At 42.8% G+C, this 288,358-nt stretch overlaps 2 protein-coding genes and 1 pseudogene across 3 annotated transcripts; 1 reads left to right on the forward strand and 2 right to left on the reverse strand.

Moving 5' to 3' along the window:
• The first annotated feature begins 13,942 nt into the window (after positions 1-13,942).
• EGFLAM (EGF like, fibronectin type III and laminin G domains) lies at positions 13,943-184,414 on the forward strand. The gene is made up of 23 exons (XM_065874357.1): positions 13,943-14,039; positions 63,659-63,768; positions 64,936-65,019; positions 68,067-68,093; positions 76,527-76,644; positions 77,851-77,986; positions 98,995-99,161; positions 134,578-134,693; positions 135,290-135,608; positions 136,228-136,328; positions 137,588-137,688; positions 139,703-139,847; positions 143,086-143,275; positions 151,866-151,991; positions 153,113-153,356; positions 156,840-156,951; positions 161,035-161,151; positions 163,541-163,721; positions 171,869-171,947; positions 174,668-174,811; positions 181,404-181,487; positions 183,005-183,108; positions 183,922-184,414. Exons 1-23 carry the CDS (start codon positions 13,943-13,945, stop codon positions 184,074-184,076), a joined length of 3,057 nt encoding a protein of 1,018 aa, XP_065730429.1. The 3' UTR covers positions 184,077-184,414.
• LOC136121584 (protein PRRC2A-like) lies at positions 97,296-98,448 on the reverse strand (annotated as a pseudogene).
• Positions 184,415-201,722: 17,308 nt separating the features above from the next.
• LIFR (LIF receptor subunit alpha) lies at positions 201,723-254,022 on the reverse strand. 2 transcript variants are annotated; one of them, XM_065873533.1, is made up of 19 exons: positions 253,881-254,022; positions 252,109-252,223; positions 249,541-249,677; positions 243,329-243,492; positions 238,326-238,500; positions 235,859-236,113; positions 232,326-232,455; positions 231,712-231,881; positions 229,623-229,768; positions 228,285-228,447; positions 226,073-226,143; positions 215,551-215,764; positions 213,137-213,316; positions 211,028-211,129; positions 210,283-210,450; positions 205,757-205,918; positions 204,509-204,602; positions 202,758-202,836; positions 201,723-202,376 (listed from the first exon to the last, which is right to left on the reverse strand). In XM_065873533.1, the coding sequence occupies exons 1-19, from the start codon at positions 254,020-254,022 to the stop codon at positions 201,756-201,758; spliced, it is 3,288 nt and encodes a 1,095-aa protein (XP_065729605.1). In that variant the 3' UTR covers positions 201,723-201,755. The 2 variants fall into 2 exon arrangements, with proteins under 2 accessions (XP_065729605.1, XP_065729606.1); XM_065873534.1 differs by having other exon boundaries at positions 201,756-202,376; positions 204,509-204,569.
• Between the last annotated feature and the right edge of the window lie 34,336 nt (positions 254,023-288,358).

The raw sequence follows: 288,358 nt of genomic DNA on the forward strand, positions 1-288,358 counted from the left end.
TACCTTTGCACTTGCTGTTTCTGCCTTGGAACATGCCTTCTCCGCCTCTTTGAACACACAGGGAATCCATCTGGCAGCTTTATTGTATGGAAGTTGCTGGGATTGCTGTCTTCCCACTGATCTGTACCCTCCCTGAAGTAGGAATAGCACCTAGAACTTAATGAGTATTTACTGAGTACTCAGTATTTACTGAGTGTTTATTACAGGCAAGGCATTATTTACCTTTTACATATATTAATTCATTTATCTCCATAAAAACTCCAAGAGCTGGGTACTATCGTTTTGCCCACTTTACAGATAAGGAAACTGAGGCTATGTAATTTGCCTAACTTCACCCAGCTAGGGAGAGGTTAAGATGGATTTCAAAGAGTCTACATTGGGCTGTATTGAGAGTAGGATCAACTAACTAAATAAAAACTACAGTCCAGGGCTTCTCAAATAATTGTGTCCATGAGTCACCTGGGGACTTTGTGAAAATGCAGATTCTGATCAATAGGTCTGAAGCGGCACCAAGATTCTGACTTTCCAACAGGCTCCCAGCCAGTGGACTACACTTTGAGAATCAAGGCCCTAGACTTGTGGTTCAAAGCTTTGTTTGTTGGTATTTTTGGCCTCGGGACCCTTTTACACTATTAAATATTACTGAGGACACCCCAGAGCTTTTGTTTACATGGGCTATATCTGTCGATATTTACTGGAATAAAAATTAAAAATGAGAAATTGAAAAAGTATTTTTAAAATATTTAAGGAAACCCATTACATGTTAATAAAAATAACGCGTTTTAATGAGAAATAACTATATTTTTCAAAATAAAAGATTAGTGAGAAGAATGGCCTTGTTGCACACTTCTGCAAATCTTTTTAACGTCCAATTTAATAGAAGATGGCTGCATGCTCACACCTGCTTATGCAATCTATTATCCTATGACGTGACATGCAGCCTCTGAAAAACCCCATTGTGTTCTCAGGAGAGAATGCAAATCAAAACAAGCAAATGGCATCTTAATATTACAGGGATAGTTTTAACCTTACAGACCCCACGAGAAGGTCTCAGAGACCCCACCCGAGGGTCCCCAGACTCTACCTTAAAAAAAAACCACTGCTCTAGACCACTCTTAAGAATCCGAGAAAACTCTGAAAGTCATTACGTTCATTGTGGAGTTGGGCTATGGACATTTCGTAAAATTTCTGACTTCTAAAATTCTGTGAGGATACTCTTTCTGAATCTGGATTTTGTATCTATTCCAGTTGCGGTTTTCATCGTCATCTGCATTCTCTGATGGTACCTGATCATAGTCTCAACGCAGAGAAGACTCTCTTCAGAAGACCAGCAGCCAAAAAGGTAGTACTCTCTCTCTTTTTTAAAAAATTTTCTTTTCTTTATTTATTTGGCTGCATTGGGTGTTCATTGCTGCACGTGGGCTTTCTCTAGTTGCAGTGACCCGGGGCTACTCTTCATTGCGGGGTGCAGGCTTCTCATTGCTGTGGCTTCTCTTGTTGCGGAGCATGGGCTCTAGGTGCGTGGGCTTCAGTAGTTGTGGCACGCGGGCTCAGTAGTTGTGGCTCGTGGGCTCTAGAGGTCAGGCTCAGTAGCTATGGTGTACTGGCTTAGCTGCTCTGCAGCATGTGGGATCTTCCCGGACCAGGGCTCGAACCCGTGTCCCCTGCATTGGCAGGTAGATTCTTAACCAGTGCGCCATCAGGGAAGTCCTGGTAGTACTCTCTCTAGATAGAATATTGATAAAGAAGAAGGTCAAGTGGAAAAACATATTTTATTGAATTCCTTAAAGATTTTTAAAAATCACTTTCGAATAGATCATCCTAAACTAATGTATTAAATGACTTAAAGCTAGTAGGATTTTATGCTATATACATTTACTACATTTATCTTTTTGTTCACACATGGTTTCACAATTTTTAAAATAAAAGATGTAAACTGAAATCATTTGATATGCTTAAATATCGTATACCCACTTCTTGTCCCTAATTTTTAATACCTTACTCTTATGCCTGGATTTCCAAGTTTATACCAGGTGTTCTCAGGAGAACATTTGAGTAGGTTCCTGGGCTCTTTGATTTGCACTCCCCTTTGAGCTCGGAAATGTTTCCTTAGCACATTTGCTTCTCCACTGGGTCTGTATCAACTGACTCCTCTGTATGTCGAAGGAGTTATGCCCATTGGTAAATCTGTTCATCATATGTTAGGGCAAGGAAAATAGGACCCTGTGAGTTCAAGCCTTCAGGCTGTCTCTGGAAGAATATCTCCTCAAGCCTTGATGCTCTCAATTCAGAGAATCATAGAATCTTAGGATGAGGAGGGATCTTCAAGGTCATCTAGACCCTTGCTACTCAAGGGTCAAGGTACAGGCACCACCTGGGAACTTGTTAGAAATGCAGAGACTCAGGAGCCACTCAGACCTACTGAATCAGAATCTTCATTCTAACAAGATCCCAAGATATGATGTGTGCATGTTAGTGTTTAAGAAGTGCCGCTCCAGACCAGCCCCCCATCCAGTGGAGAAATCCTATCTGCGGCGTCTTCCCCTGGGGCTGCCCCTCAGTGCTCAGAAGTCTTTACTTCAGGCTTTGGGATACAGATCAATGATTCCCAAGTTTGATTGCACATTAAAATCACTTGGGGATCTTTTAAAAATCCCTATGTTGAGGCCTCGTCTCTGACAAATAAAATCTGAACCTCTGGCATTGGTATTTTATGAAGTTCCCACAATACTCTAAATGTGTAACCAAGTATGGACCGTTGATCAAGCGCTATCCGTTTGCATCTTAAGCCATTTACTTCATTCCTTGCTTTAATTTTCTGTGAAAATGCACATATCCCCTCATTTTGCCTGGAAATAGTTTTTTTAATCAGCATAAATAATTTATTGCCAACATTTTCATATCATACACTTGTAGGCTTGACGATTCACACAGCAGTATTCTGGGATGGAGGAACCAGGAGTTAGGGAATGAGAAGAAAGTTTATGATGGGATGTTAGGTTGCTGAGGGGCAGACTTCATGCCTAGTTCTTGGTCATGACCAGTTCTTGGCCAGCTAAGCTGCCTTGGGCAGGAAGGGGCTAGGTCAGGCCAAGAAGGGGAAGTTCTCCTTTGGCCATAGCACTTCAGTTTTCCAGCCTTTCCTCTTGCTTCTGCATTCGTGGTTCTCTGGGGGTGAGGGAGGTGTAAGGAAGCAAGAACCTCTACAGCTGTCAGGTAAGTGGGCTCCATCAGCTGAACATGGGGTGCCCAGTCTAGTCCTTGGCCTGATGCGTCTAAGAGAAATGTTGCTAATGTCATAGTCTTGCTGGCCTCAAAAGTGGCCGGATGTTTATCTCCACTCAATAATCCTCTTGAGTAATAAGCACTTTTGTTTGTGACATGACTGTTTAAGAAAATGAAAGCTGCATTTTTTTTCAAGATTACGGGAGAATGATTTTGTTGACGTTTATTAGCTTTTAAACTACCTAGTTTTATTTTAATAGTGCTACATTAGACTAATTGTTGCTTGGAAATATATAAATCTTGTTAACAGTAATTCTGAACAGACTAAATACATGATCAAGTCAAAAGTTTGAGGACTAGGGAGAGAGTGTTATTTTAAAAGGAAATCCGAATTACTACCCATAGTCATTTTAATTTACTATTAATAAAAATATAACACCAAGTGAACTCAATAATAAATAAGTTTGGAAGTTCTAACATTCTAGATTCTAATGAGTATCATTCACATATTAAAATAAAATTTAGAAAATGTACAGCTTACAAACTTTCCTTTTTACATATGTGTTTTGAAAACTAAATAATAGTCAAATTAATTTGGATGTTCGAGGAGGAAATGCCATCACATCTTCTCCCCCCTCCCATCCCTGCTTACCTAGGCTTCAAATCTGGATAAACATATTCAAGTGTTGTTTAATCATGAATGTGACACATTAGACAGATTTATAGATGCGTGAGGGATTTAAAAATTTGATTATTCTCAGATCTTTAAACATCCCAATAAGTAATGTTAGAGATAACATTAACGTTTACTCTGTAGACTAAGCAAGGATTGTAGGAAGAGAAGATTGTGTTTTGGGTGCCTGAAAAGTACAGAGAAATTTAGAGTATTTCTGTTCTCCATTAAGGAACATGTAGTTTGGCTTCCCCCCAAAAATGTGAGAGACGAAGATGGAGAACATTTTAAGAAGGATATTTTTTCTTTTCTTTTTTTTTTTTGCGGTATGTGGGCCTCTCACTGTTGTGGCCCCTCCCGTTGCGGAGCACAGGCACCGGACGCGCAGGCTCAGCGGCCATGGCTCACGGGCCCAGCCGCTCTGCGGCACGCGGGATCCTCCCGGACCGGGGCACAAACCCGTGCCCCCCGCCTCAGTAGGCGGACTCTCAACCACTGCACCACCAGGGAAGCCCAGGATATTTTTTCTAAGTATAATTCTTGTCTTCTATTACTGTAACATTTGTATTTATTATGTTTTTAATGAAGTCTCAATTTTGGTACATATTTTCTACTTTCCTCACTGGCTTACATTTTCATTTCAATAATACTTTATTTTTGGACTTCCCTGATGGCGCAGTGGTTAAGAATCCGCCTGCCAATGTAGGGTACACGGGTTCGATCCCTGGTCCAGGAAGATCTCACATGCCGTGGAGCAGCTAAGCCCGTGCACCACAACTACTGAGCCTGTGCTCTAGAGCCCGTGAGCCACATCTACAGAGCCCGTGTGCCACAACTACTGAAGCCCAAGCACCTGGAGCCCGTGCTCCGTAACAAGAGAAGCCACTGCAATGAGAAGCCCGCAAACTGCAACGAACAGTAGCTCCTGCTCGCCGCAACTAGAGAAAGCCCACGCACAGCAACGAAGACCCAACGCAGCCAAAAATATAAATAAAAAAATAAATAAATAAAAATTTAAAAAAAACTAATGCTTTATTTTTACATTTGAATACATATAAATTGAAACTGAAGCTAACACTTTAGTTTGTCTATTCTACTTTCAATTAAAATTTTTGGGAAAGGGCTTCCCTGGTGGCGCAGTGGTTGAGAGTACGCCTGCCGATGCAGGGGACACGGGTTCGTGCCCCGGTCCGGGAAGATCCCACATGCTGCGGAGCGGCTGGGCCTGTGAGCCATGGCCACTGAGCCTGCGCGTCCAGAGCCTGTGCTCCGCAACGCAACGGGAAAGGCCACAACAGTGAGAGGCCCGCGTACCGCAAAAAAACAAAAACAAAAACAAAACAAAACAAAAATATTTGGGAAAATTTCCCTGTAGTGACTACTTTCTAAAATTGTTTAAAAGCTGTGAAAAAAATCCCAATCATCCCCCAAATAAATATTTTACATATATTTAGATTTCTTAAAGAAGGGCACACCTGTAAAGAGCCACCTATTTGAACTGGTAATTTTGTTTATCTACTTGACTGGTTGTTAATATGTTAAATTGTTAAAATTTGAAGTCGTGCTATCAAACTTGTGAGCTAATTCTGTGGGCTTTCGGGAACGTGTGAGAATGCTCTTCCCATTCTCTGTATCTTCCACTTAGTTTCCTTGACTTCTGGGTTTCTTCTTTGTCCTAATTTCCTTACGTATAGCTCTCTACTGTTTGAGACGGGCCCAGGTATATACCTACATGGGTGGGGATCCATGGGGACACTTTCTTACATATTCAAAGTCATTGTATTGCTACTGTCTGATTTTCACCTCAGTAAAAGTGAATAGCTTGAATTGTGTGTTATTATTACTGTTGTGTCAACTAAACCCATGATTATAAATAGAGCCTAGAACCAAAGAACAATTAAAGCCATCCCTCTCTGTTCACCACACAAATACTTTCAGGACTGCCTTCTTCACCCGAGTCAACATTTGCACATTCTCCAACTGCTTCTTGGATTTTTTTTTCCATCATCTGGACTCAGCAACCACTTTGGTCTATTCCTTTAGCTCAGACACCAGAGCCATGGCAGCATTTCCCAGGATAAGCCGTTGGGATCTGGACATAATTGAGGAGGGTGTGCCTGGGGCCATTGTGCCCAAACGTGGATTCAAGAATGTCCCAGTGGGGAAAGATCTTGTGCTCCATTCAGTTCAGCCCAGGAAACTGATGTCAGGGAGGCAATGTGACTCATCCAGGGAATATAATAAGTAATAAGCAAGGAAGGAAACAGGGAACATGGAAAGCACGCATACTGGATCAATTAAGAGGCACTAAAGCTGAAGGAAAATACGAATGGGCCTCAGTGTTCCCAGGAGCAGAGAGGACTAATTGGCGTGCTACCAGTGGTAGTTGTATCCTGTGTGTATCTTTATTTGTTTTGATGGCTCAGCCATTATTCCTTCCCTGGAGGATCCCTATCTACTATATCATTATCTTTTGGGAGATATCTTTCATTGTCCCAAAACACACAACTTGATTTTCCATTATTTCCGGTTCACATTGAAAGTATCTGGATCAAAGCTTTATCTTTGGTCTCGAGTCTTATTTGCCATTCTAGCAGTAATTCACTAGTGCTTCTGGAATTTAACTCTGGAGAGGACTTAGCTTGTCTCTGTGATAAATGTGAGAGTGATGGAATGAAATAAAGCCAACATTTAGTGAATGCCAAGGGTACGGTATATATAGTGCACTGGGTTATCCCATCTGATGGGCACAGCCTTTAAAGTAGGTGTTATATCCCATTATACAGGGGAGGAAACCAAGGCTAATTTCTCCCTCATCCTTTACCATTGATCTTTTTTTTTTTCCTGTACGCGGGCCTCTCACTGTTGTGGCCTCTCCCATTGCGGAGCACAGGCTCCGGACGCGCAAGCTCAGCGGCCATGGCTCACAGGCCCAGCCGCTCCGCGGCACGTGGGATCTTCCTGGACCGGGGCACGAACCTGTGTCCCCTGCATTGGCAGGCGGACTCTCAACCACTGCGCCACCAGGGAAGCCCTGATCTTTCTTTATATCAACAATTAACTTAAAAACATGGATCTAAGCCATCCCTCTTATTTTTTTGGATTTTCCTTTGAAGCTGTCCCATTCCTCTTTCCTTCCAGCAGCCCTGCTATCCTGACAGGCTACACGACTTCTTCTCTTGCTTAAACCTTTTCCTTTCACGCCTCTCCTCCCTGGGGGCTGGGTACAAGCCAAGTCTCCTCTCACTCAGCTATTTTGCACCTCCTTGACACCTCCCACTTGGTGACATCAGACTGGATCTTCAGATCTCCCAGTCCTCTTCTCATTTCCTCCTTTAAGAAACATCCAAATACAGATATAACCAAACTCAGATGGAAATATTGGCCTTTGCTTCCTTCCACAGGTTTTCTCTTGGCATCAGAAAATCCGGATTTTCTGGTTATTTAATGCACTGTCATTAAATAACCCCGAAACTGAGCCAGCATTCCTCTGCTTCCTACACCCACCTCCCCACACTGGTTTCCCCTGCCCCTCCTTTCTCACACCTCCCCATTTCCTCTGTCTGGATGTCCTGAGCCTTCTCAGAGGCTTTTGTCCTGCCGTCTGTCTTCCTTCCTTTCTTCCTTCCTTTCTTTTCTTTCTTCCTTCCTTTCTTTCTTCCTTCCTTCCTTCCTTCCTTTCTTTTTCTTTCTTTCTTTCTTCCTTCCTTCCTTTCTCTTTCTCTCTTTCTTTCTCTCTCTCTCCCCCCTTCTTTCTTTCTTTCTTTTAGCAAGACCCTGCTTTCCAACTTCAAAGTTTTTCTGAGAATAAACTTTTTGCAAGAGTTCTTGCTGTTTTTAAGTAGTGATATCTGTCTATCCTGGGAAAAATAAAGAGGTTCTTCCACGGATGCTGAGACTGTGAGCCCCAGGACTAGCGAAGACATCCTCTCATCCAACACCGTCATTTGATAGAGGAGAAAAATAAGGTCTAAAGAGGTTGATTGAATCACTAATGTCCCATCGACTGTTCCCGACAGGGCTAGAGCCAGAGGGCAGGTCTCCCGACCTCTAGTCCACCGAGATTTTCTTGAGATTGTGTCATTTCACAAACAAGCCCTGCATTTGGAAGTTGCATGCCGGCTCTTGAAATAGATGCCCGATAGTATGCTGAGCACTGCGGGGCTCCCGCATTTTGCTGTGTTGTGTGTGCTTCACAGGTCATAGAGACCCCAACATCGTCAACGTTCTGCGGGGTTCCCTGCATTTCCAGGAAGACGGTAGCTCTTGCTCTCTTTCTTACATTAAATCTGGCAGCACCAGACAGAATCACATGATCTGTGAGGTCTGCCTTTCATGCCCCCTCCTCTTTGAAGGGACTGCCTGTCTCAAACTTCTTCTCTCCTTCTAAGATGTCTGGGGCCTGTATCTCTTCTCTTGGTTTCTCAGTCCCTACCATTCCTCCTGTCCCACCAGATATTCCACCTAGGCTGCCCTATATTCTTTTAAAATGCATTCATACTTTCTTTTTAACCCCAATAAAGACATTCCTATGATTAAAAATACAAGTAGTAAAAACATCACCTCAGACCCCTCAGTCCCCTTCCCACACTCAGTTAACACTTACACACTCTGTTCTGCATCTTGCTTTGTCCACTTTGTCCACAAGTTTGGGAATACCAGGTGATATACCTTGGTAATTCCAGTTCTGTCCCTGGTGAATCCTATTATGTATATAAGCATGCTTTAAACACCCATGATGCTGAGTGCTGTATTGTATAGTAAATGATTACAGAACTTATTATTTGAAATACAGGGTCTTCCTCTCCTGACACACCAACAGCATGTTGCAGTCTTACCCTGGTGCTGCCTTTGCTCTGTTTTGTGCACAACTGTCTTCTCTCAACAAAACTGTGGTCTTCTTGGGTGCAGAAGAAAGACATTATTGTCCTTTCCTTCCTGTGGTCATTCTGTTCTCAGCACAGGGCCTTGCACATAATGGGATCACATCTTAATTAATGCTTGTTTCATACTGAGGATGGAGAGTGTTTACACTTTTTGCTGATCTATTTTTATTTGTGTATTCTAATTAAAAGTGAATGGGAGGTTTGAACTCTCCTCATTCTTCTTCTTCAAAAATATACATCTAGGGGCTTCCCTGGTGGCGCAGTGGTTGAGAGTCCGCCTGCCAATGCAGGGGACATGGGTTCATGCCCCGGTCCGGGAAGATCCCACATGCCGCGGAGCGGTTGGGCCCGTGAGCCATAGCCGCTGAGCCTGCGCATCTGGAGCCTGTGGGAGAGGCCACAACAGTGAGAGGTCCGCGTACCGCAAAAAAAAAAAAAAAAAAAAATATATATATATATATAAAAAATATATATATATATAAAAAATCTATATATATATATATGAAGCATGATGAGGGATTACTGGGGGTGCTGGTCATGCTCTAGTTCTTGGTCTGGATGGTAGTTATACATGTGTGCTCACTTTGATATAACTCATCAATTGGCACAGTTCATATTTGTATACTTTTCTTCATATGTTGTATGTCTATTAAAACATGTAATATGTATGTGTATAATATATAGTTTTAGGTTGATAAGATACTGTGTTTGTGAGAGTTTGTGCAAATAGTCATGCTTGTGTATTGCTTGTGGGAGTGTAAATTGTATAATGCCGTTGGGAGGAAATTTGGCCAAACTATCATAATGAAAAGGTGCTTACCCTTTGGCTGAGCAATGGCTAGCCTAGAAATGTACCCTACAGTCTATTATAACATGTGCAAACCGTTATACATTCAAGATCATTCACTTGTCTATAATAATGAAACTGGAAACAACAGAAGGAAGAACAAACAGATTGTTGTACATCCTACCATAAAATATTATTCAGCAGTTAGTAAAAGGGAGGCAGATCTGTTACTGCTGATTTGGAAGCATCTTTGGGTTAAAAACTGTGTACAAGCTGCTCCTGTTTGTGTTACGTATGTGTATATATATCTGCTTGTATGTTCATAGACTATCTCTAGAAGGATACACAAGAAACTGATAATAGTCGTTGCTTCTGAGACAGGAAGGGGTAAAAGGAAACTTATTTTTCACTATACACTCTGCTTGATGCACATTTCAAATTTTATATGTACATGTAACCTATTCAAAAAATTAATTAAATCCAAAGCTGCTTCTTTGCAGCTGGCTTCTCTTCATTCTCATTTACAGACTTCCTAAACATTCTAGAATTGGTGAGTTTGCCTCTACTTTCTTCCAACAGCCTCCAAAACCATCCCATGGAGCAAAAATCATACTTTTCTTCCATGATATTGAGCAAAGCAGGCAGGTCACTCTTCTGCTGGTGACCTTATTAACTGAATTTAGACCTCAAGTGAATTTGAACAGATTTTTTTTTTTTAATGAAACATTCAAAGCCTCTTTGCCCTCTTTAGTTCCTCTCCTCCCAGAAGGCAGGAAGAGAGTGAAAGACAAGTGTTCCATTTGTCTTTAATCAGATTTACAAGTGCTGTAAACTGGCTGTCAAACTAGAAGAAGAGAAAACCTTGGGGGATGTGGTTTGACTAGCAAAGGAAGGGAATAAGTCGAGTCTAACATGTGCCCTAGATTTGTAACAAGTAGATCTCAAGAAGTAAGGTTTTATCTCGATAGCCTGAGAATCCAGAGCGTATGGAAGCCCTCAAAAGTAAAATATAACAATATAATCAAAGGTAATCCTTGCAAAGAAGAAACAAAGGGGCCTCTGAAGAAGCCAAGCCAGCTTCCAACTTGCCCATGGCCATCTGCAGAAGATGGAAGGGAGGCCCGGGGCCAGGGATGAGGAGGTGGTATGGGTGCTTGCTGAGGATATCAGCAAGAAGGCTGAAACTCAAGTTTGCAAAATTCGCCATGGACAGTTTGTACAGGTCTTTGAAAAGGCACATTCAGAGCAAAAATGGCTTGGATTAGACGTTGCTGTTTTATTAGATAATAAAGAAAAAGCAAACCCTGAAACTTAGCGATGATTTCGTCCGGCCCCTTCATTTTGCCAAGATGCACTGTAGGCAGAGCCTACTATTAAACCCCCAGATCTCACGATTCTTGGTCCACTGCTGTGTCTGCTCTCCACCTGTCTTCTTAAAAGTCTGGACTCTGGAACCAGACCACCTGGACAGAGCTCTGGCTCTCAGGAGCTGCAGGCTTTGGGGCAGGTTACCTAATTTTACATGCTTCAGTTTCCTCATCTGTCAAATGGGGATAATGCTGATAACAGTAACTACCTGGTATGGTTGTTAGTGGGATTATAAAGCCCTTCAGTGAAGTAAGTCAGAAAGAAAAAGACAAATACCGTATGCTAACACATATATATGGAATTTAAGGAAAAAAAATGTCATGAAGAACCTAGGGGTAAGATAGGAATAAAGATGCAGACCTACTGGAGAACGGACTTGAGGATATGGGGAGGGGGAAGGGTGAGTTTTGACAAGGCGAGAGAGAGTCATGGACATATACACACTAACAAACGTAGTAAGGTAGATAGCTGGGGGGAAGCAGCCGCAAGGCACAGGGATATTAGCTCGGTGCTTTGTGACAGACTGGAGGGGTGGGATGGGTAGAGTGGAAGGGAGGGAGACGCAAGAGGGAAGACATATGGGAACATATGTATATGTATGGCTGATTCACTTTGTTATAGAGCGGAAACGAACACACCATTGTAAAGCAATTATACCCCAATAAAGATGTTTAAAAAAAAAAAAGAATTTTGCAAACTTGATATTAAAAATTAAATCATATAAATGTGCCATTAAATCAAATTAAAAATAAAAGTAATAAATTCTTAAAACTTAAAAAAAAAAAAAAAGACGGTCGGGTACATGGGAGGTGTTGTGTCAATTCTAGCCGTAATATTAATGGTTAGTATTACTTCCAATTTCTACAGCAGGGAGAATCATTTTTAAGTGGGAAAGACCACAACACCAACATAGGAGGTGTCTTCATGGTAATAGTTAACTTGGTTCCGGGTGCCACCTGAGGTCTGATATAAGAAATCCCTTTCTCGTAAAAAGAGCTATCCAACTTCTGGGCTGGTGGTAAGGTAGATGCCCTTTGTCACAGGTGGAGTTCAAGCCAAGGATGTAGAAGGCAGATTCCTGTGTAGAATGGAGGCGGGGCCTAGATGACCTCTAGGGGCTCTGATCTTAAGGGTCTAGGATTCTGCTACCTTTGAGACTAGTAGCCTTGGGGACAGTCACATGGCCCGTCTCCTGGACATGGGTGTGTTATCAACTTGGAAGTGAAGAGCACAGTTTGTAAGACTTTTCTCCTCCAGCTCCGTGTAAAAGGACAAGCTCTGGTGTGACATCTAAGACTTCCAAAGACTCATGACTTTGAATTTCTTTATGGAGAGCTGCACACCCGAGGATGCCAACACAGAAGGGAACATATTCTTAGATCTGGCTCAGTACAAACCCTCTAGCCAGGAGGGATACTTCATTCCTAAAAGAGGAGTAGAAATCTTTGGGGGGTGGGGGGGAGGGAGATACATTGGTCAACATTGTTCCCTCCGGGTCCCCAAACCCAGGTTAACAATGAAGGGCCAGGACGCCAGGAGCCTCTGCCACGCTGCCAGGTGGGGCCGGGCCAGCACGAAGTCCCGCGGGCCAGCGACCTCGGCTCCCTCTGCGGGGTACTTCCTAGGGCCTTTGATGTTTCCCCAGGAACTGGCAAGGGCTGCGTTTCCCTCAAGGTTTATTCCCTCTTGGTTTATTTGTTGTATCTGCCTTCTCGTCTCGCTGGCTTGAAGATCAGCACGCAGGTGTGCAACGGGACTTAAGTCCCCGGGTCTCCTCTACCAGCGCCACCTGGAAACCCGGCAACAGACGCATTTTACTGAGTTCTCTGGCAGCAAATCCGGAGAGGAAGGGGTCTTTTTCGGGCCAGCTAGCCGATCTGGGAACCCTGGTCCCAGGATCAGTGGCCAGGACTCCCCGTCGGCCTCCAGCCCCAGCCCGGCCGGCGCGCGCCCCCTCCCAGCCGGGTCTTCTCGGTCTGCCAGGGGGGCTCGAGCTCGCTTCCTTTCCCCCCGCAAAGCCAGGCTTAACCCAGAGCTTCATCTCCTCCCCTGGAGGGTCTCAAGTTGCCTTCCTCTGCCCGGAGGGCACCACACTTCCCCGTGCCGGGCCCTAATCTCCACCCGGCCTTTCCAACAGAGTGGCAGGCTTCAGCTCTCCATCTGCGCGCCTTAAATCCCATTTATCTTCTTAGCGCCTGTGTCCTGGCCAGCCCCGCCCCCTCTTCCTCCCACGCAGCCTCCCCCCTCACCCCCCCCCCCCCCGCGCAAATCACAGACCCTCTCCTCCTCCCTCTGCTATCCCCCTTACTCCTAGTGCGGTGGACCGGCTAGAGCAAGCTTTGGAGGTGTTGGGTAAAGTACCCGAGGAAGGTGGAAGCGACCTAGAGGGGCGCGGCCGGAGGAGAGTATACCAGGGGAGGGGGAGGCGCCGCAAGATTTCAGGCTCAGGACCAAGGCAGAGGGTCCTGGACTCGCAGTCACCTAAATCCTGCCCTGCGTCTCTAGCGGTTGAAGTCGGCCCCTCCTAGCGCCCCAATCTAGGTCACCAGTCGGGAAGGGCTGAGCTGGGGGTCACTAGAGGGGTGACGCGCGGGCTCTCTGCCCTGGAGGTGGGCGAAGAGTAAATTGTCTCAGGGCCTGCCCCTCTCACTTCCACTCGATTGTAATTCCATCCCCGGGTCGGTCGAGCCTCCCTCCCTCTCTCCCGCGGCCAGCCAGTCCCTCCCCGTCGGCTTCCCTCGCCGCCCCCATCCCCGCCCTCCCCCCCGCCCCGCCCGAAAAGCCCTGCTGCTCGAAGCCCGCTTCACTCCCGCACGCGGACCTCCCGGCTGCTGTCCTGCCTCCGTGGACTCCTCCGTGGTTCCTGGTCCAGCTCCCTCAGCCCTTCGCCTCCTCACCTCGGTCAGGGGATCCGCGGGGGCCCCGTCTCCCGACGTATCTCAGGAGACGCCCTTTCCCTGTGCGCCCAGGACTTGGTGAAACTTCTGAGGCGCCCGCGGTGAAATGGATTTAACCCGAGGCGTCTTGCTCCGGCTCTTGCTCCTGGCTTCCAGCCTCGGACCCGGCGCTGTGCCGCTCAGAGCAGCTCACAGAAAACCAGGTAATGCGTTCGGTGCTCCCGGGAGCATCACGTCCGGAGCGCCCAGGTCCCCGTCTCTAGCGAGGACCCAAAGCGGGCAACGCACCGCCTCTCCCACCCCTGACCCGCGGCACTTAACTGGGTTCTTCTCTGCCCAGAGCCGAGAAAAGACGCCAGCCTCGCCCTCCCCCTCCCAGGACAGGCGGTTCCAGGGATATTTGTTTGTTAAAAGAATGATCTATTTTCCAGACACAGTAGAGGTGGAGGGCTCTGTATTTGACCACAGAGAGCTGAGAGTTGGGGCAGCGATCACGCTGTCTCAATTACAAGGATTGCAACTGTGCAAGAAAAGTCAAACAGCTCCTCCTGTGTCTCTAAACAGCTTATTGAATTCATATTGTTCAGAGCCCAGCGATTTCCTGTTAAGTGTCTGAAGATTTGTCTGGTGTACCCTATGCCCATCTCCAGTCCTTCCCACGCACTATGTAGGGATGTGGCCTCTGCTGTTAGGATCCTCTTCCACTCTGGGGCCATTTTCTCAGAAAGGAGCACCCAACGGGTTAATTTTTACCGTGATTTGAGCTCCTGTCTTTGCCCTGCGATTTAAACAAAGATGTACAGCGTTGTGGGCTATTAACAGTGAACTGCTGAGAACTCGAAACATACTAACTTGCATTTTCTCTAGTTACACAGGTAGAAAGTCTTACTGTGTTTTTGCCTACTTTGGTTTGGCCTGTGTGGTGAGATTATTCAAAGTAGAACATTCTAAGCAAGAAAGTTCTAAACACTTTCTCGGATAATGATTTTTATTCCTCTTTGCTGAGACTATATTTAGAATTCTGAAAAATCTGTTTTTTCTTAGTTTACTTTGCAAACCGGGTTGTCTTACGGTAGTAATTACATCGTATGAACAATGGAAAACAATATAACTATTTGAATGCAGTCTGCAAAACTTTGCAGAAAGCACAGTTTGTCTTCACAAATAATGTTGCTGTTAGAAAGAGACAAACGGGGGAAATTTATCAGAGGGCAAAGAAAATAATCTTGGCAGGTTCCCATATGGCTGCTTAAATAATTTCACTGCTCCAGGGTCTCTCCACTTGGAAATATGACTTGTTGCCTTTCTGCTCTGGAAGATGCCTTCACTCTTCAAGCTGTATCTATTATCACCTGTGCCTTGCTACCTGCCTTGAAATTTATAATTGTTATTATAATCTGAAGCACACTTAAATTATGAGCGATTTCAGTCCCACTGATCATTCACTTTGGAGAAAATAGCAGCAGTCCCAGGTGATAATATATTAAATTGTTTCTTTCCTACATGCACGCAGACACATATCTTCAAGGATTTCAATGAAGGGCTTCTTTCTAACTTTCCTCCTTAAGATACCCACACGTGATCATCTGCATTCTGTGGGTTTATTTACATAAAACCATCCAGTCACAATTTTTGAACAATGCCATAGTTATACCTGTAGTTCTTAAGGGTGAGCAGTGTATGTAGTGTTCTTTTAAGGATAGATTTCAATTCGTTTAAGCAGAATTTTTTAAAAAAGTATTTCACAAAAGCCTGCTGTGTAAAAACTGCTCATATGGTTCACCATGTTTCCTTTCTTATTTTCTGTAGTTCCTCTCCTACAGATACTTCCTACCTGGTTCATCCAGGGTTTCATTCTGTTATTCATGCCATGAATATGCCATGTTGGTCTCTTTGGTTTTATTTGAAGCATAGATAGGGTTTTGATAGTGGAAACTACATTTTAAATATTTTAGCACATTAAATATATCAAATTTGAGGTAAAAGGAGTGTTTGGACTAGGTTCAGCCTAGGAGAGTTTTTCATTACTTTATAATTTTATCCAGACACTGGCTCTCAGGTTGGAAGGCTGCTCAGATTAAAATGACAGCTGCTTCATAAACTTTGGGGGCAAATATCCTCCTGGGCTCATTTACAACTCTTGGAAAGATTAGTTTTTGATCCGGAGAATTGGTCCAGATTAAAGACTGAATGTGCCCCACTTGGCTCCGATGTGAACAGCAGCCAGCAGCCAGCTGATTTATAATCTTCCCCAGACACTAGCAGGTCTTGCTAGTATCCATACAGGAGTTTCTTTGTACCTTGTTTCCTCAATAGAAATTGATTTGTGTGCAGTACTTTGAAGGTGGCATGGCTACCCCTAAGGTGTACTGCAACAGTCCTGTTTTATTTGGATGACCCTGTCTTTCTCCTCACCCTCCCTAAATCTCCCTTTGACAAGTTCGGCTTTGTTGGAGAAGTCTTGGATTCAAAATCCACCTGAAAATTTCCCATCCCCATCTACTTCTGGTGAGAAAAAACCAAGCAGCAGCTTCAATTATGAGTCTCATTTGGGTCCAACATAGACAACTTTTCCCTCCACCAAGATAGCTACTCCTCTGTCACTGAGTGTTAATAAAGAAACCTCTGCATTTGCTGAGACTCACAAGAAAGAACAGTTCGCAAGTTAAGTCAAATTAAATAATAATGAGCATTAATTAATTGCTTTCTACACTGTCCTAAGAACTTGACACATACTGATTTATTTAATCAACCCAACAGGTCTGCGAGATGGGTATTATTATTACCCCTGTTTAACTGAAGGGAAATTGTGGCTTAGAGAAATTAAATATCTCACCCAGGGTCACCCAACTAGTAAGAGCCTGAATGGGAATTCAGGCTCTGATACCCAGGAGCAGAAAGGAGTCCTTAGCAGCCTGGTTAGGGGAGGTGTGCAACCCCTCAGGGAGGGCGTCTTCCCCCTGGATGAATGGGGGGGGCCTCCCAAATTCGAATCACAGACCTGGCAGGAAGTGAAACACCCTATTGTACAGCTGGGCTGAGCATGACCAAGGGACTTGCCCAAGTTAATATCAGAAGCTCAGCTGGACTAGTACCCAGACCCCCTTGAGTGGTTTCCAGTTCTTCCCATACCCAGAGTCTTACCAGGACATGCAGGGAGGACTGTTGTGCCTCTGATGTAGGGCAGGGGGGAGGGAGAAGGAAATCCAGACACATCTGCTGGGACCAGCATGTCAAGCCACGTGTGTTCCCACAGGCAGATTGCTAACTTAACGGTGTTAGCTTAACTCTCTGGCACAGAGAGAGGGGCTGGAGGGCTGCGTGAGGGCCCTGCCTTTCCTCTGCCTTTCCGGCTGCCTGAGGTCCCAGGGTCAGTGGGACAAGGTCAGGGTTCAGAATTCAAGGTTTTCCTCTGGAGGACTGGAGATCCGCAGTCATTTTGCGGAGGGAGATGTAGGTCTGTAATCTTTTCCTTTCCACTTTTCCCTCAGTGTTTCTCTATCTGAAGAAGTGGATTAAAACAAAGATCCAGGGAAACTCAGAAAGAAGAAAAAACAAAAGACTGGAGGGGCAGAGCAGAGTTAGGGCAAGGGCAATGTGCCTTGTCGGTTGCTGGTGGGGAATACGTGTACCTCTAGGTGGTTTCTGCTGCTACTAGTGTGAGGCTGAATGGCTAAAGGGTCAGGCAAAGGTCAGGGCTCATCCTCTTCTACTTCCCCCACCCACCCAGGATAACCTGAAATTCACAAGAGATTGGTTATGTCCTCACTCAAAGCTCTCACCCAAGTCCCTTTCCCAAAGCATGTAATCTGGGGGGGCTCAGCTCTTCCGGATGTCACCCCTCCCTTTCCAACCAACCCTGCTCCTCCACAAGGCTCAGCCAGATTGTCTTGCTTCTTGATGAAAACTGGAGCGACAAACACCGTAAGAGGGATTATGTATATTTCTCCCCAGCACCTAACTACTAGTGTCCAATGCAGTTCTGGCACCATAGCGGAAATATTTCCCTCCGATCCTTCCTTCCATCAGCCCTCCTACCCTCCCATTTGTTTCCACATCATACCTCATCCCTATAAAGAAGCCCCTGCCTCTCTTTCTCTTTCTCTTTCCTGTGATCCTCTATGAGGTAAAGGGACACAGAGAGGTCATGGTCAGGAGTAAATGTGTGTAACATGAGGCAGTACTTTTTTCTCAGAATTCTTTCTCATGGGAGAGTGACTTGACCAGAAAGGAACTGAGTGGTGTTTCGCTTTTTGTTTTTGTTTTTGTTTTTGCTTTTTGTTGCTTCCCTGAGCCCAGGGCTTTAATAACCTTAGAATTCTTTGGGGAGTAGCTGTCCATCTGTCCACGGGTTACTGTAGCTCAAAAGTGGTCCAGTGAACCAGAGGTAGATTTCTGGAAAACAGGGACTCAGGTGTCTGAGGTGGAGGTGGGATCTCAACTCCTGCAGTGTTATCCTCGGGAGCTCCTGTCTTCTCCTACCTGACCCACTAGGCAAGCAGGACTGTATTTCTCCCAACGGACTAAATGAGTGACGTGATATCTTGATTGCAACAGAGAATATTTTGAGCTGGTCAAGACCCTTGCCACTTGTTTTGGTCACAGCAAGTTGCAGGTATTAGAAGTGCACCTGCTATTTCAGGGATAAAAAAGGGAAAGGGTGAGGAGATGCTGCAGAGACTGAATGGCAGTTTGTAGGAGAAACCCCCCAAACCCATCTTTGATTGCATTGGTTGTGAACGGTCGTTCTGAAGAAGGACCCCAAAGTGTGCTTCAGCCTCCTGAAATGAGCTGGAAGACACTTGCTTCCTTGAAGAATCCCGATCTCATGGGCTGGGGGTCTGGGCCTGGGGGCAGAGAGAGACTCAGGTGAAAATCAAATCAAATTGCTGCCAGCAGAGGGCGCCGTTTCCAGAGCTGGCACAGAGCGGATCTCAGACTTCTGACCCCGGCGAGTCACCGCTGAACTTCTATGTGGATAAGAATTCTTGGAGTGCATCCCAGACATCTGCTTTTTTAAACAAGAGCCTCAGGTCACTTGGCGCATGTGGTTCACAGTCCACACTTAGGGACGTGACGGAGGAGAACTTGGGCTCCTCGCATAGCCTCCCTGCCTCCACCCCAGGTACTCTCCGGTACCCCGACAGCCTCCACTTCGACAGCAAGCATCTGTATTTCAGCCAAAACAACCCCAGTGTTTAGATTCTCTGCCGGGTTTCCGAAGGTTGGATTCGGGACTTGAGGTCCTCTGAAGGCCCCTGAAGGACATCTCTTCTGGGCAGGTCGTCCTTCTACTCACCCTCTTTCCCAGTAACCCCGTCATTGAGAGATGGCTGCACACGGCGGGACACCCTTCAGTAGCATCAACAAAGAAGTCAGGCTGTATATGACCAGCCCCTGCCCCTCATTTCCCCCAGGCCCATTCCACCCCCGCTCCCACGCAGCTCCTTCTTTCAGGCAGGCTTCTCCTGGCCAAGCTGGAAGGCTTGGGTGAAAACACAGACTCTGCTATTCGACAACTTTGGGTTCAAGTTCTGACACTTCTTTTTTATTATTATTATTAGTTCCTTGGTGACATAGGGCTAGTTATATTAGCTCTGCAAACCTGGGTTTCCTTGTCTGTAAAAATAGGGTAAGGAAAGAACCTACCATTTAAGGATTAAATGAGGTAATAGATATACCAAGGCATTAAAAAAGGATTAGAAGCCAGAAGCTTGAAGGCAATGTTTATGAAGTTGGGATTGTTTAATCTGGAAGAGGGTGTGGGTGGGAGAAGAATGTGTGTATTTCCAGGCATCAGAATAATTAACATAGACACTTATGAGTTCATGTACTTTTTTTTTTTTTTTTTGTGGTACGCGGGCCTCTCACTGTTGTGGCCTCTCCCGTTGCGGAGCACAGGCTCTGGATGCGCAGGCTCAGCGGCCATGGCTCACGGGCCCAGCCGCTCCGCGGCATGTGGAATCTTCCCGGACTGGGGCACGAACCCGTGTCCCCGCATCTGCCAGGTGGACTCTCAACCACTGCGCCACCAGGGAAGCCCGAGTTCATGTACTTTTATCCTTTCTTGTACACGTTAATGTATGATTGATAGCATAATTCTAATTTTACTGAGTTGTACAAATTTTTAGATAAACTGACAAATCAGAAAGACTCTTTGGTCAACCACATGCCTTGATTTGGGGTTTGGAAATGTGGCTGTGAGGTTTGTGGTCTTGCTGGAGTAGATTCTTTTGAGAAACAGTATCCCCAAGGGTGATGGACAATTTTTTCTGGTAATTGTCACGTGGAGGTTTTGTTCCTGAAAGAGAATTATCCAGGCTGACATGTGACTGGGAGTCTGTGAAAATCTCCATGAAGCTAGAGAGCTAAGAAAGGGTCAGGGTCTGCTCATTGATCATCAGTTTGGAGTAATTTATGAGCCACTACCAGTGACATAGAAAGATAGAGACTGGGCTCCATTGGCTCTTCCTTTTCTTATTAATGATTCGTGCACTTCCAGAGTTGTAAAAAAAACCCCACTTACCCCAGATAACCCCACCAGCTTATTTTAAGAATCAAAGGAAATAAAGCAGACTAGTGCTTTGAAAGAACTGAAGTGTTACACAAAGATGGGATGTTACTAACTAATAATACTCACACTAATTATTATTACTTTAACCAACCAGACCCACCAAGGACACACTTTCTGAAGCTTTGATCTCTTTTCCAGTCTCTTCTTCCCCATCCCCGTAAAGACACTTGAAGATTCTTTCTCTGTCTGACTCTGCAAATCCTGAGCAATTTAAATCTTAACACTTGTGTTTGCTGACAGGGCACCCAAAATCCCGAATCAGATTTAATGCAGTGTTAATGCTATTTATTTCTCTTGATGCAACAAGTTGATATTAGCCAGTTAATGGCTTACATTGTGCAAAAGGAGTTGTATCAGCAGGCACTTTTCTGTAGCATCTGGGCAGTTGGAAACATAATACTTAAATACAACCTGAGTTTAAAGCCTTCCTTGGACAGATGGCTAATTTTATTGATCTAATCTTACACTTAGGAATAGGTCCCATGATCCTTTGCTGGTAATTCTTAGAGTGAGCAGAGACGTAAATAAACTGGATGACGGCTAGACGCTTGTTTGCTTGTAATTTATTTTTTAAATACTTCAGTATAAACAGTCATGGTGTGAATTACTTTAATCTCTACCCTAAGGGGTGCTTAATTAACATTTGAAGTAATCCAGGATAGAAGGTACCGCTCTGGCATAAGAGTTTACATCTTTTTTTAATGTCTTGGTGGCTGTGTTATACCAGTGGTTAAATATTTTGAATTCACCTCTGTGCTGGCCAGGAGTCTACACTCCAGGGCTGGTTAGTTACCACTTGAAGAACTTTACTATGATGTCTACTCTCAAAGGTGGCTGGGAAGATATTTCAAGTGATGCTATCAAAACTCCAGCCTAGAGGGTTTGTTAATTAGCACACACAAATTATGTTAGAAATAATGTTTTCATTGGTGAAATATGTGATTGGCTAGAAAGATTGTACATGCCCCTCTATTTTTGCATGGACAGAATTTAACAATTCAGTAAGCCCAACAGTCAAGCTGCTTTGGCATCGGGCCAGAGCTCCATTCAATCCTGTGTCTTCCTCACTTAACAGTAGATTCCTTTGCCTCATCCGTCTGGATGATTTGTTGATCCTGCCATTAAAACCCTGATGCATCTGCCTCAGCAAGTTGCTTGCGGCTGTAACAAACAACTCTAAATCTCAGTGGCTTGACATAAGATTTATTTTTCATTTACTCCAAGTCCAAAGTGATCGTTTCTTGTTGGGCAGCTCTCCTGGGCTGCCCTTCTCCAAAGGGTGACTTGAAAAACCTGAGTCACTGTGTCTTTAATACCTTCATCTTGTAATGCCACCATCTTTATTTTTTATTTTAATTTTAAATTATTTTATTTTTGGCTGCATTGGGTCTTCGTTGCTGCACGCAGGCTTTCTCTAGTTGCAGCGAGCGGGGGCTACTCTTCATTGCGGTGCACGGGCTTCTCATTGCAGTAGCTTCTCTCGTCGTGGAGCATGGTCTCTAGGCACGCGGGCTTCAGTAGTTGCAGCATGTGGACTCAGTAGTTGCGGCACGCAGGCTCTGGGGCATGCAGGCTCAGTGGTTGCGGTGCACAGGCTTAGTTGCACGGGCTTAGATCTTCCCAGACCAGGGATCAAACCCATGTTCCCTGAATTGGCAGGCTGATTCTTAACCACTGAGCCACCAGGGAAGTTCCCACCATCTTTAAAATGGGCCTCCAAGGTGTCATGGAAGGTAAAAAGAAAGAAGGCTTGTGTGGGAGATGTTTATGTGTCGGGCCAGAACGCGGTCACAGGGCCTCAACCTAACTGCAAGGAGGTCGGGAAATGTAGTTCAGCTGTGTACACAGCAAGACAAGGACCAGACATGGTGGATTGTCTCTCATGCAGTGCTTTGGAGTTCCTAAAAGAACAAACAGGGTTGTTATAAGAGTAAGTTATTTGAGAATTTTTGCAACTTCCTGTCCATCCGTTGTTCGTATGTGTGGGAGAATTTGGCCTAGAATTTGCTTTCACTGTAGTGTACAACGTGGTTGAAAAGCAGATAGTTACCGCCTATCTTAACTTGTTGGAGGCTACCATGATTTAATAGAAGATCCTAAAAATCAGGCAGCCAAATTGACTTACATCACTTTGCAGTAGGGTCCAAAAATAGGTCTATGTTTATGTGACTACATGCTGTTTGTTGCTACATATTTCCTACATTTTACAAAAAGTAAAATAAATCCCTTTTAAAAGGTAAAATAACGACTCAGTGGGTTAGAGTGAATTTCTAAGGAATGTCAACTAGAACTTCAGTTTTTACCAGTTTTCTAGAAGTTCCTTCTATTTGTATCCCATAACAAAGAGGAGTATTCATGGTAGAATAATTTATTCAGTGAGAGATGCATCTTAAAATATAAAAATCATTTTTTAGTCACCACAGCCTGCTTTGATGGGGATGAAGATGATCCCCCCAAAATAAATGGATATATTTTGTTGGACCACTGCACTTTTCAAAGCACTTTTAGAGAAATGAACTCGTTTGATCTTGTAACCCTTGCCCCACTGGGAAGTCAAGAGCTGATGACTTAGCAAAGAGGAAACAGGCACAGCCAGGACATGAACCCAGGTTGTCAACCCGTAACCCCTGATGCTTCCCATCAATCCGGAGATTTTCTTGCAGCTGATGGATAAGAGCATGGTCGCTGTGCTGGCCCTGAGTCTAGCTCTGCAGCCAGGAGGGACCTTGCCAACAAGACTCACCCACGTTTTACTTGCAGAGGCTCCATGCCTGTCACAGGACACTCTGTAGAATGAACTGGTACTGCTTTCAGTCATACTCCTGACTGGTTGGTGTGTGTTTTGCGGAATACGTGATGACTGAGGGGCTGTTTGCAAATGAGAAGCAGCTGTAGTGGCTGGAGGATAGCTCCAGAATCCTCCCAGTGTCTCCTATAGAAGATCCTTTTGGGGTCTCAGGGACACCCAGGATACTCAGCCTGGCTTTGTTGTTCCTCCCAGCTTCCCATTCCTCCACTATTTAGCCATCTTCTTTATTGGAAATAATATTTGCTACACCTTCAATGTGAGTATTTCAAGGTTTATCATTCAAGTCTCAAGGCTTTCTGGTAGTTTCTTCAGCATCTTTTTGATGTTCTAGGAGTTCCTAATGGCTGTAGTTAAACAAGTAAATCATTAGGTTGGAAAAAGAGGCCTTCCTTTGATAGCTGTTTTAGAGTAATTGATGGGCTTTGGCCACAACCTACACACATAACACACATCCCTGAAGCTTGGAGGAGTTGTAACAAGAATCCAATCAAACAGACATGGGTTTGAATCCTAGTTTTAAAATTGATGGCTGCCTGATCCCAGACAGAGTATTTAATCTCTTTATACCTTAGATTTCTACCTGAAATTTAAGGCTCATAATACCTACCACAAGGGTTTTATTTGATAAATCAGTGAAATAATATGATGACTGGAAATGCAGCTAGGAAAGTACTTAGACATGTGGTACATAATGGGCACTCCAAAGTTAGTCCATATTAACTAGGTTCTTTTTGATTTATAGAGTTTATGTAGTGGTAGAGATGGTAGTTTTCCCACATTTGATATAACCGCAAATATTGACAACATTGACACAGATGTATAATTGAGCTTAGGCTCCCGTGAAAATGGAATTGAAAGGAATTTCATTTCCTTAATCTCATATTATAGATTCTTCAAGTTTATATCATCAAATGATGACTTTTGGTGTCTAGATCAGTCATAAAGTTCATTTTATTGATAAAAGATCTGGAACCAGCATAGAGTTTAATAAAAATAGCTCACATCCTTTTTGGCCTTTGTATTAAACCAAGAAGAAAGATCCTGTATCAAGATTTTATATAGCTACTATAGTAGTGATAGATTTTCATGTATCAGCTATATGGCTCTGTACCCCAAAAGAGGTTAATTGCAGTTGGAATATAAAGAAAATTTTCCTTAGCTACCTTCTTTACAGTGGTATTAAGATAACAAGTATAAAAGATGCTATTTCTATGATATCTGCTCTCTCCCCATTTTGAGTCAACCATACTCTCTGCCAGAATGCTCCTTCTAAAATGCAGTTCTAATCCTGTCACTCTTGGGTTTAATATTCCTTTCTGGCTCTCTACTGCCTTCTAAATTCTAAAGCTGAGCATCCAAGGTCTATTAGAGTATGGCCTCCACTTCCTTTTCCTGTCTTCTCACTGAATACATAATCTGTATTCCAACCAAGCTCGATTATTTGCGCTTCCACAGTCCTCCTCTTTGCTTCCCAGTGGTGGACCTGTCCAGTTGATCCATCCCCTTGGAAAATCCTTCCCTCATCTCTGCCCAAGGAAATGCAGTGACCCTTCCAAGCACGGCTCAGTGCCGTTCTGTGAGGTCTTCACGTACCCTCCCAGCCAGAAGCCCTTACGCTTTTCTTCCATTTTGTCTTGTATTATGTTTTTGATGTACTGACCCATGCCTTGTCTTAGATTTGTAACTCGTGAAGGAAAGCCCTGTGATGTCTTCACCTGTGTGTCCCCTCCAATGCCTGCTGGAGTGTCTTGCATTCAGCTGGTCTTTCCCAGACAGCTATGCAGTGGAAAACGATGGCCTCGTTTGGGGCAAATACTTTTTAACGTGTTGTGATTAATTTGATCGTGTTCTCAGCTCCCAAATTCACTTCCTTCCTCCCTCATGGTACAGAAAAGGTGTCATTTCTCTGTGCCAACATTTTTTCTCAACCTGAGAAGACATTTGAAAACCCACACTGCAGTGTGATTTAGAGAAGGAAATGGCCCAGGAGTCAGTCTGTAGCAGTATATAATTTAAATCCTACCTCCATGCTGCCAGGGGCTATTGGAATTGTGGGTTTTTAAGGAGCATCTGATCAAGTCCACACTGTGAAATATGTCATTTTCAATACCCAGAGAAGAGGTAGAGTTTGAAGTAACATGTGGGGCTGCCTTAGACCTGCTTTTTATCGTTTTGGAAGGTTAAGAAGCAAAGGCAATAATGCTGTTTACTCATACATCAAAAGATAGCGGGGGGGGCTTCCCTGGTGGCGCAGTGGTTGGGAGTCCGCCTGCCGATGCAGGGGACGCGGGTTCGTGCCCCGCTCCGGGAGGATCCCACGTGCCGCGGAGCGGCTGGGCCCGTGAGCCGTGGCCGCTGGGCCTGCGCGTCCGGGGCCTGGGAGAGGCCACAGCAGTGAGAGGCCCGCCTACCGCAAAAAAAAAAAAAAAAAAAAAGATAGCGGGGGAGGAGGAGTTAAAACAGTCCATTGTTCAGTTCCCCTCCTTCTTCCAGTTGTCTTTGAAAGCAAAGGAACATGAGATGTATGTGGGAATGGCTTTGGCGGTGTGATAGAAAACGTCAGGTTGCAGGGGAAGGGATAGAGCCAGTCCATCTCTCATAACGAGATCTGACTGTGAGGTTGGGAGGAAAACAGTACTCAAGTCTTCTTCAGTTTTATTGTGCTGACCCTGGCTTACTTACGAAGATCAATTCTTTAATCCCTGGAAAGTAAAGCAGCCAAAAGATAGAGTGTTTGCAAAGGTTTTTCTGGTCTTTGTTTTGTAAGGACTTTCATATCTGATAAAATGAATGCTCCTGGGGGGCCCAGTTGAAAGCAACCAATTGATTGACCCATTCACCAATTAATTTCTTGATATATACATACACATACATACATATATATATGTATGAAAAATAAACTACATTGTAGTAGAATTAAAAATGAACAAAGTAAATGATATGATGCTGAAGCATTTAAGGGGAAGTAATGTCTGAAATTTACTTTGAAATACATCAAAAATCAGATTCACTGATGGAGACAGGGATAGATTGTTGATATATGTGTGATAAAAGAAGTATAGTAAAATGTTTACGGTAGCATCCATGTGGTGATTATACACATGTTCATTCTAAAACTCTTTCACTTTTCTGTAGTGTTTGATTATTTTCATAATAAAGCGATGGAAAAGATGAACTAAGTATGAAGGAAACAAATGAAATGACTACAAAGTTTTTCCCACACAGAGTGAGGGTCCGACATGCTCTGCTCTGCACCCAGATAACGATGGGTTTTCTACTTTCGTCCTGCTCTTCCCTCCACATTTCCTCTCTGCTCTTCTCCGCCCTGCTCCTTGCTGCCTGGGGCTGGCCTTACTGCATCAGTCAGGCTGCTTTGCCCTTTGGCTTTTTTGGGTTCAGCTAACGAGAGGCACCGGAAGGAGATGAGAGGAGAGCAGCGGAGAGACCCTGGTGTGCGTCTTGCCTGATTCCACCCTGCTTTGGTGCTGCTTTCCTGGCAGCAGTTGCATTTCTTTAAAACTGCATCTCCTGGCTGTCCTTGGCTTCCAGCTCTGGCTGGCGCCAGGAACAGTATTTTCTCCTCTTGTACTTTCTGTCCTGGGTACCGGCAGCATTTCACTGCTGCTGGTCTCTGGGTGCATCCACAGCCCTAGTTTTTTCTCAGAGCTGTTCATACCTCTGTAAGATATCTTTTAATTACAGTCTTTTTAGATTAAGTAAATTCTTCTTCCTGCTGGGACCCTAATTGCTACCTTTGGTACCACTGCTTTGTGATAATATGCTCTGTTTCTACTATTTTCCTCCTTAGGTGTAACCATGAGGTTTTGATTTGTGTTTAGCTTGCATTCAGAACTCTCTGAGGATCAGGTCTGATTTAGCTTAAGGATGCCTGCTGTAAATTCATGAAGTAACTGCAAGAGCCATAGAAACCTTGATCTTTTGAGAATGAGCTTGTCCTCTGGGCCCAAATCTGCTGGCTTCTTGGCTAAGAGCACATTGAGATTGACCTATTCATTGCTGTGTGGTATTGAGAAATGATTGCAGTGATGTCCAGGGTTCGTAATAGAAATTCTAGGAACTCAGAGGTTTCTGGAACACATATGAAATGATTGGAAGATAATTCTTCATCTCGAGAAAGCCCCCTGAACCCAAATTAACCTCTTACAACTCCAGGGAATTTGACCTAAAGGGGAAGACCATGGCGAGCTTGGACTTTCTCCCACTTCTGTTAGGTTTGTTGCTAGTTTTTATGATGATGATATTTTTTTCAACTCTGTTCTGATTTCTTGGCTATAAATATCTTGTACCTGATATTCTACAGATGAATGCTTATTATTCAAACTCTAAAGAATTAATTAGGCAACACCTATTGTCTTCCTTTGGATTTCCCAGGAACAGACCATAGGATAAAGATTTGAATTAAAATAAGTTATATGAAAGGTGAAACAAAACAAAACAGAACAAAAAAAAAGAGTGGGAAAGTGAGACAGGGAGTCCACTGAAAAGGCAGTCAATGAAGGTTTTCTCATCAAGTGGGTTAACACTGTGATGATTAGAGCTTATACTCGTGGGAGAAACTCTAGAAAATGGTAGAGAACACATAGCACAGAGTTTTCCTACCTGAGGGGTGAGAGAGCTGGGGTACTTACATCAATTCCATCTGTCACCAGGGGAGGGCTGCTCGGGGATGGGTGTTAATTTCCTGACACTTCTGGCCTGCCAGGCTTATGGGTAGAGCAGTTTTCTATGTCTTCTGAGAAAATTCTTAGGCCAAAAGGTGCAAAGATTGGTAGCTAGAAGTGGGTTGGCCAGCTCTGAAGTGGTGAAGCCTGAGGGATTATGGTGGGTACTAACAGTTCTTCTACACCCATAATTGACGAATTATATTTGGAAACTCAAGACTGAATGTCATTTACCATTTTGATGGACAACCTTGCTCCCTCCCCTGCCCCCACAAGGAGTTTATATATTATGAGAAGAAGGGGAAAGATGTTTGGATATTCCAAGGAATTCGAGTTCTCAGTCTCAACTTATATCAAGATTCTCAGGGGAAAAAATTTATCTTGCAGTACAAAATGGACTTTTGATTAAACCAGCTCTCCAGTTGGAAGGGTGACGGTTTGGGTTTTAGATTCAAGAACTACCATCACCACCAACCACCCTCTACCCCCCCAGTTAAAAGCTTTATTCATTTGTGCTAATTGAGAAGGCCAGCAGAAATTGGAGTCTTCATTGCCTATGGTTATGCTCTGTTATTTAGAACTTGAGTTTAGGTTGTTGACTGTTACAGTGGGGAAGAACCCACATTTACATTTAAAGGCATGCCTTGTGCCTTCACAAAGCAGTAGTGACAGCTAACATTTATGTAGTGCTTGCTATGTGCCAAGCACTGGTAACAGCACAGTCTCCTAAGGCCGGCATCGTAGAATCCAAAAATTTTAGCACTAGAAGGGACCTTAGGGGTAGCTGTCTAAACCTATATGGCTTAGTGAAGGTAAGTCACTTGCCTGGAGTCATGCATCTTGTTAGTAGCAAAATCAGCACCAGGACCCAAGCCTTCTGACCCCTGACCTAGTGCTCTGTCTACTAGACCCACCACCCCTATGACCATGGGGTAGGTAAAGACTCATGTTCTATGTTCATTGACTATCTCTTTCTTTTTGAACTTGGTCTTGCTTGTGTGTTTAGAGGTAATGAACCCTTAGCCCAGGCTCCTGTGACAATGCCATGACTGGAGAAACAAATGATCTATGAAAAGGCAGCCCAAGCTACCTTCTCAGCTCAGCTCCTTGTTTGCTCCAAAATACAGGGTCTGTGAGAAGCACCATCTTCTAAGCCACAGAGACCCACAGGTAGACAGACAGTGGTATTAGGGCAGAGAAAAGAGTACATTTGTATAGGATCAAAATTCCCATCTGAAATTATTTCCACAGCATGATTTTAAGTGAATCCTTCTAAGAGGCACCGTTGAAGGGGAAATTGAGGGGAAAGTTGTGTCCTAAGACAGTGTCAGTGGCTTAGTTAATCACTTGGCTTGCTTCTCATTGTTGGGGATAACCTTGAGGAATTAATCCACTATGGCGAAGTTCCAGGACATTTTTTAAAAACACAATTACAGTCATTCTTTGTCAAGACTGACTTGTACAGAATTGATCCTTTAGAGCTGAGGTTAGCAAACTTTTTCTGAAAAGGGCCAGATAATGAATATGTTATTTATTTCATTTGTATTTATTGGGTCTGTATTGCAACTACTCAGCTCTGCCATTGTAAAGCAAAAATAGCCAAGGGCAATATGTAAATAAATTTACATATGTTTCAATAAGGCTGTTTCAATACAACTTTATTTACAAAACAGGCAGAGGGCCACATTTTGCCAGAACCCTAGTCAGCCAGAGCCTTCAGATAATGCACATCACCAGGCCTGCTGCTTTCTTTTGTTTGCTGCCTCTATGGTGTCTGTATTCATTATTAATGTTATTGATAACCTTTTTTTTCCTGATGAAAGTTTCTTGTGTCCTGGCAAATAGCTTGATTCAATTTCCAAACACAACAAAGATGGGGGTGTTACAGCAAGTCCAGGGGAGTTAGCCTTAGACAGATGTGAGGTCATCCCTCAAGCTCTCCATTTGATATAGGTAATGGGCCATATATGACTATGTCCAAAATACACACACATAGAAAGCATTGTAGACTTGACCCATATCTTAGAACCCCCATTCTGCTCCTATTTTAAAGTAATGACAATAACTCTGTCTTAAAGGAAAAATAAGGGAGTTCCCTGGTGGTCCAGTGGTTAAGACTCCTCGCTTCCACCGCAAGGGGTATTGGTTCAATCCCTGGTCAGGGAACTAAGATTCCCACATGCCTCGAAGTTGTTATCAAGAGTAACTATTCACAGGGCTTCCCTGGTGGCGCAGTAGTTGGGAGTCCGCCTGCCGGTGCAGGGGGCGCGGGTTCGTGCCCTGGTCCGGGAGGGTCCCACGTGCCGCGGAGCGGCTGGGCCCGTGGGCCATGGCCGCTGGGCCTGCACGTCTGGAGCCTGTGCTCTGCGGCGGGAGAGGCCACAACGGTGGGAGGCCCAAGTACCTCAAAAAAAAAAAAAAAAAAAAAAAAAAGAGTAACTATTCTCATATAATTATGGTAGAAACTCTCCTATCTGCTCCAATTTGGATTGGTCAGTTAATTGGAAGAGTCAGTTAAGGGGACAATTTAAATATAGATACATTTTATTTTCAGTTGAGAGATAGTAGTGGGAGATTTATTTGACAATGCTTGGATGTAAGGATAATGCTGCTTCTTCTTCTTTTTTTTTTTTTTTTTTTTTTTTTAACATGGGCCCACTGATTGGAGTTCTTAGTCATGAAGCAATAGGGCATTATCTGAGTATAGCAAGCTTCCAGATTTTTCAGTCTTTTAGAGTAGCTGCAGTTGTTGCTTAGAAAACACCTTTATTGAGTTATCCCAAAGCAGTCAACCTAGTTTTTACAGAAACAATTTTTTCTTGTTATATTTGTATTTCATCCATTTACAGAATGGAAGGCCATGTAATTAAAATAACAACCGGGAACAATGCAACTGACCCTTGGTAAGCATACCACTCAGCTGTGGGGTGAGTGGATGCCCAAGGGCCACACAGAGAGTGGAGCCCTGCCAGCGCAAGCCTTCCAGGGCACTGGGGCCATCAGTATCAAGGACACTTGAGAGGGAATCTAGGATGTTGGTTAATACAGGAAGTAAGTAGGACTTTCTTTTGCTCACAGTACTTTAAAAAATTGTTTCATTTGGGTTTGTTAAGACAGGTTTCCTGCTCACTTGTTCAAGCTCGTATTTTGCACAGGTAATTTCTTTGCAGTAGGCTGTACACAAGCTTCTGCCAAACCCTGATGAAATTGTCAACTAACTTGGCCTTGGTGGAGTTCAAATCAATGAAATGCTTTTCAGTGAGTTGAGTACCCTTCATCCGTGAACCTGTGTCTTCTCTAATGACACATGTATGTAAAAAAAAAAAACAGTCATTAGTAAACTATGTCAGAATTTAAAAACCTTAAAGACTCATACAGCTTTACTACATGTCAAGTATTATTTCAAGTGCTTAGAAATAATATACTTTTATTCCTCTTAACATCCCTTAGATGTAGATCTTATCTCATGACCATCTTGCGGATGAAGAAACAGGCAGAAATTTGAGTGACAGAGCTGGGCTTTCTTCTTAGTCATTTCTTTCTGCCTCTCCGGAGCTGAAGTTGCCTGCAGAGGATGGGTTGGAAACTTGACCCAAATGAGAACTCTGACAGCCAGATCTTTTACATCTCGTAGTTCTCTCCAATAAGCACAAATGATGGGTTGTCAGCCAAGTGGATCATGCGGTATCAGCCCAGGGGTGGGGTGTAAGGTAAGCACAACTTCCCAAATCTCCAGTTCCGCAAGGAAGACACATTTGACTTGGTGGCCAAGTCAAGAGGAGGTCCTGCCAGGTCATGAGAAGCCCTGAGTAGGAGCTGACAAAGCCTCTTTAATCCTCAGCCAAAGACCCTGAAACTCCAGCATACTTAGCTTTTATGGATATAAAATTGCTGTTAGAAAGCTAGATCACTGGACTGAATATCTGAGTGCAGGGTACTGTGTCACCAGCACCATCTTGCTATTGATTGACCCAAATTTATAAAACCATGAGCAGGTATCACTCCTGAACAGTAACTTAGCACCTATGAAATGATGAGCAACATATGAACATGCTCAGACAGTCAGGTCTGATCTAAATAGACCAAGAAGGGGTTGAACACAGCAGGCCTGGCCAGAGCCTACCACAGAAATCAGGCAAATGAAGGACTCCACCGATATATTAAGTGGTTTTCGTTGCCGTCAGACAAGAAGTATCTATGAAGGCAACGATAGAAATATAGGAGACTGACAGATTATGATGTTAGTTCTTATGTGTATGGTGTTCAGAGTTGGCAAAACTCTTGTCTATATCATTAGCATTGCTACTGGTGATAGATTTTGGAGTCAGATAGAGCTATTTTACAATCCTGCCTCTTAGACTTGTGACTTTAGGTCAAGATCATTAATTTTTCTGAAGGTCAGTTTTTGTTTTATGTGTGAAATGTGAATAAATCCTTTACCTTTTGGAGTTTCATGAGTTAAAGCCTATAATGCCTATGAAGTGCCTAGCACAGAGCCTAGTTTGTAGTAGGTTTAATGATCTCCTTTACACATCTCTTTACACAGAAAGAGTCACAGGAGTGGCAGGACCTGACCCTATATCTTCTGATTCTTAGGTCAGTCGTCCTTGTCCTTAATCATATGTTCCCTAGAAGCAGGCACATTTCTGTTTAATGAACTGTAAGGCAAAGGATCGATCCAGTCAGAATGGGCACCCAACTGATAGAAGAAAATGAATCAGTGCTCTGAGTTGAGACACAGAAGTGAGTATCATTCAGCCCCTGAGTGGGGCGGGGGGGAGCAATGACAAATGAACGTGCTTTTGCCAATCACTTACTCATGATTACATATTCATTTATTTATTCAGCGATTGTTTATTTAGCAAGGACCATATGCCAGGTATTGTGCTAACTGCTGGGAATAAAGTGAATAAGAAATATCGTCATTTCTCTAAAACTCATTAACGCTCTGTGGACTTCCAAAGGTATAATGATTCCTGTTGGAAATAGAAATAACTTAGTCTGTAATTTAACTATATTAGATTTAAATCATCTGATTAAAGATTACAGAACTAATTATAAAGCTGAAAGATACATTATGAACTTCTTTTTCAGTATAATTTCTTAATATATACCATTATTAATTTATTTTTACGTAAATGGAAATTCAGTGCACACGTTAGATGGTCTAGAGATTTAAAAAGAAACTGTTAAAGATAAAAGGTCTTAAATACATGGTAAGGCTGTTTTATTGTATTACTCAATTTTCTTGACATTTTCTAGGACTTTTAGTATAATTAGTAAAATAGCTGTAGCTTCTGAGCTTACGAAAGAAAGACGGTCATTTCGAAAATTGGAAAATGAAAAAAACATACTGCTGGGAAAGAAAGGACCTCCACTTTAATATTATTTATTTTCTTCTTCTGGTCAAATAGAAAGCCCTTATTTTGCAGTTGAACTTTAACTAGGAAAACTAAATAATTTCATAAAATTTTATCAAAGAGTCTGATTGAGGAGTTCATATTTAAGGTTGAGAGTGGAGTTTTCAATTCCTGAGATTTTGGTCCACAAGTTGAGAAAATATAGGGCTCCTATCAGTTCTTGGAGAGAAGTGGTAGTTTTTGGTTACAGAATAAAGCTTAGGGCAACCTAAATGCTAATTTTTCATGTGGTAAAACATTCTCAACTATAAGAAGGAAAAAGATGACAAGCATTTGCTTTATTTTCCTTACAAGTTACATAATTCAGTTGTCTAGACAATCTTACATTAACCATATTGTTGAGTAACCCCTCCTTTGGTTGTGTAGACCAGATGTGTGTTATTTCTTCAATACTGGGGCAGTTTTAAGGGGTAGGAAGAGTACTGGGTTATAAGCCAAGAGCCCTGAGTACAAGCCATCCCATCATTATGTCCTATAATTGGGTCCATGATCACCACACATTATTATGAGGGAAATACTAGGGAAACCCTTTGTTGCTTACCCATTATTAACCCCCAATTCCTGCCTTCTGTGGAGAGGGGGCATAAGAAGGTTTCTTTTGATGGTACTGTATAAAGTAGAACGTCTTTAAACTCATGTCTTATATCAAACCAGCCTCTCCAACATCCACTCTTCCTCTAGACTTGCCTTTTTCTTTTAAGATACCATCTTCCAGTTTTCCAAGCTTGAATCCCAGGAGTCATCTTTAAGTCCTTTTCTCTTCTCCCCTACTTGCTGATTTGTTTTCCTTGGAAATTGCCCTTTTATTTCCTTCCCTCCACATTCCAGTTTCTAGATCTTAGTTCAGACTCTTCCTACTCGAGGCTTAACATAGACTCCTAACTAACCTTCCTTCTGTCGTTCTGCCTCCTCGCCATCTGTATTAGTCAGGGTGAGCTAGGTTATGCTACAGTGACAAACAATTAGAAAATCTCAGTGGCTTAAAACAAAATTTACCTGTGGTTTATGTTACCTGGTTATCATAGATTCTAGGGGTTGACTTCCATTGCCTCTTTACTCAATGACCCAAGCTCCACTCTTTAGAATTTCATCAGTTTTCCAAGGAGAAGGGGGTGTTGGATGATCTTACTCTGACAATTAAATGTTCTGTCCCAGAAGTGACACACTAACTTCCACTCACAGCCATTGGCCAGAACTAGTCACATGGCGGACATGTGGAGTCCACTCACGTGCTTGCAACAAGTGGAGAAATGGATATTGAGGCGCACTAGGGGGCTGCACTGTTCCATCCTACAGTGAAGTCCAGAATCCTCCACTAAAGACCAAGTCCTCCAATGAAGGCCATTGGAGTTTCTGCAAAGCACCCCTTTACCTAAAACCTTTCAGCCATTCCCACTCTATCAGATGGCCTAGAATTCATGGATCTCTAACATGTATTGAACAACCAGTAGTTCTCAAGCCTTTGCTATGTCAGGTACCCTGCTACGTTCTTTAACCCATTATCTCATCTATCTCTTACAACAAATATTCAAAGTAGGCTTTATTATCCCCATGTGACAGATGAAGAAACTGAGACTTAAAGAATGTCCTAGTTTGGGTTTCTCCGAAATCCGACCACGTGGCAAGGACTTGGACACCAGAAAGCTCAGTGAGGGAGAGGGCTTGTGATAACAGCAAGAGAGGCGTATCAATAATGGGACAATGAGTGGGTTACCACAGGGGGCAGCTGCAGACCCTCTGAGAGACTGCAGAACAGGGCTCTACACCGCGGGCCAAGGAACTCCTATACGTCATTGCTTGAGGGCTGCTCTTGAGATGTGAACTCCCCAGCACCTTTGCCCTACCCTACCCGTAAGCCAAGCACATGCTGTCAGCCTTCTGCAGAGGCAAGCAGGTTGCCAGTTTTCTGGAACAGTGTTGATTCCCTGAGGGGATATGGGCATTGGCAGCTTCTGCTACAGAGAGGTGAATCTACTTGCCCAAGGAATACAGTGAATAAGATTTAAATCCAAATACTCTTGTCCCCCACTGTCCACACGGACCTCTCACTATTTACTAACACTGGAGGTGGATCCGGGATCCAGCCAAAAATGTATCACTGACCACTCTCCAAGCACTCTTGTCCTTTTTCTTTCTATCCCTGGGTTCATACCATTTCTTTCTTTTTTTTTTTTAATAAATTTATTTTACGTATTTTTATTTTTGGCTGCGTTGGGTCTTTGTTGCTGCACGCGGGCTTTCTCTAGTTGCGGTGAGTGGCTACTATTCTTCGTTGCAGTGCACGGGCTTCTCATTGCGGTGGCTTCTCTTGTTGCGGAGCACGGGCTCTAGGCGCACCGGCTTCAGTAGTCGTGGCTCGCGGGTTCTAGAGCGCAGGCTCAGTAGTTGTGGCACACGGGCTTAGTTGCTCCACGGCATGTGGGATCTTCCCGGACCAGGGCTCGAACCTGTGTCCCCTGCATTGGCAGGCAGATTCTTAACAACCGCACCGCTAGGGAAATCTCATACCATTTCTTCTGCTGGGAATTCTCTCTGTTCTGTGCCTCCTATTTAAGTTCTATCCATATTCTCTGCTCAGCTCAAACGGCACCTTCTCCGTGAAACCTTATTTGATCATCAGAAATCCTGCTCTCCCCTCTCAGCCCTACTGTGGTCAGTTTCACTCTTCTAGCACTTCCCCTGTCATTGCTTGCGTGGCAGAGATGCATGGACAGGTCTCTCTCTGGATTAGACTGTAGGCTCCTTGAGGGCATGAATCCTATTTTATTCAGTTGCTTCGAACACTTGGTGGAATAAGGTAGATAAATATAACTGTACATGTGCGCACATCCACATGCACATTCATTTCACATTCAGTCCAGGTTGACTGAATTTGCCAAACGTCACACTGAAGTCTGGATTCCGGGAGGAGGTGGTTTTCTGCTTTTCTGCTTAATGCGCCACCATCAGCTTCTCTACTCACCTGACTTCCAGCCCCTGTGTTGCCACTTGCCGTGTCCGCTCCGGAGAGGGACAGGCGAAGGAGCTGACCGATGAGGACACAGTGGCCTCCAGCAGTTTGTACACGTCATGTCTGGGGGATGCGTACTTGTCATTATTCCCATTTGAAATGGCAGCGGGATGAAGATGCTTTGCCTAGTTCAGGTGACATGACCAGGAGAGTGTAATTAACCTTCAGGGGACACACCATATCGCCATAAACTATATGCCAAGAGTTTCTAGTGGTTGGGAGGCAACAAAAACCTTCAGCTTTGCGTGTTCAGAACTTGGTTTACCTGCAGTCTCGGTGGTGCGGTGAAGAAGGGAATTCTGCTGGGCTCTCCCTGGCTTCCAAAGAGACATTCTCCTGTTGCTGAAGATCACCTTTCAGATTTCCATTGCCCACTGGAGCTCCATGACAAGAAATAACAGCAGAATAGATGGCCCTGGTCTCCACGGTGTTGCTGTTCCCGTGAGCTTTTCTCATATGGCAATCCCAACCCCTCCTTGGGAATACTGCTGTTCATTTTTGAAACGCTGAGCCCAAGGAGGCACTTTGGCCACAGGTGGTAATTCATTCTAAACAAAGATAGGTGACCTTTCTCATCTTCCCCCCCGCCCCCAATTATGGAAACAGATTATATTCTTAGTCAGATCCTTTTTGAAAAAACTATATAATAACTTGCCTTAACAATTTCCTGCACAGAAAATTCTTAATTATGCAGTGGATCAAAAAAAAAAAGGCATTTTCTTTTATCTGTTTTGAACGAGTTGCCTTTCAATTTCATTGACTGCCCCTTTGTTCTTATAGGGCTAAGAGTTTGTTTGAAGAATGGCTTTGTCGTGTTTCCTTTGACTGTCTCCATGGCCTAAATAAAAAGTCTACCAGAAAAACACTGAAAAAATCAGCTTCTTAGTTGTGAGTCTCTTGCAAGAGCTGACAACCTAAAAGTTTGCTTTTATCTTTCAGATTCTGAAATCCATCCCATTTATAAATCGCTCATGTCCCCCCATTTGCTGTTTGACACTAACCAAGTACCCACAGTCAGTGAGTTAATCATTATTCCTGTATCAAAACCACAAAGATTCCAGATGTACAAAGGGGACAGTGCTCACATGTATATGTATAGGCAATTTAAGTCCACTTTGCAAAAGTATGTGTTGATATTAGGAGAATTTTGTATATGTATATGTAAGCAGATTGGCCAGGGCTGGGAGGGCGAGCAGTGATTAATCAAGGTGAACTTTCTGGAGGAGTCAATGTCTGTGCCAGTGTTGGAAGGAAAGGGCATAATTCCATAGCGAGTCATATAAACATTTATAATTATTATACTTGGTGAGATAGTTGATATTTTCACGGAGAACCATTAACAATTGTTAAAAGTAAATCAATTCCTGCTCTCCGTCTACCCCTCTCTCTATGGAACATACAACAGAGATTTGCCCTCGTGAAAAACTGCTCTGTTGGAAAGCTCCTTTCCTGTGTTCTGTTTGTTTTTAGGTTGCAGCTTTTATTTCTGCCTTTAAGCCTCTGACTCCATATGTTTTTCATTTCCACTCAGAGGAGTTAGGACTGCTGTTGACTGAGAATGTCTAGTCTAATAAGGCTTTTTATTTTTGACCTTTTAATTTGTCTAGTGTTTCAAACTACGAAGACCCTTTGCTTTCTAATCTAGGCTGGTTTGTAGTTGTCCTCGTAGGTGGTATGGTGGGAAGAACATGGGGTTTGAAGGCAGAAGACCTTGGTTTGAGTCCCAGTCTCAGCTGTGTGACTTTAGACAAGACCTTCAACCTCTCTGAACCTCTGTTTCCTTGTTTGCAAAGTAAATTAAATAAGGAGGACAATACTTATTGGCTCCAGAATGACAGTAAGGATTACAGTTAGCCACATACATTGCGTAAATTTAAATGTGTTATTTTAAATGATCAGTGCTATAATTGTGCAGGCACTGAAGGAGACTGGGCTGCCAAGAATTTCCCCTTTAAGGTCTTCTTCCATTCCTGAAACACTTTAACTGTAAACAGTTACTCACACCGAAAGCATATTTTTCCTTAGCAGTTGCCCCTTGTCAGTCCCCAAAAGTGTCTTCACATGTGGTTCCTCAAGATGTAAGTGGTGGAGTTTTAGGTTTTATGGGGTTATTTCCTAATGTTAGTGCATCATATCAAAATTGCACAAGAAGCCAACATTATTCTTGAAAGTCTTTATTATTATTCATAAAGTACAGTATATAAGCTTTGATGCCTACACATGTGACTCCCACTTAGGGAGCCATTTGTAGGAAAAGTATTTCTCTCTAAGCATTCTGTGGGGTTGATACCCACACTGGGAGATGCCTGTGGAAATTGATACCTATTAAGGAAAAGTAGATTACAGACCCCCATCTCACACTCACTCCATGTGCTCACTCATTAGGAACGCTTTATATTGATGTTTCTTTCTTTTTCTTTATTACTCCATCTGTCAGTTATTACTGGATAGCAAACCACTCCCAACCTCAATGATTTATAAGAGCTATTATGTATTCTCACTCATGTCTCTGCAGGTTGGCTGGTGTTAGACTGATCTTGGCTGAACCCAGCCGGGCAGTGCTGTTTCAGGGTGCAGGTTTTTCTGGGCTTGATCCGTTGTAACAGTTTAGGTTCAGGTCCACCCCACATAGGTCTTATGTCGATTCTGGTTGAAGGGGTTGTCATGGCAATGACAGAGGCACAAGAGGCAAGCCCAGGACTTCCCTGGTGGCGCAGTGCCTGCCAGTGCAGGGGAAACGGGTTCGAACCCTGGTCCGGGAAGATCCCACATGTCGTGGAGCAGCTAAGCCCGTGAGCCACAACTACTGAGCCTGCGCTCTAGAACCCCCGAGCCACGACTGCTGAAGCCCGCGTGCCTAGAGCCCGTGCTCCGCAACAAGAGAAGCCACCGCAATGAGAAGACCGCGCACCACAACGAAGAGTAGCCCCCGCTCGTTGCAACTAGAGAAAGCCCCAACAAAGACCCAACGCAGCAACAATGGCCATTGTAAAAAAAGCAGCAACAAGACCCAATGCAACCAAAAGTAAATAAATAAATAAATGTATTAAAAAAGAAAAGCAAGGAGTATTAAGAAAAAAAATAGAGGCAAGACCAAGGGCACAGAACGTATCAAACCTTTTATGGCATCATGTCTGCTAACACTCATTGGTCACATACTGCTACGCTTAATGACAAGGAGCAAGGCAATAGATACACACTGCTTACCCTGAAACCAAAGCAAAGCACGTGGCCACGCCCAGTGTCAAAGGGGCGGGGAAATATACTCTTTCCATGTTGGAGCATGGGGAGGTTACATATTTTTTGTCAGTAATCTAATAGTCCTGCTGCCAAGTACGTACGTTGAATTCCTATACACAAGATACATATGTGTGGTGCAACTCTACAGTATAAACATGGAAGTTCCAATGCCCCTCTACAATGGCCATCCTGAAATGACACATAGAGGATGATTCTCCCATACAGAACCATTGCCACTGTTAAAAAAAGATAAGATAGGCTATAGATTTTACAGGTTTGTCTTGGATCTATCTATAATTCTACCATCCTGTTCCCTTTCTAAAAAGTATATCTACCTTGATTTTTTTTTTTTGCTGTACGCGGGCCTCTCACTGTTGTGGCCTCTCCAGTTGCGGAGCACAGGCTACGGACGCGCAGGCTCAGCGGCCATGGCTCACGGGCCCAGCCGCTCCGCGGCACGTGGGATCTTCCCGGACCGGGGCACGAACCCGCGTCCCCTGCATCGGCAGGCGGACTCTCAACCACTGCGCCACCAGGGAAGCCCTACCTTGATTTATTTTTCAAAAAGCAAATCATTCTTAAACTTTGGTACTTTAGGTATGATTAGTCATTAATTGCTTACAATAAAGCTCATACTGATGACAGCATGCCGTGACTAAGAACCACAGGTAGATTCCAGGTATCCACACTAACCAGAACGTGTGGATAGTTTATTACAAAAGAATGTCCGTGGAACATTGTAGTGATCTGGGCTTTTTTGATGGACTTGAAAAGGGAAGCATGTTTGTGCTAGTAATCAAGACAGAGAGAGGACCATGCTTGATCTTTGAATAAGTGGGTGTTTTAACATAATATACTTGAAAATTTTTTAAATATATATGGCTAATGAATAATATATAGATGGACAGACTGTCTAATAAGGATGACCAAATAGGACATCCCTTCTCTTCTTTCAGGTGTATGTTAGAAGAGTCCCAATAATTCAACACATGGAAAAGGTTAGAAAAGAATCCTTTACAAATAAGAATTTAATTGATTTTTAAAAAATTTATGCTGGAACTGAGAGGGGGATCCTGATTTGAACTTGGTAAGTAATATAACTGTATACCTTTCTACATTCACGAAATGCACCCAAACAATAAATAAGATTATGATGATAGTTATCAGACAACTAGTGAAGCCTACCTTACACATGTCTAGTAGGAAAAATAAAAAAGCCTATGTAAAGCAGAATGTAATCCATCGCTAAGCTAACCTCCTTTTTCAATTGATACTGGGTTGAAAGACCACATAGCTTTATACTACCTACATTGTGAAGGCAGTATCACAGTTTAGGTAGTTCAAGTAGCAATTCTGAAATGTGGAGGAATATTTGTTATATATTTCGCGTTTGTGCTATTTAAACTGCAAAATACAATCAGAAGCAAGAATAATTGTTCTGATTTTTGTTTCCAAGAATAATTGTTAAGATACTTTGAGGAGTTTAACAAGTCTACTTCTGGCTAAACACAACACTCCTGGACGTGCAATTCTTTTTTTTTTTTAACATTTTTATAGGAGTATAATTGCTTTACAATGGTGTGTTAGTTTCTGCTTTATAACAAAGTGAATCAGCTATACATATACATATATCCCCATATCCCCTACCTCTTGCGTGTCCCTCCCACCCTCCCTATCCCATGCCTCTAGGTGGACACAAAACACCGAGCTGACCTCCCTGTGCTATGCGGCTGCTTCCCACTAGCTATCTGTTTTACATTTGGTAGTATATATAAGTCCATGCCACTCTCTCACTTCGTCCCAGCTTACCCTTCCCCTTCCCCGTGTCCTCAAGTCCATTCCCTACGTCTGTGTCTTTATTCCTTTCCTGCCCCTAGTTTCTTCAGAACCAATTTTTTTTTTTTTAGATTCCATATATATATATATGTTAGCATACGGTATTTGTTTTTCTCTTTCTGACTTACTTCACTCTGTGTGACAGACTCTAGGTCCATCGACCTCACTACAAATAACTCAATTTCATTTCTTTTTATGGCTGAGTAGTATTCCATTGTATATATGTGCCACATCTTCTTTATCCATTCATCTGATGATGGACACTTAGGTTGCTTCCATGTCCTGGCTATTGTAAATAGCACTGCAATGAACATTGTGGTACATGCTTCTTTTTGAATTTTAGTTTTCTCAGGGTATATGCCCAGTAGTGGGATTGCATGGTGGTATGGTAGTTCTATTTTTAGTTTTTAAAGGAACCTCCAGGGCTTTCCTGGTGGCGCAGTGGTTGAGAGTCCGCCTGCCGATGCAGGGTACACGGGTTCGTGCCCCGGTCCGGGAAGATCCCACATGTCGCGGAGTGGCTAGGCCCGTGAGCCATGGCCGCTGAGCCTGCGCGTCCAGAGTCTGTGCTCTGCAACGGGAGAGGCCACAACAGTGAGAGGCCCGCGTACCGCAAAAAAAAAAAAAAAAAAAAGGAACCTCCATACAGTTCTCCATAGTGGCTATAATCAATTTACATTCCCACCAACAGTGCAAGAGGGTTCCCTTTTCTCCACACCCTCTCCAGCATTTATTGTTTGTAGATTTTTTGATGATGGCCATTCTGACTGGTGTGAGGTGATACCTCATTGCAGTTTTGATTTGCATTTCTCTAATGATTAGTGATGTTGAGCATCCTTTCATGTGTTTGTTGGCAATCTGTATGTCTTCTTTGGAGAAATGTCTATTTAGGTCTTCTGTCCACTTTTGGGTTGGGTTGTTTGTTTTCTTGATATTGAACTGCATGAGCTGCATGCAAATTTTGGAGATTAATCTTTGTCAGTTGCTTCGTTTGCAAATATTTTCTCCCATTCTGAGGGTTGTCTTTCATCTTGTTTATAGTTTCCTTTGCTGTGCAAAAGATTTTAAGTTTCATTAGGTCCCATTTGTTTATTTTTGTTTTTATTTCCATTTCTCTAGGAGGTGGGTCAAAAAGGATCTTTCTGTGATTTATGTCCTAGAGTGTTCTGCCTATGTTTTCTTCTAAGAGTTTTATAGTGTCTGGCCTTACATTTAGGTCTTTAATGCATTTTGAGTTTATTTTTGTGTATGGTTTTAGGGAGTGTTCTAAATTCATACTTTTACATGTAGCTATCTAGTTTTCCCAGCACCACTTATTGAAGAGGCTGTCTTTTTTCCATTGTATATTTTGTATATTTTTGCTTCCTTTATCAAAGATAAGGTGACCATATGTATGTGGGTTTATCTCTGGGCTTTCTATCCTGTTTCATTGATCTATATTTCTGTTTTTGTGCCAGTACCATATTGTCTTGATTACTGTAGCTTTGTAGTATAGTCTGAAGTCAGGGAGCCTGATTACTCCAGCTCCGTTTTTCATTCTCAAAATTGCTTTGGCTATTCGGGGTATTTTGTGTTTCCATACAAATTGTGAAATTTTTTGTTCTAGTTCTGTGAAAAATGCCACTGGTAGTTTGATAAGGATTGCACTGAATCTGTAGATTGATTTGGGTGGTGTAATCATTTTCACAATATTGATTCTTCCAATCTAAGAACATGGTATATCTCTCCATCTGTTGGTATCATCTTTAATGTCTTTCCTCAGTGTCTTATAGTTTTCTGCATACTGGTCTTTGGTCTCCTTAGGTAGGTTTATTCCTAGGTATTTTATTCTTTTTGTTGCAGTGGTAAATGGGAGCATTTCCTTAATTTCTTTTTCAGATATTTCATCATTAGTGTATAGGAATGCAAGAGATATCTGTGCATTAATTTTTTATTCTGCAGCTTTACCAAATTCATTGATTAGCTCTAGTAGTTTTCTGGTAGCATCTTTAGGGTTCTGTATGTATAGTATCATGTCATCTGCAAACAGTGACAGTTTTACCTCTTCTTTTCCAATTTGGATTCCTTTTATTTATTTTTTTTTCTTCTCTGATTGCCGTGGCTAGGACTTCCAAAACTATGCTGAATGATAGTGGCAAGAGTGGACACCCTTGTCTTGTTCCTGATCTTAGAGGAAATGCTTTCAGTTTTTCACCATTGAGCATGATGTTTGCTGTGGGTTTGTCGTATATGGCCTTTATTATGTTGAGGTAGGTTCCCTCATTTTGTTTATCTTACTGTGTTTGGGGGTCTCCTTTTTGCAGGCTGCAGGTTCGTAGTTCCCATTGTTTTTGGTGTCTGTCCCCAGTGGCTAAGTTTGGTTCCGTGGGTTGTGTAGGCTTCCTGGTGGAGGGGACTAGTGCCTGTGTTCTGGTGGATAAGGCTGGATCTTGTCTTTCTGGTGGGCAGGTCCACGTCTGGTGGTGTGTTTTGGGGTGTCTGTGGACTTATGATTTTAGGCAGCCTCTCTACTAATGGGTGGGGTTGTGTTCCTGTCTTGCTAGTTTGGCAGAGGGTGTCCAGCACTGTAGCTTGCTGGTCGTTGAGTGAAGCTGGGTGCTGGTGTTGAGATGGAGATCTCTGGGAGATTTTCGCTGTTTGATATTATGTGGACCTGGGAGGTCTCTTGTGAACCAGTGTCCTGAAGTTGGCTCTCCCACCTCAGAGGCACAGCACTGACTCCTGGCTGCAGCACCAAGAGCCTTTCATCCACTCGGCTCAGAATAAAGGAGAAAAAGTAGAAAGAAAGAATTAGAAGAAAAGAAAGAAAGGAAGGAAGAAAGGAAGGAGAAAAGGAAAGAAAGAAAGGAGGGAGGGACGAAGGGAGGAAGGAAGGAAGGAAGGAGGGAAGGAAGGAAAAAAGAAAGAAAGAAAGAAGATAAAGTAAAATAAAATTAAAATAAAGTTATTGAAATAAAAAAATTATTAAGAAAAAAAATTTTAAAAAAAGCAAAAATGGACGGATAGAACCCTAGGACAAATGGTGGAAGCAAAGCTATACAGACAAAATCTCACACAGAAGCATACACATACACACTCACAAAAAGAGGAAAAGAGGAAAAAATCATAAATCTTGCTCTCAAAGTCCACCTCCTTAATTTGGGATGATTCGTTGTCTATTCATGTATTCCACAGATGCAGGTACATCAGGTTGATTGTGGAGCTTTAATTCGCTGCTTCTGAGGCTGCTGGGAGAGATTTCCCTTTCTCTTCTTTGTTCTCACAGCTCCCAGGGGCTCAGCTTTGGATTTGACCCCGCCTCTGCGTGTAGGTCGCCGGAGGGCTTCTGTTCTTCGCGCAGAGAGGACGGGGTTAAAGGAGCCGCTGATTCGGGGGCTCTGGCTCACTCAGGCGGGGGCGGGGGGAGGGAGGGGCACGGAGTGCGTGCGGGGCGAGACTGCGGCGGCAGAGACCGCCGTGACGTTGCACCAGCCTGAGGTGCGCTGTGCATTCTCCCGGGGAAGGAAGTTGTCCCTTGATGCCGGGACCCTGGCAGTGGCGGGCTGCACAGGCTCCCCGGAAGGGAGGTGTGGATAGTGACCTGTGTTCGCACACAGGCTTCTTGGTGGTGGCAGCAGCAGCCTTAGCGTCTCATGCCTGTCTCTGGGGTCTACGCTCTTAGCCGCGGCTCGCGCCCGTCTCTGGAGCTCCTTTAAGCAGCGCTCTTAATCCCCTCTCCTCGCGCACCAGGAAACAAAGAGGGAAGAAAAAGTCTCTTGCGTCTTCGGCAGGTCCAGACCTTTTCCCGGACTCCCTCCCGGCTAGCCGTGGCGCACTAACCCCCTGCAGGCTGTGTTCACGCCACCAACCCCAGTCCTCTCCCTGCGCTCCTACCGAAGCCCAAGCCTCAACTCTCAACCCCGCCCGCTCCGGCGGGTGAGCAGACAAGCCTCTTGGGCTGGTGAGTGCCGGTCAGCCCTGATCCTCTGTGTGGGGATCTCTCCGCTTTGCCCTCCGCACCTCCGTCGCTGCGCTCTTGAGGTAGGTTCCCTCTGTGCCAACTGAGTTTTTATCATAAATTGGTGTTGATTTTTGTCAAAAGCTTTTTCTGCATCTGTTGAGATGATCATATGGTTTTTCTCCTTCAATTTGTTAATATGGTGTATCACATTGATTGATTGGGGTATATTGAAGATTCCTTGCATCCCTGGGATAAATCCCACTTGATCATGGTGTATGATCCTTTTAATGTGTTGTTGGATTCTGTTTGCTAGGATTTTGTTGAGGATTTTTGCATCTACGTTCATCAGTGGTATTGGTCTGTAATTTTCTTTTTTTGTATTATTTTTGTCTGGTTTTGGTACCAGGGTGATGGTGGCCTTGTAGAATGAGTTTGGGAGGGTTCCTGCCTCTGCAACTTCTGGGAAGAGTTTGAGAAGGATGGTGTTAGCTCTTCTCTAAATGTTTGATAGAATTTACCTGTGAAGCCATCTGGTCCTGGACTTTTATTTGTTGGAGGATTTTAATCACAGTTTCAATCTCATTATTTGTGATTGGTTTGTTCATATTTTCTATTTCTTCCTGGTTCAGTCTTGGAAGGTTATACCTTTCTAAGAATTTGTCCATTTCTTCCAGGTTGTCCATTTTTTGCCATAGAGCTGCCTGTAGTAATCTCTTAGGATGCTTTGTATTTCTGCAGTGTCTGTTGTAACTTCTCCTTTTTCATTTCTAATTTTATTGATTTGAGTCCTCTCCCTCTTTTTCTTGATGAATCTGGCTAATGGTTTATCAGTTTTGTTTATCTTCTCAAAGAACCAGCTTTTAGTTTTATTAATCTTTGCTATTGTTTTCTTTGTTTCTATTTCATTTATTTCTGCCCTGATCTTTATGATTTCTTTCCTTCTGCTAACTTTGGGTTTTGTTTTTTCTTCTTTCTCTAGTTCCTTTAGGTGTAAGGTTAGATTGTTTATTTGAGATTTTTCTTGTTTCTTGAGGTAGGCTTGTTTTGCTATAAACTTCCCTCTTAGAACTGCTTTTGCTGCATCCCATAGGCTTTGGGTCATCATGTTTTCATTGTCATTTGTCTCTAGGTATTTTTTGATTTCCTCTTTGATTTCATCAGTGATCTCTTGGTTATTTAGTAACGTATTGTTTAGCCTCTATGTGTTTGTGTTTTTTACATTTTTTTCCCTGTAATTGATTTCTAATCTCATCACGTTGTGGTCAGAAAAGATGCTTGATATAATTTCAATTTTCTTAAATTTATGGAGGCTTGGTTTGTGACCCAAGATGTGCTCCATCCTGGAGAATGTTCCGTGCACACTTGAGAAGAAAGTGTAATCTACTGTTTTGGGGTGGAATGTCCTATAAATATCAATTAAATCTATCTGGTCTATTGTGTCATTTAAAGCTTGTGTTTCCTTATTAATTTTCTGTTTGGATGATCTGTCCATTGGTGTAAGTGAGGTGTTAAAGTCCCCCATTATTATTGTGTTACTGTCGATTTCCTCTTTTATAGCTGTTAGCAGTTGCCTTAAGTATTGAGGTCCTCCTATATTGGGTGCATATATATTTATAATTGTTATATCTTCTTCTTGGATTGATCCCTTGATCATTATGTAGTGTCCTTCATGTCTCTTGTAACCTTCTTTATTTTAAAATCTATTTTATCTGATATGAGTATTGCTACTCCAGCTTCCTTTCGATTTCCTTTTGCATGGAATATCTTTTTCCACTGAATATCTTTCAGTCTGTAGGTGTCCCTAGGTCTGAAATGGGTCTCTTGTAGACAGCATATATATGGGTCTTGTTCTTGTATCCATTCAGCGAGCCTGTGTCTTTTGGTTGGAGCATTTAATCCATTCACGTTTATGTTCCTATTGCCATTTTCTTAATTGTTTTGGGTTTGTTTTTGTAGGTCATTTTCTTCTCTTGTGTTTCCCACTTAGAGAAGTTCCTTTAGCATTTGTTGTAGAGCTGGTTTCGTGGTGCTGAATTCTCTTAGCTTTTGCTTGTCTGTAAAGCTTTTGATTTCTCCGACAAATCTGAGTGAGATATTGCTGGGTGGAGTACTCTTGGTGGTAGGTTCTTCCCTTTCATCACTTTAAATTTATCATGCCACTCCCTTCTGGCTTGTAGATTTTCTGCTGAGAAATCAGCTGTTAACCTTTTGGGATTTCCTTTGTATGTTATTTTTAGTTTCTCCCTTGTTGCTTTCAATAATTTTTCTTTGTCTTTAATTTTTGTCAGTTTGATTACTGTGTGTCTCGGCATGCTTCTCCTTGTGTTTTTCCTGCCTGGGGCTCTCTGTGCTTCCTGGACTTGGGTGGCTATTTCCTTTCCCATGTTAGGGAAATTTTCAACTATAATCTCTTCAAATATTTTCTCAGGTCCTTTCTCTCTTCTCCTTCTGGGGCCCCTATTATATGAATGTTCTTGCGTTTCATGTTGTCCCAGAGTTCTCTTAGGCTGTCTTCATTTGTTTTCATTCTTTTTTCTTTATTGCCTTCCACATCAATGAATTCCACCATTCTGTCTTCCAGGTCACTTATCCGTTCTTCTGCCTCAGTTATTATGCTATTGATTCCTTTTGGTGTATTTTTCATTTCAGTTATTGTATTGTTCATCTCTGTTTGCTTGTTCTTTAATTCTTCTAGGTCTTTGTTAAACATTTCTTGCATCTTCTCCATCTTTGCCTCCATTCTTTTTCTGAGGTCCTGGATCATCTTCACCATCATTATTCTGAATTCTTTTTCTGGAAGGTTGCCTATCTCCACTTCATTTAGTTGTTTTTCTGGGGTTTTATCTTGTTCCTTCATCTGCTACATAGCCCTCTGCCTTTTCTTCTTGTCTACCTTCTGTGAATATGCTTTTTGTTCCACAGGCTGCAGGATTGTAGTTCTTCTTGCTTCTGCTCTCTGCCCTCTGGTGGATGAGGCTATCTAAGAGGCTTGTTCAAGTTTTCTGGTGGTAGGGACTGGGGGTGGGTAGAACTGGGTGTTGCTCTCGTGGGCAGAGCTCAGTAAAACTTTAATCTGCTTGTCTGCTGATAGCTGGGCCTGGGTTCCCTCCCTGTTGGTTGTTCGGCCTGAGGCGACCCAACACTGAGTCTTCCTGGGCTCTTTGGTGTGGCTAATGGCAGGGCTCACACCAAGGAGTACTTCCCAGAACTTCTGCTGCCAGTGTCCTTGTCCTCACAGTGAGACACAGCCACCACCCGCCTCTGAAGGAGACCCTCCAACACTAGCATGTAGGTCTGGTTCAGTATCCTATGGGGTCACTGCTCCTTCCCCTGGGTCCCGATGTGCACACTACCTTGTGTGTGCCCTCCAAGAGTGGAGTCTTTGTTTCCCCCAGTCGTGTTGAAGTCCTACAGTCAAATCCCGCTAGCTTTTAAAGTCTGATTCTCTAGGAATTCCTCCTCCCATTGCTGGACCCCCAGGTTGGGAAGCCTGACCTGGGTCTCAGAGCCTTCACTCCATTGGGTGGACTTCTGTGGTATAATTGTTCTCCAGTTTGTGAGTCACCCACCCAGCAGTTATGGGATTTGATTTTATTGTGATTGCGCCCCTCCTACCATCTCATTGTGGCTTCTCCTTTGTCTTTGGATGTGGGGGTATCTCTTTTGGTGAGTTTCAGTGTCTTCCTCTTGATGATTGTTCAGCAGTTAGTTGTGATTCCAGTGCTCTCACAAGAGGGAGTGAGAGCAGGTCCTTCTACTCCACCATATTGATCCAATCTCCTTTTTCATTTTTTTCTGATCTGATCTTTATGATTTCTTTTCTGATCTTATATTTGTATCCATTCAGCTAGTCTGTGTCTTCTGGTTGGAGCATTTAATCCACTTACAGTTAAGGTAATTATCAATATGTATGTTCCTATTACCATTTTCTTAATTGTTTTGGGTTTGTATTTGTAGGTCTTTTCCTTCTCTTGTGTTTCCTGCCTTGAGAAGTTCCTTTAGCATTTGTTGGAAAGCTGGGTTGTGTAGGCTTCCTAGTGGAGGTAACTGGTGCCTGTGTTCTGGTGGATGAGGCTGGATCTTGTCCTTCTGGTGGGCAGGACTTTGTTTGGTGGTGTGTTTTGGGGTGTCTGAACTTATGATTTTTGGCAGCCTCTCTGCTAATGGGTGGGGTTGTGTTCCTGTCTTGCCAGTTTTTTGGTATAGGGTGTCCAGCACTGTAGCCTGCTGGTCGTTGAGTAGAGCTGGGTCTTAGCGTTGAGATGGAGATCTCTAGGAGAGCTTTCGCCATTTGATATTACATGGGGCTTGGAGGTCTCTGGTGGACCAATGTCCTGAGCTCGGCTCTCCCACCTCAGAAGCTCAGGCCTGACACCTGGCTGGAGTACCAAGACCCTGTCAGCCACATGGCCAGGTATGTGGGGAGTTTCTTGCCTTTTAGGAAGTCTGAGGTCTTCTGCTAGCATTCAGTAGGTGTTCTGTAGGAGTTGTTACACGTGTAGATGTATTTCTGATGTATTTTTGGGGAGAAAGGTGATCTCCATGTCTTCCTCTGCCATGTTGAAGGTCCCCCAGGGCGGTTAGTTTTTATGGGCTGCGTAATTTCATAGGCTAGTGAGTAGGAGGATTATTCCAACTAATTTGCAGAAGAGGTGAGATTTCCAGGAACTGGGCCACCACCCACTTTTTGACCTTGTGTGGTGGCCCTCGGAACTGTCATGGTGCCTACGGGTGTGTCATTTAGATGCTAATGTATTATGATGAGCATATAATGAGGCTCAAGGTCTACTGAAGGTTGAACCTTCTGCCATCTTGGACCTAGTTGGTTCTAACCAGTTTTGTCTTGTCCTATGGCTATGTCATTCTTTTAGAAGTTGCGTCCTGCTCCCTTCCCTCCTGTTTCACTTCCATACCCTCTTTGGAAAGATGACCATGTTTCCTGCAGCAGACCCCTGCTGCTTAGAGGTATCTGTATCTCTATCTGAGGTCTATCTATTTATACCTCAGATTGGGAATGACCCACAGGTCTCAGTGGGTCTCTGACCTAGAGCAAATGGCCTCTGGTCTCAACCAGAGATCTAGTGATGGAGATGTGACCCATTCTTGCCACCATGATTTCTTTTTTCTAGCAGTCCTTGTGGTAACTTGGGTACCTGGGAGAGCAAATTCAGGTTTGTGGCTAATTTGGGGATGTTAGTACAGTTTGATAGGAGGCTGAACTAAGGTCATGGCAGTAGCACTACAAGGAAGATGTGGATTTATTCAGTCAGTCATTTAGTCAATCAGACAGCTAATATTTCTGTAATGCCTATTATGTTCTAGAGACTACTATAGGTGCCGAGGATAAAGGATGACCACAAAAGGCCTGGCCCTCATGGAGCTTACATTCTATGGTCTGTTGGGGGCAGCATGGTGGGTGGTGATGTATCTTGATAAAGATGCTCCCAGATTTTTGGACTGTGAGGAACGTGGGAGAGGAGATTTGCAGACTGAATATGGTTTTAATCTAGAACATTTGGAGTTTGAGGTGTCTGTGAATCATCAAGGCTGAGATGCTTAGTTAGATATGCGGGGCTTACTTGAAAAGATACACTGGGCAGGTGCTTGGAGATACTGTGGGAATGGATGAGACCACCTGGAAGAATGGGACTCACAGTAGGGCTCAGCCAGGGGCAGGTGTACATCAGGACCACCTGGGGAGCTTCTTCCGACTCTGGGCATCAGTGTCCTTGACCCAGACATTTAGAGATTTTGAAATACCCCATATGGGCATCCTCCCTAAACTACCACCATTGAGATGTCCTCTAAGGGGAATGTGATTACGTTGAAGCAGCAAAAAGGGTTGAGAGTTACTGGTACAACCTGAGAGGAGGCCAGCGTCCAACCGAAAGCCTCGACAGCTTCGTGAAATTCGGAAGTACCTGCGAGAAGCTCCAAAGCTGCTGGCTAGGGACTGAACAAATAAGGCTTTAGTGTCAGTTTTTCACTAGCTGCTGAGATCTCACACGGCGTTTAGCTGCTCTGAGTTTTAATTTCCCCATCATTAAGATCAGAGGGTAGGCCAAAGCAGTGGTTCTCACCCTGTGGTTTAGGAACTAGCAGTGCCAGCATCCCCTGGGAGCATGTTAGAAACGCAAATTCTTGGGCCCCATCCCTTACCTCCTTAATCAGAAGTTCCAGGCGGGGCCCGCAATCTATTACTCCAGCCTGTCAGGTGATTCAGATGCTCCCAAACGTCGGAGAACCGCTGGATGAGATGAATTTGGAACTCCCTTCTAGCTTAGAGTCTTCTGCTCTATACTCTTGTCCAGACGCTTTTGTCAAGTTTCCCAGTCTGAGTCTCTTTGTCCCTCTCCCGTGTTAAATGATCTTAGCAATGAATCATTGTAAAATGATTTAAATGACTTCTGCTTGTGATGGGGAGGATACGCATGTGTGTATGTGTATGCCTGTGTGTGCATGCGTGTGCACGTGTGTGTGGCAACAGGAGGCTGGCGAGTGGAGACTCAGCCTTCCTGCTTGCTTTTTCGGATGACGTGGTCAGAGTGAGCCTGCCCCAGTGACAGCAAAGAGTCACAAGGTGTGGTCGCGCCCAGTAGGCGCTCAGAAGCTGGTTTGGGCCTTAACCCTCTGTAACACACCTGGAGTTAGGGGAGAGCGGGGCCTCGAAGTCCACCGTCTAATTGTTACTCCAGTAGGTTGCCAGCTCTCTGGTGCTGGCGCTGTCTCCAGTGTCCTTCTCCATTTCTGGCCTGTGCTTTATTTGCCTTGCTGACCGTGACCAGGAACTGCTGTTAGAGGCTCTCGGCTAGATTTCCCTTCGCTGGAAGTCCGCAGCTGGGCCGGAAGGACTCCTCTGCAAGATCCCCTCACAACCCAGCTGAGCCCAGTTTATGAAGCTGCGTGATGCTCGAGCTGGGCCTGCCCCTAATGCTAGTGCATCTAGAGCAAGAGTTCAAAGGGACACCTACCTACCACCTGTAAAAACTTACAATTCATTCACAAAATAAACAGTTAGATGCAAGATTTTCTCTCCTTCCGCCTTGACAAATATACTTTCATAATGACCTGGAAGACCGGGTTCAAATTTAGATTTCTCAGCCTCCCTGAATTTCCACTTCGAAAGAGGCAGTGTGGACAGGACTGGTCCCTGAGGCCCGGTCTGCTGCTCTGCTTGCTCTGCCCCTCCCTGGAGGCTGCGCCTGTGCACACACGTGGGCACCGCAACCAACAACCCAGCTCCGTCCGCTGGCCGTCCTGGCACACAGCGACCCACTGGTCACCCCATCACTGAGGGTGCACACACCGGCAGCACAGGTCCCCCCCAGAAGGACAGACCCAGGGAAGAGGCCACTGCGGACCAGGACACAGGCTCAGGACTCTCCAGGCGGGGAACCCAGGGTCTTGTGTGCTCAGGGAGTGGTCCATGAGCGGAGGGGCCCCAGGCTCTTCTAGGCATGTCCTCCTGGCCTGGGACACACACTCCAGCCAAGGAGCGTGGTGTGGCCAAAGGAGGGTCCAAACTGGGTCTTCTAAATCAGGGCCCACATTTGTCTGGGTCTAATTGTGCCAGGAACCGCTCTGAGTGATTCTCTTCCCTGTCACCTTTAGTGTTCTGTGGATGCTTCCCCATGTGCTATTCAGGGAAGTATGAATGTCAGAGTAGGAGGGACATTAGAAATCATAGAATCCAGCCCATTGGTTAGCAGACGAGTAAATCGAGGCACTGCGTGAGGGTGGATTACATTCTGGAAAGATGCATTACTCCCTGGAATTGTATGTACTCTGGAGTGGTGGATTGTGGAATTACACGCTGGAACGGTGGATTTCAGAGGGAAGCATGATTGTGATGTGAACCATAAACCCCCCACTAAAAGAAGCCGGGAGGGCTCTGGAAGACATTTCATGCTGCCCCTCAGTGTCTGAGAATTTCCTGAATCCCTAGGTCACTAGAACAAATACTGTTCTGTGTCTTAAACCCACATTTTTACTACTGCCTTGAAGGCATCACCTTGAAAGTGGCTCTAGTGGCAGATTCTGGTTACATATTCATAGTGCTGCTTTAGTAATATTAGTTGGAGCAAGCTTCAAAAAGATGGAAATGAGATTTTTTTCCTGTTCAGAATTTCCTGATTATTTTTAGTTAGTCTGGGCATTTTCCATTGCATCAGTGAATATAACTCTGTTCATTCCATGAAAATCAAATAACTAAAAAGCGAGCAATGTATTTCTGTCACAGATGACATTTTTGTTTGCATTTTGGAGTGTTTTTATGAATTGGATTACAAAACTAATTGAATTGGAGATGAATTTTACACAGGAAGTTGAAGTATTTTATGAAATAAAATTACCATAAGAAATTGACTTAATCATTCAGAAGTTTCTAATGCAAAAACACGGTTTTGAAAGCCCTCCAAAGAAGAAAGCCCAAGAAGATAGCTCCCTCATGGTAAAGAAACTCACTTTTTATTTATTTATCTCTTAAGAAGTATGGCTTTTAGCTTATAAGAACACAGCTTCGGGATGGATTGTATAAATGCATTATACTAGTTTTAAATGCTACAGTTCTTCAAAACTAGTTTTTTATTGCGTGTTATATATAATATATATAATATATAATCCAACATTCTAACCATAGTTGCTGAAATATGAGTTATTTTTGTACTTAACTGCTTAAATCTTGTTTAGTCCACATGTAAGTGGCCTACCACTTTGATTTTTTTTTAATGTTGAGGAAGCAGTAATACGTTTTTATATCATAATAGATAAAAATCCCAGAAGACCTCAGTGTTATAACTATTATCAACGTTTTTTTGCCTCCTTAAGAGTTTTTTGAGAGAGTAACTTGGGCTCGACTTGCCCTGTCAAATGACTGGACTTGCTCCTGATGACTCAGAGGTTGTAGACATATGAGGAAAGTCTCTTTAGTTTCACTCCTCATCTTTCATTCCCTAGCTGGAAGAGACTGAGAGAAATGGTTTGCTTGGTTCATTCCGGTTGGGACTACACTCCGATGTCTCTTTATCTCCAAAGCTGGTACCAGGCCAAGCCTCAAGACTTCCCAGCTGGTTTCTCTGGGCTTTCCAGGTCTGCCACCGCCTGTCTGGAATCTGTCTCCAGCTCAGAGGGGCCCTACCGGGTGGTTTGCTCCTGCCTTCAGCTTGCCCGCTCTATAGATACTCCAATAATCATACAATGTCTGTATAAATATTGTGCTTGCCCTGCAAATACAGCTTCAGACGGCCCCAGCTGGAGACCTGCCTTTCCTTCAAGGACACCCCAGACAAACACACAAAGAGAAGAATGCTGTGCTCGCGATGCAAATATGCCATAAGACAAGGCCTCTGATGCTTCCTTCCAACCAGATGGCCCTTCACACGCCCCTCCTACTCATACGATTTAGAGTCACCGATCCTATGGCCTTCAACTGCTTTGCGGAAAAAAGTTCCGTTCAGTTTACTAACACACATTCTTCCGAGGAGGGCGCAGACTGAGGGAACTGTGGGAGGGAAACCACATCCCTTAGAATCTGGAAAGGCCAGAGAAACCTTGGGGGAAGTCTTGACAAATGGCAAATAAGTTCCATTGCGAGCACAGCTCTGAACAGTTGGTGGCGCTGCTCCAGGCACTGGGTTGAGGAGGTTTCCGAGGCCTCCATGAATAGCGGAGAATGGACTTCCATGTGATCAGTTTGATGCCGAGGATGACTTCCAGGTTTCTGGACGTCGTGGTGGATGATGATACCATTTACCAGAATAGGGATTACTGGAGGGGCTCAGGTTAAAGAGAAAGATGATGAATTCACTTTTGACCTGTTGAATTTGAGAGGCCCGTGTGACATCTGGGTCCACTTGGCAGTTGGGTACATAGACCTGCCCTCTGGAAGAGAGGGCCGGGCTGGGGAAATGGAACGGGGCGGGGGGACGGGGGAGCCCACCAGCATATATGTGGTAATGACTGGCAGGGATGAGAGCACCCAGGAAGAGAGTGTAGTGGAGCTGAGAAGAGGACGTTCGGCAGAATCAACGAGAACACAAACTTTAAGGGGTTGAGAGAAGATCATCTCTTCTTTGTTACTACTCACTGTCTCTGTCTCCTGCCCCGTTGATAAGATCTTACATCAGTAGACTCTAGACCTCAGTTTCTTCATCTGTAAAGCGGGAATAATGTCTCCTTCCGCTATCCCATACTCTTATGAGGATCAGTTGATTTCTGGTGACATGTGGTGGGTTGAACAAACATATTTACTACCGGTCCCTAAAAAACTGCACTAAAATGCTTGTCAGCTGGGGCGAAGAGCGTTAACCAGCAGGACAAAAGGATCAGCAGATGGCAGTGATGAGATTTTGGAAACTGAAATGCCCATGGTCAAGTGGCAATGTATTTAGAAACCAAAGAATGGTGGTTGCTAAGCCAGCAGTGAGGGGAAGACCAGAAGCTGGCTAATACTTGAATAGTGCTTTAAAATATACAAAACTTTTCTTCTCTCTCTCTTTTTTCTCAGATCTCTTTTTCTCTTTAAAGGAATAAATGTTCAAGTAGAAAAGATACTGATACATTGTATGAATAAACCAGTTTATCCCTTCCTTTACTGGTGGACAATTTAGTTATTTCCAGTAAAAATATTAAATAAGAAATGTGCAGATAAAATCAGAGTACACAAACTCACATGGGGATAGGACATGTAACACCAAATGGTTGTTACCTCTGGAAGAGAGGAATGGAGAATGGCGTTTCAGCTATATTTTATCCCATCCCCCATACATTTATTTATTTATTTATTTATTTATTTCCAGCTTTATTGAGATATAATTGACATATAACATTGTGTAAGTTTAAGGTGTACAGTGTGGTGATTTGATACATAGAGAGAGAAATGATTACCACAGTAAGGTTAGTTGACACATCCATCACTCACATAGTTAGCATTTTTGTGTGTGTATGGTGAGAACATTTAAAATTTACTGTCTTAGCAACTTTCAGGTACTATTAACTATAGTCATCTTGCTGTACCTTAGATCTCCAGAACTTACTTATTCAATTTATAACTGAAACTTTGTATGCTTTGACCACCTTCACCCACTCTCCCTGCCCACCCCGTCTACCTTTTCACCTTCTCCCACCTCTGGCAACCACTAATCTACTCTCTGTTTTTTATTATGTTTGGCTTTTTTTGTATTTCACATATAAGTGATATAATGTGGTATTTGCTTTACTCTGACTTATTTCGCTTAGTATAATGCCCTTAAGTTTCACCCATGTCATCACAAATGGCAGGATTTCCTTTTTTATGGTTGAATAATATTCCATTTTATGTATATGTGTGTATATATCTATATCTGTATCTACCACATATTCTTTATTCATCCATCAATGGACACTTAGTTGTTTCCACATCTTGGCTATTGTTAATAGCGCTGCAATGAACATGGGAGTACAGATATCTCTTTGAGATTCTGTTTTCATTTCCTTCAGATAAAGATAACTGCCCAGAAGTGGGATAGCTGGATCACATAGTAGTTCTAGTTTTAATTATTTGAGTAACCTCCAGACTGTTCTCCATAGTGGCTGTACCAATTAACATTCCCACCAACAGTGCACAAAGGTTCCCTTTTCTCCACATCCTGGCCAATCCTTGTTATTGCTTGTCTTTTTGATAATAGCCATTCTCGCAGGTGTGAGGTGATATTTCCTTGTGCTTTTGATTTGCATTTCCCTGATTTGTGATGTTGAGCACCTTTTCATGTATCTGTTGGCTATTTATTTGTACATCTTCTTTGGAAAGATGTCTATTCATGTTCTTTGTCCATTTTTTAATCATATTATTTGGTTTTTTGCTATTGAGTTGTATGAGTTCCTTATATACTTATATATATCAAATATATGGATAGCAAAAGTTTTGTCCTACTTTATTTCTTTTTAAAAAAGATTTGAAAATTCACATAATAATAATAATTATAGCATTACATGTTAATTATTTTGAGAAAGGGAAAAGAAAATCTTCCAATCAGTATTCAAGGACACCTGAATGAGTATACTATAAAGGCAGCATGCTCAGAGCACTGGCTTCCCCACCAGCTCTAGTTTAGAATCTTCATGAAGATGTGAGGCCAGGACCATGTTCATGACCCCATCTCTCCTCCCCTACACATTGTGAGATCTGGCTGGGCCATCCTCTAGGCCTTCGTGTCCTGTGAGGCCCCATGTTGATGCCCCCTTGGACACAGTTATATCCAAAGGGACATAATTGTGAGATGTAATTTAGAATCAGAACTGTCGAGAATTGAGGGCATAGGGAGCAAAAAATTGGGGGAAATACTGTTCTGGATTATGGCCAGCCTCCAAAGTAGGGCGGAGCAAGAGAGTGCCTGTTCTGTGTGCTTTATAATATCAGGTCCTCCCATTAGTGCTTCAGTCACTGTTGATTGACAAATCTGTGTGGCACTGTTTTTGGCAGCAATAGCCTCTTTCCTGGACACCTTCATTTTACTGTGATAGTTGACTTGTGATACGGGCATATTATTTTATGCAGGTACATTACCTTTGGTTAAGAGCTAGTAAATCTGCTTCATTAATTACAAACTATTTTTAACCTCACTGCTAGATTGAGAGACAGACAGCAACCATGAGACAACGCAGCCTCCCCTAAACCGCCTGGTATAAACTAGTACAAACACTTCATGAAGCGTTATTTTGTAGATTTCCTTTAGTTCTGAAGGAGCCTGGTCATACAGGCGCCCATGCAACATTTGGTCTTTGAATGTAAAAATACTTTTCCAGGTAATTTTTTCAAATTATGAAAAATAATATAATAACAATCTGTAAAGCTTACTAAATAGAAGAAAACAGGAAAAAAAATCATCCTTAATCTCAACTACCTTAATGTAACAATTAGCCTTTTACTCTTGCCTTCCAGTTATTTTACAAATGAGTATTTCGTATGACTCTAATAACAGTATTGATGGTAATTGGGTATACTTTTTATTTAACACTACATCCTAATTGTTGCTACAGAGTGATACAAGCCTCATTCTTAAAATAAACTTTTAATTTTGAAATTAATTTAGATTTATAGAGAGTTGCAAAAATAATAGAATTCCTGTCTTTTACCCAGTTTCTCTTCATGTTAACATATTATGTAACCGTGGTACATTTGTCGAATCTAAAAGATTAACTAGTGCTAGTACTAACTAGTAATAGTACAATATTATCAAATAAACTACTGACTTTGGATTTCGCTCATTTTCCCACTACATCCTTTCCCTGTTCCCGATCCTAAGAAACTGTAACGTGTTTAGTCAAATCTCATTTTTAATGTTTGTATAACAGTCCATCTTGGTAATGTACTATTATTGACTTGACTTTTGCCCTGTTTCTAAATATTTAGATTGTTTATGGTCTTTCCATATCTTAAGTGACCCTCTGAAGAACATCTTCACGTGAGCAGCCTTCTCTTCTTTTAAGATTCTTTCCTCACGACAGACTGTAATCCCACCTCAGAGAGTCCAAGGGAAGGAACATACTTGTGGCTCTGGATATTACTGCATTTTGCCAAGTTGTCTTCCAAAATGCCTGCGCTCATTTACTCTGCCATAAGTAATTTTTTGAGACTAGCACATTTATGTACTCTTGTCAGCATTAGTTACTATCACTTAAACATTTTTGGCTAATTTAATAGGTGAAAATGACATCTCAATTTTAAGAAGTTGTATTTATTTGATAACGAGCAAATTTCAATATTTTGCCATGTGTGTTTATCAGCTATATTTTCTCTTATGGGAGTTGTCTCTTCATATTTTATTTGTGTATATTTTATAAACATATTCAGGGCCTGAATGTGTTTTCTCAGTATGTATGAGTTTTATAATAAAGGGATCCCTTGGCCTGCATTTTGCTGCAATTATTTACCTTTTGATCTGTTGTTTTTATTTTTTCTTTTGTAATCTTTGAGGAGCATAATGAAGTTTTATGACGTGGATCCATCACTTTTGATTTATTTTCTTTAGCACTTTTTTTTTTTTTTTTTTTTTTTTTTTTTGCGGTACGCGGGCCTCTCACTACCGCGGCCTCTCCCGTTGCGGAGCACAGGCCCCAGCGGCCATGGCTCACGGGCCCAGCCGCTCCGCGGCACGTGGGATCCTCCCGGACCGGGGCACGAACCCGTGTCCCCTGCATCGGCAGGCAGACTCCCAACCACTGCGCCACCAGGGAAGCCCTCTTTAGCACTTTTAAGCTTAGAAAGGTTTATCTTCAAAAAAAAAGTATCTGATTTTAAAATTCAATTGTTTTCCATAATTTGATTTCCCATCTTTAACCATTTGATTCGTCTGAGATAGTTTTGGTGTTTGGCCCAAATGTCTGACCTGGCTCCCTCTCACTCACCAGCTGCCGACGACCACACCTCCTACACCAGCAGCAGTCAAAGCTGCCTTTGTGATCCTAGATGAGTGGATGACACGCACCCCTCCCCTGCGCTGCCCAAGGCAGAATCCTTGGAGCTTTCACGACTCTCATTCGTCACCCCACCCACATCTACTCAACCATGGCGCTCTGTTATGTGGTGCTTCCCCCGACTCTTTGAGGAAGAGTGTATACTGCTCCCTCTGCTTGAGACACTTCTCCATCCCCACTTTGTCGCATTCTTATTAGTCCGCCAGGTGGAGTCAGGTGTGTCCTTGCTGTGTGCCACCAAAGTGCTCCATCCTTCCCTTTATGTTCCTCACACCCAGTTGTAATGTCCTGCTAACTTGTTGGTGGTCCCCTGTGTCTCTTCATTATTAAGGTAGCCTCACTGACTAAGCCAGTGCCTGATACATATAGGAGCTCGATAAATATATGTTAGGGGTGTGAAAGATTGAATAAATGAAAGAATATGCCGATAAAAATAGAAGTCATATCTAGCTGTGTTCCAGCAGGGCTTGATTAGAATACTTTCTTAGAGAATATGAACATAAAGGGGATAGTATATTAGAATTCAGGCTTTTCATGGTACCAGCATGTCATGGATACTGTGGATTGGCTTGTTCAACATCCATTTTACCCTCCTTTTAGGTGTCATTACTGTAATGCAAAGGCTGGAGAAATACAAACATTTCCCAGACTGCCTTGCAGTCAGTATTCTGGAGGTAAATTAGGTCCCACCAATTAGATGCGCTCTTAGGACTTACAGAAGGCAGGAAAGGGAGGAAGGCCACTTTCCGGCTGCTGTTTCTCCTGCCAAGCAAGGCCATCAAAACATGACAACTCATCATTCCAAGGTTCACCACCACTTTCGTGTGTGTCTGGAGGCAATTGTAATGGTAAGAATGGCAGGATCAAGTGTGAAGGCTGGGGTTTCTTGGTTTTGAATCACTGCAATAGCGAATTAGCTAGTTACCATCTATCTACCTATTATCTCTCTCTCTTTCTCACCTATTTATTTACATATTTATAAAATAGAGCTAATGGAGGCTCCTGAATTCCAGTCCCCTAGTCTTTCCACCAATTTTGTAACCATGTTTCTGCTTAAAATACCTAGAGAGTTTTCTGTTTTCTGTACTGAACAGATCCACAAGGGATACAAGGACTGGTTTCCCACGAACTGACCCAAGTAGCCCAACTTGATAAGTTGTAATTTTCCCCAAAATGAAGAGAGTAGTCCTACTCCTAGGACCTAGGATGAGATTGTGCTTACTGGTTATTCTGTGGTCTGTGAGGGTTCTGTAAATCATTTCCACTATCTTTTCCCCCATTCCCAGCTTCCTTTGAGATTTTGATAGCATAGACCCCCACTCAGCAATAAAACTGCCCAGTAATAAATAATTATACAGCTGAACCCAAATGTAAAACTACACAGGAAAAAGTATAGGTAAATGACTCAGATCTTTGAACATATTAAGAGCCCTTTTAAATCAGTGGGAAAAAAAAATAACTCAATTGAAAAATGTACAAAACACATGAAGGGAGGAAGAAAAATAGCCAAAGAAGATATTAAAATATTCCTCTTTCTTTCTTATCAAAGTAGCAACGATTTTAAAGTAATACTCAGATCTGGGGAAGATGTGTTCCTTATACTGGGCATTCTCATACACCTCCATAAGCTTCTAAATTGGTTAATTTTCTAGATGTAAGTTTGGTTATATTTATAAAAATCTTTAAAGCATTCATTCTCTGGATCAACAGTTTTCAGCCGGAGTCAGTTTTGCCTGCCGTGGGGCATTTGACAATGTCTGGAGATGTTTTTGGTTTCCACAACTACAGTTGGTGCGTGCTACTAGCATCTAATGGGCAGAGACCAGGGATGCATCTCAACATCATCCTACAATGCACAGGACAGCCCGCACAAAAAAATATACAGCTCGAAATGTCAGTAGAGTGGACGTTGAGAAATTCTATCTTAGACACAAAAATTCTGCTTTGAGAATTTACCCAAATGAAAAAATTGAATGTACTTCAAGATTCATTTATTAAATCCTTTTTAGAGAGCAAAAAGTTAGTAGCTATTAAAAATTAAGATGCATCTACTCATAATTTTTAATAGATATCCCTCCTAGAAATGCTCGGACTTTTGTGCATGAAAAGGCACACACACAGATGTTCTTCTCAGCCTTATTTTTAACAGTGAAATTTTGGAAACAACCTAAATGTCAATGACTGGAGTAACAGTTAATGTCCGTGCATGCTCTGCATAGCAGAGTATTTGGCCATCCCACTGCCCACTGCTCTTTTCCTATGATCCTGTCCTCCTTTGGGAAACTCCTGTACAGTGGATAGGCTTGGTGGAAGAACTACTTCTGGGACTCCATTCATCCTGTCCGTTTCCAGTTTGGAAACCAGAAAAAACTGATCTTTCCTCTCTGATCCTTTGGTCACATGACATGTTTGTCACATGACATAAGTTTGACCAATCAGATGGGACTTTAAATCTTGAACCAAGGCAGAGCCAGAGAACAGTTGAAGATCAAATCCCTGAGTCACAGCACTGGTGGCAGTGGTAGGTGTCTATGGCCGTTATTGCCGATTGATGACACTGAACCTCTGTTACTTGGTCCACCAGAAAGGCCTTCGATTTTGTTATTGAAAATATTGGTGGTGGAAGGCCCCAGCAGTAGCCCAATAAATGGACACATTAGATCTCTGTGAATTGCAAACAGAGTATCCCAACTGATATGCTGGAGAATTATACACAGTCACTAAAAAGAAAGATCATCAGGACATATTAGTAAGTGGAAAATCAAACTGAAGAACACTCGTTCACTGAAGGAACGTTTATTGAGCTCTTCCATTTATTAGTCTCTGTGCTCTGAACAGGACATACCTAGTTGCGGCCCTCATGGAGCATTATTTAAAATAGCAAAATGTCAGAAATAAATTGTGTCTAACAATAGTGGAATGAGATACACTATAAATTATGGCACATGCATTATATGGAAGAGCTAACAGCCATTAAAAATTAAAAAAATTATTTTGATTAGTAAATACATACTATCAGTTTATATATATATTAATATTTATATATATACACTATATATACTAAGTCAAATAATATTTATGAATATATATTGAATATATATAATATGAATATTATATGTAATGAACACAATAAACAATTAAAATTATATATACATTATATAAACATGTTTGTATGTGTGTGTGTGTGTGTGTATATATATATATACATATTTCAAAAAATTCCATGTAACCAAAAGGAGGTATACTATATAAAAATGTTGGCAGGACTCATTTTTGAATGATGGAATTTTTTGGTTTTGTTTTCTAAATTTTGAAATCTGTGTATGTTGTTTTTATAAACATAAAATTTATTGTTTATAACCATAAAATTATTTAAGGTAAGAATACAATAAAACATTTGAAATTTCCTAACCCCATTTTATACTAAACCACATTTTTGAAATATTCAGCAGTAAGAATATACGAGATATATAAACAGAATCTATATAACATATCTATAAAACACATATGTTACTGAGTAAACCAAAAAAAATTCACTATCTTGCTTTAATGCATTCCAAGCGCCTTGGTCTATGCGGCCCTGAATCTCCCTTTGCTGGTCCTTGAGGTATTAGGAGTTACAGAAGGGACTGTGGGCGATAGCTGGGCTGATTTCCCTCCCATTGCACGTTTGGGAGGGGTCAGTAGAGGTCTGGTGAAGTCAGCTGCCACAGGTGTGGCCTCCTGGAGAGATGTCTGCATTTCTGGCCTGTGAAATCATCTTTAAGTATGCTCTCCATCTGTAAGCACACACTCTTATATCTCGTGTTAAGTGTACTCAAGGTGGGGTATGTAACACCATCTCTTTTGTTTTGGGGCAGGCAAGGTGGGGCCGCCTCTTGATATCATGCTAGAGGCACTGAACTGTACAGCTTTCAGCATCCAGTGGAAGATGCCAAGGCATCCTGGGAGCCCCATCATGGGGTATACTGTGAGTACCTGGGCACGGGGATTTCTGTAGTGGGTGTGTTGGGGTAACTGTTCCTCCTCCCCATCTCCTGTATACGGCCTGCTGATACCAGCCTTCCCGTGTGGGGCTTCATTCTCCCTCCGTGAAACCAGAGATGTTTCCCTTTAAGGTCATTTGTAAGTGCCCTGAAAGTCAGTTGGCTCTACTGAGTCCTTGCCCTGTTCTGGGATGGGAAAATATAAACTCAGTAGAAGACATGCTTCCTGATCTCCAACTGCCCACAGTTAAATTTGGAGACTAAAGCAGAAACATGGGAAATAATAGAGAGTCGCTGTCCTATTTTGTCAATAGGACAAAATAATGTAAAATCTGAATGAAAATGACCGGGTGGACAGGCAAAGTGGAGAAGGGAACAGAGAATGCATTCCTACCTCCGAGAGTTTACAAACTGACCCTTTTACAGTTTACCAAAATGTTCTCTTTGAACAGTGTTTTTAAAAATGAGTCAACTTTTAGAAGTTAGGATTGATGTATATCCACTAATACGTATAAAATGGATAACTAATAAGAACCTGCTGTATACAAAAATAAAATTAAATTAAAAATTTCCAAAAAAAAAAAAAGAAGTTAGGAGATTTCAGATAAATACTTGAAAGGCTGAAATCTCTGGGACTATCTGGAGAGCTGGCCACCCCAGGCTCACCTTCCTATGGGGCGCCAAGCCTGCTGGAGCTGAGCTGCCCACCGGGATGTAAACCCCCCATAAGACCCCAGACCCACCATTCCCTCCTGTCTCCCCTCACCAAGGGAGAGAAGCCATGTATCATGACCCTTGTCCTGTTGTCATCTTAAAGTAGAGAAATGGATTTCTAGACTCAGGTAGAATCAAAAGTGGGAAAATGAAAGATTACCTGAGAGAATCATGGTTTCGGGGAAAATACTAGGCGCTGGGCCCAGCCCTCTCCATTCCACTTTACTCCGTGTCTTCCTCTGGGTCTCTGCAGGCTTAGGAGTTTGCAGCCCTGGCCAGGTATGTCTGATGTTTGCTGACAAGGAGCTAGTGTGAGAGAGGTGAGGCAGCGTGCCTCAGGACCCGCTGTGGTTGTAAGTACAGTTCGAACCACAGGCCCTTGGTCTGGTGGAGAAGTGCTGGCCCCGCTCTCACACGGATGTCTGCATCTTTTCCAGGTCTTTTACTCTGAGGTCGGCATAGATAAATCCCTGCAGGAGCGGTCCCACGGTGTGCCACTCGGCCTGGATACCCTGACCACGGTGAGTAGCTCCATCCTGGAAGCCTCCTAAAAGCACATCCCTGGTTGGCATTTCATTGATATTCGGAAGGATTTCTAATTTGGTGTGTATATGTGCTGATGAATGTATAATAATAATCATAATAGCAACAACAATGAAAACTAACGTTTGTATAGTCCTTTGGAATTTAGAACGTCTTTCGTGGCCATAAACCCATCACGTGCATGTGTCTCTCCGGAAAGGCAGCCATATGAGGAAAGCTTCCAGAAAGGCAGCTTCCATGCTGGACTCAGCCCACCCCATTTATCCTGCGAGAAAACAGCTATCTTACAGCTGTTTTCTCCCCTTCTTTTCTCCATAAAATTCAATTCTGATTTTTTTTTGAAATCCCAATAAAGCTTTATAAATAAATATGACATATTTGTATCTTCTCAACTCCCTGGAGACACAATGCAGAAGGTGTAATTGGAAATGTATATTCAAACCGTGCAAGTTGTTTATTTTTCTTCCCCAGCCGGCATCCTGTCCTTCCACTAACCAGTTGCTGGCTCTTCATCTATTTCTTTTCTGTTTCCTGTCAAGGTCTCTTGGGGTGAATTTCTCTGCCTTAGGCATATTCTGTTTTCTTTTCTTTCACTCGAGGCCTCCCTCCCTGTTCTACTACAATTATTCTACAGGCTAGAGCCTTTCTAATTGCTCTACAAGGAGTTAGCATCAGTGCCCAGAATACCATAGCTACAGTGGTGGTGGAGGAAGAGGTGGTGTTTGTAACTCCTATTTAGTAAATGCCTGTGGGGCGCAGCATCTAGAAACTTAATTGTCATCAGTGATGAGTAGCTGTCACTTCCTGAGAGTCTGTTACCTGCCAGGCACTCTCCCTCATGCTTCTACATTTGTTCTTCCATTTCATCTTTACGACTATACTGTGACCTCATTTTCCTGACAAGGATGCTGAGACTCAGAGAGGTGAAGTAACGTTCTTCAAACCGTATGTTAGCAAGTAACGGTTGACTGTAAACCCAGGGCAGACTGAATTCCGGGTCCTGCTCTGGCTATTTTTACCAAAGCTCTCATGACTCAAAGAAGAAGAGATGCACGTGTTCGGCTTATTTGTATTTTGCATGCTGCTTTTATTCTCAGACTTTTGCTTAAGTACCCCTCATTTGCCTCAGGAGCGCTCAGCCCCAGCCTCTGTGGTTTGGTCTCTCCTGAGGTGGGGAGATCGGGTTGGCTGCACCTAGGCCACCACTGGTTGAGGTGCCATCTCCCCTTGACAGCACTGGAACTTTCAACGATCCCCTGGACCCCACCGTGGGGCTGACATCATCCCTAGCGGTGTTCCCGGCTGCCCAGCCTCCTGTCCTGCAGTGAGTGTGGCTCACGCACAGCCTGTGCAGAGAGGGCACGGTGCTGGTGACAGGGGTCCTGGACCCCGCACGGTGCCTCTGAAATCAAGATCCTGCCCCATTACATGAACCCGGGCCCGACACTCTGGCATTTCTGGGAAGGCCACTGCAGTGCAAACAGAAAGCAGAGGCCAGGAAGGGAGACAGGCACCCTGGGCTTCCAGACCTCCTTCCTCCACTTGCAGGTTGGGTAACTTTGGCCAAAGCTACTTAAACTGTCTAAACCTCAACTTTCTCCCATGAAAGGTGTGTCATAATTATACTGTTGTGAGTGGCAAATAAAATTGTGCATGTAAAAGCCTTTAGTAAAAAGTAAGAAGCCATATAGATGTTAGTTGTTATTCCTGATGACCATTGCCTTTATGTTCAATATATTCTCTCCATTAACTACACCGAGGTGTTAGAATATGCTACCAAATTACAGCATTCGATTACCTTGCCGATTTCAACAAACTTGCCTGGTTGCTACTCTCCACCCAGCACGAGATAACACACTGTCGCTGTTCTTGGGCAGCTTTTGGTCTCTTTGAGAAAACCATATTTACATTGATAAAACAATTAGAGAGCAACATGAGACCAGATGTCATTTACATGCCACTTACTAGACAGACTGAGGTTTTGAAGGCGGAGAGATTAGTGTAGGAACAAGTGGTCAGGAGGTAAAAGTGGGGGCTGAGAATTGAAGCAGGGGCAGTTTCTGGAAAGGCAGAGGAGAGAGAGGGGCATTCAAGTCGAAAAGAATGGTTTGAACTGAGGGAATGAACACATATGTGTGTGTACATGCTCGTGGGCTTGTGTGTTTGGGCAGAGGGGCAGGGGAGGTGCAGAATACAGAGCATGGAGAGAGGAAATGATGACTAGACATAAAGGCAGCAAGTCAGGAAGCGGGAGGGGAGCGGTTGGTACAGCAGAGGGGGCTCTGGATTTAGATGACTCTCATTCAGATTCCTGTATGACAACAAACCAGCTGGGTAACCTTACTGGGTCTCAGTTTCCTCATCGACAAAACAGGAACTGGAAAAGGAGCTATATCATGGGTAGTGTATCTGGGGTTCCCAGCCTGTGTGCTTCAGGGCTCTGCAGCAAACTCACAGGGGTCTTGTGGAATATTTGAACTTTGCATGGGAAACAGCAACATCTGTGTAAACTACTAATACCAAATCTTTTGGGTATAACTGTTGAATAACTGGAACCGTTAGGGATTTTTTTCTAGATTAGAGGTGCTGTAAAAATAATACGGCGATACTAATGGTGCCATGAACAGAGAAAGTTTGGGAACCTCTGTACTCCATCACATCATCCTGTAGCATCCTACAGACCTCAATCTGTCTAGTAAGTTGCATGTAAATGACATCTGGTCTCATGTTGCTCTCTAATTGTTTTATCAGTGTAAATGTGGTTTTCCCAATAAGACCAAAAGCTGCCCAAGAACAGCAGCTTTTAATGTTGTGGGCATCAAACAAGGTCATGGTCGTAGAACCCCCAGCACCACATGCGGCACAGAGTAAGAACTGAGTGAGTGTTCAAGAGAAATCACTGCCAAGGTGTGTGTTTGCTGCCCTTGGCTGCCCGTGGTGGAAGGGCAGCTACTCTACGAGTTCATTTTAGTTCCTGCAAGCTTTCCTTTCCTTTTCATATTGTTTTGTTTTTTCTCCTCTCCAGGGACTATTGGATCATCAGGTGATTTTTGTAAGTATGCTTTCGAAAAGTTAAACCCTTGCCCCAACCCTGGATTCAGGGGGTCTCTTTTCATCAAAATGTTGATTTTTCTGCATCTCCCTCGCTGATTAAGGCCCACGGAGAGTGCTTGGTTCTAGTGGAAGCAGCAGTCGCAGAGCATACCGGGTGAATTTTTAATCATTTAGAAAGAAACTGTCTTATCTCACATGGTAGAGTAAGGTTAAGAGCAACGTTTTTTTTGGTTGTTTGTTTTTTTTTACTTTCGAAAGGAATTTTATTTTTGTGTGAAATCCAGATTTCTTTTTTCTCATCATACATTTTCTTTCTTGCTAGGTGTTTTTCTTTTCTTTTTTTTTTTTTTTTTTTTTTGCGGTACGCGGGCCTCTCACTGTTGTGGCCTCTCCCGTTGCGGAGCACAGGCTCCGGACGCGCAGGCCCAGCGGCCATGGCTCACGGGCCCAGCCGCTCCGCGGCACGTGGGATCTTCCCGGACCGGGGCACGAACCTGCGTCCCCTGCATCGGCAGGCGGACTCTCAACCACTGCGCCACCAGGGAAGCCCTTTTTCTTTTTTTTTTTAACATCTTTATTGGGGTATAATTGCTTTACAATGGTGTGTTAGTTTCTGCTTTATAACAAAGTGAATCAGTTATACATATTCAAAAAGAGTCGTGTACCAAAATGTTCATTGCAGCTCTATTTACAATAGCCCGGAGATGGAAACAGCCTAAGTGCCCATCATCGGATGAATGGATAAAGAAGATGTGGCACATATATACAACGGAATATTACTCAGCCATAAAAAGAAACGAAATTGAGCTATTTGTAAAGAGCAACGTTTTTAAAGGTTGAAGTAATTTAAGTTCTGTTCCAAGACGAGGTGAAAAAGATTGAAAAGGAGAGAAGATATTTCAACTAGCGAGCCCCAGTGTGAGGGGGGCTCCTTCACCTGCTTTTCCTTCTTCTTTCCTCACTGCCTCTAACAATCCTAGACCTTCTCAATGAGACAAAACCGGGTCACCTAAACGTGGTTGATTGACTTTCTGGAAGAATGCCGAACAGAGGATTGGTTCTATTCAACTGAAGAAGTGACCAAAATAACCTGGTGGATTATGTGGAATCCTGATGCACTCTTTGATAGTCTGCCTATATAAAGGCTTCTGATTTGATTAGCATCTGACACTTAACCTTTTCTTAGAAGAACAACCAGCAGGTTTCATCCCGGAAAAATAAATAGTAAAACAATCAGGACAATTTGGTGATGTTTTTAGAGTTAGAAACGGACGCTTAAACTGGTGGTCTTCAACACTTTTTTATCATGCATACCATCAGTTAAAAAATATTTGAACATGTACCAACATACGTATATGTATGTATTTGTAAATTATACATCTGCTACTCTACATATATATTGTGTACATTATAAAATCCCACAGCATTTTAAAGGAGGAGATAAAATAGAAGTAGAAAGTTCTTATGTTTTCTTCCAACATCTCAGTAGGTTGTCTTGCTCTCTCAGGGGGATGCACCACCGCCTTGCTTTGGAGTCCACTGGTCTGGCTGACCCACAATAGTGATTCTATTTGGGTCTTATCCAGGGTTAAGGGATAAAGCAGACAGGAATCATGAGCTTGCATCTAGTCCCAGCTCTGTCACTAGAGCAAGGGTAACCGTGGGCAAGGTCACTGAACCCCCTTGAACCTCTCTTTGACTATAAAATGAAGAGGCCAATTAGTAATGGTTGCCAACTGGGGGATTCTTTGTTCCCTGTGGGCATATGTAAATAGGTGTGGGCGTTCTAGTGAACAAGCTTCAGGGATTCTGACTCTCCTGCAATATGCAGGGTAGATCCATACAAGGAAGATTTGTCCAGCCCCAATGCTGCCCCTCTTGCAAAACCCTGGAAAATACTCTATGTTTCTGTGACCACTCAGGGAATGGAAATCCCTCCACGCTGGCCTGCACAGCCTTCCTCTGGACCTTTGGAAGAAGGCTGTTTGGAAGATAACCCTTTTCTATTTCCCTGTGCCTTCCATCTAATGATGCTAAACATTCCCAGCTTCTACTAAGGCAGCCGAGGCACTGACTTAACTTATAGAGTCAACTGTGAAGTTGAACCCAAGGTTACTAGCTGCCAGTGAAGGTTATTTTAGAAGAATTGTAGAATTTCCATGTTGAAACTTTGGCCCAGAGAAGTTAAGTGGCATCCCTAAAACCACACAGCTCTTTGGCTCTGGAGTCTGGGTCTCCTGGCTCCTAGTCCAGTGCTGTCCCAGTTCATGCCTCCTCTTAGCTGTGCTCACTGGATGCCCTCCCGGTGTAGGGGCTACTTGTCCAGACTAGTGAACAAGACAACATACAGCTTCATTTCTGGAAACAAACCACCTGGGTTTCCAGCAGTAGGAGAAAAGTGCAGCATGGAAGCAGGTAAAGGTGAGGTTTGATTCAAGGTCAGAGCTTTTAAGTTCAGAGCCATTCAGCACGGTTTCATCATGGCAAAATGAAGAGGGATTCAGTTAAGAATTGTCCATTCTTTTCAGGGGCTCCTCTTACAAAACTGTCCAGGTTGTTTTTGAACATTGTGTCTAGCATGAATTAGAATGAAAGTTTAGCAGTCCCCAAACCCCAAATAACAGTGATCCTAGCAAGATGTGCATTCTTGTTCTGTCATGTAATGGTCTGGATATAACCAGTTTAGGGCTCTTCTGGTGGCTTCCTTGTGCCAGGATTCTTCCATCTCATTGCTTTGCCAACCCCTCTGGCCTGCCTCTCCATCATCCAGAATACCTTACTGCCTCATCCACATTCTAGCCAAAAGATGAGGAAAAGGGGAAAGGGAACATATCATTTACTATTGAAGGGATAATTCAGAAATTGCCCTCAGCGTTTCTGCTCACATCCTGTTGGACAGAATTTAGTCACATGGTCACATCTAGATGCAAGAGAGGCTGGGAAATGTAGTCTTTGAGTGGCCATGGGCCAACTGAAATGTACAGGGGTTCTATTACAAGAAAGGAGAGAATGGATGCTAGGGGCAGAGAGTCATTCCTATCACAGACTGTGAATGGAGAGAATAGATCTGGTGCAGTAGACATGGAAAAGGCAGTTGGACATCTGAAAAACAAGGTGCTAGCCTGAGGATTAGATGTACTCCGTCTTGAGTCAGGCAATCGGAAGCATATTAAGTTGTGCATTTTATCAGTGAAACCAGACCCATTCTTGCCCCACCCAGAGTGTAGTTATATAAACTTTCTGGGTCCAGTTTCATCATCTATAAAATGAGGAGGATAAGACTAACATCTCGGAGCTGTTGTGAGAATTAAATGTGGCACTGGTACACAGGGATTTTATAAATTCCAAAGTGGAGTATAAGTTATGACTATATTATGATTATACAATCATAAGACGAAAGTTTGTTGTTTCTGGTAGTCTGTGAGGGAGGCAGGTGTCCTGGGGAATAGCTCACTTGGTTGTAAAGTTGTTGGAGCTTTCTTCCTGGGCTCAGTGAACTAACCAACTAGCCTTGCTTTTATCTTCTACAAATATAAATTTTCTGATCACATGACAGCCACTGGTGGTGTTAAAAGACCACTGGTGGTGTTAAAAGACAAAGGAGGCAACCATTGGAAGGGGTTTTGTATTTCAGAAAGGGACACAAAGTAGGGTTATTTTGCAGCAATGCACCCAACTTTGCTCCCCGCCCGCCCCCAGAAAAGTATGGAAGGGTCCAGAGGAGACTGTGGAATTCACTCTGGCTTCTACCCCAAGAAAGCAATTTCTCTGACTTTGTTTCTCACCATCTTGTGCAGAAATAGGTCCAAGAGAGATAAATATTTTGACTCATTTTCAAACTTCCACAAGGTAAAAAAAAACACTTTTTCTACTTTGAAAAGGGTATTTTTAGCATCTTATCTAGTTTGATGAAGGCTGAAGTAGTGGCCATAAGACATTTAAGGACAGAAATAGAAAGACTTGTGCAGCATTTTACTAAAAAATTCAAGGGTTATCACAAGTCACACTATTCTGAGAGATTCCATTTGGAAGGAGAGATATTGGAGGAAGAAGTGACAGTTAAATCATTGAATCCAACCCCTCTTTTTATGACCCCAACTACTCAGTCCCCTTGACCCTTGCTCTCTTATGCTAATCTACCAGCCTGTCAGCTCAGGAAGAGACACCAGAAAAGACTGGAAATAGTTAGCTTCTGGGAGGGTGACCCTCCACCTCTCAGAGTATACCTGGGCTAAAGGTAGCACTGATCTTCAAACAAAAAGATGAGTTGTTTTTTAATCCACATTCAGAGCTTCTACAAGTGTAGTTTCCCTTGGTTTTCAGTGATCACTTTTAAATTGAAGATACATAAATTTCCATGTTTATAGATAAAATAATTATCTGGTCTTCAGTGTTTATGATACGAATTTTTGATTTAAATATTATTTAATATTTTTCATTCATGTATTATCCAATTAGAACTTAGTCCCTGGAGTCAAACAAAGCAGGATTCAAATCCCCACGTTGCCACTTAATAAATATACAGCCTTGAGCAAATCATTCACTTTTCAGAGATTCCGTTTTCTCCTCTGGAAGTGAAAATAAGAGTGATACCTACCTCATAGGCCTGATGGAAGGCTCAGGCTACATATGTTCCTGGGACAGAGAAGACACTCAATAAGTGGTAACTAATGGTAGCTGTGTTTGGTATTGGCGCATATCTAATATCTATGAAACCACACCACTACCCCTGTACTTCATACAGTGTAATGACGTCACAGGAGGAAGGGATTCTACAGCAAAGGCTGTGAGAGCATTGGGTTGGTTTGAAAGTGTGATTCCGCTTCCCTGGGAAAAACCTGGGAGTGGCAGTTGGGAGAGGAGGGAAACAGGAGTCTTGTATACACCTGGGGCCCCCAGCCTCCTAACCACCCAACTTGAAATGAAACCAGGAGACAGATGGTGTAACTAGGATGCACAGATGCAGAGTATTAGAGCAGGGGTGAGGATGGGGGACAGGGAGCTGTGAAAGCAGGACCATATGTTCAGCAAAGACCCCTTGTGCAGTTATATGTAGGATGCAGTCAGGGGGAGAGAGAAGGAAGGGAAGATTGGAGACAGACACTCTCTTGGAGCCTGTAGAAATGGCCCAAGTAAGGAGTCAAGGGAAGCAGAAGAAGGGAACAGGTCTGAAAGGCATGTGGAGGTGGCTGGAGGGAGGTGGGTAAGAGGCAGTCAGACTTGTCTCTGGGGTTACTAACTGGGGTCTGGGGCAGAGCTACAGATGCTGTTAATCAAGTTGGAGGGGTCAGTAGGAGAAGTTGGTTCTTGATGAGGTAGTCTGTTTATATCCTACATCTTGGTTTGATTTTTTTCATTCACTCAGTAGTTCATTTATTCATCAAAAAGCACTGTTTGAGCGTTTGCTACATGTCGGATAATGCTAAGCTTTGGGACGCCAGAGGAACAAGAATTTGCTTCCTGCCCTCAAGCAGGTGGGGAGAAGGTGACCAGTAAACAGACAATTACAGGATAAGGCGAGTGTTGCTATGATTGAGGTACACCAAGGACGCCAGGGAAGCATAGAGGAGGGACGCCTAACCAGACTGGGGGCTAGGGGGTCAGAGAAATGAGGTAATGTCTTAGCTGAACTGAGTCATGAAGGATGAGCAGGGCTGAGCCAGGCAGGAGCAGGGAGAAGGACATTCCATGGAGAGGGAGCAGCCAGTTCAAAGGCCCAGAGGCAAGGAATTGAATGGCATAAATGTGAGCCCTGCCAAGTTCTTAAGTATGACTGGAATGTAGAATGTAAGGAAGGGGGGTGGCATGAGATGATGCTGGAAGGATAAACAGGGGGATGCAAAGATGCTATTGTAAGTGGAAGTGACATGATCAGATTTGGGTTCAGGAAAATAACTTAGCTGTGTGGAGTACGGATTGGATGTGCAGGAAGTATTGGTGGCCGAGAGAGTCAGAGCCATTGTCATCATTATGAGGACTTGGACTTAAATGGCTGTGAGGATAAAATGACATAAACAGATTCAAGTGATACGAAAGAGTATTGGTAACTGATTGAATGGTGGTTAGGGAGGAGGGGTGGTGAACATAGGGAGGAAAGTGTTGAGAATTTCTGGTTTAGGTAATGAGAGAGAGAACACAAAGGGTGAAGCACTTTTTTTGTTTTGTTTTTGGTAGTCAGAGGAGGGATGGTTAGTTGAGCTTTGGTTATGTTGAACTTGAGTTGCATGGAAGTTGCTGGGTAGAGAAGTTCAAGAGGCAATCACAAACCCATGTCTGGAGATCAAGAGGCAGGTTAGAGCTGGAGATGGTGGGAGATGTCATTCAAAGGTGCTAGAAGCTAAGGGAGTGGTAGATGAGCTCACCTAAGCAAGGCTACAGAGTGAGAGGAGATGGTGAGGGGTGAACTTCTGGGAAAGACCAACATCTAAGGGGCCAGCAGAGAATGGGGAGTGGGTGGAGGATACTTGGAAGGAGCAACAAGAGAAGTAGAAGGAGACATGGAGGAGAAGTCATAGTTTCCAAGGAAACCAAGGGATTTCAGAAGCAAGGGTGGGCAACAGTATTGAAAGCTGCAAATAGTCAGGTAAAGATGGAGGCATTCCCGCTGGGTGGACTGCAGAGTTGTGGTGACTTTGGTAGGAACATCTCAGTTGTTTGCAGTGAGGAGAGACCAGACGGGAGCAAGCTGAGGAGTGAATTGGAGGCGAGAAGGTAGAGACAACGTCTTTAAGAAGGTTGCATCTCTGGAGAGGAGACAGGGGCACATGCGCGGTGGGGAATAATTGATTGTCTAAGATAAGAGAGACTTGAGCGCAGTAAATACTTACGGAAGCATCAGGTAGATAAGGGAGAGGTTGGAGATACAGGAGAAAGAGAGGAGGGGAGACAGATGGAGTTCAGAGGCCAGGAGGTGAACCAAGCCCTAGACCAGTGGTTCACAAACCTGGCTGCCCATATTAGCATCACCTGGAGAACTTAAAACAAACTGACACCAGGCTCTGCCCACCCCCAGAGGTTCTGATTTAAGTGGTCTGGAGTGGAATCTAGCACTGGTATTTTTTTTAGATCTTCGAGTGATTCTACCGTGCTTTCAGGGTTAAGAACTACTGTAGTAAGTATTCAATAACTATTTGTTGAATCTTTTTAAACGTTTTGTCGATCAGTTGATTAGTTCTCCTTAGCAACAATGAATGTTTAATCATTTGCAGAGGATGTCGTGAAGAAATATAAGACAGGATACCTGCTTTCAAGTGGCTTGCGATTCCATGGGAGAAATAGTGATAATTTTTAATATGTATACGTGCTAATTTAGTGGCACAACACTTGGTAGGGTAATATCAGTTCTGTGTGGTCAGCTGTCAAGGGGAAGATTTTGGCCTCAGAGAAGGTGGAACCTAGGTAAGTGGAGAAAAGGAAGGGTTTCACATGCCTAAGACAGTAATCATTACAGTCCTGTTTCTTGAGGACATCCTTGGTGCCAGCTACTTTACGTACATTATCCCAAATGTTGTAACTATGCAAGATAGTTATACATCATCCCCATTTTACAGAGGAAGAGACTAAGGCTCAGGGAATGTAATATCGAGGCCATAGCTAGCAATAAGTGGCAGAGTCAGAATTCAAGCCCAGGACTGAATGATTCCAAAGTCAGTATCCTTTCCACTACAGTGTACTGGGGCCAGGGGCACCAGGCTCGCACTTACTATTTGGTACTGTAGTCTCAAGATGGGGCAAGTCATCTTCAGCTGGGACTTTTTGGTCTAGGCTGTTTGTGCAGGTGAAGTTCACACACACTTCCATCATCAGTCCTAGTGGTTCTCAATGTGGGCGTTGATGAATCACCAGCAGCGTCACTTGGGAACTTTTTAGGAGTGCAAATTTTCAGACCCCTTCCCAGATTTACTGAATCTGAAACTTTGTGGGCCAGTCTTAGCAATTTGTTTTAAGAAGCCCTCCTGGTGATTCTGAGGCAGTTTAAAAATTTGAGAACCAAAGTTTGAGTCCCTACTTTGTGGATATAAATCAAGAACCTCAATTTGCTGTCGTGGCTAGTCCCTGAGCATCTGTGATATGCAAATGGAAAGAAAGAACTGGGGGATTCTAACCCTGGAAAAGATTGTGACCTGAATTCCAGCAGCCTAGTACTCTCACTGAAGAACTCAGATGTTATGAGCGACATCTGATAGGGTGAATGAGTCCCAGTTCTACGATAGTGTATTGATTCCAATAAAGGATAATTCATTAGTCTTGGGAAATATGTCATGGTGTTTTCCTCTTTGCAGATTAAAAAACTTGGCCAATCCTAGAGAAAACAAAACAATCTCCCAAGCAAATTTCACAGGGGCCTCAAGATGCAACCCTCATGAGATTGTCCGGTTTGCCTCAAAAGAACTTCTGATCATTGACACATTTCCTGTTTGGTCATTGACAGGAGGAAGTGATCGGAGGTTTGAAACCAGGCACTGAATACCGAGTAAGCGTGGCAGCTTACAGCCAGACTGGCAAAGGGCGGCTTAGCTCTCCTCGGCTCATTACCACTTTGCTCCAAGGTAAATTGCGTTCAGTCCATTAATAAGAAGAAAGTGATGGGTGCTATTCATTCATTCCTTCATTCAGTATATCAGTGAAGACCTACTATGTACCAGGCACTGTGGTATGCTAGGCTCTGGGAATTCAGTGGTGAACAAAAACAGGCACAGCCCCTGCCCTCTCAGAACTGAGTGGCGTGGGTCAGGACATTGTCTAATTAACGTGTGGCCGCGGATAGTGAGAAGTGCTTCCCATGGTGCTGTAAGATCTTCCGTTGTAAGATCCCATATAGGGGTTCGATAAGGATTCCCTGAGGACATGACTGCTAAGTGGGAATTAGGTAAGTGGGAGTTAAGAAGGCGAGGAAGGGGAGTGCGAGAAGAGATCTTATAGGCCAGGGGAACCCAACAAAGGCTCATTGAGGTGGTCTGCACTGGACACTGGGGGACAAAAGTGGCTTGAAGACATCGTTGCTCATAGGAGCTCCTTGTGGAGGGAGAAGCACATGGTAGGCAGGTAGATCCAGTGCATCCGAGGTCTGCCCAGCTGGCTCTGGAGGCACTCAGAAGGAGCGCGTTCTCCACCCCAAGGCTCAGGGAGCGTTTCAGAAAGAACCATATCTTTGGCCCGGTGTTTGAAACCTGCATAGGGTTTTGCTAGGAAGAGAAGGCAGAAAAAATACTTCTGGCTGAAGCAATAAAGAAAGGCTGGGAAATGTGAAAGTCTAGATATGAAAATAGTAATAGCAGTTACCTTGGGGTGATAGGATCGTCCTACGTCTTTACCCATGAGGCTTTTCCCAAATGTCCTACCATTGATATGTATTCTGATGACAGGGGGCAGGAAGGGATACACAAAAGAATTGAAATTAAGTGACAGTAACGCCAAGCATTTAATTTTCCTTGTAGGTAAACATCAATTCCGACATGCTAACAGAGGTCCTAAAGGGTACACCATATTGTGTGTCCTGGGGTCCATAGTCTGGACATAATGTAGTTGGATTTCCAGCCTGGGGTGCTTGAGGAGAAGGGAAGGCCAGCTCTCATTGACAAACCTTGCATGAATCCAGTTGTGATTGTGTGTGTGTGTGTTTGTTTGGTTTGGAGGGTGAGGCAGTTCTGGACAGAGATGTTTAGGCTGTAGAAAGCACACATGTTTTTTTATACGTGAAACCTCTCCAGCAGCGAAGACCACAGCCAACTCTAGTTGTTCGCTGTCCTGCCTAGATTCCTGCCTGCTTCCAGGAGCACCTCAGCAGCTGCACGTCACTGTGGTTTCTGATTCCGAGGTGGCCCTATCTTGGAAACCTGGAGAGAGTGAAGGAAGCTCCCCTATTCAGTACTATTCTGTGGAATTCATCAGGTAAGTTAGTGGGTCACATTCAGAAGCCAAACGTACTGACCTCAGTCATTCCAAACACGCTAGAAGACTCCACTGCCTGTGAATTTGAGACGACAGAGAGGCCTATATTTATACTCTGACTTGGGCCAGCACCTGTCCCCAGCCCTCTTTGATGGTGGGTCATCTGGTTAACCTGTCTGTACCCACCTGACCTCTTCCCCACTTCCCCGCCACAGTCACACTGTCCTAGGCTCTGAAAACTCCAGAGGGACCACTGCCAGCCTGCCTGCATTTCAAGCTCAAAACTTGCCTCCCTGGCTTTGAAACATTATGTCTGAAGTATATAATAGATGGTGATTTTTCTCGAGGGAGAGGAAAAAAAACTTTTAAAAACACGTGCAATGCATTGTTGCCTTTGCATCCATATTGCCGTGGGGTAAGTTTCTTGGTTTGGTTTCAGCTTTTTTCTCTTGTCTACCTCTCCAGCTCTCATATTCAGCTTATCAGCGGTAGAAGAGTGATTAGAAGTTCTTCTAAGAACTTACAGATGTAAAAACCTGGATTCTCAATGCTGCTATGTAATTTTAAGCAAGAACAAAACCAAAAAAAACACCCACCCAACCAATGAGCAAAAGTTATGCCCCAGCTAGGGCTCTTCCTCTGAACTCTAGTTGCAGTTGACTTTTGAATTGAAGCACCTAGCTGATGAAACAATGTTGTTCTCTACATTAAAGGTGATTGGGTTTGTCTGAGGCCGGTTGCTTCATGGATTCATAAAGCCTTGCTCAGCACCTCATTCCTAGGCTCTCTGAAGCTGAGGCAAAGGATTCTGCCATGATTTCATTAGGTCTGCTTCTGTTTCTTGACTTCCTAGCCTATTTTTTGGTAGTAGAAAACAGATACTTGTTTCTTCAGAGAAGTACTGCACTGAGTCTCTTTAATGCTTGAGTACAGAGCTTGTTTCAGGCAGGACTTATTGAATTGCAAGTGGCAGAATCTTGAAAGAAGATGAGACCGTAATGTATTGGCCCCTATGAATGTCAAGTCCTGTGACAACTCTAAATTTGGGGAAGACTAGTTCTGTATCACATCAGCAGTCTGTCTCCATCCATCTCTGTGCTCTGCTCCCCCCTTTATTGGCTTTAGTTTCAGGCTTTTCCAGTATGGTGGCAAGATGGCCACCAGGCACTGAAGGCTTGCTTTCTACTAGCTCAGCTCCCCACTGGAAAGGAGTGGCTCTTTCTCAGGGGACATAGTAGAGTCTCAGTATTCATTCTAGCTGGCCACGCTCTGGTCCCTCTTCATTCGCTGAGCCAATCACTGCGGCCAAGGAGAAGAGTACACTGACTGGGCAGATACGCATCATATTCTGAGCTCAGGAACTAAAGACTGGTGGGGCATTCAGGCCTGAAGTACACAGACTGAGAGTTCAAGAGGGTTGGTTCCTCAAAGCGAAGTTGTGCAATTAATGGACAAGGGAGGAACAGATGCTGGGAAAATTAAAAAATAAATAAATAAAAGATGCCCCCAGCCAAGCTCCAGACCAATGTCCTTCAGTGAGGATAATCTACAATCCGTTGTTGAACAGATTTGGTAGGCAAAGCCTGGAATGTGTCTGGAGTAGAAAAGATTCTAAGCCTGGTTCCAAAAGTAGTTAAACTGCAACAGTGGAAAGTCCTAAAACTTCAGCTTTCTCATCTGTAAAACTTGGAGTGAAACTTAGCATTTCTAATTTACTTGTCTAACATCAGCAAAGCAAAATGTAATACTTTAAAATTTTGAAAACTGGGCAACGTTTTTCATAGTAGCCCAGCAGGTCATCTGTGTGACCCTCAGCAAAGATGACAGTTATCATTTACTATTTTATTTTATTTTATTTTATTATTATTTTATTTATTTATTTTTCGGTACGCGGACCTCTCACTGTTGTGGCCTCTCCCGTTGCGGAACACAGGCTCCGGACGCGCAGGCTCAGCGGCCATGGCTCACGGGCCCAGCCGCTCCACGGCATGTGGGATCTTCCCACACTGGGGCACGAACCCATGTCCCCTGCATCGGCAGGCGGACTCTCAACCACTGCACCACCAGGGAAGCCCTACTATTTTATTTTTTAACATCTTTATTGGAGTATAATTGCTTTATAGTAGTGTGTTAGTTCCTGCTTTATAACAAAGTGAATCATTAATTTTGTGGTAAAACATGTATTTCTTTCTTAAACTTCAGTCTGGCATATTGGCAAAAGGTGGAAATTGCAGTTTCTTAACCTGTGTGTACAACTGAAAGTAGAAAATGAGATGGATTTAGAGCCAGAACTGGAAGGGAGTGCTTGCTGCTTCCTCTACTGCCAGCAGGGGGCCCTGTGCAAGTCACTTCACCTCTGTAGTCTCAGTGCCTCACATAGTTTAGGGTCCCCAAAAGGAGAGCGTTTTACAAGGACTTGGGTGCAAGTAGTTTATTTTATTTGGAAGCAGGAATGAGACGGTTGGGTGAGGGATGGAGGACATATGACTGTGTGTTACAGAAGTCACTTCTGCAGGCAATGGGGGCCTCTGTAGGGGCTTAATTCTATGGAGATCTCTCTGGAGCACACAGAATTCCTCTCTAATTTGCCTATCAAAAAGGCATGTGTATCTTTTTTGGAAAAATGTCTATTAAAGTCTTCTGCCCATTTTTGGATTGGGTTGTTTGTTTTTTTGTTATTGAGCTGCATGAGCTGCTTGTAAATTTTGGAGATTAATCCTTTGTCAGTTGCTTCATTTGCAAATATTTTCTCCCATTCTGAGGGTTGTCTTTTGGTCTTGTTTGCAAATCAAAACTACAATGAGATATCATCTCACACCAGTCAGAATGGCCATCACCAAAAAATCTAGAAACAATAAATGCTGGAGAGGGTGTAGAGAAAAGGGAACACTCTTGCACTGCTGGTGGGAGTGTGAATTGGTTCAGCCACTATGGAGAACAGTATGGAGGTTCCTTAAAAAACTACAAATAGAACTACCATATGACCCAGCAATCCCACTACTGGGCATATACCCTGAGAAAACCAAAATTCAAAAAGAGTCATGTACCAAAATGTTCATTGCAGCTCTATTTACAATAGCCCGGAGATGGAAACAACCTAAGTGCCCATCATCGGATGAATGGATAAAGAAGATGTGGCACATATATACAATGGAATATTACTCAGCCATAAAAAGAAACGAAATTGAGCTATTTGTAATGAGGTGGATAGACCTAGAGTCTGCCGGACAGAGTGAAGTAAGTCAGAAAGAAAAAGACAAATACCGTATGCTAACACATATATATGGAATTTAAGAAAAAAAAGTCATGAAGAACCTAGGGGTAAGACAGGAATAAAGACACAGACCTACTGGAGAACGGACTTGAAGATATGGGGAGGGGGAAGGGTGACCTGTGACAGGGCGAGAGAGGCATGGACATATATACACTAACAAACGTAAGGTAGATAGCTAGTGGGAAGCAGCCGCATGGCACAGGGATATCGGCTCGGTGCTTTGTGACCACCTGGAGGGGTGGGATAGGGAGGGTGGTAGGGAGGGAGACGCAAGAGGGAGGAGATATGGGAACATATGTATATGTATAACTGATTCACTTTGTTATAAAGCAGAAACTAACACACCATTGTAAAGCAAGTATACCCCAATAAAGATGTTTTAAAAAAAGGCAAGAGCCATTTACGCGCTAGCTTCTGTCCTCTTTTTGTTGATTGAAAGTTTCCCCCAGAGGTACAACTTCCCACCCTTCTAGGCTCTGCTGGCCCTTGGATTAAGGAGGCAGGTCCAGGGAAGAAGGAGGCGTGTTGTGAGCACAGCATGTGCTTGAGGTTCGATGCTGCGAGGCAAGTTGAGCTCACATGAAACTCTCCACATGACAGCCGCAGCTGAAATCAGAACTGGGAGAAGGGGAGGTGACACAGGCCCCAGAGGCATTGACTACGATGTCCTTACAATGCAAAATATGGGTGATAACTTCTTGCAGCCTTATAGTGTGTTCTTATTAGGAGGATCAAGTGAAATCACATATGAGAAACAGCTTTCTACAAAGCTCTTTTGATATGTACATGTCAAAAACCAAGCTAAGGAAAAGGAGGTATATATGGGTGTTATGTACCTACATTTAAGGTATATATGGGTGTTATGTACATAAGGTATATATGGGTGTTATGTACCTACATTTAACAATTTTAATTCTTCTCCAACAAAAATACATCTTAACATTCAACCCTCTAACATTTGAGGGGCTCAGACCCCAAATTCTTATGTATAAATATTTTAAAAGTATATACCATTTTAACAAACTGTTAAATATTTGTTATATCTGTTTATCTTAACAGATATACCTCTACAGTGTCCTGGAGACATTGTAGATGTCTTCATATTTAGAACTCTTGGATATCTTGGTGTTCCAAATGGAACATGGTAGCATAAGGAAAGCCAGCTCCTGGCTCCAGCCCCTATACTAGGAATTCTGCTCCTGCTATCTCTTCCAGAATATGTAACCTCGGTCAAGTTATTTAATCTCAGGACCTCCATTTCCTCATCTGTAACATCAAGTTCATGTGACCCTCATAGCAGGGTTATTGTTCATAGCCTTCATAAAGTGTTTATACATAGTAGACATTCAATAGCTGTTTATTTCCTTCCCTCCCTACCACTCTTGCCCCTTTACAAAGAAAGAAATTGGGACTCAATTGCTTAAGTTGCTTTGCCAAGGTAAAATGACTGGTTAGGGACAAAATTAAAATTAGAACTGAACTCTCTCGACTTCCAGCCCGGTGCTCTTTCTACAAAACCCCATGTCCCCTTCATGTCTGTGACCCACCTTCAGAGATGGAATGCTGGACTCGCCCGCCTGGAGCTCTGCTGGCTGGGGAAACGGGAAGCCTCATCTTAGGCTGCTGTTGGCTGTTACTGCAGAAGGGAAGCTCTTGCAGCATTTAATGTTTGGCTGCAAAATAAATCCTCACATTCGTCTGTAAACATCTCAGAGTCTATCCCATTTCAGTTGAGGGCCTGAGGATATGTGTTTAAAGAGAGCTTTCCTGGGCTCTAAATCAGAAACGGCAGTCAGTGGGAAAAGCTTTGGGGGCCTACAGTTATCTGTTTTTCCCAGAGAGGTCTGTCTAATGTTTAACACTGAATTCTTTTTGCCCAGATACCTACTGTGTACACAAACACCTGTGACAGGTCTCTGGGTGAGCCAAAAGTGTCTTTTCCTATCCCAGAGGCAGGCCTCTGACAGGCCAAGGCTAGGAAATTGTAGAAATCAGTGTATTGCCAGAAGTTCTCCTCAGATTCCACCCTTCTGAATGTGAAGTTCTTGTCTGAGTTCTGTCACTGGAGGATTAGGTTCCAGTCCTCTGTCTTGGTAGGTACTTATTCATCAGTTGCCCTTATTCAGTGAGGATGATGGTGTCAAAGGCGTTGCTGGGAAGTAGTCTCAAAAAACTTTTAATATGTAACTGGCTAATAAGAGATTAACCTGAAAAATTACACTAGACCAGGGTGTGGGGTACTGACTGCTTACTCGCTAGTTTTGTTCATATTTTGGGTGGACATTCCATGTGTTTGTGATGCTGTCTTAGGTCATGGGCTTAGGACCAAGCAAATTTTTGTTCTTCATCCAGCTTCTGCCTCCTGTAAAATGGAGGATGCCCACAGGGTGAGCACCTTGAAAGGGTGCTCTCAGTGATTGTATCAGAGAGGAGACTTGGTCTCTGGCTCAGGCAGGTTGAGAGTAATCATAATGTCTCCCAAACTTGGCCTGGGGACTATTCATCAACTTCCTTATTTACAGTAGATTTAAAATTTTTAATCAGTGTAGAAAAGATTTGAAGAGGCAAATTCTAAGTAAGTCTGCAAGCTGTAACATATTTTGCAATGTTTTTAAAACTTTTTCTTCCTGCTTTTCTAAAACAGAAAAAACACGCATTCGAAGTAGGAAGAATATATATGTATATATTTTTTGCCTGCTGTTGGGTCTTCGTTGCCGCGCGCAGGCTTTCTCTAGGTGTGGCGAGTGGGGGCTACTCTTTGGTGCACGGGCTTCTCACTGTGGTGGCTTCCCTTGTTGCGGAGCACGGGCTCCAGATGCGTGGGCTTCAGTAGTTGTGGCACGTGGGCTCAGTAGTTGTGGCTTGCGGGCTCTAGAGCGCAGGCTCAGTAGTTGTGGCACACGGGCTTAGTTGCTCCGCGGCATGTGGGATCTTCTCGGACCAGGGCTCGAACCCGTGTCCCCTGCATTGGCAGGCGGATTCTTAACCACTGCGCCACCAGGGAAGTCCCAGGAAGAATATTTTATTTCTAAAGTGATACTGAAAATTTCTTTGTGGGCAACAATCTTAGTGTTCATTAAAATAAGAACCAAGCATAAATATAGCTACCTATGTTTTAAAATATTTTGTCTATAAATATCTGAGAAACTTTCCTCCTTCTGCCTAAGAATTTCCCCAGGGTAAGTGCTTTTCTCATAAGTGAAAAATATATACTATGGTGGCAATGAAAACCCAAAGGCCTGGACAAATAGTCCTTACCAGTAATGTTTCAATTGGGGTGCTATGTTCCATATATGCTCTCTATCAGTTTGGTTAAAGGTGAAAATAGTTTTCATTTAACTTACCTATACAGTTAAGTCCCCTACATATGAATGAGTTCCGTTCTGAGAGCACATTTGTTAAGTCCAATTTGTTCGTAAGTCCAATAAAGTTATCCTAGGTACCCAACTAACACAATCAGCTATATAGTACTGTACTGTAATAGGTTTATGATACTTTTCACACAAAGAATACATAAAAACAAACACAAGAAATGAATAAAACATTTCTTAATCTTACAGTACAGTACCTTGAAAAGTCCAGTAGTACCAGCTATATCACTGCTGCTTTAACACTTGCTTCCAGACATCCTGGGCTTGAAATAAAGATCCTATACTACTGTCTCTATACAGTACTGTACGGTTAAGTACACAAAAGCACAACCACTTGCAGAGGATGCACGCATGTGACAGCGTACGCCAGACACATGAACTAACTGACATGATCGGACAAGCGAATGCACGGTCGCATCTTTGAAAGTTCCCAACTTGAAGGTTCGTATGTAAGGGACTTACTGTAGCTTTTCTGTAGGTGTAACCTGATTGGTTAAAACTGCTTCAGAGTTTTGTAGTGTCAGTTGTTGCAAAGGGCAGATTAAAGCTTTCAGTGGCAATTTTTAATAAAAAGTCCACCAAGGCTAATTTTGGGTGCATGTGAAAGTTCAAAATATTTCTGTGTGTTTTAGGGACATAGGTCAAGAAATGATCTCTAAATCTCAGCCCAAGACACTAATACTAATAAATATGAAAGAGCAATGCTTCCTTTCTTTTCCCTTTCACACCTTTCTGCCTAAATAATTCCCTGGTCCCTTGCAGATGCCTTCCATAATAAGACTTGCAAAATTCATCTTCACGCAGAGCTGCTTTTAAGCTGATTGCAATGTCTGCGTATTGGTTTTCCTTGAGAATCTCAAGGCCATGCACAGCTGGGTGGTGCATTGAAATTATTATTTCAAAATAATTTTGAAAATTATTTTACAAATTGATATTTTTGTCAAAAGTCATCTGTCTTTCCATCCCATCATCAGCCTACAAGTAACAAATGAATTTAATTAGTTTCCTCCTAAGAAGTGATCCTGCAAAGGCTGTTACTGACATGAAGATCAAGTGTGGGATTCAGAGCGGAAGCTGAACGGATTATGGATTTTCCTTAAACAGTTTTAAGGGATGATGTGATATGACTTATGGTCAAGGGCACAGGCTATGAAAGTTAAAGAAGTGTTTCATTCAGAATCGAGACTTACAGTCCAATGCTTGGTATCGTCTCTCAGGTTTAAGTTTGTCCAAATGTGGAATCAGAAGACACAGCTCTGAGCTGGCCTCTAATCCTGGGGACAAATGGCTTGATTCCAGTTTTAAGCTTCCTTACATATGAAATAAGGCTGGACTGCTTGACCTCTAAAATCTGGTGGCTCTGATTTTCTGTCCTCGTGACAAAGGTGAGGAAGTATAGGCGGTTTACTACACAGGGCTCTGGACCTATCTTCCTGGTCCAACCCTTGCCTCCACCACTTTTAAACCATAAGATTTTAGTTGCATTATTTAACTTCTCTGTGCCTCAGACAGAAGAATGGGGATAACGATTTACTTACCTCATCGAGTCGTTGTGAGATAAAGTGAGTTGATGCACACGACATGCACAGAATAGCACCTGTTATACAGTAAATGCTCAATCAATACAAACTGTTCTTATTAAGGCTTTTATGATAGGTCTTTCCTGCTTTCCTTTATAGCCATGTTGTTTCTTGGCTAAAGGTCTTTATGCTTGCTATACTCTGCCAGGATATATCTTCTACTTCTTTACCTAGTTAACTCTTGTTCATCCTTCAGTTCCCCTGCTTAAGTACCACTTCCTCCAGGAAGCCTGCCCTGAACCCTGCCCCCCACCTCAGACTAGGTTAGGTACACCTGCAACACTTACTAGCAACACTCAGCACACTTATAGTTAATTACTTGTTCGAAGTCTGTCCTCCTTGCCGGGACATGAGGGCAACGTCTTGACTAGCTCCCTTCTGTGGAATATGGCACCTACATGAAGTAAACATAGCACGCATCAAGTAGGTGCTGGAGAACATTTGGATACAGGCAGTCATGTGATTGCATCCAGAGAGTGACAACAACTAGCTGCCACCTTGCACAAGATCCTTGACCTCTCTGAGCCTTGCTTCCCTTGGCTGTAAAGCAGGGATGATAATAGTGGATACCTCGGGAGGGTTGTGAAGATAAATAGATGTCTATACAGTACTTAGAAGAGTGGTTTATGGAAGAATATTTTTAAGTGTCAGTTCTTTTCCTTACCCTGAGCCCCATGGTAGTGGAAGTGTATTGCCATACTAGTCACAGCAGATTGAATGAATCCTTTACCGCTAATTTCCAAGGCCACAGCAGTAACCAATATCATTCCTTACTAACTGCAGAAATAAAAGGCAGACAGAATTCAACCTGGATCTGCAAGCACGTCCCCTTTCCTTCCCCCCGACCCAAAGTTACTTATTGCTTTTGTTTTCTCATCATAAAAGGGATAGTGGTATGTGGTAAAGCTTCAAATAATACCTAATGTGTAAGACTAACTTGAAAGCTACCATTGCGATTTTATTTCGTATTGAATGATAACTTGTGTTTCGGAGCCCTTCATACCTGCAAGTGAATTGCCAGCTTTTTTCATAGTGTTTTACTAGAACTTATAGCAGTAACTGGGCAAATGGCTGCCATATTTAACAGTGATGTAGCCCTGTGTTGGTTTTCCTGCCCCCCAAAATTATAGAGCTTGATATATTTAAAGAATCGTTCTTATACAATTAATCAATTTTGAGGAGAATGGGAAAAAACAGCAACAAAAATCTCCCTTTCTTTTCAAGAAATTGTTTAGGAAGTTGTGCTGTTTAAGTATAAGCCTTCCTTACAGCCAACAATAGAATTAGAAATAAGCAAGAGTGGGCTTGTTTGGGTGTCAGCTGACATTTCATATTAACAAGTGGTGTTTTGTGAAAAATTCCTTTTTCTTACCTTTAGTTTCCAAATTGAAAATCTCAGAACCACTTTCCAGAGTGGTATGTAGTCCCAGAAATTCTGGTAGCCATCAAGTTCCTCCATTCAGGCTCAAATGGAAGGGCGATTCTGAATGTTTTTGCAGAAGTTTGACCTACAGTTCTACAAATTGATCCCTTAAAGCTTCAATCCCTCCTACCGTGAGCTTTCCTGATGTAATCCCTGGTCGGACTGATGGGAGTTGACACAAATTGAATTCTTGTGTACCAGTGTTGGGAGCCATTTGTAAACTGTAAATGAAAGTGTGCTCTCCAGTTGCCCCATCAGGGACAAATTGCTAGCTGAGTTTATCATTACCCCATTCTATCCATCTGTTTGTCATTTGGTTGGGTGGAACCAATTCATTAATAAAGAATTACGGCTGGAAGCTGCAGGTCAAATAATACATCTTTCTTTTTCTTTTTTCTTAACTGTGATTACTTAGTGGTTTTGGACTTCCTCTGCAATTCATTTTAGTATAGAGCAAATCCTGCATAACACCAAGTCTGTAAAATTGAGAGAGACTTGGAGGCCTTTCTGAGCATGAGATTTTCTTTCACTCCTGTCGTATTTACCCTGGATAACTATGGGATCTTAAAGCAGGGTGCTTAACCTGCAGTCTGTGGATCCCCAAGGTGCTCATGGATGGAAGGCAAGGGGTCCCTGAACTTCGGTTGGACAAAAATTACGCTCTTAGTTTTACCGACTGAAATGTAATGTTTTCTTCAAATATGAATGTAAACTGCAGTGGCATTAGCAATTCCTGTGACTTTGTCACTATTAGAATCACAGATACGTTCTTATCCCATTACAATTGTTGCACATATCTCAAAATACCTGTTATGGTTATCACTACTATGAAATTATTAAATCCATTGCTAAGTATTGTTATTTAATGTGTTAATGAAGAAGTATGTGTATATTAATATATCATAATTTTTTATTGTTTTCATAATTGTTTCTAGTATAACTGGTTTCCTTTGTGATCCTATGCATTTTATGCATTTAAAAATATTATTCCAAGAAGGGATTCACAGATTTCTGCAGACTGTCAAAGTAGCACAAACAAGGTTAAAGACTGTTGTCTTAAACAGTTTTTTTTTTTTTTTTTTGGCTGCGTTGGGTCTTCATTGCTGCGCGCACGCTTTCTCTAGTTGTGGCAAGCAGGGGCTACTCTTCATTGCGGTGCGCAGGCTTCTCATTGTGGTGGCTTCTCTTGTTGCGGAGCACTGGCTCTAGGCGTGTGGACTTCAGTACTTGTGGCATGCGGGCTCAGTAGTTGTGGTGCACGGGCTTATTTGCTCTGCAGCATGTGGGATCTTCCCGGACCAGGGCTCGAACCCTTGTCCCCTGCATTGGCAGGTGGATTCTTAACCACTGTGCCACCAGGGAAGTCCAAGACTGTTGTCTTAGACCAGGGGTTGGCAAATTTTTCTGCAGGGTCAGGTAGTAAGTATTTTATGCTTTGCCAGCTATGTGGTCTTTTTCTCAACTATTGAGCTCTGCCATCGTAGCAGGAAAGCAGCCTAGACAATACCTAAACAAACAGTTGTGGTTGTGTTTCGATAAAACTTTATTTACAAAACCTGGCAGGCAGCTGAAGGTTGCTACCCGCTGGTTTAGGGCATTGCGTTATTGCTGACGTCTAAGTTTGAAGATATTTGAATTCAGCTCAATTCACCCTTTACTGGATACTTACTATGTGCATGCATTCATCCAAACATGTACGTATTGAGTATCTTCCATGTGCAAAGCATGTGCAAGAGATTTCGGGGTGAATCAGCTATTGCCTCTGCTTGGACAGTCCAGTGGGGAATGCAGGTGAGCAGAGTCCAGAGCTGTGAGTGTTGCGGGCAGGGGTGGGGGCTGGGGGCCTAGAGGAACACAGCCTTGACATCTAACCCAGTTTTGAAGGAATCTGGGAAGGCTTCTTACAGGAACTAAGGAGGACATATCAGCAATAACCAGGCACAAGGGGAGGGAGGAAGCAGTGTGAAAAGGCTCAGGCCAGAAGGAGCTGCTCAAGCAGTGGCTTGGAGGCAAAAAGGAAATGTTCTTGGACTTGCTTAGAAGCCTGGAGCTCTGTGTAGTGAGAGATAAGGCTGGCTAGGTAAGCAAGGTTTGGAGCAGGAAAGCCTTTATAAAGGATCTCCTTTTGTCCTGACAGGAATAGGGAGCTATGGGAAGGGTTAAGCAGAAAAGGAATTGATAGTATTTGCATTTTGAAAGATCATGCAGACATCCCAAGGAGCATGGAAATGAATAAGACAATCAGCACGTCAATGCGCTCACAGCCTAGTAGGGAAGACAGAAATATAAAATTCCATTAGAAGGTGGTATATTCAGTGTAATGGTAGAATCAGATTTAAGCGGTAGGAGGACCCAGAGAAGAATCTTTTCAATTCGGTGTCTGAAATGATGCTTAGAAGGAATAACATGAAGGAAAATACTGAAGGAAGGAGCCTCCAAATAATCCAAGGTCCTCCAGAAAACATTAAACCGTGGAATGCTAGGTCCCATACTGAGGGAGGGAGGACACACATATCTCTGGTTGTACTGTAATTAGGCTTTTGGTCCCCTCCATCTCGGGCCTATAGAGTGGTCTCCACTGTCAAGGCCATTCGGATGTTCTGTGGATCCCCAAGAGGGCTGTTTTCTGCTCCAACGAGTTCCTCTCTCAGAAGTATTTTCTTAGCCGGATTTAACCATTCCTAGCCCAGTTTCCTAGTTAATGTCTGTAACGTGCTTGAATATCACTCCCCACCTCAGCTTGAACTTTCTAGAGAAGGGGTTCTCAGCCCGTGGGCTCATTAGAAGGTAAAGAAATCAGCTGAGGGGGTCCTGACCGACAGGTTTTCAAAAGTAAAATGAAACAGGAAAGAAAGTATCAGAAGGCATCACACGTAATAAAAATAAGAATTATTTCGTGAAACTTGTGTTTCAGCTGTGTGTGCATATTTGTGGTGTGTACCGGGTCACAATGTTCGATGTATGTCTTATTGTGGATCATTCACAAATGTTGAAACACAGTGCTCTAGAGAGTGATGTATCCAGAGCATACTTGGAGTTTAACAGGCTGCATTTCCACTTTATGAACATTTATCTGTAAGTCATAAATTTGTCTTCATGGCTGAAAAAATCTGTTTTCTTTATTCTCGGAGTTCTAGAGTTGGAAGCACCATCTAAGGTATTCTAGAAGAAAAACCCCTTGTCCAGTGTTTTTCAAATTATGGGTCACAACACTTCAGTGGGTGGTGAAATCAGTTTAGTGGGTTCTTATCAGAATTTTTAAAAAAAGAAGAAAAGAAAGGAAAAGAAGAGAAAGAAGAGGAAATAGCAAAGTGAATAACATAGTAAGGATAAGTATCTTTTCTTGAAACTTTTCTTTCAGTTTTGTACTCACATGTGAGTCATACACATGTAGTATACATATATGAATAGGTATATTGGGTTGCTCTACAATAATGTATTTCCTACTGTGAGTTGAGGTCAGAGACATTGAGTGAAGTCCAACCTTCTTACTGTGTTCAGGAAGCAGCTGGTTACATTTCTGATGGATGGCTACCCAACCTCTGCTTCAAGACAGCTGCTGATGCAGAGCTCAGCCCTTTCGAGCAGTTGGCTTTGTTGTCAACCATTCCTGATTGCCATCAAAGGGTCTTCTTTATAACACACTGCCATTGGCTTGCCTGTAAGGAGCCATTGGGCCTCCTAGTCCGATATGGAAAACACAGAAGCCATCGTCACCATCTTCATTTGACTGTCTATCTCCTATCTAACGACACTGGCATATGTTCAGTATATCCTCTCTACCCCAAGCCAATCAATACCAGCCCTTTGAACTCTGCCTCAAGTGGAGATGGGTCTAGAGCACTTCTGCCAAGTGATCAACCTAGAAAACCACTTTTTCCTAGGAGATGGACACTAGGCCTTTTCAACAGCAGGTAGTCCAGAGGATTCATATTGAGTTTGTGATCAATGCCCCCTGCCTTCCCCATAGATCTTTGCCACACCAGGTTTTCTCTGCCTTATTTCTATGCCATCGGCTTTTTAAAAAACCTAATATAAGATTTTACATTTATCATTTGAGTTGGCTTTGCCCTTGTGTTTCTGCACACGGAGGTCATTTTGACTTTTTATTCTGTCATGAATGTCTTGTGAGGTCACGTCCCAAGCAACTATTTGCATTTCCTAAAGTTCTTCTTTTTCAGATAGTTTGTTAGTGTATATAAATGGAACTGATTTTTTTTTGTATCTTGCAACTTTATTGAATTTGTTCATTAGTTCTAACAGTTTTGGGGTGGAGTGTTTAAGGTTTTCTATATGTGATACCATGTCATCTGCAAACACAGACAATTTAAGTTCCTCCTTTCCAATTTGGATGGTGTTTATTTCCTTTTCTTGTGTAATTGCCCTGGCCAGGACTTCTAGTAGTAGGTTTCTTAGAAGTGGTCAGAGTGGGCACATTTGTTTACCCTTGTTCCTGATATTAGAAGAAAATTTTTCGGCTTTTCGCTGTTGAGTGCTAGCTGTGGGCTCGTCATACATGGCCTTTATTATGTTGAGGTAAATTCCTTCTATACCTAATTTGTTGAGAGTTTTTATCGTGAAGGGATGTGGAATTCTGTCAAATGCTTTTTCTGCATTTATTGAGATGGTCCTCTGGTTTTTTTCTTTCATTTTGTTAATGTGGTGTATCAGATTTATCGATTTGACTATGTTGCATCCCAGGGATAAATTCCACCTGATCATGTAAGATCATTTTAATGTGCTGTTGAATTTGGTTTGCTAGTATTTTTTCTATTTCTGTGAAAAATGCCATTGGAATTTTAATAAGGATTGCATTGAATATGTAGATTGCTTTGGATAATATGGACATTTTAACCACACCTTGAAGGTATCACCTACAATTTCTACTTACAGTTTTTTCAAGTTAAAAATTTAAAGTCACTTGCAAAGTTATCTGACTACAAAATCATTCTAGAATTTTATAATCTTCTTTTCACTCTTTTACAGTTGCCTTGCTTTCACTTAGTTCAAAGGCAATTATGTTTTAGTGGTTCAGCTTTACCAGGTCTTTCAAAACCATTAAACATAGCTATCACTTATATTTTTACTCATATTCACTAGTTTATATAATATGGCATTAAATAACATAATTACAATAACAAACATGAAAGTCATAAATAAATTTAGAAATAAACACAATGGACTGTTGATAAGCCAACAGCTGAATTAGTGGGAACTAATGAGGATCCTTGGTTAATCTAACAAACTGGTAGAGGCTGACAAGGAAAGCTTTGACTATGTGTGATAGGCAGAGGTACTGTATATTCATTTACCTACTTACTTATGGCTAATGTTTTTATATATTATACCAATCTTTTATATAGGTTAATTGAGCATTCATGTTAGGAACCCATATTATTTATTCTCTTTGGATATTCCACACTATATTTTACATGTAGTTGGTGCTTAATTTATCCACATTCATACATAGAGCTAATTCTGCACTCATCTCTTCTCCACCCAGAGATGCCCTATTCCTTTTCAGTTATCACAACTCAAATATATTTGAAATCTAACTTACATTCTTCCTGGTCTCATATACGTTCCCCAGGATGCCAGTTCACATTGACCTGTTCAAATATGGCTCTTGAGATATGCAACTTTGCACTGGCTTCCTAATGGTGCTTAGATATATTATCTGCCAGTTAGATTATAAATTCCCTGAGAATGGAATTGTGTTTATAGTTCCTTAGAGCCTCCCAGAATATAACTTCTGTGATGGATTCATGGTTGATAATCATTAATCACTTGCCAACTGAATAGCCCAAGGCAGTCACCTACCGGGTTTGATGGTACCAAGAAAAATGATTGTCCACTAAGGGTGAACTTGGCAATAGTTGAGGTGGTCAAAATGCCACAAGAGAGGGAAGAAAAGAGAAAAAGATACCACCCTGTGGTATTAGGACTTTGGATAAGTTATTTTCCTTCGGTGTCCACGTGGGTAGAATGAGGGAACAGACTAGACAGTGACTCTAAACGTTTTGGGATCATGATTGTCTTTGAGAATCTGATGAGAAGCTGAGGACGCTTTGCTTAGGAAAATGAAGCTCACACACGGAATCTTGCACATGATTTCTGAGAGCCCTCAGACACTTAGACCAAACAATCTCTAAGATTCCTGATAACCAGGCTGGATGCTAATATTGCTTCCTCCCACCAAAATGAACCAGTGGGTGTTCTGATTACTTGAATCAGCTAACTGGGTTTTGAATGGTCACCGCTGACCGAATTGTATCTGTCCCACCTGAACTCCCCCACCCAACCACCTTCCAAAGGTGTCCTCCTGACCTCCTGAGATACAGGATGCACAACCCAACCTATCCCACTACTTGGAAAAGTTTTTAAGAGCCTGCCCTACCGGTGGCTGCCCATCTTTACCTGGGATGGCTGTACTTTCTTAGGCTGCTTCTTCCCCTCTAGGCTTTTCCTGGTTGGGGAAATTGGGAGGCTAGTGTTGCTATGGTGATTTGACTGGCAACTCTGTAGTTAGGATGATTTTCTTGAGTGAAAAAAGATAAAGTTATTGTTTGAGGATGAACTAAGACAATGCTTTTGCCTGATTATCTCTCTCTCAACCTTGCCTTTGCACTTTTGCACCTCAAGAGACTCTAAAAACATTTAAATGCAAAACCCATGACAAAATCAGAGGCAAAATGTTAAAGGTTTTGGACTGGTATTCAATCTACATGAGCTTTCCTCTCTCACTGTATATAATGAAATTAAATGTTAATGATGTCAATCTCTTATTCGCTGAAAATGTAGCTTTCTTTCTTGCATTAAATGAGCAAATAGAAAATAATCTCTTTTTTTGTGGGGGATGGGAAGCTGTAATTTTTTACATGAAAATTGTTGCAGATATTTGCAGGTAGCCCTGGGTAGACAGTGGCACATTCTGAGAGCAGTGACAGGTCCTTTCCTCTATAAATGCCACAAGGGAAACTTAGCAAAGGATAACAGGAGAGTTTTATCTAAAGATCATATCTTTCCTGACTTTACTGTTAGGCATCCCTGTGGCTTTCCTCTGTGAAGTGATTTTGTTCTAATTTGAGTTTGTAAATGTGTTTCCTTCCACTCACGAGGTTTTCTCTTTGATGACAAAGTTAGTTTACATGAGAAATCCATCTTTAGGGAAAGGATACCGAGAAAGAGAAATGAGCCCTACATCCTACAGTGGACATGCTTGTGACCTCTGCTTCTCCAAACACATGAATTCTTGTGAGATATGGGCCCCATAAACTCCTCATCAGCACGGTGAGGCCAAGGAAGCATCTTTTGCTGGGCTTAAGGACTCCATCTAGCTTTCAACAATTCTTGCTAATGAAAAACTAGAAGAGCACATATTAGAGAAATCTGTGTACCATCCAGGCATCTTCTTTTAGCAAAATGAGTCTTTACCTCCTTGCCTATTAAGTTGTTCATAAAGGGCAAACATCAATATTTTTTGCTTCCTGCCTTCCTCTAAATATCTGTGAGCAGAGGGGTTTAACGATAGAAGAGCGGAGAGGTTGGTTGGGGAGCAAACTAAAAGATGGAGAATCTCCCAATCCCTATCACCCCAATTTTTCATTCAGCATCAAGGATCTTCTTAATCTAATCTTCCCCCATCAACCCAAGTTGGTCTCACCATTTATCAGCTGTGTGACCTCAGGCAAGTTACTTACCCATTCTGTGCCTTAATTTCCTCTTCAAAGAAAAGGGGGGGGGTGTTTAATATTAGTATCTACTGTATAGAGTAATTGTGAGAAGTAAATGAGTTAAACTATTAGAACAATGCTTGATACGCATTGAAGAACATGATAAATGATAGCTATTATTAGTTATTAACAAAACCTCTCCACTCCAGTTAGGCCATTTGCACTGTCCCCCAGCCATGCACAAACATTCCTAAATTTCATTTTGTAGCTCTTATTACCTGGAAAGCTCTCCTTTCTCCCTCCAACTAGGAAGTCCGTATAGAACAGCACTGGCCAATAGTAAATGCAAGCCTATATGAAATTTTAAGTTTTTTGATAGGGGTATTTAAAGGGTAGTAAGAAACAAGTGAAACTAATTTCAATAATAAGTATTTTTTTTTGTTTCTTTTTTTTTTTTTTTTTTTTTTTTTTTTTTTTGCGGTACGCAGTCCTCTCACTGCTGTGGCCTCTCCGTTGCGGAGCACAGGCTCCGGACGCGCAGGCTCAGCGGCCATGGCTCACGGGCCCAGCCACTCCATGGCATGTGGGATCTTCCCGGACCGGGGCACGAACCCGCGTCCCCTGCATTGGCAGGCGGACTCTTAACCGCTGCGCCACCAGGGAAGCCCAATAATAAGTATTTTTAACTCACTGAATCCAGCATATCATCATTTCAACATGTAATCAATATAAATATTAATATTTTACACTTAAAAAAAATCCACTGTACACTTTACACTCACAGCACATCCCAATTCAGACAAGCCGCATTTCAAGTACTGACTAGCCACGTGCGCTAGTGCTACTGCATTGAAGCTCATGGGTATAGAGTGAGCAGGTGGCCAAGGGTTGCCTGCCAGCTCTGTGAGGTGGGTACATCCCTTACACAATGGCTAATCCATGCTGAGCATTTACAGTGTGATGCTGTTACCGAACCAGACTTGGGTCTGCTTGCCTGAGCGCAGTAAAGCTGATCTACTGACACCAGGTTGTGGTGAAGGAAAGTACAGCGTTTATTGCGGGGCACCAAGCAAGGAGTCCAGGTAGCTAGTGCTTAAAAGACCCGAGCTCCCCGAAGGCTTTCAGGGAAAGGTTTTTAAAGGCGTAAGGGAAGTGGGTTGTGGGGTGTGTGATCAGCTCATGGACACTCCTCTGATTGGTTGGTGGTGAGCTAATCGTGAGTCAATATCATCAACCCTCTGGTTCCAACCGGTCTGGGCTGTATGTGCCTGTGAGCAGCAGACAGTTAACTTCTTCCACCTGGTGGGTTTCAGTTTCTGCAAAACAGCTCAAAAGATGTGGCTCAGAATATTATCTATAGCCCTTGAGGAGGAACTGAAGGTCCTTGACTTTGTTGAATGGCTAAACTATTATTATTTTATCTTGTTTGATGTTATTTTTTCCTTTCTGCACTTTCTCACTTTTCTGATTAAATTTATTCTTTGACTAAAGTTTTTCTACAGGCAAAAGGCAGGCTGAGGACATTGGGAAGAGGGGGCTCCTGTTCTGGGAGGGCCCCATAGGGTCCTGCTCAGTTACATTGCCAGGCACTGTGCTGGGATACAGAACTAATTTCTCCTTTATGACAGCCCTCTTAAGTAGGTACTTTTATCACCCCATTTTACAGATGAGAAGCTAGAGACTTAACTTAAAGAGGTGAAATAGCAGCTAGTGAGCAATAGAGGCAGGATTTGAACAGCTCAGCCCAGATCCAGAGTTTGTTCTCTTACCCGCTGTATGCTGTCCCCCAGATGGAAGCTGGACTTTTTTTTTTTAAATCCTTTTATTATTCTTTTTTAACAAACGGCCCCAGGGATAGGGGACCAGGGGAGGGGGGAGGAGGGGAAGCAAGGCCCCAGCCCCGCAACCCTTCCCCACCCACCCCTTTCCCCCTTATATATTTATAATCTATATACAAGCACCAGGAGGTGGGGGCAAAGGGCGCTCCGTCAGCGGGGTGGGGGCAATCCAGGCTCCTGTGCCCTTCGGGACGGCCCTTCTCGAGAAGGGGGTCCCGTCCGCTCCCAGGGCTTCGGCGTCCAGTGCAGGGCATCCGGTGGGGAGGCCTGCTGGTAGAGGTCGATGCGCTGGCTGCGGAAGACTCCACTGTAGGTGGAAGGTGGGACCTTGAGATGGGAATTGAGGCCAGAGAAAGACCTTCCAGCTGGAGGAGTACGTGATGACCCAGGTCCCCCAAGGTTGCTGTTCAGTTTTCGATAATCCTGGAATGGCTTTAGTTCTACTGGGTGCAGCTCTGCTTGCCCCAAGCTAGGGCCGAAGGGCCTGGCAGGTGAAGGCAGCACCCGCATAGCAGGAGCAGGCGGGGGCCGCACAGCCAGGCTGGGGGGCCGCAGAGCAGGGCCCACAGGTAACAGAGAAAGGGGGGGGGTCGGGCAGGAGGCGGCGCTGGTGGCAGGGAGCCACAATTCACCACAGGCAGCTGTGAGTCCACCGTGGGGGGCGGCATCTGCTGGGCAGGGGCCCCGTAGGAGAGGAAGCCACTTTGGCCGCCAGGTTGCAGAGGAGGAGAATAAAGATCTGAAGGGGATGGCAGATCCTGTCACACCTGAAGCAAGGGTAGGTCTGGCAAAGGGCTGGGGCAGAAAGCTGGAGGGTGGAGGAAGGAAGGTGGAAGGTAGAGAACTCCTCCAGCTAGCAACTTCCCCAGCTCTGTTGCTTGCAGTGTGGAGAAATCCAGAAATTGGCCCTTGACAGCTACCCCAGAGGGCAGTGCCGAGGGTCGGGCTGGGCCTGGGAGGAGGTACGGGGCTGTGATCTGCAAGGGTGCAATGAGGGTGTCCCAGGGCAGAAACCTCCGTCGTTGGGGTATAGCTGAGAGGCTGTGGCTCCCCCTGAAACCTGAGAAATGGGAGGCCCAGGGCTGCCATAGAAGACCTCAGGGTACAAGCATTGGCCTGATGAGCTGGTCTCTGGGCCACAGTGCCCGGAACCCAGGTGCTTGGATTGTAGCTCAGCTGAGGCAGAAACACTGGGGAACAGCTCCTAGTCGCGGGTGATGGGAATGGCCTCAGTGACTGATACCATTAGCTCCTTCTCTGCTTTTAAACTGTCTCCCACCACTAGGCACAAGTCCGAGTCCATGTGAACATTTGGCAAGTTGGCACGCTTGTAGTTTTGTGAAGAGTGAGAATGGCCGTGCTACAGAATCTTGTTGGGTTTTCCCATGGCAGTTCACGCAGTTAGTCACCCTGGAACATTTATATTTGTTTATTTTGTGAACAGATTGTGCATAGCTGGAATCTGTGCTTTCCTGACCCCTGGGAATGGGAACTATCAGGGGAAGGCTTGTTTACGAAACATCTGGAAGGCAGAGTCCCCGAAACCGAATTCCTACGTGGGGATCTTTTTACCACAGTCAAGGCCATGCAAGGAAAAGCGGGTGATCTTTAAACAGTGCTTAAAACTGGCCCTAAAAAGGATCTACTTTCTTTTATTGGCAAGGGCTTAAAAATCATGACCTGGCATTTCAAATCCAGATCACTTTTAGATGGGAAATGTTCACTCATTTTGATAAGTCTTGCTTACAGAATTCAAACGCTGTTAGTTTACATAGCCAGCAAGCTTTCCTTCCCTCTGCTGTAACTGAACTACTGCTTCTCATTCTGTTTTGTTTTTTAATCAACAAAGGCCAGATTTTGACAAGAGTTGGACCTTAATCCAAGAGCAGCTCCAGATGGATTCCATGGTCATCAAGGGCCTCGATCCGGACACCAGCTACCAGTTTGCCGTGAGGGCCGTGAACCCCCACGGTCTCAGCCCCCGTAGTCAGCCCAGTGACACCATCCGAACCGCCCGTGAGTACTGCGGTCCTTCTGAAGGACAGACAGACGTAGCTGCGTTGCTGGGATTGCCTCCTGAGGACCCACTTGACGGAGGTTGCTTAGTGCCCCGCAAAAGGGCAGTCTGGAAGGGGGTGTCCTCAGCCTTTCCTGCTGTGGTTTTCCCAGGTCTTTGGAAGTTAGAGGCCCTCCACAGGGCCAGGCTGCTTCTTTGTACAGGAGGTCAGCAGAAGGCTTATTTTTGCATTATCCTTAGGGAGTTTGAGGTCAGTTTTCTTTCATGGGTACAAAACAGATCACATACCAAGATGTGCAGCTCCTGCCCCTTTCCATCTTTTGGACAAAATGGGTTCAGTTTAGAATCATAGGAGAAAAAATGCTGCTCCCAGACCCTTCAGGGTTATTCTTCACCGGCAAATCAAGGACGATCAAGTAAAATCAGCCCCTCTGAACGATGGTGAAGGAGAATCCAAGGTGCTAGCTCGCCGATGTGTAGCTGGGGGTCTGTAGCATAGGCTCTGTCATAGTGCCTCTCTGGGGGCCTTGGGGAAGCTTGGGCCAGTTCATCAAACCATCTGGAATTTTGTGAAAAGTCAGATTCCGATTGTGGTCTGGGGTTTAAGAAGCTCCCACACGATTCAAGAACTATATTTCGACTGCTTGCTCCACCTTGCCAATCTGGCTTAGAAAGCTTTGTCTTTTGGAAGCGGGAGGTACATGTACACAAACCTAGAACCCAGTGTCGTGGGGAGGTCTCAGAACTGAACTGTTGACACTTCTTTTGTTTGAAAACTGTAATCTTTTCAATTTTGCCGGTAAATTCCTCCAGATTCTTGTGCCTGAAGAGCCCCACTACCATCCCTGGGTCTCTTCAGCCAGGAAAGGAGCTCTCAGAAAAGAAGCCTACTTAGCACTGCCAGAGGCTTGCCTTGGCCAGGACAGAGCCCTGCGTTCATTGGTTAGCTGATCCTTCTAAACTCCTCCCCTCTGCTTCACAGCAGCCCTACCGCTGACTTCCCTGCCCACCTGCTGTTTCCAGGGGTGGAGATTCACCAAGTTCCCTAAGTCCTAGGAATTTTGGCTCTTCTAAAACCAGCCCTTACCCTAACCTTGAATGTTAGGACTCCATCCTTCAAATTGAATTGTTGCGGAATATGGGGATGTAGTGAGTCCACACCCTACACACACACACACACACACACACACACACACACACACACCCCTACATACGGAGTAACTACCATCACCCAACAATTGTTTCACCGCTCTTCCTTAGAATTTAGAAGCTACAACTCCCCATTCATGCGGCAAGGGATGAAGCTCCTTCTTTCTAGAAGAAATGTTAACAATTTTATTTCAGATCAAAGGAGGGCCACCTTCCACTCTTGCTGGATGAGATCTACTCTGTAATCTTTGGTTAAGCTTTGTGATGCATGGCCAAAAAATGGGGCAACAGTAGCTGAGGCAGGCCTCAGGATCTGACTGTGTTTTGAAACACGTAGTTTGTCTTTTTGTATTATAAACCGAGCAGGCACTGTGTGCTGTGTGCCTACCCACCCTTCCCCAGCACTGAACTCCTCTGCTCCCATTTTGTGAGCTGCCCCATGTTCACTTCTTTCCTTCTATCCCCTAGTATCTCCTTCTCCACAGAGGCAACAAAGTGCAGAAAGGATGAGCTCTAACACCTCAGCCGGCCCTGGACGTAGATGTGGAGACTGGAGTCAGGGGAGGGGGCGTGGAGGGGCATCTCTTGAACTTTTTCTTTTTAAACTGAAACACTAGTCTGGTCTTGGAGTTTCTGATAATTATTTCCCCTTTGGTAGATGCCAGCTCTGTGAATTAAGTGGGATAAGGTATGTGGAAGTGCTTTACAGATATGTAACATGTTGTTACAGTTGCCTCCTTTGTGAAGTAAAATTTATCCTTTCAAAGTAATTGTGTGCAGGGGATGTGGCTGATTCAGTGAAAACTCTCAATTATGAAATATTCCTCAATAAGTCAAATTTAACTGTTTATATATATATGGTGACTCAAATCAGGGTAACAGAAATAGAATTTATTAGATAGCCTGTTTTATGAATATATAAGAATGTGCTGTCATTGGTATTTCAATTGTGACTTTTTTGGTCATGATCATTTCTAATGTTTTAGAAAAACCTGTATTCTGGCAAATTCATACTTCTTATTCTGCTCTTTGTCTAGACTATTATTTTACCTCCAAAACCCACTTTTCCGTATATAAAAATTCCTGATTACCAAATAGCCCTTATTGGAATTATAATAAATTCTGAACATCAGAGCTACTGTTGGGAAAGGCTCCTATGAGCCGGCCGCATCTCAAGCACTTACCTGGGAAACCCCATGTTAATCCTTATAAAAACCCTGTGCCAGAGGAATAGTATCCCTTTTTCATAGTATCCTTTTTTTAAAAAAATAGATTTTTAAAAATTGAGTCTTTGAAAGATTACATATTTTCCCAAGAATAATCATTGTAAAGGCAGGATTTGAACTTGGGTTTGGCTGACTGCTAAACCACTTCCCTGAGTGAGGTTCAAATTAAAGAATGTTCTTCTTCTAGTGCGAAATGGCATGAGAAAGGTAACGTTCGCAGTTAAATAAAGTACAGGGGACAGTCCTTGTAGAATCTATGGACCAAGGAAGTTCTGACAGCACAGAACAAGAATTTTAAGAATATTTTTTCTTTTAAAACCTGTAAGGCGTATTGCACATACCAGAAGGTGAGTAAAACATACTTACAGGTCTGAAATGCTACCAGCAAGCATCAGTATAGCCCTGGTAGTTTACAGCTGGTAGCCCTTGTGATTGGTTAGACCCAAGCCAAGAAGTTGTTAAATATTTTGAACACTTCCTGAAGGAATTTGTGAGATGAGTATTTCTACATGTTGGGCTCCCCCTTTCTCATAATTCTTACTCCTCCCAATCTCCGGGTCCTTCCTTCATGGATGTTTTGTGGGTTGATGCTTCCTGAACCGGGAACCTCAGGACAGTTGTCAAGTGCACTTACAAGGTGCAGCGGGCTCGATGGGAACCCTTGGATCGCACCCCAGACACTGCCACTCGCTGAGCTCCTCTGTCACCTATTTTAGACTTGCATCCACCTCCTTTCATAAAAAATATAAGACATCACCTCTAGTTACTCACAGAGCATTGACTTCCCCTGGACCTATTTGCGCCCGACCCTGTTAGCAGACCTCGGGTGCTCTGTGTCTGTAGTTACTGAAAGCCAGGGCCCAGCGTTTTCCTTCATTGGTGCTCAGCCTGAGTGAGGAAGAGGGTTTTGATGGCTTCGCCGGGGAATTGTGAGGTGTGTTCAATGTCCACATCTTAGCTCAGCTCCATAACCTTACAGGTAGAAAGGGAAGGAAAAATTAAGATGTTTTAGTGTCCAGATCCTCTGCTGAGAACTAGATCATTTCAGACCTTGACTAATAAAGACGCTACCCTGTATTGACTCCCATCCTCTCAGCAGAGATTTTCCACACGTCAGCACCTCTTCTCTTCCTCTAAGGAAATACAAGAAAGACAAAGATCACGATTCCTCGTTCTTTACCCCATTCTACTCTACTTTTTTTCTTCCAGAAAGAAATGCCAACAACATTATAATTTGCCTATTATTCCATGGCATTCTATTTTCCCTTGGTTGATCTTATAAATTAGCCAATCAGAACGGGACTGGTGGAGCCTCACGAACACAGGGGCACATATGTGGCTTTGTAGTAAGACACGTATTCGCCCCGTCTGGTGGTCACTTATCCTCTGGGATCCAAGCTTATCTTGATCAAGAAGGATGGAACAAGTAATAAGGGATATGAATTGTAAATAATAGAAATGGCAGAAGTCATGTGTTTTCTTTCTTTTTCCCAAAAACAAATGAAAAATCACTCATATGTGTAACCCACTCTAGGATTATATAACCTTCCCTGGGTATGGAACTTGGTCCTACACCCTAAAGCATTTAATTTCTCGTGTTCTAGCCTCATGATATAAGCAGAGAAAGAACCAGTTTTTCACTGAAGTGAAATCGGTATCCTCAGGGAAGTCCCCAGTAGAAGGTGTTCTTTTGTTCCCAGCAAAAGTCATTTTGCTCCTTTCTGCCTGAGGGCTTTTGTACCTGCTGTTTCCTCTACTTGGAACTCTCTCTCCCCAATCTTTCTATGTCCCTATGACCTCCCTCCCTTTCTTCTTTTATATCATAGCTCAGATGTCACTTCCCCAGACAGGCTCCCCTAAACTTCACACAGTGTCTCCTCAGCCCATTCCCAGCTTTGCTATGGCCCTTTCACTGCCTGAAACTCTTTACTTATCTGTCTCCCCCCTTCAGTATAAGCTCCATACTGGAGTTGGATCGACTCATTCAAGGTTGTGTTCCTAACACCCTGTACAAAGTAGGCTCTCAATAAAATATTGATTGAGTACATGAATGACTGAATGCGACTTCACAAGCCAAGAACCTGTGACTACTTTGGTGGCTGGATAACTTTCTACTGCTACTGTCTGGGAAATTTGAAGAGAAGATGTGAGGAGAAGGTTGGTCTAGAGACCCACCAGGCCAAAATTAGGTTTGCCCATTGGCAAGGTTTATAGGCAAAGCCGAGCTCCCAGAATTGCAATGAGACACAAGTAAGAACAAATTAGAGTGAAAGAGGGAGGAAAGAAGGAAGGAAGGAAGGAAGGAAGGAAGGAAGGAAGGAAAGGAGGGAGGGAGGGAAGGAGAAAGCAAACACAGGGAGTTTAAGTTCAAGGCAGTAAGGATGGAAAAGAGGCCTTTGAGAGAGATTTCAGTCATCAATAGAGTTCCATTTGCTAATAAGGAGGTTGAGGAAGGGAAAGACATTTCCCAACTCTTTCGAATCAAGCCCTTATTTTACCACTGTGTTCTTTTTTAAAAAATTTTTCCATTATGAATTATGATCATTTTTATAATTGAAAAGATGATGGATCTGAAGACTTAGGAAGCTGGTTAAGGATATTATTACACTGATATTTTCCATTTTCCTATTAGCAGTAAATTTTTGAAACCCTTATTTCTTTTTGAATTTTATTTTTTTTTATACAGCAGGTCCTTATTAGTCATCAATTTTATACACATCAGTGTATACATGTCAATCCCAATTGCCCAATTCATCACACCACCACCACCACCCACAGCCGCTTTCCCCCTTGGTGTCCATAGGTTTGTTCTCTATATCTGTGTCTCAATTTCTGCCCTGCAAAATGGTTCATCTGTACCATTTTTCTAGGTTCCACATATATGCGTTAATATACGATATTTGTTTTTCTCTTTCTGACTTAATTCACTCTGTATGACAGTCTCTAGATCCATCCACATCTCTACAAATGATCCAATTTTGTTTCTTTTTATGGCTGAGGAATATTCCATTGTATATATGTACCACATCTTCTTTATCCATTCGTCTGTCGATGGGCATTTAGGTTGCTTCCATGACCTGGCTATTGTAAATAGTGCTGCAATGAAAATTAGGGTGCATGTGTCTTTTTGAATTATGGTTTTCTCTGGGTATATGCCCAGTAGTGGGATTGCTGGATCATATGGTAGCTCTATTTTTAGTTTTTTAAGGAACCTCCATACTGTTCTCCATAGTGGCTGTATCAATTTACATTCCCACCAACAGTGCAAGAGGGTTCCCTTTTCTCCACACCCTCTCCAGCATTTGTTGTTTGTAGATTTTCTGATGATGCCCATTCTAACCAGTGTGAACTGATACCTCATTGTAGTTTTGATTTGCATTTCTCTAATAATTAGTGATGTTGAGCAGCTTTTCATGTGCTTCTTGGCCATCTGTATGTCTTCTTTGGAGAAATGTCTATTTAGGTCTTCTGCCAATTTTTTGATTGGGTTGTTTGCTTTTTTAATATTGAGCTGCATGAGCTGTTTATATATTTTGGTGATGAATCCTTTGTCCATTGATTCATTTGCAAATATTTTCTCCCATTCTGAGGGTTTTCTTTTTGTCTTGTTTGTAGTTTCCTTTGCTTTGCAAAAGCTTTTACATTTCATTAGGTCCCATTTGTTTATTTTTGTTTTTATTTCCACTACTCTAGTAGGTGGATCAAAAAAGATCTTGCTGTGATTTATGTCAAAGAGTGTTCTTTCTCTGTTTTCCTCTAAGAGTTTTATAGTGTCCAGGCTTACATTTAGGTCTCTAATCCATTTTTTTTTTTTTTTTTTTTTTTTAATTTATTTTTTTATTTTTTTTGCGGTACGTGGGCCTCTCACTGTTGTGGCCTCTCCCGCCGCGGAGCACAGGCTCCAGACGCGCAGGCCCAGCGGCCATGGCTCACGGGCCCAGCCGCTCCGCGGCACGCGGGATCCTCCCGGACCGGGGCACGACCCCGCGTCCCCTGCATCGGCAGGCGGACTCCCAACCACTGCGCCACCAGGGAAGCCCTCTAATCCATTTTGAGTTTATTTTTGTGTATGGTGTTAGGGAGTGTTCTAATTTCATTCTTTTACATGTAGCTGTCTAGTTTTCCCAGCACCACTTACTGAAGAGACTGTCTTTTCTCCATTGTATATCTTTGCTTCCTTTGTCATAGATTAGTTGACCATAGGTGCATGGGTTTATCTCTGGGCTTTCTATCCTGTTCCATTGATCTATATTTCTGTTTTTTTTGCCAGTACCATATTGTCTTGATTACTGTAGCTTTGTAGTATAGTCTGAAGTCAGGTAGTCTGATTCCTCCAGCTCCGTATTTTTTCCCTCAAGACTGCTTTGACTCTTTGGGGTCTTTTGTGTCGCCATACAAATTTTAAGATTTTTTGTTCTAGTTCTGTTAAAAAAAATGCCACTGTTAATTTGATAGGGATTACATTGAATCTGTAGATTGCTTTGGGTAGTATAGTCAGTTTCACAATATTGATTCTTCCAATCCAAGAACATGGTATATCTCTCCTTCTGTTTGTATCATCTTTAATTTCTTTCATCAGTGGCTTATAGTTTTCTGCATACAGGTCTTTTGTCTCCCTAGGTAGGTTTATTCCTAGGTATTTTCTTCTTTTTGTTGCAATGGTAAATGTACTCCTGTGTTCTTTCTTGATCATTAGAATAAACTTTAACATTTCCATGCTAAGTTAGAGTACATTTTCCCTCTGGTCCTCATGAGTCTAATTATGGTCTCAGATCCTTAGAGATTGTGTAGGGAGGTGTGAGAGGTGTTTGGTTGGGGTTTGGTCTTTGACATACTCTTCTCCCCACAATCCATTTTCTTCAACAGTTTCAGAAACTTCTTCTTCTGCTGAGCTGAGACAACCCTCCTTGACCCCAATCAATCAAATTTCTACAATAAACCTGATTCCATGATGTTCTTTGCCTCCCCCACTACCCCATCCCCCTTTTCTTGTGTCTCTGCGGTCCTGTTTACTCAGACATTGCTCTGTTCAGCTGTTGTTGGGTGTGTATCTGTTTATGTCCTTTTGTCATACAAGTGTCCATGTGTGAATCTGACCTAGTTTTGCTCTGAAATTTGGACCCTGGTTTTAAATTGCCTGCCTCTCCAGAGACCAGCTTGGCGTGCTGGGTCTCCTGATTTCTCATATATGTAGCCACAAAATAGACTTCCTTTATCCCCAATCACTAGGAAGGGCCCCTATTTGGTGGCAGTGCCCTGAACTGCCTGCAGCTGTGAGCAGAGGGGAAGCAAGTGGGGGCAGAAGGCAGTGGCATCCCTAGGGGTGGGAGGAACATTCGGGAAGGGACTGGAAGTAGCTTCTTCCAAAATCCCCGTGACTTATCATCACCCTCCTGCAGCTTCCATACAACCTGCTGCCTTCTTTGGTCAATGTCTATGGAAAGTCCTCGGCAACCCTTGAAGCCTTCTTACTGCCCCCAACCACAGTACCTTTGGACAGGGCAGAATCTGGCAGCCATGGCTGCGCCTGGAGAACTGTCTTCTTGGACAGACACAACAGGTAATAACCTTGTTGTGAGACCTTCTTGGAAAGTCACTTAATCTCCCTGGGCCTCAGTGTCCTCATCTCTAAAATGGGCACAGTAATGTCTGAGGCAGGTGATATTTTCTACTTCTCAGGATTATTCTGAGGAAAATACATGTGAAACAGAGATTATGATGTCAGTCCACTTTTCAAGATGAAGGACAGGTTGATACTTGTTTCCTCACATAATTACTGAAGGATGGTATAATTGACCTGGGTGACCACCAGCTGGTCTATTGCTTTTTCTTTATGACTCTGTGCCCTGAGCTGTGCTCTTGGGACTTGAAGTCATTAGAATGTTAGATTTTAGGAACCAAGGGTCAGGAGCGAAAACTTTCCTGACAGAAGTGGAAGAATAGAAGAGACCACGTGAGTTAAGTCAAGTAGAATCATTAGGATGGCTTTTGGTTGGTTGGTTAGTTAGTTTTAAAAGACTGCAGATTTAGAAGACATCAGAGAATTAAAACTGCTAGGCACAATGAACTACACTAACAATATAATTTCACGTCTCTCACCGCTCAAGCACATCCTGGATTCAGGCAAGGAGAAAAACAAAACCCCACAGAGTTATAGTACTGTACCTCTAGTTTTCATTTGTTTGATTTTAACCTTCCAAAAACTAGACTTTTACTTAGACAGGGTCAGCAGCTTTTTCTGCAAAGTGCAAGATAGTAAATATTTCTGGACTTTTGTTTCACCTTTGCTGTTGTAGCATGAAAGCAGCCATAGACAATAAATAATGTGTGTGACTGTGTTCCAATAAAACTTTATCAATGGACACAAAAAGTTGAATTTCATATAATTTCTACGTGTCGCAAAGGATTATTCCCTTTTTAACCTTTTTCAGCTATTTAAGAATATAAAAACCCTTCTTAAGTTGTATACTGTTAAAAATGATTAAAGAAGACAATTTAGGTAATACAAACAAACTTAAACATTTCACGAAGTAAGCAGTGTCCATTCTCAAAGGACCAGAGGACTACAAAATGAGGCAGGAGGCAGGAAGCTTTTATAGGATAAAGAATGAGGAACAAGGAAGAAAAAAGCAGAAAATGAAGAGAGAAGAAGGACATGAGTGCAGAGCTCAGAGGTGCCTTGGCATTTGGAGACTGGCTGACTGGATTCAGGCAGATCTCGAGACATTGCTGATTGGGTTCCAGACCATCATGATAAAGCAAGTAATCGTGATACCTCGAGTCACAGGAATCTTTTGGTTTCCCAGTGCATATAAAAGTTATGTTTACACAATATTGTAATCTATTAGGTATGCAAAGGCATTATCTCTAAAAAAACCAATTTAAGTACCTTAATTAAAAAATACTTTACTGTTAAAAAATGCTAGTCATCAGTTTGAGCCTGCAGTGGGTTGTAATCTTTTTGCTGGTGAAGGGTCTTGCCTCGGTGTCGATGGCTGCTGACTGATCAGGCTGGTGGTGGCTGAGGCAATGTCTTAACATAAGACACAGTGAAGTTTGCAGCATTGATTGACTGTTCTTTTCACGGTCGATTTCTCTGTAGCATGCAAAGCTATATGATGGCATTTTACCCACAGCAGAACTTCTTTCAAAATTGGAGTCAGTCCTCTCAAACCCTGCTGCTACTTTATCAGCTAAGTTTATGTAATATTTAAAAAATTTTAAACATCTTTATTGGAGTATAATTGCTTTACAGTGGTGTGCTAGTTTCTGCTGTATAACAAAGTGAATCAGCTATACATATCCATATATCCCCATATCTCCTCCCTCTTGCATCTCCCTCCCACCCTCCCTATCCCACCCCCTAGGTGGTCACAAAGCACTGAGCTGATCTCCCTGTGCTATGCAGCTGCTTCCCACTAGCTATCTGTTTTACATTTGGTAGTGTATATATGTCCATGTCATTCTCTCACTTTGTCCCAGCTTATCCTTCCCCCTCCCTGTGTCCTCAAGTTCATTCTCTACGTCTGCATCTTTATTCCTGTCCTGCCCCTAGGTTCTTCAGAACCTTTTTTTTTAGATTCCATATATATGTGTCAGCATATGGTATTTGTTTTTCTCTTTCTGACGTACTTCACTCTGCATGACACACTCTGGGTCCATCCACTTCACTACAAATAACTCAATTTTGTTTCTTTTTATGGCTGAGTAATATTCCATTGTATATATGTGCCACATCTTCTTTATCCATTCATCTGCTGATTCTTTGTTGTCATTTCAACAATTTTCACAGCATCTTCATCAGGAATAGATTCCATCTCAAGAAATCACTTTCTTTGTTCATCCATAAGAAGCAACTCCTCATCAGTTAAAGTTTTATCATGAGACTGCAGTAATTTAGTCACATCTTCAGGCTCTACATCTAATTCTAGTTCTCTTGCTAATTTTACCACTTCTGCATTTACTTCCTCCACTGAAGTCTTGAACCCCTCAAAATCATCCATGAGGGTTGGAATCAACTTCTTCCAAACTCCTGTGAATGTGGATAGTTTGACCTCTTCCCATGAATCATGAATGTTCTTAATGACATCTAGGATAGTGAATCTTTTCTAGAAGGTTTTCAATTTACTTTGCCCAGATCCATCAGAGAAATCACTGTCTATGGCAGGTAGAGCCTCACAATATGTATTTCTTAAATAATAAAACAAGTCAAAATGACTTTTTAATCCGTGGGCTGCAGAATGAATGCTATGTTAGCGGGCATGAAACAACATTAATCTTGTTTTTTTTTATAAACAGGCAATGAAATTTATTGATTGTTAGGAATGAAATAAATAGGGAGGGAGGTGCCACTGTGTTGTGTAAGTTGCCCACCACTCTATACACTGGCAGCAGCTCTCCAGTTCAGGGTTTGTGCTTGTTTGTGTTCACAGATGTGCCCATAATGTGTCTTTTCTAATATTTTGTCATCCCATGACTTTGAGCTTGTAAATGGTTTCCTGTGTTCCTTAGGATGAGATGAGAACTGCTTAAAATCATGTACAAACCTGACTGGACAGACCCCCCCACTTATCCCCAACCCCCCAGTCCAGTTCACACTGTTCTGAAAACAACATTAATCTTGTCCATCTCCATCAGAGCTCTTGGGTGACCAGGTGCATTGTCAGTGAGCAGTAATATTTTGAAAGGAATCTTTTTTTTTTTTTTCTTCTGAGCAGTAAGTCTCAACAGTGGGCTTAAAATATTTAGTAAACCATGTTGTCAGCAGATGTGCTGTCATCTGGGCTTTGTTGTTCCATTTATAGAGCACAGGCAGAGTTGAATCAGCGCAATTCGTAAGGGCCCTAGGATTTTCAGAATGATAAATGAGCATTGGCTTCAACTTCAAGTCACCAGCTGCATTAACCCCTAAAAAGAGAGTCAGCCTGCCCTTTGAAACTTTGAAGCCAGGCATTGACTTCTCTTCTCTAGCTATGAAGCTCCTAGATGGCATCTTCTTCCATATAAGGCTGTTTCATCTACATTGAGTATCTGTTGTTTAGGGTAGTCACTTTCATTAATGACCTGAGCTAGATCTTCTGAATAACTTGCTGCAGCTTCTATATCAACACTTGTTGCTTCACTTTGCACTTTGATGTTATGGAGACAGCTTCTTTCTGTAAACCTCATGAACCAACCTCTGCTATCTTCAGATTTTTCTTACGCAGCTTCCTTACCTCTCAGCCTTGTTCTGGATTCGGCTTTGACCTAAGGGAATGTTGTGGCTGGTTTGATCTTCTCTCCAGACCACTAAAACTTTCTCCACATCAGCAATAACACTGTTTTGCTTTATCATTTGTGTGTTCATTGGAGTAGCACTTTTAATTTCCTTCAAGAACTTTTCTTTTGATTCACAACTTGGCTGCTCGTTTGGCACAAGAGGCCTGGCTTTGGGCTTATCTCAGCTTTAGCCGTGGCTTTCTCACTAAGCTCAATCATTTCTAGCTTTTGATTTAAAGCGAGAGACGTGTGACTCTTCCTTTCACTTGAGCACTTAGAGACTATTATAGGTTTATTAATTGGCCTAATTTCACTGTTATATCTCAGGAAATAGGGAGGCTGAGGGAAAGGAGAGAGATGGGGGAACAGCTGGTCAATGGAGCAGTCAGAACACACACATCTATCGATTAAGTTCACCGTCTTATATGGGCACAATTCGTGACCACCCCCCCCATTACAATAGTAACATCAAAGACCACTGATCACCATAACAAGTATAATAATAATGAAAAACTTTAAAAGATTGCAAGATATGTCAAAATGTGACACAGAGATACGAAGTGAGAAAATGCTGTTGGAAAAATGGTGGCAACAGACTTGCTCGGTGCAGGGTTGCCACAAACCTTCAATTTGTAAAAAACGCAATGTCTGCAAAATGCAATAAAGTGAAGCACAAACAAAGCGAGGTGTGCCTGTAGGCTGTATGTTTGGTTGAGTGGAACATTTTCAGGGACATGAAAGTTTTGGTTTACTGGTGTGGCAACCCTGGCAGAAGTGGCTTCATCTTGGGCCTAGAAATAAATATATTTCACCAGTACAAAGACAGGTGGTCTTCCAGATTTGGCCTGTGAGATGTAGTTTGTTGACCTCTGTAGTACATTGCTGGGGCTTATCTCCCAAATTTTAGGAGATTCTCCAGGAAGTCTGGGAAATCCTGTCTTTGGTAGTAATTTTGTCAAAATTGGAAGGAATCAATTAGTGCATACTAAGGAAATTGTCCCCTTAATAGAAATCCCTGCCATTTAGTTTCCACATGAATGTTCTGAAATAAATAAGAGCCCTGGAGAGCCTGCAACCTACCTCTATCAGACGGGTTTGTACTGCTGTTAACAGAGAGAGAGAGGAGAGAGAAGAGGCATTGCTTGGTGTTACTCCAGGGGCTTGGGATGGGCCTCTAAATTGGCGAGCTTCGTGGATTTGTAAATCTTTAGAATGTAAGATGAAAAAGCGCACAGGAAGAGGAAGAAATCATTTGTTTCACTCCTCGCCTAGACAAGTCTGCGTTTTAAATGTGCAGTCTGTGCATATACATAATTTCAAGTGTGATTTTGCACTCAGGTGCCCTCCAAGGTAACCGCTCCATTGACTTGCTAACGCCACGATGCCTGTAAAGTTGAGGAACACTCATTTGTGCCACTTTATTGGTTCTAAAGGGAATGGTTCACTTTGCTGCTTAAATACCTGCTACCTATTAATTGCTCTTCTGAGACCTTCATACATCCTACGTTACCATACATTTACTTATCATCGATGCACCGATATCTTACCGCCTCTGGCTAGATATGGATGAAAGACTAAAACAAATGATAAGAAAACGTAATTTTCTAAAGAAATGGCACTCACGGTGCTCTAGTTTCAACTGTAGCATCTCTTTGATCAGTCAGCTAGTGTTTCGCAGCCACACGGTGAATATGCTGTCTATTCACTCCATCTCGATGGATTTTTAAACGTTAGTGTATTGAAGTAATACACAAATGTTCTTAACTATTTTTCCTTTTGCTTCCTCCTACTTGCTTATTATTCGTTTTGTTTTCCTTCCTTTATACTCATCATTTCATGGTTAATCTTTTCTGCTCTTTGGAGCACTTCTTGCTCGTCCACAATTCTCCATTGGGATTGTTTCTTAGCATCTAGATCCCTGAGTCACTTAGGTGCTCTGATGAGGAAGGAGGGCAGCATCCGTGGTTTGGCACAGAGAAGGGGCTCTAGGAAATCAGCTTGACCCAGTGACAGACGTGTGCGAGGGACACCGTGCACCCTGGCTGAGTCTGGTGGATCTCGTTTGATTATGCAACCACATAGGAAACAGATTTGTGCAAGTAAGAAGCAACGAAGGGAGAAAAGGTGACTTTTCTCATGATCTCAGGTGTCACCAGGCTCCCAGCGGGGAGCAGGGGCTCATGCAGTTTGGTAATTTGAAGTGAGTTTAGCAAAGGGACTATTTGCAGAAGTTTGAGTAGGTGTAAGGAAACCAAGAGGGGGCAATTACCAGCGTCTGGAGACAAACAGGGAGGGCAAGTGCTGCGACCTTCACACACGTGTCCCGTGACAACCACCTGGGGAGGAAGTAGGAGAACAAACACTCTGACCCTTTTCCTCCCTCCTTCACTCCCCTCCTGGGGCCTCTGGCTGGGCAGACACAGTGGGAAGCCAGACAAGTCTGCCTCCCAGGGCCCAGGGCAGAGGTAGATCAGAGGGAGGAATCTCGTATAAGAAGTAATAGGATCATCTCCTATAATAAAATGATGGTGCCTTTTGGTGGATTGCAAAAAGATTGATTATTTTTGGTCTTTCGCTCTCAGAGAGCACAGATCTTATCTCGTTCATCTTTGCCTATTTAGCTTTGTTGAAAAAAAACGTACAACGTGAGAGTTATGAGTTAAGTTTTATTCGGGGCAAAGTGAGGACTATAGCCTGGGAGACAGCATTTCAGATAACTCTGAGAAACTGCTCCAAAGAGGTAAGCGGGGGAGGTCAGTATACCTGTGATTCTGGTGAAGGGGGAGTACATGCAATCAAGCGCGTACTTTTTGCAGAAGGCTACTGCTAACGTCATGAAGGTTACTGCTGGTCACGAGGAGCAGACGTCACCTTGAAGGATTTTCGTGCTTTTCTAGATACGAGGAGATGCAAGAATGGGGCTCATCAAATTTTCCCCTGAGAATATGTAACTAACTGAAGGCCTTTTCTGCCAGGTTTTCCCAGAGCACAGAGTGCCGCATTCCCGATCTCCACCCTGAACTCCTTTCAGGGGGTGTTGAAGGTCAGAGGCTGCGGCGGTTCATAATTTAATCCTCGTAGAGGCAGATGGCAAGTGCCAATTCGTAGCTGGCAACTTATTTCCTTGAACATAGGAGATAATGAGGTCTCACAGCTAATATTCGTTTACTGAGGGTTTGTAAACTCATAGAGCTGGAAAGGACCACCTCCACATTCAACACCTGAGGGAACTGAGGCCCAGAATACCCCAGCAGCCCTCTTAAGGTCACTTGGTGGCAGTTCCTGGGCAAGAACCCAGGCTGGTGATCACTTTGTTTTCAACTTGATTCCTAATGTTAGTGGAATTCCTATTTTCTAAAGAATCAGTTTCTCAAGTTATTTTATGATATCTCCGTTTTCTCTTTCAAACAAAGATTTCATATCCACTATGTGCCAGGTACTGTTTCAGATGCTGGGGATTCAGCAGTGAACAAAGCAGACAAAAGGAATCCCTGACCTCACAGACCTTACGTTCTAGTCAGGACAGACAGGAGGTGAACAGATAACATTAAAAATGTAAATAGTGCGTCAGGTGGTGAAAGGGCTATGGAGAATAACGAAACAAGGAAGGGGATGGGCAGTCAGAGAAAGCCTCCTGAGAAGGTGGCATCTGAGTAAGAAGGACAGGGTGATAAACCTGGATCGATAGATCTATCATCTATCCATCCACGCCGGGGGGAGAGCTCTCCAGGTTAATGCTGAGGCCTCGTTACAAGAGCATCCTGGGCTGTTCATAGAAGAGCAGGGCTGCCTGTGTGGCTGGGTTAGGGGGATGTGAGGTAGAAGATGAGGTCAGAGAGGGAGGTCACAGTCGGTGGAGGCTGATTAGGACCTTGGAGGCCAGTGGAGGCCATTGGACTATGCTTTTTCTCGGAAAGAGATGGGAAGACTGGGAGAGTTGGGAGGCAGGATGGGCTTGACCAGAGGGGCAAAAAGACCTTACTTAGGTTTCAACAAAATCACTCTTCACTGGTATGTGAAAGAAGGACTGTAGCTGGGCAAAGGCAAGAGCAGGGAGACTGATTAATGAAACCTCTGCGATAATCCCAAAGCAGAAATAGCTTTTTTGTTGTCTCTAAATAGTAAAAGTAAACCATACTTATTATTAGAAAAAAAAATGAACAACATATAAAATGCAAAACAAAAAAAAATCAAGATGAAAATTATCTCTAATCTCAGCATCCAAACATAACCACTATTAACATTTTGGTATATAATCATCCAGAATTTTTAAAACTCCAGTGTGAGATCATAGAACATATACTTTTTCTGTATACATCTTTAAATATAGATTAATATAGATCTGCATCATTAATTTTAGTGACCACAGTATATATCATTGTAAATCTCTACCATTTATTTAACTAATTTTTTATTGATGGGCTTTTACATTGTTTCACTGTTATATACAAAACTGGGCCACTTGATGGTTCCCTTACTTACCTTTTGGCTTGTCCAAGTTTGTATTTACCCCTTTGATATCTCTGTGAAGGAGGGTGGGTCAGGACTTTTAGTTGTCTCTCCCTAATGTTTATCCATGGGCAGACCAATGTGTGTAGCCAAGTTGCACTACGGATGGCATTTGAAGCCCAACTCTCTTCCGGCTATTCTAACCATTATTAAATGTTTTGATAGATAGTATCCATACTAAAGCGTGGTGTTCATACACACTTTTGAGACAAAATCTTAAAAAAGAATCACCTGCCGTAAGGATGAAACTATCTAGTTTTGAAGCTTAGGTCTCATATTGGAGGTTTTGGTGGTTCCAGCTTCCCCTTCCCGCTTGCATGGAGAGTCATTAGTGTTGCCATCTAACTCCAACCGTACCATTTACCATATTTTAAAAGGTAAATGTATGTCCACTTTGGCCCAGTGAAATGTTTCTCCCATCAGTAGTCTTGATCACGTGGTCATGGTGGGATTCCAGAGACCCACAGATTCTGAGGATCACAAACAGTAGGGAATGACCCAACTGCTCCTCGGGAGGAAGGACGAAGACTGATCCCCAGGTGATGGTAGTTCACACGTCACCCAGCAGATGGCGATAGTTCACAGACTTTCAGAGCCCGAAGAGCCCTTTAGAATCAGTTTGGAGTCCCTTGTGGTGGTTGAGATGAGGACAAAACGGAGAGGTTCCATTATGTTGCCTCAGACGACTGACTTCTTCCATGGTTAACTAGTCCCACCAAAATGGGAGAGGGCAGCTAATTTTAGATTTTAGTTCTTGCAATGGAAAGAAAAGTTCACAGGCAGAAACTGAAGTCTCTTCAGTGATCTGAGACGTTTATATCTTACTTCTAATCAGTGCTGAGCCCTAATGGTAAAAAGAACGGATACAATAAATTTATCTCTAAAATAAAATGAAATAAAGGGCTGCGAAATTCAGAAAGAATTTAAACAATGAAAAACAGAAGAGTGAGAGAGAAGAAAAACTGCAAATGACTGGAAGTTAAGTCAGGCCAAATTTTTTATTGTTTTTTGCATCAGACATCACCACTGGTAATTATTTACATTAATCTGGAAAATGTTTTGGTGATGCTCAAGAAAGTAAAGAATTTAGTTTCTGAGTCTACAGTGATTATTTCTCTTGTTTAAACATTCATTTGCCAATTCATTTTTTTAAATAAATGTATTTATTTTTAATTTTGGGTCTTTGTTGCTGCATATGGGCTTTCCCTAGTTGAGGTGAGGGGGGGGCTACTCTTTGTTGCCGTGCTGTGGGCTTCTCATTGCTGTGGCTTCTCTTGTTAGGGAGCAGGGGCTCTAGGCACGCGGGCTTCAGTAGTTGTGGCAGGTGGCCTCAGTGGTTGTGGCTCGCAGGCTCTAGAGCTCAGGCTCAGTAGTTGTGGCTCGCAGGCTCTAGAGCTCAGGCTCAGTAGTTGTGGTGCACGGGCTTAGTTGCTCCGTGGCATGTGGGATCTTCCCGGACCAGGGCTCGAACCCGTGTCCCCTACGTTGGTAGGTGGATTCTTAACTACTGCGCCACCAGGGAATTCCTGCCAATTCATTTTTTAAAATGTGTATTTAATACCAATGATATGCCAGGCAGTTTCTGGGTGCTGGGTTCTTAGCAGTAAGTAAGATAGACAATCTCTGCCTTCATGGAGCTTATATGTGGGAGAATCAGTCTCAGTAAATAAGTAGATAATAAAATAAATACTTATTACATTATCCTACATAAATAATATACCTTTAATGTTAAGTGTTAAGAGGAAAAGAGAGGGGGTGAGAGGGCATAGAGGATGCAGGAGCTGCTGTTTGAAATAGGCTACCAAGGAAGCCTTCTCTTAGAAAGAGGTTTGAGCAGAGTCCCTCCTTGTGGGGGGAGCAGCAAGTGCAAAGGTCCTGGGGTGAGAGCAGCCTTGGGATATTCTACAAACAGTAAGGAATATGGTAAGTGAGACGAATGTTAGGAAATGAGGTCAGAAAGGTAGCCAGAGGCCAGGGGTCAGATCATGTCCAGTCTTGTAGGTTCTGGTGAGGACTTTGGATTTTATTCCAAGTTAGTTGCAAAGATCTTGAAGTGTTTCGAGTAGCAGAATGGTCTGATCTGATCTACATTTTGAACATGATCACTATGGCTATGGTGTGTGGACCCCAGCAGAGAGGAAGGGAGATGAATAGAGAGGCAATATATTGTTCGAAGGAGAATACATATGAAAAGAAAAGGTAGAGAGCCAAACCAAAATCATGGAATTTTGGAACCAGCAGGTTGTTTAAGGACCTAGCCAAACTTCCACAATTTTCTGATAAGGAGCTGAGCTATCACCAGATTATATGACTAGTTCTAGGTCACAGTTAGTTGCCGTGAGTGTTAGATTCACAGGACTCTCTGTCCAGGGTTCCTGGCATTTCCTACCCTCCTCTCTGTGCAGAGACACCACTTCCCTGCGTGGTTGGGCCCTTCCGTGTAAGAGCAGTGCCACTTCTTACCATCTGATGCTTAATTTCTCACCCATCTTCTGGATGCCTGTAGCTCCTTTTTAGAGCAGGGGGACCGTTGTCTCCGTGGTCCCAGGTGCAGATATTGCGCGTGAGTTTCCTGAGACGCTTCTTCCGTTGCAAGGCTTTATGTCTTTCAGCCAGAAGTGCTGGGATTCCTTCTCTTCTCTTGGTGCTTCCAAGAACACCTTCTGACCCTGAACGCATTCTGGGTCCTGCTGCACACCCCCCAGTGGAAATCCTGTGCTTAGACCGTTAGCATTCTGGGCAGTCAGACCGTGGTCTACAGGGACCTTGTTGTAAATCTGATGGAGATTAAGAATCTGTAGGGATCAGTGTTCCCAGATCTTCTGTTGCAATGGGCTATTATTTGGGGCACCATAGGGTATAGTTCTCAACTGAGGGTGATTTTGCCCCTTACAGGGCTCTTGACAGCCTCTGGAGACATGTTTGGCTGTCTCAGCTGGGGGGAAGGTGCTCCTGGCGTCTTGCGGGGAAAGGATGCTGCTAAACAGCCTACAACGCACAGAACCCCACCGTCACAACACACACCAAAAAGTGATCCAGCCCCATATGTCAGTAGTGCCGAGGCTGAGAAATCCTATGACAAGACAAAAATAAAATTAGAAAATCTAAGCCTTGCTCAAAATAAAATGGCAATCAGGCTGGAAAATTAACTGACATTCAAAAAATCAACTCAAGTGAAGACTTTTTCTCAAAGTTTTTTGGACTGCAGCACGCAGTAAGAATATACAATTTGTACTGCAGCCCAGAGCACACAACCACATCTAGAAATACATGTGTGTATGTGGAGACGCCTCATCGAACAATACTCACCGATGCTAAATTCAGAGCTTTATATTTTCATCCATTTGGTTCCATTTTTGAAAACTGTGGTCAGGCCCCAGTGAGTTATTTTTACTCGCCACTAATGGGTTTAAAATATGCAGCTAGAATAATACTGAATCAGATATATAAGGAAATTGAATAGTTTCATATAAATGACATATCGGCACTGAACGGCATAGAGTGAGGGTGGATTCTGTATAGAAGCCACCAAAAGGATCAGCCACTAATTCCACAAATAGTTATTTTGGCCACGCCCTTGTCAGAGTTGAGCCAGTCCTTGTTTTCCAGGGTTCAGGATCCAATCCAGTGAACAGACACGTGGCGTGCGCTATACGGAGGTGCTTCTGCACGTGGGGAAGGGGAGCGATTGATTTTGCGGGTGTGGGAACTGAGAGGTGGGTTGGCAAAGATTCCACAGTGAGGTCACACTGGGCATGGCTGGGAAGAATCGAGTGGGATTTCTCCAAAGGGACAGAGGAGTAGGAACAGGAGAATCCGGGCAGAAGGATTTCTGGGTTGAGTGATGAGGGAGATCTTCAAGGGTATGAAGGAGGCCAAAAGATACAGGCGTGCAGAGGGAGAAAGTGGAACCTCCCCTGCACCCCGTGTTGGGTTAATGTAAAACCACCTTCATTAGCGTGTTGCTCTCCTGCCCCTCCTTGTTTACAGGATAAAGGCCACACTCCTTAGCTCAACGTTCAGTATCTTCCATGGTCTAGCCCCAGCCAAGCTCTCTCCCTTACCGTTCTTGACTTCATAGCATGAGGCCTCCATCCCCGCAGATGGATCCCAGCTACACCCACTGTGCCCAGGAGGCTGCCTGCTCTGTCACTTCCTTCTCTTCCCTTGCTCAGCAGATTCTAGGTGGTATCTTCTCAAGGTGTAGGTTTCAAAACCCTGCAGAAATTCTTCCCTTAGAAGGCGACCCATGGCAATTCCACTGGATAATTCCATTCAGTGAATTCTCAGCGTTGGCATTTCATGATTTTCTCTCTGATGAAGAAAAGTTTGTGAGGCTTCAGTGCTTAGAAACTCTCAGGGCACCCCGGCTCCACCTCGACTCTCTGTGCCTTGGTTTAATCAATATGCCACAATGTCTACTGACAATGAGAACAGATTACTCTTGTTTTCATTCATTTTGAAAAGGTTTCTTGGGCACAACCAATCTCATGACCCAGAGAGAGGCTGGCTTGCTTCTGTCACAGGCTCTTTATGGAGTTTTCGATTAATTGTTGGGCAGGATTGTGGGTCAGATTGAGGATCAAAGTCAGACTGCCTTCCCTGATTTAAGAGTGGCTCTGCTCCCATGACAATATTCACAAAGTAGGAGTTGTTTTCATCATGATGGGACCTCCCCAGCTTAGTTACCACCAACAGTCTTGTCCACAATATGGCTGTCTTCTGGGGCCATGCAAGCTTTGGGAATGTGAGTTTACTCAAGACATTGGAATGTATTTTTTTTCTTCCAGCTTTATTGAGATAGAATTGACATACAACACTGTGTAAGTTTAAGGTGTGAGGCATAACGATTTGCCTCACATACCTCGTGAAAAGATTATCGCAATAAGTTTAGTGAACATCTATCATCTCATACAGACACAAAATATAAATTTTAAAAAGTAGAAAAAATTTTCTTTGTGATGAGAACTCAGGACTTAACTCTCTTACTAGCTTTCATATATGACATCCAGCAGTGTTCATTAGATTTATCATGTTGTCCATCACATCCCTCGTACTTATTTATCTTTTAACTGGAAGTCTGTACACTTTGACTGCCTTTATCCAGGTCCCCCTCCCTCAGTCCCCACCTCTGATAACACAATTCTGATCTCTTTTTCTATGAGTTTGTTTGTTTGTGTTTGAAGTGTAATTGACCTACAACACTATGTTAGTTCCTCACACACTATAGTGATTCGACACGTCTAGTCATGATATGTCACCATACAAAAATGTTACCTGACCTAGAAGGTATTATGCTAAATGAAATACGTCAGACGGAGAAAAACAATTACTGTCTGACTTACATGCAGAATCTAAAAATCAAAAACAAACGAACAAACATAACAAAACAGAGTTGTAGATACAGAGAACACACAGGTGGTTGCCAGAGGGGAGGGGGAGTGGGGGGCAAAGAAATAGGTAAGAGAGGTGAAGAGGTACAAACGACCATTTGCAAAATAAATGAGTCACAGGTATGAGATGTACAGTGAATGTATTTTTAAGTCATTTGTATTTCACCCAAGCACAACACCACTTTGAGGAAATTTACGCACACGCACACACACTGTCTCACACACACACTCATTCACACACACACACACACACTGACACACACGCACTCACACACCTTAATTAAAAAGAAATATGATAAGATGATCAGAAACCAGATAGAGGTAGGTAACATAATTGTATGAGATGAGACAGTTAAGTCCTGGATGTCACTAAAGGCCAAACTTCCTATTAGCAAAAACAAGAAAGAAATCAAGGTCTTATAGAACTCTCAATGTCTGACCAAAGGATGCAAACTAGTTTTTCAGTGAAAATATTTTTTTTTTCTGGTTACAGTTACAGGAAGAAATTACCAAAGAAATCATTACATAAAGAATATTGAGCATTATAGTAAACACTGACTGTAATGGTGGTTTTAATGGTGGTTTAATGATGAGGGAATGTCTATGGGAATGATCAAACTTGACAGAAAGAAAACCCTTCGAAAATTAGATGCAGGGATAATATGTCCCTTAGAATTCTTCAGTAAATTCCTTGACTATATTTTGAAGACCAACACCTAACATACATTCTGGTATTGAATACCAGAGATTTTTTTAAACTGGAGTTCAAAAGGATATTTCAAAAGTATCTTAATTCTTTTTCTTTCGTTTATTCTTTTAGTATGGTGGTAAAATATACATAACGTAAAATTGACCGTTTTCACCATCTATAGTGTACAGTTTGGTGGCATTAAGTTCATTTACAATGTTCGCAACTGTCACCATCATCTACCCTCTGAACTTTTCCCATCACCCCAGACAGAAACTCTGTCCATTAAGCAATGTAATAATTCTCCATTTCTTCCTCTCCCCAGCACCTGGTCCAAATTATTCTGTCTTTTTTTACTGAAGTATAGTTGACGTACATTATTATATGTTTCAGGTATACAACACAGTGATTCACAATTTTTAAAGGTTATGTTCCGTTTATAGTTATTATAAAATATTGGCTATATTCCTTGGGTTGTACAATATATCCATGTAGCTTATTTATTTTATACATAATAGTTTGTACCTCTTAACCCCCTACCTCTGTCTTGCTCCTCTCCCCTTTCCTCTCCCTACTAGAGAAAGACAAATACTGTATGATATCATTTATATGTGGAATCTAAAAAATAAAACAAACTAGTGAATATAACAAAAAAGAAATAGACTTACAGATATAGAGAACAAACTAGTGGTTATCAAAAGTATCTTAATTCTTTTTAGTTCAGACACACTCTCTCTGAAGATAGTAGAACTTCCTTTGCCTTCCTAATTTGTCTTTACTAAACCAGAAACAATCTGGATAAATCACCTCCTGTACTATGTATTTCAGCATCAAGTATTTCTTTACTGGCCCAACTGCTTGTCTACACAGAAATCACCATCTTGACTCCTGAAGTTTTTCTTTATCCTGTCGAAATTTTGCCAGTTTATGTCTAGGTGTAGCTCTTATTTCAGTGGAAATATTAGCCCTTTCAAAATATATTCTCTTGCTTTTTTTCCAGCTCAGACAAGTTATATTTTTATGTTTTTGATTCTCATGTCTGTTCCCATTATTCTGGTAAATACCAAAGAAACACCCATAATCCCTCAGTTTGGACCTTGTGCTCTATATCCACATCCATATCTATTATTTTCTCTCATATATTTTTTAATCTCTTTGACATTTTTCTCAGCATTCTGGGGTAATTCCTCAGGTTCATCTGAAAATCACTGGTTCAAGTTTCTCCAGTATCAGTTTTGTTCCTTATTATCTTAGGTGTGGATTTTCAATCTCCTAATAAAATTCAGGCTTTGTTCCATTGCTTTCTTTTTATTATGGACAGTTTCAAGCAGAGTGAAAAATATCAGGAATCCTTTGGATCCATGACTTCCCTGGTGGTCCACTGGCTAAGACTCCATGCTCCCAATGCAGGTTCGATCCCTGCTCAGGGAACTAGATCCCACATGCATGCCGCAACTAAAGATTCCACATGCTGCAACTAATGATCCCTCGTGCCGCAATGAAGATCCCGAGTGCCACAACTCGGGGCACCGGCAAAGCTTTCTTGCCGAATCTTAACAGTTGCCATATTTTCTTCAGTGTTGCCAAACAAACAAAAATTACAGATATTGGGGCAGCCCCTGTGTACCCCTCCCCACACCGTTCTTCTCCCTTCTTTCTGAGAGGTATTTGTATTTAGAGTTTATGATTTCCCTACATTTTAATCATTATATGTAACATGTATATATATTTATTTACAAACAATGTGGTATTGTTTTGATTGTTTTTACATTTCTTATAAATGCAATGACATGGCAAGTATCCTTTTGTGACTGATTTTTTTTCCACTGCATTGTGTTTTTGCAAATTAAATTGTAAAGTTCTACTTCATGCAGTGTCACTGCTGTATAGTGACACTGGTGTATAAATATACCATAGTTTATCCATCAATTATTTTGATGTTGGACCTTTAAATTGTTCCAGTTTTTGGCCATTACAATGTTGCAATGAACAATCTCATATGTGTTTCCTTGAGTATGTGCTTACAAATGGAATTGCTAGGTTGTAGTGCATGCATATCTTCAGCTCCATTGCCTTTGAGAAATTTGTTCCTCAAAGTGATTGTAGCTATCTTCACTCCCCCTGGAAGTGTGTTCAAAACTCTTCTTGCTGTATGTCCTTGCTGACACTTGGTATTAGTCAGACTTTTACACATGGTCAGTCTGATGGATATAAAATATGTCATTATTGCTTTGATTTGCACTTCTCTATTGTTAGTGAAGTTAAACATAATTTTATAACTATTAATCATCTTATGACTTTTATATGTTTTGCCTATTTTTATTGGAATAAACATGTACTTAATTATATACATAGTGTACATTTACATATAAATAAATATTAATAAGCATTAATATATGTAGAGTTAAATTCTAATCCTTAGCCAATAATGTGTTGCAAATATCTTCTTCTAGTCTGTGACTTATCCTTCACTTCACTTATGATATCAAGTATTGAATAGAAGTATTTTTTATGTAGTTAAATATCTCAATTTTCTTTATAATTTATGGTTTCTGTGTGTTTTTTTAAAAACTACTTCCTTTCCCCAAGTTCATTAAGCAAAATCTTCTGTTTTATTCTATAATTTTGAAAATTCTGCTTTTCATATTTAGAATCTTAATGTATCTAGGATTTAGTTTTAGGTATGGAGAAGTAGGAGGCTAATTTAATATTTTTTCCCATACAGACAACCACTTGCCCCAGCACCAATTATTGAATTATTCATCTTTTCTCCTGTTGATCTGCAACAGCATCTTTCTGATGTATCAGATCTCCATACATCTGTGAATCTGTTCCTGAGTTCTATAGTCTATTTCTTTATCAGTACCACACTGACTTGCCTGGAGGTCCAGTGGTTAAGACTCCATGCTTCCACTGCAGGGTACATGGGTTCCATCCCTGGTCAGGGAACTATGATCCTGCATGCCACACAGTGCGGCCAAATAAATAAATAAAATAAAATAAAATAGGATACCACACTGTCTTAGTTTCTACAACTTTATAAAGTCATGATATCTGGTAGGTAATTCTACTGCACTTTGTTCTTCAAAATTGTCTGCTCTTGACCCTTTGCTCTTCAATATAAGTTTTAGAATCAGTTTTCCAATACGGTGAAAAACCCTGAAGGGATTTTAAAAATCAGACTTATGTTGAATTTTAAAATTAGAATTATATTAAATTTATAAATAATTTTGGAGGAATTAGTATCTCTGTGATATAGAATCATCCACTTCATGGCTATATCTCATCTGTTCATTTGGATATTTTTCAAAGACTTTTAATAGACTTTTCACATTTTTTCATAAAAGTCCTTCATAGCTTTTGTTAGATTTATTCCCAAGGCTCTTACATTTAGAAGTCTGTTTTAAATTTTTGGAATCTGAGGAATTTTCTTTTCTTTTTCTGTAGTTACAATTTTCTTTTCATGCACTTTTCCCATGTACTTTTGAAAAGAATATGCATGCTCTTACTTTGGTGTCTAGGGTTTTATATATGTCCTTTTGATCAAGCTTTTTAATATCATTGTTCAAATCTTCTATATTATCAGCTTGATCTAACAATTACTGAGAGAGATATGTTAAAATTTTCCATTGTATCTCCCTGCACCTCTCTCAATTTTTTTATTGATATATATATGAGGTTGTAATATTAGATACCTACACGTTTTGTATTCCTGATGGTTCCTTTACTCATTACTTAGTAACAATTGTTATCATTAATAATACTTCATTTTCCCCTTAAAGTCTATGTTGTCCAATAATAATGTAGATCCACTAGCTTTCTTTTAGGTATTGCTTGAAACATCTATTACTCTTTTTTTTTTTTTAAACATTTGATCTCTCTGTGTCTTATGTTTTAAGTACTTTTGGGAAACAACCTAATGCTTAACTTTTAAAATTCCAATCTGACAAGCACTGTCTTTTAAATGGCAAGTTTATTACGTTAATAGTTATTATAATTGTTGACATTTTTTTAAATTTCTACCATCTTATTTTGTACTATTTACTCTGCTTTTTCCATTTTCTTGGAGAGGGGATCTTTATCTTTGCTCCTTTCCTGTCTTCTATAGAATTGACTGTATTTTCTTAGTCCCCTTTCCTCTCCATTGGGATGAAATTATATATTCTTTCATTTACTACCCATAAATTGTTAACTTTCAAACTTTTATGGTCTAAAGTTAATAAAAATCTATTACCCTCTTCACAAACAATAAAAGGACCTTAGCAGCTTTTATCCAAATCAATTCCCTCTTGTCTTACATGTTACTTTTCAGCATTTTTGTTCCACTTTGTTTAATAGGTACAAGTTTAGGCTTTTTATTTATTTATTTTTATAGTAACACTTGTTTAGATTTATGCATATAGTTTCTCTGCCCACTACCCTTTGCGTCTTACTCTTTCCTTCTTCCTGAAGTTACTTCTCAGTAAATCCTTGAAGGTCTGTTAGGGACAAACTCTCTCAGGCTTTGCAATCATGTTTTTGTTTCACTCTCACTGCTGAACAATCATTTAATCAAACACAGAATTTCATGATGGTAATTATTTTCTCCTAGCACCTTTTCTCAGAGGAGAGAAGAGGGATGATAGGGTGTAAGTGTCTTTGGTTTAAACCATTTGCCAGTCAGAATACCTACAAGAGAACTGAACTACAGTTGGTGCTCCACTCTGAAGCCACTTTAAGGAGCACAGAAAACCCACAGAGACACTGGAGCTCACTCTCACAATAGCATCAGTCATCTTGCCCTGCGGTTGTAGGTACATGTGTCTTCTTCCTCACTGGATTGTGAGCCACTGGCGAGCTGCGTCTCATCTCTCTTTCTCATCTCAATCTCTATTCTACCTCCTGATTCCCAAGTGCAAGATCTGAACCACGCCCTGTCTTGTACAATACTAAGCCAATTGCAGATCACACCAAATACATCTGTTTTTTGTTTGCTGCCCCCCAATCTCTCCTACTTGATCCATCCTTCACTCTCTGCTTTTCTAGATCATTCCCGTCAGCATGCAACCATGTTTACCACACTCACAGAAAAGATTTTCTGGATCCCACAACCCTTCCATCTACCGTCTCATTTCTCTGCTTTCCTTCAGGCTAGAGTTATTGCGTTGTCTACATTAACTGTTACTACTTTTTTTCCAACCTCCTACTAACTCTTCAATTCACTCCAATCTGCATCCAACCCCACCACTCATGTAAAGAGAGCCAATGACCTCCATATTTCCAAACATAAACTCATCCCATGAACATAGAACATGCCATTAAATTTCTTAAAGTAATGTTTAAATGATAATGGATGTTTTTATACATCTGTTTTCTTAGGACAAATTCCTAGTAGTAGAATCAGAAAATCAAGTAACTCAAACACTTGGTATATACTGTCAAATTATCTTGCAGAAAGAGAAAGAGAGGGGTGGGGTGGAGAGAGAGTAAACTCTCACTTTTCAAGCCCTGTTATCTTCCTGACACTATGGACAGTAGTTTTCTGTTGTTAATAGTTGCTTGAGAATTACTACTAAACTCCCAGTGAAAATGACTGATTACACACTTAGAGCATTGCCAATGACCAGATTAAAGCTAGGGTCTTTCAACAAACATTTTTTTTTTTTTTTGCATTTGTCATGTGTAGAGCACCTTGTAAGATTTTACTTTTATAGAGAACATTCACTCACTCTCTTATCTAAGTAATACGTACCGAGGGCCCGCTGTATACATAACCCTGCCAGCCACTCTTTCAGCTGTTTAGAAATATTTTACTTGCCTATCTAACTTGTACACTGCCCACTCCACCTCAAGTCCTGAGCATCCCCACAGAATGTTGTCAACAAATTAGTATTCATTATTCTCTGAAGTTACAAAGAGTCCACACCTGAAATTTTCAGCACACCATGATGAAAACATGGCCGTAGGTTGTCCTGCTGTGTTCACAGCCACCTCTTGCGTTATGCTTTGCCTGTGTATCTCCTCCATCAGCAGGAAGTAGAGACGCAGGTACCTCACACCTTGGTTTCTGGCCATCTGCTTAGCTTTCCACAGCTCCGTTATCTTAGAAAGGGAGACTCCAAGGGAGAAGGCTACAGCGGGTTGTGCTTGGCTGACTGGTTTGTGTTCTTCAAAAGACAACACTCCACAGGGGTTGTGCAGTTGATGCCTCCTGTGTGTGTGCAGGCATAAAGATCATAAAGGTAAAGGAGTCAGGGAAGTTTTGAGGTGAGGGCTCTAGAAGTCATTTGGTGTCTGGGGTGACATTCTTGGGCTGTTGTCAAGTAAGGGTTTCATGAAGCATGATGAATGGAAAAGAGCAAACATACCTGCCTATAGCTGGTTCTCTAGAGCCATTCTCCCCAACCATCCCACCCCTACCACCACAGAAACGTACCCCGGGATGAGTTAGTTTCGCTCAGGTGGAAAGAAAAGAACCAGGCAGATTATTTGTGGGAAAGGGAGGAGCAAAGGAAACCATTCAGCATTCTTGCAGAGCCTCTGAGTCCCTGTCGCTGAGGCTGATGTTGGGGTTTTGAGGATGCCCAGCTAATAACACTTCTTCTCTTTGTCCATTTTCTGAACCAACTGAGAAATAAGACAACAAACTCAGGCGATAAAGACTCAAACGCTTGTCCTTGTTTATGATAAAGGCCAGATCAGAGAACATAGTTTACTCTCAGGCACAAGCTCCCTTTTGCAAACTCCCTTTTGCCCACTCCAGGCTATGGAACCCACTTGAGGGAAAGTTTGGGTTTGCAGAGAGATCACACCTGCCCAGGTCACTGCTTCCCACTTGTCGAGGTAGAGAAGGAAGGTGAGAGAGACCAAATTTGCCCCAAATTCCTCCTCCCTCCCCCAGGTCCTTTGATAGATTCGCTTCACTCAGTTCAGAAATATGGACCAAATGCTTCTACTCAGCATCTAAGTTTCTGTCTCTACCTCTGTAGGGAGGCGAAAAGGTTGGACGAGCATTCAACAGTATTTCAGGAAGCTCTTCTCATGATTGCAGCTTCAGGAGTGAAGAATAAGTGCTCCTCTCTCAACATTGCTAAGAGCTGTTAAGAAAAGAGACCCAAATACAACCTGGTCCTTATGAATGAAGATGAATTCTGATAAATGATAACTCACATCTTCTGGGAGGTTTATACTATTGAACACAAGGTTACAATCCCCAAGGCGTGTAACTTCCATGCTGAACTAACTCCTTTTTTCATCCACATAAGTGAAATTCCCTAGCTGTTTCTTTTTCAAACTTCGCTTGGAGTAACAGATGCTTGCAATGTGTCTGAATTAAAAGTGTAAACTTTAGGGTCGCAGAATGTTAGTGCCAGCAAGTCATCAAATCCAGTCCAGTTCCTTGTTCTGTTAGAAAACACGAGAACCGGTGAGATTAAATGACTCGTTCAAGGTCACACAGTCATTTGTGTCCATCTCTCTCCCAGTTTTTGGTTTCCATGACTAGGGATATTTCCAACTATACCACGATACATCAGAGAAACTGTTTATAGAAAACTGGTGATGACTCAATAAAACCAAGCATACAGGTTTTTTTTTTTTAAACAAAAGTCGTCCTGTAGTATAGTAATAGAAATTTGTCTTTTCTATATTAGTTTTCCTTGTAGTGGAATAACCCTTGAACTTGTTTTGTATTCAGTTAATGGTTTGACTATTCTGGTTCTAAATAAATGACTCCTTTTTAATGTTCTCTTTTCCTAATTAACAAAGTGTCAAGTAGAGAGAGATGAGTTATGCACTTTAATTACAATAACCCCAGGCTGCTGGGAGAATTCTTATCAGTGGCTTGGACTGTACGTTCTGTGCTCACTTAGAAACAGCATTGGTAAAATCTTTAGGGAAGCCATGGATTTGAGATCTGAGGTGGTGTGGTCATCAGGAAACAAGAGTGGGGAACGTCATTCCAGATGTCTTCACACCATACTGTGTCTGGTCCTCTCTCTGCTCATTTCCTTCCTGTTAGAAATGGGAAATGACAATTAGCCTGGATAATTATGAGAAACAGGAAGAGATGCTGCAAAGGGTATTGGAGTGGAGCACCAGGGGTCCAGAATTCTAGACCAGCTCTGCCACTGAACTGTCTCTGTGGGCTAGTCACATGGGCTCTCTGAGCCTCAGTTTACTCCTCTGTAAAATGGACTTGTGCTAGCTGATCTCCAAGGCCTTTCCTCAAAAGTCAAGATGTCTTTGACTCTAAGTCCTTCTAATTCCACATTGTCATCCTACCCTTATCTCACACGCTTTGTTCCCCCAAACTGAGCAGTAACCTTTGGCTTCAAAGAGATAGGTTATATGCAGCGTCAAACAGAAGCAATGATTATAAGGACCAAAGAACCTTATTCATTGAACAATATATGCCTTATTTTACTTGTCAAAATGAGCAGAGAAGCTGGAGTCATTTCCATTCTCATCACGGTACCATTTCATAGCTGCAGCAATGCATTTGTGGTCCTTTCCTCTAAGAGTTTCCTTCAAGGTAGACTTCCTAGGGTGGGTTAAAGGGCAGGGCAAGAACTCAGTTACCCACACTCCAACCCCTGGTTCCTCTATATCCTTCTGGCTAAAGTATATTAGATACTCGGTGTCAAAACATGTGTATGTTATTTTGCATATTGAACTAAGGGTCATATGGTTTGGTTCTGGTCCTGAATTTTCCACTAATGAGATGCATGACCTTGGTTTCAAGTCACTTCTCTTCTGTGGCCTGAGTTTCCACATTTATGAAATGAGACTTTTGGACCGGATGGTGTCTAAGTCCTCTTCCAACTCTAAACTTCTAGCTCTGAGTTGGGGAAAGAGACAGGAATGGTGGCAGTTTGGGGAGAATGTCTTTGGATTTGGGGGCAAAGTCTCACCATACAAGGATTTGTCCCCAGTATTCCACCACTTAAACAGGCCTGACCAGCTGGGCCAGGACAGGACAAAGTCCCTCCATAGTGCAGCACTGTGGTAATATCTCCCGTGCCTGATGGAAGCCTTGGCTTTTGGTGGGTATGTGAAGTATTACTTAAATGGACGATGGGGAGGCATATCAAGAAGTCTAAAATATGGTTCCTGCCCTCAGGGGGTTCACAACTGAGTTGAGAAACACAAGGGCAGCATTCCGAGGCCAGGAGTCCAGAGGATGTAAAAACCTCTGAATATCTTGAATATCCATTGAGTTTAACATACTGTGGAAGCTTATTCTGAGCTCATGGTTAGGGACATATATTCGTGGGTGGATGGCACCATCCAGGAGTTGGAAGAATGTCCTACAGGCCTTGGCTTGCTCCATCTTTTCTGGAGTCACCATTTTTTCCCCAGAAGAGTCTGTTTTCTCTCTCTCTTTTTTTTTCTTTTTTGCAGTACGCGGGCCTCTCACTGCCGTGGCCTCTCCCGTTGCGGAGCACAGGCTCCGGACGCACAGGCTCAGCGGCCATGGCCCACGGGCCCAGCCACTCCACGGCATGTGGGATCTTCCCGGACCAGGGCACGAACCCGCGTCCCCTGCATCCGCAGGCGGACTCTCAACCACTGTGCCACCAGGGAAGCCCTGTTGTTCTCTTTTTAAAATATCACTTGATTTTGGTCTTTGGATGATACACATTCAGCTCTGTCTCCACAGAATGCATGCAGCTGGAAGGGTGGGTAGACTATCTATATAAGGACACACAAGAGGGAAAAGGAAGGTGATGTGGACAAGAGCGTTAACCAAAGTCTTGGGGTAAGAAAACACAAGATGTGTTCACAAGTCAACTGGTAAACCAGTTTGGCCATTAAGACTTTGGAAGAGGGGGGAAAAAAAGAGTCAAAACCATGATTTGGAGTCCAATTATAAGTGGCATGATGTAATCAAAAAAGAGACCAAGGGTAAATCTAGTGCTGCTGTATATTGTCTGTGTCCCTCTGAGCAAGTTATTTAATCTTTTTCAGTTTATACCTTCACATGGTAAAATGGGAGGAATAATACCAATTTCACAGGATTTTGTGAGAATTAATAGAAACAATCTATGAAAAGCTCTTGGCACAGTAAAAATGAGCAATAAATGTTAATTTTCTCAATCCCAGGCTCTTCCTCTCTCCACAGTGATTTCTTCTCCTACAGGCACTGGGAAAGCAGCAAACTTGGTTTTGAGTTAGGCTCGGCCAGTTAGAAAGGGTTTCATCTTGGTCAAACCACTTAACTGCCCTGACTTCAGTTTCTTATCTACCAAATGAAATTCACCACACTTACCTTTCAGGATTATTGTAAAGTTTAGAAATGTATGATATGAAGCAAACAACAGTACCTATCAGTAGGAGAGAGGCAGTAGCTTTCAGTAAATAATGGTGATAGGAGAAGGGAGGAGAAAGAGGAGTTGTGATCATTGGGATTCTCGACCAAGGAGCCTGGACATCTGTCTTGTTGGCAGTTGGGGACTTTGAAGATTTTTTTTTCCAGATAGAGTATTATAAGATGAAATGCAGAGAATCTTGAGATGATGAGAATAGTACAAGAATGGCTAGAATGTGCAGAGGGCAAGGGTGAACACCCTGGAGGTACGGAGGCCCACCTACGGAAGAGAAAACCCAGGTCTCTCCATGCATGTGCTACATAATTCTTTTATTAGCAAATGAATTGGTTCTAGTGAAATTCATCCATTCTGAAAATATGAGAGAGACAGAGATAGAAATGGAGAGTGAGGAAGGGGAGAAGAAAGAGGCCCAGAGAAAGAGAGAGAGGCAGGGAGAGAGGTAGAAAGATACAGAGAGACAAGAGAGGGGAAGCTGTTTTCAAGGGCCTCTGGCTTTTTGTGTGAAGACATCTGGCACACAGCTGTGCTGGCTGGATGCAGGTGGCGTAAGAGAATTTGCATCCAGGTATAATAAATCTGACATCAACTGGCTTGAATTTTCAGCTGACATGGGGGCTATTTTAAATAAAACTGGGGAATTGGTATGGAGGTGGTGAGAACACCTCCACCAAGATGTGCCTGATACCTGAGAACAGGACCTTCTCCGATGTCTTTGGATCACCTGCCGACCACGTCTCCCTCTTCCTGGTGCAGGAGGAGATATCCGGTCAGCAGCGTGCCCACTGAGCAGGCATCCCACACTCCCTTTCTGACATTTCCTTTAGTTTCGTGTTCAATCTGCTTGCTCTTTGCTTAGAAGACGGTGAGTTTGCTTTTGTGAGAAAGGTGTTTGGCTTAGCTTATTCTGAAAGCAGAATTGTCTTTAAGTTCAATTTATGTTTTTAATGTCATTTTTTTCTTTTTTTAACTAATCATTCAATAACTAATGGGCATCAATGACCTACAAAAGTCAGTTCCTGTTGCCAGAGTTGTTACAGCCATAAAGCCTGGTGCCTGGTGTGACTGGATTAGAGAAGGCAGCTGGTACCTGTGCCTATCCAAAGCCACCAGGAGGAAATGGGGGCGCTATGGAGCAGCACTTTGAAAGGCTCTCAGATCCTGGAGGTAGAGCTTCCTGTGTCTAGCCTAAGTCAGGACTACTGTGGATCAGTAGACTTCGTGGATGACAACTTAATAAAAATGTTAATCTGACCATCCCCCAAAGAACAATACCCTGTATCGTCCCCTATCAGTTTTTCTCAGCCCACCTTACGGTTCTGAAAGATCCTGTTGTCCTGCTAAGATGTTTGGAAATGGTTGACCTCCAAGATGCCACCCAGGGACCCTTTTTTTTCTGGGTGTGGGAATGTTTGTTCTAGTATAATGTCTCTTTCTTATTTTGAAGAACTTTTTTTTGTGTGTGTGTGGTACGCGGGCCCCTCACTGCTGTGGCCTGTCCTGTTGCGGAGCACAGGCTCCGGACGCTCAGGCTCAGTGGCCATGGCTCACGGGCCCAGCCGCTCTGCGGCATGTGGGATCTTCCCGGACCGGGGCACGAACCCGTGTCCCTTGAATCAGCAGGCGGACTCTCAACCACTGCGCCACCAGGGAAGCCCCTTGAAGAACTTTTAATGAAATATCTCATATGTCAAAAGTATAAATATATGTATATATATATACACTTATATATATATATATGTGATATTACTTTGTGTTTTTATATAATATATAAAAATAATATGAACACTCATGGGTACCCAGCATCTATCTTAAGAAATAGAATATTATAGAGTACTATCAAAGGCCCCTGTGTGTCACACCTCATTCATATCCCTCTTCTAACCTTTCCCATGTATTTTTGGTCCTTGCCTTACTTTTCTCAAGAGTTTGAACATAGTCGGCCGTCCATATTGATCCGTGGTTGGTTGAATCCGTGGATGCAGAATCCGCAGATACCGAGGACCGACTGTGCTCTGCCATTTTATATAAGGAGCTTGAGCATCCGGAGATTTTGGTATCTGAGGGGGTCCTGCACCAAAACCACCCCTCAGATGCCAAGGGAAGAGGGACAACTATATATATATATATATCCTTAAATAATATACAGTTTTTCTTGCTGTTGACTTTTATATAAACGGCATCAAACTGGATATGTTCCTATGCAACTTGCATTTTTTTCATGAAATCTTGTGAGATTAAACCATCTTGATTGATTAAACATCCATTTATTCATTTCCTGTGTTACATAGTATCCCATTCCATAGATATACTATAATTCATTTATCCATTATCTGTTGATAGATTTTTGGGATATTACTTGATATTATAAAAATAGCAAAGTTGGGTTTTTTAACAATTACAAATTCTGATGCTATGACTGTGTTATGCACATGTCTCTTTGCACGTGTGGAAAAGTTTCACCAGATTTTGTAAGTTGGGGTGATATTGCTGCATCAAAAGCTATGAACATATTCTACTTCATTAAATATTTCTAAGTGTTTTGCAAAGGGGATGTACCAGTTTACGCACCTAACATCAGAGTATGAGTCTCCATTGGTCCCATCCTTGGTAATGTTCTTTATTGCCCAACTTTTGTACTTGCCAGTCTTGTCAGTATAAAATGGCGGCTCTTTCTGGTTTTAGCAGGCATTTCCTTGATTACTTAGGAGATGAAATGTTTTTCATACTTTTTGCTCAGTGCTGCTTCCTCTTTCGTGTTGAATTCCTTGTGTGTTTCCGATACATCTCCATCCATTCAGCACAGCTCTGTATGTGGCTGCGTTAGCGTAAAAAAGGGAGCGAAGGTATGTGTTGACTGCGGTGTGCTGCTTTTCTCTGTGAAGGCCCCGAGGAATCAGGAAGTGGGCGCTATGGACCCCATTATATAACCGACACAGAAGTCAGCGAGGATGATGACACATATGAAGACGACTTAGATTTGGATATTTCCTTTGAGGAGGTAAAGAAAAGTACTGCTTGAAAACCTGGGTGTTTTTGTTTCCTTGCTGAACAAGGTGATTTAGTCAATGGACCACTAACGTTTTACTTAAAACTTACTTAACTTGGCTCATTTGCTTTTAACACATTTATTTCCTCTGACTATTAGGCACCAGGTGATCATAAATTAATAGTAACTAGGTATCAACCACGCTGATGCTCTGTAGTCAGTTCCTGCCTGCTGACTTCACAATCTGGCAAAAACGTATTTAGATTCCCACCAAGTGAAATTTTATAAACTCAGTTTTTATAAGGAAATGAACAATTCCTTGACAAGTTAAATGCATCTTCGTGATATTGTAATAATAATAAATCACATAATATCAGCTTTAGCGGTGATTTTCTGAGTAATACAGGAGAAGGTACTTAAAATCCTTGAGCCTCAAGTTCTTTATCCATAAACTGGAGTCAGTACTATTTGTCCTCTGTACATCCCAAGGTTTTGGTAAGTATCAAAAGTGACTATATTTTCAAGTGTTAGGCGTCAGCTATAAATAAGGCAGTCTAATTACTGTGCTCTGTGTTAATCCTGAACTTCTTTTCCTTCTCTGTCTTCAGGTTAAACCGCTTCCTGCTATCAAAGAAGGGAATAAGAAATTTTGGGTGGAATCCAAGATGGCGCCCAGATCGAACCCGATGACCGTTTCTAGGCTTGTCCCTGCTACCCCAGCATCTCTCCCCATGACTGAGGTGGCTTCTCAGCCCACTCCAGTGGAGAGGAAAGGGAAGAATGGTGCGGCTATGATGCCAAGGCTTTTTGACATGTCTTGTGATGAAATTCTCTGCTCTGCTGACAGCTTTTGTGTCAATGACTACACCTGGGGGGGCTCTCGATGCCACTGCAACCTGGGCAAAGGTGGTGAGAGCTGCTCAGAAGGTAGGCCCTTGGGTGGTGGGATGGGGAACATGGTCATGGGTTGGCCCTACTGGGAGCCAGAGGGCAGTTTTGCATCCACACATGGTTCCTTCAAGTCCTTTTTCTAAGATAAGCCCCTTCTCCCATGTTTTAGTCACTAAATCAGCTAGTTAGCTACACAGGGCAAATGTGAGGCAACTTCCATTGCTTCTAGGTAGATAGCAGCCCTATTCTTATATGTGCCAAACATGTAGTCCTTTTGGAGCAATTAATAAGTCATCCTGATGGCATCTTGGGGGTGGGTTTACTTTGATCGCACCTCTCCTGAGCCAACTTATATCACACAGATGTACAGCTAGAGAGCAGGTGTCAGTGGCCTTAAAGCCACTTAAAGATTTCTCTTTAGGGTGGCAAGTAACCAGCTCCAAAGATCCAGTTTCTCCCTAAGAATTTCAGAAGCTCAAAGTCCCCAGGAATGAGAATCCTGGGGGTAGACAGTAGAGTGAAGAAGACGGTAAGCTAGGTTTAACAGACTGTCAGGGGTTTTTACTTAATGACGTCCAGGCAATGGTGTGTACTGATTTTTTGCATTTGAAGTGAGGAAACAGCATGCTTTGATTTTGTCTTTTTCTCTTTTCAGATATTGTTATACAGTATCCTCAGTTCTTTGGCCACTCCTATGTAACCTTTGAACCTTTGAAGAACTCTTATCAGGCATTTCAAATTACTCTTGAATTTAGGGTAAGAAGGGTTAATCCTTTGATGAGTGCTTACTGGACACAGTAACACAGCAGTGTACTACCTCAAAGGGAGGAGGAGAGGGGAGAGGAAGCAGGGGGTAAACCCATTCACAGGTTAGCGAGAACGATGGGCACACTTACACACTCAAGGGCGGCAGCAAAGGGAGGGTGGGTTTCTGTATGTTACTGAACTATGGAAATGGTTGGCCTGAAGGTTCCCAGGAAGAATATTTGGGTCCCACACATGTTGCTCGTGTTGACTGAAAAAAAAATGCATAACCTAAAAGTTGAGAATTATGTTTTATTCAGCAAATTTGCTGAGGACTTAAGCCCAATAGCTCTAAGGGACTGTTCCCCAGGATAAAGTCCTCAGCAAGTCCACCAAATAAAACATAATTCTCAACTTCTGGTTGTGCATTTTTTTTTCGGTCAACACTCATAATAGTGACACTTCTCAGACCAGGATTTCAGAAGGTATAAATGCATTCTCCAGCCCAAAATTCCTTTTAAAGGAAGCCCAAACAATGTTCATTATTATGACTGTAACTGAACAGATAGAAAAATGACTATATGCAACCCTGGCACACAGTGAGGGCCCAATAGATGCTCTCTGATCTGAATCAGCTGTGGATCAGGATTCATCGCCTTCAGCTTAAAGTGATTCTTTTGGGTATCTCAGATGACAGGAAAAGGTTTGCAGATATGGAAACAAGTCCCCTTCAGGTCACGGTCAAAGTGTTGAGGGTCCAAAAGACGATCTGTCCCAGTCTAGGACAGACAACATGGGTGAAAACTAAACTAGTCCATGGGCTGTTTGTATTGTCATGTTCTCCTAATGGAAGGAAAGAAGCAAATTTGCATGGGAAATTTTTTAAAAAAAGGAAAAACTAAAATGCTCTTTGGTGAGCATAGAATTTGATGAGCATGAGAGCAGTCCCTGTGCGACTGCGGTCTTTGTGCACATGGTTTCCCAGAGCCTCTGCTGGTGGATCCATGAAGCCAAGTAAAGAGTGGGTCAGATATGGGGCCACCTTCCTCTCACGGCACTGCAGAATTCCTCATACACTGTTTATATCGCTGCCCTCTGTTTATTGAAAGTGAACTGGGACTAGGTACCTGGGAAGTAATTGGAGTCCACATGCTTGTAAATAGGAACACAGTGGAGATGCTCAAGTTTCGTATTCATGAGTGTTTCCAGGTGGCCCTTTGTGGAAGAAGAGGCGCTCATTGTTCGTGTGGCTTTCGTTCCTATAATAACAGGCAGAGGCGGAGGATGGCTTGCTGCTGTACTGCGGGGAGAATGAACACGGGAGGGGGGATTTCATGTCCCTGGCTGTCGTCCAGCGCTCACTCCAGTTCAGGTAACTCCTGCCAAAAACCCCTCAGATTTTTAATACTACCCTACGTTATGTTTTCCTTTTTATAGTGTGAACAAAATCTATACACAATGGATCCCTGTAAATAAAGGAACAGTGTGTATAAGATGAGCATGGACCAGTTTACTAAATACTGGGGTATCAGGATTGCAGGGTTGCCCCTCAAATTTGAGTTTGGAGCCTTGTAATCATTTACTCATTCAACAGCAAATGTTTCTTGAGCCACCACATTGTACCAGGCACTGCTGCGGCGCCTGGGAATGTGGCAGTGAGCCAAAGTGATTGAGTCCCTTCTCTCCTGGAGCTTCGGTGGATGCGATGGGCAGAAGGCTGGGACTTCCACCTTGTCCCCTGCGGTAGATACAGCTGACAGCGCAGAGCCCAGAGAGGAGCCCATAGCCTCCTAAGCGTTTCCAGAGGCTCAGACCCCATCCTCGTCTTTCCTCAGGGCTGTGGTGGACTATTTGACTTACCTCCTCTGCCCTGATCATTTGTGTCCCAACGCACCTTGGAAGCCACCTTTGGTTTATGTGTGGTTTTCTGCATGCAGAGTTCTGTGGACGTGTGAGTGTTTTAACCACCCTCATGGAGGTGCACACGGCACCTATTAGAGGACAACCAATGGGGATCAGCTGGGTGCTTCTCCATGGCTCACTGATTAAGATCCTGATGACACTGTTCTCCTGCGGCCTGACCGTCAGCAAATGACTTAACCTCTCCGAGCCCATGTTTCCTCCCAGGACTACTGTGGGCATTAAATGCATGAAAACATGAGAGTACTTAGAGCAGCGCCTGACCCGTAGCAAAAGCACTCAGTAAGCACCAACCACGACTGTCTTTTCACTATTTTAGCACAAAAGTTACTTTCGGTTAAGAAGGATGAGACTGTCAAGCATCTCACGTGGGGTAGAAAATGCCCCCACCCCCATCCCCGCATCCTTTGCTAAATGCATTGATGGATGGGAGATTGAGGTCAGCCAGCAGGATCTGGGGCAGTGGCCCTAACCTTATGCGGATCTAACCCTTGGAGGATCTGATTGACTCCCTCTAGCCCCGCTGGTTATTTGCTGGTAGCAGCTCTCCATGTCTGCAACTCCTACTGCGTGATTCTGAGATCCCCCCCGCTATGTGAGACTGTTTTGCGACGCCTCTCCACCCCATTCCACTCCACTGATGATCAGGAGACAAAGGGAGGCCATGAGAAGTGGGCTGCAATTAGTGCACATCCTGACAACACCCGCCATACTTCCTTCCCCACCGGCAGTCTCAGAACTCATGGGGGACATGGCATGGTGGCTGCTTGGAGGTTGCCTGGAAAAGGTCAAAATCCTACATGTCAGGCATAGTGACCAGAGGGCACCCCAGGCCATACGGAGGTTGGGAAAAAAAGCAAGAATAATGCAACTGTCTGAGAATGCTCTTTCTAGACCCACATCCCCTCTGAGCTGGACATTCCCATGGAAACCATCCCTGCACTCAGGCCCAGCTGAACACAGATGGCATTGCTGGCCAGCTTGTCAAAATGAGTGTGAAGACTTGGTTTCTTTTTCTTTTTTTCTTTTACATTTTATTAACATCACTGAGCCTCTCATTTCGGAGTTGTGGGAAGTCCCTAGAGAAATCCCCGGAAGCAGAATGATTCAGGCTCTACTTCTCTGCACCTTGAGTCCATGTTCAGCATCTGGTCATTGCTGAGAAGGAGAGGGAAGATCTTAGTTGCCCAGGATTCTCTAAGCTGCAGACAAAGTTGGGTTAAAGGAGACTCCACACTGAAAGGTTCTATGGGCGGATTAAAGACAACCAGGCTGAGGAGGTCCCAGGGAAGGAGGCGTCTAGTTCTTCCATGTGTAGATTTAAACAGCTCTTGATATTTGTAAACCTAACTCTGAACAGACTGGCTCTCAAAGAAGCCATTCCCCTGGAAGTGATGTCCATGGAGTCTGAAAACATAATGAACTGGTTGATCTAAGAATTTTCCTTTTCTTTTCTTCCCCCACAGGTTTAACTGTGGAACTGGGCTTGCCATCATCGTAAGTGAAACCAAAATCAAGCTAGGGAGCTGGCACACGGTTACGCTCTACAGAGATGGGCTGAACGGGCTGCTGCAGCTGAACAACGGCACCCCGGTGACAGGCCAGTCCCAGGTGAGTGCGAGCCTCACTCCCTGCCCCCCTGCCCAGCACGCACCACAAGCACCCCGGCAGGGTCCCACTGCAGAGAGCTGACAGCCCTGGCAGATGGGCTGCTTTTCATGGCAAACCCATGCAACCTGGCTCTGATGTGCCCCTGCCGGCTTTCCACCCTAGGTGGGCTTTCAGGGCACGTGTCCATCCCACATGTACCGAGGAGAAGGGTGACTGCCAGCATCATGGCCCTGGGTGCACAGGGACATGCAGTAGGCCCTGTGCCCGGGGACGTGTTCTCTTTCTACAAGGACATCAATGCCAGGGGGTGGAGGAAGGCCCATATTGGAAGAATTGAAGCCATTATTACTGCCAAACACAAAGCTTGCTTTTAAGGCAGAGGTGTTGCAATCCTGTGGCTATAGAAAATCGTCCCGAAAGGTTCACTTGGTTCAATATTCAGGAGTAATCCATTCATCCACCTTTTTGGGGCCATGATTATAGGAAGTGGTAAAGCAGCGTAACTGTTGGACTACTCAGCAAATCACCTAGGTATTCACATACTTGTCATGCTCTGAGCAATTTTAGGACTGTGTTTAGAATAAACAGTTGGGATTAGCAACCTGCCAAGGAACCGAGCCTGTAATTCTAATCGGGCAGGTATCTGTATTCTCTGAGGAAAAAAGTAGCAAAAAAGCCTTTGTGTATATGTGTATAGCTTTCTCCTTGCCTGGGCTCTTCACTATTCTTTGCTGACAAGACATGTTATATTAAGGGTCATGACTTGCTGATAAAAAAAAAAAAAAGAATAGAAAAAATAAATCTCATTCATTTGAATCCCAGTGGTTCCAAAAGAACAAGAATCCAAATAGAGTGAATGTGAATCCAGGAGGATCATTTATGCAGATATGCATATATTTCTAAGGAAGGGAAAGATGGGATAAATGCACTGCAGAATCACATAAACGCCAGAACAATAGGCCTACTATGGTTAAAATTAAATTTGACAGGAATAAAGACACTTTGAACTTGGGTCCAAAATACTAACATGAATACCGGTGGAGAAGCTGTAACAGAAGTAACACATGTGTAAATGTCTTATGGTTTAAAACAAGGAAATTCAATAAAGGTTAATAAATAGGGCCATGTGATAACAACAAGCTAAAGAAATTATAGGCTGCATTAATAGAGGCATAGCATCTAGGAAAATGGAGGTGATAATCCTATTCTATTCTGGTGCCTATGTGTGTAGTTCGCAGTACTCTAACAGGGACTCTAATCCTCGAAGAGGATTGCCTTCCGAGTATATGATTTTAATGCATGTAAGCGTTAATTACAAAAAGCATATAATTTTGTGGATACTCAGGGCAACATCTGCCTCTCTACGACCAAGACTTGCTAAGCAAGTTGTATAAGCAGGACCTCAGATGTGGAATGTTTGAGAAAACTGTCTCAAGAGATAGTGACTCTGTCTTAAGTCAGGGTTCCCCCAAAACAGACCTGAGATGAGGAGTCTTATGCAAATGATGCACGAAAAAAGGGATCCCAAGGCTTCCCTGGTGGCGCAGTGGTTGAGAGTCTGCCTGCCGATGCAGGGGACACGGGTTCGTGCCCCAGTCCGGGAAGATCCCGCATGCCGCGGAGTGGCTGCGCCCGTGAGCCACGGCCGCTGAGCCTGCACGTCCGGAGCCTGTGCTCCGCAACGGGAGAGGCCACAGCAGTGAGAGGCCCGTGTACCGCAAAAAAAAAAAAAAAAAAGGGATCCCATAGGAAACCTGTAAGAGAGGGGGTTAAGATGAACGGGGGAAGGGCAGAAGTCAGTAAGAGTGAGATCTCAGGCAAAGTTCATCAGGATCTGGCTTTAGCCTGATCCCACAGGGGAGCTCTGGCATGTAAGTAGTACCACGGAGTGATGCCAACCCAAAGCAAGGGAATTGGACTTTCACACTTAAGCACCCATTAAAACTTGTTAAGAGCTGTGCCAGGGGACTGCAGACTCCAGGATACCACCAGTTCTCTGCATGGGCAGGCAAAGCAGCCTCCAGAGGCCCAAAGACAACCCTCATTAGAGGGTTGTAAAGGCTAGGCTCAAAGACTATTGCCTGGGATGTTGTGAAGGGAGCTTCAGAGGAGCTACCCACGCCTCTGATGCACTTAATGTTCCAAACAAGGAGAAAAGGATTTAGCTGTCGGGCTCCTGCTGTGGTCCTGGATCAGGGAATAGGGCCAGAAGGGTGAGAAAGGGATCCAGAAGAAGTAAATCCTGAGGATCTTGGTGAAATAAGCCAACAGGGCACTCAATTCATCTCACAAAAGCTATATATGCCAGTGGCTGGCAAAGAATTAATCCTTAAAATCCACTGTAAATACTTTAAAGCTGCCTAGCTCATATTTAATATACTATTTACAAATGATTCTTATCTATTCATTAGAAAAGCAATGATTAGATGTTTTACTTACTGAGGGTAAAGATTACATTTCAGTGGCTTACATTCTAGACATTTTATAACTTCTCGCAGCATACCTTTTCCCAACCTCCTTCTCTACCCTTTAATCCAAGCAAATGAGATATTTCTGCAATAAAAATAACAAATAACCAAGAGCACCTTAATTCTGTCCCACCTAATGTTCAGCTCTGTATTTTGTAACCTCAAAATCTACAATCCAGATTGTGGTTTAGTCTAAGATTGGAAATGTCCCTACTTAGCTGTCATAACACTTGAAAAAAATTGTATCCATGAGCAAATTTCAAAATATTTTGCAACTCAGTCTTGGCAATTTCCCTCTCCCTCACAAATGCCTCTTGCAGGATATAGTATAAAGGTGACTAGGCCAGTAAAAGGGTAAACGTTAGCCCACGTATACACAAAATTAGTATTATCACCTTTTGAGACACAGAATAGCCCCATGACCCATCCAAGATACACAGTAAATTGGTGTCAGGACTGGAAAGAGAAAGTTGTTTTGGGGATGCCCATCGTGGTACACTGCCTGTTGGGTTGCTCCTGGCTCTAACCCACCTTCCCTTCCCTTCTAGGTTCCAAAATCATCCCTTCTCGAAAGACAGCCCTCTGAGAAGCTCTCTTGAGTTTTCTGTGGTAGCCGTGGGTTTAATTTTCCAGGAGGACAGTGACTTAAATACAGATGGAAGAAAACATTAGTGCTATAAATTGCATCTTAACCATGTCCCTCATGAAAAGCTGTTGTGTTTTAGCTTTTGACTTTGTGTAGTGAGTTACTGTTTCCATCTTTCTTAAAGGGCCAGTACAGTAAAATTACCTTCCAGACGCCTCTCTATCTTGGTGGGGCTCCCCGTGCCTACTGGTTGGTGAGAGCGACAGGGACAAACCGAGGCTTTCAAGGCTGTGTACAGTCACTCACTGTTAATGGGAAGAGAATGGACTTGAGGCCCTGGCCGCTGGGGAAGGCACTCAGCGGGGCCGATGTGGGTAAGTGGTTGCCCAGTGGGTGGGATGCTCTCGTGGGACTGCCTTTCTGCTTTGGGCCAGGGTGGGGAGAAGCTTCATGGGCTACAACCCTAGGCAGATGGTTAATGCAGAGCTTTAGGAGGGAGGTGGGCCTGAGGGGTGAGGTTGGTGCTCTGAAGACATGATGACCTTGAATCTGAACACTCAGACGTGGTAAATAAGACCAAGTGTGGACCAAACCCTTGGTTGTGTCCTGCTGTCATCTTGGTGCTCTTCATGAAACGTAGCCTGGTCTCATCTGACAAGGCAACAGCATTTCAGCCCTTTCACCCTTCCTCACCCAGTCCAGTGGAAGAACCAACACAATAATGTAGAAAGATCTTTCGTATACTCTTTGCTTCTGAAAGAAATGGCCACATTCCAATTCTTGGCCACCGTGCCAAACAGGTTCTTGACGCCCTCTCATTTATTCTTCATACTGACTCAAGGAGGTAGAGATTATTATTATACTTATTTTATACATGAAGACACTGGGACTTGTAAAAGTTAAAGAACTTATCTAAAATAGGGCAGAACTAGGATTGTGGGTTTTTTCTATTTTCCTTTTTTTAAATTAAGATTATTTTTTGAGTAGTTTAAGGTTCACAGCAGAATTGGGGGGAAGGCACAGAGATTTCCCATATGCCCTCTGGTCCCACACACACGTAGCCCCCCACCCCCCAATTATCAACATCCCCCATTGGAGTGGTATATTTGTTACAATTGATGACCCTGTTGACACATCATAATTGCCCCAAATCCATAGTTTACATTATGGTTCACTTCTAGTGTTTTATGCTCTATGGGTCTGGACAAATGTATACTAACATATATACATCATTATGGTATCATACAGAGTATTTTCACTGCCTTAAAATTCCTGTGTGCCCTGCTTATTCATCTCCTCCCCCCATCTCCAACCCCTGGCAACCACTGATCTTTTTATATTCTTTATAGTTTTGCCTTTTCCAGAATGTCATATAGTTGGAATCATACATTATATAGCCTTAATAGATTGGCTTCTTTCAGTTAGTAATATGAATCTAAGTTCCCTCCATGTCTTTTCACAGCTTGATAGCTCATTTGTTTTTAGCACTGAATAATATTCCATTGTCTGGATGGACCACAATTTATCTGTTCACCTACTGAAGGACATCTTGAGTGCTTCCAAGCTTTGGTAATTATCAATAAAGCTGCTATAAACATCCAGGTTTTTGGGTGGACGTAAGTTTTCAGCTCTTTTGGGTAAACACCCAAGAGTGTGATCGCTTGATCGTGTGGTAAGAGTATGTTTAGTTTTGTAAGAAACCACCAAACTGTGGACTGTATCATTTTGCATTCCTGCCATGAATGTATGAGAGTTCCTTTTGCTCCACATTCTGGTTAGCATTTGATGTTGTCAGTGTTCCATATTTTGGCCATTCTGATAGGTGCATAGTGGTATCTTGTTGTTGTAATTTGCATTTCCCTGATGACATATGATATGGAGCATCTTCTCACATGTTTATTTGGCATCTGTATATCTTCTTTGGTGAGGTATCTGTTAAGATCTTTGGCTCATTTTCAATTGAGTTGTTTGTTTTCTTATTATTGAGTTTTAAGAGTTCTTTACTTATTTTGGATAACAATTCTTTATCAGATGTGTCTTTTGAAAATGTTTTATCTGTGGCTTGTTTTCTCATCCTCTAGACATTGTGTTTCACAGAGCAGAAGTTTTTAATTTTAATGAAGTTCAGCTTATCGATTATTTCTTTCATGGATTCTGTCTTTGGTGTTATATCTAAAAATTCATTGCCTTACCCAAGGTCATCTAGGTTTTCACCTGTTATTTTCTATGAGTTTTATAGTTTCATGTTTACATTTAGGCCTGTGATCAATTTTGGGTTAATTTTTGTGAAGGGTGTAAGGTCTGTGTCTAGATTCATCTTTTTTTTTTTTTTTTTTTGTATGTGGAAGCCCAGTTGTTCCAGCACGATTTGTTGAAAAGACTAGGATTATTTTTAAAGAAATAAGGACATTTATTCCATCACTGAAGGCAGCAGATAGATAATTCTAAGGTTGGTTAATTCAATGAGTGTTTTAGTCAGCTAGGGCCACCATAACAAAATACCACAGACTGGGTGGTTTAAACAACAGATATTTATTTTCTCACAGTCCTGGAGGCTGGAAATCCAAGATTAAGGTGGTGTCATGTTTGGTTTCTCCTGAAGCCTCTCTTCTTGGCTTGCAAATGGCCACCTTCTCACGGTGCCCTCACATGGCCTTTTGTCTGTGCTTGAATCCTGTGTCTCTCTCTTTTCTTATAAAGACACCAGTCAGATTGGATTAGGACCACTCACATGACCTCATTTAACTTTCATTCCCTCTTTAAATGCCCTGTCTCCAAATACAGTCACATTGGGAGTTAGGGCTTCAACCTATGAATTTTGGAAGGACACAGTTCAGTCCCTAACAGTGACTCAATGACGTTAGAATTTTGGGTTGGTATCTCAGTGGTTCTCTTGTTTTTCACTCATAATCCCAAGACGGTGCCACAACTCTGAGCATCACATCCTCATATGACATTGTTATTGCAAGAAATGGCAAGTTCCTCTCTTGGGTCTCTTTGTTCTCCATCTTCAAGATGTCATTTTGAAAGAACGCATGGTGAATACCACGTGCGCACAATCTAGCTCTACCATTCACATTTGCCTGCGTTTGCTCTACCACATATGATCCTATTCCGCCCTCTCTCCATTTCTGAGCCAGAGCTAGGATTCGATCTTCATGACTCCAAGTACAGTTTGCTTGTTTTGTTTCTTTGTTTTGTAACCAATATTAGTTGAGCACCCACTACAGGTAGCCACCATCCAGAACTACTTTAATCTTCTCGAGATTCCTACAAAGTAGGTGCTATGATTAGTCTTAGTGTTTACAGATGAGAGCTGGTGGTTCAGAGCAGTTAAGTAACTTGCCTAAGGTCACACAGCTAGTAGGTGGTAAAGCTGGTAAATGGTGACCTCAGCAGTTCTGGCACCAGTGCCTGCCCTCTTAACCACATCTGCCACGTTAGAGGTTCCTGAATTGGTTTCAAATTGCTTCCTTCTACTTTTCTCACTCCTAAAGGTGACACCATTGTTAAAACTGCAAAAGATGGAGTTTACTTGAAAGGAAAAGATTACTCTCCACCCGTTATTCCCTATGTTACTTTTTCCCTCAATTGATCACTTGGTCAAAGCAAACAACAGTAGTGACTAAAGCTATTGCAAAGGCTCCCGCTGTGGTAAGGTGAGAACCAGCGAGCCCACGAGAAGTCTCCTGTGCTGTTGAAGAGTCTGGACTCTGAAGGCAGATTGCTTGGATTTGCCAGGTCAGTTAACCTCTTTGAGACTCAGTATCCCCATCTATAAATAGTAACTGCCTCATAAGATTATTTTGTCCGGATGAGTCACGGTGCATACAGAGTACTTAGAATAAAGCCTTGCACATAGCAAATATGTTGTAAGTGTTTCCTGTTGTTGATGTTATTATTAATATTCTGACTCTACCGATCCACAGGGTATAAGCTGTTTCTTCTCTCTTCATTGAATTCACAGGGAAACAGCCCTGAAGGACAGATCTGGCAGTCTTGTAATCTCTGACAGGTAGTTAAGAAGTTGCAAAATTGAGTAAGGGCCAGTTTCTGACAGCGTTTTAAATTCTCACCCGGTACAATACTAACCACTCCATGGAGCAGATAAACCCGGAGGACCCACCTTGCTGGCTCTGGGATCCCTGGGAGCAGCTATTGGATTATTCTGTTGCTCTCTGTCAACCTCAGTGGCAGGCATTAGTCACATGGCCTTTTTTTTTTTTCCATTTCTTCCCATTTTCCCCTCTGGGGTACAAGAACAGGGCTGGCTATCCTTTCTCACCTCCATATTTGTTTTCCTTTGAATAAGTCCTCTGGAAGTTCAAGTTCCTATAACTTAAATGCAGTCTCACCATGGGGGAGACTGGGCTCTTGGAAACAGCGGTTAATTGCCCATGGAGATGCAGGCTTCCAGAAGAGGGTGAGGACAGTTGCAAGTCATGGCTCCTTCCGTCTGATCTCTAACTTGGCCTTGCCGGCTTCAACCACAGTTTTTTCTCTGTCCCACCTCCCCAAACCCAAGAAACCTGTTTCCAATGGGCCTTTCTTACTCAACCCCTCCCACCTCATCTCCTTCATTAAATTATGTCCAGCTATTGGATTCTGTGTGAACTCACATTCTAGAATAGTCAGCAGTCTCAGCAAAATTTTGTATTCTCTGGCCCAGACTTTTCTTTTATTATCTCCACCCAAATTCTCCAACCTAAGCCACCACCACTCATTTTTTCCAATCCCTTCTTGGATCCCCGCCCTGCAGTGTCACAGAGCCAACTTCCCAAGTTATTCGAGACTCGTGAGGTCTGCAGGGGCCACGGGTCTCACTATGGCTTATCACTCTCTTACTCTTTCTTCCACTTGGTAAATACTGATTTAAGCTCCTGTGCTGGTCACAGCACTGGGTGCTTAAGATAAAGCAATAAACAAGACAGGATCCCAGCTCATCCCTCCTGTCATAACTCTCCCTAGGAGAGACCAAATTAATCAAATAAACATCACAGACATAAATGTAAAATTACAGTTTGGACTGTTACAAAGGGGAAGTGCAATACTAATGTATAATAGGGAGATGTATGGGCTGGGGGTCAGGAAAAGCATTTCTGAGGCTGGAATGTGAAGTTGATATCTGAAGCAAGAGTAGGGGTTAAAAAGCAGAGATGAGAGGGAAGTGCATTCCAGGCAGCGGAAATGCCCTGTCCCAGTGGGAGTATGAGGGGAGGTGGGTCTCATGATCTTGTCTGTGTTTTGCAACGATCCCTCTGACTATAGACAGCTTTTTGGAAAGGGTCTTCATGGGGGGGGGCATGTAGACCAGCTGGGAGGCTGTGCAGGAGTTCAGATCAGAGATGATGGTGGTTTGATCCAGGGTGGTAGTGGTGACACACTTGACAGGTCCTCAGGAGGGGAAATAGACAAGCCTCACTGTTGTGCTGGATTGGGGGACGAGGGGCAGGGCGGCTCCTCGCCGTCCGTGGGCTCCTTAGTGTATTCCAGTCCACCTTCTCTTCCCTCCTTGGGAGCCTGATCTCTCTCCTGCCCCTCACTTCATTATCTTGCATAAACTTACCTAACAGCTGGTGTATAGGAAGTATCAGTGTCAATAAAAGTTATTTTATATATGGATGATGCGGTCCTGCCAGCTCCCCGTACACATGATCTGGCACCCCCTTCCTCCTACTCTCAGAGTTGAGAGTTCTCCTTTCTCAGACTAACCTTTTCATCTACACTCTGTACCCATCCTTCCCTATGTTCCTGGGACCTTGCTGCCGAGGTTGTCACTTCTCAATAACCCAAGGCTTCTTAAGCTTTCATATGCCATGGACCCCTTTGGCAGTCTGGTGAAATCTATGGACCTCTTCTCAGAAGGATGTTTTCAGGGCTTCCCTGGTGGCGCAGTGGTTGAGAGTCTGCCTGCCGTTGCAGGGGACACGGGTTCGTGCCCCGGTCCGGGAAGATCCCACATGCCGCGGAGCGTCTGGGCCCGTGAGCCGTGACCGCTGAGCCTGCGCGTCCGGAGCCTGTGCTCTGCAACGGGAGAGGCCACAGCAGTGAGAGGCCCACGTACCGCAAAAAAAAAAAAAAAGAAGGATGTTTTCAAATGCAGATAATAAATATACATGATAGGAAAAAATTATATTGAAATAAAGCTATATAGTAAAGTTCTGTTATTATAGTAATGTATGTGCTTCCTTATAAAGCATTAAAGAACAGGATTCTTCAATGGTGGGTGCAGTAACGACCATGCTGTCAAAGGAGCGATGAGAATAAATGGTGTTTTGAGATACTCGCAGCAAATGGAAAGTGATTCGCCCCATTCTCAGGGCCATTGGGCACAATTCACAAGAAATGCTAATACTGGAGATTCGTTACCTCCATTAATAAGTAAGGGAAATACTCAAGTCCAGTTAGAGACCATGGAAAATAAAGAGAAAGGTTTTTCCCCATCAAAGTTCATGGACGCCTTGCTCTAGCTTATTCACACCCACTCAGGTCCTCTCCAGCTTCAACCAGTGCCATGTTTCCGTGAGCCTGGACCCTTCTGATTCGGGAACCCTGCGGACTTGTCTCCTGTCTTTCAAAACCTGAGTCCAGCAACCCTCCAGGCCCCCTGTCTGAACTTCCAGTGCTGGGGTTCTGCCTTCCACTGCAAAGCAAAGCTGCTCCCCTGAAGCTGTGAGTGGTTCTTTCTTTGCAAACCCCTCCTGGACCTCTCAGCGGTATTCACTTGACTCCTCTCTTGGCTTTTGCTTCCCCTGAGCTTCTGGGAACCCCCCTTGTCTGGGTCCTCTGTGTCCTTCATCTGTTCCCCCTTTGTCTTCTCTGCCAGTTCCTCACCCTCCATTGGTGCCCTGGGATTTCCAGGGGCCCTTCCATCCTGTCCTCTCTCAAGGAGCGCATATGTGCTTGGTATCAGGGTCGCCCCTACCTTGCTGCGGCCCCTCCAGCCCTCACCTGTGTGCAGGAAGGGCTCAGCAGCAGATGCTTCCACCATCACCTTATGCTTAAGTTGAACGAAAGCCAGCTGCGCTGCTCATTGGCAGCCAGGTCCTGTTCGCAGCCTCCCTCGTTTCCTTCCTCTTGCCACTCTCCTTTCGGTCTTCCCAGCTAGAAGCCTTGAGGTTATGCTGGAGTCTCCTTCCACCTTCAACTTCTAGAATGAACTGGCTACTCCTGCTTGCCCTGTGCGTCTTTGATTGTTCACTTTCTCTCCATTTCCTCTGCGATCACCCTCTCCAGCCGCAGTTTACTTCCCCGTAGGATTTCTCTCCTCTTTCCCACCCCCATGGCTCACAATCTATCTTGCATACCATTGCCAGCACAGTCTTGCTGAAACACTGCTTTCATCCAGTAAACATCTCTGGCTGGCTTTCAACGCCCCTCCCCGTCAACTCCCACCTATAAAAAATAGTTACAAAGCAAATTTGTAAAATAATTTTCCCCATGTGTATCTAAGATAAGCCAAGGACTCCACTTCTTCCTGTGGGACCAGCCCTTCTCTGAGAAAGCCTCCCAGCCCACAGAAATCGGTGGAGCATGGGGACCTGTGAGAGTTTGGCTCTCTAAATTCAAGTTTGCCTCTCTATGGAGGCTGTGGCTGCTGGCAATGTTCTCAGGGCTGTGGCTGAAAAAAAAAAAGAGACCACCGTCACTTCTGCCTGAACTTCCAGTGGCCCCCAGCTGGAATTCATAGAGGCCAGCCCACCTGGCTGGAGGGGCAAGCCATCTGGAAGGGCTGTAATCAAATTCTGTTATCAGCTCCTGGAGGGGCTCTCCTCTCCTGGGTACACGGTATGCCAAGCCCTTCCCCCTCCTCCTGAGGAGGCTTTCGGAAAAGAAACGACTGGATCCGTTCAACAAACACAGATGACTGATGACGAAAGGATGAGAGACTCCCCTGTTGAGATGACACAATCAGGCCACGGGGGTTCCTCATCTCACGGGGCGGTGGGGGGCGGTGGTAGAGGGGTGGAGGAGGGCGGCTACCAGCTCCCACGGGCGTCACATTGGAGACTGTGCGATGCAGAGCTGGACCCCTCGTGGCTCAACCAGAGATGCACCCCTTTGCCTCCATCCCAAGAAAAAGGGCTGTGGTCTCACCTTTGTAGTTCTGGGCCAGGTTGTGGCCCATCTGCCTAATTTATTTCTTATACACAAGGAGAAAAGGAAGAGCAAAGGAGCAGAAGAAAAGCAGCCCAGGAAAAGTCAGTTTGTTTTCACTTCATCTGGTGACCTACACTTGAAAAAGACCAAGTGTACCCTTCACAGGTCTCTCCGATGTGTGTTTGGTAGAGAGAACTAACCCATCTGATGTTGAACCTTTCAGCAATTTTTACTTCCGGTCACCTTGCTGTCCCTCATAAGACTGTAACCTTGAGTTTAGAAGTAGAGATTCTGGAACCCCCTGCTAAGGTATTATGGAGCCCCCCCCCACCCTGCTCCAGACAGATGAGTTGACAGTCCAGGGCAGTTAATAAGCTTCGACAAGGCTCCTTACCTCCTTCTGTGCTTATCTTGCTTGACCCAACGTTCAACCAAGAAGGCGGGCAGCACTTAAGGTAATTGGGGCCAAACAAATGAGAACGCTTTTAACATAAACACTCTGCTGACATTGGAGGGATGGTAACACACTCTTGTGAGAACAACAGCGAGATGAGTTACAGGCAGAAACAACTCTGTCATCCCTGTCAGTGGTCATAAAATTGCCCAGTTATTTATTAGTTGATTTACTGTGTCCGCCATGTTTTAAAGCATCCCTGTGGCTCTTCATAAAGAGTAAACCAAAATCAAATTAAAATGAAGGGAAGTTCCACTTATCCTGAAAGCTGGTTTGCAGTTGTTCAGAGGAGCAAATCAACAGGAGTGGGGCATGAACTGTATTTGTTCAGAATCGTGAGCTGTGGGCGTGCTCAGTCTTGGACTGGCTCACGTGATGAATTGGCTCTGTCATTCCCATTCTGTATTTAGGGGAATGCAGCAGTGGACTCTGCGATGAAGCCTCCTGCATCAATGGTGGCACCTGTACAGCAAGCAAAGCTGACTCCTACATCTGCCTCTGTCCCCTGGGATTTAGAGGTCGCCACTGTGAAGATGGTGAGGAAGAAGCAAGCTGATGACGATTTGTCTGCATTGTTAATTCATGTTGATGTAATTTTTCATCAATGTACTTTTAGCAAGGTCCCATATATTTTTATGGGATTAATGTTGCTTTGTTGGGAGGGACGGGAGAATCTTTTCTTTAACCATGTTGGAGGGTCTTCAAGTGTCAGAGTGGCAAACCAGCCAAAGACAAGTTCTCTTTAAGATGGTCCTGGACCAGGCTTTGGTGGGCTCATCTTGGCCCTCAAATAGCTTTGAAAAGCCTATATTTGTGTAGTTTGTGTCAGAATTTGAAGCATTCACAGCCCAGGCTCCTTAGAATATCTGATGGTTTCAGAGCAAATGTCGGGAAGGTACACACAGAAACATTAACAATGTGATGTTTCTTTCTCTTTGTACTGTTCTGCCGAATTATTCTACCTCTCAATACTGTATATATTGATTATATTTATCTATATACACATATGTGTATACATACATATAAACACACACGCACACACAAATACACACATATAATAATGGAAATTTTGAAAGATTTAAAAGATTTTGGAAAACCCAAGCAGAGTTGATCATGTTTTAACTTTTCTGCCAGTGATTCAGATTTGAGCCTAAGACACCATCCCGGGGAAAAGTTTTTTTTAACACTGTATAATCTCAAATTTCTCATCACCTAGAAGAGGGCGTTGTGAGTCAGAGTAAGCCAAAGCCATTACACACCATCCTCATATTTCTGTAGCCGAACACACTAACAGTTGATCTTTGCTCACATCACTGAAGGTCAGTGGGGGGAGTGTGCTCTGCCCCACGTAGTCATTCGGGGACGCAGACGCCTGCCTTCTAGTGGCTCTGCTGGGGCCTTAGAATCCTCCACTGATTCCTGCATCCAGCCAGCAGGGGAAGAAGAAAGAGCAAGTGGAGGATGGAGGGAAGCTTTAGGGGTCAGACCTGGAATTCTGTGTACTACTCCCACCCACATTCCAGTGGCCAGACCTCGGCTACACCACCCACCTGTCTTCAGAGCAGCTGAGGAATAGAGTTTAGTTCTGTACCCAGGAGGAAAAGAAGATGCTGGTTCCGGCACGGAGGGATTTCTAACCACCTGCTTGTTGTTTCAGCTTTCACCTTGACCATTCCTCAGTTCAGAGAGTCTCTGAGGTCCTACGCTGCAACACCCTGGCCACTGGAGCCCAGGCATTACCTTTCCTTCACGGCGTTTGAGATCACGTTTTGGCCTGACTCGGATGACGGCGTCCTCCTGTACAGCTATGACACGGGCAGCAAAGACTTCCTGTCTATCAACATGGCAGGGGGCCACGTGGAGTTCCGCTTTGACTGCGGCTCTGGGACTGGTGTTCTCAGGTAAGGGGCTGAGACCGTCAGGGTCCCCCTCTCCTCAAAAGCCAGACAACAGTCACTTTGCAGAAAGACAAATTTGTCATCTACCAGCTTGCTCTCTTCCTGTCTTCCTTACACAGTTATCTTTTCTGAAACCCGTCCTGATTCATACAGATGACGTGCTTCCCAGAGATGATGCTCTCCTACTGGCAAGGTTTCCTCTTCTTGAATAACTACCCAGTCCTCTCCACCTAAGGCCATGCAACGCAATCAGCAGAAATGTGATAAATAGTCAATCAGTACCTTGCTCAGAGCATCACTTAGTGGGCAAATATATGACAACTAGTTTAAAAAGCACCAATAGAAATGTAATGAACAGAAATTTCCTTGGTGACCTCACTTTATTTATTTATTTTGTCCATTGGAAGTAGTGTGTATCAGAGCCACAATCACTTAAAAACAAAGCTTCCCTGGTGGCGCAGTGGTTGGGAGTCCGCCTGCCGATGCAGGGGACGCGAGTTCGTGCCCCGGTCCGGGAAGATCCCACATGCCGCGGAGTGGCTGGGCCCGTGAGCCACGGCCGCTCAGCCTGCGCGTCCGGAGCCTGTGCTCCGCAGCGGGAGAGGCCACAACAGTGAGAGGCCCGCGTACCGCAAAAAACAAAACAGAAACATCAAATTATTATTCATCTGCCCTATTCCCCACAAACGTCCTATTGATAGAAGCTTAACAAGTTGTTTCCATTAGATTAAGAGGATTTCAAAAGGACACCGACTTCCTCACCAGCATTGAGTGAACACACCGTGGCATTACATTACACATGCTCATACGTGAATAAATACATAATTGTCACGTAATCATTCATTGCTGTGCATCGATAGATTGGGGTGGCCTCACTTTAAATTTTAACTTTCCTCTTGCTTTATTTCTTTGGTGGCAACTAGTTATTTGGCATGGCTCTTATTGTTCTCCATACAGAGAAGCTGATAGCAAATCACCAGCAACTGCAAAGACCCTTCCCTGACCATCGTGCTTGTGAAGGCTGTGTGATGACTGGTTTCAATAGCATGGAGTAACTGAGTGCTTCTAAAGCGCTTGCTGGTGTCTGCAGGTTGGGTTCTGGGTTATCAAAACTTTCCTTCTGCTATCTAGTTTGTACTATTCATTGACTTAGCAGATCGATTGTTCCCATACAGTGTGGTAGCATCCTTGTGAATCCCTCAGAGCCTGCAGCTGGGAGGCGCAGATATTTTTCTTACTTGTTTATGTCTCCCTCTTCTCACCGTGTTCCTCCCATGGTAGTTTTTACCTTCAAGCGGGAGGCCTGCTAGTCTAATGCAGACATGCCTCATTTGGTGATTTCTTCGCTTTTGAAACCCACAGTGGTGTTCTGTTCAACGGTGCCCTGCGGCAGGAAATCGGTTAGTCTTTGTCGTTGTGTTAAAGGAAATCGTGGGCTGTGTTGAATCACAATTCCTATTGCTGGACTGTCGTTTCTAGAAAGGGTTTGTCGCTGAGATCTTATAGCCACGCGTTGCCCTTAACTGCTGATCATTTTTCATGGCTGATGGGAAGTGCTCACTGCATTACGTTTCAACAATTCTTTAAAAGGACAGTTCATTTTTGTCCTCAAGAGCCGAATTCCTACACATCAGTGAGCCCTCCCACCTTGGGGAATGGACACTTTCGTACCTCTGGTTATGCAAGAACACCCTATGTCTCAAGACAACTTTGGTGGGTATTTAATTGATTCAATTTACATACGATTATGCAAAACAGTATAAGCTATTCACTTAGAGTTATTTGTCAGGTCGAGAAAGGAAGACACCTTGAATATCACCTTGTACTTTCAAATGGCCTCCTCCTGGATGAGGAATGAACAGAAAGGGCTGGGGAGGGTCAGGGCTCATCGGCCCTCCTCCTGCACAGATTGCCCCCTGCCCCCTGCACCTCGACAGTGGCAGCTCCAGCTATGGGGTCACAGTGGAACCTTAGAAGTCCAGCATTTCCCTCGTTCATAATTCTGTTTCTATTTTTGACAAGAGGTGTTTTTCTTTTTTTTTTTTTCACATAAGTTATTGCTTCCCTGCCTGTCAGGAAAGGCTCCTGGAAAAAGAATTCTTTAGTATTAGGTGTGATGAAAAGGAGGCAAGAACGCAGAGATTCCAAGGAACAGACCACCGTCTGCTCCCCTGGGCCATCCCCTCTCCAGTGTAACTGACCACACCGATCACGGTTAGTGTTTCAGACGGCCCTTTGGAAGATGTTTATTCTGAAAACCAGTTCCAAGACTTCCTGCTTCATTAAGACAATTCAGTGAAAGGCTCAACTACAGGAAGCTGTGGAATTGGCCAAATCATTTTAACTTTAGGGAAAGGGTAAGGTGGTCTGAACTTGATTCAAAAATCGAGACAACTGCAGTGAGCTCATAATGGCCACAGTCAGTCTCCCTCTGCTGAGGGAAGCAGCGTGTGGACGGGGAATGACCTCTACGCCACAAGAACAGGCTCAGGCGCCGTTCGTTATTATGGAGATGGGCTGCTGAACAAGATCTTTATTGCATATTGATGGAGCCAAGGTGATTAAATTCTAATTGCTAAGGACAAACGGCAAAAGCATTTGCCAGAGCAAAAAATCAAGTGAGAGGGTGGAGACCTTTCAATAATTGTGCCCATTGGTATTCCTGGTGGGTTTCTAAAGATGATCCAGGACCAAAAAATAATTGGGAGGTTCAGTGAAGGCCAGGAACTATAGAGACATCTTTAGAAGCGCAAATGCAATACTTATACCCTTTTACACACCTCGCTGTAAAATGTAACATGTAAAACTCTTATCAATATCATTTAAACTTCAAGTGTTTCCATCTTGAATTAATAACTGAATTTTTAAAGTACTTTTAATCCTTTTCACAATATCAGACAACATGGAAACTGTCCCCCCAGTATTTTATTATGAAACATTTCAAACATATAGAAAAGTTGAAAGAATTGTACAGTAAAATCCTTATACCCACCACCTATAGTCTACAATTAACATTCTACTGTATTTGCTTTATCATGTATCTGTTTATCTTTACATTCCCCATCCATCCATCCACCCATCTTATTTTTTATGCATTTCAAAGGATGCTACAGATATCAGTACATCAAGGAATCTGTTTTACATCATAGCCTATACAATTTTCTCTTCTCCAAAGCTTGTATGCAACTCTGATCACACTTTAGCCTCATGTCACCCCTCATCTTGAAAACCAGACTGATCCTACCCCCATTTCAGACTTGTTGTAAGGAATAAGTAAAATGATAAGTGAGATACTTACTCCTCCCATGAAGGGGTCCCATGAATGGAGCTAGCACTGCTGTGTTTACCAAGAAGGAAAGAAGGTTTTTCTCTTTGCTGAAGGGAGTGAGGTGCCTAAGGTTGGCACGTTCCACGTGAGCCAGGTTGGTGGACATCATTTCTAACACCAGTGGTGCTAACCCATGCTCAGTTTCCTTCCTTCAACAGGAGTGAAGAGCCCCTCACCCTGGGTCACTGGCACGAGCTGCACGTGTCCCGCACAGCGAAGAATGGTATCTTACAGGTGGATAAGCAGAAAATAGTGCAGGGAATGGCGGAGGTAAGAAGGACGTCACCTCCTAACGGCTTATGTGAATGGGGTTACTATTTCCTCCCTGTCTTGGAGATGAAAGTGGCAGCATAATGATTAAACACAGTGCCAGTTTACCTGGGCTAACAACCAAGCTTCCCCCTGGGCAAGTTCCTTAGCTTTGCAATTCCTCAGCTGTGAATGGGGATGATAATAAGAGGGGCCTCATAGGGTGGTTGGAAGGATGGAGTGAGCTAATGCAAATGTAGCGCTCAGAAAAAGTGCCCGGCTACCTCCATGCCTCCCAACCTCTGCCTTTGTTCATGTTCGTGTATAAGGAAGTTCAGAACACAACTCCAAGGCAGGGCCAGAGATGGGGTGGTCGCACAGCTGACAGACTCTGAAACCAGACTCACGGGGCTCAAAATCTAGCTCTATTCCTCACCAGTAGTGTGAACTCAGACCAGTCCCTCGATCTGCCGAGTTGGTGTTTTTGCATCTAAAAAATGGGGTAGTGGTGACACAATAATGATGTCTCATAGAGTTGTGAGAATTAGGATAACTGTATTTATAGAACACCACAGAACCTGGCATATGACCAGCACTTTGTAGCTTTACTTATTGTTAAAAGTGTGCTATCATAGTAGCCTCAAGAGCTCAGAATTTCCACTCAAGTTTATAACTTTCATCCATGATTTTATTTCCAAGGTCACGTTCAAAGGAAAAATGACATTTTTAAGGAGGGATAAGAGAGATTTGCTTTAAACTGTAACCTACTGCGATTCTGTACACGTACGAAATTTACAGACCCCTAAAACAGAGGGGACTTTAGATTAGCCAGGATGTTCATTACAACAGTCTTCATTTTGTGCATCACAGATTTAAAGGGGGCATCGATGAATGTGGGTGTTCTGATAAGAAAATGAATTGATAGAGAAAAGAAAAGGAAGGAAAAAGGACTCTTGGTGGTAAGAGGTATTTGGTTGAGGAGGAGAGAAGAAAGAAGGACACACATGTCAAGCAGGCAGCTTTGGGGACAGCAATGGTGGGTGGTCCTATCAGAACCAAGGACCTCCGTGGGAATTAGAAGAATCAGAAACTGGGCTCTGCTTCAAGAGGCGAGTACCTTAGAAAACATCCCATATATATTTGTGGAAGGAAGGAAGGGAGAGGGGAAGGGAGGGAGGAAAGATGGAAGGAAGAAAGGAAAGCAGGGAAGAAGGAAGGGAGATGAATAAAAGAAAATGGATTTTAATGGGAGAATGGGAGTCACTTCTTGTGTAATCCAGAAAACTCTAACAGCTGACTTTAGTCCAAGACAAGATCAGAAGCTCACAAGCATAGATCTGTGTGCTGACTTAATAACATAAATTCAAAAAAGCATTGTATCGCTTTAGGCTCTAGTTACCAACATCTGTAAAACAGTAACAAAAACTTAGGATGGGCATGTCTGTAAATAGTGGGCTTAAGGCCTTTGATTCTAAATAAGGAACCCTTCAGGAGGCAGTATTTACCATTGGGATCCTACAGTGAAGAGGTAACACAAAGGTAGAAACCACACCTCGGGTTCTGTTACTATCACGCCAGGGAATGAGAATTAGACAATATGGTAAAATTGTGTCCTCCCTATTGGCTCTTTGAACGGATGGAGCTGACCGGAGGGCTGCCCACCTGGAAAGCAGTATAAACATGTGGGAGGGAAGGCGTGGCTGTTGTGTGTGCATTTGAGGGTGGTTCTTGTGAGGCTGCCTTGAGACAGGAGTGGGAAGGCCCAGTGCTTGATCTCCAGGAGTTAAACCGTAATCAGATCACCCCGCAGGGGTCTCTGCCCCCGCAGCTGTCCTGTCCACACCGTGTTCAAAGGTGTGGCTGAGAGGGGCAGAGGTCTTGGAGTTTAGAGATGGGTGGGGTCAGGGATTAGAGGATACTGTTGGGGGCTATCCCAGCCCCTAAGTATCCGGGCCAGATTCCTGGCTGCACTGAGAAACACCAACAGTGCAGGGTGAGCCAAGCTATGCAGACTTAGAGGAAAGGCAGTGCTTCCCAGGGCTTCAGGAAAACCCAGCCGGGGCGTTTGCTCAGGTTTTCCAACCACTCCCAGCCGAACGGAAGCGGGAGATCCAGGCCCAGAGCATCCCACCGAAGAACAGGCCCACCTTGGTGGGTCTGTTTGTTTATCTCCTGCGGTCCTGCGTGGGCGTGGCCGCTGCAGCTCCGCCTCTTATCCACCGGCCGGTGGCGGGGGAGGATTTTGATGGGCAGCCAAAGGGGACGCCTCTCACCCCATGAGACCCCGCCCCGTTCGCTGGACCCAACCAAGAAACTGCAAGTGTTTTCAAAACAGCCTGTTTCTCTGAAATCCCTTTGACCCTGCAGGCTTCCTGCTTTCCTCCTAGTATTTTATTTTAAAGACAAGATGGAGATGGGTTCATGGGGGTGTGTGCTGACAGCTCCTGTCTGGTTCTCTGTTTCATGGGGCCACAAGAATTCGCGAAGCCCTTCTTTGATGACCACCCCCCTCCACCTCCCCGCTAGTTAAATAAGAACCCTCGAAGCTGCCTGAAGGTTATTGACGGAAGGCAGTTCAATCTGTTTAATCCAAGACCTCTCTGCTTCTAACTGGCTGGACCCCACCACCGTGAGTGCTCCCCTAGATGGAGCTCCCTCCTCTCTGTCTCCATCGCAACCAGACCCCAAATCCATTCTCCTCCCTCTGGCCAGTTATATTCCTAAAACACAGTCTGACTGTTCTCTCTCCTGCTGAAAACTCATTGCTTTTGGGGTGAAATGCACATTTCTATCCATGCATGATCTGGTCCCTCCTTGCCTCTGCCCTATACCTACGTGCCCCCTAAGCCCCGAGTTTGTCCAGCGTCTTTCTCAGTTCTAACTCTCCCTAGTGCACCTCCCCACTCCCTATGTCTGCGGTAGAGTATGTGATGCCCCCTCCCCGCCAGGTGCACCCAGAGTCACAGGGTTAATCTTACCTGCCCGGCCACTTGTCTGTGTTCACCCCAGCGTAAGCCTCTGGAGGGCAGGGACCTGGGCTTTCTTATTTCCTGTTGTCTGTGCAGCACTTAGGACCTGGGACATAGTAGGTACCCAGTAATATTTGTTAAATTATTAAATGCTGCTACTGTTTGTATTTCTTTTGATCATAAAGGAAACAATAACTTAAGTTACCCAAAGTGTGTTCATCCCCCAGAGGTCTCAAATGTGTGTTATCTTAGGACATTTTACTTAACTAAGACTCATGTTTAAAGGAGTTTAGACATTACATCTCACACACAGCTTGTTATCTAGCCCAGCCATTGGGTTTAGGCTGTTGAAGTGACCAGAAGCAGGGGCAGCCTTTGGGGATTGACAACGGGGAATTCTCCGAGAAGCTGGAAAAGAATTTCTCTGCCCTTGTATCTGATAACAAGGAATGCCTCCCACCTGCCATGCCTTCCCTTTCTCTTGGCCTAAAGAGGTTCTATCTTTACCATTAGTGAATATGCATCCAACTCTAGGCAAAGTGCTAAATCAGTGGAATCTCAGCCGCCAGGACAGGCTAGACTGTACTGTACACATAAGCCCCAAATAGCACCACCTTATAATAAGGAGTTATTTCTCACTCACGCTACATGTCCGTCAATGGTCAGCTGCAGCTTTCATCTGAGACCCAGGCTGAAGGAACAGGGCGTGGGGGAAGAGGGCATGGTGAACCCCTCCTGGCTCCGAAAGCCTCTGCCCAGAAGTGATTAACTTCTCTTCTGCTCATGCTTTATTGACCAAAGCAAGTTACATAGCCCCACTTGAGATTGACAGGTTGGAGTTAATCTTCCTACAGGGAGAGGGGTATTGATGATGGAACAGTCTACGATATTCGCTCGCATTTTATAGATGATGAAACTGAGTCTCAGAAATGTCAAGAAATCTACTTTCCAACAGGTGGTAAGTAGCAATGCAAAACAAGGCAAAGGTCAAGCCAATGTGTAGACAGATTGTCATGATGAGTCTTGAGACTGCCTCTGCCATTTGCTCCCTGACAGGAAACCAAAGGTACCTTTGATAATCTTAACCATTTTTTTCTGAAGTTGCACCGTGTTTTGTTTTTTCACCTGTTGGCAGGGAGGCTTCACCCAGATTAAGTGCAACTCGGACATTTTCATTGGCGGGGTCCCCAATTATGATGACGTGAAGAAGAACTCAGGCATCCTCAAGCCATTCAGTGGGAGCATCCAGAAGGTACAGGCTTCCCTTCCTCATGTGTATTGTGTGACCTTGACCGCAGACAGTGGAATTGAGAACTTTCAACCTGCTGCACCCAAGAAAGAAAGCTTGAGAAATTTTTAATGTTTTTCAAGCTATATTTTTTAGTGCTCAGAGCATACCTTTGCAACCCCACTTTCTTATAACATCTGCTCCTAGCTATATCCAGCAGACATCCCATGAATGCAACTCAGTGAAGATGAATTTGTACGACACATCCACTAAAATATCCTGGGATTGTTGAGGAAGGCACCTGGCACCGGGTCGCTATAGACACTTCTACAAAAGGGAAGGAAGAGGATGGAGTCTCATAGGGACTCCTGCTTCTCTTTGGGGTCACTTTGCTTTCTGCTCAAGGCAAGACCCAATTGTTTTCGCCGCCTCCACTTCCATCCCCACCACCATGATTTAACAGTTGTTCATCAATCAAGTAACCATATTCTTGAGCACAGATTAAAGTCCTTCCATAGAAGGTCTGGAAAAAATCCACTCAGCTAGTAAAAGAGACGGGATGCTGACCCCATTCATATCTGTCTCTTATTCCTTCTCTTGGGGCTGTCCATGATCCCTCCAGTCATGAGATTATGTTCTGTCTGCAACAGATATGCAGGTTGACCCACCAACCCAGATTTCCAGGACCACTAAACACTGGGGGAAAAGACTTTGAAGAAAAGCACATCCGTTTCCTGGATGTTAGCAGTATCCTGTTTGCCTTTAGCAACCACTGGAGGAATGGGGGCCACTGATCCCTTCAGACCTGCAGCAAAGCCAGGAGAGGCTAGGATGATGGAGGGACAGTGAGAGAGGAGGGTCCTCTCACGATTTGCACATCTGGACTCTGGGAAGGGCCCCTGGGGCTCTGTGTCCCAGTGTAGGGCCCAGAAAAGGGGCCCAGGCAATATTTCCTCTCTCTGGTGTGCTTCCCTTTGTTGCTGAACTGTGATATCAGTGACACCTCAGTTCGGACCGTTGTCCCTCCAGGAATGGGGGTGGGGACATGGCCCCCATCGGCCACGTGTGTAATCACGGGTTTGAAATTAGGAAGCGGGCTGAGGTGCTAAGAGGCTTCACCTTCCTTCCTACTGTGTCAGGTTTTGCCCCTTCTTCACGCAGCACACACAAGCCTTTCCTCCTTACTTCCTGGAAAGGTCCTCCTCCCCTCCCAGTGACCCAGTCATCGGCTCTGCCTTACCCTGCAGTGGGCCGCGCCATTCGTGGCTTGTTCAAGTCCTGCATTCTCAGCAAGAAGAGGAGACTGCGGAAAGATTCTGGCTCTTGTCCGGCAGCTTCTGAGATTCAGGGCTAGGGAAAAGTTTTCTCCCAGCTCTCCTGACACTCTCTAACAACTAGGCAAACCTGTGGAAACATGGGTTAGTGGCTGGAAGTGCCATTGCTAATCTCTTAGGACCCCCTGCGTGGTGGACCTTCCCCTGGGATGTGTTCTCTCTGTCTCTGAGTTCAGCAAAGCCTGTGAGACTTTGAAGTACCAACAGCTCAGGGCCAAGGCACACTCCGTTTGTTTATTTGTGTCTGGGGAGACCAGTAACCTCACCCTATAATTCATCAGTTTCACTAAAGCCCCATTGCAGGGAAAAAGGGTGAGAGCAAAGAGCTCTCTCGTCTGGTGAATATGTACAGCGGTGCTAAGAATGTGACCTGTTTCACTCCAGGGAAGAGGATGTGAACAGGAAGGGGATTCCAGAGTGTCAGGGGAGGGAGGAAGCAGGAGGGAGGGGGGCAACTGCGGGGCCGAGATGGTGGAGCCGGAAGAAGCGGCAGAGAACTCTGGCCAGGACGACACAGCAGTACAATTCCACCACCTCCAGACGCGATCACCCGCCCTTGGATTCCTGCCTGTGCAGCATTTTGTGTTGTGTTCTTCCTTGCTCCGCTTTACTACCAGCATCTCTCAACCTTGGCCGCACCTTAGAATCACCTGGGAAGCTTTTGAAAGTTACCGATGACTCCACCTCACCCTCAGAGATTCTAGTTCACTTGGTCTGGGTGGGGCTTGGGCATGAGTATATTTCTGAACCCTCCCACCTCCACCTCGGGTGATTCTAATATGTAGAATTAGAACCCTAATTTTGTGGTTATTGGGACTTCTTTACGACCTCACTGAGTAGCCAGGTCTTCCAGAGACAGAGGAAGCTGCGTGTATAGTCTTAGAAGCGATGCAGAGTGTCCCAAACACCAGATGTAATCACTTCAGTGCCTGTGTCGCTTACAAGACTATAAAAGCAGCAACCGGACCTTCTCTCTTTTGTTTAAAGCTAGGCATAGTTCACATTAGCTGAGGAAAGCTGTAGAAGGCCGAAAAGACGTTTTCTGAATTCCTGAATTTCTTTACATTTTCTTTCCTAAGATCATCCTGAATGACCGGACCATCCACGTGAAGCATGACATCACATGGGGCGTGAACGTGGAGAATGCAGCTCACCCCTGCGTGGGAGCCCCCTGCGCCCACGGGGGCAGCTGCCGACCCAGGAAGGAGGGCTATGAGTGTGACTGCCCCTTGGGCTTTGAGGGGCTGCACTGTCAGAAAGGTACACCATAGGGAGGGAAGGGGGAGAGGGGACTCAGGTGCTGCTTCTGGGAGCGGAGGGAATGGACAGACCGTTTGGGGGACCAGTTGATAACCCTGGGACAGCCATACCAATTATTTTTATCAGTGATGTCAATAGCATATTAGATGATGAATTATATATAAACTACTGTAATTATTTAATAAGAATTAAAATGCTGAAACAGTTCTGTAAACAATAAGTAAATAGTCCCCCCCCCCCCCCCCTGCTTCCCCCAACCTACTATGGCTCCTTTCCTGAGAATCTCCTCATGGTCTAGCTATCAAAAGGTTAACTCATAGGGAATTCCCTGTTGGTCCAGTGGTTAGGACTCAGCGCTGTCACCTCCGGGGCCCGGGTTCGATCCCTGGTCAGGCAGCCAAATTAAAAAGAAAAAGTTTAACTCATAATATGGGTAAGGGAGGTTTCCAGGACTCCTACCTCTGAGCCACTCCCAGAGCCTATCCTGACAGGTGGATGCCTGGGCTTTATAGACCGATAAATATCTTGACTAAATATTTTTGACTCCTACCTGTGAATGCTGCGAAGAGAAATCTGAGACATCTTGCCAAGTACGGCAAAATCTGAATTATACGTTAGTTGCTCCAAACAAAAATATGAATAACCTTCTGTAGACTATTTTCCATGCTGTATATGTTTCCTCTGTACCTCCGTTTCCTCATTTGTAAAATGGGAATAATAGAGCAATGTTGTCTAACACAGAGAATTGTAGCATAGGTTAAATGAGGCAGCGCACATTCCTTAGAAGAACGCCTGGTAAGAACTCAACCGATATTAAACGTTATTATTCTTGGTGAGAAAAATAAAATGCACCAGCAAGTGCTGTGAGCCGCTCAGCTTTCAACCTGCCCTTGTGTGAAATCAGAGCAGGTCCCAGACCACAGGCCCTGCTGGCCTGAGCTTTCCACACCTGCTCAAGGAGGCGGAGGCCACGGCGGGTCCAGAGGAGGCCTGCGTTGTGCAGCTGTGTCATGTCGGGCCACGTGGCCCTTCTTTTTAGAATGCCAGGTGACTTCACCTGTCTGGGAACTAATTAGAAAAGGTAGACAGGCCTGAAGGAAAGAAGGCTGCCATCCTAAGCGAAGGAACGTGCTCTATCTCCTTCCTATTTTTTTCCAGGTTCCTGATTTTTGTTAGAAGTGGGGCTTAGAGGAAAACAGGTAGCTATTTCGGGACATGGAGTGCTAGGAGAGGTTGTTTTGCAGCAGTCTTGGAAAATATGAAAGGTGCCCGTTTTCCAGCTGCAAGACTAGGTAGTAGTATAGTGAAATGAATTTTGAAACCTGCATGGCAAATCATATGAAATATATTTATTAACATAGCTCACCTTGGTGACGAACCCCCAAAGAAGAAGAACATTTGTGAATGAGCCTGACTGTAATTCTAACAAGCAAATCACTGTTGAGCTAATAGCAGGTACTTGAAGAGGTTCCGCTCGAGTGGCCCGTTCACTCCGAAAACCGGATCTGGATTTCACACATCAGCATTTGAATCTCTCAGGTCTTCAGTTTCACTGCAGGCACATTCAAGCTTGCTCCTGCCTTAAATGCTGACACTAATGGTCAATATATAAAGTCCAAGCTTAAGTGAACATTTAGCTTTGGGAATTAAAGGAGGAAGGAGAGGATAATTTGTGATCGTGTTAACCCTCCTTTCCTGTTACAGAACATGAGCCATAACAGATATAAAGTACTCACGTGCATAGCTTTGTAAGTATAGGCTCGGGTTCAATGAGAAATAAATCTCCCCCGAGTAAAGAGTCAGATCGCTGATGAGGGCCTGGGCCTCCTGACGAGATCCAAGGGGATGCACAGTGGCGGGGGGGCTCTGGGGGGCTTTCAGGGCTCTTTTTCTTCAACATCCTAGGCTAGAGCCAAGATTAAAATCCAGGCAGAACATCAGCTGTCCTTGTGTTATGTCAGTATTTCCTTGTGCTTTGAAGTAACGATGGTGTTTCTGGCAAAATGGCAACTGTTACCAATCCTAAGAAGATTCGTATATAGGATGTGTGGCCTGTATCACGTAACTTCTCCTGTTATATGGCTTGAGAGGATTAGTGGGACTCTGGGTGCAGGTTAGGACCGTTAAGGACAATTTTTCCAGGCCCCAGCAGGCTCTCAGAGGTGCACAGTTACCAAACAGACTTTTGAGGTGAGCCTCTAGTCCTGAGTGAGGATCGGAAATAAAGGGAGGAGAGCTGGTTCCACAGAGATGCGGGAGAACAGTCTAAAAGTTGGGGTATATTCTTCGTGAGAGAGACAAAGAATGGTTAGAAGCCAGCCTTGGTTGTCAAAGAGGATCCTGTCTGATCCAGCAAGGTGATTTTTTTTTTTTTTGCGGTACATGGGCCTCTCACTGTTGTGGCCTCTCCCATTGCGGAGCACAGGCTCCGGACATGCAGGCTCAGCGACCATGGCTCATGGGCCCAGCCGCTCCGCGGCATGTGGGATCTTCCCGGACCGGGGCTCGAACCCATGTCCCCTGCATCGGCAGGCAGACTCTCAACCACTGCGCCAGCAGGGAAGCCCTAGCAAGGTGATTCTTAGCCTCATATATTTAAGGGTTGTTTCCCTCCCTGATTAACAGATCATGTTTCAAAAGCACGAACCTCTCCTAGCACTCCCCACAGAAGTTAAACCAGCCCTTTATAGTGAGCAGCATGTTGTAGAAATCCCCAGCACCAGGCCTCGCTCCGTCCATACCAAGGCGTACCTTCTCCGTCAGGAAATTAGCTTCTGGGATCCTCAGTGAGTCTGGTTCTTTCTACCCTCCTCAGAGGCGAATTCCACTGGGACCCTAGTCGGGAGATTGGAAACTTGTTCTCACCTCTTGGTGGTGCAGACAGGCTGGGGCCAGAAACTCAGACAAATCCTGGAGCGGTCCAGGCTCCCAGACCATCAGAACATTGAGGGTGTTTTGGGGCCCCCATCCTGCCCTTTGTCTCTGGAAAAATCAGAGGCAGGAGCAGAGCCTGAGCCCAGATGGAGGTGGGCACCGGGCTCCCACTGAAATGCAGAAAAGTGAGCCTCTCTGTCCCCAACCGGGGCAGGAGGAGCCAGAGGGTCTTTCAACTCCCAGCCGCCGCGACTCCAGGTGCCAGCAAAACCCACAGAGCTTGGTCGTCCCCTCACCTTCCATTTGGGGGCTGTCACTCTTAGGTGCCTTCTTCCACCTCAAACCTCAGCACCCCATGCTGTACCCCAGTACCGAGGCCCTTTTCTCACCTCACCAGAGGGGTGTCAAAAAGCCGCCCTCTGGGCTTCCCTGGTGGCGCAGTGGTTGAGAGTCTGCCTGCCGATGCAGGGGACACGGGTTCATGCCCCGGTTCGGGAAGATCCCACATGCCGCGGAGCGGCTGGGCCCGTGAGCCATGGCCGCTGAGCCTGCGCGTCTGGAGCCTGTGCTCTGCAACGGGAGAGGCTGCAACAGTGAGAGGCCTGCGTAACGCAAAAAAAAAAAAGAAAAAGCTGCCCTCCTCAAAAAGATACTCGCCATCATTAGAGATTTCTGTCTTCTTTCTCTCTGCTCTCATCCACATTTACCCACCTGTGTCCCAGTCCCTCAGGGCTCTTGTATTTAAGTTACTAACGAGTTAAAGCAGAGTTCCACGAAGGATGTGTAAAAATTTAAGTTCCAAGGAATACTGATGGCTGTTTTGCTCTCACACAGAGAGACAGACAGCATACATTCATAGGCACAAAATGGGAGGGGGCTTCTGGGGTCAAATAAATCTGGGTAATCCTGGGTAAACAAACCACTGTCTCTTCTGTGGGACTTTTCAGAGCATTTGCTATGTTCTGCATGTCCAAGACAGGGGTGCAGGATGCAGCTGTTTCATCCTGGGGTTCCCCCAGCCCGTAGCAGACAGGCCACTTGGGAAAGACCTCTGAGCCGGGTCCTCCTTTCCCTTCCCTGCATTAGAGTTTGGGCTCATACCATGCAGGACCCTGCAGGCCACTAGATGGGGTTGTTTCTCTGTAGCAGCTGAAGCTGCTCTACACTCACTACCGACACCAAAAGCTAATGGCTTAGGTCACACATTTGTCAGGGATGGGCAGTCCTCAGAGATGGGAACCTGCCTGGTCCATACTGATCTCCCACATTCTGGACATTTTATGTTGTGTCTAGTAAATTCACATCGTATTGCTGGGTGTGATTTGGGTGATTTTTTTGGCCGGGGAGAGGGGTCCCAGTGCATAAAACACATAGCATCATTAGGTATGGGCTATAATTTAAGAAAACTCAGTATGAAAAAACACAAGTGAATAAGACATAGGAATTGTGCATACTACAGGGAATTTGTTTTCTTTTGATGGTGTATCATAAACAATGGAAAATTTGGGGGGGTGTTCAACCTAGATGTTCATGTTTAGATAGCTGAAGACCGGTAGTGTTGAAAAACATTTTTTTGCTGTTCTTTACTTTATGGCTGCAGAGTCAGTTTCATGGAACCAAGACATCTGCTCCAAGTAGAGCTGTCCAGCAGGGGAGGGTGCTGCCCTATGGGCGAGAGAGCTACCCATCGTGGAAAGTGTTCCCTGGGGCTGGATGGCCATCTCTCAGGGGGTTGTTGAGAGGAGTCCTGGCTGCTGGGAAAGCTAGGTTACAACACCCCAGGTCCTTCCTTCACTGGTCCTGGGACTATGAAGGAGCCAGCAAGCTCCCTTTAACTCGTCATATGGTCCATTGGAAATTTCAAGTCCCTGCAGTGGAAAATGCTTTGCCTAGCTTACAGGCTGCTATTCATTGCGGGTATTATTTGTGTCACCAGATGGCACGAGCTTTTAGGTCTAAATGTGAGGAAGCACCAAAAACACTTTTCGACTAGTGCCTTTGCCACAGAAAAAAAGACAATGTGTAGAAGAAAGTAGATATAAAGGGTTAGGATCAAATATAGTTGTGCTTGCAATATTTAAACAAACCACAAAGGGCCAGAAAGGGCTAGATGGTCACTTCTAGCTGCTATGTTGTAGGACGGAATTAATATTTATCCACATATGCTGACGACACTGAGTGTATTTTCACCATTTTTGTATTCAGTGGTGTCATTTCTAGAACGTTCCCCTGCTCTTTGTTAATCACCACATCACCAGGGCTCTGAAATATTGCAAAAGGGGGTGGGGTGGGAATTAGGGTGATATTTTCCACTACGGAGAGAAAAAAGAGGCAGCTGGCTGGCTTATCATGCCTTTTTCACATGTAGCCTGGAAACAAGAAAATAAATGGTCATTGACAGGGTAAGTAACTTTAGCAAGGAATTATTTCTCCAGGTTTAGATTAAATGGGGATCGTCAGCACAAGCTCAGGGGAGCCTCAGAGGTGTCAGACAATTTATTGCATACATCTTCTTGGTCCACCACCACCTGTGCCTCCACTCGTGAGCTGGGACTGGGGAGGTGTGTTGGGTGACTTGGTGCTAACCACGCAGATTTCCAGTGGTTCCCGTTGGGAATCAGATTCACATTCCGTAAGAGGAATGTGAATTCCTGCAGGGCTTCACGAGGGCAGCAAGGCTGGTTCCCAGAAATCTGCAACCAAAGTAATTGGGACTTTACAATGACTGTGAGATTCTGACCTTCCCTGTTCTGTTTCATGCTGGCATCTGGCAGAGTGTGGGAACTACTGCCTCAATAGTAAGTACAGCGAGTCCTCTGAGAAGCTGTGACAGTGCCCTGGGCTCATGCCAAGGCAGGCTGCGGGCACAGTGCAGGCCAACCACCTGCACAGGTAATGAGGGGGACACACCTCTCAGGGTGGTGGGCATCCTCCCTCCAAAATCGCCGGCCCTGGGAACACACTTGTCCCCCAGCTGGACCTCGGGAAGCCCTGAGCTCCTGAGCTGGGGGGGCTTAGCAGGCACCTGGACGGGGCTCCTACACACCCCTTTGAGGGTCCAGGTGCAGAGCGAGCCCTGACCATTTCAAGGAGTCCAGGGGAATGAGGACTATTGGCCACAGACCCAACAGCGGGGACAGGCCCTGCCTGAGGTTCAGCCTAACCCAGCAGGGGCGCCGGAGTGATGTTTAGCTCTGGGTGGGATAGTCTCTCCTCCTGTCTCGGCACTAGCACCCTGCAGTCCGGGGCCCACCAGCCCAGCTAAGAGCTCTCCTGCCCTCCTGCATTTCCGCACTTTTACTTCTCATCCCCCCTTCTGGCCCTCTCCTTTCTATTTCTGCTCCTCTGGGTGTCTCTTCCAGCCTCACCTTTCCCATCCCCCTCTCCTTCCCCTGCCCGGGGCTGCCATCCATTTTTACACCTTCTCCACGGTTTTCTTTTCTCCTCTTCTGGCGTCTACTTTCCCCTTCTTCTTCCCTCTTCCCACCATCTTTCTGCTCGTGCCATTTTGCATCTTTTTCCTTTCTCTCGACTTCCTTTTCTTCCTTCTTCCTCCTATTCGCTTTAAGCAGAGGAAGACAGGCCTGTGGTACAGCCCAGAATTTAAGATGCAAGAGCTGTTCACTTCAGTCTCTAAAGGCCCTCCGGTCAGCAGGCCCTTGTCTTGGGCTGTGCTGCCTCAGGACAGTGAAGCAATTTCTTAGTTACCTCAGAAACTGTCTTTAACATTTTTTACTTCTGTTCTGCATTTCTTGTTTTCTTTCTCTCTCCCTTCCTCCTTTCCTTCCTTCCTTTATTTTTTTATGAAGAGAACGCGAGCATGCTGTGGGCGACCTGCTAACATGGGAACCTATATTTGGGGGCCCAGTGTCATTGGGTTTTGTGTTTTGCTTTCCTTCCTTCCTTCCTTCCCTCCTTCTTTCTTTCTTTTAATGTTTAGAAGTGGAGTTTAAACCCTCCTGTCGTTTGTAGTGTCAATAATTATACGTTTTCTCCCCTGGGTATAGAGTCCTTAGTTCAGTGTCTTTGTACCAACAGCATATTTTTGTGAAACTAGAACTCGTTTTATAAGCTGGCTTATTCTCTCTCGTTTTGCACATTTCTTTAAACATGAGATTCACTCTACCTTAATTTATTTAAACTGCCATTTGTGTCTTTCTAAAGAGAAAAGAGATATTGCTATAATCTCTTTAGAAGAAATCCCCTAAATTATCCCTAATTTGTGACACCAAACACAACTCCTTAGCCTATTCTTTTACTGACTGTATGGAAGAAGGAGATTCCTCAAGAAAACAAAGATGAGAAGTTGGGAGGAAGGAAACACACCTCTAAAATATTGAAAAGTAAAAAGTGGGCTCAGGGCCAGAACTGGGGAGAGTCGGTCTGGCTCATGGTCTTTTGTTTTCTTAGCTGTATGATCTTGGGCAAATCCTTGATGATTTTATGCCTCAATTTCCTAGTCTATAAAAATGGGGGGTTTCCCTGGTGGCACAGTGGTTGAGAGTCCGTCTGCCGATGCAGGGGACACGGGTTCGTGCCCCGGTCCGGGAAGATCCCACGTGCCGCGGAGCGGCTGGGCCCGTGAGCCATGGCCACTGAGCCTGCATATCCGGAGCCCGTGCTCCGCAACAGGAGAGGCCCCAGCAGTGAGAGGCCCGCGTACCGCAAAAAATAATAATAATAAAATAAAAATGGGAACAATCAAACCCTCCCCTTCACCCCGCACTCCCTGCTCCTTCCTGTGATTGTGGTGAAAATCTTGTGAAATACAACACCGGAAGGTGATTTGCAAACAATTGTCAAAGCCTCATCCCCTCTGCGTCACCAGTGTCTGAGGTCATGGCTGAAAGGGCTCTGGACCAGATTGGCTTCAGCTAGAGAAATCCTGGTGGGTTTTGTTGGGGGGATTGTTTTCTCTGCCTCCCTTGGAGAACAGGGTTATCCCCAGCTGCTCCTCGCATGGCCCAAGACCTGCCCTTTGGCTTCCAAGAATAATTGGGCACAGTTCAAGTTTTGGCATATTGCAAGGCCTTCTCGGCAGTGCTGAGACCGATAGGAGTGACGGCCGGCCCCAGAGAGGGGACGGCAGGGAGATGCCGATTACAGGCCATCAGTCCGGGCAGTCCCAAACCAGGCCAAGTGCCTGTGCCGCCAAGTGGATAAATGTCCTACTTCCAGGAACTGGCTTTCTTTGTATTTTCCTGCCACGTGGTGGAGTGTAGGGGTCAAGAGAGCCATGTAGCACGTAACCTCCATTTTCTGTTCCGTCTCAGCCGTCACAGAAGCCATTGAGATCCCTCAGTTTATCGGCCGCAGTTACCTGACATATGACCATCCGGATATCCTCAAGAGGTAAGAAGCTTCCACAGGCACCTTCCTTATCTCCTGGTAGGTCAGTTTCTCAATATCTTTCCCAGAGCTTTTCCTTATCTTCCGTGCCAGAAGATAGTTCTCCAAAAAGGCACGAGAATTTAGCCATAGTCCCAGAGGGGAAAAAACATACAAAATAAACATAGAAACTAGAACAAAAACAACACAAAAAACAAACTCAAAAATGCAACCTTTGAAACAAGCCCATGACAAACAACCCAAAGCCTTTCTGGTCCAAGGGACGTTCCCAGAGAAAGGGACGTGCCCAGCCCCGGGATTTCTAATATTCAGGCTTTGAGAGGCAGTGAGAACTTGATGCTCCCGAAGCCAGGGTTATATGAGTCCGATTCCCCAGCAGGGCAGTCGGCGTCACGCTGCTCTGTGGCCATGGTCTGAAGAAGCCCGCCGAGGAAGGGTTCTGGGGCACCCTCCACCAGACAACAGCGCTTTCAGTTTACCCTTTTCTCTTTCTTTTCCTTCCCCCCTAGCTCTTTGTAGTCTAGAGTGTGCCATCCCTCACCCTACCACCGGCACAATCATTCTAGAATGTTTCCATCCTCTTCAGGTTGATCACATCTTCACAGACTAAGGCGATGCTTTAAGCCAAAGGCATCCAGTTCTTAGGGTGGAATGTGGTGGCTTTTCGAGGAACGAAAGAGGTTGAGAGACATTTTCCTAGGGCATTGGATGTCCCTGGTGACTCTGAACACACGCCAGACAGACAGGGCTTTGTTTCTCTAATCCCATGTTCTGTTTATCAAGGTTGTCTTTCATGGGCCTTAGGCAAAATGGAGTCCCAGCCAAGAAACCCTCTTCTTTCTTAAGCCCTTTTTCCCCAGAGATGGAAGGGTGTTCAGTCCCCAGAAACTGGAAGGGTGTGAACAGGGCCCAAGTTTCTAGCCCCCTGGTGCTTAATGAGAGGCCCTGGGTGGTTGGGAGCAGAGGGGTTTGGTGAAAGTAGGAGGTGCAGTGCCCCAAAGCAGAAAGCCCAGCGGCGCCTGTGCGCATATATGTAGGTGCATGTACGTGAGCATGTGTGTGAAGCTGCAGGGAAAAGTCAAGTTCGGGGTCTGTTTCAGTTAGATGCCTTTGGCTGCAAGTAACAGGAAACTCAGCTCAACGTGTCTTAAGCATGGAGGGTATTTATTATTTCACATAACAAGCTGTCCAGACTTAGACTGGATCCTGAGTTGATTAATTCAGATAATCAACGGTATTATTCAAAGACCCATTTTCCTGCCTTGTTATCCTCAGCATATTTTCCAATGGTTATACCCTTTGTGGTTATAAGATAGTTGATCATAAATACTCATTAAATGGCTATAAATCATGGCAACATCCCATGCAAGTAAAAAAAATTTTTTTTCATGTGACTCTTTTAAAAAGGAAAGGAGTCTTTTCTAGAATCCTCCTGATAAATTTCCTCTGTCTCATTGGACAACAGTGGGTCACATGCCCACCCCTAAACCAGTCACTGCAAGAGAAATGGAACCCTCGTGATTGGCTTGTACCAATCAGTGTATCCAAGGCAAGTGAGGGAAAGAAGGAAACTTGGACAAAAGACTGGGAAAGCAGCTTTCTAGGGAACAGGCCGGGGCTGGATTGCACTGCACCTGGCCCGGTGAGGCAGTCAGTATCATGGACCCTGCTCCTCGCCCACCACTCCGGGACCCTGCCTGGGGAGGGCAAACTTGATCTCCTCCTGTCTGGCTCAGGCTCTGGGAAGCCTTAGACAAAAGTCCCCTCCACTGTTCACTACTGAATGCACTCTGCAGCTCCAGGCCATGCTCGTGAGACAGAGGGAAGGTGCACGTGACAGGAGAATGGATAAAGAGCTTTTTCCAGTAGTGCCATCTTAGGAGCAATATTAAATTATGTTTACTCTCATCTCACCTTTTATTTAAGGACCTCATGGTTGCTTTTCTTCCTATTGCAGATGAAACACTGGTCACTTTCTAGGGAAACTGGATCTGTGAACTAGTCTCTTCCCAAGAATTGTTAAGAACATCCCAGAACTGATAGGGACACAGAATCACGTGAGCCTATTCCCAGCCAAAGCTGTAGGGCCGGGACCTGACCTTCCTGACCACCCCTTCCTTCCTCTCATCTTCCTGTTCCTCTCCACCCTGCTTTTGCCCCAACACCCCACGAGACCATTATCCCGTCAAGGCACCTTCCTTGTCTGACACTCTGCCCCTTGTCCAGTCATTCTTCCTCTGCCCTCAAGGATGTCACCTCCAGAGATAGCCACCCACAGCCACGATCATAGCCCAGAGCAGCTGCCAACTTGAACCTCTTGGTAATTAAGGAAACCACTTCCTTTTGAGGAACAGGGGACACTTTCCCAAGGACCCGTGAGTGGTAGGACAGGAAAGAGGGAAGACTTGAGGTGTGTATTGGGGGTGCAGGCTGGGACCGTGGCATTGGCCACAGTCTGGCTGATCTGTGACTCATCAAATGCTCTCTTGTGGCATTTGACCACACGTGGGGAGAGAGACAGACTCCAAAGTGCAGAATGAGGAGGTCAGACCTTTAGACCCATGGCATGAGCTGTGGTGGTGATGCCTTTTCTAATCTCCTGGTAGTAAGAGTCAGAAGTGTCAGATTATCCTCGTAATTGGCAGAGGAATCTGGGATTCCTGAGAAATGAATGTTGGTGGAGACTGGTTGATCTGATGTAATTATTTGTGTGTTTCCTCCAGGGTGTCAGGATCCAGATCAAATGCGTTCATGAGGTTTAAGACAACTGCCAAAGACGGCCTGTTGATGTGGAGGGGAGACAGCCCCATGAGACCCAACAGTGACTTCATTTCCTTGGGCCTTCGGGATGGAGCCCTGGTGTTCAGGTAACCCCTACTCCAGGTGCTTTCTACATCACCTTGCGATTTTTCTCAGACGGTACAGATCACGCCAAACAGAGGGTTGCAGGGGGAGCCAGAGCACAGTCTGCTAGAATTAGCAGCTGCCTGCAGCTCTGAGTTAATTTGAGGCTCCTGGTCCTTCTTTCCAATATCCATCCCTAGAGCAGCAGTTGGTCAGCTATAGCCTGACGGCCAAATCTGGCACGCCACCCATTTTTGTAAATGAAGTTTTATCGGAATACTGCCACCCTCATTCATCTATGTATTGTCAGCGACTGCTTTCATGAGACAGTGATACGCTTGAGTAGTTTCAATAGGGACTGTATGGCAAAGCCTGAAATATTTATTATCTGGCCCTCTAGAGGAAAATTTTGTGACTCCTGTTCTAGTATGTTACTGCCATATACTCCCCACTTACAAATTAGGAAGTAGTCGAAAGAGGACTTTGATCCTGCCAAGCATGGACTCGGGTATTTGGCCCAGTGCTCTCCAGCTCAGGAAGATCTGAAGATTTAGTCTAGAGACCTTTCTTTATATTCTGACTCTGCTCCCTACTCACTCTGGAGCCTTGGGAAGGAGAATGCCTGCTTTGTCCAATCTCCCACTGCAAAGAACAAAGCACAGATTCATATCTCAATAGGGCAACCCAACATTTGGATTTTTAAAAGTGCTTCTTGGGTGATAACGGATAAGCCAGTTCCAGAAGTTCTAACATCTTTTACGTCGGTTTGGACTGCTCTCAGATTGGTCAGATGGGTTCCTATGAAGTAGCTAAAGGATTACCTGGATGACTCCTCACCACCAGAAGCTGGATGGCAGCTGGGTGCTAGCGGGATTCCCAAGGGGCAGGTACCAGCTGTGTACTATGAAAAAGCTTCTCTACAGATTGTGATAGCACAGCCTCACTTGAGGTTAGAAATCTCTTGTTTAGACCAGTGATCCTCAGATTGTGGTCTCCGGACCCACAGCATCAGCATCTCCTGGGAACTTATTAAAAATACAAATTTTCAGGCTCCACCCCGACCTACCGAACCAGGAAAATTCTAGAGGTGGGACCCAGCAATCTGTTAACTGTTTCTCCACGTGATTCTGAGGCCTGCTAAGGTTTGAAACCCCTACTCACCATCTGTTCCACGGGGACAGGAACTTCTCTGGCTTTTCCTTCTTTAATCCCCCCTCTGGTGACTAGCACGAGTGTTCATTAAATGATATGGAATTAATTGGAATTGAAATAGACGAAAGTGAGAGCGGAACTTCAGAGAAGATGAAGGCTTAATTGTGGGGCTTCAGTGGGTCACGCGCTGGGATTGCTGACAGCCAGGGTAGAATGCCATGTCTTTGCAATTCGAATAAAAGGCACTTCGAAAGGAAATGTCACTTGTCCAACAGCACGCTTGGCCCTCCTACCCAGCAGAGCGTGCTCAGCGATGTAACCCTATGGTTGTTGAGGACTTTGGGGTACCGCGTGTGGTTGAAAGCTGGAGAGAGCAGTTCTCACCACCTCCGTCCCCTCCCCCGGGCCCTGAGGTCAAATGCTGAGCTCTTCACACCCCAGTTTCAGGCTGGCTGCCGCAAAGCCATTTTCTTGTGGTTTTCCTGTGGTTAACCTCGCCAAGGCCTCAAGTACTTGATTGTGCCCAGAAAAAGGAACTGAAACAGTAGCTCAGCCGTGGGTGGGAGGCCCAACTTCCCCCTAAACCGCCAGTGAAAACCCAGCTGGACAGGGAAGCTCGATCTGCTCGGGGCCCCTCACAGCCCCCGCTGGCTCTCACACCCGGCCCTGGGCAGACCCCCAGGCCCCCGGGCACCCTTCTTACAACTCCACGCCATCCCGATGTATTTCTTTTCTTACCATCTCTTTCTCAGGTTTCTGGAAATAGGCCCCGTGTTTTCCTCTTAAGCCTGGAGTTCTGGCTGTGCTCTGCGTAAAGGGCACAGCACTCAGTCTCCACCGGAGGCAGGCAGACATCTGAACTCTTCCCTGGGCCCCAGGCCCAGCGTGGCTGCTTTGCTGCATTTCCTGCCTCTGGGCAGCCACTCCCCCCAACATTACTCACCCAACACAGAAGTATGGAAGCCCTGCGGGAGGCTGGGCACAGAGAGGAATCAGAGTGTGGCCACTGGTTTGAAACTGTCAGCATACAGAGAGTCATCTGCGGGGCTCGTGTTAGAGGTTACTGGATTCCTGGGCCCACACCCAGAGATGCTGGTGGAGGAAGTCCCGCTGTGCGCAAGAATCTCATTGGAAGCCATCAGGAACCACCACGCCCTGAGAAACAGGGTCTGAAGTGGTCACAAGCATGGGCTTCAGAGTCAGACGTGCCGGATTCCCACGGCCACGTGATCTCCTGCAAGTTACCGACCTCCGTAAAAGGAAACGGTTAGTCATGAGGACTGAATGAGTTAATTCATAGAAAGGCCTTAGTGCAGGGCCTGGCATATCTAGTTATTAGTGATAATGATTATCCTTGATCGGGTGTTTTCTGTGTTCTAAAAACTCCGATCGCTAACATATGTCCGGAAGTTGGCACGATATATCTACTAAATAAAATTCAACTATTATTATTGTTATGGTTGTTATTATTCTGAATAAGGCCCTGCCCTCAAGCAGCTTACATCAGTGGAACCTAGAGAATGAACTGGTTGATTGGGTAGATGAACCATTTTTGAGGTTTTGGTGTTCGATCCAGGTCCAAAGCAAACAGTAGGAAACCTAAGATAATACAATATAATCTCAGCTTTCTTCACCTAAGTGCTTGTCCTTTTGCTAATTTAGAGCTCAGAGCACTTCAACCAGAGAATAAGGAAGAACAGTGGAATTCTAAAAAAAAAATTATGTACGGTTTTGGTGCAAGGTGACGTAAAAGAAAGGGAATCGGCGTGCTCAGCGATGAGTGTGGTTTTTGCTGTTTGTTTCGTTTCATTTTGTTTTATGATTATGTTTAGGGCATGAAGCCAGGTGTGTGAATATCACTTTACGGGCGATCTTTCCCACTAATTTTCCATGTGACCTCGATAACATTTTCATGCAGCAGAGAAAGGAAAGCAGTCTGACATTAGCAGAGTACCCTGTGCTATACTTTAAAGGCGGCCTAAGTATAAGTGCCACCATAAGGACCCCACCTGATGGCATTTCCTGGTGGCCCACCATGGCGCTCAGCCTCCTAGCCTTCCGTGAGCACCAAATTGAGTAGGTACTCTTGGATCAGGTTAACCGATTCACTCTAACCGGATACACAGGACGTTGATAGAGAAACCAGGTGTGCATTTATTGGTTCGTTTATTCGTTCATTCACATGTTTTTACCTTTTTTAAAAAATTGAGGTATAACTAAGTGAGGTGAGTCAGAGAAAGACAAATATTATACGATATCACTCGTATGTAGAATCTAAAAAAAACGTGATGCAAATGAACTTACCTACAAAACAGAAGCACACTCACAGACATAGAAAACAAACTTATGGTTACCGAAGGGGAAGGGGGTTGGGAGGGATAAATTAGGAGTTTGGGATTAACAGATACACAGTTCTATATATAAAATGAACAACAAGGTCCTACTGTATAGCACAGGGAACTATATTCAATAGCCTATAATGGAAAAGAATCTGAAAAAGCATATACATAGACTGGTGTATACTTCACTGTACACCAGAAACTAATGCAACGTTGTAATTCAACTATACTTCAATTTTTAAAAATTGAGGTATAATTTACATAAAGTGCAAAATACTACGTGTACAGCTCAATACATTTTTAAACATGTAAACAGCTGTGTAACCACCACCCAGAACAAGGTATAGAACATTCCCCCACCCACACCCAGGAAGGCTCCCTCATGCCCCCTCCCAACGAAGGCAACCACTAATCTTGGTCATTTATTATTTAAAAGAAAGAGAAGTTCCAGGGTGATGTATCAGGTGTCTGGGGGAGCAGGAGGTTATTCGGAGGGTCTGAAATCAGAGAGAGTCGGTGCGGGGGGGCGGTTGGAGAGTCAGGCCAGAGATGTGCCAACTGGGCCACACCACCACCTGCAGTGATGGCTGGATTCCTGTCTGCTGAGTTCAGCATTTGCTCCCTCGAATGCAGTCTGGCTCATTGCATGAACAGGCGTGTCATCAGGCTGGAGAACAGAAGAAGAAGGCCCGGCCTTCGTCCGAACACAACTGAAAAGGTTTCCATTCACTTGATTACAATCACATTCCAGTCTGGTGCCACCGCAGCTATACCCAAGTCACCTTGATTCTGACACCTGGGTGTTTCTGGACGTCTGGTTACATATTTACAGCCTGTTGGTTTACTCTCACACATGACTACTCTTCCAGGAGAGGCTTGAGAAGTTTATCTCTTGGCGGCAACTTTCTCCTATTGCTAGCTCCCCCCCAGGTTGTATTGTTTGATGCTATATCCAAGCTGCATTAAGTACTGCGTATATTGGGGGCAGTGGGATTATTTATTTGGCTCCTACTCTGTGCTGTGCTCTTTACATATGTTATCTTACTGAATCTTCCCTAAGACCCTTCAGGGAAGGTATTATTACCCCATTTCACAGATTAGAAAATTTAGGCTCAGAGAAACGAAGCAAATTGCCCAAGATGGCAGAACTAGTAATTGGCGAGGCAGATTCATCTAATCCAAGTGTCTAGGCTCCTTCTATCACCCCGTTCTGCCTCTCATAAAAGCCCACATAGTAATTCAGCTACATTTCTGCCAACCAGCTCTCAGCCCTTCCTTATACTCATTCATTTCTTCAACAAGCATTTGGCCACTAAATAATGAAATCTGAAAATTCCACCTCCAGGCTGCTTCGTACAAGGAGACACTTGATGTGGGAAAATTCATTAGAAAACGGTGGAGTTTTCTAGGTCAGAGCAACAGCTTTGTCTCAGAGTTTGTCAAGTCACCCGAGTTCTATTCTTGGTTAAATGTCGATGGGCTGTGTGACTTCTTTGAGGCTCCAGTATTAAAGAAAGGACCCATAGTGCTTCCCTGGGGAAAGCCAAAGCTTTCTATTTTTGCTCCTCTCTTATACTGAGTGCATGCAAGAGCTCAGTGACTAATGCGGGTTTCCTCTCAATATTCCTGTTTCTTGGCCAATGAGCTAAAGGAGAGACATGTCCCCTTACAAGATGAGGAGAGGGTCGTCTAGGTGGAATACATTTTCCTTCAAAAGCATGATTACATAGGCTTTATTATTTTATCAAGGGGAGGTCTAGGCAGCTGGCCCAGTGCCCGGCCTAGAATCGCCACTCACCAAATATTTGTTGTATTGAATTAAATTAGAATAATTGAATGAACACTGAAATAAGAGGGTTATTTCTCTCTGGTAAACAACATATGCATGTCTTCTGATCCCCTTAGCATATCACGGTATCTGGCAACTGAAATAGGAAATAGAAAGCTACCGAGTAAAATGTGGCAGGGTCGGGGGCAGGGAAGACACCAAGTTCAAGTCCTATATGTTAGCTCTGAGATTTTAGGCAACTTCCCGTAAATTCTTTGGGGCTCAGCTTGCTCTGCAGTGTTTCGCTCTGTTTTGTCTTTTGAAAAGTAAAAACACATGTATTCGTTTCTGAGGCCTGCCATAATAACTCACCACAAATTGGGTGACTTAAAGCAATAGAAATGTATTCTCTCCCAGTTCTGGAGGCTAGAATTTCAACCTGGAGCTGTTGGCAGGGTGTCTTCTTCCTGGGAGCTCTGAGGGAGTCTGTTCTATGACTCTCCCCTGGGTTCTGATGGTTGCTGGCAATCCTTGGTGCTCCTTGGCTTAGAGATGCAACGTTCCAGTCCCATCTTCATGTGGCGTTCTTCTCCGTATGTCTCTGTCTCTGTGTCAAAATCTCCACTTTTTGTAAGGACACCGGTCATATTGGATTTAGGGCCTCCCTAACCCCATATAACCCCCGTATAACCCCTCTTAACTAATTACATATGCAAAGACCTTGTTTCCAAATAAGGTCACATTTTGAGATTCTGGGTGGACATTAATTTTGGGGGGATACTATTCAACCTAGTATTGATACAACACATTACAAACGATAAAGCCCTTTTGTTCCTTATACTCTAATACTGTACATAGAGCCTAAAATAAATCAACCTTGAGGACATTATATTAAGTGAAAAAAGCCAGTTACAAAGAGACAAACACTGTATGACCCTGCTTATACAAGGTACCTAGGGCAGTCAAACTCATAGAAACAGAAAGAATGGTTGTTGCCGAGGGCTGGGGGAGGGCGAAATGGCAAGTTGTTTAATGGGTAGAGGGTTTCAGTTTTACAAGATGAAAAAGTTCTGGAATTGGTTGCATAGCAATGTGAATATACTTAACACTGGACTGTACACTTAAAAATGGTTAAGACTGTAAACTTTACCACAGTTAAAAATAAAAAACCAGCTTTGGTCACTCGGCCTAATCTGGGGACCTAGTGTCTTTATAACATTGTTTTGTTTTGTGTTAAAGAAACTACATCCTGAGCTCCAAAGAACTTTCGCAGTGAGAATCATTTGTGAACGACCATCGGTGCGTACATCAGTGTTTTATTCTGTTCTCTGTCTTGTTCTTCTCCGACGCCTTTAGCTATAACCTGGGCAGTGGTGTAGCATCCATCATGGTGAACGGTTCATTCAGTGACGGTCGGTGGCACCGAGTCAAGGCTGTTCGGTGAGTACCTGCCACAGTGTGAGACAGAGCTGACGGGATGTACTCTCCAATCCCTTTAGTCCCATTTCCTGTTCCCCATCCTGGCCTGGCATCCAAGTATCCTTGATCCGGGTCATTAGGTCATCTCGGTACCAACTCCCACCTGTGCCCTTTACTAACACTAGCAGGCCAGAGAGGCTGAACTCCCAAATCTTCACTCAGCAGAGATCTTCTAGAGAAAGAACTTTGATGGCTAAACTTGAAGAAGCCCTCACCTTCCACGGAGATCTAGATATCTCTAGTGAGATAAGATTTCAGGGCAGGTGGACTTTGAGGAGATTCCAGAATGCTGGAAGCCAGGTCTATACCCCACAGTAAGAAGAATAGGAAATCCAGGTATTCCCCCAAGGAAATGACTGAGCCAGGTCACAGCACAGTCAACAAAAGCCATCCAGCACACAGGGCTTCCAGTCTGCTTCCTGGTGCTCAACACTTATCTGTGTGGCAGTTGGGGATCACTAGGCATTTGAAAAAAGTTTCCAGTATGAAAGATGGATATCAGAACAAATAGATATAACGAAGCAACTTGGAGGAAACAGAGACTATGAATGAAAAAAATGATGAAAACATGAATATCATCGGTGAGGTAGGAGAGGCTATTAACCCAAGAAACAAGAAGTGACTGCTATAAAAAAGAAACATAAAAAGACCAATAAAGAACTCGTTAAAAAAAGAGGAAGAAAAGAGGGAGAAGGAGAAGAAGTGTGGCTGGTTTTTGGAAACCACCTTAAAAAACTGCAAAGCCCTTGCCACAGATGAGCACCTCCATTCCACTGTCCTCACTTTTGGGTGACTCTCTGGGTCCTTTAGAAACCTCAAAGCCATTCTTCGTCCTCCCTGAGAGTAATCTTCTACAAACAAAGACTACTGCATTGGCTTCCCATTGTGTTTAGAATCACATCCACACTCACCATGTGTCACCATGTCACCACCACTCCTCCTGTTAAAGTTCTCTGGTTCCCTCCCACCTTCAGGATAAATTCTAACTAAGCTCCTTATGCCCTTCACCATCTGCTTCTGGCTTCATCTTTTACTACTCTGTTCCCACCTCTAGAATTCTCTATGCTCAGTCTGTACCAACCCCCATGTCTTTTCTCTCATTGCCGTTGTCACTTCCTGTCTGCATTAGCCTTCTCCTTCACCTGACCCACCCAGCCTTCAAAACGCACCTCAGAGTCTTTCTTCAGAAGCTTTCCCTGGGCTTCTGTTCCCTTCCCGTAGAATTCCACAGCTCCCGGCGGCCATTCTTCAACCATAGAGTGGTGACACTGTGTGATCGCCGGCAATTTGATTTTTTGTTTGTCTTAAGAATGTCGGTGGTTTTTTGTTTGTTTGTTCTTGTTTGTTTCATTTTGGCAGCTCCGTAATTTAGTATAGTGCCTGGTGCTTAGTAAGGACTTCAGTAATACATTTGTATTAAAATGAATGCATGATTGAATTATTGAATGAAGCTCCAAAAATGGTGGCGGTTTTTACAGGGATGGCCAATCAGGAAAGATAACTGTGGATGACTATGGGGCCAGAACAGGCAAGTCACCTGGCATGATGAAGCAGCTCAACATCAATGGAGCTCTGTATGTGGGTAAGTGACCTTGACCTTTGACGAAACCTAAATTAGGCCAGTGCGTTTTCTTCTTAGCCTTCCGTTTGTCATGCTGGGGCTTCCCAAAGCTGTGTACCTCACTGGGTCGGTCAGATACTTGGAAATCAGGAAGCTCTCCAGATATTCCATTCTTCCATTTTCTGAACTTCTGACTCATGGCTGAGGGGTCAGGAAGCACTTAGATGATTTTGTGCTGTGGACCGATCCACCAGGAAAACCCTGCTTTTCTTGTTATAGAACAGGAGCCTGCTAAATATAGCTCCTTGAATTCTCCCTGAGGCAGGAGGATCTGCCTTCCCGGCCCCCTCAGAGTTAGAATGAGTGGTATTTTTGTACATAGCTAAGAACCCACTAACGCTGACACATCAACATGAAAAGATACCTCTATCTGTATGATATTTCCTACAAGTGAACAATCAAAAGCATTCAACATCAGTGTATTTCTCTTGGTTTAAGATAACATCACCTCTTACCACACATACTACATTTTGTTGACATTATACAACATTTCAAAATTTACCAGGTACTGTTTGGTTTTTAAGTGGTCAAGTAGGTCAGAAATCACTTATGAGGTGGATACTTCTAGGCTCTGATTGTGTATCAAATTGATCCAAGTCAGCTTGTTCCTTCAAGGATAATTATAAATCAGACAGCTGCGATGTCCCGAGTTCTAGGTACCGCAGCCTCACCTATCCTGTCGGCTGAGGGACGCCTTGGTCAGCAGACACTCAGGCATACTGAAGAGACATCCTTCCCTTTGACTCACGTCATCGTCCTTTGGCCTCCTGGCAGGTGGAATGGAAGAAACTGCTCTGCACGCTAACAGGCTGTACACGCGGGGCCTCGTGGGCTGCATTTCTCATTTCACCCTGTCCACCGATTACCACATTTCCCTCGTGGAAGACGCCGTGGATGGGAAAAACATCAACACTTGTGGAGCCCAGTAACACCAGTTGGCTCTGCCCAAGGGACAGAACCTTCTATCCTGAGAAACCCGGGGGCTCCAAGACCTTGCCTGACACCACACACAGAGGCACAGGGACCAGGTGTGTTTCCTTTCATCAAGGAGCAAGTACACCCTGATGGGAAACTAGGACCAAGACAGGAGTCCCTGGGTGGCCTTTCCTGCTGACATTCTGTGGGCCAAACCCAACGGAATGCTCTGTGTAGGAAGCATCGGACTTCGTCCATTGAATGTGTAGTGGCCGCCAGAGATCACACATCACAGCGAATTTCCGAGGCTGTCTGCTGTAGCTCAATGACTGTGCTGTGATTCATAGTTTGTAAGAAAAAAAAAAAAAAAAGAAAGGAAAAAAGAGAGAGAGAGACCCAAAGGGCAGTATTAAAATACTTCTCTCCTCCCCTGACTCTTGACACTCTTACTGATAGCAGAATGACCGTAAGACCTTGAACCTCAAATTTCTCTACTTTGGCCCACAAATTACTAGGATTAACCCCTTCCCCTCCTCACTGGCTGGTTCAATATGCTCTGACTATGAAAATAAGGATTAAGGGAGACTAGAGATAGAATCATAATTATAAAGCTGCCCCCTGGAAGTTTACCTTTAATGAGAAATCCTTACTTTTTATAATGCAAATCTAAGAAAATGGGCACCATGACTTTGTAGCTGTCCTTTTGTATGTGTATATTTTTTATAGCTACAGATTGTCCACACAGTATACTTCTGCAAGTTTGGGTGGACAACCCTGAATTCTTTGCACACTTCCTAAGAATTTTCTCCCAAAGGAGACTTGTCTGGGCCCTTTGTGGCATTAGCAGAGCGGGGTAGGTAACTTGGGGTGGGCACTTCGGGGAGCTGACTGTTCTCTCTCGGTAACTGATGACTCAAGGAGGTGACTGTGAAGCTTCCAGAAGAAGCAGATGGAAAGGCACATGTATTACTGAGGTGGGTCACTGTCATTCTGGTTTGAAGTGGGGGGGTGTCTGTAGTAAACTTGAATAAAGAAGATGAACAAGGCTACAGCACATTCATTTAGTCATTCGTTCACCTGTGGAGGGGTTATGGATCCCTCCCGAGGCGGTGTCTAGAAATGGACACGAATACAGTCAGTGCTTCTCAGGCTGGGCTGGGGGTGCCCTCAGCCTGGTCTGAGCATCTGGGCAAGAACCAGAGAAGCGGGGCTGCTTCCTTCTGGGCCATCAAAGTGCCACGTGGTGACCCCGGAAACAGCTGGCTCACTGGCAGATCCCCATGGCAGGACTTGCTAAGGGCAGGTGAGATGAATGCTACCACCAAAGAGGTGGGAAATGTGATCCACCTCACACAAGCGCCCATAATTAGTCCCATCGTGACTCTGCTCTTGCGTGCGTAGCAGGCGGTTGGTGAAGGCTTCGAGCTTTGTGCCAGGCACAGTTTAAGGCACATTAAGGGTTCTAAAAAAATGAATAAACTAGAGACGTTCACCTTGAGCGTCACCCTTCCGCCTCCTGTCTTTGGGAACCTTCGATGACCAGGATCCTTCCTCTTGCTCACAACAACAGCGATCTCTCCTCTCCTGCGTACATCACCTGTGAGTGCAGAGTGGAGAAAGCCACGTGGTAGAGAGTGGGTGTCACCCCCAGGTGACCTCCCCGTCACCCTCACCTCAACACCGTTTCCTTGGAGACATCCGGGGTCAGTGCTTCCCAAGATACAATGGAGTTGCTTTCACAACTCCAATTGATTCACATTTTGAATCGATAAAAAAGTCACGGTGATTTTGGAAAAATGTCCAGTTGAGCTGAAGCCAGAAGAGTTGTGCTGCGGATGGGCTGTTGTGCCCTGCAAGTGTGATCCTGAGAAAAAGCACGGTAGCCCGGGGCTGGGGGCCCGGGAGTGATGGACAGGATGAATTGCCTTTCCCTAGGTGGGCTAGAAAAAGAGGGGTGACACGTGATGAAATCAGAGCCGTAGAGAGGCTGCGGGTGAGAAGGCAGCAGAATAGGGGGACCCAAGAGGAGCTGATCACGTGGGAGGGCTCAGCGTGGGAGAACAGGGTAAGAGACAGTATATCCCAAGCTCTTTCACCCTCTCAGTGGGCAAAATTCGGGAAACATGGGATGAGTTTACAGCAGAGGTGGTTGGGGGAATATAAACTTTGTCCTGAAGCTGAGGGATTAGACCCGGGTTCAGATGGGCAGGACAGCCGAGGAGAACTCAGCCTGGTTTTGTGGGTCCCCCGGTTTCCTCTCTAAGTGTATCTGCTATCTGTCGCCACAATAATGCTGCACGACAAACAACCACAGAACCTCAGTGGCATACCGCAAGGTGTGCCGACTGCTTCCATGCCTCCAGGGGTCAGCTTGGCATTTCTGCTGATCCTGGCTCGGCTTGACTAGGCGGTCCTTCTGGTCTCAGTGGGTCTCGTTCACACATGTAGGGTGGCTCGCTTATCATCGCCTTGGCTGGGATGGGGAGGTGACTTGGGTCTGCTCCACCCTCCTGCTGGACCCGTGAGCTAGGCTGACGTGCCCTTCACACGGTGATGGAGGAGGGTGAGAGCACCGGAACTGAGGTCTAAGGCGTTTTACAGCCGGGGATTGGAACTGCCTCATGTCGCCTTTGCCACCTTGTGCTAGTCAAAGTCCGTACACCCAAGAGATGAAGAAATAGACTGTCTCCATTGCGAGAGCAACTACAGAGTCACGCAGCACCGGGCATGGATTCAGGGAGGGTGGAAAATCAGGGCCGTTAGTGCAACCAATCCCCCACCGCAAGTCCTGTGCTGTTGGGGAAATGGTGCAACAGGGATGAGGTGACCCCTGGCAGGAGTTCATCCGTGGTCCCTGGGGCTGGGCGGAGGCCTGGGAGGTGGTGGTCACGGGCCCAGCGAGGGGAGCAGTGCCTGCCTCTTCCAGCCCCGCCTGCTGTGCCCCTCCTGTGCCCCCTTCGTCCACCTGCCGCCTGGTACCTGGCAGCTGTATTGTCATGCTGAGGAGGAGGGCCTGGCAGGGGATGGGATCTGCGCCACGGCTTTTGGGCAGCGGCTCTGTGCAGGGGCATGTCGGGGAAGGCTGGCTGCGCGCTTGGCTGAAGGAAGAGCTTTGAGGAGAAGCCAGGGAGCTCGAAGGTTAACGCCATCCCTGTCCCGCCCAGGAAGGATATTATGAAGCCTGGGTTACTGAAAAGCTTTTGTCCCACAATCAGCATCTGAGAAAATTCTCCAGAACTTCCCATGTGTTCTAAGCAAGGACGGCTGGGGTGCTGTCAAGAAAGGGAAGGGTAAGCTGTGACAAAGTGAGAGAGTGGCATGGACATATATACACTACCAAACGTAAAATAGCTAGCTAGTGGGAAGCAGCGCATAGCACAGGGAGATCAGCTCGGTGCTTTGTGACCACCTAGAGGGGTGGGAGGGAGACGCAAGAGGGAGGGGATATGGGGATATGTGTATATGTATAGCTGATTCACTTCGTTATACAGCAGAAACTAACACACCATTGTAAAGCAATTATACTCCAGTAAAGATGTTAAAAAAAAAAAGGGGGACTGTTCTTGCGTTTCCTACAAAAACTGACTTGCGCACCGGCATGTGCTCCCTCTAAGCTCGCCTGGGGGCTCTTTCTCAGAAAGGTCTGCGGGGTCATCTTTGTCCCCGTGCTGCCCCAGAGCCCGAGGCGCGGCAGCTTGGTGACCCTGCCACTCAGGCACCTCTGAGCGGCTGCTGGTCTCCCGCCCTCTTCTTTGCCTTCCATTTCTGGGCCCGGGCCTGTCCAGCCCCCAGGCCCCTCCAACACAAACAGGCCCTCTGCTTTCCACATGCCCACAGCCCGGGCTTCAGAGGAACCGGTGCTTCCCTTCCGGTCCCCTCGCCTCCCTCCCTCCCTCCACCGCCCACCTCTTCTCCTCTCCCCCCTTGCAAGGAGCCGTCTCCTCCCCGAGTGGGCGGAGGGATCTCGGAAATGTGCCCGGAGCTGGCGGGCCCAGTGCTTTCCACTTGGAGGAAGTGCTGCATTTTTCACCTTTCACCCAGAAAAATAGGATTCTCAGCAAGCTTGTTTTTAGCTCAGAGAGCTCCCAAAGGAAAGAGAAGAGCGGGTAGGAGGGGCTCGCAGCCCCTCGCAGAGCTCTGACAGCCGGCCCCCTGCCGCCAAGGCTGCTCTCCCTGGGGAGGGAAGCACCAAGGGGCAGCCTGTGGGTGGGGGGGGGCTGGCTGAGGGGGAGAATAAAGGCAGAGAATTCCAGCTCCACATGGAAAGACGATTCATCCTTGAGGAGAGGGGCTTGGACGGAGCATTTACTGCTTGCTTCCCCGTCCCTTCCTGGTCTCTTCTTCCAGTCGCTGCCCTTGCAGGTGGGGGGGGGGGGGTGGGGCGGGCGGGTAAGGTGTGTGCCCTGAGGCAGCCAGTCCCTTAGCTGAGAAGGGTGTGTGTTTAGCTTGTCAAAGGCAGGAAAGAAGAGCTCTAAGACTACCATCCAGAAGGAGCCCAGAGGGACGAGGGCTGCCAGCACGGAGTCCAAGATGAGAATCCGAAGTAAGGGATTTGTGCTGCTTTCAGCCCAGTCTGCATCGTTACTTGCCAAGATGGAAAAGGGGGGTCATTCAAGTGCATCAGCACTGGGTATTCTACAGCTCGCACTGAACAAACAAGGGAAATATTAGTGGCCCCGCCTCAGCCTCGGGGAGGCCCTGGAGTACGAGGTCTGAGGGCATTTAAGCCGGTGCGTCCTGGTGGAAGTGACAGGCTGTCATTAGGAAGTTCCAGTTTACAGGTGGCTGCATTCAGGCAGCAAAATGACTAATCCAGTTCTACAGCATGGTCTCGCTGCTGAGACAGGCCCTGTGAGTAACTGCACTTCAACCTCATGTTCAAAGAATGTTCACATATTTGATCTCAGCAACAGCCCTCCTTTGATGACAGCCAGAGCACATGGGCAAGGCCAGTTTGACTCACAAAGACGAACGCTGGCCAGAAAGACCGAGTGACTTGCTGCTGGTCCTACCACAGGACACAACCACGGTGCTTCACTGTGGAACTTCGCTACCCCTTACCCAACCTTCAGTCAGATGCAGCGGCCCGTGGCTTGTTCAGGGGCGCTCTGGGCGTCCCTCCGGTTAGCTGTCATTGGCAGGAGAGTCTTGTGGGTGAGGGGCATTTGGGCAGAGGCCAGTCCCCTAGTGTCTGCCTGCTGGGCTCTCATCACAGCTCCAAGTCTGCTTTCTTCCAAAGCTCTCCCATCGCAAGGACTGTGGGTTGAACAAATCTGAAAGCAGAGACCAGAGCCACTCCATCGGAGAGGGATTCAGGGCCCCCGACGGGCAATGAGGTCTGGGCTTGAAGTCTTTTCCTTCTCTCCTCTGGCTTCTCCTCCACAAATGACCTCCAGCACTCAGGGGAGTTGCTGCAAGCTACTTCCAAGCAGTGGTGTGCCCCCCTGGGCCCCTGCCCAGCCCTGGCCAAGCTGAGGGCAGCAGGAGCAGGGCAGGCAGCAGAAACAAACTCCCTGCCTCTCCTCCGGCCCTTGCTAAGACCTCTTTATCCTAGAAAGTGCACGGCTCCCAGGAGCACCCGCCTTTTCCTGGAAGGACGTGCGAGGAGCTATGTGTCTCAGCGCTTGGGCTGCGTTTGCTGCCTTTCTCGTTGCCTCTCTTTGTCTCTCTGACTTGATCAAGGTCCAAAAGGTTTACCAAGGCACAGAGATCTTTGAACACGTGGTAAGGCCTCCCCCCATGTCCCAGCTGCCCACCTTCAAGCAAGGGCCCGGCCTGGGGCTCTGGCCGCCTCGGACAGCCTGGTGCTAAGGGGCTGCACCTCCAGCTTGGCTAAAGGAGGACTTGGATGGGAATATCTGTGAGAAGGAAGGCCAGGGAAGCACAAGAAATCTGCTCATCTATGCTCACTTAGAAAAAAGAACTGACACCAGGCCAGAGGATTAGCTATGGAAATCCCTGTTAGGAACCTGGCTGAAGGAAAGTAGAGGCAGAGTAAAGGGACTCTCAGTCAAGAGGACTATGGAGGAGAGAGGGTGAGGGTACAAGGCCTGCTGCATGGTGACTCCCAGCCCTGGCGGCAGGCATTCCTTGCTCTCACAGACCTTAGGGTTCACGGGGCAACTGTGGGCAGGGTGGGTATGAAACGGGGGGGGCACTGTCCAGTAGAGTAGAAAACGTGCCCACCAGTTGTCCAGGCCACATATTCGCCTCAGAAATAAGAATAAGCTGTGTGATCTCCTGGTCCAGCGCCTCAGAGGATTTGCCCAGGGTTGGGCCCTGATTCACGGTCACATGACTACCTCTGGCCTGGAAGCCTGAGGTCCTCGGAGTTCGTTCGGAGGCTGTGGGGTTGTTAGGATGAGGTGGGGATGCGAAATGCTTTCCTGGATCCTCACAAGCACTGCTGGAGCGGCCCCTCCGTGGAAACTCACTGTATGCGAACCAGCCTGGACGAGGCACCGGGGAGACATAAAGGCCAGTGAAGTCTCTGTTCCTCAAACCAGCATCGGCCAGGCCTGTGGGGTCCTTGGAGACTCGGGCCCTCTTCCAAGCCCACCGGGCACCTGCTTCTTCCAAGGCAGCAGGAGACCGTCTTTCTGAGAGGCCTGGTCTCTCTTGTAAGAGGTCTCCTGATTAGGTTAGGCCCGCCCTGTGCGGCCTCCCTTTTCATTAACACAGGGTCCACTGATGAGTAACCTGATTGTGGGAGTGCCTTCCCGTCATAGGCACAGGCCGGGCCACACTCCAGGGGGTGGGATTGTACCAGGTGTGTAGAGCCGGGCCCAGGAGCCCCAGGGGCCATCTTAGAACCTGCCTCCGCCAACCCTCTTCACCTCTGACCCCAGTCCCTCCCACCTCCAGACCGTACTTCCCCAGAGACCTGCTTTGTCTCCTTCAAGTGCGCTTTATGTCCTGTGCTATCCCATCAGAAGAACGTGCCACAGTCTGCTACTTCCCCAAACCATGAGTCAAACCAAGACTCCCAGGATAAGAGAACTTCTATTCCCAGAGAGCATGGCAGTCTTTTACAATTTCTCCTTATATCAATAAATATTGCAGTATCTTGTTTCCCCTGGGTCCTGGAACCGTCACCAATGACTAGGGGCCCAGCTTGGAATTCAGTGGATGAGCCCTGAGGAGCCCCTGTTCCAAGCTCCTGCTGGCCGCCCCATCATCCTAGAGGAAACGGCACGTAAGCAAGTAGAACTCTGCATTAGGTCAAAATCTTCACTAGTCGCTCAGTGGTGAAAACCACATATGACAGCATAGGAAAGCTGGTTTGGGAGTTCTTGAGCATCACGGGCCAGTGGCACCTAGTGTGAATTCAAGTGTGGCTTCTTAATGCTGAAAAAAATCAGTGCCAAACAGCTTCACCTGAGTTTTAGAGTCATCCATTATTTAATGAAAAGTGTGAACAGTACAAACGTCCAGAATGCTGAATTTAAAGAATTCACCTGTACTTTGGAATCTTATATATCCATGAAAGAATAATGTCATAAAATATCCTATCGATATTCAAAGATTTTCAAAATGTTATATATAAGAATCAAGTTTGGGCTTCCCCGGTGGTGCAGTGGTTGAGAGTCCGCCTGCCGATGCGGGGGACACGGGTTCGTGCCCCGGTCCGGGAAGATCCCACATGCCGCGGAGCGGCTGGGACCGTGAGCCATGGCCACTGAGCCTGTGCGTCCGGAGCCTGTGCTCTGCAATGGGAGAAGCCACAGCAGTGGGAGGCCCGCGTACCGCAAAAAAAAAAAAAAAAAAAAGAAAGAAAAAGAAGAATCAAGTTCCAAAATAGAATATACAATATAATTATATATGTATGCATACAGGTACAAACATATGAAAATATGTGTAAATATATATATACATACACATTCACATAGAAAAATGTCTGAAAGGACAAAAAGTAAACCGTTAAAAATAGCTAATGCTGCATGAGAAGGTTGAGGGATTTTTTTTCTTTTTCCTTTTATCTATTCTCTAGCTTTTCTTCAGGGAGTCTATAGTGCCAATTTATTGTTCTGTCCACTCAGAATATCACCTTCCTTCGTTTGGGGGCCTGGTCCTCTTCCAACTCTAACGATGTGGTACTTGTGGAAGTGGCCCTTGAATAGAACTTCTGTTGGGCCACACGACTGCACCAGCGATGGACACGTGACAGAGGCCAGGCCAACCAGAGTCCTCCCTGGGAGCCGGGAGGAAGGGCACCCTCTTCTCTCTGAATGTAAGGCTGTAGGCTTGGAGGAGCCTGGAACCATGGGTCCAGCTCTTTGGGGACGTCTGGCCTGAGAGTTTCGGTGTAGAGGAGAGCTATGTGTCAGTTCTGGGTGGAGTATGAGACTATAGCCCAGTGCAGCCTGCAGCAAGTACCAGGGCACCTGCCCATCAAGTAAATGCCTGGGAGATGGGGCAAGGATTGTCTCCTAGAGAAGCAGATATGCGATTGGGGAGAGAGAGATGGGGGGCAGGAACGAATCGCTTGATGATGCAAATAGTCACTTTGCAGGAAGGATGGAGAGAACCCGACAGAGAGGGTGAAATACATTTTAAAGCGGGAAGAGGTGGGGAATGGGCAGTGGGTGGGAGAAGGGCCCTAACCTGTGGTCACTTCCAATAAAGCCCATTTATCCCCTATCTGCTCCTGTCAAAGAGAGAACAGGATGAGGGCGAACCTCCTTTGAGGAGAACAAAGGGTAGCTGCATGCAACAAATACTGGAGCATCTACCATGAACAGCAGGATCTTCTCCCAGATGACCTGGGAAGACTCCTTCCTCTTCCGAGGCATGCCAGCTCCACGAGGACTGCCCTGTCTTTCCATCCTTGGAGACTCTTCCACAGGCGTGTCACCGCTCTGTAAGATAACATTTCTAATATCTAGGGAAACATATTAAACTGCTTTTTCTTTCAAGGCGCAATTGTTTAAAGAATATTCATCAAGCACTTGTGATGCGGCGGACACTACGCTAAGCTCTGTGGATGCAGCCGTTCGACTCCTGCTATCAACCGAAGCCTTAGGAGTGTGCTCAGACCGCGGAGGGGTGGGCGCGCTGGGAAGGCAGACGACGGGGCTCCCAGGAGCCTGGAAAGACGTACTCTGGCAGCGCCGCTTAGACGGAGACCGGAAGTTACCCAAGTGAAGAAAGGTGAAGCCTACAGCATCCGGTCCCATGGGAAGAGATCCCGTGCTTTAATTAGCAGGCCTCCTGCTGGCTAACTCCCCTCTGGGTACCTGAGAGATGTCACTAACCTAAGGCGCATCTGAGCCAGTTTTAAGGCATTTACATCTTTAAGGTGCTGGTCAGAAAGTCCGAGGTGCTCCTGAGGTTTCTCAAGGGATACAGGAGCGTGTAACAACCCGACATCTGTTCTGCGGGAGCGTTGTGTCCGCTACCTGGCATCTCCGCAACTGCGCAAAGGTAGGTGATCAAGACCCACAGCTCGGAGCTGAGGTCAATGAGGTGAGTGGTGGAGGAATTTCTCTGGGGTTGCCCAGGTAGTCAGTGGTGGTGAAACTGGCCGGGAGCCAGGGCTGCGCCGCTCACACGAGGCAGCCGCTGCCCGGGGCGTGACACCTGCAGAAGCCACAGGAAAGGAGCCACAAAAGGTGACTGAGAAAGTCAGACTCCAGGTACATCTCTGAAGACGGTGCGTCGTCTGCACTGGTCCTTGGGCAATTTGGGACCAGGAAGGGTCACGTGTTAATGCTCTGCTTCCTCAAGGCTTCCCGCCTCTCCATCAACTCGAGGAAAATGTGGGTGGGGTGTGTGTGCAAGGCCTCTAGCGCCAGGAAGAGAACCAGACCCGCCCTGCTTCTGAAGGCTGAGTCCAGAGTGAAGACCCAGCTCTGCGGCCGAGATCAAGTTGGCTGGGGACAGCAGGGGGAAAAGGTTTCAATGTCAGCAGAGACTTGAAATTCTTTCTCATCTTGCAAACTTGTGGGGATGGATAATTACGAGCTCCATGCACGGCAGTTGTACTCATTTTAACATGATTCCCACTTAACAGTTTTTATCAAAATCATCCTTAAAAGCTTTTCTTGTTTCTTTAATCTGAAAGTAATTACTCTGGGATAAAAATCATCTCAGGTTTAATCCCAAATCAGTTTAAGACATCTGTTACTTCAACTTCATTGGTTCTTGCAGACTGAATAAGTACTTTTAATTCAATTCTATTATTAGTCACTCCGGGGGAAGGGTAATGGATCAAATGTATAGGCCACTGAAAACCAGTTCTTACACAGGCCTTTTGTAATGAACTTGTTTGTACGCTACCATTTTAGTGTGATGTTGAATACCATACGTGAAAAACATTACTTACTCACACACCTCTAGTTTGCTTTCCCCTAATAACTACATCATTCCTCTCCTTTCGATCCTTTCAAACTTCCTGGGGTTGATGGTGCTATACATCTTGGCTCAAGAACTCACCATCTGGGAAACTAGATACGCACTGAGGTCTCCATAAAGGGCAGACCACATGTATGAGCTCTTAAATGGTACTTAAATAGTAACATGTGTTTCACAGTTAATTTAAAATTGGTCTACAGTTTCTTCATAATACATCAGTTGTTACTCTGGGTGAGCGTAGGCTACGTAAGACTGAAGACTTAGTTTCTCCCCTTATGAAATTCTATTTAAGATCACTTCATCCTTCAAAATTACTGAGGTTTTGCTGAATCGATGACTATATTTCCAAATTCAAAAACTTGATAATAAAATTTTGATATATTTCTAGAATTTCAAGAAATGTTTAGGTTATCCTCAGAGAAGAACAATTGAAAACCATACTTTAAGGGCCAGTATTTATTTAGTATGTGTTTTGTAATGTTGGCTCCCCGCTATCTGATTATTTTATGGTAACCTGTCTGGTAAATAGAATATAGATTTAAGAAAACTTATGGGAGATTATATCAATGGCATAGCAATATATTAAAATATTAAAAATTTAGTCAGAGCCCTATGTGATTGCTTCATAACCACTATAATTCTTATGAGATAGAACCAAAAGTATTAACAACAACAAAGCAGGAGCCACTTCTCCTAAGTGCCTAAAACAGGAGGAAAAAAAAAAAAACCCAAAATAATGCCCAAATCTGTCAGTGTAAGTTGTAAGAAAATATATTTATTTTTTCCATGACAATACTATGATAAAATTGTTAAATACATGCATGTTTTAAAAACAAACATAGGTAACATCTCTAGAGTTAACAGCCAAGCATACTAGTTTAACATTTAAGGTGTCTTAGTAATAGGTTACTTATATTCTATGTTCTTGCTATTAACCATGTCTCCCAAAAGATATGGAAACTAAATTCTGAAATTCTACAATATAAAATGTCCAAATTTTCCCTTCTAACAGCAACATAATCTCCAAATTTGCATAAGGTAGAAAACACTTCAGTTGTCGTCTCTGTAAGCGGAGTTGTTTTATTCCATATTAAACTGGGACTTTCGTGAATCAGACTGAATATCACACAAATATACTGCAGTCTGTAGTCTGCTTCCTGCATGTGCATATGTAAATGTCTCCTGATATGATTAAGCACGATTTTAGGTACAGAACATCACAACTGATCATTCAGATAAAAAAAGAAAAGTCTGTAGTGGTAACACTTCAAGAAATGAAAAATGAAACAGTTCTGGATTTGCAGTTTCTCCCTATCTTTCAGCTACATTTGCACACACCTGACCAAACAAAAATTAGTAAACAGTTACTAGTATTTATAAAAAACTGAAAATATTTAACATATAACATCCCCTTTAAAAAAAACACTCATTCTACAAACGACCTTATAAAAGACAAAAACTTATATCTGTTCACAGTATGTGTATTTTGTAAACAGTAATTCACTATAATGCAATTTTGAAAGTAAAAAATGGTAACTTCCTAGCATTATAAGGACCTCTGACTTGTGGCCAGCTAATGAAAGAGAAAGAAAGGTAACATACTCCTATTAGGAAAACTGAGTGTTCTAAAATGACTTTACCTTTGGACATACCTTAAGGTGGCACCATCTCAAATTTAGGATGTCTCTCTATCCAAGCCTATCTTTTTCAAGCAATTCTGAATTGAAATGTAAGAAAATGCCTTGCTCCTTTTGGAGAAAATAATTGGATAAAACAAATCCCAATCCCAGGGCATCATGTAATACCTACCCTTCCACAACAGTGAATGGAATAGGGTTTGTTTTTGTGTGTTGTATTCATAACGTATTCACATTTTTCTGAAACATTATGTTGGAAGGAAAAAATTAAATTGAAGGATATGTCACAAATAATGGGAAAAAGTATTGAAAATCAAACTGGGGACAGAGTATTTGAAAAAAAATTATGAAAATCATTATTCAGTACTGTTTTCTATGATCAACTACAAAAATACTAATTAATGTTAAGGTTAAACCTAACAGTTAACTTGTCCATGTTTTTTTAATGAAAATTGCATTACCACCTAGAAATCTTCCGATCTTTTATAATATACCACCGGAATGCTGAGGAAAAATAGTAAGTTCAGAAATTGAAAGTTACCCATTTAAAATGGAGTAATTCTTAAGGGAAGTACATTTTAAATGTATAAGGAAATTCAGTACATTTAAGTGAGCCATTCAGTCAGGTATACAAAGTATTTTTGGCTTAACTGCAGCATAAGGTCTATATTGTTAGTGTTTTTGTTTGTTTTAAAGTTCTGATTGGCTGCTGCAAAGGCAATCTCAGAAGATATATGTAAATGTAATAAAAACCAATTCCTTATCAATTAAACAGTCATTTTTCCCCCCATTCACATCTCTCAGTTTTTAGGGTATTCAGTTATAGCAACCAAAAAGTAATATAAGTTATTACTGTTTTGTATTTGGTTAGTATTTAAGAGCTTTTGAATTTATTGTTTCTACGTTTCTTCAACTAGGCACTTGCACATAGGAAAAAAAAATTCAGAGAGTTTCCCTCTTAAAAACATCACTTTTCATTTTCATAAAAATGTTGCACAGTTAGAATTTGTCTTGCACGGGTAAATTCTCTTGATAACATGGACACGTATAATCCAAAATATTAACATTCTTAATAGAGGAAGAAACAAATGCTACCCATGGTTAAAATTAATAGAATCCTGTCATAACTCAGTATCATAATTATAAGGGTTTGGATATATTCAAATCACATCCCCTGAAATCTTACCATATACAATAAAGCCTGACATTTCAATGAACAGAATGTTCTTTAATCCATTATCAGCATTAAAAACAGTTCCTTTGTATTATAATTAACACGAATATGATCATGTAATAGTTAAGACAAAAGTACTAACTGAAAAGGAATAAAAATCTCACCACCCTATTGAAATAAGAGGTTTAAATATTAATAGCCCTGGTACATAATCCACAGAGGTATAAATAGACCAAATTCAAAACAAGCCATTAACAATGATATTCTAAGGTCATGTCTAAAAGCTGCATTTCCAGTAGGTTTAGTCACAACTCATTTTCTTTTGTGAAAGATTTTCTTCTGGATATAAAAAATAACGATGGGCATGGTACCATGAAACGTTGTTTCAGCAGGAAATACCAGTTTAAAACAATGCTTTGAAGAAAGCGTTTATCAGGAGAATGAGTGCTTATCCTAGTCAGTTAAGCTCACACATCCATGTGTTGTTGATTTACTAGAAACACCTGGTTGGTACAAACATGTCCCACGTTGTATACCCATCAAATAAAAAGATACTGTGAACACTTAGAATTAGGCTGGAATAAGAAAGATATCTAGTGATGCTTTTGCATGAGTCTTTCTCAAGTTTTCACTCAAACTGTGGAGTCACTTCTAGAGTAGATTTGAATCTTCAAGCCAGTGGTCTCAGATCTACACAAGCTAGATCTTGACACATACCACCTTTCAGGAAAACTCTGTTGAATCTGCACATTCTGGGATGGAACTCAGTCAATAAAGAAACGGACTGAACTTCCATTGATTAGCTAATGATCCTACATTTGACTTCTGAGATGCCCAATTTTATACTTTCAAAATAAGGATAAAAAGGCATTTTATAAAAGATATACAAATTTTAACATGGTTCAAAACAGAAAACAGTAAAAATTAAATAGAAAAAAAAGTTTTATCTGGTTATATGCCTGAGCAGTAGAAAACTTTGAGATGACATTTCTGCGTATTGACCAGGTTAGGGAGTACTTTCATTTCAAGCTATCCTAAAATTGATTCCAAATTCCTTTTGGAAGAAAATGTTCCCTAGTCTCCTTCACTAAACTACATCTAATTATTCAAATACAGAAAAGCCTGTAATGTTCTTTAAATATGGACGGTATGAAGACAATTAAGAAATTACAGGACTAATTTCCAACAAGAATACAAGTTGCATGAAGGTTTAAGAATGTGACTTTTGCCACAGTTTCCGAGAGGGCAAGAGGAGTAGATGTTCTAAATGCGATCCTTCAGATCCATGAACCATGAAAGCAATGCTGGTATGGAAAATGAGGCTGAAACTTTTCCGTGAATGGCTGCCTCTATGTCTAAGCTGCAGGAACAAAGCACCTCTATCACCTAAGCACATAAACACCCAATTCCACTATCCAGATCCTCGGGCCATAATGTCAAATCCAGGCTTCTACAGGTTCAGCACACTGAAGACTTCAATCGTATACGGATGCTAATCCATGCAATACATAATTTACAAGGTCTCTCTAATGTCAAAAGCCTAGCTAAGTCCTCCAAGAATACTTTTATGTTAAATAGTGTTTATTTAAGATGGCCACTCACAAGAGAAAGGCAGTCAAAATGACCACCAGAATCTCCATTCCTCACAAGGGAAGCTTGATCTGAAACTGGCTGATAAGTTAACTGGCTTGTAGGAGATGTGAAAATGTACCCTTTACACAGCACTGATCAAGACATAATGGGATATACTTCTGCTTCAGACATTTAGAATTTTCTAACCAATGACTGGGCTCTAGTTGGAAACTAGCAGGAAAGAGGGGTTTCCCAATTATTCTCCCAGTCAGGAAGCGCTGGAGGGAACACATCTAGCCTCCCCTTCTAAGCAGCCTTTAGTTAGCCCTCCCCCAGAGAGAGGAGCTAATGTGACTGGACAGAGAAAGGCCCTATTAGACCACCTGTCACCCGTGTGCATGGTCCTGGCACTGACAAACAGTACACGTTTGCCAGGGTCTCCAGTGCCACAAGCAACCAGAGATATGTGACAGAGGGTGTTTTCTCTCTCCCCAGCTCCCTCCTCTCGCCCTGTCCCCATGTGCCCAGGTGGGGCAGGGGTTGGGAAGTAATCCCTTCCCATCTGTAGAGCAGGTCTAGCAATGCTCAATTCACCAGGAAAAGATAAGGAAAACTGTTTTGACCTCAGACCTAAACCACGCTCTTCTAAGCATATCACAGGTTATAAGGAGCCTGCCCAGACTAACAGAGTGATACTCTGCTTCTCATTAACCCAGTGATCTGGCGTACGGATCTCCAGAGGCAGGGGAGAGGCAAGCTGCACTCTGAATCCTTTTCCTGCAGAAAAAGCTGTGAAGTCTTGGGTGGAGTGATAGGACTCAAGAGCCCCGGTGATATTCACCATTAGCCAAACAAATGAGTCATAATGTAGGTTACATAGGGCTCTGGATACAGATGGTCACAGTTGGAACGCATATGCATTAATGGCAGAGATCAAACAGTCTCTTCTGGCCTTTTCCCGTTACCTCAGGTTAGTGGGGTTTAGATCAGTAAACTTCTACCTTGGCCAACACTTATCCTAAAGAGAGGAGGTACACGATTGGTGAGTTTTGATGGGGAAAAAGGCATGAGCTGGGGGCAAGAGGGGTGTGGTAATGACAAACTTCTGCAGGAAGAGAAGGCAGGCCCAGGTCTGAGTGTGGAAGCAAAGGGAAGGAGCCCAACAGGAGAAATGAGAAGACAGAGCGAACTGTTTACAGGAGGTGGCTCTGGTTTGATATAATTTTCATTGTTGAAAATTTCTGTGAGCTCTTATGTAGTTTTACTACACTATTTGTATACATAATTAATTGTATTTCACTCCACATGTTCATATATCAAGAAGCTCAGGAATTTAATTGAATCCTAGCAATTAAAATCAGGATTCATAAACAGAGTACCTAAACAGACTTTCTCCCTTGTCACCCTCATTGTGGCTTTTTTCCACAACATGGTTTTTACAACGATACATTATGGGCTAGAAAAAAAATAACTGATCCACTATGTGCAAACACATTACAGAGCCTCAGATGATAAAAAAAAAAAAAAAGAAAGGCATATCTTGACTTCTTTACATCTTCCAAATTCTCAAGTACTTTGGCCTTAACTCAAAATACATAGACAGCCTGAGGGCAGGGAAAATATACACTTTTTAGATTTTCAGTTTGCTTTTCCAAGAACCACGTTCATTCTAGACATATGAAAACAGAGGATGCTGTGAGGACACAACTCTGGACGACTCCCAGAGCAACTGCTGCACCTTTAATACGGGTATGCCCACGAATTCAAAGCCATCTTATGACATTCCACATAAAATAGCCCTTGAGTAACTGTCCCTATAAAAAGCATTATCTTTTTAGTTTTACACGTAAAAATCTGAGGACTGAATCAGATAGTCTGGACTGATGACCCTTTAAGAGGGAGGAACTGCTAAGATGCACAGTGAGGAGGAACACCTGCTAGAAGGTGTCAGAGGTCGTCACTGCCTGGGCAACCGGGGCTCAAAGCGTGGTCTTCTCAGGAGGGACTGAGGCCAATCCGAACTATACAGACGGCTAATGCCGCCAGGTATTGCTTAGTAGTCGTCTCAAATAGTAAGTCACTGGAATTACATGCTTAGGAGGAGTACTGAATTTGCTCATGTATTTATAAAGCTGACACTGTCACCAAAAAACAAAACAATGAATTTTTTAAAAATCTTAAGATCTACAGTCCTAGAAACTTAGTTTTAAATATTAGGGCAACCTAATAAAGGAAGCTAGCATAAAAGCTAAAAAATAATGGAACGGTGTGAAAAACGTGATTCTGATTTGAGCTGGTCAGTGTCACGCTTGTTTTCCAAGTTTGTACCCCTGAGAAAACTGTTTGGTAACCACTATACAGTAGGCACAGAAATCAACATACTTTATCAAACAAAACACTAAACAGGTGTTGCTGTTGATACATTAAAAATTATATGAGTTTTCTTCAATGCTGTGGATAGAGAATAATGTTAAAAGTTTTAAAATCTGTGCTTGTTTTTCATCTAGAATGGAGCAAATGTCAGGCAAATAAACTTCATCTGTTACTCTGACATTTTTCTCCCTTGCCTGCAAATCTGCTTACAATTCCTTAAGGTATATGCATGAGAAAACCTGATGAACAACAGAACAGAATACAGTTGCTGTGGGGTTTGTTTTGCACGTATGGACCAGGCAGTATCCGTTATTGAAATGCTTCCTAAAGGTAAAGCAATGTGAGAATTCTTTGGCTCGAATCACAAATAGCTCCAAACTGTGAGCTGCGTGGACTGAATTTCTGAGTTACCGTGTTTTGGCTTTGAGACCACATCGGAAGCACGCTAACACTTTCAGTGTAACTTGCATGAGTGAAGTCCACCTCGCTTAGCAACACTTCACAGGATCCCTCCAAGGCGCCCAGTGCTGACCCGGCAACAGGAGCTCATTGAGATGGTAGACTGAAGTGACAGGGAGACACTGTTAATCGTTTGGTTTGTTCTGAAAAAAGTTTGTGAAGGACCAGCCTCCTCCATTAGATTTAGGAGAATCTTCATCTTTAGGAGGAATCAAAAATTGTCGGGAGTTAATGGAGCATGGACTTCCAAAAGAGACAATTTCACTGTTGCTGTCTGTGGACCTAGGTGAGTCTGGAGATACTAAGTTCCAAGTCTTAACATTTGCCTGAGGTCTGTAACCTGCAGTTTTGTCTAAATCGTCTGCAGCCAGATCTTCTACAGTAGAAGTAACGGGGAGGTGCATTTGTGGCTTATAGCCTGTCCCCCCTCCAGGGTCGTTTCTGGGTCCCTCCTCTGGTTTTGCCTGAGGCTGGTACATGGACTGAATGTCAATGTAAATGACTTGTGAGGCCCCTCCGGCTTCATCCGCTCCTGGGTTCACCATCTCTTCCTCAATGACCGGTGGACAGTAAGATACAACCGCATGGTTTTCCGGTTGCACATCAGTGTTATCTTCTGGACGCTCAGCTACTGGAGAAATTATTTCTGTATCTTCTATTTTAGGAACTGTTGATCGAGTTTCCAGAACCTCGACATTATTTGGGGTACAAGGATTCATTTCCAGTGTTTTAAGAGCGCTGTTTCCCTAGAAATAAGTTTTAAAACAGGGATTAGGATGCCACGAAACGCTGCTGCAATGCCTCTCCTACAAAAAGCAGCATTATTTTATATTGTTTTTCACAGTTGCTCATAAAAATGTGTCTCTACTATTCTGTAGTGCATACCAGAGCAAAGCTACTTTCTTTTCTACATATCAGTATTTTCCTTGGTCTTAAGAGTAGTGAAAAAAAAGACCATGTACAAACAATTTAAAACTAATAATTTTAGAAGTTCAGCAGTTCAAGCACTGCTATTTTCTCAATACATTTTACTCTGGATGACACTGCCATGTTAAAAACTCTTCACAAAAAAACTAAAAAAGGGAAGTCAGTACTTCAAAGGTAAACGTAAGAAAATAAAGGATTACCTCACAGACACTCTTTTGAAACTGTAAAGCTTTACAATTTTCTGGATTTGGAATATCAGGGTAGAAGGTTTCTTTAATCCTTTAAATAAAGATGATTAAGTACATTTAATAATAAGATTATCAATTAGACAATAAATAAGTTAATAAGTTATCAGGCTTATTTTGACGTTTCATATGAATACTCTAATGAATATCTGAGATAAAAATGGAAGATCATTTTCAGCGTGATCAGTCACTAGAACTTTCAATATAATGCACTGAGAGGTTTCTATCTGAAAAGCAGAAATGGTACTTCTATTCCTAGAACTACAGTGTCTTATGTATCTTATGGAAATGGAAAGCAAAGAATTAAAATGGTGATTGTGCTATCAAGTCAAAAGTCAAATACGGGCATTACTCGTGGCCAAAATATTCATACTGCAGACTGGATTCAGCACAGTCAACTACTTGGGAACATGTCTGCATTATGTAGTTCTCTACTGCTCAAAACAGGCTCTGGATTATCAGAAAAAGGAAGGCTATTAATCTTGAGCAAAAACTAAACACAAACAAAAAGGAAATCTGCTTAGTGCCCTACCATATTTATAGCTCTTAAAAAACCTTTATTATTTGAAATTCCTGCAGGAAAAAGAAATGTTGTTAATGTAAGTCCGAAATGCTCTAACTTCTAAACTACCTCCTAACTTTATCTTTTTTTTTGTATTGAAATCATTTTTAAAAGGTGATTTTGGGTAATGAGAATATGGTTACCAAACAGGGTATTCTACGGTTCTAAACTGTTACTATTTTGATTTATAAGCCAGGATTGCTAGAGTACATTCTCTTCTTTATCATGAATGACGGCCTTTTGAAGGCCAGTGAGGACAGTCTGTGCATGAACATGGCCAGGTGCCACAAGCCCAGCCCAGGACACCTCCTGCTGGCTGACCACGAGGCACTCTCCCGAGCCCCGCGCTTACCCTACCTCACTTCACTCAGCTCACACCACTCCCTCCGCTGCTCCCGGACACACACTTCTCACTTTCTCCAGAAGATCAAGCTCTTTCCAGTTTCTGGGCCCTCACAGAAATCTATTCTAATTCTATTCTAACTAGAATCTATTCTAATTCTCTCTGCCTGGTACATTCTCTCCCTCTCCTTCCCCTCTGGGACCCTGCTGCAGTGGAACGTCCACAGGGAAGCCTGACCACCTCCTGTGACGTGATTCCCCGCTATTCTCCTCATGCCGCCCGTGTCCTTCCTAGCACCCACTCACAATCTGTACCCATGTATTTATTAAATGCTATGGGTTTCACGTCCATCCTCCCCACTATCCTATAATTCTAATGACCATTCTTATTTTAGTTCACCACTATGTCCCCCTTCACATGGGAGGGGTCATTCTTATTTGTTGAATAAATGACCAGATTTTCTAAATAGGTCACCAGGACAAGTGATACCTCAATCATTAGACTACATTTAATCTTGCATATAGCTATTGACCTATTTATCCCTATAAATATTTTTTTAGCACAACTGCTATTACTTTAATTAGTAAATATGGTAGGGAAAAATTTATACTTTTACTTCGTAAATTTTAAAACCTTTAAATAATGTGCCACGTTCTTGCCTAATGTTAATTCCAATATTAATTCTGACCAATACAAATATTTTTTACTACCTTGTTTCCACCAAAAAGTTGTACTTATTTTTTAACACATAAACTAAATAATCATGCCCTTAAGAACAAAACAGCAAGGGTAAATCATTACCATTCTCGTTTCCGATAGCAAAGGATACTCGTTACCACTCCGACAATGACAGCCACTGCCACTGGGATGAGAATGGCAATAATCAATGCCACAGCTGAAAAGAGAATGTTGTAGATATTAAAATCAACATTTTTAGTATGAACCAGAGAATAAATTCGCATTATAAGATATTTAAGTCAGCAGATTATTTGAAGAAAAAATCCAAACTGCTCCAGGGAAACTGAAAAACTATTAAAATATAACCTTAAAAATTATTGTAATAATTTTTATACTAACACTTAAATTCTTCAGAGCCGGGTTTCTCTACCTTGGCACTACTGACATCTTAGGGCAGATACTTCTTTCTTGTGTGCTTTGCAGGGAGGAGGCTGTCACATGCATTGTAGGAAGTTGAACAGCATCCTTGGGCTTCTAATGACCAGATACCAGTAGCACCAACCAAAACTGTCACCAGACACTGCCAACTGTCCCCTAGGAGGCAAAATCACCCCCAGCTGAGAACCATCTCTACATGGTCCTTTATTTAAGGGCATGTATGAACTCCAGCCCAGGGCTAGAGAATAAGCCCGTGATCAAATGAAAGTTCTTTGCTGTTGACAAGCTAGTCAAGTCCATCACTATTCTCTACTTTCCATCTCAAATTTATGAGTGTTGTGCTTTATGCTTTTTTTTTTTTTGTTTTGGTTTTGGTTTTTTTTTTGACGGTACGCGGGCCTCTCACTGTTGTGACCTCTCCTGTTGTGGAGCGCAGGCTCTGGACGTGCAAGCCCAGCAGCCATGGCTCACGGGCCCAGCTGCTCCGCGGCATGTGGGATCTTCCCGGACCGGAGCACGAACCCGTGTCCCCTGCATCGGCAGGCGGACTCTCAACCACTGCGCCACCAGGGAAGCCCTATGCTTTTTTTTAAGGCTATTTCTTACACTCTTCCCTGGATATGCCAAAAATCACAGAATATTTTGGGTAAAAAAAATTTTAAACCAGTTGACCGTTATATAAGTTCAACATGAATTTAGAACTCTAGACTTCAGAGGTACCCTTAATTCATTAATTTCTTAACTACGCGTTAGGCAGTAACTGGTAAGAATAAATGTGAATATCTCATGGCCTTTCAGTACTGCCCTCCACCCACTATAAAAGTGTAACAAAATATGAAATTTTAAAAAGGGGCATTCCTATATAAACAAAAATCACTGGAAACACAATGCACTTAAGTTTGGAAAGCAACTCGATGACAACATTTAACTCACAATTTTCCTTTGTCACCACAAACATGCTCTTCTCTGGCCCCATTCCTCCATCTGTATAGGCTCGCAAGACCAGATGGTAACTTGTTTTACCTTGAAGATCAGCAATTCTCAGTGTCTTCTGGGATATGTCGGTAATATTCTTAACCTTTATGTCAGAACGACCTATTTTTAAAGTGAAGAAGATTATTACTGATCTCTATACCATCTTAATCACATGGTTACTCAAAGCTGTCACATTCACATCCTTTTTAAATGAGTCTGAATGCTCGTCGCCTCCAGGGCCAAGGCCCGTGGAGCCAGCCAGAGCCATGTTCAAGTTCTACCTCTGCCAGGTAGTAGCTATGTTATCTGTACCTATTATTTAAACGCCTCTGAACCTGAGTTTCTCTAACTATGAAATAGAATATCATGACTTAGTTCTCAGGGCTCTGTGAAGTTTTCGTGCACATTCTCTAGAATAATACCTGGCCTATAGCAGGCAATCAATAAAAGTCTCTTCTCTTTCTTTTACTAAGAGCATGAAAACCCACCACAACCAAAACTCACTGGGGCAGGGACACTGTCACTCGGGCTGCTCATGCCTGTGAGTCAAGCGAGAAACTCAAGGAAGCAAGATCATAAATCAACAGAGATTGCTTCAAACCACGCAGGAAACGAGGCAGTGCATCTGAGTTCTCAAATGAGAGATTAGAGAGGACGCCCTTGAACCATTTTGAAAGGAAATGTGGAGAATTGTTTAAATTGTTAAATTATTTTATAAATTTTAACCAAAAAAATGCAGTTTAATAGTTTAAAACTAAATCGTACTATATGGCTAAAAACAAAAAGTAGCAGTTTCCTGCCAGCATCTTTCCCCACCACGAACAATCACTTCAAAATCAAGTTACCGGTCTCTTTGGGTACTGACCTCCGTATTTTGAAATAAACTTAAATTGGCAGTGCTTGATTTTTAAATATTAGACATTAGCTCTAATACACAACCACTACCCCTTCTCCCCTCGAGCCCACATCATTCATAGAGAAACATCAAAAAATTTGGTAACTTCAGTGTTCACACTGTAATGGTCATATAAATACAAATTACTACTAAGACAAACTGCTTGGTACGATCATGTTTCCTTTCTTATGTTTCTGTTGTTATAACTGCTTTTCTTCCTTATTTGCTTAATGTACCAATTACTGATTCGTCCAACACCCTCCAATGAATATTCCATACAAGTTTCCACGTGGTCCAAAACAACAACATCCCAGGGCTGCTGCTTCCCCCAGCTGCTGCCCACTCCCCCCAGGCTGCTTCCTGGGGCGTCTGCTCTGGACTGGAAGTCTTCTAGGTGCTCTCATCCTAGAACTCCCTGCCCCACTATTTCCTCGTATTGACACACACTCTTCTAGGAGCTTCTGGAGAAGGGATACACGGGGGAAGTAATATGTGCAGCCTTCCATGTCTAAAGATGTCTTCATTCTACACTCATAGATAGTAGTACGGATACTACTGTATCTGTAGATAGATTGGCTGAGTACAGAATTTAAGGTTGAAAATAATTTTCACTCAGTACTTTGAAGATGTAGCTGTGATATCTTCTAGTATCTGGTACACTGTTGAGAGGCCTGCTACCATTCTTATTCTTGATCCTTGCACAAGAGATGCTCTTCTGATTGTTTCTAGGATTTTTTCTCTATATATCAGGGGCTCTGAAAATTCATGGTGACATACTTCGGAATAGATCTTTTTCTCTATTTATTTTACTGTGTGTTTAATGGCACCTTTTACTGTATATACTGAGGTCTTTCCGTTTTGGGACATTTTTTTCTTGTGCTATTACTTTGATAATTTCCCTCTCTCCATTCCACTCTTCTCTCTTAACAGAACTCTTATAAAGGAGGACAGTGCAGGTCTTTGACTCAAACTCCAACTTTCTAATCTTTTACCTCCAAGTCTTCTCCTTTGCCTTTGTCTCATTTTCAGAAGAATTTCCCCATTTTTCATTTAATTTCTCCACTTGCATTTAATTCCTTAAAAATTTCTTTGATCACATTTTTAATTCTGAGGAATTCTTAACTGTCTTCTGTTTGTTCCTTTTTATAACATCATGTCTTTTCAATAAATACAGTATACGTCAACTATCCAAGGATAGTTTTGTTTTAAATTTCTCTGTTTTCCCACATTGCATCCATTTCCTCTGGTTTCTCCTGGTGTCTGTCTTTCAGGTTAGAAGCTTTGTCAATCATCTGGTTATCCCTGGTTGTTCGTCATGTTCGAGAGTGAGCCACTAAAAGGCTCACTGGAAGCCTGCTGTACATAGGTGGGGCTTACTGGGGGGTGGGCTTCACTTATATCATGGATGAGGAATGACCAGGTGGGTTTCTGGCTTTTCACTGGGATAATCCCCCAAATATCAGCACCTTTTATGTCTTTCCTCAGGAACCACTTACTCTAATCCTCTCATCTCCTGCCCAGAAAACAGGCCTAGCTGAAGATGTCCTATGAAGCAGGTGGGAAGGAGGAAGAGGGAGAGTCACAGGGTTTGCTACAGTGTCCCTTGTCTGGAAGCTCTCTGGTCCAGAATAAACCTCTTGTTCTCATGCAGGGGAGAGAGCACTCACATGAGCTACATGAAGCTGGTGTAGGACTTGGGGGTTCTAACTGCTCCTTACAGACTTACAATCAACTCCCGCTGTTCAGCCCAGATTCATCCTAACCATTGGCCTCCACTTCTGGTGCTGCAGAATGAACCAAATTACTTCTCACTGATGCCCAACGGCTCACCTAGACTGCCCCGCCCTCCACTCCTCTAGGTCACTCGGCCCACTTCCACACCCGGCGTTTCCAAATCCTCTTTTGTGCCTCTCCAGTTCTCTGTGGCTTTATGCATTGTTGTTCTTTTTTCTCTATTTTGCTCTAATTTTTAGTGACCAATCCACCCTAACTAGAAGTCTACATGTTAGAATTTGAACTGGTTCAAGTGTAAAATTTCTGAGCACCTGAGGGAAATGACACTAGAGTCTGGATGTTTGCAGAATCTGATATTTAGGGTTTCCCTCAACTTTGAAGGTTCAGGGAATGCAGAACTTAGTGGTCTGTGGGAGGCTCATGTTTACGCAGCTGCTCTCGGGACGTGACTAAGCTAATGCCCAGTTGGTCAGCATCTCCCTGTGGCGTTGTTCTCTACTTGTCAGGCATTAAATATTATAATTAAAATGGTTTCTTTCCAAGGAAAGGTCATTAAGGAAAATAAAAGCTTTCAAATTGAAGAGATGATATGCTTGTGTTGTTCAGCCATGAATAAAAATCATCTGGCTTCCAACAGAAATGTAATTTAGGGTTTAAAGCCCAAAGTCTGCACAAACATTTCTGTATTTGTAAATTTGAGGATTCTCAAAGGTCTGTGGACATACACTTACCACTTGTCAAGGACTAACTGTACTTTTTAAGATTTAATAGATACACACATCCCCAATCAAATCAATTAAGTTTCGTAGCTCATTAAGGTCGTGGCTAACTGTGTGGATGGCTCTTTGTCAGATAAAAGGAGACTCTGAAGCCATTCTTTAGGTTCCTGAGTTTTCTCCCCCATTAGTGTAAGTACAAGAAGACCTTTTTTTTTTTTTTTTTTGGCGGTACGCGGGCTTCTCACTGTTGTGGCCTCTCCCGTTGCGGAGCACAGGTTCTGGACGCGCAGGCTCAGCGGCCATGGCTCATGGGCCCAGCCACTCCGCGACATGTGGGATCTTCCCGGACCGGGGTATGAACCCGTGTCCCCTGCATCGGCAGGTGGACTCTCAACCACTGCGCCACCAGGGAAGCCCAGACCTCTTTTTTTTTTTTTTTTAAAGTAACCTTCATAAGATGCTATGTTATAGATCATGCAAGATTAGAGAGATGCTCTCTGTCCTGTGGGGCTCACAATCAAAGGCCTCAGAATAAATGATTTAAATGATTTCTGAAAGACTACATGCCACTGATCACATAATAAAATCTTAAAAATCTCGGGCTTCCCTGGTGGCGCAGTGGTTGAGAGTCTGCCTGCCAATGCAGGGGACACGGGTTCAAGCCCTGGTCTGGGAAGATCCCACGTGCCACGGAGCAGCTGGGCCCGTGAGCTACAAATACTGAGCTCTGCGCGTCTGGAGCCTGTGCTCCGCAGCAAGAGAGGCCGCGACAGTGAGAGGCCTGCGCGTCTGGAGCCTGTGCTCCGCAGCAAGAGAGGCCGCGACAGTGAGAGGCCCGCGCACCGCGATGAAGAGTGGCCCCCGCTTGCCACAACTAGAGAAAGCCCTCGCACAGAAACGAAGACCCAACACAGCCAAAAATCAATAAATGAATAAATAAATTTATAAAAAAAAAAAATCTCATATTCATCAAATGACTGCATTTTCTCTTCCTTATTTTTCAGAACATTCTGGAAGTCTGAATAAACTACTCAGTAGCTTCTTTACTTCTTTTTTTTCTTTCCTCCTCTTTTTTTTTTTTGTAGTTAATAAAGAACTTCTAAGAAACAGTATACTTATTCTAGTAATTTACTTACCCGATTCCAAAACCCTCATCTTAGATGTGTCTCTCTCTCCTTTTTCAAAGTAAAATAAGTACCCTCTTAAAAAGCCTCTAAGCTCTTCCACAGGAATTTCTTCCCATTTCACTAATATCGAATCTGCAGACGTATCCTCAACAGTAAAATTTGGTGCAACAACTGGAGCTGTAAAAGGAAAAAAGTCAATAGCTAAAGGAGGGTTTACTAATACAGAGCAAGACATTAAGGTTTAATGAGATTTCTAGCCTCAAAAATAGCTAAACTTGTAATCAGAACTTTATTTAATCATAAACTTTCACAGATATTATCACAAGCACTTTTGCTGTGAAGATACAAAGGCAGAACTTACAACTTTCACACATAAAACATATCTAGGGAGGTAACCTATGCAAAATCTTAAATGGCTACTAGAATAGGCTTTACTCACACTTCCCCTCCTTACTGATAGTCTTGAATAAGTTAATAGTCTTAAAACTTTGTGTAAGTGTAAATTAAATATTTTTGACGTCCAAATTAAGATTTAATTTTCTTAATGACAACAGTAAAATTATGAAACATAAACATTAAACAAATGAAAAATAAGTAATTATAATTTTACAGTTATCATACAAATTATTTTTCTTCCTTGTACTAATAAACATCTCAATTCAACCTATTTTTAGAATTCAATCTGAAAACTGATGTTGTTTTATAATTTCTCATATTACCTTGAACTCTAAGAAAACTTACCCATTTAACTTACCCAATTCTTCTACATATCCAATTATAGAACGTAGTAATTGATATCCTTGATTTCTGCACCCGTACACGAAAAAATTGTATCTTACACCTGGTCGAAACTGATCTATAAGATGAACACAACCAGTAAACGTTCCTAAGTACATATTACTATGAATACCTATTTCAGAAATATCAAATTTATAATAACTCACTTTGAAATTTCCAAAACTAATTTTAAAAAGGTTACAGAAAATCCACATTTTCAAAATTGGTAAATATTCAGAGTGAAAACTGACTCAATAAAAATTAAACTCACTTCTGTTGTAATGAAAAGTTTAGTATTATGACATCACCTTGAAGGGCAAAAATGGTAATCAAGGTTTTCGTTTTGTTCCTTCAAATTAAGCAATGACAACTTCTTCCCAGATTTGGTCTAGGGTCAGTTTTCTAACCAATCCCAGGCCCATGTCATGCCTCTGAAAAAGCCCTTCCCTAACTAGTGTTATCTGTGGGTTGGAAAGAACCCACTGCTCTTCCCTTGTTCCAAGAAGCAGATACTAAAATGTCCACTCTAGTTGGACACTTCAGTGTTCAAGGAAATGGGCCATAGAGTCTATTCCTCTTTACAGCATCAGCATTTAGTGCCCTTGACTTAACTCCACAAGACATAGAAGAGAAGCACCTTAACTTCGATCCAAGTTAATCACTTTTAAATGCCTCCTCGACACAATGCAACATGTAAAGTGTTAGGACCACAGAGGTGGATGTATAACAAGGCCCCTGGCCTGGAGCAGTTGGCAGAGAGGTGGCAGGACAGATGAGGAGGGGTAACCGTAAGACTCTGTTAGACTAGAGGGATCTATCACAGAGCCTGTGGCCCCTCCAATGAGGGACCAAGTGAGCCTAAGAAGATCAGAAAAAGCCACCAGGAAGTGATGTTTGAACAGAGCCTTGAAGGGTACTTAGTAGCTCACCTGCAGTGATCAAGGAGAAAGACACTGCCGGGGGGATGGCAGCCTATGGGACTGCATTTAATTTGTGGAATACAATTATTCTAGTGTGGCTAAAGCCCTTGGTCCTGGATTCAGAACACCAGTGGTCTTCAGGCTCGAAAGGGAGATGGTTACCTCTAAAATCACTCTGCAACTTCTGCTGGGAGGGACAAGTATACTTGAGGTTCTGATTTTACACCACATGTATGTTAGTAAACCTGCACCTAGTTTTATATTATGATTATGCATACCAAAATTCTATAGGGTTCTTCCACCTGAAAAAGAAAAAGAGCCTGAGGGGTTAGAGCATCAGGAATGTGTTTTGAGATCATAAGAGAGAGGACAGTTGAAAGAGTGGGTGGCTGAATAAGAAAGGAACAGGAAACGTCCAGGTTTTGTCCACACCCTGTCCTAGCAGCCACTTAAAGCTCTGAATTGCTTTAAAGTTAAATCCTGGTGTGATCACATACTAGTTTTGTGACCTTGGGCAAGTTACCCAACTTCTCGGAGCCTTTGTCTTCTGAGCCACTACAGGGCCTTTGTTCACCTGCCTCAGCATCAAAAGTCTTCCTTTTCATCCTACAGGTCTCAGCTTAAACTCACATCCCAGATATTCCATCTAAAGAGACACCTCTTCACATCACTCCACCCTGCCCCAGTCCATTCTGATTATTCTCAAGTCCTTTTTGCTCAGTAACCTGGGCCCTGGGCAAACAAGGGCAAAAGGATGGTGAGTGACATCATTACAATTATAAATAATGCTGTGTTGAACACTCAGTTGTAAATCTGTGCTGCTCTCAGATTATTTCTTAGAATAAACTCCTAGACAAGTAATGACTAGATCAAAGCCTACGAGTCGTTTCACACACATACTGCCACAGACTGCCTTCCAGAAAAGTTAAACCAATCCACACCCAGCCCAGTGGTAAGGGGAACAGTCACTGCATTGCAACCAGTCACTCCATATGTTGCTCTTTTTAAAAATTTTTTTTTTGGTAGGGAGCACGCTGTAGTGTATACGGAAGTAGAAACATAATGGTGTACACATAAAACTTACAAAATGTTATAAACCAACGTTACTCCAATAAAAAGTAAATTTTAAAAATATCTTTAAAGAACTTTAATTGCGAGACACTCACCAGATTCTATTACAGTTTCAGTGCTGTTTGAAGGGACTTTTTTCCAGTCCATGAGGCAGGGTTCAGACCGAGATGAGTTACACCATTTAATTACATAGTCACAAGTCACGTTGGGGTCATAATTCCAAGTGAGCAGAATCCCATTTCCCGTTCCAACAGCCTGCTCTATTTTGAGATCATCTTCAAGAAAGAAGGATATTTTACGTGTTAAAAATAATGTTTTAAGGTAAATCTCATGAAAATGGGCAAGAGTTATAAAAATCACTTTACCGTGCAGACATTGCAAAATAGTGCTAAACTAGATAAACCTTTAGCAAAGTTTAGAAGTGCTGCTCTGTTGTTTTCGTTTTAACTAGGGCAATTACTTGTGCATATATATTAACTCAGCAGCTGGAAAAAAAACAATGAAAAAGCACTTAGGATCAGGCAGTGACATAACTGGGCCGGGACACGAGGATCAAGAGCCATGAAGGATGGGGCAGAGGGAATACAGCATGGCAGCTCGGGGGCGGGGGTAGAAGCAGGCGGGAGGCTGGTGAAGAACACGTGTGGGTGTCAGAATCCCCCGTCTCCTCATCCACTGTGGGTGTGAGCTCCACGAGAGCAGACGGGGGCTTGTGCCTGCAACTCCAGCTCTGAGCACAGGCCATGCAAAGCAGGAGCACGATGCTATGCAGTGAATGAGTGGGTGGGCCAGCCCCTCTCTTCCTTTCAAGGGAGACTGCTACCCCATGGGTGGGCTGAAGGCATTGTGGAGACACGACAGTGATGAAATGCTGTGGGGTGAGGTGGGATGGGATGGTCGGTGTGGGCAGAGAGGGGAAAGCATCCGCGAGCACGGATGGGTGAGGTGCAGAGGCTGGCAGAAGGGGGCCATGCTGAGGTTTGGTTTCCTCATCCTGCCAGATCTCAGCCTAGGCGATAAGGGAGGCCCAAGGTTGGGGGTGAGGAATTAGCATGGGTTAGGACAGCGTGGCCAACGGGAGAGGGAAATTTTCCAAGAAATAGGGGAAAGAAGTAATTTCTCTAACTGATGTATATTTAAGGGTTCAGTAAAAAGCCATGGAAAGGTTTTTTGAACAAAATTTGCATTCATAAGCAACTACTACTAGACACAAGACCACAACTTGGCTGGGAATACAGAAGACTTCGGATATGACAGCTTCTTGACTCAATGTGACTAAAAATCCACAAGGTAACCTGCGCTGAGGCTGCAAGGCCTCTGAGTCGGGAAATCCTCAAGGCACAATGATTTGTTCCAAGCTGCAGTAACTGTCTGGAAGCTGATAGCCAGACCATTGTTAGTTCTGTAAATTACTGTGTCCTGATGGACACACAGAAAAGGTAGGAATATAGCTCTTGAATTAAAAGATAACACAGTGAGAGCCATTAAATACCTAATTTAAATCAGCAGGTTATCTTGCTATGGGCGTTCACATCTCTCTCCCTTTTCTTTCTTTTGACTCCATACCACTACCTGCAGACCTCTCTTCTATGGTATGCACTGCTATCTGGGCTCTGGACGATATTGTGTGTCTCAGAATGTACGGTGTGTCCCCAACTCCTTCCTTCTGATGTGCCCACAACTGACTGAAATGAAGAACCAGTTACATAACAAGCAGTAAGACACTGCCTCAGGCAAGAACTGGAAAGGTACTTAGGACCCAAACTGGACCAATTTCTCTGCCTCTCCGAGTGGGTAGTCATAGAAAGGTGCTCCCATATTAGTGTGGGATAGCAAGGGGGACCAGGGAATGACTCAGAAGAGGAGTTAACTAGAAGAGGCAGGAGTGGCCGCTGAAAACTTGTGACTCAAAAAGCTGTCAAGGCAGCTAAGGAGGAATGGACTAGTCACTGGTAATCCATCAAATTTACAGGGGGGCACTAAGGAATTTTAAAATCACACTGCAGTTGTTTTCTTAAAGCTTACACTGAAGATCTAATTTAGACTTTAAGAAGAATTTCTTATCAGTAAAGGATTCCTATTAATAAAGAATGCCTTATCAACAGAGCTGCCATTTAAAATATTTGTTCCTGCCTCACAGTTTGAAAATAGCTCAGCTGGCTAAGTATCAACTGTCATGGTCTTGGGGAGATATGTGAAAATGGTGTCTGAATAAACTGTTAAGATATTTCTAAGAGTAATGTCCACTACCATAACTCTACAACATTACGTGTTAAAGTAACTGGGTTTAGTAATACTTTATCCATCCGTGTAGACGCTTCAAGTCAATATTAACGAATGCTGCCTCTCAACGTCAATACGTGACATTAATCTGCCTGTTCCTCCTTACACATCAGCAGCAGCAGGGTATATGAGAAGAAAGCTGACATTTATGAGAGCAAGTAACACCTTCCAAACGTTGCACCTTAATTTCTTGTTCTTATATACTACTTTTATCTTAAGTACTCACCATTTGGAATTTCCATACTAGCTATTTTAGAAGGTGGCGATGAGCCCACAGAATTTTTTGCCACCACACTGATGATGTAGTCACTTTTATCAAGTTGTATTTCTGCCTTATGTTGAGGATCAGGAATTTCAGAAAGGGATTGTGTTTCCTCGTCGGACGAACATGATACATTATAGGAGAGTATTTTTCCATTAGCTTCATTAATGGGTAAAGGCTACAGAAACAGAAAAATAAATTCTGTTATAAAAACCTGCGAGGAGTGATTATGTGACAAGGCGAGGCCATCGAGTCCAAACTGGACACTCTGCTAATCTTAACAAAGTAATGTTAGAAAAGATGAAGTCGTTAACAGTGCACAACACAGATTTAAAATCCACTGAGATAAATCAGGAAAGTGATTCTGAAGAAACACTACACTTGCTGTAAGCAGGAAGAGCACACAGAAATATAAAAATTAAGTAACAAAATATTTAGCCTCATATTTTTCAGAACTAAACCAAAAGGAGTGATGAGCAACATTCCTCTACTTAAAAAATAAAATATTAAAAAGTATGGCACCATGCTTTTTTAAACAGTTTTTGCTTTCTCATTTTAAAGGAGTACTTGCTCATTACAGAAAACGTGGAAAATACTAAAAAGTTGGAAGAAAGCAAGAAAAATCTCCCATATTCCCATCTCTTAAATACACTTACCTTGTGATATTTCCTTCAAGTTGTTTTCCTAGATGGAGATTTTTATTAAAATTGTTTCAATCATACTATACAATTTACATTTTTTGCTCTTCTATAATAAAAATTTGTCCATAATACAGTTATATACATTTTAATAGCTTTATATTTCATGTATCATTTTTATCACTTTACTTGAATATTCCTTAAATAAGTGAAATTTAAGTTGTTCCCAATTTTTCACAATACTAAGATGAATCTTTTGGTGCAACATATTTTTTTCATGACTAGGATTAATATTTTAATGTGAGTTCCCAAAATTGGACTTACTCGATAAAAGGAAAAAAAAAAAAAAGAAATTTGAATGTTTAACATCTTTATTGGAGTATAATTACTTTACAATGCTGTTAGTTTCTGCTTTATAACAAAATGAATCACCTATACATATACATATATCCCCATATCTCCTCCCTCTTGCTTCTCCCTCCCACCCTCCCAATCCCACCCCTCCAGGTGGTCACAAAGCACCGAGCTGGTCTCCCTGTGCTATGCAGCTGCTTCCCACTAGCTATCTATTTTACGTTTGGTAGTGTATATATGTCCATGCCACTCTCACTTCGTCCCAGCTTACCCTTCCCCATGTCCTCAAGTCCATTCTCAACGTCTGTGTCTTTATTCCTCTTCTGCCCCTAGGTTGTTCAGAAACATTATTTTTTTTCTAAGATTCCATACAGATGTGTTTGCATATGGTATTTGTTCTTCTCTTTCTGACTTACTTCACTCTGGATAACAGACTCTAGGTCCAACCACCTCACTACAAATAACTCAATTTCATTTCTTTTTATGGCTTAGTAATACTCCGTTGTATATATGTGCCACATCTTCTTTATCTATTCATCTGTCAATGGACACTTAGGTTGCTTCCATGTCCTGGCTATGGTAAATAGAGCTACAATGAACATTGTGGTACATGACTCTTTCAATTATGGTTTTCTCAGGGTACATGCCCAGCAATGGGATTGCTGGGTAATATGGTAGTTCTATTTTTAGTTTTTTAAGGAACCTCCATACTGTTCTCCATAGTGGCTGTATCAATTTACATTCCTACCAACAGTGCAAGAGGGTTCCCTTTTCGCCACACCCTCTCCAGCATTTATTGTTTGTAGATTTTCTGATGATGGCCATTCTGACTGGTGTGAGGTAACACCTCATTGTAGTTTTGATTTGCATTTCTCTAATAATTATTGATGTGGAGCATCCTTTCATGTGTTTGTTGGCAATCTGTATATCTTCTTTGGAGAAATGTCTATTTAGGTCTTCTGCCCAGTTTTGGATTGGGTTGTTTTTTTGATATTGAGCTGCATGAGCTGCCTGTAAATTTTGGAGATTAATCTTTTGTCAGTTGCTTCATTTGCAAATATTTTCTCCCATTCTGAGGGTTGTCTTTACATCTTGTTTATGGTTTCCTTTGCTGTGCAAAAGCTTTTAAGTTTCATTAGGTCCCATTTGTTCATTTTTGTTTTAATTTCCATGTCTCTAGGAGGTGGGTCAAAAAGGATCTTGCTGTGATTATGTCATAGAGTGTTCTGCCTATGTTTTCTTCTAAGAGTTTTATAGTCTCTGGACTTACATTTAGGTCTTTAATCCATTTTGAGTTTATTTTTGTGTATGGCGTTAGGGAGTGTTCTAATTTCATTCTTTTACATGTAGCTGGTCAACTTTTCCCAGCACCACTTATTGAAGAGGCTGTCTTTTCTCCATTGTATGTTCTTGCCTCCTTTATCAAAAATAAAGTGACCACATGTGTTTGGGTTTATCTCTGGGCTTTCTATCCTGTTCCATTGATCTATATTTCTGTTTTTGTGCCAATGCCACACTCTCTTGATTACTGTACCTTTGTAGTATAGCCTGAAGTCAGGGAGCCTGATTCCTCCAGCTCCGTTTTTTCTTTCTCAACATTGCTTTGGCTATTCGGGGTCATTTGTGTTTCCACACAAATTGTGAAGTTTTTTGTTCTGGTTCTGTGGAAAATGCCCTAGGTAGTTTGATAGGGATTGCAATGAATCTGTAGACTGCTTTGGGTAGTAGAGTCATTTTCACAATGTTGATTCTTCCAATCCAAGAACATGGTATATCTCTCTATCTGTTTGTATCATCTTTAACTTCTTTCATCAGTGTCTTATAGTTTTCTGCATACAGGTATTTTGTCTCCTTAGGCAAGTTTATTCCTAGGTATTTTATTCTTTTTGTTGCAATGGTAAATGGGAGTGTTTCCTTAATTTATCTTTCAGATTTTTCATCATTAGTGTATAGGTATGCAAGAAATTTCTGTCCATTAATTTTGTATCCTGCTACTTTACCAAATTCATTGATTAGCTCTAGTAGTTTTCTGGTAGCATCTTTAGGATTCTCTATGTATAGTATCATGTCATCTGCAAACAGTGACAGCTTTACTTCTTTTCTGATTTGTATTCCTTTTATTTTTCTTTCTTCTCTGATTTCTGTGGCTAAAACTTCCAAAACTATGTTGAATAATAGTGGTGAGAGTGGACAACCTTGTCTTTTTCCTGATCTTAGAGGAAACGGTTTCAGTTTTTCACCATTGAGAACGATGTTGGCTGTGGGTCTGTCATATTTGGCCTTTATTATGTTGAGGAAAGTTCCCTCTATGCCTACTTTCTGGAGGGTTTTTTATCATAAATGGGTGTTGAATTTTGTCAAAAGCTTTCTCTGCATCTATTGAGATGATCATATGGTTTTTCTCCTTCAATTTGTTAATATGGTTTATCACATTGATTGATTTGCGTTATTGAAGAATCCTTGCACTCCTGGGATGAAACCCACTTGATCATGGTGTATGATCCTTTTAATGTGCTGTTGGATTCTGTTTGCTAGTATTTTGTTGAGGATTTTTGCATCTATGTTCATCAGTTATATTGGCCTGTCATTTTCTTTCTTTGCGACATCTTTGTCTGGTTTTGGTATCAGGATGATGGTGGCCTTGTAGAATGAGTTTGGGAGTGTTCCTCCCTCTGCAATATTTTGGAAGAGTTTGAGAAGGACAGGTGTTAGCTCTTCTCTAAATGTGTGATAGAATTCGCCCCTGAAGCCATCTGGTCCTGGGCTTTTGTCTGCTGGAAGATTTTTGATCACATTTTCAATTTCAGTGCTTGTGTTTGTTGTGTTCATATTTTCTTTTTTTAAAGAAACTGTTTTTATTTATTTATTTATTTTTGGCTGTGTTGGGTCTTCGTTTCTGTGCAAGGGCTTTCTCTAGTTGTGGCTAGCAGCGGCAGTGGTGGTGCACAGGCCTTTCACTGTTGCAGCCTTTTTTTTTTTTTTTTTTTTTTGCGGCCTCTCTTGTTGCAGGGCACAGGCTCCAGATGCACAGGCTCAGTAGTTGTGGCTCACAGGCCTAGTTGCTCTGCAGCATGTGGGATCTTCCCAGACCAGGGCTTGAACCTGTGTCCCCTGCATTGGCAGGCAGATTCTCAACCACTGCGCCACCAGGGAAGCCCCCATATTTTCTATTTCTTCCTGGTTTAGTCTCAGAAGGTTGTGCTTTCCAAAGAATTTGTCCATTTCTTCCAGGTTGTCCATTTTACTGGCATAGAGTTGCCTGTAGTAATCTCTCATGATCCTTTGTATTTCTGCAGTGTCAGTTGTTACTTCTCCTTTTTCATTTCTAATTTTGTTGATTTGAGTCTTCTCCCTTTTTTGCTTGATGAGTCTGGCTAATGGTTTACCAATTTTGTTTATCTTCTCAAAGAGCCAGCTTTTAATTTTATTGATCTTTGCTACTGTTTTCTTCATTTCTTTTTCATTTATTTCTGATATGATCTTTATGATTTCTTTCCTTCTGCTAACTTTGAGGTTTCTTTGTTCTTCTGTCTCGAATTGCTTTAGGTGTCAGGTTAGGTTGTTTATTTGCGATGTTTCTTGTTTCTTGAGGCAGGATTGTATTGCTATAAACTTCCCTCTCAGAACTGCTTTTGCTGCACCCCATAGGTCTTGGGTTGTCATGTTTTCATTGTCATTTGTTTCTAGGTATTTTTTGAGTTCCTCTGGTTTCTTCAGTGATCCTTGGTTATTTAGTAGTGTATTGTTTAGCCTCCATGTATTTGTATTTTTTACAGATTCTTTCCTGTAATTGACATGTAGTCTTATACCGTTGTGGCTGGAAAAGATACTTGATAAGATTTCAATTTTCTGAAATTTACCAAGGCTTCATTTGTGACCCAAGATATGATCTATCCTGGAGAATGTTCCATAAGCACTTGAGAAGAAAGTGTATTCTGTTGTTTTTGGATGGAATGTCCTATAAATGTCAATTAAGCCCATCTTTTTTAATGTATCACTTAAAGCTTGTGTTTCCTTTTTTGTTTTCATTTTGGATGATCTGTCCATTGGTGAAAGTGGGGTGTTAAAGTCCCCTACTATGATTTTGTTACTGTCCATTTCCCCTTTTATGGCTGTTAGGATTTGCCTTTTGTATTGAGGTGCTCCTAGGATGGGTGCATAAATATTTACAATTATGTTATATCTTTTTCTTGGATGGATCCCTTGATCATTATGTAATGTCCTTCTTTGTCTCTTCTAATAGTCTTTATTTTAAAGTCTATTTTGTCTGATATGAGAATTGCTACTCCAGCTTTCCTTTGATTTCCGTTTGCATGGAATATCTTTTTCCATCTCCTCACTTTCAGTCTGTACGTGTCCCTAGGTCTGAAGTGGGTCTCTTGTGGACAGCACATATACGGGTCTTTTTTTTGTATCCATTCAGCCAGGCTATGTCTTTTGGTTGCAGCATTTAATCCATTTACATTTAAGGTAGTTATCGATATGTATGTTCCTATTACCATTCTGTTAATTGTTTTAGGTTTGTAATTTTAAGTTATTTCCTTCTCTTGTGTTTCCTGACTTGAGAATTTCTTTTAGCATTTGTTTTAAAGCTGGTTTGGTGGTGCTGAATTCTCTTAGCTTTTGCTTATCTCTAAAGCTCTTAATTTCTCCGTCAAATCTGAATGAGATCCTTGCTGGGTAGAGTAATCTTGGTTGTAGGTTTTTCCCTTTTATCACTTTAAATATGTCCTGCCAATGCCTTCTGGTTTGGAGAGTTTCTGCTGAAAGATCAGCTGTTAACCTTATGCGGATTCCCTTGTATGTTATTTGTTGCTTTTCCCTTGATGCTTTTAATATTTTTTCTTTGTATTTAACTTTTGATAGTTTGATTAATATGTGTCTTGGCATGTTTCTCCTTGGATTTATCCTGTATGGGACTCTCTGCACTTCCTGGACTTGATGACTATTTCCCTTCCCATATTAGGGAAGTTTTCAGCTATAATCTCTTCAAATATTTCCTCAGTCCCTTTTTCTCTTCTTCTTCTGGGACCCCTACAGTTCGAATGTTGGTGCATTTAATGTTGTCCCAGAGGTCTCAGAGACCGTCCTCAATTCTTTTCGTTCTTTTTTTCTTTATTCTGCTCTGTGGTAGTTATTTCCACTATTTTATCTTCCAGTCACTTATCCCTTGTTCTGCCTCAGTTACTCTGCTATTGATTCCTTCTAGAGAACTTTTAACTTTGGTTATTGTGTTGTTCATCATTGTTTGTTTGCTCTTTACTTCTTCTAGGTCCTTGTGAAACGTTTCTTGTGTTTTCTCCATTCTATTTCCACGATTTTGGATCACCTTTACTATCATTACTCTGAAATCTTTTTCAGGTAGACTGCCTATTTCCCTTCATTTGTTTGGTCTGGTGGGTATTTACCTTGCTCCTTCATCTGCTGTGTATTTCTCTGTCTTCTCATTTTGCTTAACTTACTGTGTTTGGGGTCTCCTTTTCGCAGGCTGCAGGTTCGCAGTTCCCGTTGTTTTCGGTGTCTGCCTCCATTGGATAAGGTTGGTTCAGTAGGTTGTGTAGGCTTCCTGGTGGAGGGGACTAGTGCCAGTGTTCTGGGGGATGAGGCTGGATCTTGTCTTTCTGGTGTGCAGGACCACGTCCAGTGGTGTGTTCTGGGGTGTCTGTGACCTTATTATGATTTTAGGCAGCCTCTCTTCTAATGGGTGGGGTTGTGTTCCTGTCTTGCTAGTTGTTTGGCACAGGGTGTCCAGCACTGTAGCTTGCTGGTCGTTGAGTGGAGCTGGGTCTTAGTGTTGAGATGGAGATCTCTGGGAGAGCTTTCACCGTTTGGTATTACGTGGAGCTGGGAGGTCTTGGTGGACCTATGTCCTGAACTCGGCTCTCCCACCTCAGAGGCTCAGGCCTGACATCCGGCCTGAGCACCAAGACTCTGTCAGCCACATAGCTCAGAAGAAAAGGGAGAAGAAAAAGACAGAAAAAAATAAAATAAAGTTATTAAAATACAAAATAAAAAAAATTATTAAAAATAACCAAAATTGGGCTTCCCTGGTAGCGCAGTGGTTGATAATCCACATGCCAATGCAGGGGACACAGGGTCGAGCCCTGGTCCAGGAAGATCCCACGTGCCGTGGAGCACCTAAGCCCGTGCGCCACAACTTCTGAACCTGCACTCCAGAGCCTGAGAGCCACAGCTACTGAAGCCTGCATGCCTAGAGCCCGTGCTCCACAAGAAGAGAAGCCACTGCAATGAGAAGCCTGCGCACAGCAACAAAGAGTAGCCCCCCCTCGCCACAACTAGGGATAAGCCCACGCACAGAAAGAAAGACCCAGTGCAGCCAAAAATAAATAAATAAATGTATAAATAAATTAATTAATTAATCAAATAATTAAAAGTAATAAAGAAAAAAAAAGAAAGGAAGAAGGGAGCAACCAAACCCAAAAACAAATCCATCAATGATAATAAGTGCTAGAAACTATACAAAAACAAAGAAAACAAAAAAAACGGACAGACACACCCCTAGGACAAATGGTAAAAGCAAAGCTATACAGGCAAATTCACACAAAGAAGCATACACATACACACTCACAAAAAGAAAAAAGGGAAAAAAATATATGTATCTATATAAAAAAAAAAGGAAGAGAGCAACCAAATCAATAAACAAATCTACCAATGATAATAAACTCTAAATACTAAACTAAGATAAACATAAAACCAGAAACAAATTAGATGCAGAAAGCAAACCCCAAGTCTACAATTTCTCCCGAAGGCCACTGCCTCAACTTTGCGATGATTCGTTGACTATTCAGGTATCCCACAGACGCATGGTACATCAAGTTGATTGTGGAGATTTACTCCGCTGCTCCTGAGACTACTGGGAGAGATTTCCCTTCGTCTTCTTTTTTCACACAGCTCCTGGGGTTCAGCTTTAGACTTGGCCCCGCCTCTGCGTGTAGGTCACCTGAGGGCATCTGTTCTTAGCTCAGACAGGTCGAGGTTAAAGTAGCAGCTGATTACGGGGCTCTGGCTCACTCAGGCTTAAGGGAGGGAGGGGTACGGAATGCGGGGCGAGCCTGCAGCGGCAGAGGCCTGCCTGATGTTGCACCAGTCTGAGGCGCACTGTGTATTCTCCCGGGGAAGTTGTCCCTGGATCATGGGACCCTGGCAGTGGCGGGCTGCACAGGCTCCCCGGAAGGGAGGTGTGGAGAGTGACCTGTGCTCACCACTCACATGCTTCTTGGTGGCAGCAGCAGCAGCCTTAGCGTCTCATGCCCGTCTCTGTTGTCCACGTTGATAGCCGCGGCTCATGCCCGTCTCTGGAGCTCGTTTAGGCGGTGCTCTGAATCCCCTCTCCTTGTCCACCCCAAAACAATGGTCTCTTGTCTCTTAGGCATTTCCAGACTTTATCCCATACTTCCTCCTGGCTAGCTGTGGTATACTAGCCCCCTTCAGGCTGTGTTCACGCAGCCAACCCCAGTCCTATCCCTGGGGTCTGACCTCCGAAGCCCGAGCCTCAGTTCCCAGCCCTGCCCACCCCGGCGGGTGAGCAGACAAGCCTCTCAGGCTGTTCGGCACCGATCCTCTGTGTGGGAATCTCACCTCTTTGTCCTCTGCACCCCCGTTGCCGCGCTCTCCTCTGTGGCTCCGAAGCTTCCCCCCCGCCACCCCCTGTCTCCGCCAGTGAAGGGGCTTCCTAGTGTGTGGAAACTTTTCCTCCCTCACAGCTCCCTCCTAGAGGTGCAGGTCCCGTCCCTATTCTTTTGTCTCTGTTTTTTCTTTTTTTCTTTTGCCCTTCCCAGGTATGTGGGGAGTTTCTTGCCTTTTGGGAAGTCTGAGGTCTTCTGCCAGTGTTCAGTAGGTGTCCTGTAGGAATTGTTCCATGTGTAGATGTATTTCTGATGTATTTGTGGGGAGGAAGGTGATCTCCATGTCTTACTCCTCCACCATCTTGAAGGTCTCCCTCACATTCAAACTTCTTTATTTATATAGCTAAACTGCTTTTTAAAATAATTGCTCCAATTCATATAACAGTGCATGGGACCCTCTGATCCAGACTGACACTGACATTAATACTCTGCTGAAGACACTGCTCCAGCAGAGTTCCCCGATGGCTCTCCAATGGCCTGGTAAAGTGGACATGTTACCATCCTAAGACTTGTGGGTTTCATTTGATACTATTCATTCCTTCACACACACCCCCTCCCCTGGTTTCTGCAAAAGCTATTTTCTTCTGGTCTTCCTGCCTCTCTGGCCTTCCCAATCTCCCCTGCTGGATCCTCCTCCTTTGCTGGTCCTTTATATCCTGCCATCACCTACAGTTCCACTCTTGGCCTCTTTCTACCCTGCATGCTCTCCCTGAGTGATCCCAGTTATTTGCTTACTCACAGCTATGTCTTTAGCTCAGACCTCTCCCGAGCTCCAGAGCCTTACATCAAACTACCTCCTACTGAACTGTACTCAGATCTCCTTGTGGCACATGTTTAAAAAACTTAACATGTCCAAAACAACTTAATTTTCCAACCAAATATGGCAGAACCATCAACTAGTCACTGAAGTTAGAATCCAAATTGCTTCAGTATTTTTAATCCTTGGTTAAACATTTATCTCGTTTGAACAATATTCTAAACTTTCTCACATTGAAGTAATTTATATAATTGTTACTATATTATTGTGAAATCTGACAGACAACTGAGAGTAGCCAGGGGATTTGCTAATCAAGAGTAAGAGGGGATGCACAGTCATATACAGACAACCTCGAAGCAATGGAATTTGTAAACAACTTGCTCACAGACTTCAAAGATTTACTTTACTTAAAGCTGTAAAGATATCAAATTTTTATAAAAATAATAGTTTAAATTTAAATAACAAAATTCACTGCTTAAAAGAATCGGGTTATAACTGTTCCTATGAAATCTGGTGTAGAAGACAATTGTTCATGGTTTTGATGTTCATAAATCAGATAAAAAAATATAGCAACAAAAACATCTGCTCTGGTAAGGAAAAGCTAGTAAAACATAATGCAATTCATGTTTTATCTAGAATTTTAGAAAACTATGTAAAACTTTATAATTGTCATATGATAATGCAATTTACTTAGGGGACAACAAATTACACATGATATATATATATAAAGTTGGTTTCCTAGTCATTGAATTGAAAATGTAACATAAACACTTGAGATTCTAACTTGTGGTTTCTGGCTGCATTTCTGACTAAAGTGAGAGAGATGGAATTCATGAAATCTTTACAGGCCTCATAAAATCAAACTAAAGAATGCTCAGCTCTTGACACAGACATCCTCACTACAGTGACTGGTGCATCTGCAGTGATGTGGAATCTGGGGCTTTTAGAAGCCAGGTCACATTCTCAGCAATACTGTATGCTAAGCCAGTCTGGGAAATCCTGGCTGCCTGATAACCCAGGTACCATATGTAAGTTAAGTAGTTCAGCATAATAAAGTTATTTAAATATTCAAGGAAGAATTAGATATTTACCTTCCAATATATTATTAAATTTTTTCCGTCAGAACTCCACTCTCTCCAAGTATCTGGTCCCTTTGAAGGAACTAGAAAAGAGATTTAAAAGTTGGTATTTGAAGATGCATACTATGTACGTTGATAAGATCAATAAGTGGGATGATGGTATTTGAAATTTTTGTCTAGGTTTTTGAAATTCTCAATAAAAATGTGAAGAAGTCAGTGGCTTCCACTTAGAAAATGGAGCAATGGAAAAGCTGAGCTCCAAATGTCTACAAAACACAAGGCCCCTTACAATGGGTTAAAATCACCCTCAAGTCCCTCAGAAATGGGTCCAAGGCTGCCTCTCCATCTCACATCCGTCTCTCCCCCCTTACTCAAGCTGGCTCTGGCTACACACTGGTTTCCTGGCTGCTCCTCAAACATGCCAAGGACACCTGCCCCAGGCTTTCTGCACTTCCTATGCCCTCTCTTCCTCTGCCTAGAACTTTTCTTCTCTGAATTAACCACGTAGCTTCCTTCACCACCTCCTTTGCATCTCAGATCAAGTGTTACCTATTAGTGAAGTCTCTTCCAGCTACTCTATTTAAAATTGCAACCTCCCTCCTCAACCACCTGGCCTTCATTCCCTAGCCCTCTCTCTAGGTTTTATTTTTTTCTGTGGCACTCACTGCCTCCCAATATGCTACTGTATACATATTTTTAAAACTCATTTCTAATCCTTTATCCTATAAACTCCATGGACAGAGATTGCTGTTTTATTCCCTGCTATATTCCTAGTAACTAGAACAATTCCTGACACATGGTGGATACTCAACAAGTATTTGTTAAATGAATTAATGCCTTCATCTTAATGAGGCATAAATAAAATGTTTCCTCTTGGCAACAACAGCTCATCAACTGAAAGCAAAAGCAGCCAGTCTCCAAAATGACCAATGATATTGGTCTCGCTTCCTGACATTCATGCCCTTGTGTGGTCCCTCTCACACTGTATCAGCGTTGGCCTGTGTGACAAGTAGGGTACGGCAGATGTGATGTATGTCCCTTCTGAGGCTAGGACATAAAAGACATTGTGGAGGCTGCCTTGTTCTCTCTTTGATCAGTAAGTCTGGGACTTGCTGGTTGCCATGTTGAGGACACTCCAGCAGCCCTATGCAGAGGCCCACGTGGTGAGGAACCGAGGCCTCCTGCCAACAGGCATGTGACTGAACCATCCTGAAAGGCAATCTTCTAGCCCCAATCAAGCCTGCAGCCCCTACCCACATCCTGACTGTAGCCTCAGCTAAGCTGTCTAAATTTCTGATCCACAGACACTGTGAGATAACAAACGTTTGCTGTTCTAAGCCACTGAGTTCTGAGGTAATTTGTCATAGCAATAGATAACTAATACACTCTCTCCCTGGACTCAAGCATGATCCAAACAATTCTTACATGTACTGTAAGGATCCTCTCTCATCTTTCTAGTCTTCATGTAAAGAGACAAAATCTGGGTTAATACCTGTCCTTTTCTGTCTTACTGTTTGTTAAATTTTTTGGAAGAAGTTTTATATTCCCTATATTATATAGTTCAAATAAAGCTTTTGCTACCTTTTGTTGAATGATTTCTGAAAATTATACCTATTTCTAAATTTTTTGCTTTGTTTTAAAGCTGACATCTGCTTAATCAAGAATAGTATCTCATTCTGTCTTTAGAAATTATCATACTTAGATAACCAGTTACCTGATTATAACAGATATATTGACCTGGGCGTACCACAGAAACTAAAGTTCAAGAACTTGTAGTCCCATCCATTTCTCAGGCCTAGGTCACAAATAAAAATTCCACCAAATTAGCTTTATTAAAAATTCTTTTCAATAAAGGGATACTCTAAATAGGTTATGAAAACTCCAGGAATAGGAGGAAAGAGTGTGAGAAAAATCACTCCATAATCTTACTATGGTTTCAAGTTTGGTTTCCTATGTATCATTTTAATACAGTTGCAATCATATTGTGGATAGGGTAGCCTAGTCTTTTCACATAACACATGCCAAGCATTTTTCCATATTATCACAAAACTTGAAAAACCATCATTTAAAATGTCTGTATGATATTTTACTAGCAGGCATTATATAGTTACACAATTTATCTAAACATTCTCCTGCTTTTAGTCACTTTGGTGACATTTTCTTTTAAAAACAAAATTTCAGGATCCATAGTAATAATTAGCCGTAAGTCATTCAGTTAACTTACTGGCTTCTGTGGTTAAATACTGTTTTTCATTGCTCCACTTGCTCCATTTCCAGAAGGGGTCGGTACAACAACGAATCCGAAAAGTATATATAGTATATGGATTTAATTTATCCACAGCAGCAAGATAACTTGAATTTTCTATTCCTTTCATTGTGACATTCCGCTATTAGAAACAAATATATATATTACATATACAATATCACATGTATATAAATACATACATACACTCATATACTTTTTTTACAAGAAAGCCTCCCAAATTTGTAACATAAATTGACTGAATGTCATAAGAGTTTACCTCTATAAAACCAAAGACAGTTCATCCACTATATTTTAATTCTTATATAAATGCTAAATCAGTGAAATTATGTTCTGCAACAACAATAAATAAAATTGAAGTATCTTTTTAGTCCAAATGTTGGATCTAAGTAATAATGGTCAATTAATTATGCAGAGAAGATGATATTCAGTCAATGGTTAATGGTAATGCAATATACCTTAATATAACTTAGTAATCTAAGATGACCTTGAGGATTAAATACATTATTCAGATGATATCTGGAAACTGACTGGAGGCAGGCATCATCTTATGCATCTTTTTTTATATGGCACTTAGAACCTCTAGTGTGGTGCTAAACATGTAGACTATTCAATATTTAAACTAAATAAATTAAGATGAAGCAATTCTAAACAAATTTGAGGATTTGCATGTCTCAGGAAAGTCTCTGAGTTCCCAATTACTTATTGCAAAGAGGCTTTCTGGGTTACGTTTTGCAGTTTGACTGATTTTCTAGAAATTATCAATAAGCTTCCAAGTGACTATTTAAGTACATCATTTATTTTGGACCTACCCCAAATTACAAGATGGTACAGCATAAAAGTCAACCTACGGATGTAAAATGTACTAAAAAGCCGTGTTTTCACTTATAACGCCCAATTATAACTTGCTCCTATTGCTGCACTTAGCACCTTTAAAAATCACATCTTCTCTTTGGTGCCGATTAGTCCATTAACTAACACCAACAGTTACAGCAAAAACTACTAATTCATTCACAAATTTATTGAGCACCAGTTACATGCCAGGTACTATACTAGACCTGGAAATATTCTGAGTAGTAGAAGTCAAACTTACGTTCTATAATATCTGGTATTATAACTGTTTTTAAGTGCTAAATATAATGCTGTTATGATATTGATATATAATGTCTTCACACTTAGTAAATCTCTATAATAAGTCATCTGAGCGCTTGTGCATACCAATTTACTTAATTCTTTTTGAAAACTAAGTATGTTATCCAAAATAATCTCAAAGGAAGTTTATAGAAGAATCTTACTCACCAATTCATGTACTGAGTTAGTTTTATTAATTTCAATTTGACATAACAGTTTAATCTTTGCAAAGCTGCCCGGTAAATGCCAGGAAAGTGTAACAGCTGTTGAACTGATATCCTTCACTTTGATTGAAGTAGGAATATGGGGATGAACTGTAAATACAATTTTCAAAGATTACTTTGAAAGCTCTTTTCTAATATGACAAGTGAGAGTCAAAGAAAACAAAAAACAGAAGAGATGTCATCAGTGCTGATCAACAATGTTCCACCCACTGTTGTGTGGAATACAAATCTCACCTTTACTGCTGACACCAGGCCAGCATTGTTTAAGAACCATTCACGCTCAAGGTTCCTCAGTTGGCATCAGAAATACTAAAAGGTAGTAAGTCAGTCTCCACCTTTAAGGAACCCCTCATTTACTTGGGGACTGACAAACAGAAAGAAGGAAAATCAACAAGAGTATATACATTAAGTCCTAAATGCGTGGTACAGATATTCACTGCTACAGGAATTTAGATGTAAGTGCAGATGTACAGTGAAGATAGGACTTAAGATGAGCTTTGAAGGATGAATCAGAATGAAACTGGCAAAACAGTTGCAGAAAATCATTTCAGGCTGGGGTCTTGGCAAGAACAAAGGTACAGTGAAGCAAACCGCACATTACACTGGTGATAGTGCATATACCAAATTGAGTGATAGGAAAGAATCATGTGGAAGATATGGCTGAAATGGCAGAGGGCAGAAAAAAAAAATATAAAACTGCCATGCAAGTATAAGATGTAGCTTTTGTGACCTTATGGAAAAAATCAAGACATAACAAAAAAGATGAGAAGGAATAATTGATAAAAGTGACATATTCACAAGTAAGGCAACCTTACGCCCCTGACTGTCTCTAAGAGAAGGCCTCTACGCCACTGCTCTGTGTGTTGCAGAGCCTGGCACAGGGTTGATACACGTGGAATGAACACAGGAATGAGTGCCAAAAAGACAGGCCTCTTTTATTTCTATTTTGAGCTGTACCTTAATAGGGTTGGTAAAAATCCAGAAATCATCAGCAGTAAAAAGGAACAAACTATTTACTGATACACACTTGGATGGATCTCAAGGACATCATCCTTAGTAAAAAATGCCAATCTCTAAAGGTTAAATAGTGTACAACTCCATTTACACACCATTCCCAAAATAACAAAACAATAGCGATGAGGAAGAGACTAGCTGTTTTCCAGGAACAAAGATTCTAGCACGCGCCCGTGTGTGTTGATGGGGGTGTGGGTGGTGTTGCTACAGTGACAGCGGGAGGCGGTTCCTGTGGGCGACAGAAGAATTCTGTATCTGAACTGTATTGGTGGGTTGCATGAATCTGTAAGTGGATCCGACTGCACAGAACTACACACACACACACACACACACAATTAAATGCATATAAAAACTGGTGAAAACTGAGCAAGGTCAGTAGTCTGGTTCAGTGTTGAACCAGGGTCAACTGCCTAATTTGGACATGGTACTACAGTTACATAACATGCTACCACTGAGAAAGTCAGATGAAGGACTGTAATTATTTTTACAACCACCTGTCAGTCTACAACTATTGCAAAATAAAAAGGTTTTAAAAATTGGGCAGGGCTTCCCTGGTGGCGTAGTGGTTGAGAGTCCACCTGCCAACACAGGGGACACAGGTTCGTGCCCCGGTCCGGGAAGATCCCACATGGCGCGGAGCAGCTGGGCCCGTGAGCCATGGCCGCTGAGCCTGCACTCCGCCGCGGGAGAGGCCACAACAGTGAGAGGCCCGCGTACCGCAAAAAAAAAAAAAGAAAAAAAAAATTGGGCAGAAAACTATTTTCAGAAATCAAAAACTATCAGATAAAGCCACTTACAATTTCTATGAAACGATTAATTCAAATTTTTATTTGAATTTAATAAAACAGTGAAACTTGAAATTATAAAGATTTTTAAATGAAATTTACAACATTAGTATTAAGTAAATATAAAGGAAATAATCAGTAAAAAGAAATCCCTAGAAGCACTTTTCATTAATCTCGAGACATTTTACCACTTCTAAAGTTATTTTTAAGACACTGGTTTATGCAGCAGCTTACCTTTTTCAGTTATGTTAACTAAAAGTGTTGATTCTGATTGACCCAGAGGATTTCGAGCATTCAACGTAAAATTGTATATTTCTTGATTTGGAAGCATTTGAAAGAATAACTGATAGCTTTCATTTGTGGGCAACTCAACTCTTTTAAATCTAACATATTTTCCTGAAAAACTGAATTAAGAGAACATTAAAGAATATTAAAATAATTTCAAAATGGCAAGAGATTTATTGCAGGAAAAGATGAACGGGTAAATTTCTAATAAATGTTTTTTTTTAAAAGTCTGTATTTCTAATTATAGATATACTACATACTCAGGGAAGAAAATATATACAAGGCAGAAAACAGAAGAAAAAAATCAGCCATTAAGCCCACTACCCAGAGACAGTCTCTGTTCATATATGAGGATTCTTCCTTCTAGAGGCTTTTTAAAAAAGACAACAAGATATCGAGTCTGCATGTGTTTAAAATGCAGTATTTATAGTATACCCAATTTTCTACAGCATATTTTGTTTTATATTTGTTCTCATAAATGAAACAGAGCATCTTCTTATACCATTTAATATCCTTCCAAGGTACTCCTCACTGTTCTGACAACCTTTCCCAGAGACCTTTACCTTTCAAATAAAGTGTAACTTGTATTGCGTGGGCCCACCAAGAACGTCGGTCTTCCTGGATTCCAAGTGCATATAATCTCTTTTAAGTCATATGTCTCACAGTTCAGTTTTTGAGGAATATCAGGTGGATCTAATTAAAAAAAAAAAGAAAAAAAAGTAGTTACTTTGATTATGTATATTTTCTCTGAAAACGTTATGTTTCATAAATGTTAATTACATTTTGGACAATTTCCTTAAAAAATCATTTGCTTACATTTTGAATGGTGCCGGAATTACCATTCTTTGTATAGCATGTTGTTTCAGAGTTCATATTACATTAGGAGTGATGGATTAACATATACTTAAGAGTGACCATTAGCTCATTTGGAAACTCCCCAATAGCAACCTGAAGAGATCAACTATCATGTTTTCCCCTTAAATCCCATTTCAGAGTCCATCAAATCTCTCAAAGGAACCTTTGTCCAACTAGTTAAATCAGAAAAATCTACGGGTTAATAGTATTATTACCTATCCTTTTTTACTGTGATTTGAAAAGAAGTACCAAATCATAAGTCAGTATAAGCCATGGTACAAGTTTCAGAGTTCTTAAATAAGTTATAAGGACTATTATTTACAAAGTCACTCTTGGTAAAATTCTACATATCCCTATATTCCAAGGGACTACTGATCTTTTGTTGTTTTTCTTCTTTAATGAGACTGTTCTGTTTTTGTAGGGGCAAGACTAGAAAAAGAAAAAAAGTTGTTTTGTTTTTGTTTTGTGAGACAGAGTGATAAATAAAAATTCTACAGTCTGACACTGATTATAGAAAGTGATATTTCTGTAATCTTACTTAACCAAGCATATACAGAAACTGATATTTCCTACTGTCATATTTATCCAAACTATCTTCCATGGAGGTAAGTTTTGTTAAACGACTATCTACTCATTGAAAAAGTCTAAAAGATAACTTTATTTTTAAAAACCTGAATTTTTAAAATAGTCCTTAGTTTATCAAACAAGACCTAGAAAATTTCACATACTTTCCCCAGAGATAAGCATTACATCCTTCAAGTATCTTAGGTAACATTAAGAGAAGTAATGAGTATTTATATGAAAGTTTACCAACTGGATAATAAAACTAACACTGACATATTTATTTTGAAAACTGTTTTAAACTTAAGGACAAACTTTTGGTCGTTTTATTAAATTCACATACCCCAAATTTTGAGGATATTTAAAATGCTGATTATTTTAGGATCTGGCAGATATATTAAGTTGAAATACTTAAAATCCAAATAACAGGAGCAAACTAGACAGAAGTAGAAGGAAAAATTGAAGGAGAAATAAATATGAGAGGGCAGTACTTGAAATATACTGATTTTCTTTTCAAAGAAATTCACTTACAAAAGAATCAAGTGAAGCCAAGTAAAAGCTCAGTATAAATCAGTTGTCTTTCTATATAGCAGTCTATAGAAAATGCAATTTAAAAACATCAATTTTTAATAGCACGAGAAAACATCAAACTAGGAATAAATTTACCAAAAGATATAAAAGACCTCATATCACTAAAATAAATCAAAGAAAATCTAAATAAATGGAAGGCTATACCATGTTCATGGCTTGGAAGACTCAATATTGTAAGAATAAAAATCCTCCTAAATTGATAGATTTAATGTAATATCAATCAAAATCCTGGCATGTTTGAATGTGTATGTGTGTATGTAGGGGAAAACTGACAAGCTGATTCTAACATTCTTTTCAGCCTTTTCAGTAAAGGATGGGATAACAGGCTACCCATAAGGGAAAGGAAAGAAAATCTTGATCCCTAACTCACACCACAGTCTGCCCTTGCTGCAAGTTTCTAAAGAGCTCCCTCTGAAGTGAAATGTTACTGTTGTTCCTGAAATGACAAATATTGATCAATATTTCAACCTCCAAATGTTATAAATGAAAGCTAAATTATGAACTAAATAGCACTATGATAAAAGACTAGAACATTGTTAGAAACAATAAAAACAGTGAATATTCTCATCTTTTAAGTTTTAATTTTTTATTTCATTCTTTTAAGTGAGTATCTCACTTTTTGGTATCACTTATCAAGCAGTTTCACTACACTGGTTCTTTACTTAGACTCCATGATCATTTGTGAGGAATGCTGCACATCACTTCCTAAAATTCCATTTAGGAAAGAAAATTTAATTATTTAAATTTCTAAAATTTAAATTTGAATATATCCTCACTCTCACTTGAATTCCAAAATGCCTTACTGGAAGGCAAAAATAGAGTAAGGTTACAGCCATCAAGCTGAGAAGGGCACCTAATCCCCTTCCCTTGGGAATCTATCAGCAACTGAATGTAATTTATCATAAATTTCTATGGAAGTAAAAAAGTGACTGAAAGCGGCTGATCCACAGCATAACCGACAATCATAAGGAAAAAAAAAGCATAGGAAAAGGAAAAGGAAAAGGAAAGAAAAATCACTGAGTGAGCAAAAGAAAATGACAAAATCCATTCACTACATTTCACACACTTTATTCATGAGACCCTTGGACCACTAGAAACTTTAAGTTCCGAATGTGAGCAGGAAGGGAAGCACTGCTGGAGGCAAAGCCATCAGTGCATTATGACATTACAGTTACCACAGGGGAGGGGACAGAAAAACTCTAAATACCAAAGTATCTGTGGGGCTTCCCTGGTGGCGCAGTGGTTGAGAGTCCGCCTGCCAATGCAGGGGACATGGGTTCGTGCTCCGGTCCGGGAAGATTCCCACATGCCGCGGAGCGGCTGGGCCCGTGAGCCACGGCCACTGAACCTGCACGTCCGGAGCCTGTGCTCCGCAACGGGAGAGGCCACAACGGTGAGAGGCCCGCGTACCACAAAAAAAAAAAAAAAAAAAAAAGTATCTGTGGATGCACAACACAAGCCATATAGGTAGGGCAGTCCACCCACAACAACTTTTGGAAACGTCACGGAATGTAGAAGTGACCAGGTTAAAAGATGCCCCTGCGTTATGGAGAGTACATCAGACACAGAACACAGTGAGAGGGGGACTCTTCCTCCCCCCATGTCCTGCAGCCACCCTCCTCTCATCAGAGAAGTGTAGGTTATGCTTTTGAAAGATTTTGTGTAAAATCATTACAATTTCTTTAATTCAGGTACTTTAAAAAAAGGTATGCTTTAATTAGGTGGGAAATTAATTTATATGAAGAAACTCCTAAATGATGTAGGAGTAAGAAATATTATATACTACCTGCCCTTGACTCAACAAAGCTGTTAACTAAGAATTTAAACTAAAAATTAGCAGATGAATGTTTCAAATCTTTATTACAAAAGCTACAAATTATATAGATACAGGTATGTAGAAAACAAGCTTAGAACTCACCTTAAAACAAGCAAAAATGCTGGTACCCTCATATGTCATTTGTATCAAAGAATAAAAAAATAAGAAAGAAACAAAATCATCCCCCGGAAAAAGCATTAAGGCTTTCAAAGAGGACCAAAACAGATTAATAGGAACTCTTTTCTTAAAAAAAAAAAAAAATTATATACTTACATCCTGCAAAAATAACTGTTCCAAACATGTTATCTTCTACAGAGAAAACCACATTTGTTCCACTACTTTCGGAAGCAGAAATATTACGGATCTTGATTGCAACATTTCTCCCATCAAGATGGATAAGGGGACAATATGTACTGCCAATCTGTGCTGATAACACTTCTTCTTGAGTCACACAACATACTGTTATATCTGAGCCTACAAGTAGCACTCTGTCTTGAGGAAAAACCTTAGTCTGAGAATCAGGAGACCCTAGAAAGAGCAAAAGGAATTATAAATACTTTAGAAGTCTTTTACATAAATTAGCCCAGTGTACATAAAACACACTGTTAGGTACTTTGTAATTATGGTGGCCCAAAGATAAGGTATGCCCCCCAGGTTTCAAAGGAGCAAGACATACACAAGAAATAAAAATGTGTGTGGTTTTATTTACTTATGATGGGGTGATGGGGGCGGGGAGTAGAGGGGACTGCAGGTCACCGTGTAAGGTCACAGGTTAATATCTAAGAAGTCTAAACGTTCAAAGTAAGTGGGTTTATCCACATGTGAAAAATCCACACCAAGAAAAAGGTACACATTAAATAATTCCATTCCTTTGAAATTATTCTATGTATTTAGATCAGATGTCCTCATTTCCATCAGCTTACATGCATGGTTAAATACTCCACATCCTAAAAAGCACTTTCTAAAAAAAATCCCAACTCTGTAGGTTAAAGTCACCCTTTTGTTTTTATTTTCCTAAATAGCCAATTTAAAAATATTATCTCTAGTCTCCTTTCTACCTACTCACTCTTTAATCTACCGCAATCTGGCTTCTACTCTGGCCACTTTACTAAATGGCTCCACGGCCTAACTGCTCAATCCAGTGGCCACGTCTTAGTAATCTTTCCTTCAACTTCCACAGCATCTGGTATGTTGCCTAAAGTCTTCCTTCTCAAAACTCCCTTCTCTCTTGGGGTGTAGACTACTTACTTTTGCTACTCTTAACCCTCTGGCTGCTGTTTGTTTTGCTGGCCTCATTTTCTTCCATCCTCCCCTCCTCATACAAGCTTCTAAGAGATGTGTCCTTGGTCTTCATGCCCCTTTCCTTGAGTTATGTTAACCTCCAAGATTTAAAAATTTTCACATCACATATGTTAACGATTCTCAAATACACAGTTGACCCTTGAACAACACGGGTTTGAACTGCATGGGTTCACTTACGTGTGGATTTTTTTCAATAGTAAATACTACAGTACTACAGGATTTGCGGTTGGTTGAATCCTCGGATGTGGAAGCACACATACGGAGGTTCCACGGGTATGGAGGGCTAACTATAAATTATGTGTGGATTTTCCACTACATGGAGGGTCGGAGCCCCTGGGGGTTACCCAGTTGTTCAAGGGTCAACTGTGTATCTCCAGTTCGAACTAATCACCTGGATGCTGAATTTGTATTCCCAACTGACAATGAGAAATTGCTCCCACGCACTTCACAGCTACCTCAAGCTCAACACATTAAAATTGAAATTTATCTTTCCCACCTAGTTTGTTCATATAGTTTCTGTCTCATTGGACAGCATCACCAGCTACCCAGCTGCCCAAACTAATAGTCATCTTCGGCTCTATTTCTCCCCTACCAGTCACTAATTCTAATTCGGTCTCTTCAGTGTTTTCATACTTCTTCCCTCTTTTCATTTCTAAACCCAGGTGTCCTATTTTATACCTTCACTGTCTTTTGCTGAACTACAAGATTTCCTTATTAATCTGCCTGCTTCCAGTCCTTCCTCCCTCTGATCCATTTCTCCGTATTGTCACTAGAGTAAATAATCTACAATGATTACCAGCCTTTCAAAGCACTTTATTTTATTGTCAACAATTTTCTAGGCCCTCTCTCACACTGCCAACATTATACCTGCATGAGTTTTAGTCAACGTACAGATGATTTTTGATATACCTGCAGATTCACACTGTTAATTTAATTTTATTTTTTTGGCATGCGGGATCTTAGCTCCCCGACCAGGGGTCAAACTCGCGCCCCCTTCATTGCAAGCTCGGAGTCTTAACCACTGGACTGCCAAGCAAGTCCTATACTTGCGGATTCCCATGTTCTCTGCAGTAACTGCAGCTCACAGCAGTCTGCTCTATGGGCAAGAAATTGGGAGCTCTATTTTAAAAATATGGACTTGATCTCATTACCGCCTACATAAAATTTTTAAATGTTCTCCCAATGTCTATTCGAAGTGATTTTTTAAACCTGGATGCTTATCTAATCACTCAGTATGTTCTTTAAAAATACAGATTTCTGAAGCCTATCTCAGAGTTTTTGAATCAAAATGTTCTGGGGCAGAAGACTTGGAAGATCCCCAGGTGACCCTCATGCATCCAAATGGGGTTCAGAGAACTAAAACCGTGAGCTAAACCCTACCCTTAAGCAAGACTAATCTAATTCATCTGAAATGAAAATCCTTTAAATATGCACTTACAAGAGATGTTCTTCAGTGGGCTCCAGTCGCTCCACTCTTTGCGACCAGAGAACTGAGGCTCATCAATGTAGCATCTAATTCCCACATAGTGAGTGGCGCACTCCAAGGGCATGTCTGAGGTCCAGCTCCAGTGATGAACTGTATCTCTGCCATTCAGAGTTGTATTGTGGGTCACCTACAAAATGAACACAAACACAAAATTCTATTTCCAAGTACTATGTCCTGCTTTCTCTTAGGGTTAAAAAAAACACAACAGACTGTATACAATTACCAGCTAAGTAAATCAAAGCTTTGTTCTTTTGTAAAACTATCTGTTTTCTATAAGGCATAAAAGGAGAGTTGTAGTAATGATAATTATGATTCATTTATGTTTACTTCTTCAACTTTAGGGCCTACTTCATTATTACACAAGTTGTTAATATTCCAAAACATTCAATACAGTTCATGAGAAAATACACCATTGCCTAAAATGGTCCCATTTTCCATGGAGAAAAAACAGTTAATGCTTTCTTTATCTCCAAGGGTTAAAGTCAAAGAGAGGAGAGCATTTCGACAAAATAAACTATTATTTTAGAATGGATTTTTTTTTTTATATAAGTGTCATATATTTCAAATTTTATTTTTAAATATGCAACTTATAACAACATAGAAAGCTTAATTTCAATTGTGGAAAATGGGCAAGATTTCAACCAAATATATGAGGATATACTAAAAGAGACCTTAGGACTTCTGGTTAAAGACAACAGATTAAATAAATGTACTTCCTTCTCTTTACTTCATGAAATTCCTCTAGAACAAAAGTACAAGATTTTTTTTTTTTTTTAAAGGCACAGATGCACAAGGGCAAAAAATTGAAGAAACAATACTGGTAAGATTCTGGACACTGGAAAGCAGATGGGCAATGGTAACTAACTACGCATTCTAAAGGCTGGGGCACTCCTGCCCTCTTCCCTACTCAGCCCCCAGGATACTGATGGCCAGGTACATACTCACCAGGTAAGAGTCTAAGCAAACTTTTCTAAGGAGCATATGAACAGGTCAAGATAAAAACCTAAAATAATATTAAGATTTTTCCAGTTTGACAGCCCATCCTAATCACATACAGTGATGCCCCAGCCAACAAGTCCCGCCCAGGCAAACAAAAGTTCCAATTAGACTTGTTTTATTTTTTCAAGAACCACTCACTTAAATATGAGCAGCAACCAGGATGACCAGAAAGTGGAGAAAAAGTTCTAATGTGAAAGTCAAAGATCAAAACAACAACAACAAAAAAGCAATGTGAAAAAACAGAATGCACAGAAAGAAAAAAAATTTTAAATCACTGATATCCTCAAAGATAAGAAGAGATATTGCATCCATGAAACAAGAACATGATAAATTTTTTTAAAAAAAGGACTAAGAAAAGGGATCGCTTGTATATTAAAAAGTATATTAATAGAAATTCAAAAGTGCAAGATAAACTTTACGAAAAATTGCTCAGAAAAATAGAGCAAAATACTGATGGAATGTAAGAATGATAAGATAATTAGAGGAAAGGTCAGAAAGGTACAATTTCTAAAGAACAGAAGTTCTAAGAAAAAAAGGAGAAAAAAGAGATGAGGAAATCAAAGACATAAAATAAGAATTTCCCAAGCTGACAGGCATGTGTTTTCAGACTGAAAGGGGCCTAAAGAGTGTCCAGCACAAGAGATGAAGATAGATCTACAATGAGAAGCAAATGGAACAATGCCTTCAAAATCTTGAGAAAATTTTCCAGCCTAGGATCTTTTACCCAGCTAAACTAGCAATCATGAGTGAATGCAGAATAGACATCTTCAGAAATGTAGTATCTCAATGTATTCATCAAGTAGCATTTTACATTCCCACCAGAAGGGTATGAAAGTTCCAATCCTTCTGCATCTTCTCAATATTTGGAATTGACAGTCTTTTAAATTTTCCTGGCAACTAATTTAAATTTTTTTAAATAAAATATATCTGTAAGCTACCACTGCAGTTAGCAGAGAGTATCTACAAAAAATAGCAAATAACTACTAGAATTTATGCTTCCACCAAAATGAGGAAACAAGGAATTCAGGAAAAAGAGGATCCATCATAAGACAACTATAAAAGGAATCCTCTGAATGAGGATGAACCATAGCTTCCTAACAAATGTGTTGAAAAACAAAGAGGTTTGTCTTGAATGGGTTATAGGTATACCCAGGTATTAATCTCTTCAAACCAAGGGTTGGCTACTGGGAGTGGAGGCTGCTGGAGCTCCTGAGAAACCTCAGAATACTCAGCTATTTGCCACACTTTGTGCTATACAAATATTTGGCAGCATCCACATGAGCTCTTACATGAAAAGGGTCAGGAAGTAAGTCAAAAGGCCCTCAGAGAGATGTATTCAGAAAGACAAAACTGATGTTTGTTTGAACATTTTGACAGATTTACCCAACACAGAAAGAATTTAGGATTGAATTAATGAAGCAGACAAATAAAAACTATAAGTACAAGACAATACGAGAAGATGTACAAGAAAAAGGAAAAGAATAGTAAACACTATTTGGTTCAGTTATAAATAGTGTTTACATTACTGTAATCCAAATAATGAATACTGGTCTACCAAAAATTATAACATAATGATATTGGAAAAAAATAAGTGGAGAGAGAGAGAGAGAGAGAGAGCGCATGCGTGTGCGTGCACATACGTGCGAGTGTGTGTCCCTGGGCTGGGAAGTGAGACAGGACTAAATTCTCATTTTCCATTGTGGGAAGTTAATAAAACATTGCTCAAAAACCTGAAATAATAATAACAGCAACATAAGCAGGCTATCTGGAAAAATGGAGACAAATAATAAAAGAATCAGCTAAAAGAATTCCTTGTTTACAAGAGAGAAAAATGAGAGAAGGAGAGAGGGCTGCATTACTCCCAGGCATCATTCACATCCTGGCTTGCGCAGTGCAAAGCTTCCACAGCTGTTTGTGAGGCTGCGGGCAGAAAATGTCAAGTTATAAATGAAACACTATAAATTAAACTTATAAATGAAACTCACATTTATAGTGTTTCATGATCTTTAAGCTATTACAAAATAATAGCATTATAACCTGTCATAAAATGACTGATTATAAGCAATTCTACCTTAAATACTAATACTAATAATATAATTATGAATAAAAATGTCATATTTTACTATGGACAGGAGTAACTTTTTAAAATTAATTTGTTCTAGCTCTATTTTTCTTGCCTCTTGCTATTTTTCCACATAGAAAGATTTTTCTCCAAAGATCATATTCCAAAAAGTAGGGAATTACTATCTTGCCATTGCTGTCTTGTTACACACCTTGTGGCAATGAGTTACAGGACCTTAGAATAATATTTCTATTCATTTATGTTTGATTTCACTTACATGTCAAAGAGTATCCCTCTTACTCCAGCATCCCTCAGTTAAAAAAACAAACCAACCATCTAGCTCCCAAAGGAAGTAATAACAACTAATAGCTGTTTAGTAGCTTTATAAATATCCTATCATTTACTACAGCAAATATTAGCACCATTTTACAAATAAGAAAAAGGAGGTTTTGAGAAGTCATCCTAAGCCAGTAAGTAGTAACGCAGAATATAAAATGTTAGGCCATAAAAAAAGCTACACAATACAATTTTAAATAAGTAATAGTTTTGAGACAACAATGGTAGAGCTATATCACAGTTAGCTGCAAATCAGACTGACACACAAGAATTGCCATTAAAACTCAAGAAAAGAGAGAGCATTTTTACATTGAGGTAATTAGAATGGGCTTTAAAATAAGGGATAGGATTTGACCTGGGTCTTGAAATGTGTATTCAATTTGTATAGGTGAAAAGGAAAGGGAGGGCATCTTAGATGAAAATAAGTATACTGATTATGTAATACAATACAGATGGTACTGGTTAAGGAAGAGCACAGACTCTGGAATCAACTCTCTGGGTTTGATTCCTGGCTCCTCCACTTAATGTCTTCCTGTGACTCTGTATCTTCATCTGTAAAATGGGAATGATGCTAATAGAGCCTCCCCCAGGGGTCTGTTGTGAAGATGCAAACTATTAACATATAGAGAGCTTTCACAATAGTGCCAGGAAGGGGAATGCCAGAAGCATTGGAAACAAGATAACTACAATTATGGCTGCTATTGTTTCAGGATGTAATACATAGGTTGTCAAAAAGGAAAAATAATACAGTGACTATGAAATAAAGAATAATCCTATTTATTATCTTTACTATTTTATCTATGTACTTAGGCAAATAAACTGTAAAATCATGGTCTTCTAATTCTTAAGTCTATAACTAGGCATATTTCAAGTGCATTAAAGAGTAAAAGGATGAAAGAGGGAATTCCCATGTACTAGCTGTCAATACTTCTCACTGCTATATCTCACTATTCCTTAGATTAATAACAAACTAAAGATGGATCATTAGGAAACTATTCATAAACAAGATTTTAAAATTAGATTAAAAAAACCATGTACTATTAAATATAAGAATGTTATTTTGGATTCAGATAAATTCAAACTTATAGATTTATTCCAACTTACAGATTTATACAAACTTATAGATTTATACTTATAGATTTCTCAACAATTACTATGGCTAAATATGTTGCAAAACATTTATTTTTATGTCTGTGTTAGATAATTTATAGTAATATATAAATTAAATTATATGTATATTTTTAATTTCATTTATGTAAAAACATGCATATAAAAAAGGTTTGACAGGAATATACAAAGATATTGTTTACTATGCTCAAGTGGCAGAATCATGGATTAATCCTCCCTTAATTTCCTAACCTTCCTATAATGGTTACACATTATTTCATTAATTTAGTGAGTTTTTTAGGCATAGCATACAGTTTTTAATGAACCCCCAAAGGATATCTGATTTACTTCTTTAATAATCTAAAGGTTCACTGTTGCCACTTTAAAATTATAAAAAAGTATTCAGTTTCTTTAATGTCACAGGAAAAAAACTATTTTTGCTCAAACTTACTAATTTTACGATTTCCATATTCTTTTTACGTAGAACTTTGATTTCCCAGATGACATCTGAGTGATGTGGAAAAACAGAACCCTTGTCATTCCACTTTAGGTGTAATGTAGAAGTTGAGAAATCAGCAGACAAATCCAAGATCTCTGGAACATCTGGAATGAAGGCTTAAAAAAAGGAAACAAAAGATAAAACTTAGTCAAGTAAGTAACTATTTTTCATATTATAATCCCATTAATCAACTAACGTTAAACTCTACTTCTTGATCAAAAAACAATTAAGGATTAAAGTAAATTCTTGCACCTCCTACTGAAAAAAGAGAATAAATATATGTATTTATTTGTATAAGCAGCTCCCAGCTGTTCATCAGCCAAATCTGAGAAAATTATTTACCAGCCCGCTGTTTCAGATCCATAATACATCTTCTAATACAAACAGCAAGTGAGTTCCCACAACACTCCAGTGTCACTGGGTCTGAAATCTCCAAGCAGACAACATTGGAGAGAAGTAAAAAAGCTCCCTTTGTATAGATTATGGAGAGCTGGCCTTGGTAAACCTTTCCATCTGTTTTCTCTGCACCCTTCCCCACTCATCTCCAGTCACAGCCTGCATGCTAGGGAAAGTTACCCACTGGAGGATGCAATGAGCTACTACTGGCATAGGCAGCAGCAAACAGCAGCAAGACCGTGGTAGTGACCAAAGCATTGAGTTGAGGGAGCCAACAAGGTTCTAAGAAGTACTTGGCAGGATCTGGGAAGTCCTTCAGAAATGCTAGTTTGCAGTGGTGTGCAACAGGTCTGCAGGTGACTGAGAAAGAGATAAGGTGATCCAGCAGGAGACAGCTGGAGAAAGCCTGGCTATAGTAATAAGGATGTGGCTCAGGACGCCATATATGGAAAAGAAAGGACAAAATCTAATGGGCATTTCAAAGAAATGACTGGATCAAAGAAATGAAGGATTAGTAATCACAAGACATGAAAACATCTAAGATTTCTTCAAGTCACTAGCCCAGAAAGCAGGAAGAAAGGCAAAAGGAACCAGGGACAATTGTGAAGAGATGTGGGGGTCTGGCCATGGATGACTAAGTGTTGGGGAAAAAAAGGCCATCAACGGAGGGGGAAGGTGCAGACAGTAAGTGAGAATGGGGACCAATCAGAGAGTGCACACAGACTCAAGAGGAACTCGCTGAGTGCGGCTCAGAAATGAACATAACACAGACGCAAAACAGCCGAAGCTTGTCTGAGAGCTAGTGACACAGTCACACCTTCAAGGAGCCAGAGACCCCAGCAAGAATCCCGAGAGGGAATGACGCAGAAGCAGAAGGAAACCAGAGGAAATCTGGGATCGCTGAGATAAAAAGAAATGGGTTGCCGTCCAGGCCCAAGAAAACAGAGTTCAGAGAGGAAGGCTGAGAAAAGACCACTGGTGGTCTTTTGATGCTGGTGAGGGTACCGTCAATTCCTGAGAAAGAAGGCTGGCAGGGCAGTAGGCTCTGAAGCTGTAGTACAAAAGGTTAAGAGAAAAACCACGTTCAAGGATACAGCCTCTCACAGGGAGAAACTGGTAAACTTAAAAAAAACAAAACAGAAAGGTAGCCGAAAGAGTAAGGTATTCTTCAACATCTTCAAGTCTTCCTACCTATAAGGAATGAGTATATTAATGAAAAATGTGGGGATCAGTGGAAAACACACAAGGTATGAGCCTGTTCTGTTCTATGAAATTCAGGCTTTCTGGTATGAAGGGCTCTTTCTTCCCTGTGCTCTCCTCAAATGACAGTAAGGTGAAGGTAAGTTGAAAGAAATCCAGAGTCACAGGCTCTCAGGCCCCATATCTATCCTAGTGCTGCCCCACGAAGTTCAAGGACCATTAAGTCAAGTCACTTCCAGCACAACTGCGAGAACTGACAGAGAGAGGGTGGCTGAACGTGCTGAAGAACAAAAATGGCAAAGCAGACTAATATAAATTATATGTAATATAACTTAGTCTTGGAACTTAAAAATAAGTTTTTACTAAACTTACTTAAAATGTACTGATCACAGGGCTCTACACTGGATTTACGTAAAATGTTTAGGGTTGCACAGGAAACAGAACATGTGGATTAAAGCCTAAAATATGCAGCAGTCAACAGCTACACAGCTACGTAAGGACAGTGGAGGATGCTTTACACGAGAAGTTTAAGCGGGAAACTGCTTTTACAAAAGAAGGAGCAAATGAGGAGTAACAAGCTGATTCAGTGCCAGGAGGGACAAGTTCAAGGTGGCAAGGCAACCACACAGAGCAGAGGCTGCCAAGAACACGGATCCTTCAAATGTTCCAAGATGTCACAACGTAGTAACTTGAAATTATTAAACATGAGAGTACTTTATTAAGGCAACACTCATCTATTAAAATGCTTCCCTCCCTGAAAAGTACACATAATTAACATTTTATCTAAATAGCAGTGGGCTATTCTTCAAAACCCAAGTCGTATCTAGTATTTCCAGCTAAAGACAGTAACAGCCATAATTACAAATGAAAAGATTAAACATAGTTTTTTCACGACTTCATAGTATACTTCTTCATTGTATGCCAGGGAAGTTCCCCTAAGCTCCCACGAACTGTCATCTGCATTTTTCTCCAGCTAAAATACACTTGAGGACAATGTTAGCTTGCCTTCTAGAAACTACAAACTCTGCAGCTAGAAAAAATTTCATCAGTCTTGTTTATTTTTTAAATAAAGCTGGTTTATCTTTACCCATAACCTCCATGCCCCTTCTGCCTTAGAACATCAGAAGATGGGAGCTTTCCCAGCTCTTTTATAGGATCCACGTTATTTATTCTGCCTCATACAGATGCAAATTTTTAGGTTATTTTAAGAAACTTAGAGATTAAAAATCTTACAAAGACTTATTTTTGTGCTTTCCCTTGTCAATTAGAAGCTTATTAGAGGGGACTTTCCCAGTGGCACAGTGGTTAAGAATCCGCCTGCCAATGCAGGGGACATAGGTTCAATCCCTGGTCCGGGAAGATCCCACATGCTGCGGAGCAACTAAGCCCGTGCACCACAACTACTGAGCCTGCACTCTAGAGCCCGTGAGCCACAACTACTGAGACCGTGTGTCACAACTACTGAAGTCCACGTGCTCTGGAAGCCTGCGTGCCACAACTACTGAGCCCGCATGCTGCAACTCCTGAAGCCTGCACACCTAGAGCCCGTGCTCCACAACAAGAGAAGCCCGCGCACCGCAACAAAGAGTAGCCCCCGCTTGCCACAACTAGAGAAAGCCCACGTGCAGCAACAAAGACCCAACACAGCCAAAAATTTAAAAAAAGAAGCTTATTAGATATATGTATATGTGTTAAACATCTTCTTTGCTTTATATGTATACTTTTGAAAGCATCTTAAGATTTGGAGAAAACTTAATTTCTCATACTTTTATTTAGTAGCAAACTGCCAAAGAACCCAAATCTTCTAATGCACAGCTCCACTATCATTTCACAGCGTCTCTTGCATATGACAGGTGTTCAAAGGTTTGCTGATGGACCCACCTCCCTCTCTTATATTCATCTAATTTGCTTTTCATTTTCCTATCAGTATTTTTCTTATTTGAGTAGCAGTAGTAATATCTTAGTGTTAGGATACTGTTAATCTAATATTCAAATCACAATGAGGCCCATTATTATTAAAAATGCTGTCAACAAATTACATGCTATGCAAAAACAGTGAACTATTCATCAAGTAAGTCACCTAGAGTCTGTCCTGATTCGCCTTTCGAATTCTAACACTTATCTTCAAGTAGCTTCCCAGACAGAACCTTCGCAATCCCTACTGAAAAAGCAGACAGCACAAACTGGCTCTCTGACAGAGTCCTGGGGAAATTTTTAAAAATCTGGAATAAAATTAAGTTAGATTCCCTCATACCTTAGTACAAAATAATTCCAGATGGATGAAAGATTTAAGCATGATAACAAAACCAAAAACTTATGAAGAAAAATATCAAGAGATTCTATTATATAAAAATGAAAATCGGTGGTATAAAAAAACACCACAAAGTTTAAATTTTAAACTTGGAAAAGTATTTGTAGCAAATAGGACAGAAGTGATAACCATACTATACAGAAAGCTCTTGTGAACTAATGAGGAAAAAGATGAATTTCAACATGAGAGAAAATTTACGAAGGATATAAATAGTTCAGAAAAGACTAAAAATGATAATTTAAAAGAGTAATCACAGAAATATAAAAACAACAGCGCTATAATTTGGGGGCCATCAGATTGAAATCGCAAAACTAAGAGAGAGAGACAATACCCAGTCCTGGCAAGGATGCAGACAAGCAGGCATGCTCTAATATGATGTCTGTGGGAATGCAAAAAGATTCAAAATGTGGGGGGAACAACTGGTAGCGGACATCAAGAGTCATAAAAAGCGGATGTCTTTAATGTAGCATTCCCAATTCTAGTAATTTAGCCTAAGAAAATCATCACACAAATTCAGCAACATTTATGTGCAAAAAATGTTCATTAAAGCATTGGTAATAATGCTGAAAGACTAGAAATAAAAATCTCAATGTTAATAATCAATGACAATCCCAAACTCCCTAGCTATCCCTCCCCCACACACTTCCCGCCCCCCGCCCCGCCCCGCCCCGGTTTGAAATTGACATGTGCACACTGCTGTATTTTAAATGGATAACCAACAGTAGGATGACCTACTGCATAGCACAGGGAATTCTGCTCAATATTATGTAACAACCTAAATGGGAAAAGAATTTTTAAAAGAACAGATACATGTATATGTATAACTGAAAAAAAAAAGACATCAATCTAGTTCAATTTTAACAAGGCCTCTATTTAAAATGATGTGGTAATTGATTATAATAAAATAGTATAAGTAAAAAAAATTTTTAATAAAATATGTAATTTGCTAAAAATAAAATACAATTTGCTAAAAAAAAAATCAATGACAAAGTAATTAGGTACCTCCATTCAATGGAATACTAGGCAGCTATAATGTAGATTTATTTACATAATAACTTGAAAACCTATATCTTCTGATAAGCCTATAATAAAGTAATATAAACTTTAGTTTATACACACACACACACACACACACACACACACACACATAGAGAACACATGTAAGTATTAACAATATTTCTTCTTGGGTATTGGGATCATGGCTGATCTGCACAAAACCATCTCACATGTATCTCACATACAACTACAGAAAGAAAATAACAAACATGGCTCTTCTCTATCTTGAAAACAGCCCTAAGTAGCACTTTACCCAGACAATACTTCAGCTAGAAAATGAGACCGGTTCTAAGCTCCTGGACAGCATGCTTTGCTATTATCCTTTCAAAATCTGTGCTATGTCAGACACAGACCACTCCAAACATGCACCTTGCCTGTAAAATTGGAGAGATCACCAAGTTGCTTATATTTTCTTTCCCTTGCTTCAAAATAAGTCATCCTTATAAGACTCACTGTAATATCATTATGATGCCATCCCATAATAGTTGTCAGAAGGCAACAAACCTGCCTACCCCACCATTAAGAGAGTCAAGACCACTGGAGTTTTTAAGGTCTCATTGCATGGCAAAATTTCCATCTCCAAGAGCCTGGATTTATTTCATGCTTCCACCCAGCTTGTAGCATACGTCCTAGGCATTCGGTCAACACATCTATAAAAAATGCCTGCTATGTGCAAGGCACTGGACTAGACACTAGGTGTAGAAGACAAAGTCTCTGTCCTCAGGGAACCCATTTTCTTGTAGAGGAAATACACAGGAAGCACCTAATTATATAATAAATTATTTATGCAACTGTGAGAAATACCACAAAAGAGAAATACAGACTGCCTAAAGGAACGTTAAGAAAGGAATGGGGTCTCCTCTGGGAGGGGATGGTCAAAGACTATTTCCTAAGGATGGCTGAGGAATTCTGAAAGGCATGCAGGAATCAACGAAGTAGAGGGGTAGGAGAAGAGAATCCAACCGTGGGAAGGAACTTAACTTGTGTGACGTCTATTTGACTGACCAGAGGAAGAGTTTGCTTCCATCTTGATCTTGGCTATGCTCCACAATTGGAAGTATGGTCGCAGGGTAAATGAGAATATTAGTTTAACAAAATATATAAAAGAATGGTAAATTCCTGTCAATTATAAAGCAGCACAATACTAGCAAAGGCACCATTCTGAGCTATTTTCAAATCAATCTTCTTTTCAAATACTTACAAACGTTTTTTTCATTTAGTGTGAATTTACTTATAAAACTTCCAAAATCATGTAAAGGGTTTATTGTTATTTCATGATCACCAGGTAAAAGAGCTGGGATTTTAATATTTTTCTCCAATCGATAACAAGAATGGGACCTGCAATATAAGAAATCAAATTTTAATTAGCAGATAAAATGGAGCGCAATTTTCATAAAAACTTGATTAACACAAAATTCAGTGGAAAATACTTTGTTCTTTTGTATACAAAAATATGACAGGTTACATCACATTTTAAGACTGCAAAAAAGCGAGGTAAATGGTAAGTCCATCAATGTGGTGGTAGGAAAAATAACCAGACTGTATCAGAAAGTCAAGAGTAAGCAGAGACGATTCTATCAAGAAACTTAGGGCTTTAGCATGGCCTTCAAACCCCGCCCAACCCTGCCTTTGCACACACCCTGCCCCCCACACCCCCCTTCTGGACCGACCACTACAGGGTCCCCATCACTGAGACTTCAAACAGCTTGTCTGCTCCTGTTTTGCCTCACGGTTCACTCGTACAAAACGTTCTCATGTTCTCATCAGCTCCGCTTTCAAAGTGCTTCTAGTTCCCACCCATTACCTCTCAGACAAAAGTGAATTTTTCTTCTGTGGTTCCATGGCCCTCTGTATCTTTATAGGGCATGTTTACACGTTTTGTTATTCACATACATTTCTAATTTCCCATAAAATTTTAATTCAAGCAAAAGGACTTTGGGTGTCTCCTGCATCACCGCCCTGCCCCGCACAGGCCTTTTCACATTCCTAAGTGAATTGAGGACTGAGGACTTGAAAGGGTCAGCTAACCTCACGTGTGTGGGTTTCTTTACGTGCCAGCAACACAAAACCACCCGAATTCTCTAAATCATGCTTTTTCATACATTGATACCATTGTACCCAATATTCTCTCAGACTGGAATGGCTTTCTGTCCAGTTTCTGCTGAGAAAACTGAGTATTCCTACTCCACCACCATGCTTCTGACAGCCTCTCTGGACCTCACACTCCTCAGTCAACGCTCCCTCAGACCATCACAGACAATTAGCATCAGCGCTTAATCCACAGCCTCATTATGCTCTGCTTCTCGTGAACTCCTGGGGCCAGGATAACTTCTTCTCTGTGGATTCTGCAGCGGTCAGTAGTGCTATTTACCAGATTTTTCGGATTCTCCCCTTCTGGATTCACAGGAGGATTGCACTTCCCTGCTCCTCTGAAACAAGGCACGGCCATGTGATATTAGTTGTAGAGAAAGTGAGTGAAAGTCACAGTTTCTAAAAGCCAGGCAGGCTCTAAAAGCCAGGCAGGCTCTGCTCCCCTCCCATCCTGGTGCACTGGGAGATGAGGGCCCCCTGGCCTGTGGCCCTGAGGGAGGGAAAAGGGGCAGAGATGCCAGCTGACCTCAAGACAGACACAAAACACAAGCAGGAGTAATCCTTTATTTTCACTGCAGAAAATAAGGACATAAGATTCGAGGGTTGTTTCTGCAATAAAACCAAGCTCGTCCTGGCTGATAAATTACCATCACACTTAGACTAATGTTCAACAAATGTACACCAACTGGGAAAAAAATCTGAGTGTATTTAAATCCAGATTTATGTCAATTTACATTAGGACCACTTATCAGCACACTCGTGCTTGGAGCTCTGCACTGAACTTCTCTGGCATTGCTAAACAACTCAGAGCCCTGCCGGGATTAGAAGGAGCAAGGAGAGTGTTCTGACTTCCAGACAGCCCGAAGGCTTCCACTCCAAGCTCCGGGACTTGCAGCCACTCCGAGATTACCTAAGAGGGTAAGGCAGTGTGACGGAACCTACCACTTGCCTCCTAATGTCCACTTCCCCCCTTTCCTTAGTGACACTGCCCCAGGTTTATCCGAGTACATTGCCATCAGCTATGAGAACACATCACCTAGCCTCTTATGCAAATAAGTTTAGCCACTGCACTAAGTTCCGCCAATGAGATGTAAGCAGAGGTGTTGTACAGGACTTCTTAGAAGTCTTCCTAAAGCAAACCATTTCCTTCCTGCTTTCTGGAAGGCAGATATGACAGCCACTCCTGAAGCATCATCTTGAACCAAGAGATCACACCCTCAAGATGGCTGAGTAGCATGAAAAAGAGGAACCTGGGCCTCTCATGGCCATGTGCACCCACGTTGGCCTTGAACCGCCTACTCCAGACCTTTCACATGACAGTAAGTGCCTGTCTATTACTGACATTTTCTGTTAGGCAGAGTCAAACTTGAACTTCATTGATACAGGTAGGCACTGGTTTAGGACAGACCAGTAAAACTTCCCCACAGACGATCAGAATCCACAGCCCATGAGAAGTGTTTCCCATACTCAACATTCACACGATAAAAGAATCAAAGCTGTGGCCAGGAGAAGAGTTTGTTTCCATCCTGACTGAAGAAAGATCCAGATTTTTAGAAAATAGAGAGCTAAGATTGAAAATTTCTTTTAAAAATTTCCAGAATAAAATCTTTATATTCTAAATTTAAAGACAAAGAACCTTCAGATTATAACTATAAATTAACCAAAGTATTTCCATTACCCGTTTTCAAAGCAAACTTCATAAGCAGCACCATGGCCTGCTCCAGAGGGTGCTCTCCAAGAGCAGTCCCACACTTGTAAATTGTTAGTTATACACTTCAAATCACGAGGAGTCCCTGGAGAAGGAGAAACAAAACACACACATACGCACACGCACACACACACGCACATGCACACAAAATGCTTATTAATTTAACTGCACTGTAAAAGTCAACAAGTGAAACCGTCCCCAGCCATAAGTACAAGCATATGTGTCTGCAGAAGGCCCATGTTCTTTATGCAGAGATGAACCTGCAGTCACAGGAGGTGACTGGTTTTATATTTCTTTTTGTAGCTTTGGTTTAAAAAAGCTAGTGAGTAAACTGATGAAAGTGGGTCAACCACTAGACCACTTAGGGGTTAGGCCTCTCTCAAAAATTCCACTTCCAGACAACTAAGATAAATAGAGGGAGTGGCTATATGGATTCAATGAAGGGACCAAGAGAGCGCCTGGGAGAATTTTAGTCTCCAGTGACCCCATTTGCAAAAAAGTAAAATTAAAAAAAAAAACAAAACTCTAAGACTTTAAGTAAAAACTATGTACCTCCTATGCCACAAACACAGCTCCTAAGTACTCCTAACTACTAGTGCTTCACAGCTTGTTATCAGACTGCCACCTACACAGAAATCATAGCCAATCTTTAGATTTTTATGAAGCACATCACATAAACAGTAATAAACTCACGAGTCTCTGAAAAATATATATTTTGTGTAGGCCTAAACAACTGAAAAGTAACAAATAATTCAGAAGATTACAGTCCTAATAGTATTTACTCACATCTATAAAATAACATTAGATCATGGAATACATAAGCACTATACAATGAAAAACTGTCATTCTAAAAAGACAGTGGAAAGAAAGAAAGGAGAGGACTTGAGGGAGGGAAAGAGAGAGAACAAAAGGAAGGAAGGAAAAGAGGGAGGGAGGGGAAAAGCAATTAGGAGTGTGAAAAAGGTATTCTATCTCAAATTCTCTATTAAAAAGGTTTTTTCTTTAATTTTTACATGTGATTGGTATCATATTCACTACAGCAATGAATTATAAAGCTCTTTATGTAAGACAGAAAACAAAAACATTAGAAACACATTAGAAATCATTAGTAATCATAATAAAGTTATTTAGTAGTAATTTGGGGGGAAAAGAGAAGACCTCTTTAATTATGGAAATAATATAAAAACTAAACTCAGAGGCAGAAGGATGAAAATGCTCTTTATAGAGTAAGCTAGATAACACCTACAAACATTCTTAACGTTTTTAAATAAAATGAAAACAAATCATATATTTCTTAAAGCAGATATCTGGATGTAATTTATGTGACATTCTGAAAGGCAAAATTACAGACAGAAAATAGACGAGTGCTGGCTGGAGGTGGGGATGGCGGGCTGTCAGCAGAGGAGCAGGGGCATTTTCTGGAATGACGGACTGGTCTGTATCTTGACTGTGCAGGTGGATACATGTCTGTATGCATCTGTCAAAACTCACAGAACTTTATCCTAAAAGGGTGAATTTTACTGTATATAAGTTATACCTTAATTTTTTAATGGGGAAAGAATACTTAGATCTATCTTTATGGGCCTTTTTAAAAGAAACTAGAAGTACATGAAAAAAAAAATGACATAGAAATGGATTTTAACCACAACCTGAAGCGTTCAATAAAGTCTCAAGATCGCTTCTTAAGTAAAACAGTAATGACATTGCAATCAGTTCATTTTCTCTGACTCTGATGCACTTACTTCTTTTCTGGCTGTTTACTTGATTCATTAGATATAGAAGAAGAACTGTTAATAAGAGCCACTGGAAATTTGAAGTCATCCTCATTCTTTTACTGTCCCCCATCCGGGATGGTCGTTTCAAACATAAGGAAATGTCCATCATCTGTGCAATGTAGTCAGCTCTGCATGAGGAGAAGAATTTCAAATGGTGTTCAAACTGGTCCAAGGACACTCCTTACCCTGTGCACATCAACACTGGAAATGGATACTGACAAATACCAAAACATGCTGCACGTTAAAGCCACGGAGACACCAGACTCAGCTACCCTGGCTTTAGGAGATGTGACAATCGGACACAGCTGTTGCTCCGGGATCCATTATAGGGTCAGGATAGGCTTCAAATTCAAGATTATAACTGAGCACATATTTATCAACACTCCAGTACTGCTAGAGTATAGAAAAGCAGTGCATAAAACTGAGGTTTTGACAATTTTAAGTGATATGTGAGATGGCATTTTTAATTTTAATTAGTATATATTAACTTTTATAGTCACTTCTTCATGACAAGTAATGTTGGTTTTCTTTTCCATGTACACTGTGATATTTTCTATTTTACATAAATTTAAATAGTTTAAAGAAAAAATTAGGGTCATTAATCACATATGGGGGATTGCAGATGTGACAAAAATATTGACAATGACATACAAATGACTAAAGTGTAACAAACACTTCAACAAATATAACGGGGAAGGGACTATCAGTAGATGAGAGATTTCAACACATTTCTGTTGAAAACTGAGAGCGCGCAGGCGAGCGGTGACTGCATCTGGCGGGTGGTAGGGAGGGGCTTCAGCGGAGGGAGGCATTGTTCAGCCCAACATACCCATCAGCCTAGCGAGTGCCAGGCCCTGCTCCAGGCACCAAAGGTGCAACACCGAGCTAGACGAAGTCCCTGCCCTCAAGGAGCTTAGATGCTAGTTCTAGAGACACATACATAAACAAGTAAGGTCCTGATACGATCTTTAAAAACTCGAGTAAGTCAATGTGCATGACAGTGTGTGAGTGAAGGTCTAGCATCTGAGCTGGGATCTGACTGACGAGAAGACTGACATGGTAAGATCAGGGAAAGAGTAGCAAGAGCAAATACAAGGACCTAAGACAAGGACAGCTTACCAGGTTCAAAGGTCAGGAAGAGGGGCTGACAGGAGGTAGGCTGGCCAGGCCACAGAGGGCCTTTGGTCATCAAAAGGATAAGGGCTTTAACAGGTCGAGATGAGCAGCAGCCACTGGAGTGTTTTAATCAGGGGAGATCCATGAACCGATCTGTACTTTGGGAAGATTTCTCTAGCTGCTACATAGAGAACGGACTCTAGGGGAGAAGAGAGGCAGAAGAACCCGAGTCCAAATGAAATAATCAGTGGTGAGGACCCTCTGCTAAGGTTTTCAAGAGTGGAGGTGGTGACAGGTGGTCAGATTCAGGATCTGTACAAGAGATGGAGGGTCTTATCAATCCACTATAGGCAGGAAAGAGTGGTGGTTAAAAACACAGGCTCTGAATCCCAGCTTTTGCACCTACTGTGTAACCTTAACCACTCTGTGCCTCGGTTTCCCCATCTGTAAAGCAGGGATGATAACTGTATTTTTCTCATAAGTTTGCTGTCAAGATTAAATGAGTAAATACATGCAAAGCACTTGGAATAGTGCCAACAACATATACGTGCTATAAGTGTACTTTGTGTATTATATGAGGTATAGGGAGAAGAGAGAAGGCAAACATGACTACTAGATTTGGTGGAAAAACAATACTGGATGGATATGGTGCCACTTAAATCTTCTGTGCGTGCGTGAAGGAGGATGCAGTGATTCATGGGGCTGAAGCTCAAGGATTCCAAGATTTGTTTATAGAAGTCAACTCTGACATGCTCCTACACCCCACTCCCAACAGAAATGTTCTCCTACAGAACATAAAAGAATTGTTGAGGACACAGAGCAGCTAGCAAAGACATGGGTGTCAAAGAGGAAAGCCTTCCACACCTGAACCCGAGGGATTCCTCCGAGTAATGATGTTCGCATCCACTGCTGTTGAATGAAGCTTGCCAGACAACAAGCCCTCCGAATGTGCTGAAAACTCCTTGTCAGACCTAATATTGCCTCATTTTTATATTGGGATAGACAACTAAGGATCATAAAACATATAAGAAAGCCTAAATCACTGAAGAGAAATTCAGGATAAACAGGATCACCAAAAGGAAAATAAAGATTACTCCCAGAGGAAATAGGGATAATGTGAGAAATAGGAAAAGTAAAAAAACAAAAAAAAAACAAAAAGAAAATCACCTCTAAATAGTACTCCCTGAGCAGGCATGGCACAGTCATAAAAACAAGAAGACGATGCAATGAAAAAGGAATAATCAGAAATAAAAATAACTCTTACACATTACATACATTGACTGATAGTAAAAGATTTCTAATGACAGATAAAACATTGAGTAATCTTTCAGAATACACAAAAGACAGAAATAGAAAATGTGAGAAGAGATATGAGAAACAGGAACTTGAAAAAGGAAAGGTGATCGAACATCTAAATAACTGGAACCCAACAAGAGGATTCAAGAAACATGCTTCTTAGTGAAAGCAAACAGCAAGATGGCTGCCTGGCTACTGCTGAGCACTGTCACAAACCCGGGAAGCGAATCCCAATAGCACAAATGATCGTGACCAAACATACACGAGGCACAAGCATACATTTCAAAAGTGTTCACAATTATTTTCTGGATGAATAACTTCCTACTCAATCGCAGTTTCGCAGAGCTTACTTATTAAAATGAAAATGTATTCATGGAATGTCTAAAATGCCAATTGCTAAAGTTATAGAATTACGTGGCGTGTACAGGAATAACTTAATAAAGGAGACCAAACCATGACCAAAGTAATCACAAACCATATTCACTGACTGTCTAAACATTATCTTGAAATGAGACAATCCCTCACTATAAGTTTACAGTTGTCTAGAAAAGAGGAGTGTGTCCCATGAAGTGGCAGGCGGGGGATGGAGGTGGCTGAGGATGAGCTTGGGACTGGGTACTGTGGACCAAGGCTCTCATCCTGGCTCCGTTACTAATTAGCGGTGTGACTGAGTGCAGATCACTTAATCCACCCCCCCGCCAACCTCCCCGGCTTCAGCCTCAACCGGAGTGGCACGGAGGCAAGCTCTGCCCAGAGTACCTAGGAGAGACCTCCCCAAGTTGGGATATTCCATTCCTGTTGGCAGGCACAAGCACAAGGTCAGCAGTGCCAGCAGCACTGTGCCAACAGTGCCAGCTCCACCCATGAGGGACATGACTGAGCAGGTCTGCGAGGGTCAGGGTGAGGTGCTTGGGAATAGAACAATCAATGGCACTGTTGCCAAGGCCAGCTTACCTGAAAACAGGCAAAATGATAAAGAGGACTTTCTTGTTATAACATTTACACAGAAAACTTTGAGCAAGTCATTAGGCCATATTATATTATGCTTGTAATAGATCTGACTCCTCTATCAAATGGACTTATTTGAGGCCGGAACAATACATGAACAGAGCCCTCCAGTGCACCTCCAGGAAAACAGGGACCCATAAAACTTGTCCCTGCTCCCTCCTGATAGATGCATTGCCAGAACTTACTTTTTTTCCACCAATGGCTTATTCTTTAGAGGAAAGCACATTTTTATCAAATTTCAGGAGCTAATTTTCAAAATTAGAGTAGCTGTCTTTTGACGTCAGAAGAATGCAAATGTAAATTTCTAAAGGGGTGAGACAGGGAAGAAACTACTCAGGCAGGTGCGAAGCAGAGCTCTGTGTCCTTCGTGGGGACAGCCCCCTGCTCTAAAGGTGGCAGCAATGGGCCTTGCTTTGCCAGATTTTCCTTTTTCAAGACTAGGTAGAAGTCTGGGATTTTACATGAAATACTCAAATTTGTAAACATAAGCAACTAACTCATATTTTTATACATTCTAAAGGCCAAACAAAATACACCTTCAGGCTGCATCCTGCCCAAGGGCTACCAGGTTCGTATCCTGCTCAATGTAATTATTTTAAAGGATTCAAAAATGTCAATAAATCCTTCAGTTTAGGAAAACTGATCATGCAGAATCAATGTATAAAATTGAACACAAAGAAAAAAATCTGTCTTCTGCTTGTTAGTTCTTGTGTCTTTGCGTGTATCCTGCCCTCTGTCTTAGGCGTCTGAGCGGCCGGGGCTCGGCCACCAACCACATAAGCGTGGTCCCTCCCTTGAACGTGGGCACACAGGTGCTCTGTTTGCTTTCTCATCGGCTTTGACAGTTCTGCCTCTAGGCTACGTGAGGTTCTGGACTTTTCTGCTGAGGATACAGTAGTTAGAAAAAAGAGTGGAGAAAAGTGAAGCTGAAGGCAGAGGAGCACCAGAAGCTGCAGTCCTGATGTATTCTGTTTAGTTGTTACGCTTGTTTTCTCTTTTCGGGGCGGGGGGGGGGGGGGCGTGGAGGGGAGACAGGTGGGCAGAGAGGGAGCAGGAACATGACAGAGAGTGAGTGAGCGCGTTCTGCTGGTGAGAATCTACTCCGGCCTGGAAGGGGGCTTGAGAAACACCTGCTCAGGCACAGATCGGTGAGCAAAGACGACCCAAAGCGTCTTTATTCCGAGCCTCTATTCTTGTAGCCACAGTGAGATAACTCCCTTGTCATTAACACACGAAGGAATGAAACACTGGAAGGAGAAAAGCTGCTTAATCACAGCACAGCAAAATAAATGTGCAAGTAGTTCGCTGAGCCTACCGGAGAGGAGGTGCCTGGGTGGTCACCCCGAGCAACCAGGTGGGAAAGCAGATAGTGTCCTACTGCCAAGTCCCATCCTCCTTAGTGTCCCTTTTTTTTTTTTTTTTCTCACTGTTTCCTGTTAGGGAACATAAAAATCATTAAAAAGCTCTAACCAGCAACCACTCTCCTAATTCCACTCCCCACTCCTATCCGCCTACTCACAAGAGCTTAAGTTCCTCAAGCACTGCCCTCTGAGGAATGCTCTCCAGGAACAGAAACTTTGCAGGTAGGTAGACTCTATTGTACTATTAAAGTGAAGTGTGGGGATTTAAGTAAAATGAGAGATGTACCTATGGAAAACCCCAACCTGGCCGGACTGGAAAGCTCAGTTTGGGAAGGCAGATGGAGACCAGACTGTGTAGGGAGACGTAAAGGTTTGAAAGAAGAGGGAAGCTTGAAGGAAGTGGTGTTTAAAGGAGACCGATTAAGAGAAAACTGCAATAACAAGAACATACACAGAATCCATATTCAACTAAAAAAATCTAGTCCTCAAAGATGCCACCAAGTACCCAGCACAATGAATTAAAAAGACTCCTTCCACGGTACAGCACCCATAATAACTGCGTAAAAGAAGCTCTGAAAAGCTTCCAGGGAGGGGGAGGGGGAGGTCCCACCCAGGGCCCAGGAATGAGCGCAACATGGGAGCAGCTCCCTGAGCCAGGACTCTGCGACTGCCCCGTGAGCCCCACGAACCCTCTACTGTCACACGGGGAAGGTGACGGCGCTATCTCCAGAGCGGGCCACGGGTGTACAGGAGACACTGGGTGTGTGGTCAGTAAACACTCTGGGGGAGGAGAGGGGAGGCAGGGAGGAGAGGAAAACACAGACTTCTTAGCACTGAAAGCTAAAGAGAACGTCTTCCAAAAGCCGAGTGAAAATTACTTTCACGCTTGACTTCTATACTCAAACTATTAATTGAAAGAATAAAATACATTTTATAAAGACATGCCAGATCTCAAAAGATATTTCTTCCTTGCAGCCATTCTCTGGAGACTACTACAGGACATGATTCACCAAAAAAATGAGGCAGAAAACCAAAAATGAGAAAGATGATCCATGAAACTCTTTTAACCCAGGAAAGAAGCCCTGTGCCTCCCCTCCAATCTCATTCCAGGTTACACTAAAATTGATTCCATTCTCCAAGCTGCCGGACCCCTTCATGACTCTTTACATTTGCACGTTTTCCCTTCTGCCTGGAGTTCCCTCTGTACTCCTTTCTGCCACCCTCTCCTCAATTCACCTGGGAGACTGCTGGTGGGAGTCAGGAAGAGCTCATTATCACCTTTGTGATACCTTCCTGTTCCCCAAAGGTCTGATGCTCCTTCTTCTGCTTCCAGGACACTTTAATTACATCTCTATTACAGAGGTTGCACAAACTGTGACCTGTGGGCCAGATTCGACCCACCTCTGCTTTTGTAAATAAAGTTTTACTAGAACAGAGCCACACCCATTTGTTTACATACTGCCCAAGGCTGCTTTCACATCCTCATGTTGGGACTGAACAGATTCCCCAGAGACTGCAAGGTCAGCAAACCTAAAATACTGACGACCTGGCCCCTACTAGAAAGTTTGCTGATCTCTTCCCAATTCTGTAATTCCTCCAATAAGCTCCTTGAGAGGAAATGCTGTCTCCCTGTTCACTGTAAGGCACTTCCCCCTTCCCCCCACCCCATCAGTGTCCAAGCACAGCTCCTGGTCCTCAGCACTCGAAGCTCAAGCTGGCTGACCGGTGAGTGAACACCAAGATGTAAATGAGTATGTATATGTCTGCACACTATGCTCTGATTGCCAGGCTTCACCACTAACCCAAGTACTGCCAACACTGGGAAGCTAAGTTCGGGCTGTAGTTCCCAAACCATGCACTAAGGTGCCCCAAGGCACAGAAGCAAATGAACTGGGGTACCACAGCATATTTTAAAATTTCAGAGGAAACACAGTGACATCTATCCAACACTATGCGAACCTATAGCTAAAGGTAGTTTGGTTTCAACACTAGGTCATGCCACATTCCTCTCAATGACGTCATATCTTTGTGAAGTGGGAGGGAAGGCTTGTTGGATGCTGTGATAAAACACAAGTACCAACCAAAAATCAACGTAGAGGTGGAAACAAGAGTGGCAGTGCCCAATCTGTTTCTAAGGTTTGAGAAGCTGTGCAGTACCCAAACAGGTACATATACGTGGCTTTTTAAGAATAAAATAAAGATATTATTTCCTTTACGTTGATATGCATTATTCTCTGACACTGCTACTAAAGTGTCAGGTCATAAATACTCATTAATTTGACTGGACCTACCACTTCATAAAAAGAACTGTTAGGTTACTTCTTTTGACCTGGGGGTACTATAAGAACATTAATGAGAGAGGGCAGACAGCAGAAACAAGAAGAACTACAATCCTGCAGCCTGTGGAACTAAAACCACATTCACAGAAAGACGGATGAGATGAGAAGGCAGAGGGCTATGTAACAGATTAAGGAACAAGATGAAACCCCAGAAAAACAACTAAATGAAGTGGAGATAGGCAACCTTCCAGAAAAAGAATTCAGAATAATGATAGTGAAAATGATCCTGGACCTCGGAAAAAAATGCAGGAAAAGATTGAGAAGATGCAAGAAATGTTTAACAAAGACCTAGAAAAATTAAAGAACAAGCAAAGAGAGATGAACAATACAATAAATGAAATGAAAATTACACTAAAAGGAAACAACAGCAGAATAACTGAGGCAGAAGAATGGATAAGTGACCTGGAAGACAGAGTGCTGGAATTCACTGATGCGGAACAGAATAAAGGAAAAAGAAATGAAGACAGTCTAAGAGACCTCTGGGACAACATTAAACACAAGAACATTCGCATTATAGGGGTCCCAGAAGAAGAAAGCGAGAAGGGACCAGAGAAAATATTTGAAGAGATTATAGTCGAAAACTTCCCTAACATGGGAAAGCAAATAGCCACCCAAGTGCAGGAAGGCCAGAGAGTCCCACACAGGATAAACCCAAGGAGAAACACTCCAATCAAATTGGTAAAAATTAAAGACAAAGAAAAATTACTGAAAACAGGAAGGGAAAAATGACAAATAACAAACAAGGGAACTCCCATAAGGTTAGCACCTGATTTCTCAGCAGAAACTCTACAAGCCAGAAGGGAGTAGCATGATGTACTTACAGTGATGAAAGGGAAGAACCTAAAACCAAGACTACTCTACCCAGCAAGGATCTAATTCAGAATGGATGGAGAAATCAAAAGTGTTACAGACAAACAAAAGCTAAGAGAATGCAGCACCACGAAACCAGCTCTACAGCAAATGCTAAAGGAACTTCTCTAAGTGGGAAAAACAAGAGAGGAAAAGGACCTACAAAAACAAACCCAAAACAATTAACAAAAGGGTAATAGGAACATATATATCGATAATAACCTTAAACATGAATGGATTAGATGCTCCAACCAAAAGACACAGGCTTGCTGAATGGATACAAAAACAAAACCCATATATATGCTGTCTACAAGACACCCACTTCAGACCTAGGGAAACATACAGAGTGAAAGTGAGAGGGTGGAAAAAGGTATTCCATGAAAATGGAAATCAAAAGAAAGCTGGAGAAGTAATACTCATATCAGATAAAATAGACTTTAAAATAAAAAATGTTACAAGAGACAAGGAAGGACACTACATAATGATCAAGGGATCAATCCAAGAAGAAGATATAACAATTATAAACATATATGCTCCCAACATAGGAGCACCACAATACATAAAGCAACTGATAAGAGCTATAAAAGCAGAAATTGACAGTAACACAATAATAGTGGGGGACTTTAACACCTCACTTACAACAATGGACAGATGACCCCAAATGAAAATTAATAAGGAAACAGAAGCTTTAAATGACACAACAACCCACACAGATTTAATTGATACTTATAGGACATTCCATCTAGAAACGGCAGATTACAGTTTCTTCTCAAGTGCACACAAAACATTCTCCAAGAGAGATCACATCATGTGTCACATATCAAGCCTCAGTACATTTGAGAAAACTGAAATCATATCAAGCATCTTTCCTGACCACAACACTATGACATTAGAAATCAATTACAGGGAAAAAGACGTAAAAAACAGAAACACATGGAGGCTAAACAATACATTACTAAATAACCAACAGATCACTGAAGAAATCAGAGAGGAAATCAAAAAATACCTAGAGACAAATGACAATGAAAACACGATGATCCAAAACCTATCGGATGCAGCAAAAGCAGTTCTAAGAGGGAAGTTTACAGCAATACAAGCCTACCTCAAGACACAACAAGCATCTCAAATAAACAATCTAACCTTACACCTAAAGGAACTACAGAAAGAAGAACAAACAAAACCCAAAGTTAGCAGAAGGAAAGAACTCATAAAGATCAGAGCAGAAATAAATGAAATAGAAACAAAGAAAACAGCAGCAAAGATCAATAAAACTTAAAAGCTGGTTCTTTGAGAAGATAAACAAAATTGATAAACCATTAGCCAGATTCATCAACAAAAAGAGGGAGAGGACTCAAATCAATAAAATTAGAAATGAAAAAGGAGAAGTTACAACAGACACCACAGAAATACAAAACATCCTAAGAGACTACTACAGGCAACTCTATGCCAATACAACGGACAACCTGGAAGAAATGGACAAATTCTTAGAAAGGTATAACCTTCCAAGACTGAAGCAGGAAGAAATAGAAAATATGAACAGATCAATCACAAGTAGTGAAATTGAAACTGTGATTAAAAATCTTCCAAAAAACATAAGTCCAGGACCAGATGGCTTCACAGGTGAATTCTACCAAACATTTAGAGAAGAGCTGACACCCATCCTTCTCAAACTCTTCCAAAAAATTGCAGAGGAAGAAACACTCCCAAACTCATTCTATGAGGCCACCATCACCCTGATAGCAAAACCAGAGAAAGATACTACAAAAAAAGAAAATTACAGACCAATATCACTGATGAATATAGATGCAAAAATCCTCAACAAAATACAAGCAAACAGAATCCAACAACATATTAAAAGGATCATATACCATGATCAAGTGGGATTTCTCCCAGGGATGCAAGGATTCTCCACTATACGCAAATCAATCAATGTGATACACCATATTAACAAATTGAAGAATAAAAACCGTACGATCATCTCAACAGATGCAGAAAAAGCTTTTGACAAAATTCAACACCCATTTATGATAAATACTCTCCAGAAAGTGGGCATAGAGGGAACCTACCTCAATATAATGAAGGCCATATACGATAAACCCACTGCAGATATCATTCTCAATGGTGAAACACTGAATGCATTTCTTCTAGGATCAGGAACAAGACAAGGATGTCCACTCTCACCACTATTATTCAACATAGTTTTGGAAGTCCTAGCCACGGCAATCAGAGAAAAAAAAGAAATAAAAGGAATACATATTGGAAAAGAAGAAGTAAAACTATCACTGTTTGCAGATGACATGATACTATACATCGAAAACCCTAAAGATGTCACCAGAACACTACTAGGGCTGAAGAAATATGAAAGAGATACTAAGGAAACACTCCCATTTACCACTGCAACAGAAAGAATAAAATACCTAGGAAAAAACCTACCTAGGGAGACAAAAGACCTGTATGCAGAAAACTATAAGACACTGATGAAAGAAATTAAAGATGATACTAACAGATGGAGAGATATACCATGTTCTTGGATTGGAAGAATCAATATTGTGAAAATGACTATATTACCCAAAGCAATCTACAGATTCAGTGCAATCTCTATCAAATTACCCATGACATTTTCTACAGAACTAAAACGAAAAATCTTAAAATTTGTATGGAGACACAAAAGACACTGAATAGCTAAAGCAATCTGGAGGGAAAAAAACAGAGCTGGAGGAATCAGACTCCCTGACTTCAGACCATACTACAAAGCTACAGTAGTCAAGATAATATGGTACTGGCCGAAAAACAGAAACATAGATCAGTGGAACAGGATAGAGAGCCCAGAGATAAACCCACACATATGGTCAACTAATCTATGACAAAGGAGGCAAGGATATACAATGGAGAAAAGACAGTCTCTTCAATAAGTGGTGCTGGGAAAACTGGAGAGCTACGTGTAAAAGAACGAAATTAGAACATTCCCTAACACCATACATAAAAATATACTCAAAATGGATTACAGACCTAAATGTAAGACTGGACACTATAAAACTCTTAGAGGAAAACACGGGAAGAACACTCTTTGACATAAATCACAGTGAGATCTTTTTTGATCCACCTCCTAGAGTAATGGAAAGAAAAACAAAAGTAAACAAACGGGACCTAATGACACTTCAAAGCTTTTCCACAGCAAAGGAAAGCATAAACAAGATGAAAAGACAACCCTCAGAATGGGAGAAAATATTTGCAAATGAATCAATGGACAAAGGATTAATCTCCAAAATGTATAAACAGCTCATGAAGCTCAATAGTAGAAAAACAAACAACCCAATCCAAAAATGGTCAGAAGACCTAAATAGACATTCCTCCAAAGAAGACATACAGATGGCCAAGAAGCACATGGAAAGCTGCTCAACATCACTAATTAGTAGAGAAATGCAAACCAAAATTACATTAGATATCACTTCACACCAGGAAGAATGGGCATCATCGGAAAGTCTACAAACAACAAATGCTGGAGAGGGAGTGAAGAAGAGGGAACCCTCTTGCACTTGGTGGGAATGTAAATTGATACAGATACTATGGAGAACGGTATGGAGGTTCCTTAAAAAACTAAAAATAGAATTACCATATGATCCAGCAATCCCACTCCTGGACATACCCAGAGAAAACCATAATTCAAAATGACACATGGACCCAATGTTCATTGCAGCACTATTTACAATAGCCAGGACATGGAAGCAACCTAAATGCCCATCGAAGGACGAATGGATAAAGAAGATGTGCTACATATATACAATGGAATATTACTCAGCCATAAAAAGGAACGAAATTGGGTCATTTGTAGAGACGTGGCTGGATGTAGAGACTGTCATACTGAGTGAAGTAAGTCAGAAAGAGGAAAATAAATATCGTATATTAACGCATATATGTGGAACCTAGAAAAGTGGCACAGATGAACCGGTTTGCAGGGCAGAAGTTGAGACACAGATGTAGAGAACAAACATATGGACACCGGGGGGAGAAATGGCAGGGGTGGGGGTTTGGGGGTGTGATGAATTGGGAGACTGGGATTGACATGTATACACGAATATGTATAAAATGGGTAACTAATGAGAACCTGCTGGATAAAATAAATAAATTTTTTAAATGTATATATTGTCATTCCTGAAGGACCTCATTTGAGTGGATTTGTGCATATAAGCAAGCAATTGTCCAGTAGATGGTTAAACAGTAACTGGGAAGATACCTGGAAATACATATTTAGAAGTCATCAGTTATAAGTGATGGTTAAAGCCACAAGAGTAGAGGATGCTGTTCAGTGAAGGAATGTGGGGTGAAGAAGCAGTGGGTTAAAGGAGTTCCACCAAGGACGTTGAGAAGGAATGGGGTCCTAATGGCATCTCAAGTCAGTGGAGGAAGGATTGTGTTATTTAATAAAAAGTGTTGGGACAAGTGGTAGCATTTGGTGGGAAGAGGGGAAAGCTGGGCCCCTGACTCACCAGAATTAATTTTATATGGATTAAACCTTAAAATGTTAAAAGGCTTAATTGTACTTGAAGACAATATAGGTGACAATTTATAAAATATTCACATGAGAAAGAGGTTTATGGTCAGAAACCATAAAGGACAAAATTGAGAAATATGACTTAATGAAAGTCAAACAGAAACCTCGCTAGAAAGTAAGAGAACAAACTGGGAAATATATTTGCAATGTATATAACACAGTTAATATGCACATTGTGATATTTCTTTCTAATTGAGCAGTAAGGAACAGATTAATGCCTAATTAAAAAGGTAGACAAAAGATAGAATAAGCAGTGTACAAATAAGGCATTGTAACTCACCAATAAACATGAAAATGTATTTTGATTACATAAGCAAGGAAATGAGATTTATGGCTAGCAGTTGGAAGAGATTAAAATTAAAAAAAAAAAGATAACCCTTGATAGTAGAGAGTGTGAGGAAGTGTGGACTGGGGAATGGAGCTGTTCCTCATTCTTTCTGAAGGTGAGCTTTTATCATGCTTTTTTTCATGTTTAAAATCTCTTGACATGTTTCTGAATAAGAAGGAATGTTCTTCAGGTCATTTCTTTACTACAATTTCACCTTTGTGATAGAAGGAAGAAACAAGTTCATTTGTCTGATAGACGCTTGTTGACATTTCTTGAAGGCTGTTGAAGTCACTCCTATTATAGCAGAGCTGAGGTGAGACATGAGTGGATAGATGTCCCTCTTTGGTGGGGTGGGGCTTCCAGGGGCCTCTGAAAGATGGGAAGCGTTGGCAAGTGGAGAATGTTGGTGGGTGGAAAGAGCCATTCCCTGGAGCTGTGGTTTGAGGAGAGAGGCCTGAGGCCTGTGGGAGTGAGGAAGTTTGGGGAGTCACCGGTCTTCAGCTGTACTGTGGGGTGCATGGAGGTAGCCCGCTGGTGGCCACTGGAAGGGCCTGGTCTACCAGGCAGAGCAGGGACTTGATGCTGGAGCAGCAGGGGCCTTCGAAGGGTTTTAAGCACCTGAGTGATGTGCTCCAATTTGTTATGACATGCTGAAGTTGATAACGAAAAGGTTCTTGAATGAACAGGAAAGTCCTCGCCGGAATGATGACCAAAACTGACAGAGAGGAATGTCAGGATCCCAAGAAACAAAAAATCTGGATGACAATGTACAAAAAATTCCTAGGACATTCAGAAAAACATAAGCTAGATTCTTATAACATAGCAAAGGTTGAATTTCAGTGTTATTCTCCTGCATGCACAAGGCAGACTAAAATATGATACTGGAATCCCTAAGCACTTGATCTGTCCTCTAATTTATATCCCAAAGTTCCTGGTTCATAGTGTCCTTAGTGTTTCATTAATGGGTTTTTTTTTTTTTTGGTTTTTGTTTTTTTTTATAATACAGCAGGTTCTCATTAGTTATCCATTTGATACACATCAGTGTATACATGTCAATCCCAATCCCCCAATTCATCAATCACACCACCATCCAGACCCCCTGCCGCTTTCCCCCTTGGTGTCCATATGTTTGTTCTCTGCATCTGTGTCTCAATTTCTGCCCTGCAAACCGGTTCACCTGTGCCATTTTTCTAGCTTCCACATATATGCGTTAATATACGATATTTATTTTCCTCTTTCTGACTTACTTCACTCAGTATGACAGTCTCTACATCCAGCCACATCTCTACAAATGACCCAATTTCGTTCCTTTTTATGGCTGAGTAATATTCCATTGTATATATGTAGCACATCTTCTTTATCCATTCGTCCTTCGATGGGCATTTAGGTTGTTTCCATGTCCTGGCTATTGTAAATAGTGCTGCAGTGAACACTGGGGTGCATGTGTCCTTTTGAATTATGGTTTTCTCTGGGTACATGCCCAGTAGTGGGAATGCTGGATCATATGGTAATTCTATTTTTAGTTTTTTAAGGAACCTACATACTCTTCTCCACAGTGGCTGTATCAATTTACATTCCCACCAACAGTACAAGAGGGTTCCCTGTTCTCCACGCCCTCTCCAGCTTTTGCTGTTTGTAGAATTTCTGATGATACCCATTCTGACTGGTGTGAGGTGAAACCTCATTGTAGTTTTGATTTGCATTTCTCTAATAATTAGTGATGTTGAGCAGCTTTCCATGTGCTTCTTGGCCATCTGTATGTCCTCTTTGGAGAAATGTCTATTTAGGTCTTCTGACCATTTTTGGATTGGGTTGTTTGTTTTTCTACTATTGAGCTGCATGAGCTGTTTATATATTTTGGAGATTAATCCATTGTCCATTGATTCGTTTGCAAATATTTTCTCCCATTCTGAGGGTTGTCTTTTTGCCTTGTTTAGGCTTTTCTTTGCTGTGGAAAAGCTTTGAAGTGTCATTAGGTCCCATTTGTTTGCTTTTGATTTTAGTTCCATTACTCTAGAAGGTGGATCAAAAAAAGATCTTGCTGTGATTTATGTCAGTGTTCTTCCTATGTTTTCCTCTAAGAGTTTTATAGCGTCTGGTCTTACATTTAGGTCTTGATTCCATTTTGAGTTTATTTTTGTGTATGGTGTTAGTGAGTGTTCTAATTTCATTCTTTTACATGTAGCTCTCCAGTTTTCCCAGCACCACTTATTGAAGAGACTGTCTTTTCTCCATTGTATATCCTTGCCTCCTTTGTCATAGATTAGTTGACCATATGTGTGGGTTTATCTCTGGGCTCTCTATCCTGTTCCATTGATCTATGTTTCTGTTTTTCTGCCAGTACCATACTGTCTTGATTACTGTAGCTTTGTAGTATGGTCTGAAGTCAGGGAGTCTGATTCCTCCAGCTCTGTTTTTTTCCCTCCAGACTGCTTTAGCTATTCAGTGTCTTTTGTGTCTCCATACAAATTTTAAGATTTTTCGTTTTAGTTCTGTAAAAACTGCCATTGGTAATTTGATAGGGATTGCACTGAATCTGTAGATTGCTTTGGGTAATATAGTCAATACTTTCACAATATTGATTCTTCCAATCCAAGAACATGGTATATCTCTCCATCTGTTGGTATCATCTTTAATTTCTTTCATCATTGTCTTACAGTTTTCTGCATACAGGTCTTTTGTCTCCCTAGGTAGGTTTTTTCCTGGGTATTTTATTCTTTCTGTTGCAGTGGTAAATGGGAGTGTTTCCTTAATTTATCTTTCAGATTTTTCATCATTATTGTATACGAATGCAAGAGATTTCTGTGCATTAATTTTGTATCCTGCAAGTTTACCAAATTCATTGATTAGCCCTAGTAGTGTTCTGGTGACATCTTTAGGGTTTTCGATGTATAGTATCATGTCATCTGCAAACAGTGATAGTTTTACTTCTTCTTTTCCAATATGTATTCCTTTTCTTTCTTTTTTTTCCTCTGATTGCCGTGGCTAGGACTTCCAAAACTATGTTGAATAATAGTGGTGAGAGTGGACATCCTTGTCTTGTTCCTGATCCTAGAAGAAATACATTCAGTGTTTCACCACTGAGAATGATGTCTGCAGTGGGTTTATCGTATATGGTCTTCATTATATTGAGGTAGGTTCCCTCTATGCCCACTTTCTGGAAAGTGTTTATCATAAATGGGTGTTGAATTTTGTCAAAAGCTTTTTCTGCATCTATTGAGATGATCGTACGGTTTTTATTCTTCAATTTGTTAATATGGTGTATCACATTGATTGATTTGTGTATACTGAAGAATCCTTGCATCCCTGGGAGAAATCCCACTTGATCATGGTATGTGATCCTTTTAATATGTTGTTGGATTCTGTTTGCTTGTATTTTGCTGAGGATTTTTGCATCTATATTCATCAGTGATATTGGTCTGTAATTTTCTTTTTTTGTAGTATCTTTCTCTGGTTTTGCTATCAGGGTGATGGTGGCCTCATAGAATGAGTTTAGGAGTGTTCCTTCCTCTGCAGTTTTTTGGAAGAGTTTGAGAAGGATGGGTGTTAGCTCTTCTCTAAATGTTTGACAGAATTCACCTGTGAAGCCATCTGGTCCTGGGCTTTTGTTTGTTGGAAGATTTTTAATCACAGTTTCAATTTCATTACTTGTGATTGGTCTGTTCATATTTTCTATTTCTTCCTGCTTCAGTCTTGGAAGGTTATACCTTTCTAAGAATTTGTCCATTTCTTCCAGGTTGTCCATTGTATTGGCATAGAGTTGCCTGTAGTAGTCTCTTAGGATGTTTTGTATTTCTGTGGTGTCTGTTGTAACTTCTCCTTTTTCATTTCTAATTTTATTGATTTGAGTCCTCTCCCTCTTTTTGTTGATGAATCTGGCTAATGGTTTATCAATTTTGTTTATCTTCTCAAAGAACCAGCTTTTAGTTTTATTGATCTTTGCTGCTGTTTTCTTTGTTTCTATTTCATTTATTTCTGCTCTGATCTTTATGAGCTCTTTCCTTCTGCTAACTTTGGGTTTTGTTTGTTCTTCTTTCTGTAGTTCCTTTAGGTGTAAGGTTAGATTGTTTACCTGAGATGTTTGTTGTTTCTTGAAGTAGGATTATATTGCTATAAACTTCCCTCTTAGAACTGCTTTTGCTGCATCCGATAGGTTTTGGATCATCGTGTTTTCATTGTCATTTGTCTCTAGGTATTTTCTGATTTCCTCTTTGATTTCTTCAGTGATCTCTTGGTTATTCAGTGATGTATTGTGTAGCCTCCATGTTTTTGTGTTTTTTATGTTTTTTTCCCTGTAATTGATTTCGGATCTCATAGCATTGCGCTCAGAAAAGATGCTTGATATAATTTCAATTTTCTTAAATTTACTGAGGCTTGAGTTGTGACCAAAGATGTGATCTATCCTGGAGAATGTTCCATGTGCACTTGAGAAGAAAGTGTAATATGCTGTTTTTGGATGGAATATTCTATAAATATCAATTAAATCTAACTGGTCTATCGTTTCATTTAAAGCGTCTCTTCCCTTATTAATTTTCTGTTTGGATGATCTGTCCATTGGTGTTAGTGAGGTGTTGAAGTCCCCCACTATTACTGTGTTACTGTCAATTTCCTCTTTTGTTGCTATTAGCAGTTGCCTTATTTATTGAGGTCCTCATATGTTGGGTGCATATATATTTATAATTGTTATATCTTTTTCTTGGGTTGATCCCCTGATCATTATGTAGTATCCTTCCTTGTCTCTTGCAACATTCTTTATTTTAAAGTTTATTTTATCTGATATGAGTATTGCTACTCCAGCTTTCTTCTGATTTCCATTTGCATGGAATATCTTTTTCCATCCCCTCACTCTCTGTCTGTATGCGTCCCCAGGTCTGACGTGGGTGCCTTGTAGACAGCATATATATGAGTCCTGTTTTTGTATCCATTCAGCAAGACTGTGGCTTTTGGTTGGAGCATTTAATCCATTCACGTTTAAGGTAATTATCCATATGTATGTTCCTATTGCCATTTTCTTTTTTTTTTTTTTTTTTTTCCGGTATGCGGGCCTCTCACTGTTGTGGCCTCTCCCATTGCGGAGCACAGGCTCTGGACGCGCAGGGTCAGCGGCCATGGCTGATGGGCCCAGCCCCTCCGCGGCATGTGGGATCTTCCCGGACCAGGGCACTAAGCCGTGTCCCCTGCATCAGCAGGCGGACTCTCAACCACTGCACCACCAGGGAAGCCCTGGGTTTGTTTTTGTAGGTCCTTTTTTTCTCTTGTGTTTCCCACTTAGAGAAGTTCCTTTAGCATTTGCTGTAGAGCTGGTTTGGTGGTGCTGAATTCTCTTAGCTTTTGCTTGTCTGTAACACTTCTGATTTCTCCATCGAATCTGAATGAGAAACTTTCCAGGTAGGATAACCTTGGTTGTAAGTTCTTCCCTTTCATCACTTTAAATATGTCATGCCACTTCCTTCTGTCCTGTAGAGTTTCTGCTGAGAAATCAGCTGTTAACCCTATGGGAGTTCCCTAGTATGTTATTTATTGTTTCCCTTCCCTTGCTGCTTTCAATAATTTTTCTTTGTCTTTAATTTTTGCCAATTTGATTACTATGTGTCTCGGCCTACTGCTCCTTGGGTTTATCCTGTATGGGACTCTCTGCCTTTCCTGGATTTGTGTGGCTGTTTCCTTTCCTATGTTAGGGAAGTTTTCGACTATAATCTCTTCCAATATTTTCTCCGGTCTTTTCTCTCTCCCTTCTCCTTCTGGGACCTCTATAATTCGAATGTTGTTGTGTTTAATGTTGTCGCAGAGGTCTCTTAGGCTGTCTTCATTTCTTTTCATTCTTGTTCCTTTATTCTGTTCTGCAGGAGTGAAGTCCACCGTTCTGTCTTCCAGGTCACTTATCTGTTCTTCTGCCTCATTTATTCTGCTATTGATTTCTTCTGGTGTATTTTTCCTTTCAGTTATTGTATTGTTCATCTGTTTGTTCTTTAATTCTTCTAGGTCTTTGTTAAACATTTCTTGCATCTTCTCGATCTTTGCCTCCATTCTTTTTCCGAGGTCCTGGATCATCTTCACTATCGTTATTCTGAATTCTTTTTCTGGAAGGTTGCCTATCTCTACTTCATTTAGTTGTTTTTCTGGGGTTTTATCTTGTTCCTTCATCTGGTACATAGCCCTCTGCCTTTTCATCTCATCTATCTTTCTGTGAATGTGGTTTTAGTTTCACAGGGCTGCAGGACTGTAGTTCTTCTTGCTTCTGCTCTGACAAAATATTTTGATGCTACATATCCAGAGATATTTCACAGATTTCTCAAAAAACTCCACTTGTGCAAAATAAACTCACCTTCTCTTCCAAACCTGCCCCTTGACAAGCCCATCTCCATTCATGGCACCAGTCTCTCCTGGGTCACACTCAACTCCTCCTCCTTCTCACCCTTCCCACCTACTCACCAGTTCTACGTCCAAAACACACCTTGACTCTCTGCCCTAGAACCTACCCCTACTTCCATTCCCACTGCTCTGGCAGGCCCTCATCAGCATCTCTGGCATAGGTCGTTCACATCAGTACTTAATTCATCCCATGGCCTCTGGCAGGGGCCTCCCACAGTCCATCTCTCACATGACTCACCTGGCTCTGAGCAGCATCTCCATCTAAGTCTCATCATTCATCCAAACTCCTGGCCAAATGTCTGGAGGCTGTCACACCAACTGCCCCTCTACTCCTGTCCTTGGGGCAGCTCTGCCTCTTGGCGCTCTCAAAGACCATCACGTCCAGATACTGGTGGTCTCTTCATGTTTCTGCTGCACTGCGGTGAATCTCCACTTTGGTCATTTATCATAGCACACCAAGTATTACAAAGACTATCCTTTCCCTCCCTCCCACTCTCATTTCCCATTAATTATAAGTTCCCTAACAGCAGAGATTTGTCTTTCCAACATTCCTACATCTAAGAGGGCTTTACATGCACTACATATTCCAGATTCATTTAGTGAATTAAACAAATCCATCCAAATGACATCTTTGGTAAGGACTTAAAATATTTTGATAACACCCAGTTATTTCTTTACATTCTGAAGAGAAAGTTGAATGCTATGCTTTTGAATGCACCTGTCTGCTACAGATAAATTTATGAACAAAAAACCAATATTGGATCAAATTGCTGGAGGCTTTTCACAAAATAGATGGAGTAAAACTATCCTTACTGCCCTTTCTAAACTCTAAGAGGAAAAAAATGGATAATTATGTAATCGTTTTGAGTGATTGAAATGCTGGTTTTAGCTAAGTTTACCATAATACAGAATTCATAAATACCACTTTTGAGATACCATGCACTGTTTACGTATTGTTTATTACAGGCAAGGCACTGTTTTAAGTTCTTCAAATGCAATATTGGATTTTAATCCCTATAACGACCTTATGGCGGTCCATATCATCATTGTCCCCCTTTTTATAACACAGAACACGAGGCACAGAGAGGTTTTTGATGCTTGCTTGAGGTCCGGCAGCTAGACAGGGGCCGAACTTGTATTTAAATCCAGATCTGGCTATAAATCTCATCTCTAGACTATCACACTAAACTGAAAAACATGGAGCAGAAAACTCACTGAAGCGGAGTCAGGAATCCAGGGCTCCAGTCCCCACTCCACCACTGACTGGGTGGCAGGCATGAGACCTCGGGCAAATCCCTCACATCTCTAAAACCACACAGGTATGACCCAGGGCCTACTTGCCCCACTTCAAATGTCGTAAGAAATTTATAGCTGTTTTCTTCTCAGGACACCTTGCTTGTCACATCTATGAACTCGGATATCTAGAATGTGAGCAGGAATGCTGCTCCCCCTACCCTGCCAAGCTGAGTGCCATTCCTGGCAGAAATACCACTTGCTTTACCAAGCCCTTCCAACCATTACAGTAGGACAAAGGTCAGGCAGTCGATGTCAGGAAACAAAAGAGCCAACAGCTACCATCTTACTGTTCTCCTTCAAACTCAAAGTACACTTCCGATTGGTTAGCTCTTGACTCAGCATGTGTAAGCCCAGACATCCCCCCAGGGCCAGGCCAATGAAGGGGATGACGCTGGCCGCAGGAAACACAGTGAGGAGGACGGGAGGGCTGTGGTGGGCGGCCTCCAGCTAGCGCCTAACTCTTGTATTACCACCGGTTAGGAACACGCGCCCAGTGTAATCACAGACTTTCAAGGTTTTCAAAAACAGCCAGAAATGCAGGGGTTTTTCTTCTTTAATGTGAAATCACCTTATTTTTAAATGCTGGCAACTAATTCCAATTTTTCAAAAAAACAGTATGTGGGCCAAACAAAACACATTTGCAGGCCCAATAGAATTCTTGGGGCGCCAGTTAACAACCTGTTTCAAAATGTATGGGCGTGAAAAAATTCTTGTCTTGCTGTTGAAATAATCTCAAAATATAAACGGTTTGAAGACATATATTTCAGGGCACAGATATTGACCAAAATGTGCCTGAATGTTTTAACATTCTTTAGGGCTGGAATCTGAAAGTTCTGTTCTCCAAAAGAATTCGAATGGCTTTTTCTTTCTTTTTTTTTTAAATAAATTTATTTATTTATTTTTGGCCACAATGGGTCTTTATTTCTGCGTGTGGGCTTTCTCTAGTTGCAGCAAGGGGGGCTACTCTTCGTTGAGGTGTGCGGGCTTCTCACTGCGGTGGCTTTTCCTGTTGTGGAGCACGGGTTCTAGGCACGCGGGCTTCAGTAGTTGTGGCACACGGGCTCAATAGTTGTGGCTTGCGGGCTCTAGAGCGCAGGCTCAGTAGTTGTGGCACACGGGCTTAGCTGCTCTGCGGCTTGTGGGATCTTCCCGGGACAGGGCTTGAACCCGTGTCCCCTGCATTGGCAGGCAGATTCTTAACCACTGCGCCACCAGGGAAGCCCCAGTGAATGGTCTTTTCTTGATTGGTCATATTATTCAATCCCAGCTCTCAAAATCCTAAGCATCATTTTAGAATACAAATGCTTCTCAAAAAAACCAAAAACTAAAATAAAATCTTTAGCATTTGACCAGGGTTACAAGGTCTTCTAAGTATGTGGAAGCACAGCATTCACCTAACGTTTACTTGAGTCTTCTACATAAGATGGAACAGAGAATGAAAAATACAACAGAACCTGAAATAACTGTCATTTGTCAAAACTATCTTGGAAATGGGCATCTTATCAAGATAGCAGATTCTACAGACTAGAAACATGTGAGCCTGATGTTGATCCTGGATAAGATTACAGAACACATTAGGAAAGGGACCCTAATCCAATACACCCCAGCCCCACATCACCCCCAACTTGACAAGGCCAATGAACTGGGAAAGCCAGCATCAGAATCAGACATGAAGTGTCTGGCTTTGAAGAAGACCTTTCCTGACGTCTGAGAGATGTTTATGAGCAAGATGGAGGTTGTATAAAAAAGAGTGAAGGGGGCTCTTTCACCACGTGATCAATGATACTCAAAGGGTGCTAATTAATCGATGATGCCAACCTGGACGAAGATTATGGACAGATGTGACAGAGTTCTGTTTTTCTTAACATTTTCATTAATGAAATGGAGGAAGATACAGGAATCACATTTCTCAAATTTGTGGACCAAAAAATGGGCAAAGTAGCAAATATATTGTACATAATAATGAGGATGCTAACAAATTAATCTAACAAACTAATCCAATAAGATAAATTTAACATTGATAATTTCAGGGTCTCAAATAAAATGGTTATGATGATGACAATAACACACAGAAAAATAAACAAATACAGTTTGGAGGAGATGTGACTTAACAGCAGCATGTGGGAAAAACACAAAAGACCGGTTAGTGAAATGGACCAATAATGTAATGTAACTGCCAAAATAACAAGAAGAGGGACAACTCTCTTGTCTCCTCATTTTATGATAATATCTAAAATCCTGTCCTCTGGTGGTATTAAAATTGAGGGATTCATTTTTAGTCTAAAGAATGAGTAAGTAGGTAATCTAACATTAAAGTATTATTAATATGAAACATAATCTATTATTGTTGTCTTTATTACTGTCCAAATTATTATAAATTCTTGCTTCAATATAAACCTTACTCAAAGTACTCTTATCCCTTCTCTCCATAGGTGCAACCTGCTCCCTATTGTTTTTCCCCAGCTTTACTGAGGTACAACTGACAAATAAAATTGTATGGATTTGAAGTATACAGCATGATGATTTGACGTGTGTATATGTACGCTGTGAAGTGATCACCACAACCGAGTTAATAAGACATCTGTCACCTCACAGCTTTCTTTTCCATGCGTGGTAAAAATGCTTAAGATTTACTCTCATAACAAATTTCAGGTATACAATACCGTATTATTAACTATAGATCCCCAGAATTTATTCATCTTATAGCTCAAAGTTTGTGCCCTCTGACCAACATCTTTAGCTAAAGCGGCTACTTCATCACTCCCACTTCACCTACTCACTATTTTATAACCACCCACACTTAGGATCTCTCAAACTTTTAGCAATGTAAGGGTAAGGCATCAGTAGATCTGTGTTTGATAGCTTTAAACACATTAAATGCTTTCTCACCATTTGAGTTTGATCAAAAGCTTTAAGAAAAGGGCATGATGAATTGAGCATGGGAAGAGCAGAGTCATTACTGCTGCACGTGTCACTATTAGGAAATAATGCCTCAACATTATTAGGAAAGTAAAGACAAACTTCCAGGGCCGGGCCTGGCTAGGGCCTTCTTGGGGCTTCTTCCCCTTGGTCTGCACTCCTGCCAGGTTGCTCCCTGGTCTCTGGATTCCCAAGCCTCCGTGACACAAGCTGGAGGCCCCCTTCTGAATCGTTGGTCTCACATGCCTGAAATTTTCCATGGTTCTCCCTGGCCTACAGAGAAGGTGCCAGCTGTCAGCATGGCATGAGGCTCTCTGCTGTTCCAAGCCGCCTAACTTCAGTCCCACCTACCTTTGCCCTCTGACCCACACTGGCCCTGTGCTCGAGTCCCAACAAACACGGCAGGCTCTGCTGTCCTCTGTGTCACTGCACACCTTATCCTCTACCCACAATGTCCTTCCCACCCCACTCTTCCCTGTCCATTTAACAAACACCAACTCGCCCTTCAAAACTCAGCTCACATCAGCTCAAGGCTGTTCCAGATCCAACCTTCCTCTGTGTCTTTCCTTATTGGTCCCCAAAACTGAGACAAATTTCAGTTGCCATTCATCTAGACTATCAGTGTTGTCTACCTTGTAGTAGAATTAAGAAGTAAAATATTCCTTATGTTTTTATCAGAAGCATAAAGACAAAAGGCAAATCAGACCCACTCAGCAATGTCTGTGACCTCTTCTGTCCCTGTAAGCATTTTGAGTTTTTGATCCCAGCAATACAGCCCATAGAATGCGTGAGTACAGCAATCACAACTTTGACTATTTGTAAGTGAGCTGAAAAGTTCCAAAACAGAGTCACCTGTACTTTTATTGAAGCTTGCATTTGAGAAAGAGTAAGTTGGCTAAATTCTACGTCTAGACAACAGCCTGAGGTCTGCAGGTCAACACAGTTTGGTTGCTCTCCCTTTACTATTAACATACTCAGTACATCTCAAGAGAGATAAAGGGTATTTCTTTGTGAAAAGAGATCCCCCCACCACCATTAAGAAAAAGAAAGCTAATTGCTGGCTCCAGCGGAGGCCAATGGAGTGGAATAAGCCATGGAAAGCAATGGTGTAGATGGAAAAAACGTGAGATTAAAAAAATGTTGGCTTTGCTAGTGGCTCCAACCTGTGACATGACTTCTACATTCTTTCTACACAGGAACAAGAAAAAATGATTTATGAAACTGTCTTCTTTTATTAGGCTGTATCAGGGAAATAAAATGCAAGGTCAGTATTTGTCATAAAGGTCCCGAGACTCTTCTCATGAACACTGAGGGTGTACTTTATATCAAAACATTTACAGCTGCTGCCAAAACTGTCCCTACACAAGGAACACATTACAAAATTAATGTATTCTTATATACCGTCAAATGGAAACCTTAAACTGCAGGCTTTCTGCCCTCCTCCTCAGTGAGACCACGTGCTGGAATTTCTCAAATGGGGTATCGATAAATTCTATCCACCCTAAATTTATTAGTAGGAACCCACAGCAGTAATTTTACACTAGATAATCTCAAAAAGGCATATCCTTCACAGAGGATATAGAGTAGCAATTTTAATACTATTAGCCCAGGATAGTCTCACAGATATATAATGCAAGTCATCAATAAATCATCAGTAAATGTCAAAGTGAAATAACCTAGTCTGCTCCTCCTGTACTTGGTAGAACAAGCAAGAGGCAATGTTTGTGTTCATTGAAAAGGAACATCACAACACGGTTTCTTTTAAAATCGCAGGAGAGGAAATGAGGCCCACTTGACTGTCAGCTGCTGTAACACACCTTTTACTGAGCGGGTGTGCCTCCTGGCCCTGAAGTGCTCTGATCATGTTCCTTGTCATGCAAGTAGTGGGGGCGTGTCTGCCCTGCCCACTGCTGCATATCTGATGCCTACCTGCTGCCTGGGGAAAAAAAGGCCCTCAATAGTTGCTGAATGAATGAATCACATTTCATTTTAACAACTCTATAAAAGGAAAAGAGATCGGACCCTGACTTTTGAGAACTTATCATACAGAACTACGGAAACCGATAACAGAAGGAAACAGAAGAAGAAAAAAAGCTTTTGATGCAAAATAAAATTTCTTGGCACTGGAAAGCATTTCAGTTTTAAAGTAAATAATAACTCAACAAAATATTTCTCAGTGACCAGAAGCAATGAAATATTTTGTCAGAATGTCATAAAGTGCTTCTTACAACAGTTGATATGTTATTCTGCTTAGAAATCCTGTATTAGTAGGAATATTGGCCTTAATCATAATAGAATAGTGAGGGAAAGGTAACATTTATCTAACACATACCACTCGCAGGCACGATGAGGTGGAATTAGTCCCTTTTACAGGTAAGAAATCAGACACAGAACCTGTCCAAGTTCTGTGGGTTGCCTAACCAGTAAATGAAAAAAGGAAGCTGCTCTCATTCTCTTTACTACATAATATGCTCCTTATGTAGGAAATTCAGGAAAATAAAACTAGTAGTCACCTGTAATTTCAGCACAAGGAGATATTCTCACCTAACATCTGGTGTACAGTCTTCCCGGCATTTTCCTACGCAACAGGTAGAAAACGGCACACTCCTGCTCGCTCGCTCGCTCTACCTCTTTCTCCAAAAACAAACAAAAAAACCTTAGATCCACTTACACGTGCTGTTTTGCAATCTGCTTTTTCACTTTACAAATTTTGAGTATCTTTCCAAATCAATAAATACTTCTTACCTCACTGTCAATGAAGAAAGGGTTTTTCATTACAAGTATTGATATATACCACAATTTATGTAATCCATCTCCCTATTATTGAGCATTTAAGTTGTTTCTAGCTTATAACTATCATAAAGAAAGCTACAAAAATCGTTTTTGCAAACTAAAGGTTGGGTTTTTGGTGTACTTTTTGTGGAGGTCACCAGAATCTGGAGACGAGTTTCCAAGCTTGGGGGAGCACCCCACCCCTCGGAATCTGAGACACCCCACTACGTGGACTTCCCACCAAGTGAAGAATCACTGTGCGGGGAGAAAGCTACTGACAGGAATACGGTGCCCACAGGCACCGCGTAGGCGAGAACCACTGCTATAGACTGGTCTCTGTGCACACACTTTATTTTTTTTTCCTTAGTTTAAATTCCTAGTGGTGGAAATGCCTGACTAAGGGACATGGCACATTTTTGAGGCTTTCAGTGAGTAATAAACAAAATTGCCCTCCTGGAAAGTTATAACAATTGAAACACCCACCAGCAGCATTTGAAAGTGACAATCCCCAAAAACCTAATGGTTAGCTAGATTTGTTTGTAACCAACCAAATCCCTATATGGCTCTAAGTTTTAAAAATAGTGAAACTATTGATAAAACATATCTAGAAAAATAGCAAACAATTCAGACAACAAATGCTAAATTTTGAAGTACATATGTTTTCAAATACAAAATATAAAACTTAAATGACACCCGATTCCAGCAGACTGAACAGAATGAATATTACAAGATCTAGTGACACCAGGCTCTGAAAATTGCCAAGTTAGTCAGTAAAACACATCTTCATTTGCCCATCTGGCTAATAACTAGGCTTAATAGTTTGGGCTTTAATAGCAACATGCTCTATTGTTTAACAAGAAAAGAAACTCATGAAATCATGTATTCTTTCAAATTTTATAAGTATTATCTCACAGCTAATGTGCAATCTTAAGTTCTCAAAATTCTCTTATGTATTCATTTATTCAACAAACATCTGGGCTGGGCACTGTTCTATGGAGACACAGCAGTGAACCCCACAAACTTCCTGCTGTTCCAGAGGGGAGCTCAGAATCCTGCAGTTAGGAATCAGCAAATCGTGGTTACAAACACCAGTCTGGAACTACTGGATTCTTAGGCAAATTAGAACACCTGTGGGGCTTGGTTTATCAGTAAACTTAAAAAAGTTGACCAGATGATCCGAGGCCCCTTCTGCCCCTTAAATTCTATACCTTCTTTGGTTTTGTCAGAATGCTTAAGCTCCTATTACTCGTAAATGTTTTGCATTTTAAGTTATATACAGGACTATATATAGTCCTTCCTTAGAAATCAGAACGAAGCTCTCAGCCCCCTCCTCCCAAATTTTACATCTACAGTAAAACTCTGGTGATCCAGGTAACTTCAAGGAATGATACAGAATAAGGTTCGTGTTAGATGAAGACTTATGCTCCCAATTTTAACTGTGTGTTTGAAAAGGATCCTAAGATGTTCTTGCCTCCTTGCCTTTTGAACTGCACTATAAATACTACAGCATGAAACATGAAACAGGACCCACTGGTGTGGCGGCAGGTCTCCAAGCCTGGGACTGGGAAGGCTGGCAGCCAGCTTTAAGGTGGCACGCCGGCAGCTGCAGCACTAAGTCGTGATGGTGGAGTCTCACCTCTCTCCAGCTTGCCCTCATCCCCAATTCAAAGGCACATTCTGTCTACAGAATGTCTACAATTCACTGCCCCACCAGCATTTTCAGTATGAGAAATGGGAAGCATCACCTCCGCCACCACTTGTTATTTTCCACCGCATGCTGCCACCACCGCTGTTTCAACTGTCCTCCCATCCAGGGTTTCCTTGGAGAAGGCTGCTCCTGCAAGCAGTGAGAAGGCGGCAAGGGGCCTCAGTATCCCAAGTCACCCTTAGGGAAGAGCCACACACTTTATGGGAGTATTAGCGCCTTCTTGTGGTCTTCCAGGATACTGCCACTTAATAATACAGATACAGATTCTCAGCTACGGGCACGTACTGATTCCAAGTCTTCCTCTGTACCTGCCCTACAAACCAGAAGAATGGGTAGAGGCAAGATTTTCTCACCTCTCTGCAAAAGTACGTGAAAAATTCACCCAGCAGAAGGTTTTCTTCAACTTCCAACATAAACGCATATAACAGTATTTGATAAGCACAACCTCTGCTCACACGAGCAGCAGCAGCAGCAAGGACTGGTGAGGAATGCATATGCGTCGTAAGCTTCAGGCAGTGTAAGACAAATCTGGACCTGCTGCGTCTCTGTAGTTCACAAAGGAAAGGTAAAGGTAGTAGTAAAAGTACTTTAACTCAAGCATCTAAGCCTCAATGTACCAGTGACCTATAAAACAGATGCTTGTGGGCTTCCGCAATGTGCCTGAAGACCTTTCACTGCAAGGAGAGTGACGAAAAACAAAGGTAACTTGATTTAAGATTTTAAAGTCACAGAATCCATCCTTTACATAGCATGTGCACAGAGCTTAAGAGAGAATGCTGGAAGATAAAATTATCTTATATGGGAACAACTTATTGGGTTCAGGTATCAACCAATTAGGATAGGAAATAAAAAATCAACCCCCCTCATTCTGCAAGATCACAACTCCTGATATGGAACAGGACCTCGAAAGTCACAGTTAAGAAAAAAACAACAGATTCTAATTAGGCACCTTACAACAATTGCTTGGCACAAAACTCATTTCCCAAGCTTTCAGTTAATATAAAGGAACATATATTCAGAATGACAAACAGATTAGAAGTTGGGAAGAGGAAATACCACAGTTCCTGATACTCCCTAAAATAGAACACACACACATTCTTCCTGTGAGAATAAAAGTACCTGCATAAAATAGATACATTTTATGTGCTCATTAGTCTGTCATCTGCCCAACAGGATTCAAACATTCACTATACCAAAAAAGGCATCTCTGAAATTTTTACCCTTAGGCAAATGGCTAATCCACTAAAATCAAAGATGGAACTTCTAACTAAATTACTCAGAAATCACTATAATGTCCTGGAAAATTAGGCGTGCTTTTAAGGCTTCATATTCTAATTTCAGGGAATAGAAATCAAATGCAACTGACTTAAAGCAACAATTTGAGAGGATGTTAACAGTAGACCAGATTTGGTAATGTCAAGGGCCAGAGCCAAGATGGAAAACTCAACTAAAAGACTCCCAAGTCTAGGTATTTTGACCAAAACCAGGCAAGATTATTTCTTAAACTCTCTAATTATTCATTAATTCTATAAATATTCACAGCCCATTCTGACCAAGGCTGTTCCTGGCACGGGGGAAGCAATGAGGAACAAGCAGATCAGTGCCTGCCCTCCTGGAGCTTCCAGCAGGTGGAGGAACTCCACCACCCAAGGTCTCCTTCCCACTTCTATAAATGTTCCTTGACATATGCAAATACCCAGGACACTAATCCCAGTGCCTTCTCTCTCCTGCCAGCCACTTTTTCATCATAAATTCCAGCCACACAGGCAGCCCTCTGTTCCTCTGGCGTGCAAGGCTCAGCCCCACTGCAGGGCCTTTGCATGTGCTATTCCCTCTGCCTGAGTCACCATTCTCCAAAAACACACTCAACTCTCAGTTCAAATCTCTCCACCTCAGAGAGGCTTCCAGGGCCACTCAGTCTAAAACAGCAGCCCCCTACCCTGCCCCTGTTTACCACAGCAGACCTATTTTATCACTTTTCCAGCACTTATCACTCTCTAATATTATTGCCTTTATTGCTTCTCTGCTTTTTATCCACCTCCCTCACTAAGATGTGAACTCATTAGAAGGGGATCTGTCTGTCCTGTGCACTGCTATATTCTTAGTTGCTAGAAAGTTGCCTGGAATATAACAGATGCAATATTAGCAGTTCTGTAGCACAACGACAGGTACTGAATAACAAAGGAAAAAGAAAACACCTTAAATGTGAAAAGATTTGTTTGGTCAGTTAAAAAAAAAAAAGGATTATTACAGTTTCTTACATTAGTCCTAAAATCATTCTCAGAAATAAGCATAATGGAAATATAAAGCTTAACATTGGCTAATATTCAAATTATATACTGTATTTGGCTCAAGTGCTAGCTAGCATTAGTCTTACTTCTACAATTTACTCTGCTTTAAAAGCACTCTAAGAGACCTCAAATTTTAATTTAAAAGGGCCAAATATTTTCTAAAAGCATACTCCCTCTTAAAAGTTATGAAAAACCTTCTCCCAAAGTGTACAATTTATAACCATACTATAGCAACATTAAAATATGAGATACTGGTGATAATCTACAGAAGGCAGGGATGTTAGTGCCTAATGGCAAACAAGTTTTACAACTGATAAACTGCCTTTAACTTCAACTTAATCAAAGGTATAAGCGTTTTCTCCATGTTCAAAATATTCAAACTCTTAAGAATTTTTCTTACAGATTATTCTTTTTTTTTTTTTTGCGGTACGCAGGCCTCTCACTGTTGTGGCCTCTCCTGTTGCGGAGCATAGGCTCTGGACGCACAGGCTCAGCGGCCATGGTGCACGGGCCCAGTCACTCCGCAGCACGTGGGATCTTCCTGGACCGGGGCACGAACCCGTGTCCCCTGCATCGGCAGGTGGACTCTCAACCACTGTGCCACCAGGAAAGCCCTCTTACAGATTATTCTTAACAACTTATATCTATTCTTTTATTTCTTTTGTTGAAACAAAGAGCTAAGGTGTTAATCAAGGAATACGACCTTAGTAGCTGGCCTCGATGTCTCATGCTTCACCACAAAGACACCAAAGATCCTTATGGATTGCTTTGAAATTATATAAAAGGAAAGGGTGTACATTGGAGAGAAGGGGCATATATTTCCTGGACATGATGCAAAGAAGTAAGTTACTACTGCCTTTGGGCCTTTGGGAATAACTGAAATCCACTTAAAAACCTCAAAAACTGTTTTACAATAATTCTACAGCAAAATAGTAGAAACAACCTACCGCAATGAAGAAGAGGTTAAATAAATTACGTTTCATCCTTAATGGAGTACTCAGCAGCTGTCAGAGAATGAGACAGCTCTTAGGTACTGATGTAGAGACTGCCAAGATTTAGTACTCTGCAGGGAGGGGAGGGGAGGGCAGGGAGCTGGTGCAGAACAGAGTATACAATGCATCCTCATTTGTGGAAACACAAATAAAAAGAACACATACAAAATGTTTATACTAGCATAGGCTTTATCTGGAAAGATACACACAGGAGTTAGTAACCCTGGGTCCTGGGGAGAACAGGGTGCAATGAGGCCTGGCGGCGGGGAGAGAGGTATACTTTCCACTCTATAGCTTTCTATACATACTGAATCTTCTACAGTGTGCACAGGTTGCCTGTCCCACAAATTAATATGATAAATCTTGATGTCATAATAATTTATACTATTGCCAACATATTATTCAGTGAGGACCATCAATAAGCAAAAGCTTTCAAAAATCACAAAAGTTTGTTCTCTTCAACAGCGAAGTTCCTGATCCTTATTTCCCAGAAAAGAATCCCAGTCTCCACTAACTAGAGAGGAGCACTTGTGATCTCACCTGTTATAAAGCAAATAAGCCCAGTTCAACCCTTGGAAGGGAAATCTAAATCGAGCTTGTACCTACCTAATGAAGCCTCCAAATCAACAGTTTCCCCTTGGCTCTAAAACAGAAAGTCAACGTAAGAAACAAGTAAGAGCACAGTGTTTTTAAAAACACATGCTATACTTAGGTTTCCTTTCCCCTGCCAGGCTTAGACAAGAAACCCTCCGATACTAGTGAAATGTGAGTTCAGATCTGTGGCAAAATCAGCATTTAAGGGAAGGGGCAAGCATCATTTGCACTAAACGAACGCTTTAATTTTTCTCTTCTGGGGAGGGGAATTTGCTTTAAATTAAACTTAAGAATCATTTTGGGACCCCTGACTAAATGATACTACTAGGTCACTTAATTTTACTCCAAGCAAATTTTTTTTTAAAGACAAATCTGAAACTGAAAACGAACAAATCAGAAGGCAAACTTTAAACTGAAACCTTTCTGTTGAAAAATGTATCTTAAAAGAACACATTAAAAAAAGGCAAAAAATTCATTTCCATACAAACGCCATTCGGTATCAGTATATATGCTATATCAATATTTGACTGCAATAACACACCCATACAAAAAGGAGCACACAGGTACCCAACCGCAAATAAAACACCTCATATATTTCTGGTAGCCAAAGGTGGGGACGCGGATGGTGGAGGCCAGAATCATGCTATTCAAGGCGTAAATTCACAGCATTTGAAGCACAGAGTTTTCTGTCAGACACAACTCAGGATTCCAGCTCTGTCTTTTGAAATGACGCATTAAAAGTGTCATCCTTTACGAAGCCTAACTTTGATCGCCAACTCTTTAACTGGTTTTCATCAGTATAGCGCCTTCGGATACAAGCACATAAAATACAGGTGAATCAAATACACCATGAATACGGAAGGGACAGAGAACTAGTTTAATGAAAAGTTGAGGCACGGGGTCACGAAATCACTTGGTTGATTACATCCCTTAACAAAAATAAAAATTCAAGCTCCTTCCCATCCCCCAGGTAGCCTGTGGCCTCAGAACTCGCTGCCCTACATGGGGTAGAAGTTCGCAGCCGGGGAGTCGGCGTCCTCTGGGAGCCGAGGGTGGCCCAAGGGTGCTTGGAGACCGGCGCGACCTGGCGCGCCCCACCCCCCGCTCCCGGTCACTCCTCTCGGACGCTCCCCGACACCCGGGCCGAAGCCGGCCGGAGCGCTGCCCCCCGCCCCCCGCGGGCCGCCGGGCGCTCGCGGCAACGCGCCCACGGGACTGGGCTCCAGGCTCCGCGGCTCCCACTCCCCGCGCCTTGCGCCGCGCCCACACGCTCCCCGTACTCACAAGCCGCTCCCGCGCCGCTATCTCGCCATCCCCGGCCGTCAGCTTGGCCGCCTCGGCCGCCGCCCGGGGGCTGCCAGGAGTCCGCAGTCGCGCGGGGTCTGGAGGCGTAGAGGAGGGGGGCCGGGCACAACCCGCCGCCTCCGCCGCCGCCGTCTTGCCTCCCTGGTCCCAGCGCTGGGCTGCACCAGGCGGCCACGGGCGAGGGTCGGCCCGCTGCCCTCCGCGAGCCCCGGGAGCCGCCGCCGCCGCCAGAGCCGCGCGGAGGCAACAGTAACGGCCACGGCCAGTGGCGAGACGCTCCAGCGGGGACTGCGGAGCGCGGGGGCGGTGCCTGCACGCCGCTCGGCGGGGGGCGCTGCTGCCCCGGCCCCGCCCCCGGCCCCGGCCCCGCCCCGCCGTCCGCGCGCCCCCGCCGGAAGCCTTCCGCGCGCCCCCGCCACCGCCCCCCGCGGCGGGGCCGCGCGCGTCCGGCGCTCGCCGCGGGGCCGCCCCTGGGAGCAGGAGGGGAGCGGCCGCGCGCGGGGGCCGAGCACCGAGGGAGGTGTTTCCGCGGAGAGTCCAGTCGCGAGGCCAATCTCGGGAGGTCATGGAAGAGTCGGGGAGAGGAGCGGCCCAGCTAGTGCAAATGCTTAGGGAAGGCCTGCCTAGCGCGCGGCGGCGCTGTGCGGAGAGCAGCTCCCCAAACGCTGTCAGTGCGCTTTGCAGACATTGCATAGAGGAGAGGACGACGCGGGGCCGTGTTTTAGCTTCCTTTGTAAGGGCACACGAAAACCAGCCTCTACGCCTGGGCGGGGGTGGGGGGAGCGATTGCTTAGATTTTATGAGTTACCTAAAATGCCCCCATGGCTGGGGCGCTGCCACTCAGGCCACTTTCCTCCTCCCCGATGCAGGGCTCCCTCAGCTCGAGAGGGCCCGCGGGAGCATTCTGAGAGTATCCTGGAGCCATCTAGTCTTGCCTCCAAGGCGTGGTGGGCTTATTTGTGCGGAGAAAAAACGGATCCCTTAATGGGGTGAGATTTTTCCTCCTTGCATTGTTCCCATTTCCGCAGTTTCACTTGGCCTCGATTTTCTTCCAGAGTAATGCACCAAATGTAATTAGCTGGAGAGCGTTTGATGGCGCAGAATCGTGGTTTGAAGATGTTTACGCTCTATGCCGGACGCGTTTGATGATGTTCTCTTCGACACAATTAATTTTGCAACGTTCAGAAATGTGCCAGATGGAGCCCCTGGCACGCAGAGTCACAGGGCTCTGCAGACACACCTTCAATAGGAAGCCAGCTTGTTTGTTTCATTTGTGATTTATTTGATGCACCAGCACCAAGGCCAACGTGTTTTTTAGAGACCTTTGGATGAAATTCCAGAGCAATT

The sequence above is a fragment of the Phocoena phocoena genome, chromosome 3, assembly GCF_963924675.1.
Source record: "Phocoena phocoena chromosome 3, mPhoPho1.1, whole genome shotgun sequence".
NCBI classification, from domain to species: Eukaryota; Metazoa; Chordata; class Mammalia; order Artiodactyla; family Phocoenidae; genus Phocoena; species Phocoena phocoena.

Coding starts and splice junctions, on each gene's coding strand:
- EGFLAM (XM_065874357.1), top strand. CDS start 13,943: ATGGATTTAACCCGAGGCGTCTTGCTCCGGCTCTTGCTCCTGGCTTCC. Junction 76,645..77,850: donor CATTACCACTTTGCTCCAAG/GTAAATTGCGTT, acceptor TGTCCTGCCTAG/ATTCCTGCCTGCTTCCAGGA. Junction 183,109..183,921: donor CAATGGAGCTCTGTATGTGG/GTAAGTGACCTT, acceptor GCCTCCTGGCAG/GTGGAATGGAAGAAACTGCT.
- LIFR (XM_065873533.1), bottom strand. CDS start 254,022: ATGATGGACATTTCCTTATGTTTGAAACGACCATCCCGGATGGGGGAC. Junction 213,317..215,550: donor TAGTATGGAAATTCCAAATG/GTGAGTACTTAA, acceptor TCTTTCTTGAAG/ATGATCTCAAAATAGAGCAG. Junction 202,377..202,757: donor TTCAAAAGAGTGTCTGTGAG/GTAATCCTTTAT, acceptor ACTTATTTCTAG/GGAAACAGCGCTCTTAAAAC.